At 42.9% G+C, this 269,805-nt stretch overlaps 5 protein-coding genes, 2 long non-coding RNA genes, 2 other non-coding genes and 1 pseudogene across 35 annotated transcripts; 5 read left to right on the top strand and 5 right to left on the bottom strand.

Annotated features, from left to right (window-relative positions):
• Window positions 1-51,259: 51,259 nt before the first annotated feature.
• On the bottom strand, window positions 51,260-86,971 carry NFKBIZ (NFKB inhibitor zeta). 3 transcript variants are annotated; one of them, XM_070071697.2, is made up of 12 exons: window positions 86,734-86,971; window positions 60,351-60,490; window positions 59,811-59,841; window positions 59,599-59,702; window positions 58,732-59,501; window positions 57,962-58,067; window positions 57,366-57,512; window positions 57,114-57,177; window positions 56,674-56,843; window positions 55,369-55,479; window positions 55,084-55,251; window positions 51,260-52,563 (listed from the first exon to the last, which is right to left on the bottom strand). In XM_070071697.2, exons 2-12 carry the CDS (start codon window positions 60,477-60,479, stop codon window positions 52,510-52,512), a joined length of 1,854 nt encoding a protein of 617 aa, XP_069927798.2. In that variant the 5' UTR covers window positions 60,480-60,490; window positions 86,734-86,971; the 3' UTR covers window positions 51,260-52,509.
• Window positions 86,972-93,275: 6,304 nt separating this feature from the next.
• NXPE3 (neurexophilin and PC-esterase domain family member 3) lies at window positions 93,276-142,036 on the bottom strand. Of its 11 annotated transcripts, none has more exons than XR_016233077.1 (9): window positions 141,756-141,907; window positions 140,375-140,477; window positions 137,974-138,146; window positions 130,096-130,383; window positions 115,670-116,424; window positions 107,033-107,106; window positions 106,425-106,590; window positions 97,518-97,724; window positions 93,276-94,802 (listed from the first exon to the last, which is right to left on the bottom strand). XR_016233077.1 is itself a non-coding variant. In XM_089331640.1 (9 exons), exons 7-9 carry the CDS (start codon window positions 106,588-106,590, stop codon window positions 94,252-94,254), a joined length of 924 nt encoding a protein of 307 aa, XP_089187766.1. In that variant the 5' UTR covers window positions 107,033-107,106; window positions 115,670-115,799; window positions 130,096-130,383; window positions 137,974-138,146; window positions 140,375-140,477; window positions 141,756-141,907; the 3' UTR covers window positions 93,276-94,251. The 11 variants fall into 11 exon arrangements, 9 of the variants coding, with proteins under 9 accessions (XP_089187766.1, XP_008265232.1, XP_089187763.1 ...); XM_089331640.1 differs by having other exon boundaries at window positions 115,670-115,799; XR_016233078.1 differs by lacking the exon at window positions 140,375-140,477 and having other exon boundaries at window positions 141,756-141,896.
• Window positions 127,734-127,841, top strand: LOC127483040 (U6 spliceosomal RNA). Its single transcript, XR_007909014.3, has one exon. It is a non-coding gene; the product is annotated as a U6 spliceosomal RNA (small nuclear RNA).
• On the top strand, window positions 141,317-173,473 carry LOC108178010 (uncharacterized). 4 transcript variants are annotated; one of them, XR_001794714.4, is made up of 4 exons: window positions 141,460-141,773; window positions 164,597-164,753; window positions 167,801-167,884; window positions 173,251-173,473. It is a non-coding gene; the product is annotated as an uncharacterized LOC108178010 (long non-coding RNA). The 4 variants fall into 4 exon arrangements; XR_011387828.2 differs by having other exon boundaries at window positions 171,849-173,473; XR_007908922.3 differs by lacking the exon at window positions 164,597-164,753 and having other exon boundaries at window positions 141,317-141,773.
• Window positions 162,867-164,046, bottom strand: LOC100350764 (ubiquitin carboxyl-terminal hydrolase isozyme L5 pseudogene; annotated as a pseudogene).
• Window positions 168,127-199,885, bottom strand: CEP97 (centrosomal protein 97). 6 transcript variants are annotated; one of them, XR_016233076.1, is made up of 13 exons: window positions 199,728-199,885; window positions 197,916-198,058; window positions 196,115-196,273; window positions 195,073-195,174; window positions 192,366-192,479; window positions 191,654-191,820; window positions 187,626-187,790; window positions 182,092-182,225; window positions 180,890-181,661; window positions 175,758-175,833; window positions 172,044-172,721; window positions 170,270-170,401; window positions 168,127-169,495 (listed from the first exon to the last, which is right to left on the bottom strand). XR_016233076.1 is itself a non-coding variant. In XM_051819110.3 (12 exons), the coding sequence occupies exons 1-12, from the start codon at window positions 199,768-199,770 to the stop codon at window positions 170,372-170,374; spliced, it is 2,583 nt and encodes an 860-aa protein (XP_051675070.3). In that variant the 5' UTR covers window positions 199,771-199,885; the 3' UTR covers window positions 168,851-170,371. The 6 variants fall into 6 exon arrangements, 5 of the variants coding, with proteins under 5 accessions (XP_051675070.3, XP_089187762.1, XP_089187761.1 ...); XM_051819110.3 differs by having other exon boundaries at window positions 168,851-170,401; XM_089331636.1 differs by lacking the exon at window positions 199,728-199,885 and adding an exon at window positions 199,441-199,562 and having other exon boundaries at window positions 168,851-170,401.
• Window positions 199,886-201,562: 1,677 nt separating this feature from the next.
• LOC138849266 (uncharacterized) lies at window positions 201,563-230,245 on the bottom strand. Of its 5 annotated transcripts, none has more exons than XR_016233080.1 (2): window positions 229,401-230,245; window positions 201,563-201,870 (listed from the first exon to the last, which is right to left on the bottom strand). It is a non-coding gene; the product is annotated as an uncharacterized LOC138849266 (long non-coding RNA). The 5 variants fall into 5 exon arrangements; XR_016233082.1 differs by having other exon boundaries at window positions 229,423-229,559; XR_016233083.1 differs by lacking the exon at window positions 201,563-201,870 and adding an exon at window positions 225,919-226,300 and having other exon boundaries at window positions 229,423-229,548.
• RPL24 (ribosomal protein L24) lies at window positions 220,667-230,085 on the top strand. 3 transcript variants are annotated; one of them, XM_089331644.1, is made up of 6 exons: window positions 220,667-220,709; window positions 220,833-220,908; window positions 221,463-221,573; window positions 223,981-224,117; window positions 224,544-224,607; window positions 229,412-230,085. In XM_089331644.1, the coding sequence occupies exons 1-6, from the start codon at window positions 220,705-220,707 to the stop codon at window positions 229,451-229,453; spliced, it is 435 nt and encodes a 144-aa protein (XP_089187770.1). In that variant the 5' UTR covers window positions 220,667-220,704; the 3' UTR covers window positions 229,454-230,085. The 3 variants fall into 3 exon arrangements, with proteins under 3 accessions (XP_089187770.1, XP_002716775.1, XP_089187771.1); XM_002716729.6 differs by lacking the exon at window positions 229,412-230,085 and adding an exon at window positions 226,446-226,570; XM_089331645.1 differs by lacking the exons at window positions 223,981-224,117; window positions 224,544-224,607; window positions 229,412-230,085 and adding an exon at window positions 226,446-226,570.
• On the top strand, window positions 229,775-268,273 carry ZBTB11 (zinc finger and BTB domain containing 11). The gene is made up of 11 exons (XM_002716730.6): window positions 229,775-230,084; window positions 238,580-238,815; window positions 240,144-240,375; window positions 254,953-255,797; window positions 256,011-256,187; window positions 260,271-260,516; window positions 261,990-262,134; window positions 263,286-263,403; window positions 265,121-265,279; window positions 265,413-265,588; window positions 266,134-268,273. Exons 1-11 carry the CDS (start codon window positions 229,775-229,777, stop codon window positions 266,649-266,651), a joined length of 3,162 nt encoding a protein of 1,053 aa, XP_002716776.2. The 3' UTR covers window positions 266,652-268,273.
• On the top strand, window positions 245,174-245,304 carry LOC127483081 (small nucleolar RNA SNORA30/SNORA37 family). Its single transcript, XR_007909047.3, has one exon. It is a non-coding gene; the product is annotated as a small nucleolar RNA SNORA30/SNORA37 family (small nucleolar RNA).
• Window positions 268,274-269,805: the final 1,532 nt, after the last annotated feature.

Below are 269,805 nucleotides of genomic sequence, written 5' to 3'. Positions count from 1 at the left end.
AGGGTGGGTATGGTGGGAAGAATAACTATATTCCTGAAGCTGTACTTATGAAATTTGTATTCCTTAAATAAAACGTTTCTTTGGGAAAACAAAAAAAAATTATAGCCTAATCCTAGCTCTTTCTTGACAGTTATTTCTGGGGATCCTTCTCTCCTATATCCCAACTCCATTAAATAGCAAACAAGGCCCTACAAGATCCAGCCCTTGCCACTCTCTCCACTCTCATTTCCCACCATTCCAGATCTCAAATTCTTTTAAGTAAGTTGACACAATATTTTGTTTTGTATCACTATGCCTTTTGTGCCTATCTTTCCTTCTTTCCAATGTTGAACTTACTACCTGACTTGTCCAATGCTATCTGAAGGTGTCCAGGATTTTTCCTGAGTTACAGCAAGAAGGAGCCAATTCCAATAGGGAATTATGTAAACAAAGCCCTGAGGAACAGCAAATTCTTGTTCATTTTGACGTTGCCATTCCCACTCAACTGACCAGAATCCTTCAGATCTCACTTTCTGTGGGGAAGGCACAAAGCAGCATCTCTTTCCATACCTTCACGGTTAGCTCTCTTTTGCCTAGAGGGAAGATTATGGGGGAAGACTTAGGGGATGCTTTTCCTTAATGCTCCTGAGGAGGAAAGTAAACACCGCCTTCTTCTCAGAAGATTCTAAACATCAGAGTTCCCCACACTAGTGCAGACACTTGCAGAACCTGGATCTGTGTGTCCTGTGCCACCGTGACCCCTTTCTCTCACTTTCTCCTCACTTCTCTACCTCTCAGCTCCACCATTTCCACCATCTTTCATGTTTCTTGGTCATTGGACTTGGATTAAAGATTTAGCAGAAAATAAGCAAGTTCATTCCTATTTTTACTTCTTCAAGTCTTTGCTTTAAAGGCACATATAGTCTGTGGCACATTGGAGAAAATATGTCTTTCTCTGGCAAACATTTATGATATGTTTTCTTCAGGATAATATTTAAAGTGTCTTATATTACAAATCCCACCTCTAATTATTTCATAATTTCTTATCTTTGCAGTGTATATATTTTATACTTGAGCATATAGCATCACATTTGATCCTTTTGAGCCAAAAGCCCAGTCACAAATTCTGCCTATCCTGTTCCCCAAATATCTCTCAAACCTAACCATTCCTCCCCTTTTCCTTATGTCAAGCCTTCATCAATTCTCTACTGAATTTTTGTGTCAGCAAAATTTTTCAGTAAGAAAATAAAGACATCATGTATCATGTTTGGCTTCCTTCTCTACCACCTCCCTGCAAAGTCCGTACTCTACTGCTCCAGACCATTCTAAATCACAACCCAGAGGTGAGCATTTGGAGTGGTTACACCACTTGGGACTCCTGCATCCCCATTCAGAGTGGCTGGGTTGAGTCCTAGCTCTGCCCCCAATTTCAGTTTCCTGCACACCTTGGGAGGCTTCAGTAGTGGCTCAAGTAGATGAGTCCTTGGCAACTACATGGTGGATTGACTTAAGGGCTCCTGGCTTTAGCCTGACCCAGTCCCAACTGGTACAGTCATTGAGGGAGTGAACTAATGGATGCAAGATCTGTGTGTGTGTGTGTGTGTGTGTGTCTTTCTGCCTTTAAATACATTTTTTTAAATTTAATTAAATTACAACCTAAGCCTGTTACCTCTGTGATTAAATGCTTTGGTGATTTCCTTTCCTCTTACACAAAGTCCAGACTCCTTTCCGTATATACCAAGCTCTCTAAAAATCTATCCCTTGCAACAGGAGTCACTGTGCACTTACTCCTCATGTAGGATCTCTGTCCTTAATATGCTGTACATTGTGATTTAATGCTATAACTAGTACTCAAACAGTATTTTTCACTTTGTGTTTTCTGTGTGGGTGCAAACTGTTGAAATCTTTACATAATATATACTAAACTGATCTTCTGTATATAAAGAGAATTGAAAATGAATCTTGATGTGAATGGAAGGGGAGAGGAAGTGGGAAAGGGGAGGGTTGCGGGTGGGAGGGAAGTTATGGGGGCGGGGGGAAAGCCATGGTAATCCATAAGCTGTACTTTGGAAATTTATATTCATTAAATAAAAGTTAAAAAAAATCTATCCCTTGCCTACCTCTAATCTTGTTTCTTACCATCTAGACTTCAAATTTTACAGTTGTTTAAAGACATAATACTTTCTTATACATTTATGTGTGTGTGTATATATATATATATAGTACAGGTAACATATATTTATAATTTACATGTATTTTATATTTATAGATAATATATATAAGGGCAGGTAATGTCCTTTTGATCTTTGTCCACCTGGTGACATCTGTTCATCCTTCGAGAGACAGATCTACTGTCTCCTGTCCTACAAAATTATCATCCATTACCTGAGATACAATTGATTACTCTCTTCTGTGTCTTCTGTGGTAACAACTTAACCAGTATTTACTTTTTTTTTTTTTTTTGACAGGCAGAGTTAGACAGTGAGAGAGAGACAGAGAGAAAGGTCTTCCTTCCGTTGGTTCACCCCCCAAATGGCCGCTACGGCCTGTGCGTTGTGCCGATCCAAAGCCAGGAGCCAGATGCTTCCTCCTGGTCTTCCATGTGGGTACAGGGCCCAAGCACATGGGCCATCCTCCACAGCCCTCCCGGGCCACAGCAGAGAGCCAGACTGGAAGAGGAGCAACCAGGACAGAATCCAGCGCCCCAACTGGGACTAGAACCCAGGGTGTCGGCACCGCAGGCAGAGGACCAGCCAAGTGAGCTGCGGCACTGGCCAACCAGTATTTACTTCTACAATAGCAGTTATTGCACTGTTTTGCAAAACTTTATTATGTCATTAACTCTCTTAGTAAGCTAAGAAATCCATAAGAACAAGAAATTCAGGGCCAGCACTGTGGCATGGCAGATTAATGCCCTCGCCTGAAGCATCAGCCTCCCATATGGGCGCTGGTTCAAAACCCAGCTGCTCTACTTCCTATCCAGCTCTCTGTTATGGCCTGGGAAAGCAGTGGAGGACGGCCCAAGTCCTTGGCTCCCTGCACCTGCATGGGAGACCCAGAAGAAGCTCCTGGCTTTGGATCAGTGCAACTCCAGCTATTGTAGCCAGTTGGGGAGTGAACCAGTGGATGGAGGACCTCCCTCTCCGTCTCTCTGCCTATCTCCTCTTTCTGTGTAACTCCACCTGTCAAATAAATAAACCTTTAAAAAAAAAGAACAAGAAATTCATCATATTTATCTGAATACACAAACTGCTTACACAGTACATTGTAATCTATAAATCATTATTAAATAAGTGAATGAAGGAATGATTGGGGAAGAAGAAACATGAATAACAAACATATTTCTATTATTATTCCCCTGTAACATGAGAATTGGGCTCAGTGAGATTAAGCCTCTTGCCCAAGTTCACCTGCCTAATAAGTGCCAGGAGTTCAAGCTCATGTTTTTTTAATTTCTGGGATCTTTCCTTCAATCCATCTTTCTCCAGCCAGATGAGCACAGTAATAGTATATCTCAAACCTACTTGAACTCTAGAGTATTCACTTCTCATATCCAAAACAGAAGAGATGAGATAATATATAAGATTTAATAATCAAAACCTTATGGCTTATAATCTATATACAAGATGGATCAGTTATGCATTGCTATACAACAAACTACTCAGAAATTTAATGACAAAGCAAAATCAGTTGTTGTGCTCATGTATCTGTAATTTGGCAGCATTAGTGAGAACAGCTCATTTCTACATCAGATGTGGCAGCTCAACTGGAGACTGAAAGATCCACTTTAAAGATCTATTTATTTGTTTGAAAGTCGGAGTTATACAGAGAAAGAGGAAAGAGAGGCAGAAGAGAGAGATAAAGAGAGAGAGAGAGACAGAGGTCTTTCAATCTGCTGGTTCACTCCCCAATTGGCCACAATGGCCAGATCTGTGCTGATCTGAAGCCAGAAGCCAGAAGCTTCTTTCGGGTCTCCCATGTGGGTGCAGAGGCCAAAGGACTTGGGCCATCTTCTACTGCTTTCCCAGGCCATAGCAGAGAACTGGACCAGAAGTGGAGCAGCCGGGACATGAACAGGGGCACATATGGGCTGCTGGCACTGCAGGCAGCAGCTTTATCTGCTCCGCCACATCACCAGCCCCAAAAGATCCATTTTAAAAAGATTGACCCAGGGCCAACACTGTGGTACAGTATTGTTTCGCCACATGTTCAAATCCCAGCTGCTCTGCCTCTAATCCAGCTTCCTGCTAATGTACCTGGGAAACCATCAGATGCTGGCCCAAGTTCTTGGGTCCCTGCCATACACATGGAAGATCTAGGTAGATGGCCGTTGAAGGCATTTGAGGAGTGACTCAGTGAGTGGGGAAATCTCTTCTCCTCCTCCTCCTCCTCCCCCTCTACCTCCTCTTCCTCCTCACCCTAGGAAAGCAGTAAATGATGGTTCAAGTAGTGGATCCCTACCATTCACACGGGAGATCCACGTTGACTTTCTGGTTCCTGGCCTCCTCCATCTGGCCCAGTGATGGCTATTGTGTGTATTTAGGGAATGAACCAGCACAATGGAAGATCTATCTCTGTCTCTCTGCCTTTTGAATAAAATGAAAATTTAAAATGTTTAGTTGAATAGATAATGAATAAAGCCAGAGATTGTTATCTTTAAAATATCCTTGAAAGCTATATCTGTTACTCAAAATCTTTGAAATTATCTTCAGCAACAAGTATTGGACATCTACCATGTGCAAATCACTGCTGTATTATAGTCCTACAAATCTGGAAGCACTTGAACCAAAACCTCACAACCTTATAGCTATACTGCAAATGGAAGACAACACAGAATACAGTGGAAGCTCAGAGAGATTAACTTAGAATTGGGAATACATAGGAACTGTCATTGTATGGATTCTCAGAGATGACTGAAAAAAATGAGGAGGGTCGCATTAAGGTGTTTCTGGAATGAAGGGATAAGAAACCTAATCAATGGAAACAGAAAAGTATTCTATTTGGAATGACCTGGGAAAAGGCACAGAATTTCTAAGTATTCAAATTAAATAAGTTCCCTATTAGTAACTGGGGTTAATTACAGTATTATGAGAACTAAGTCTATGAAGTGAGTTTGACCTCAGTCAAGGAAAACCTTGAAGTTTTAACTGTGCAAAGATGAGTTTTTAGAATCAGAAAATTTCTTCCCTGGAGTTCAGTTTTTAAGAATTGATTCTGCAGGTCATCAAAGGAGGAGGTACCTTTCTCTTATGGGAGGAGAGAACTTCCACATTGACTACGACCTTGTCTAAATATGATCAGAGTCGGTGAACTCAAAAGGCTTCCATAGCCTTGGCAACTCATGACAAGAGCCTAGGGTGATTACTGATGCCATAAACAAGAGTGTCAATTTGTTAAGTCAACAACAGGAGTCACTGTGCACTTACTCCTCATGTAGGATCTCTGTCCTTAATGTGCTGTACATTGTGATTTAATGCTATAACTAGTACTCAAACAGTATTTTTCACTTTGTGTTTCTATGTGGGTACAAATTGTTGAAATCTTTACTTAATATATACTAAACTGATCTTCTGTATATAAAGAGAATTGAAGATGAATCTTGATGTGAATGGAAGGGGAGAGGGAGTAGGAAAGGGGAGGGTTGCGGATGGGAGGGAAGTTATGGGGTGGGGGGAAGCCATCGTAATCCATAAGCTGTACTTTGGAAATTTATATTCATTACATGAAAGTTAAAAAAATAAGAAGAAAAAAAAAAGAATTGATTCTGAAAAATAAAAGTCAACTTGGTAGTCTTTATAAATTAGATTAGTGCAATGACAAATGGGAACTCCTCCAGCAGGATTGCTAATGTTCTCAGCTCATGTTTTACCACAATTTGTGTTTGACTCAGATTGGTCATCTTCTCATCTGGCTACAAATCATGTTCCCCTGTTTCCAAAAATTAATTCTACTCTAAGGAGCAAAACTTAACCTATGAAGGTATTAAAAAATAAGAGACTGCCGGCGCCGCGGCTCAGTAGGCTAATCCTCCGCCTTGCAGCGCCGGCACACCAGGTTCTAGTCCCGGTCGGGGAGCCGGATTCTGTCCCGGTTGCCCCTCTTCCAGGCCAGCTCTCTGCTGTGGCCAGGGAGTGCAGTGGAGGATGGCCCAAGTACTTGGGCCCTGCACCCCATGGGAGACCAGGATAGGTACCTGGCTCCTGCCATCGGATCAGCTCAGTGCGCTGGCCATAGCACACCGGCCGCGGCGGCCATTGGAGGGTGAACCAACGGCAAAGGAAGACCTTTCTCTCTGTCTCTCTGTCTCTCACTGTCCACTCTGCCTGTCAAAAAAAAAAAAAAGAGAGAGAGAGAGACTCCCAAAAAGTGAAATCTCAAAATCTTGAAAAATCACAAACACGTTGAACTATGTCTGCATTTTGAAGGGGGAAGGCTTCATTTAGATGTAAAACTTCAGATGTATTTGTCAAAGAAAAGTTGCATTCCTTTAGAGTCAACAGTGGATGTGTTAAAGTATTGTGAATCTATGTGCAGAACTATCAGTATATGCTGAACAGTGATAGGAGAAAGAATAGAAAGACAACTCATTAAGTGCTCAAACTTTCAAAAGCTCTCCTCTAGCAACCATAGCCTTTCCACTTCAGATAAGAGTGTCTATTATTCATTCATCAACTGAAACCAAAGTAATGATTTAACTTTCAAAATAATCATGAAGTACTGTGTGGTCTGCCTTTTCCCTAGATGCCTCACTTCCCAATTCAATTCTAGTTTTCATTTATTTATTTTATTTGAAAGGTAGTGAGATACAGAGACACAGAGACAGAGATCTCCCAGATGCTGTTTCATTCCCCAAATGTCCATAACAGTTAGGGTTGGACCAGGATGAAATCAGGAGCCTATAAATCTACCCTGGTGTGTGGCAGAGACCCAACTACTTAAGCCATCACTGAGGCCTCCCCCAGTGCACATTAGCAGCAAGCTGGAATTGGAAGTAGAACCAGGCACTCTTAAATGAAATGTGGTTATCCCAACTAGTGTCCTAACCACTGTGCCAAACACATGCCCCCCAATTCTATTAGTATAAAGGAAGAATTTCGGGGCTAGCATTGCATAACAGGTTAAGTCACTGCCTGCAATTTGGCATCCCATTTGGGTGCCAGTTTGAGTCCTGGCTGCTCCACTTCTGCTCCAGCTCCTTGCTAAAGCACCTGAGAACGCAGCAGAACATGGCCCAAGTCCTTAGGCCCTGCACCCATGTGGAAGTCCTGAATGAAGCTCCTGGCTCCTGGCTTTGGCCTAGCCCAACCCCAGCCTTTGTGGCCTTTTGGGGAGTGAACCAATAGATGGAAAATCTCTCTCTCTTTCTAAATGTTCTCTCTCTGTAACTCTGCCTTTCAAACAAATAAATAAATCTTTAAAAAATCTTACAACAAACACTATGGAATTCTGTCACAAAAAGAAAAAAATATGTACTAATTTTTCATGGATGTTATGAGATTTAAACAATGGATGAAGCTAAAGTCAAGTTTTGTAAGATGCATGGGACCAGTGCTGTGGCTAATACACTATAAAACTTTGCCTGCAGCGCTAGCATCCCATATGGGTGCCAGTTCGTGTTCCAACTGCTTCTCTTCTGATCCAGCTCTCTGCTGTGGCCCGGGAAGGCAGTGGAGGATGGCCCAAGTGCTTGGGCCCCTGCACCCAAACGGGAGATCCAGAGGAAGCCCCTGGCTCCTGGCTTTGGATCAGTGCAGCTCCGGTTATTGTGGCCATTTGGGGAGTGAACCAGTAGATGGAAGACCTATCTCCCTCTCCCTATCCCTCTCCCTCTCCCTAGCTCTACCTCTCAAATAAATAAATAGAATCTTTAAAAATTAAATCAAATGATTTGGTGTTTGTTCTTTAGAATTATAAATAAAGTCAGCTGTATAAAACTATGCTCATACTTTAAATAGCATTTTATTATGTAAGATTCATCTCATGACCACAACGGGAAACTGGCAGAACAGCCTTTGCTTTTTCAATCATATTTTACATGAGTCGCTGAGCAAGGTTTCAGAATAGACTTCAGGGACTCTCACTAGGAAGAATGTAGAGTCATGTGGATTATAGACTCATAGTTATTCAAATCATTTTTAGTTTGGTTACTCAAAAGTCATTTTTTCTGTGTTAAATAATATATTTCCTTCTCTCTCTCTCTTTTTTTTTTTTTTTTTTTGTACTCAGCAGTTCCTTAACTACCAACACCAACTTCCCATTTCTGACTACTCCAACTTAGACATAAACACAATATGTGAGTCTCCTTTACATCCTGTCCTCAATAAAACAATGCCTAGAATCAGACCTTTTAATGCACATGACAAGAGCCACTGATCAATATGAGATTTTTCTCTGCAAAGGAGACATGCTGTACTATAGGTAAAGCAGATGCTGAATGAAATATCAGAATACACATAGATTTAACAACTTTTCTTGACTGATTTTTTTTTTTTGAAAGGCAGAGCAACGGGGTAGGAGGGAGGGGAGAGAGAGAGAGAGAGAGAGTGTGTGTGTATGTCAGAGATCTTCCACCAGCTGGCTCACTCTGCAAATGGCTGCAACAATCAGGTCTGGGCCAGAAATCAGAACTCCATCCTGGTCTCCCACTTGAGTGGCAGAAGCCTAAGCACTTAGACCATCTTCCACTGTCTTCCCAGGTGCATGAGCAGGAAGCTGGATCAGAAGCACACCAGCCAGGACTAAAATTGGCACTCTGATATGGGATGCCAGCATCACAAGCAGTGGCTTAACTCACTGTGCCACAATGCCAGCCCCAAATTTAACAACTTTAACATTTTCCATATTCACTTCGTAGTTAAGTGTGTTTAAGTATACATGCATACTATTTTTTGTACATTGAAACTTATTAAACTAATAAATTCTCTTCTTTTCTTTAAAAAAATTATTTATTTTTTGGAAAGGCAGAGTTACAAAAAGGCAGAGGCAGACAGAGAGAGAGGTCCTCCATCTGCTTGTTCAATCCCCAAATGGTTGCAATGTCCAGAGCTGGGCAAACCGAAATCAGGAGCCAGGATCTTTGTCTGGGTCTTCCACGTGGGTACAAGGGCCCAAGGACTTGGGCCATCTTTTACTGCTTTCCCAGGCCATAGCAGAGAGCTGGATCAGAAGTGGAGCAGCCAGTACTTGTACCAGCACCCATATGCGATGCCGGCACTGCAGGTGGCAGCTTTACCTGCTATGCCACAGTGCCAGCCCCTCTCCTTTTATTGTTTGCTAATATACCCTATGTCTTAACTTTTCTGGTAATCTTGAATGTGCATATTTGGTTATAGAAAAAATATTTTGCTTTATGAGGAGATAAAAAGTAAAATTAGCCATACCATCATCTGATATTACTTGTTTTGCCAATTCCTCCAACATCAATTTTTTCATTCTCAGAATAACCTACCACACAGGGGTATTAGACGGTATTAGAAGTAAACCAGGGGGCAGATGCTGTGGCATAGTGAGCTAAGCTGCCACCTCAGTGCCAGCATCCCATATGATCAACGGTTCAAGTCCTGGCTACTCCACTTCCAATCTGGCTCACTGCTGTGGCCTTGGAAAGCAGTAGAAGATGGCGCAAGTCCTTGGGCCCCTGCACCAACGTGGGAGACTGGCTGAACTGCCTGGCTCTTGGCTTTGGATTGGCTCAGCTCCAGCTATTCCAGCCATTTGGGGAGTGAACCAGAGGATGGAAGACTTCTCTCTGCCTCTACCTCTCTGTAACTCTACCTTTCAAATAAATAAATAAATCTTTAAACAATAATAATAAATTTTTAAAATATTTTAAAAATAAGTAAATCAGGGACCAGCGTTGTGGTATAGTGAGTAAATCCGCTGCCTACAGTGCCAGCATCCCATATGGGCACCAGTTCGAGTCCCAGCTGTTCCACTTCCGATCCAGCTCTCCGCTATGGCCTGGGAAAGCAGTAGAAGATAGCCCAAGTGCTTGGGTCCCTGCACCTGCATGGGAGACCCGGAAGAACTGCCTGGCTCCTGGCTTCTGATCGGCCCAACTCTGGCTGTTCCAGCCATTTGGGGAGTGAACCAATGGATGGAAGACCTCCCTCTCTCTCCCTCTCTTCCTCTGAATCTCTGTAACTCTGCCTTTCAAATAAATAAATAAATCCTTGTAATAAAAAAAAATGAAGTAAACCAAATCATGCCTGTGAAATCAATTTGTAAAATAAAGAAGGCTTATATGAGTGTTATTGTTAGCATTATGGTAAGAAGTTACCAACTCTGGATACCTTTCCAGTAAAATGTGCACCAGGTGGGAGGCTATGGGCTGGGGAGATCAAAGGAGGGCAAGCTGAGAAAGCATTGGGGACAAAAGGGGAGAAGTGAAAGTTAGGCTTAGGGATAAAAGTGTTTGGGAAACAATAATATTGACCTACACAGAGTCCCATGTGGTGGTAACAAACAAGGAAAATCTATTTATAAAGAATTAGTTTTAGCAAAATACAATAATTTGTGTCTGCATGTTTTAGAGAATTTGTCTTCCTGAGAGTGTTTGCCAGAGATGCAAACATTGTCGTTGGAGCTTGTTAGCAAAATGTCAAGTGAGATTCTTGTGTGCCCACTTATTATTTTGCCAGAGTGGAGAGAAACAGGATGTTCTCTCTGAAGTGAGTTGCCCCAGGTTGTTGTCTTTTAAGCCTCACCTTCACCTACACCTCCAAATTAACTTCATTTTTATTTCTCAGTGTCCTCTGTTTAGTCCCATCTGCCTCATTTTGAAAGAGTACAATCAGCAATAGAGTCATTTTAATGTCATCATAAAAATGTTATTTACCAGAGGCAAAGTATGTAATTTATCATCTGTGTTGTATACCAGATATTTTACATATGGATTTTCATTCAATCCAAGTATGCTGTAGTTGGTAACACTTTACAGGTGAGAACACAAAAGCCTGACACATTGACATGTTCAAAGTCAACAAGGAAAGTTTCACTCCACCATGTCTGATTCCAACACCAATCCCATTTTGCAGACAATAGAGGCTGTTAAGGTTTATGTTCTACTCAAGTGATTCCCTGACCCAAAACTTAAGTAAAACTTTCTTGGTTTGGTGATAGCAGGTGTAGGAGTATTGCTGTCTAGAGAGATGGAGAGTAGATTCTGTGTGGTCCCTGTCCACCTCTGCAGATTGCATTCACTTGTCAAGAAAGAGAAGTGAAAGACAAGGACAAAGGTGACTCGTAGGAATTGAACCCAATACTTCTGAGATTCCTTTCCTCTTAGATTCTACATATCCCTGATTTTTAGCACTCTTCTAGTTCTTCAAACCTAAACATAGTTATATCTCATTACTTTAAGAATAGTACCATTTCCACTAATTCCAACAGCAAAAATGAGGATACAGTATGTAAAAAAAAATTTTCTTGACAGTCCCACAAAATCTTTTCTGTAAAAAGAAACCATAGGGTCCAGCACTGTGGCTCAGCGGGTTAACGCCCTGGCCTGAAATGCCAGCATTCCATATGGGCGCCAGTTCGAGACCTGGCTGCTCCACTTTCCATCCAGCTCTCTGCTATGGCCTGGGAAAGCAGTAAAAGATGGCCCAAGTCCTTGGGTCCCTGCACCCGCATGGAATACCTGGAAGAAGTTCCTGGCTCCTGGCTTTGGATCGGCACAGCTCCAGCGGTTGCAGCCATCTGGAGAATGAACCATCGGATGGAAGACTTCACTCTCTCTCTGATTCTCCTCTCTCTGTGTAACTCTGACTTTGAAATAAATAAAATAAATCTTAAAAAAAAAAAAAAGAAACCATAGTAATATCCTCTACTTAGATATCCATGCTGGGACACATGAGGCATTTCTGGGGTCTGCCAGGAGGTTTGGGCACTGCTGCAAACACACCAAGATCAAACTAACATCTGGGAAATGGTGGCTTAAAATTTCCCTTAAAATTTCATGATTCTTGTGATGTTATTATTCAGTGAAACTTGAACAAAATCTTTATCTAGTATCATTTCATTACCCTCTACTAGACACCCCTAATTTCAGAGCTTAACAAGCACAAAGATGCTACAAACACTGATACCAAACCTACTTTTTAAAAACCATCACCAGGGCCGGCACTTGGTTAATCCTCCGCCTGTGGCACCGGCATCCCTTATGGGTGCCAGTTCTAGTCCTGGTTGCTCCTCTTCCAGTTCAGCTCTTTGCAGTGGAGGATGGCCCAAGTGCTTGGACCCTTGCACCTGCATGGGAGACCAGAAGGAAGCACCTGGCTCCTGGCTTTGGATCAGTGCAGCGCCAGCAGTAGCGGTCATTTGAGGAGTGAACCAATAGAGGGAGGACCTTTCTCTCTCTCTCTCTCTCTCTCTCTCTCTCTCACTGTCTATAACTCTATCTGTCCAAAAAAAAAAAAATCACCAACCTTGGAGAACTAAACCAACATTTTGGAATTCTATTCAGAGCTGAAAGCAGGCTAACAGATCACATGTCCATATATCTGTTCACCTTTCTAAGCAGTCTTACATCCTTTATGCCTGCTCTGCCTCCACCTGACTTGTACCACCATCAACTCAACTATGCCCAAACTCAAGGCTGGCACTATCTTTATAACAATTCTGTAAGTCATAACAGTAGGGTTCTGTGATGCAAACTTAGTTCACTCCACAGCCTAAAGAGAAACCTCAGGGGTGAGCTGGGAAATTCTACCCTTAACTTCTGCTAGATAAGCATTCCTCTGAACAAAACTGCAACTCCTTCTTAGGTGCCACCTTTGCACATTACTTATGGGTGCTTTCCACAAAGTCAGCAGGACTTCCAGATACTAAAAATACATAGGTGTATACTAAAAACACATAGGTATATAGAAAGTCCCAATGTGTGGAACCTACTTATACAAAGGTGCATATTAGACTGTGGACAAACTCTGAATGTCAAGGGCTCCTTTCAAAATGATCATATCAACCTGTTCATCTCCAACAATCCATGAAAAGACACTTTTCCATCTTTGTGCAACAGAATCGCCTAGGGAGTTTGTTAAAAATATACCTTCCCAGGGTTGACTCCAATCCTACTAGATTAGAATCGCCAGTGACAGAAATCAGGAGTGTGCATTTTAATAAGCTTCCTAGTTGATCATAGAGAACATACATGTTTGATAAATTTTGCTGTATGTAGCCTAAATTGAAGATGGCATGATTCAAAATAATTTTATAATTCATTGTGCTATGGCATTAAAAATTTCCCTTACAATTTGGATGTTTCCTAAAATATGTCTAAGATTTGGCAGTTCGCAAGCCTGTAATAATGGGTATTCAAGAAGAAAAAGGCAAATTCCCCTGGCAAAATCAGACTTTAACCCTGGCAACATGAGATGGAGGTATAGATTGCATCCTTCCTTCTTCCACCTTCTCTCACTGCTGGCCCAGGAATGACTGGCCATAAATGTGTAGCTTTTTTAATACAAATCATACTCTTTCTCAGTGGTTATTGTAGTTGGGTTTTCTTTTTACAATGCCATGACATGATTGGGTTAGAATAAGTTTTAGGAGATGTAATGCCTTCATTTTCACAAGGAAGGACTAAATCTCCTTTCCACAGCAAGTACCTTGGGACTTCAATTTCAGGGGTGAAAGTCCCTAAAGTTAATGTCAGTGAATACAACACAGCAAACAGGTGAACGACAGTGTGACTGGTAACCACTCCAGGCCAGAGCACACAGTGGTAGCTTTGACTTTACCCTGAGCCTCCATGGAGAGGAAGTTCATAGCCAGTTAGCCACTAATGGGAAATTCATGTTCACTTTCGACATCCCGTTTTTCCCTTTTTCATTTCCACAGCTGCAAATTGAGTTTCTATACGCAAGCAGACAGCTATGGGTAAGCCCAGTTGAAATAATGCCAACTGATGAGATCACATATAAATGCATAGTGTCTGCGAGAAGACTGGAGAAAACTTTAGAACAGTATCATCAGCTTCTCATGAAAATGGAAAATACTTAAAATTTTTTCAAAAACAAAAAACACATTTAAAACCAATTTTTTTTTTTTTTTTTTTTTTTTTTGACAGGCAGAGTGGACAGTGAGAGAGAGAGACAGAGAGAGAAAGGTCTTCCTTTGCCGTTGGTTCACCCTCCAATGGCCGCCGCTGCAGCCGGCGCACCGTGCTGATCCGATGGCAGGAGCCAGGATCCAGGTGCTTTTCCTGGTCTCCCATGGGGTGCAGGGCCCAAGCACCTGGGCCATCCTCCACTGCACTCCCTGGCCATAGCAGAGAGCTGGCCTGGAAGAGGGGCTACCGGGACAGAATCCAGTGCCCCGACCGGGACTAGAACCCGGTGTGCCGGCGCCGCAAAGTGGAGGATTAGCCTAGTGAGCCGCGGCGCCGGCTTAAAACCAATTTTTAAAAAATATTGTCTAGCTAATATATTCAGCAAGTGTTTATTAAACATTTATGATATGGCAGGGGACACAAAAATTAATAAGAGGGAGACTTACATCAAAGAGTTTTGTTTCTGAGGCCGGCATTATGGCGTAGTAGGTACATCCACTGCCTGCGATGCCAACATATGGGCACCAGTTCACATTCCAGTTGTTCCACTTCTGATTCAGGTCCCTGCTAATGAGCCTGGGAAAACAGCAAAAGATGGCCCAAGTCCTTGGGGGCCTACACCCACTTGGGAGATGTGAAAGAAGCTCCTGGCTTTGGTCTGACCCAGCCTTAACCATTTGGGGAGTAAACCAGAGGATTGAAGATTCTCTCTCTCTCTCTTTCTCTCCCCCCCCCTTTCAAAAACTAAAATGAAATTTTTTAAAAATTCTTTTTTATCCCAAATAGAAGCTTCGGGGCTTTTTTGTTGCTAAAAATCCACTCCTGTTAACATAACTTAATCTTTAAATCATGTTTTAAAAACTTTAATTTCCAGGTGTGATGGAGCAACTAGTATTGGAGTAACCCTCCTACTATAAACAAAATTCTAGGTAATATATGAGGTAAATGAGTTTAAGCATTCTGCAACAGGAAACGCAACACTGTGACTGCTGAGAAAGGAGAAATGCATAAGGTAAGCCCCATAATTGCCCTAGATCTCTTCCTGGGTACAACTTTCCAACTATAGAACAACAAGCTGGGATCCAAGAAGTCCTGCGGAGCTAGAAATGCAGAGATCAAAATTCAGAAGAACTCGCCGGCCGCAGCGCGCCGGCCGCGGCGGCCATTGGAGGGTGAACCAACGGCAAAGGAAGACCTTTCTCTCTGTCTCTCTCTCTCTCACTGTCCACTCTGCCTGTCAAAAATAAAAAATAAAAATAAAAAAATTCAGAAGAACTGAAACAACTAGAATCTCAAAGGAAAGTTTTCCTAGGAAGAAAGGAAGTTGTGTTGGGTGTGGAAGAAGGGAGAGCAGAAAAAAAGCCCTGAAGTTACCTGGAAGGTTTTCTATGAACCCTACGCTAAGGACTGAAAGGCACATGTCTAGCACAAGACTACCTGAAGCTTGTAGTAACTACAGAGAAAGGGAGTTGACAGACAAGAGCAAAACTGGGTTTCCATACCAGAGTACTAGTGGAAATTGAGGTTCCGACAACACCAAAGTAAAAATATCTTGTTATCAATTTATTAACATGCCAGGCATCTAACTGAGGTACCAGAAAAGCTTATAATCATGCTCTACAGTAAGGTCCACTCCAGGCTCAGCCTAACAAGGTCTAAAACTAAGTTTCAAAAGATCTACTGAGGGATCCAAAAGTTAAACAAAAAAATTGAAAATTAAAAAATAAAAAAAAAGATCTACTGAGGAGTCAGCATTGTGGTGCAGCCAGTTAAGCCACTGCTTGCAGTGTTGGCATCCCACAAGAGAGTGCTGCGGCAAGAACAGGCTACTCCACTTCAGATCCAACTCCCTGCTAATGGCCCTGGGAAGACAGTAAATGATGGCCCAAGTACTTTAGCCTCTGCCCCCCAAGGTGGGAGGCCCAGATGGAGTTCTTGGCTCCTGGTTTCAGCCTGGCCCAGACCTAGCTGTTGTAGCCATTTGGGAAGATTCCCAGAGGATAGAAGATCTCTCTGTCTCTCCTTGTATCTCTGTCATTCATCATTCTACCTTTCAAATAAGTAAATATTTTTCAAAAACCTACTTAGAAGACAGAACTTGGAGCTTGAGATATGCTAAAATGGAGGGACTTGGGAACATATTGAGCTTTCCAGAGGAGTGCAAAGTAATCAGCCAGTGTCTGAACTGCTAAGAGAAGAAAAATAAGTCTTTCTCAAGGGAAGGTAACAAAAGTCCAGGACCTAGATGCTATTCAATGTACCACCAACAATGTTCAGTGAAAAATAATGCAAAAAAGAAAAGACAAATGTGACCTAATCAAGAGAAAATATCAGACCTACCATTACTAATATTGGATTTTTTTTTTTTTTTTTTTTTTTTTTTTTTTTTTTGGACAGGCAGAGTGGACAGTGAGAGAGAGAGAGAGAGAAAGGTCTTCCTTTTCCTTTTCACTCCCCAATGGCCGCTGCAGCCAGTGCGCTTGCTGCGGCCAGCACACCGCACTGATCCAAAACCAGAAGCTAGGTGCTTCTCCTGGTCTCCCATGCGGGTGCAGGGCCCAAGCACTTGGGCCATCCTCCACTGCACTCCCGGGCCACAGCAGAGAGTTGGACTGGAAGAGGAGCAACCGGGACAGAATTCAGCGCCCCGACTGGGACTAGAATCCGGGATGCCGGCGCCGCAGGCAGAGGGTTAGCCTATTGAGCCGCGGCACTGGCCTAATATTGGGTTTAAAAGGCGAGGACTTTAAAGCAATTACTATAAATGTGGATCTAAGACTTAAATATGTGTTAAAGAAGTAAAGAAGTTGCGTGCTTGCTGAGTGAAAAGATAGGAAATCTTTTTTTTAAAAAAAAAAAGATTTATTTATTTATTTGAAAGTCAGAGTTACACCAAGAGAAAATGAGGGGGAGAGAGAGAGAGAAAAAGAGAGAGAGAGAGAGAGAAATAGGTCTTCCATCCAATGGTTCACTCCCCAATTGGCCACAATGGCCGGAGCTGCGCCACTCCAAAGCCAGGAGCCAGGAGCTTCCTCCGGGTCTCCCATGCGGGTGCAGGGGCCCAAGGACTTGGGTCATCTTCTACTGCTTCCCCAGGCCATAGCAGAGAGCTGGATTGGAAGTGGAGCAGCCGGGCATTGAACCGGTGCCCATATGGGATGCTGGCACTGCAGACTGGGGCTTTAACCCACTGAGCCACAGTGCCGGACCCAATAGGAAATTTTAAGAAATAAACATAAGCTATAAAAAAATAGGTATGATGGTCCTGAGAAGTTCAAAGACCAAAAAAAAAATCACAATAAGTTAGAGATAGTAGCAGAAAGGCAGTGAACTTGAACAGAGAGAGACATGTCTATAGAAATCTTCCAAACTAATGAATAGAGAGACCATAGATTGAAGAAAAATAATAAGATCCTCAGAGACCTGTAGAACAATAGAAAACTGTTTAAATAAATGTAATTAAAAACCCAGAAAGAGAAGAAAATGAGAATGGGGTAACATAATCTTTAAAATTTTTATTTGTGGGGCCAGCACAGTGGCGCAGTAGGTTAATCCTCCACCTGCAGTGTCGGCATCCTATATGGGCACCGGTTGTAGGCCCGGCTGCTCCTCTTCCAATCCAGCTCTCTGCTATGGCCTGGGAAAGTGATGGAGGATGGTTCAGGTCCTTGTACCCCTGCACCTGTGTGGGGGACCTGGAAGAAGCTCCTGGCTCCTGGCTTTGGATTGGCACAGCTCTGGCCTTTGTGGCCATTTGGGGAGTGAATCAGCGGATGGAAGACCTCTTTCTCTCTCTCTCTCTCTCTCTCTCTCTCTCTGCCTCTGCTTCTACATAACTCTCTCAACTAAATAAATAAATCTTTTAAAAAGTTATGAATTATAATTGGGGCTGGCGTTGTGGCTCACTTGGTTAATCCTCCGCCTGCGGCGCCAGCATCCCATATGGGCGCTGGGTTCTAGTCCCGGTTGCTCCTCTTCCAGTCTAGCTCTCTGCTGTGGCCTGGGAGGGCAGTGGAGAATGCCCCAACTCCTTGGGCCCCTGCACCCAAGTGGGAGACCAGGAAGAAGCACCTGGCTCCTTGCTTTGGATCAGCGCAGCGCCAGCCATGGCGGTCATTTGGGGAGTGAACCAATGGAAGGAAGACCTTCCTCTCTGTCTCTGTCTCTCACTGTCTATAACTCTACCTGTCAAATTAAAAAATTATGAATTATAATTCAGTGCAAGAGATGCTCAACATCAACAGTCATTGGAAGAATTAACTAAAGCTATAATACTACACATCCATTAGAAGGACTAATATTAGAAAGACTGTCAGTATCAAGTTTTGGGGAAAGTGGAGATTAGTTGGCTCTCTTATGCCTTGCTATTGGGAGTGAAAAATGGTACAACCACTCTGGAAAACAACTAGACAATTTATTTTAAAGTTAAGTATACAGTTACATAAATCAGTTATTCTACTCATAGGTGCTTACCAAAATGAAATGAGAACTTATGTTCAAAGCAACTTTAGTCATAAAAGTCAAAAACTGGAAATAACTCAAATGCCCACCAAAGGGTGGATGGCTAACAAATTGTGTTCTTAATGTGATGGATACTACACAACAATGAAGATACACATTACTGGGGCCAGTGCTGTTGTGTAGCAGGTAAAGCTTTTGCCTGTAGCATCAGCATCCTGTATGGGCACCGGTTCTAGTCCCAGCTGCTCCCCTTCCAATCCAGCTCTCTGTTATGGCCTGGGAAAGCAATAGAAGATGGCCCAAGTCCTCGGGCCCCCGCACCCATGTGGGAGACCTGGAGGAAGCTCCTGGCTCTTGGCTTCAGATCAGCACAGCTCTGGCCATTGCAGCCAATTGGGGAGTGAACCAGCAGATGGAAGACCTCTCTCTGCCTCTCCTTCTCTGTATAAATCTGACTTTCAAATAAATAAATAAATCTTTAAATATATATATATACATATATATATACACATTACTGCTAAATGCACCACTGTGAATAAATCTCAAATACACTATGCTGAGTAAAAGAAGCTCAATAGAAAAGAATATTAGTGTATGATTCCATTTATATGAGGTACTAAAAGAGGCAAAACTAATCTGTATTGATAGAAATCAGATCAATGATGACCAGAGCAATGTGTGGGAGGAACTGACTCTGAAAAAAAACACAGACACTTTCTGGGATGATAAATATGTTCTGTACCTTGATTGGGGTGGTGGTTTCATGAGTGTATACATCTGTTGAACTGCATACTTAAAATGAATGCTTTTTATTGTGTGCAAATTATAACCCACAAAGTTGATTTTTAAAAGACACTTACCTAACTCTTAAAATTAAAAGCTTACCTTCAACATCATTCTGTAATGAGTCATTTGGCAATAAGTTTTATAGGGAACAAGTCCTTTTATGAATCACACACTAGCACCTTGAATGTGTAACCATTCATTTGTGTTGCATGTGCATAGGTAGAGAAAGAGATGCCCGTTAAACCAAAAAAGCCCCTGTCCAACATCTCTGATTCTAGACTACAGAAGGAACTAACACTTGGATTCTCACATTTCTAAATGCTCTCAGTAATTATTTGTTGACCAGTTCCCAGAATGTCCATATTTACTGCATAAACAAGTCAAACCATCTGATATCTTGACTGCTGCAGAGCTCAGGGGCCCGTTCTCAATCTGCCTATGTCTCATGGTAGAGGTAAACAAGTAGTCTGATGGCATAGCAAGAGGGTACTATTACTAGTCACACGTGCTGATCACCTTCCCTTGCTCAGACTTTTTGAGGAACAGTGGTAACTGGGAAGCTAGGCTTTCCTTTCCTTCAAATTTTCCTATCTGCAGTGGAAAACTAATGGCCAAAAATGAGATATCATAAACTAGGCAATGCTAGCTTGTGTAATTGCCATGCATGCCAAAATGAGAAGCCTCATCTATTATAAAACCTCTCTTGCTGATTTAAAGCCTGAAAAGGAAAAGCAGGAAATGTATAAAATTATCTATAAACTCAAACCCTGTGTTACCTATTGTATTTGATTTCCACTACTATGTAACAAACTACCCCAATCTTAGTAGCTTAAACCAACAACTTCAAAAAATTCATGAATGGGGTGCTGGCTCTCTGGTATAGTAGGCTATGCCTCCGCCTGCAGTGCTGGCATCCCATATGGGCGCCAATTCAAATCCTGGCTCCTCTTCTTCCAAACCAATTTTCTGCTTATGGCCTGGGAAAGTAGTGGAGGATGACCCATGTGCCTGGGCCCTTGCATTTGCATGGTAGACCCAGAGAAAGCTCCTGGTTCCTGGCTTCGGATCTGCCCAGCTCTAACCATTGTATCCATTTGGGGAGTGAACCAGCAGATAGAATACCCTTCTCTCTGTCTTTCCTTCTCTCTATCTGTAGCTCTGCCTCTCAAATAAATAACTAAAATCTTTTTTAAAAAAAAAGTTCATGGAAAATGCATATTATTTAAAAAGTACACATAAATCTCAAATTTTTGTATGAGACTTTTTTTTTTTTTTTTGGACAGGCAGAGTGGACAGTGAGAGAGAGAGACAGAGAGAAAGGTCTTCCTTTTTCCGTTGGTTCACCCCCGAAGTGACCGCTACGGCTGACACGTTGTGGCTGGCGCGCTGTACCGATCTGAAGCCAGAGCCAGGTGCTTCTCCTGGTCTCCCATGTGGGTGCAGGGCCCAAGAACCTGGGCCATCCTCCACTGTACTCCCAGGCCACAGCAGAGAGCTGGACTGGAAGAGGAGCAACCGGGACAGAATCTGGTGCCCCAACCGGGACTAGAACCCGGTGTGCCAGCGCCGCAAGCGGAGGATTAGCCTAGTGAGCTGTGGCGCTGGCTTGAGACTGTTTTTAATTCCCAGGAGCTCAAGGCAGAGAGAGATCTGGATGAACTGGGAAAAGGTTCATAGAGGAAATTGCAGCTAGGCGGGCTTTCTAGGATGCATTGAATTTGGAGAGGCAAGGGATTGACAAAAGACAGAAATGCACCAAACATCTGTGGAAGCACTTAGGCAATGGATGGACCATTGGGGAAGGATGAAAGACACAATTAGAAAAACAGGATAAAATGAAAGTGAAGATGGCTGGGGCTAGGCGCTATGGTATAGTAGGTAGAGCCAGCACCTGTGGCACCAGCATCCCATATGGGTTCCTGTTTGAGTTCTGGCTGCTCTACTTCTGATAGAGCTTCCTGCTTGTGCCTAGGAAAGCAGCAAAAGATGGCCCAAGTTCTTGGGCCCTGAATCAATAGAGGAGACCTGGAGGAAGCTCTTGGCTCTTGGCTAGGAACCAGCCCATCTCTGTCCATTGTAGCTATCTGGAGAGTGAACCAGCAGATAAAGGATCTCTCTCTCTCTCTCTCTCTCTCTCTCTCTCTCTGTAGTTCTGTCTTTCAAAAAAATAAATAAATCTTAAGAAAAAAGTGAAGATGGCTTTCTAAACTAAGAGAGGATTCTGCCTTCTGTTCGGTAGGAGACACTGAGTCTTTGAAAAAGCTTTGCAGCTTTCTTTGAGAGTTGACTAAATGATAGGAAATTTTGAATTGGTGAGAAAAGAAAGAAAATTAAATACTACAAGAGACATAAATTACATCTCTCCTAGAGGTAGAGACTGACATCTATAATGCATTGGATGGATTTTTACTTATTTTAGGAAAAAATGTAAGAGGAAAAGAAAAAAGAAGAATGACAAAATGTTTGTAAATGATGAAGCTTCCTGATAGGTAAGTGAAGTTTCTATATTAGATAGATAGATAGGTCGGTAGGTAGATAGGTAGATAGATAGATAGATCTTTAGGTAGGTAGGTAGGTAGGTAGGTAGGTAGATCAGTCTTTAGGTAGGTAGGTAGGTAGGTAGGTAGATAGACGGACAGACACACATAAATAGGTTTAAGAGACAGAGAGAGGGAAAGGGAGAAGGGGCAGAGTTAGAAACAGAAACAGAGACAAAGAGAGAGAGAGTTTGCACCTGCTGGTTCACTCCCTATATACCCAAAAAGGCAAAGGCTGGGTAAGGCCAAAACCAGGAGCTACAACATAATCCAAGTAGTCCATATTGGTGGCAGAGGCACAACTGCTTCCCTGGGCCATCACCTGCTACCTCTCAGGATGCACACAGAAGAAAGCTGGAATCAGAAGCAGAACCACAATTTATACCGAAGAACTTTGACATGGGACACAGTGTCTTAACTACTACGCCAAATATCTTACCCTGAGATTCAGTGTATTATGCTCCCTACTTGTGTATGTGCTTGAATATTCTACAAAAAGTCAATAGCACAATAGTGCCATTTCAGGAATAAAATCATGAAAATCTTGACCTAAGTGATGGCAGGAAAAGAAGATGAATTGAATATTCATTTTGACCTTGATAACAGATTTGATATAACTTTAGCTGAGGGAAAAAATAAAACTGACTCATTTATTTACTCTGAGAAATATAATAATGTCATAAAAGAGAAACCTATCAACTGTCTATGAATTCATAGCCTTTAAATGATGTAACTAATTGATCTACATAATTGGAATTTGTTTAAGTAAGTTTTTGTCTTTTGATGACTTTCTCTCTGTTCACCATATAAAAAAAAACTGGATAGTTCTTTATCAGATTTAAAGGTTCTATTTTGGAAAATATGAATTAAAAATATAGCCTCATTTTGCCTATTAAAAAAGTAATCTTGTTGGGTCATTGAGGAGTCTCTAGTCACTTTTCCATTAAGTAAGTCAATACTGTATGAATATATGGTATTTAAAGTTTTCTGCAAGTTGATTTCCAAAATTCATCCTTTAAAAAAAAATCCAACAACCTTTGAGCAGAGGTGCCATCCAAATGTTTACTTCTTTTCCCAAGTGATGTGTTTTAAATTTTCTTTAGATACGCATAAGAATTTATACCAGGCAAAATTTCTCCCTGAAGATGGACTTGAGCCATTATCTGCTGCCTTCCAGGGTGCATGTTAGCAGGAAGCTGGGTGAGAAGTGGAGTAGCGTGGACTCAGGAGTAGGCACTCTAAAAGGGATGCAAGCATCCTAGGTGGTGACTTAACCACAAACTCCCACGCTGGGGAATAGCCTTTTTAAAGACAAAATAACATCTAATGAAAAAAAAAAATTTGGAACCAATTGGGAAAAGCAGGCTTTCAGCAGGCAGGTTCCCACTGAAACAAATCCCCAATCTACCCTTTGAAAATGAAAAGAGAAGTGCAATTCATTCTCTTTCAGAGAAGCCAGCACCTGAGGTTCCCATGAAACCCAATCAGGAGGCACCCCCACACTCTGATGCAAGCCCTAGAAACTGAAGTCCTACTTGAAAACAGTGTGGCTGAAAACACAGAGAACAGGCCATGTGAATTAAGATATGACAAACTGATAAACAGTCACTTGAAACCTAAGCCCTACCTAAATCAAGGCAAGGAATCTAGTATTATTTCACAATCTAAAATTTACCCTAGTCATGCCTAAAGACACTATGCTGTTCCAACAGGAAGCTCACATGGATCCAACAACCAAGTTCCCAGAGTTGCTAAAATCTTTATTTTCAGAGCAATAGCCAAAAGCCTATCACTTAAAAAGATAGGATCTAAGCCTAAATGGTATGCTTCAATAGAGTTCCACAAAGCTGAATCAATAGTTGTTGTCTGATATCATAGATTTCCTTGAGTCCATTCCTTTCAAACATTTGCAGTTTCCAGTGAGGGCTTACCCTGCAGTTACCATTGCAAAGGCAGTGGTTCTAAATAATGAATCAGCATTTAATCTGTGATCCTGTTGTTGCCCACATGGGCAATTCTAGGTAGTGTGATACAAGGTGAGGAGAAGCACAATTATCATATGCATACAGGCAGCAGAATGACTACTGATAATTAAAGAAGCTTTGAGGTAAGTTTAAAATATCTAAAGCTGGGGCTAGTGCTGTGACCAACAGGTTAACGCCCTGGCCGGAAACACCAGCATCCCATATGGGCACTGGTTCAAGACCCAGCTGCTCTACTTCCTATCCAGCTCTCTGTTATGGCCTGGGAAAGCAGTGGAGGACGGCCCAAGTCCTTGGCTCCCTGCACCTGCATGGGAGACCCAGAAGAAGCTCCTGGCTTTGGATCAGTGCAACTCCAGCTATTGTAGCCAGTTGGGGAGTGAACCAGTGGATGGAGGACCTCCCTCTCCGTCTCTCTGCCTATCTCCTCTTTCTGTGTAACTCCACCTGTCAAATAAATAAACCTTTAAAAAAAAAGAACAAGAAATTCATCATATTTATCTGAATACACAAACTGCTTACACAGTACATTGTAATCTATAAATCATTATTAAATAAGTGAATGAAGGAATGATTGGGGAAGAAGAAACATGAATAACAAACATATTTCTATTATTATTCCCCTGTAACATGAGAATTGGGCTCAGTGAGATTAAGCCTCTTGCCCAAGTTCACCTGCCTAATAAGTGCCAGGAGTTCAAGCTCATGTTTTTTTAATTTCTGGGATCTTTCCTTCAATCCATCTTTCTCCAGCCAGATGAGCACAGTAATAGTATATCTCAAACCTACTTGAACTCTAGAGTATTCACTTCTCATATCCAAAACAGAAGAGATGAGATAATATATAAGATTTAATAATCAAAACCTTATGGCTTATAATCTATATACAAGATGGATCAGTTATGCATTGCTATACAACAAACTACTCAGAAATTTAATGACAAAGCAAAATCAGTTGTTGTGCTCATGTATCTGTAATTTGGCAGCATTAGTGAGAACAGCTCATTTCTACATCAGATGTGGCAGCTCAACTGGAGACTGAAAGATCCACTTTAAAGATCTATTTATTTGTTTGAAAGTCGGAGTTATACAGAGAAAGAGGAAAGAGAGGCAGAAGAGAGAGATAAAGAGAGAGAGAGAGACAGAGGTCTTTCAATCTGCTGGTTCACTCCCCAATTGGCCACAATGGCCAGATCTGTGCTGATCTGAAGCCAGAAGCCAGAAGCTTCTTTCGGGTCTCCCATGTGGGTGCAGAGGCCAAAGGACTTGGGCCATCTTCTACTGCTTTCCCAGGCCATAGCAGAGAACTGGACCAGAAGTGGAGCAGCCGGGACATGAACAGGGGCACATATGGGCTGCTGGCACTGCAGGCAGCAGCTTTATCTGCTCCGCCACATCACCAGCCCCAAAAGATCCATTTTAAAAAGATTGACCCAGGGCCAACACTGTGGTACAGTATTGTTTCGCCACATGTTCAAATCCCAGCTGCTCTGCCTCTAATCCAGCTTCCTGCTAATGTACCTGGGAAACCATCAGATGCTGGCCCAAGTTCTTGGGTCCCTGCCATACACATGGAAGATCTAGGTAGATGGCCGTTGAAGGCATTTGAGGAGTGACTCAGTGAGTGGGGAAATCTCTTCTCCTCCTCCTCCTCCTCCCCCTCTACCTCCTCTTCCTCCTCACCCTAGGAAAGCAGTAAATGATGGTTCAAGTAGTGGATCCCTACCATTCACACGGGAGATCCACGTTGACTTTCTGGTTCCTGGCCTCCTCCATCTGGCCCAGTGATGGCTATTGTGTGTATTTAGGGAATGAACCAGCACAATGGAAGATCTATCTCTGTCTCTCTGCCTTTTGAATAAAATGAAAATTTAAAATGTTTAGTTGAATAGATAATGAATAAAGCCAGAGATTGTTATCTTTAAAATATCCTTGAAAGCTATATCTGTTACTCAAAATCTTTGAAATTATCTTCAGCAACAAGTATTGGACATCTACCATGTGCAAATCACTGCTGTATTATAGTCCTACAAATCTGGAAGCACTTGAACCAAAACCTCACAACCTTATAGCTATACTGCAAATGGAAGACAACACAGAATACAGTGGAAGCTCAGAGAGATTAACTTAGAATTGGGAATACATAGGAACTGTCATTGTATGGATTCTCAGAGATGACTGAAAAAAATGAGGAGGGTCGCATTAAGGTGTTTCTGGAATGAAGGGATAAGAAACCTAATCAATGGAAACAGAAAAGTATTCTATTTGGAATGACCTGGGAAAAGGCACAGAATTTCTAAGTATTCAAATTAAATAAGTTCCCTATTAGTAACTGGGGTTAATTACAGTATTATGAGAACTAAGTCTATGAAGTGAGTTTGACCTCAGTCAAGGAAAACCTTGAAGTTTTAACTGTGCAAAGATGAGTTTTTAGAATCAGAAAATTTCTTCCCTGGAGTTCAGTTTTTAAGAATTGATTCTGCAGGTCATCAAAGGAGGAGGTACCTTTCTCTTATGGGAGGAGAGAACTTCCACATTGACTACGACCTTGTCTAAATATGATCAGAGTCGGTGAACTCAAAAGGCTTCCATAGCCTTGGCAACTCATGACAAGAGCCTAGGGTGATTACTGATGCCATAAACAAGAGTGTCAATTTGTTAAGTCAACAACAGGAGTCACTGTGCACTTACTCCTCATGTAGGATCTCTGTCCTTAATGTGCTGTACATTGTGATTTAATGCTATAACTAGTACTCAAACAGTATTTTTCACTTTGTGTTTCTATGTGGGTACAAATTGTTGAAATCTTTACTTAATATATACTAAACTGATCTTCTGTATATAAAGAGAATTGAAGATGAATCTTGATGTGAATGGAAGGGGAGAGGGAGTAGGAAAGGGGAGGGTTGCGGATGGGAGGGAAGTTATGGGGTGGGGGGAAGCCATCGTAATCCATAAGCTGTACTTTGGAAATTTATATTCATTACATGAAAGTTAAAAAAATAAGAAGAAAAAAAAAAGAATTGATTCTGAAAAATAAAAGTCAACTTGGTAGTCTTTATAAATTAGATTAGTGCAATGACAAATGGGAACTCCTCCAGCAGGATTGCTAATGTTCTCAGCTCATGTTTTACCACAATTTGTGTTTGACTCAGATTGGTCATCTTCTCATCTGGCTACAAATCATGTTCCCCTGTTTCCAAAAATTAATTCTACTCTAAGGAGCAAAACTTAACCTATGAAGGTATTAAAAAATAAGAGACTGCCGGCGCCGCGGCTCAGTAGGCTAATCCTCCGCCTTGCAGCGCCGGCACACCAGGTTCTAGTCCCGGTCGGGGAGCCGGATTCTGTCCCGGTTGCCCCTCTTCCAGGCCAGCTCTCTGCTGTGGCCAGGGAGTGCAGTGGAGGATGGCCCAAGTACTTGGGCCCTGCACCCCATGGGAGACCAGGATAGGTACCTGGCTCCTGCCATCGGATCAGCTCAGTGCGCTGGCCATAGCACACCGGCCGCGGCGGCCATTGGAGGGTGAACCAACGGCAAAGGAAGACCTTTCTCTCTGTCTCTCTGTCTCTCACTGTCCACTCTGCCTGTCAAAAAAAAAAAAAAGAGAGAGAGAGAGACTCCCAAAAAGTGAAATCTCAAAATCTTGAAAAATCACAAACACGTTGAACTATGTCTGCATTTTGAAGGGGGAAGGCTTCATTTAGATGTAAAACTTCAGATGTATTTGTCAAAGAAAAGTTGCATTCCTTTAGAGTCAACAGTGGATGTGTTAAAGTATTGTGAATCTATGTGCAGAACTATCAGTATATGCTGAACAGTGATAGGAGAAAGAATAGAAAGACAACTCATTAAGTGCTCAAACTTTCAAAAGCTCTCCTCTAGCAACCATAGCCTTTCCACTTCAGATAAGAGTGTCTATTATTCATTCATCAACTGAAACCAAAGTAATGATTTAACTTTCAAAATAATCATGAAGTACTGTGTGGTCTGCCTTTTCCCTAGATGCCTCACTTCCCAATTCAATTCTAGTTTTCATTTATTTATTTTATTTGAAAGGTAGTGAGATACAGAGACACAGAGACAGAGATCTCCCAGATGCTGTTTCATTCCCCAAATGTCCATAACAGTTAGGGTTGGACCAGGATGAAATCAGGAGCCTATAAATCTACCCTGGTGTGTGGCAGAGACCCAACTACTTAAGCCATCACTGAGGCCTCCCCCAGTGCACATTAGCAGCAAGCTGGAATTGGAAGTAGAACCAGGCACTCTTAAATGAAATGTGGTTATCCCAACTAGTGTCCTAACCACTGTGCCAAACACATGCCCCCCAATTCTATTAGTATAAAGGAAGAATTTCGGGGCTAGCATTGCATAACAGGTTAAGTCACTGCCTGCAATTTGGCATCCCATTTGGGTGCCAGTTTGAGTCCTGGCTGCTCCACTTCTGCTCCAGCTCCTTGCTAAAGCACCTGAGAACGCAGCAGAACATGGCCCAAGTCCTTAGGCCCTGCACCCATGTGGAAGTCCTGAATGAAGCTCCTGGCTCCTGGCTTTGGCCTAGCCCAACCCCAGCCTTTGTGGCCTTTTGGGGAGTGAACCAATAGATGGAAAATCTCTCTCTCTTTCTAAATGTTCTCTCTCTGTAACTCTGCCTTTCAAACAAATAAATAAATCTTTAAAAAATCTTACAACAAACACTATGGAATTCTGTCACAAAAAGAAAAAAATATGTACTAATTTTTCATGGATGTTATGAGATTTAAACAATGGATGAAGCTAAAGTCAAGTTTTGTAAGATGCATGGGACCAGTGCTGTGGCTAATACACTATAAAACTTTGCCTGCAGCGCTAGCATCCCATATGGGTGCCAGTTCGTGTTCCAACTGCTTCTCTTCTGATCCAGCTCTCTGCTGTGGCCCGGGAAGGCAGTGGAGGATGGCCCAAGTGCTTGGGCCCCTGCACCCAAACGGGAGATCCAGAGGAAGCCCCTGGCTCCTGGCTTTGGATCAGTGCAGCTCCGGTTATTGTGGCCATTTGGGGAGTGAACCAGTAGATGGAAGACCTATCTCCCTCTCCCTATCCCTCTCCCTCTCCCTAGCTCTACCTCTCAAATAAATAAATAGAATCTTTAAAAATTAAATCAAATGATTTGGTGTTTGTTCTTTAGAATTATAAATAAAGTCAGCTGTATAAAACTATGCTCATACTTTAAATAGCATTTTATTATGTAAGATTCATCTCATGACCACAACGGGAAACTGGCAGAACAGCCTTTGCTTTTTCAATCATATTTTACATGAGTCGCTGAGCAAGGTTTCAGAATAGACTTCAGGGACTCTCACTAGGAAGAATGTAGAGTCATGTGGATTATAGACTCATAGTTATTCAAATCATTTTTAGTTTGGTTACTCAAAAGTCATTTTTTCTGTGTTAAATAATATATTTCCTTCTCTCTCTCTCTTTTTTTTTTTTTTTTTTTGTACTCAGCAGTTCCTTAACTACCAACACCAACTTCCCATTTCTGACTACTCCAACTTAGACATAAACACAATATGTGAGTCTCCTTTACATCCTGTCCTCAATAAAACAATGCCTAGAATCAGACCTTTTAATGCACATGACAAGAGCCACTGATCAATATGAGATTTTTCTCTGCAAAGGAGACATGCTGTACTATAGGTAAAGCAGATGCTGAATGAAATATCAGAATACACATAGATTTAACAACTTTTCTTGACTGATTTTTTTTTTTTGAAAGGCAGAGCAACGGGGTAGGAGGGAGGGGAGAGAGAGAGAGAGAGAGAGTGTGTGTGTATGTCAGAGATCTTCCACCAGCTGGCTCACTCTGCAAATGGCTGCAACAATCAGGTCTGGGCCAGAAATCAGAACTCCATCCTGGTCTCCCACTTGAGTGGCAGAAGCCTAAGCACTTAGACCATCTTCCACTGTCTTCCCAGGTGCATGAGCAGGAAGCTGGATCAGAAGCACACCAGCCAGGACTAAAATTGGCACTCTGATATGGGATGCCAGCATCACAAGCAGTGGCTTAACTCACTGTGCCACAATGCCAGCCCCAAATTTAACAACTTTAACATTTTCCATATTCACTTCGTAGTTAAGTGTGTTTAAGTATACATGCATACTATTTTTTGTACATTGAAACTTATTAAACTAATAAATTCTCTTCTTTTCTTTAAAAAAATTATTTATTTTTTGGAAAGGCAGAGTTACAAAAAGGCAGAGGCAGACAGAGAGAGAGGTCCTCCATCTGCTTGTTCAATCCCCAAATGGTTGCAATGTCCAGAGCTGGGCAAACCGAAATCAGGAGCCAGGATCTTTGTCTGGGTCTTCCACGTGGGTACAAGGGCCCAAGGACTTGGGCCATCTTTTACTGCTTTCCCAGGCCATAGCAGAGAGCTGGATCAGAAGTGGAGCAGCCAGTACTTGTACCAGCACCCATATGCGATGCCGGCACTGCAGGTGGCAGCTTTACCTGCTATGCCACAGTGCCAGCCCCTCTCCTTTTATTGTTTGCTAATATACCCTATGTCTTAACTTTTCTGGTAATCTTGAATGTGCATATTTGGTTATAGAAAAAATATTTTGCTTTATGAGGAGATAAAAAGTAAAATTAGCCATACCATCATCTGATATTACTTGTTTTGCCAATTCCTCCAACATCAATTTTTTCATTCTCAGAATAACCTACCACACAGGGGTATTAGACGGTATTAGAAGTAAACCAGGGGGCAGATGCTGTGGCATAGTGAGCTAAGCTGCCACCTCAGTGCCAGCATCCCATATGATCAACGGTTCAAGTCCTGGCTACTCCACTTCCAATCTGGCTCACTGCTGTGGCCTTGGAAAGCAGTAGAAGATGGCGCAAGTCCTTGGGCCCCTGCACCAACGTGGGAGACTGGCTGAACTGCCTGGCTCTTGGCTTTGGATTGGCTCAGCTCCAGCTATTCCAGCCATTTGGGGAGTGAACCAGAGGATGGAAGACTTCTCTCTGCCTCTACCTCTCTGTAACTCTACCTTTCAAATAAATAAATAAATCTTTAAACAATAATAATAAATTTTTAAAATATTTTAAAAATAAGTAAATCAGGGACCAGCGTTGTGGTATAGTGAGTAAATCCGCTGCCTACAGTGCCAGCATCCCATATGGGCACCAGTTCGAGTCCCAGCTGTTCCACTTCCGATCCAGCTCTCCGCTATGGCCTGGGAAAGCAGTAGAAGATAGCCCAAGTGCTTGGGTCCCTGCACCTGCATGGGAGACCCGGAAGAACTGCCTGGCTCCTGGCTTCTGATCGGCCCAACTCTGGCTGTTCCAGCCATTTGGGGAGTGAACCAATGGATGGAAGACCTCCCTCTCTCTCCCTCTCTTCCTCTGAATCTCTGTAACTCTGCCTTTCAAATAAATAAATAAATCCTTGTAATAAAAAAAAATGAAGTAAACCAAATCATGCCTGTGAAATCAATTTGTAAAATAAAGAAGGCTTATATGAGTGTTATTGTTAGCATTATGGTAAGAAGTTACCAACTCTGGATACCTTTCCAGTAAAATGTGCACCAGGTGGGAGGCTATGGGCTGGGGAGATCAAAGGAGGGCAAGCTGAGAAAGCATTGGGGACAAAAGGGGAGAAGTGAAAGTTAGGCTTAGGGATAAAAGTGTTTGGGAAACAATAATATTGACCTACACAGAGTCCCATGTGGTGGTAACAAACAAGGAAAATCTATTTATAAAGAATTAGTTTTAGCAAAATACAATAATTTGTGTCTGCATGTTTTAGAGAATTTGTCTTCCTGAGAGTGTTTGCCAGAGATGCAAACATTGTCGTTGGAGCTTGTTAGCAAAATGTCAAGTGAGATTCTTGTGTGCCCACTTATTATTTTGCCAGAGTGGAGAGAAACAGGATGTTCTCTCTGAAGTGAGTTGCCCCAGGTTGTTGTCTTTTAAGCCTCACCTTCACCTACACCTCCAAATTAACTTCATTTTTATTTCTCAGTGTCCTCTGTTTAGTCCCATCTGCCTCATTTTGAAAGAGTACAATCAGCAATAGAGTCATTTTAATGTCATCATAAAAATGTTATTTACCAGAGGCAAAGTATGTAATTTATCATCTGTGTTGTATACCAGATATTTTACATATGGATTTTCATTCAATCCAAGTATGCTGTAGTTGGTAACACTTTACAGGTGAGAACACAAAAGCCTGACACATTGACATGTTCAAAGTCAACAAGGAAAGTTTCACTCCACCATGTCTGATTCCAACACCAATCCCATTTTGCAGACAATAGAGGCTGTTAAGGTTTATGTTCTACTCAAGTGATTCCCTGACCCAAAACTTAAGTAAAACTTTCTTGGTTTGGTGATAGCAGGTGTAGGAGTATTGCTGTCTAGAGAGATGGAGAGTAGATTCTGTGTGGTCCCTGTCCACCTCTGCAGATTGCATTCACTTGTCAAGAAAGAGAAGTGAAAGACAAGGACAAAGGTGACTCGTAGGAATTGAACCCAATACTTCTGAGATTCCTTTCCTCTTAGATTCTACATATCCCTGATTTTTAGCACTCTTCTAGTTCTTCAAACCTAAACATAGTTATATCTCATTACTTTAAGAATAGTACCATTTCCACTAATTCCAACAGCAAAAATGAGGATACAGTATGTAAAAAAAAATTTTCTTGACAGTCCCACAAAATCTTTTCTGTAAAAAGAAACCATAGGGTCCAGCACTGTGGCTCAGCGGGTTAACGCCCTGGCCTGAAATGCCAGCATTCCATATGGGCGCCAGTTCGAGACCTGGCTGCTCCACTTTCCATCCAGCTCTCTGCTATGGCCTGGGAAAGCAGTAAAAGATGGCCCAAGTCCTTGGGTCCCTGCACCCGCATGGAATACCTGGAAGAAGTTCCTGGCTCCTGGCTTTGGATCGGCACAGCTCCAGCGGTTGCAGCCATCTGGAGAATGAACCATCGGATGGAAGACTTCACTCTCTCTCTGATTCTCCTCTCTCTGTGTAACTCTGACTTTGAAATAAATAAAATAAATCTTAAAAAAAAAAAAAAGAAACCATAGTAATATCCTCTACTTAGATATCCATGCTGGGACACATGAGGCATTTCTGGGGTCTGCCAGGAGGTTTGGGCACTGCTGCAAACACACCAAGATCAAACTAACATCTGGGAAATGGTGGCTTAAAATTTCCCTTAAAATTTCATGATTCTTGTGATGTTATTATTCAGTGAAACTTGAACAAAATCTTTATCTAGTATCATTTCATTACCCTCTACTAGACACCCCTAATTTCAGAGCTTAACAAGCACAAAGATGCTACAAACACTGATACCAAACCTACTTTTTAAAAACCATCACCAGGGCCGGCACTTGGTTAATCCTCCGCCTGTGGCACCGGCATCCCTTATGGGTGCCAGTTCTAGTCCTGGTTGCTCCTCTTCCAGTTCAGCTCTTTGCAGTGGAGGATGGCCCAAGTGCTTGGACCCTTGCACCTGCATGGGAGACCAGAAGGAAGCACCTGGCTCCTGGCTTTGGATCAGTGCAGCGCCAGCAGTAGCGGTCATTTGAGGAGTGAACCAATAGAGGGAGGACCTTTCTCTCTCTCTCTCTCTCTCTCTCTCTCTCTCACTGTCTATAACTCTATCTGTCCAAAAAAAAAAAAATCACCAACCTTGGAGAACTAAACCAACATTTTGGAATTCTATTCAGAGCTGAAAGCAGGCTAACAGATCACATGTCCATATATCTGTTCACCTTTCTAAGCAGTCTTACATCCTTTATGCCTGCTCTGCCTCCACCTGACTTGTACCACCATCAACTCAACTATGCCCAAACTCAAGGCTGGCACTATCTTTATAACAATTCTGTAAGTCATAACAGTAGGGTTCTGTGATGCAAACTTAGTTCACTCCACAGCCTAAAGAGAAACCTCAGGGGTGAGCTGGGAAATTCTACCCTTAACTTCTGCTAGATAAGCATTCCTCTGAACAAAACTGCAACTCCTTCTTAGGTGCCACCTTTGCACATTACTTATGGGTGCTTTCCACAAAGTCAGCAGGACTTCCAGATACTAAAAATACATAGGTGTATACTAAAAACACATAGGTATATAGAAAGTCCCAATGTGTGGAACCTACTTATACAAAGGTGCATATTAGACTGTGGACAAACTCTGAATGTCAAGGGCTCCTTTCAAAATGATCATATCAACCTGTTCATCTCCAACAATCCATGAAAAGACACTTTTCCATCTTTGTGCAACAGAATCGCCTAGGGAGTTTGTTAAAAATATACCTTCCCAGGGTTGACTCCAATCCTACTAGATTAGAATCGCCAGTGACAGAAATCAGGAGTGTGCATTTTAATAAGCTTCCTAGTTGATCATAGAGAACATACATGTTTGATAAATTTTGCTGTATGTAGCCTAAATTGAAGATGGCATGATTCAAAATAATTTTATAATTCATTGTGCTATGGCATTAAAAATTTCCCTTACAATTTGGATGTTTCCTAAAATATGTCTAAGATTTGGCAGTTCGCAAGCCTGTAATAATGGGTATTCAAGAAGAAAAAGGCAAATTCCCCTGGCAAAATCAGACTTTAACCCTGGCAACATGAGATGGAGGTATAGATTGCATCCTTCCTTCTTCCACCTTCTCTCACTGCTGGCCCAGGAATGACTGGCCATAAATGTGTAGCTTTTTTAATACAAATCATACTCTTTCTCAGTGGTTATTGTAGTTGGGTTTTCTTTTTACAATGCCATGACATGATTGGGTTAGAATAAGTTTTAGGAGATGTAATGCCTTCATTTTCACAAGGAAGGACTAAATCTCCTTTCCACAGCAAGTACCTTGGGACTTCAATTTCAGGGGTGAAAGTCCCTAAAGTTAATGTCAGTGAATACAACACAGCAAACAGGTGAACGACAGTGTGACTGGTAACCACTCCAGGCCAGAGCACACAGTGGTAGCTTTGACTTTACCCTGAGCCTCCATGGAGAGGAAGTTCATAGCCAGTTAGCCACTAATGGGAAATTCATGTTCACTTTCGACATCCCGTTTTTCCCTTTTTCATTTCCACAGCTGCAAATTGAGTTTCTATACGCAAGCAGACAGCTATGGGTAAGCCCAGTTGAAATAATGCCAACTGATGAGATCACATATAAATGCATAGTGTCTGCGAGAAGACTGGAGAAAACTTTAGAACAGTATCATCAGCTTCTCATGAAAATGGAAAATACTTAAAATTTTTTCAAAAACAAAAAACACATTTAAAACCAATTTTTTTTTTTTTTTTTTTTTTTTTTGACAGGCAGAGTGGACAGTGAGAGAGAGAGACAGAGAGAGAAAGGTCTTCCTTTGCCGTTGGTTCACCCTCCAATGGCCGCCGCTGCAGCCGGCGCACCGTGCTGATCCGATGGCAGGAGCCAGGATCCAGGTGCTTTTCCTGGTCTCCCATGGGGTGCAGGGCCCAAGCACCTGGGCCATCCTCCACTGCACTCCCTGGCCATAGCAGAGAGCTGGCCTGGAAGAGGGGCTACCGGGACAGAATCCAGTGCCCCGACCGGGACTAGAACCCGGTGTGCCGGCGCCGCAAAGTGGAGGATTAGCCTAGTGAGCCGCGGCGCCGGCTTAAAACCAATTTTTAAAAAATATTGTCTAGCTAATATATTCAGCAAGTGTTTATTAAACATTTATGATATGGCAGGGGACACAAAAATTAATAAGAGGGAGACTTACATCAAAGAGTTTTGTTTCTGAGGCCGGCATTATGGCGTAGTAGGTACATCCACTGCCTGCGATGCCAACATATGGGCACCAGTTCACATTCCAGTTGTTCCACTTCTGATTCAGGTCCCTGCTAATGAGCCTGGGAAAACAGCAAAAGATGGCCCAAGTCCTTGGGGGCCTACACCCACTTGGGAGATGTGAAAGAAGCTCCTGGCTTTGGTCTGACCCAGCCTTAACCATTTGGGGAGTAAACCAGAGGATTGAAGATTCTCTCTCTCTCTCTTTCTCTCCCCCCCCCTTTCAAAAACTAAAATGAAATTTTTTAAAAATTCTTTTTTATCCCAAATAGAAGCTTCGGGGCTTTTTTGTTGCTAAAAATCCACTCCTGTTAACATAACTTAATCTTTAAATCATGTTTTAAAAACTTTAATTTCCAGGTGTGATGGAGCAACTAGTATTGGAGTAACCCTCCTACTATAAACAAAATTCTAGGTAATATATGAGGTAAATGAGTTTAAGCATTCTGCAACAGGAAACGCAACACTGTGACTGCTGAGAAAGGAGAAATGCATAAGGTAAGCCCCATAATTGCCCTAGATCTCTTCCTGGGTACAACTTTCCAACTATAGAACAACAAGCTGGGATCCAAGAAGTCCTGCGGAGCTAGAAATGCAGAGATCAAAATTCAGAAGAACTCGCCGGCCGCAGCGCGCCGGCCGCGGCGGCCATTGGAGGGTGAACCAACGGCAAAGGAAGACCTTTCTCTCTGTCTCTCTCTCTCTCACTGTCCACTCTGCCTGTCAAAAATAAAAAATAAAAATAAAAAAATTCAGAAGAACTGAAACAACTAGAATCTCAAAGGAAAGTTTTCCTAGGAAGAAAGGAAGTTGTGTTGGGTGTGGAAGAAGGGAGAGCAGAAAAAAAGCCCTGAAGTTACCTGGAAGGTTTTCTATGAACCCTACGCTAAGGACTGAAAGGCACATGTCTAGCACAAGACTACCTGAAGCTTGTAGTAACTACAGAGAAAGGGAGTTGACAGACAAGAGCAAAACTGGGTTTCCATACCAGAGTACTAGTGGAAATTGAGGTTCCGACAACACCAAAGTAAAAATATCTTGTTATCAATTTATTAACATGCCAGGCATCTAACTGAGGTACCAGAAAAGCTTATAATCATGCTCTACAGTAAGGTCCACTCCAGGCTCAGCCTAACAAGGTCTAAAACTAAGTTTCAAAAGATCTACTGAGGGATCCAAAAGTTAAACAAAAAAATTGAAAATTAAAAAATAAAAAAAAAGATCTACTGAGGAGTCAGCATTGTGGTGCAGCCAGTTAAGCCACTGCTTGCAGTGTTGGCATCCCACAAGAGAGTGCTGCGGCAAGAACAGGCTACTCCACTTCAGATCCAACTCCCTGCTAATGGCCCTGGGAAGACAGTAAATGATGGCCCAAGTACTTTAGCCTCTGCCCCCCAAGGTGGGAGGCCCAGATGGAGTTCTTGGCTCCTGGTTTCAGCCTGGCCCAGACCTAGCTGTTGTAGCCATTTGGGAAGATTCCCAGAGGATAGAAGATCTCTCTGTCTCTCCTTGTATCTCTGTCATTCATCATTCTACCTTTCAAATAAGTAAATATTTTTCAAAAACCTACTTAGAAGACAGAACTTGGAGCTTGAGATATGCTAAAATGGAGGGACTTGGGAACATATTGAGCTTTCCAGAGGAGTGCAAAGTAATCAGCCAGTGTCTGAACTGCTAAGAGAAGAAAAATAAGTCTTTCTCAAGGGAAGGTAACAAAAGTCCAGGACCTAGATGCTATTCAATGTACCACCAACAATGTTCAGTGAAAAATAATGCAAAAAAGAAAAGACAAATGTGACCTAATCAAGAGAAAATATCAGACCTACCATTACTAATATTGGATTTTTTTTTTTTTTTTTTTTTTTTTTTTTTTTTTTGGACAGGCAGAGTGGACAGTGAGAGAGAGAGAGAGAGAAAGGTCTTCCTTTTCCTTTTCACTCCCCAATGGCCGCTGCAGCCAGTGCGCTTGCTGCGGCCAGCACACCGCACTGATCCAAAACCAGAAGCTAGGTGCTTCTCCTGGTCTCCCATGCGGGTGCAGGGCCCAAGCACTTGGGCCATCCTCCACTGCACTCCCGGGCCACAGCAGAGAGTTGGACTGGAAGAGGAGCAACCGGGACAGAATTCAGCGCCCCGACTGGGACTAGAATCCGGGATGCCGGCGCCGCAGGCAGAGGGTTAGCCTATTGAGCCGCGGCACTGGCCTAATATTGGGTTTAAAAGGCGAGGACTTTAAAGCAATTACTATAAATGTGGATCTAAGACTTAAATATGTGTTAAAGAAGTAAAGAAGTTGCGTGCTTGCTGAGTGAAAAGATAGGAAATCTTTTTTTTAAAAAAAAAAAGATTTATTTATTTATTTGAAAGTCAGAGTTACACCAAGAGAAAATGAGGGGGAGAGAGAGAGAGAAAAAGAGAGAGAGAGAGAGAGAAATAGGTCTTCCATCCAATGGTTCACTCCCCAATTGGCCACAATGGCCGGAGCTGCGCCACTCCAAAGCCAGGAGCCAGGAGCTTCCTCCGGGTCTCCCATGCGGGTGCAGGGGCCCAAGGACTTGGGTCATCTTCTACTGCTTCCCCAGGCCATAGCAGAGAGCTGGATTGGAAGTGGAGCAGCCGGGCATTGAACCGGTGCCCATATGGGATGCTGGCACTGCAGACTGGGGCTTTAACCCACTGAGCCACAGTGCCGGACCCAATAGGAAATTTTAAGAAATAAACATAAGCTATAAAAAAATAGGTATGATGGTCCTGAGAAGTTCAAAGACCAAAAAAAAAATCACAATAAGTTAGAGATAGTAGCAGAAAGGCAGTGAACTTGAACAGAGAGAGACATGTCTATAGAAATCTTCCAAACTAATGAATAGAGAGACCATAGATTGAAGAAAAATAATAAGATCCTCAGAGACCTGTAGAACAATAGAAAACTGTTTAAATAAATGTAATTAAAAACCCAGAAAGAGAAGAAAATGAGAATGGGGTAACATAATCTTTAAAATTTTTATTTGTGGGGCCAGCACAGTGGCGCAGTAGGTTAATCCTCCACCTGCAGTGTCGGCATCCTATATGGGCACCGGTTGTAGGCCCGGCTGCTCCTCTTCCAATCCAGCTCTCTGCTATGGCCTGGGAAAGTGATGGAGGATGGTTCAGGTCCTTGTACCCCTGCACCTGTGTGGGGGACCTGGAAGAAGCTCCTGGCTCCTGGCTTTGGATTGGCACAGCTCTGGCCTTTGTGGCCATTTGGGGAGTGAATCAGCGGATGGAAGACCTCTTTCTCTCTCTCTCTCTCTCTCTCTCTCTCTCTGCCTCTGCTTCTACATAACTCTCTCAACTAAATAAATAAATCTTTTAAAAAGTTATGAATTATAATTGGGGCTGGCGTTGTGGCTCACTTGGTTAATCCTCCGCCTGCGGCGCCAGCATCCCATATGGGCGCTGGGTTCTAGTCCCGGTTGCTCCTCTTCCAGTCTAGCTCTCTGCTGTGGCCTGGGAGGGCAGTGGAGAATGCCCCAACTCCTTGGGCCCCTGCACCCAAGTGGGAGACCAGGAAGAAGCACCTGGCTCCTTGCTTTGGATCAGCGCAGCGCCAGCCATGGCGGTCATTTGGGGAGTGAACCAATGGAAGGAAGACCTTCCTCTCTGTCTCTGTCTCTCACTGTCTATAACTCTACCTGTCAAATTAAAAAATTATGAATTATAATTCAGTGCAAGAGATGCTCAACATCAACAGTCATTGGAAGAATTAACTAAAGCTATAATACTACACATCCATTAGAAGGACTAATATTAGAAAGACTGTCAGTATCAAGTTTTGGGGAAAGTGGAGATTAGTTGGCTCTCTTATGCCTTGCTATTGGGAGTGAAAAATGGTACAACCACTCTGGAAAACAACTAGACAATTTATTTTAAAGTTAAGTATACAGTTACATAAATCAGTTATTCTACTCATAGGTGCTTACCAAAATGAAATGAGAACTTATGTTCAAAGCAACTTTAGTCATAAAAGTCAAAAACTGGAAATAACTCAAATGCCCACCAAAGGGTGGATGGCTAACAAATTGTGTTCTTAATGTGATGGATACTACACAACAATGAAGATACACATTACTGGGGCCAGTGCTGTTGTGTAGCAGGTAAAGCTTTTGCCTGTAGCATCAGCATCCTGTATGGGCACCGGTTCTAGTCCCAGCTGCTCCCCTTCCAATCCAGCTCTCTGTTATGGCCTGGGAAAGCAATAGAAGATGGCCCAAGTCCTCGGGCCCCCGCACCCATGTGGGAGACCTGGAGGAAGCTCCTGGCTCTTGGCTTCAGATCAGCACAGCTCTGGCCATTGCAGCCAATTGGGGAGTGAACCAGCAGATGGAAGACCTCTCTCTGCCTCTCCTTCTCTGTATAAATCTGACTTTCAAATAAATAAATAAATCTTTAAATATATATATATACATATATATATACACATTACTGCTAAATGCACCACTGTGAATAAATCTCAAATACACTATGCTGAGTAAAAGAAGCTCAATAGAAAAGAATATTAGTGTATGATTCCATTTATATGAGGTACTAAAAGAGGCAAAACTAATCTGTATTGATAGAAATCAGATCAATGATGACCAGAGCAATGTGTGGGAGGAACTGACTCTGAAAAAAAACACAGACACTTTCTGGGATGATAAATATGTTCTGTACCTTGATTGGGGTGGTGGTTTCATGAGTGTATACATCTGTTGAACTGCATACTTAAAATGAATGCTTTTTATTGTGTGCAAATTATAACCCACAAAGTTGATTTTTAAAAGACACTTACCTAACTCTTAAAATTAAAAGCTTACCTTCAACATCATTCTGTAATGAGTCATTTGGCAATAAGTTTTATAGGGAACAAGTCCTTTTATGAATCACACACTAGCACCTTGAATGTGTAACCATTCATTTGTGTTGCATGTGCATAGGTAGAGAAAGAGATGCCCGTTAAACCAAAAAAGCCCCTGTCCAACATCTCTGATTCTAGACTACAGAAGGAACTAACACTTGGATTCTCACATTTCTAAATGCTCTCAGTAATTATTTGTTGACCAGTTCCCAGAATGTCCATATTTACTGCATAAACAAGTCAAACCATCTGATATCTTGACTGCTGCAGAGCTCAGGGGCCCGTTCTCAATCTGCCTATGTCTCATGGTAGAGGTAAACAAGTAGTCTGATGGCATAGCAAGAGGGTACTATTACTAGTCACACGTGCTGATCACCTTCCCTTGCTCAGACTTTTTGAGGAACAGTGGTAACTGGGAAGCTAGGCTTTCCTTTCCTTCAAATTTTCCTATCTGCAGTGGAAAACTAATGGCCAAAAATGAGATATCATAAACTAGGCAATGCTAGCTTGTGTAATTGCCATGCATGCCAAAATGAGAAGCCTCATCTATTATAAAACCTCTCTTGCTGATTTAAAGCCTGAAAAGGAAAAGCAGGAAATGTATAAAATTATCTATAAACTCAAACCCTGTGTTACCTATTGTATTTGATTTCCACTACTATGTAACAAACTACCCCAATCTTAGTAGCTTAAACCAACAACTTCAAAAAATTCATGAATGGGGTGCTGGCTCTCTGGTATAGTAGGCTATGCCTCCGCCTGCAGTGCTGGCATCCCATATGGGCGCCAATTCAAATCCTGGCTCCTCTTCTTCCAAACCAATTTTCTGCTTATGGCCTGGGAAAGTAGTGGAGGATGACCCATGTGCCTGGGCCCTTGCATTTGCATGGTAGACCCAGAGAAAGCTCCTGGTTCCTGGCTTCGGATCTGCCCAGCTCTAACCATTGTATCCATTTGGGGAGTGAACCAGCAGATAGAATACCCTTCTCTCTGTCTTTCCTTCTCTCTATCTGTAGCTCTGCCTCTCAAATAAATAACTAAAATCTTTTTTAAAAAAAAAGTTCATGGAAAATGCATATTATTTAAAAAGTACACATAAATCTCAAATTTTTGTATGAGACTTTTTTTTTTTTTTTTGGACAGGCAGAGTGGACAGTGAGAGAGAGAGACAGAGAGAAAGGTCTTCCTTTTTCCGTTGGTTCACCCCCGAAGTGACCGCTACGGCTGACACGTTGTGGCTGGCGCGCTGTACCGATCTGAAGCCAGAGCCAGGTGCTTCTCCTGGTCTCCCATGTGGGTGCAGGGCCCAAGAACCTGGGCCATCCTCCACTGTACTCCCAGGCCACAGCAGAGAGCTGGACTGGAAGAGGAGCAACCGGGACAGAATCTGGTGCCCCAACCGGGACTAGAACCCGGTGTGCCAGCGCCGCAAGCGGAGGATTAGCCTAGTGAGCTGTGGCGCTGGCTTGAGACTGTTTTTAATTCCCAGGAGCTCAAGGCAGAGAGAGATCTGGATGAACTGGGAAAAGGTTCATAGAGGAAATTGCAGCTAGGCGGGCTTTCTAGGATGCATTGAATTTGGAGAGGCAAGGGATTGACAAAAGACAGAAATGCACCAAACATCTGTGGAAGCACTTAGGCAATGGATGGACCATTGGGGAAGGATGAAAGACACAATTAGAAAAACAGGATAAAATGAAAGTGAAGATGGCTGGGGCTAGGCGCTATGGTATAGTAGGTAGAGCCAGCACCTGTGGCACCAGCATCCCATATGGGTTCCTGTTTGAGTTCTGGCTGCTCTACTTCTGATAGAGCTTCCTGCTTGTGCCTAGGAAAGCAGCAAAAGATGGCCCAAGTTCTTGGGCCCTGAATCAATAGAGGAGACCTGGAGGAAGCTCTTGGCTCTTGGCTAGGAACCAGCCCATCTCTGTCCATTGTAGCTATCTGGAGAGTGAACCAGCAGATAAAGGATCTCTCTCTCTCTCTCTCTCTCTCTCTCTCTCTCTGTAGTTCTGTCTTTCAAAAAAATAAATAAATCTTAAGAAAAAAGTGAAGATGGCTTTCTAAACTAAGAGAGGATTCTGCCTTCTGTTCGGTAGGAGACACTGAGTCTTTGAAAAAGCTTTGCAGCTTTCTTTGAGAGTTGACTAAATGATAGGAAATTTTGAATTGGTGAGAAAAGAAAGAAAATTAAATACTACAAGAGACATAAATTACATCTCTCCTAGAGGTAGAGACTGACATCTATAATGCATTGGATGGATTTTTACTTATTTTAGGAAAAAATGTAAGAGGAAAAGAAAAAAGAAGAATGACAAAATGTTTGTAAATGATGAAGCTTCCTGATAGGTAAGTGAAGTTTCTATATTAGATAGATAGATAGGTCGGTAGGTAGATAGGTAGATAGATAGATAGATCTTTAGGTAGGTAGGTAGGTAGGTAGGTAGGTAGATCAGTCTTTAGGTAGGTAGGTAGGTAGGTAGGTAGATAGACGGACAGACACACATAAATAGGTTTAAGAGACAGAGAGAGGGAAAGGGAGAAGGGGCAGAGTTAGAAACAGAAACAGAGACAAAGAGAGAGAGAGTTTGCACCTGCTGGTTCACTCCCTATATACCCAAAAAGGCAAAGGCTGGGTAAGGCCAAAACCAGGAGCTACAACATAATCCAAGTAGTCCATATTGGTGGCAGAGGCACAACTGCTTCCCTGGGCCATCACCTGCTACCTCTCAGGATGCACACAGAAGAAAGCTGGAATCAGAAGCAGAACCACAATTTATACCGAAGAACTTTGACATGGGACACAGTGTCTTAACTACTACGCCAAATATCTTACCCTGAGATTCAGTGTATTATGCTCCCTACTTGTGTATGTGCTTGAATATTCTACAAAAAGTCAATAGCACAATAGTGCCATTTCAGGAATAAAATCATGAAAATCTTGACCTAAGTGATGGCAGGAAAAGAAGATGAATTGAATATTCATTTTGACCTTGATAACAGATTTGATATAACTTTAGCTGAGGGAAAAAATAAAACTGACTCATTTATTTACTCTGAGAAATATAATAATGTCATAAAAGAGAAACCTATCAACTGTCTATGAATTCATAGCCTTTAAATGATGTAACTAATTGATCTACATAATTGGAATTTGTTTAAGTAAGTTTTTGTCTTTTGATGACTTTCTCTCTGTTCACCATATAAAAAAAAACTGGATAGTTCTTTATCAGATTTAAAGGTTCTATTTTGGAAAATATGAATTAAAAATATAGCCTCATTTTGCCTATTAAAAAAGTAATCTTGTTGGGTCATTGAGGAGTCTCTAGTCACTTTTCCATTAAGTAAGTCAATACTGTATGAATATATGGTATTTAAAGTTTTCTGCAAGTTGATTTCCAAAATTCATCCTTTAAAAAAAAATCCAACAACCTTTGAGCAGAGGTGCCATCCAAATGTTTACTTCTTTTCCCAAGTGATGTGTTTTAAATTTTCTTTAGATACGCATAAGAATTTATACCAGGCAAAATTTCTCCCTGAAGATGGACTTGAGCCATTATCTGCTGCCTTCCAGGGTGCATGTTAGCAGGAAGCTGGGTGAGAAGTGGAGTAGCGTGGACTCAGGAGTAGGCACTCTAAAAGGGATGCAAGCATCCTAGGTGGTGACTTAACCACAAACTCCCACGCTGGGGAATAGCCTTTTTAAAGACAAAATAACATCTAATGAAAAAAAAAAATTTGGAACCAATTGGGAAAAGCAGGCTTTCAGCAGGCAGGTTCCCACTGAAACAAATCCCCAATCTACCCTTTGAAAATGAAAAGAGAAGTGCAATTCATTCTCTTTCAGAGAAGCCAGCACCTGAGGTTCCCATGAAACCCAATCAGGAGGCACCCCCACACTCTGATGCAAGCCCTAGAAACTGAAGTCCTACTTGAAAACAGTGTGGCTGAAAACACAGAGAACAGGCCATGTGAATTAAGATATGACAAACTGATAAACAGTCACTTGAAACCTAAGCCCTACCTAAATCAAGGCAAGGAATCTAGTATTATTTCACAATCTAAAATTTACCCTAGTCATGCCTAAAGACACTATGCTGTTCCAACAGGAAGCTCACATGGATCCAACAACCAAGTTCCCAGAGTTGCTAAAATCTTTATTTTCAGAGCAATAGCCAAAAGCCTATCACTTAAAAAGATAGGATCTAAGCCTAAATGGTATGCTTCAATAGAGTTCCACAAAGCTGAATCAATAGTTGTTGTCTGATATCATAGATTTCCTTGAGTCCATTCCTTTCAAACATTTGCAGTTTCCAGTGAGGGCTTACCCTGCAGTTACCATTGCAAAGGCAGTGGTTCTAAATAATGAATCAGCATTTAATCTGTGATCCTGTTGTTGCCCACATGGGCAATTCTAGGTAGTGTGATACAAGGTGAGGAGAAGCACAATTATCATATGCATACAGGCAGCAGAATGACTACTGATAATTAAAGAAGCTTTGAGGTAAGTTTAAAATATCTAAAGCTGGGGCTAGTGCTGTGACCAACAGGTTAACGCCCTGGCCGGAAACACCAGCATCCCATATGGGCACTGGTTCAAGACCCAGCTGCTCTACTTCCTATCCAGCTCTCTGTTATGGCCTGGGAAAGCAGTGGAGGACGGCCCAAGTCCTTGGCTCCCTGCACCTGCATGGGAGACCCAGAAGAAGCTCCTGGCTTTGGATCAGTGCAACTCCAGCTATTGCGGCCAGTTGGGGAGTGAACCAGTGAATGGAGGACCTCTCTCTCTTTCTGCCTATCTCCTCTTTCTGTGTAACTCCGCCTGTCAAATAAATAAACCTTTAAAAAAAAGAACAAGAAATTCATCATATTTATCTGAATACACAAACTGCTCACACCGTACATTGTAATCTATAAATCATTATTAAATAAGTGAATGAAGGAATGATTGGGGAAGAAGAAACATGAATAACAAACATATTTCTATTATTATTCCCCTGTAACATGAGAATTGGACTCAGTGAGATTAAGCCTCTTGCCCAAGTTCACCTGCCTAATAAGTGCCAGAAGTTCAAGCTCATGTTTTTTTTTATTTCTGGGATCTTTCCTTCAATCCATCTTTCTCCAGCCAGATGAGCACAGTAATAGTATATCTCAAACCTACTTGAACTCTAGAGTATTCACTTCTCATATCCAAAACAGAAGAGATGAGATAATATATAAGATTTAATAATCAAAACCTTATGGCTTATAATCTATATACAAGATGGATCAGTTATGCATTGCTTTACAACAAACTACTCAGAAATTTAATGACAAAGCAAAATCAGCTCTTGGCCATGACCTGGTAAAGCAGTAGAGGATGGCCCAAGTCCTTGGGCCCCTGCACTGCATGGGAAACCCAGAGGAAACTCCAGGCTCCTGACTTTGGATCCGCCCAGCTCTGCCTATTGCAGCCATTTGGGGAGTGAACCAGAGGATGGAAGATCTCTCTCTCTCTGTCTCTGTCTCTGCCTCTTTGTAACTCTGCCTTTCAAATAAATAAATCTTAAAAAAAAAAAAAAAAAACAGAGCCAAAAATATCCTAGATTATTTGAGTAGGTCTTGAATTCAATGGCAAGTGTCCTTGTAAGAGATACACAGAGGGGAGACCCAGAGAGCAAAGGAGAAATTCCTGAGCAGAGATTGGTTTCACTGCCACAAGTAAAGGAATGTCTAGAGACTCCATGGCTAGAATAGGCAAGGATGGAATCCCTCTAGGTCCTTTGGAAAGAAGCTGCTTCTACCCACAGCTTGATTAATGAATGAACCTCTCTCATTTAAGCCACAAAATTGGCCATTGTTATACAGTCCTAGGGAACTAACATCCCTGGGAAACTTAAAAACCAGAATGACTCTATCCAAATGTTTTCTGAAAATGGAGAAACAGACTGACTCATGATTTCATCTTCAAAGCTGGTTTCCTTTTTGTTTGTTTTATATTTTATTTATTTGAAAGGCAGAGTGACAGAGAGTGAGGGAGAGATGGAGAAAGATTTTCCATCTGCTAGTTCACACTCCAAATGGTCGTAATGACTGGAACTAGTACAGGCCAAAGCCAGGAGCCATGTGCGCCATCTGGGTCTCCCTTGCAGGTGGCAGGGGCCCAAGTACTTGAAACATTTTCCACTGCCTTCCCAGGCACCTAAGCAGGGAGTTGGATCGGAAGTAGAGCAGCTGGGACTCAAACTGGCACACCAATATGAGCTGCTGGCATCCCAAATAGCTGTGCCACAATGCTGGCCCCAAAGCTGGTTTCAGAACCATGGGACCCAGGGTATCTGGCCCATTGCGAGTACTCATTAGTTTCTGTTTCATCCTCATGGACATTCCAGCAGCCCGTGTTACACCATATGGTTACTGTCCAACCATAGCTACTCTCCAAAGTCTGCATTTTGTGATTTAGACTAAGACTACGCACTAGAGTCATACATCAACCAGAAGCCCTGAAAACTCTGGAAATTCTGATTCAGTAAGTCTGGGGTGGAGACTATACATCTGTGCATTTAACAAGCATTCCAAAAGACACTGGTGTTCCCCTAAGACTGAAACCCTGAACATAGCGCATTCATCAACTGGACTACCTAGCTAGTCTCATCCCTAAACCCTCTGGGGCAGATGGGCAAGGGGAAGAATGTGATGGAGTGAGGAGAGCACAGGCTGGAGAGAAGGAAAAAAATACACAAAAGAAAGCAGGACACCCTTTCAGAAGAATCTACAATGTTTTTCTTCCTGGAAATGTGCCCTCCATGTAGTGTTTCTGGGTCTACTCAGACTCCAAAGGCAGAACAGAGGGAACTGAGATTTGGTGTTCACTTGAAGCATAAAAATACTTGTGGATTAAGTCATAAATTCCAGTGAACAATAAAACATTTATGCATTGGGGTTGGTGTTGTGGCAGAGTGGGTAAAGCCACCACCTGTGCACTGGTTTGTGTCCCAGTTGCTCCACTTCTGATTCAGCTTCCTGCTAATGGCCTAGGAAAAAGCAGTAGAAGATGGTTCAAGTGTTTGGGCCCCTGCAACCCATGTGGGAGACCTGGATAAAGCTCCTGGCTCCTGGCTTCAGCCTAGCTCAGGCCTGGCCATTAGTCACATAGGGAGTGAATCAGCATGTGAAAGATATCTCTCTCTCTCCCTCTCTCTCTCTCTCTTTGTCCCTCTCTAACTCTTCAAATAAATTAATTAAATCTTTTTAGAAATAATGCATTGAAGTATAAAATATGTGAAGAAAAATAAAGCTATAAATTCAATTAAAGACTATTGATGTCTACCGTGTCATATACTGTGCTGGCTACCAGACCTCTAATGATGAATAAGACAATCCCTCCCCTTCTCTCAATGACTAAGCCAGGGCACAAGCAGGAAAAACAAAAACCTGGCAGTATAGTTACAACTAATCTCAAACCTTGCATCCAGACCTTGTTTCAGAGAACCCATCAAGAACTTGCCCAGTGGCTGAAGCTGATTTCTCCCTTTGATCACATTCAATACAGAACAATTAATGTTACAAGAAAATGGAAGTCAGTGGTGGTAGGTTTAAGAAGCTGACAGTTATTAATAGCTGGGGGAGTTGGAGGAAATTCTCCACTCCTGATTAAGTGAAAATATAGAAGGATATTAGATATTTCTGATTTGACTAACAAATAGTGCTGACAGACTTAGTCTCTGACTGTTGGGAGATTCCTCCGTGGATAGTTAGTCCTTGGCAAAGAGGGATCACCAGATTTTTAAAAAACTAAAAATGAATCCACTTAAGCTCACTTTCATTAGCTTATCATCAATTTCACTGTTAAATGATGTAACTCAGTTCAGTTCAGATTATTATAGTCATTCATTAGTGTTTAATAATATAACGCTGGCTCAAAAACACCACTTGCCCCAAAATTGGTGATCCCAATCAGAATTGGCAAGCATTCAAACACTCATTTAAACAAATTTTATGGGATTTTACCATGTTCCAGGCATGTCTGGGCACTGAAGCTTAAGCAATGAACACATGGTCTTGGCTTCTGTAAAGCTTGTTCTGTAAAGTATGTTCCGTTTAAGAGCCACTTCCCATACCTCCACAGCAGACATTGTTAATCAATCACAGCAACCTCACCTGCCAAGCTCCTACAAAACCTGAGGATCTTTCTCGACCTGATACTCATGAGTATCAGTCAATGGTAAGTCTTACCAGTCAATGGTAAGACACCTGATGAAACTTGCCAACCATCCTAGTCTAACCAAACTACATTGAAATCACCTACTGTTCTTGCCAATCTCCTTGCCTTGATTCCTGTTCTCTTTACTTCTTTCACATACCTCTCCACCCTTTCTATGAACATCCAAATCAACTCTTTTAAAGATATGAGTATTTCAAAAAGTTTGTGGAAAAATGTGATCAAAATATGGGTTTATTTCAGTGCCAGATAATTTTTCACAATTTGTCAAGAATGTACTTTATGAAAAATCTCTGCGTGCATCTCAAGTTTTTTTGCACCTAAATAAACTCATACTTTGAATTCCATTTTTCCACAAACTTTTGAAACACTCTCATACAACTCAAATGTTCTACTGTGAATCTTTTCCAGTCAGCTATAAATTCGTTTTCTGAATCTATAGCATTGGCTTGTCACTCAACATTCTACCCAATAAAGAACACACTGTCTTGCACATAAACATCGTAAGATTAAGATGTGTGCTCGAGGGGCTAGTGCTGTGGTACAGCAGGTGGGGCTCACACCTGCAAAGCCAGCATCCAACATGGGTGCCGGTTTCAGTCTCAGCTGCTCCACTCCCAATCCAGCTCCTGGCTAATGGCCTATGAATGCAGTGGAAGACGGCCCAAGTGCTCAGGCCTTTGCACCCACGTGGGAGATCCAGAAGTTCCTGGCTCCTGTCATCATATCGACCCAGCCCTGGCAGTTGCAGCCACCTGGGGAGTGAACCAGCAGATTGAAGAGTCTCTCTCTCTCTCTCCCCCTCCCCTAATTCTGCCTTTCAAATAAATCTAAAAAAAAAAAAAAAAAAAAAAAAAATTGTCCTAGGGATTGGTGCTGTGGCATAGCAGGTAAATCTGCCAGGCACCAATTCGAGACCCGGTTGCTCCAGCTAATGCAGCTGGGAAAGAAAGTAGTGGAGGATGGCCTGAGTGCTTGGGCCCCTGAAACCATGTGGGGAGACCTGGAAGAAACTCCTGGCTCCTGGCTTTGGCCTGGTCCCAGCCCTGGCTGTTGCCAGCAGATGGAAGCTGTCTGTTAACTCTGCCTTTCAAATAAATAAATCTTTTTTAAAAATGCCCTAGGGGCCAGAATTGTGGTGTAGTGGGCAAAGCTGCCATCTACAGTGCCAGCATCCCATATGGGAGCCAGTTTGAAACCTAGCTGCTCCACTTCCGATCTAGCTCTCTGCTATGGCCTGGGAAAGCAGAAGATGGCCTCGGGCCCCTGCACCTGCATGAGAGACCTGGAAGAAGTTCCTAGCTCCTGACTTCAGATTGGTGCAGCTCTACCCATTGCAGACATTTGGGTTTGAACCAGTGGATGGAAGATTGCTCTCTCTCTCTTCCTTTGCCTCTCTGTAACTCTGACTTTCAAGTTAATAATCTTTTTAAAAAATAAAATAAAAATGCCCTAAATGTCTTTGGCTCACATAATCATACATCTTTGCACATGCAAACATGCTTGCTAGACATTGGTTCAATTATGAGAGAACCTAAAACTCACTTGGGAAAAGCTCAATGTGTAGCTTTGTTGTGGTAGTGCATCATTTTACTGTTCTGGTTATCAGGTTGCATTTGCAAAGCATATTACCCTTATTTCACTTAAGAGAAAAGTTGTATTTGATGTACAGAAATGGAGATCAAGTAAATTGTTAGCCTGTCATATTCTGATGAACATGAAGCCCCAATACTGTACACAGCATTGATGTATATATGCATAAGTGTATTTTTCCAGGGAAATGAGTAATAGCTTTCAACAGATTCTCAAGAGTCCGTGAGTTAAAAACTAGAACATGTGAGAGTAATTGTCACAACTGATGCTGAGAGAAATGTTTTTTCTTTTCCAAAGATTTACTTTGAAAGCCAGGGAGAGACAGACAGAATCTTCTATCCCCAAATAGCATGGCTAACTCCTTCTGGGTCTCCCACGTGGGTAGCCAAGAGCCCAAATATTTAGGCTATCTTCTACTGCTTTCCCAGGAATATTAGCAGGGGACTGGTAGAGCAGCCAGGACTCATATGGGATGCCAGTAAAACAGGTGGTGGCTTAGCCCTCTGCACCGCAATGCAAAGGTCCCTATGTTGATGTATTTATGCTCACACACATCAAAATGGTTAGGTCGGGAAATGGAAGAACCTCGTTTACTCTGCTCACCGATTAAACCTCTCAGTATGATGCTATTAATCTCCCAGCTGTTTTTCTTCTGTTCACTGCTCCCTTTTACCTTTTTTTTTTTTTAACCATATGAACTTCCGCATAATGGGCAGTTTCTATTAATCTTTCATGATAGTTCCAGAAACATAATAAACCTCTATTGATGAACCTAAGTAATTTTTGATGGTAAGTCTTGTGTATCTTTCAGGAAACACGTTCTCAAAAAAACAATTCCAAGTTTAAATATATTAACCAATGAATGTATTTATATAAGTTATTTGGAGTACATTCTCTGTCTATGGCAATTAAAAACAAAAGACCATGACAAGAAAACACACGTGGTCAAGACAAACAGTATTAGTGAATTAATGTTTATTTAAAATCATGGAAGACTTTTTCCAGTGCGAGTGGACTGGTTTGCATCATACCATATTTACAGATACCAAATGACTCTAACTTTTGTCCACAAGACATACTGGGTCAAACAATGTGATCAATTCAAAGGTGTATCTTTTTAAAAGAATATAAGTGCTTAGCTACAAAGATAATTTAGTCAATTGCTTGTGAGACCATTTAAGAAAAAGAAGTTTTCAATGAGCTAAATTTATTATAAAAATTTAGTGTTCAATCGAAGCCAAATATGTTCCTTGGGGCATTTTTTCCTGAATGTTAATATAAAACATCACAGTGCGTCATTATTGTTTGACAACAGTAAACAGGAAGACATGTTTTAACATTGACTTTCATTCTATTACATAAAAAAAGCAAAAATTTTAACAGGACATATAAGTTATAAATTCTACAGGGTGAGCCATAAAATGTGTCATTTTAATGCATGAGAAAAAGCATATTTACAATTCAAACAGCTCTTTCAGCCACTAAGGGAACAATCTCCATCTACTTTACTTACAAAGACTTTAGTTGGGTGATTACACAGTAATAGCTCCTTTGAATATGTAAGCTTTTTAAAAAATACTTATCAATTCACTTGCTATTTCCTATTGATTAAAACATTTCAAAAATGGTCATGTTAATGGCCAAATATGTACAATATTTTTAAAGACAAAAGTAACAATTATTTACAGTTTACAAAGATCAAATTCTAACTATGGACATCTTTCATCTAGTCCACTGACTAGAGACTTTCCAACACAAATAATTAACAGCTACTGTACCAAGCCAAATGAGCCTCAATACTATACCCAGGCTTTATTTTTTCCTTCCAAATGCTTTCACTTTTTTCTTAAAGAAATGTTTATAATTTACCTGCTTTCAAACTGGCAACAGCTACAAAAGCACCGCCACAAAAACAAAGTTTCTTCCTACCCAAAAGCTACTGTTAATTGAAGGCAATTTTACCACTCAGATCAAATTCAGATGTCTAAATCCCAGATACCTGGGTATGAAATATGTAAATCTGCCAAGAGAAATTAGATATTTTTCTTCTTTTCTTTTAATATAACCCACTATATAATAGTGAACTAAATATGTTTGTTTCATAGAAACAACTTACATTTGCCAATACAGGGCAAATGGTCTATGTACAGATACATTAGGACTGCCTAACTGACAGTGAGTGTTGCTGACCAGGCTCCAAGTGAATGGAGCTAATACGGTGGAGCTCTCTGCTGAATGGATTTTCCCTTCAGGATACGTCGGATCTGAAAGAAATAAGTAAGACTGTAATGTTTATTTTTTAATGATCAAAGTGGTACATTTCCTTCAGAGGTTCTTTTGTATATATGCTATACTATTCCTATTAACTTATAAGCATACGAAGAAATGTACACAATATTTTTCAGTATTTTCAGGTGACTTTAAAAAAATGCTATAACTCCTTTCACACTTTATTTCAGATCTCTTATAATGATCTTTTGAGTACAAAATAGTAAAAAAACTCCATTAAAAATTATCTGAGGTTGAAAAGCTCCAACAACTTAAAGATGACCTACATTCCTTTCTGAAGCTTTACTTCTGCTATTTGTGAAAGCACTTATTACAAGGCAATAATTACAGTGACATATCCTGTTCATCTTGAAGTTAGCCTTAACTAACAAGAACACAAAACCTATCTTATACTTGGGTACTTCAAAACAGTTTGTAGAAAATGAAATTAAAGGATAAGCATATTTTGGTGCAAAAAAAATTTTGAAATCCATGTAAATCTAGTTTTGCCAAAATATGCATCTTCCACAAACTTTTTGAAGATCCCTTTAAACACACACAAATAAATCATTAATATTCTTTCAGTAAGAATAGCGGCCATTCAGAATCAGCCCTTAAGGCATTTGGATCTTGCTAAAAGCCCATGAGAGCAGTTTCAGACATGGAAAGCCAAGACACTGGGGAAAAAAAATGACCTACATGAAAGATCTCTGTGAGTGAGAACCCAGTGGAAAGAAGGGGCCATCAAAGAAGGAGGGACCTTTCTCTAAAGGGAGGAGAGAACTTCCACTTTGTTTATGGCCCTGTCTAAATCCTGACGGAGTTTGTGGACTCAAAAAGCTTCCATAGCCTTGGCAGCTTATGACAAGAGCCTCGGGTGATCACTGACGTCATAAGAGTGTCAATTGTTAAATCAACAACAGGATTCGCTGTGCATTTGCACCCCATGGAAGACCTCTGTCCTTAATGAGTTGTATTTTGAGAATTAACAGTAAAACTAGTTCTCAAACTGTACTTTATACTTTGTGTATCTGTGTGGGTGAAAACTGTTGAAATCTTTACTTAGCATAATGTTGATCTTCTGTATATAAAGATAATTAAAAATGAATCTTAATGAAGAATGGGTTGGGAGAAGGAGTAGGAGGTGGGACAGGAATGGAAGTGGGAAGGCGGGTATAGAGGGAAGAACTGCTATATTCCAAAAGCTGTACCTATGAAATTTTTATTTATTAAATAAAAGCTTTCTAAAACAAAATAGTGGCCATGTTACCCAAATGACTATGAATCAGAGGCAGGCTCCCATGTTGGTGTATAGCCTATGGTTAATTTCATATCTCTGACAGATTTTTGCATATGTTTCTTACCTCACAGATACTTAGAGCAACAGTTTAGAAGAGAGAAGATAGGGGTAGGAGATACAACTGATAACTACTAGAAGGAAACACAACGACCACAGTCTGACAATAAAAGCAAATACTGTGTGTTCCCCCAACACACACACAAAAACAGAAAGGAGAGCAATGTGAGAACATTCCATTCCTCAGGAATTCCTGTGAACATCATTTCCGGAGTGCACACCACTACCAATGAAGCTCAAATAAATATTAAGCTCACTAGTTAATGACAGTCCCTGGCCTTGAAACTGCTATGAATCACAATTACTGCAAAGTTTCTATAACTACTAAGAGGTGTAATTTACATAAAAAGTTTTTATGAACTATCAAGAGATTCATTCAAAGTTATATGAACCCTACAAATAGGGGTTACTCTAATATTATAGTCATTATGACAGACAGGAAGCAAAGAAAAAGCTAAATTGTATTCTATATATTTTGTGATTAATAAAGTATGTAATGACCCACCAGAGACAATCATTCTCAGTTCCCCCAGGAAAATATTTGCACTTTAAGTTCTTATTTTAAGTTCTTACTTTAACATTTTAAGTTCTTATTATCTAGAGAGGTTCATTCATGTGATACTATTCAATTCCCAATAATCATATATAATCATATTTTATTGAGTAAAGCAAAATTTGCCTTAAAATATTCCTAAATTCTAAATTATTCAAATTGCCTTCCCAGTCCCTTTCAGGATCACGTATTACTCTAGTAAGCTTTTTATTTCTATAATAAAAATAATAGCTCATGTTCACTAAGCATTTAATATGTGCCTGGAACTACTACAAATACTCAACATATATCAAGTCATTTACACCCACGAAATTTGAAAGCACGGCTTATAAAACTCAGATTCTCTTCCCTGGTGTACCTTCTATTTCACCAGTTTTCAAATCTAGAACCATTCTGATCTACTCTAAACCTAAACCTGAGTCACGGAAGAGAGACTTCAGACCATTTTGGTCCTTGGAAATCCTTCCAATTTCTTAATCTTTTGGATACAAAGTAACTCCAAAGTGCTACAATGACTACTGTGAGACTTGGACACCTAAGGAGCATCTCCTATGTTTCAGACCAGATTGTCTAAGGAGAATGTCCCCTCCCTCCTGTGACCCTCACCTGCTCTCCCACAGGGCCATCAGGAACCAAATGCACTGGCTGTTCATTCTCCAAGTTCCGTGTACTTGGGTCTGCTCCCTTCCTCATCAACAGGCGGACCGCATCCAACTGTGTCACCCGATACTGCAGGCTGGCAGCAACATGGAGGGCAGTGTTTCCATTGTAAGCCTGAAAACAAACAAAACCTACATTAGGTAGGGGGCTTTTGGGGAAAAGGGCTCAAAAGCTTGAAGGTGTAAAGGTCGTTCCAACTCTGGCATGGTCACAAAAGCTTTCTAAAAGTACCTTTGCATTCACAAAAGACAGGCAACTAGGCAGCTCCAAAAAGAGGCGAATGAGTTCCAGATTTGCTTCTTCAGCTGCAAAATGCAGGGCTGTACGGCCACTTTTACGGTCCTGGTCAAAGGCAAGAGGGAAGAAATTAAAATCCAGACACCAAGTCTTGGAAAACACTTTCACCTTGACCTTCAAATGTCTGACTCCACCAGGGAGACTCACTTTCAACACACCCTTCTCCACAAAGCCTCCCTTAATCCCAAGGTAAATGGACTCTGATTCTTCAATTTCCTATTAATTTGCCTAGCTGCCTCTTATCAGTCTATCCTTGTATACAGGGTAGCTATAAAACCGTGGAAACATAAAATGGTGGTTTTTTAATCATGTAATACATCTAATACATCAATAAACCATTTATTATGCATTCACCTGTGTTTCCAGGTTTGGTGGTCAACCTGCAGAGTTATATTTAACTGTTATTTCTTAACTCTTCTATCAGACAGTAAGTCCTCAGGGTCCCAAGCGATTTATGATCCAAAACACCTAACCTCCTTGCACAAAGGAGATACTCAGAAAATGAATCCTGAATTTAAAAGGACTAAAATATTTTCAAGTTCATAAAACAGAAAACTTAAGTCCAGATCCTACAACAATGAGGAAACTCTTACAAAAAGCATTCGTCCTCGGGCCGGTGCTGTGGCGTACCAGGTAAGGCCTCTGCATGTAATGCTGGCATCCCATAAGGGTGCCCATTTGAGTCACAGCTGCTCTACTTCTGCTCCAGCTCTCTGCTATGGCCTAGGAAAGCAGTAGAAGATGGCCCAAGTGCTTGGGTCCCTGCACCTGCATGGGAGACCCAAAGGAAGCTCCTGGCTCCTGGCTTCGGATCAGCCCAGCTCCAGCTGTTACAGTCTTTTAAGGAGTGAACCAGCAGTTGGAAGACTGACCTCACTTGCCTCTGCCTCTCAAGTAAATAAATAAATAAATCTTTAAAAAAAAAAAAAAGCACTCCTCCGTGTATGAAAATGAAAGTGAAAATATCAATTCCAAGCATTTTCCTTTCCTTTAAAACAAAGACATTAATTTCACAACTAATTGATATTTTGGATAATAATCCACAGATGATTCAAATAAATCAATAAAGCAGATGAAAGGATCTTTCAAAAATCTAAGCTTCCTAACTACCCAACCATACATTGCCACTCACTCTGTCAATATTTTAAAAAGAAGTTTGAATTTGTACTAGAGAGTAAGATCACTGGCTTTAATCACTTTTCTTCCTGATTCCATCTCACACCTCTTTTGAGAATTTACCTTTGCTTCCACTGCCGCACCCATTTGAATCAGGCACTTAATGGTGTCAACAAGACTCTTATTCTTCAGTAAAAGCTCCTGGGCTTCAGGTGAATGAGGCTGCTGATTTCTCTGCAGTTCATGCACCACAGCATTGTGGGCCATGACCGCACAATGAAGGGGAGTCAGGCCTTTAAAAAAATTTGTAATAAAGCAGTCAGGGATCTCATTAAGTCTGCACGTCCCTCTACTGTTACAAACCTTTCACTTTCACTATAAATGGATTCCACAAATACGAAGGTAACCTGAATACTCCCTCTGTTGAGTTTTGTGCTAATGTTATCTATAGAATATTTTCGCTTTAATTACCTCCCTCATTCATTTTATGATACACAGTACCCTAAAGCTATGGACTCCAGACTCCAAATGATTCTTTATTCAATAAAGTTTCAGCTGCTTACCATCATAATTAGTTGCCTCAAGATCCACAAACTGATTGCTCCTCACAGCTCCCTTCTGAATTGCCTGCAAAATTTTAAAACAGACATCTGTTGGCAAAAGACAAACTATATAAATACTGATCTCTTGGTATCCCAAGGAATAATAAAGTCAACTCAAAACACACTATTTCACCAAGAAACCTACATCGCACTTCTAATATCCAAGCCCCCTCTCGGCCCACAGTGATGAGAGTCTGCGTCATTGCCTCTTACCTGAAGCACCTGGGGGTGCCCCTTCTCAGCACAGACATGCAGAGGTGTCCTTCCCCAGCAGTCTGTGGTGTTCACCTGGGCCCCAAGGTTCACCAGGTCCTGAACAATGAGATGCTGATTGGCAGCCACTGCGACCTGAAAGGCACTCTGTGGATGTTCAGGAGAAAAAAAGCATATATATATATATATGTATACACACACATATACACATATACATATACATACACAAACATGTGTATATATATTTTTATGTATATGTATTTTAACATGTAACAGTACCCTAACAAGGCATATGAAATTAAACTGTGACTTAGGGAAAATCCCACATAGAGAAAATAAATTCTACTAATAAGCAATCAGATATTGTAAGACAAGGAAACTAAAATAAACAGGGTGAGGCTTTATTATACTCAATCTTCGATCAAATAACTACAAAGTCAATGTTAATAACTTCAAGGTTGATGGTAGCAAAAGTCAACATCTCAAAGTTAATATTAACTAAACGCTCTTGCTCTTCAGTTCTGAAATTATCTGGTCCATCAGTCACTTTACTATGACCAGATCTTTGCCATTCCAGACTCTGCCAAGATCCTCACCTGCCCATTGTGCTCTTTAATATCCAGCATGTGAAGGGCATTCATCTTTCTTGCGAGAACATAGGAAAGTGCCCTTCTCCCCTGGGCAACAGCAATATGCAGGAACCTGGGGAACAAGCAAGGGAAAGGAGGTGAATCACTTCTAATTTCCCTGAAGTTCCTCTTAAAAAAAAATTTCCTTTAACCCTCTTTTTGATATATTGATACACTGAACTGGAATACTACAGAGCATAATTTGTTCTTTCTGGTAGGTTGGTAACACAGCCAAGTTGCAAAGGGATAACTCAGGCTACCAGAAATAAGAAAAAAGCTGCCAAGCACCATGCTGATCCCTTTGGAACTATAATTTTTAATACTCATAAAAACCCTGTGAGAAGCACTATCATTTTACGTGTTAAGAAACTGGGGCGGAGAGTGGTTAAATAACTTGCCCAATGCCACAAAAGTCATTAGCACAGATTAGGATTCAATCTATAAATCAACTCACAATTTTTATGCTTAACTATGGTTTCTGAAGACACAGTTTATGCTGGTATTCCAAAACCAATTATTCAAAGACACACACACATATTTTTATTAATTTAGAACAATTAGTTTCAGCCAAAAAGAAAAGAGGTAAACTCTTAAAATATGAGTCACCATGGAGTAGCAGTTTCTGTCTATAATAGTCATCTTGGTTAGCCAACAATTAAGGTATCCAACTAGAAAAACTCTGCACCCACTAGATCCAACAAGTTTGACTTAAGTACCCGAGATAAAAGGATACTTACGTGTCACCATCTGCATCCTTTGAAAGAAACTGGTCTTGGGAGATATTTGCCAATTTGCTTTCTTCCTGCTCTACTTGCCACTGAAAAAATGACTTCCCTAACTGTGTGGTGCTCATTGGACTGCTGATGTCCTGGATTGAGCTTAAAGCGGTAGCGCCTGCATCATGCCCCGCCATGGCCTGACAAGCACTGTTTGGCATCAGACTGAAGTTCTGCAAGTGAGTATCATTTTGCTGCTGGACACTGGGGGAAGTCTGAATGGGAACAGTAATATTCTCAGATTCCCCATGACCACTTAGGAGGGTTGTAAAAGTGGTGTTTGGGCAGAACTGTGGTGCCTGACTATCAAAGAGGCTTGCTTCACAGCTGGGGGACTGGGAAGTCCTGGAATAAGGACTGTATTCCAGAGTCGGGTTATGGGTGTAATGTTGCGGGGGCGGCTGTTCTGTATTCTGGTTCTGCGGAGAATACTGATACATAGAAGCCTGGTCCATCACTTGGGAGGAGCCACTGACTTGGAATGGTTGGTATTTCTGAGGTGGGGAGAAGATCTGCCCTCCATGAAAGTCCCGACACGGCTCTTGTGGAGAGCTCTGAGTGACCACCACAGGGTTCATCCAGCTAACTTGGACTGTGTTCAAGGAAACTGGGCTGCATTCATTCTTAATGTTCATAATGTTCTGCAGCAGGTCGGCACAGCTGTCCTGTTTGGATTCATTGTGATGAACATCTTCCATGCTCTCTGCCGGCGTTGGTGTTTGAGGTGGTGTCTGCAAAAGAAAGAAAACACACCTTGTACTCTGCCTTCCTTCTAAAATTAGTTCAGGGATAACTTCAAAAGGGTATGCAGAAGCAAATAGTCCTTACCAAAAATTGGGTATGCAACAGAGCTGGCCTTTTGCAAGCTGGTCCATCAGAAAACAAATCAGGCCCTTTCCTTTTCCCAGTATATGATACTGTGTTCTTCAATTCTGTCCCAAGAAATGAATATGAAGTCAGTGACCGTTTTACCTTGCAAGTTTTCCCATCATCACACTGAATTATTTTACTCTAAGATTATGAACAGAAGTAACTCTTACCTGTGAACTGCTCTATATTCACACTTTGTGTCTATAAAAGAAAAAGAATTTCCAATTTAATATACACAAAATGGTTTCCTGCTTAATATATGTCAATAAAGAGACTTATCTCTACCGCCCTTTATAGCTTACCAGGAATCAGTTATTCTATCAATATTTACTTCATTCTCAGTTCTCATTCTCTCTTGCAACTTCCCCATTTTCACTTTCACCTTAGTTCAACTTATTAAGACTAAATTAATAAAGGCCACTTATCTTTTCCCTGTGTAGTCAAAACATCCCATGTCAACTGAATACTGATTATTTCCTTGGCCCTAACTTGCTTTCATTCATCAATTTCTCTCGGATACCTACCATGTGCCTGGCACTGGGTTAAGTGATAGGAACAGAGCAGACATCAAGACAAGTCCGGTCTCTGTCCTATGAACTCTATCATCTGAAAAACTGCAAGTGACTTACTGGACGCTGGTCAGTAGAAAGCAATAACCCTGGCAGACTAACCTCCCCTCCAACCCACTCAAAGCAAGAAATGCGTACCACCTTAAAATCATCCGCAGCTTGGCCAGAAGCCTTCTGCTTATGACTTCGGATGTGCAGCAGGAGTTCTTTCACGGAGTTCTTCACACGAACACCTTGAAAGGGTCCTCTCTGCTGCCTGCCAACCCCCATATGGGGCTCAACTGTTCGGGAAAAAAAAAAAAATGTTTTATGGCCCAATTAAATCTCTTCGTAGACACAAATCTTAACAACCCCCAAAGCATAGCCGTATAAATATAAAGTCCCCATGTAACAAACTGCAAAGTCTTTCCCAATTACTCTGGTCAGTGGCTTTGTGTGTCAGTCCCCAGCTCTACTCAAGAGTCTGAGGTTGCCTGAGACTTGCTCCTACATAGTATCCTAAGGAATTAAAGCCCTTTAATATGTAGTAGAGGGGAGGCCGGTGCCGTGACATAGTAAGTAAAACTGTCACCTGCAGTGCCGGCATCCCATATGGGCGCCGGTTTCAGTCTTGACTACTCCACTTCCAATCCAGCTCTCTGCTGCGGCCTGGGAAAGCCGTGGAAGATGGCCCAAGTGCTTGGGCCCCTGTGCCCACGTGGGAGACCCAGAAGAAGCTCCTGGCTTCCAATCAGCATAGCTCCGGCCGTTGCGGCCATCTAGGGAGTGAACCAGCAAGCAGATAGAAAACGTCTCCCTCTCTCTGCCTTTCTGTAACTCTGCCTTTCAAATAAAAAAAAAAAAAAAAAATCTTAAAAAAAATGCGGTGGAGGGCCAGAGCCAATGGGTAAGCCCAAATTAGTCTGCCTCTTTCCCATGAGATAGATCACAGATTTTATCACCCTGACTCTTAGAGATTTGTAATTATTCTTGACTTCGGAAAAAACTTGAGGGAACAGTTTTTCAAATCAAAGACTCAATATTCACATCAAAATTGAGAGTCCATTAATTCTACACACCTAAAAAGGTATAAAACAGCTTCCTTCAAAGATCTCAATGAACCAAAAACTAATTAACAACATTTTAGACTTATTCTTATTACTTCCCTCAATTCAACTGTGCCAAGAAAGCTTAAGTCACTGAGCTTAAACACATTTCCAATACACATGCAGGATTTCCCGTTATGGGAATTGCTCATTCAGGCCTTCTAAGCAAAAAGGAAATATGCTCATTTCACATTGAAACTTTAAAACACACTTTTAAATGTGGTATCTATGTAGGTAAGTGTTCCACTTCTGACCAGCAGTGCATCACAACCAACTGGGATATAAGATGAGCTCAAACATTTAAAATGTCAGGAAATGAATAATTCAGCCACTCTATCAAAAGCAGTAAAAAGATGGGACAAGAAACAAAGCACAATCTGAACATACGCATCATAAAGGAGACTAACATCTCAACAATGAGGAGAGTTACTAAACACAATTTAGGGATTTCAACAGATAACAAAACTGCCAAAACCTAACATGGCATTCCTCTGGAATGATAGCAATTAATAAATCAACGTCACAGGGAGAAAAAAAATGTACTTTCAGAAATCCCCAATGGCTGTGTGGTAAACCAAGGAACGAGCAACTACTTTTATCCAGATGAATGTCAAATGTGAAATAAAAGGTTCTAAACACACACTTTTTAATTGTTATACATTTTTTTTATTTTTTTATTTTTTTGACAGGCAGAGTGGACAGTGAAAGAGAGAGACAGAGAGAAAGGTCTTCCTTTTGCCATTGGTTCACCCTCCAATAGCCGCCGCAGCCGGCGCCCTGCGGCCGGCGCACCGCGCTGATCCGATGGCAGGAACCAGGTACTTATCCTGGTCTCCCATGGGGTGCAGGGCCCAAGCACTTGGGCCACCCTCCACTGCACTCCCGGGCCACAGCAGAGAGCTGGCCTGGAAGAGGGGCAACCGGGACAGAATCCGGCGCCCCGACCGGGACTAGAACCCGGTGTCCCGGGCCGAAAGGTGGAGGATTATTAGCCTAGTGAGCCGTGGCGCCGGCCAATTGTTATACATTTAACAGCTGCTCAGCTCGCTTTCCCAATGATTTAAAATGAAAATAAAAATTGTTTTTAATAAAAGATCCTAAACAGCAGTGCCCAGCACTGAGGAACACCGGAAAGAGATGTTGTTTAAATCACGCTCACCAGACTCAGCAACCTTCGAACTTAGGCGTTACATCTCACCCACAACGGCATCCTGTTTTTCCCCAAATTATGCAACTCGGTTCATTAAGAAAGGAAACGAACCGATTCACAAGCGAAGAAAGGAAACATCACGCCTCTCTCCGCTACACACGGCTTATCCATCCCCACGCACACCGAAAACACAAAAGCAGATGACCACGGAGACCCCAACAGGCGTCCCCAGCGCGCCAGCATCGCCAGCTAAATCCACAGGCGCGGTCGCCGTTGGCCAGCTTCGCCTTACATCCCGGCAACAGCAATTCCTTCTCTTGAATGACCATGTAAGAGTTTCCAGAAAAACTTAGAAATCGTGACTGTAAACACTTCCCAATCCCCTTCTCGTTTCCCCTTAGCTTTTCACTAAAATACCCACAAGAAAGCTGCACCTCTAACAGACCCCAAAACCCCGTCACAGCCTAGTCGTCACACTTCACGAGCTGCTGGCGGGCAGACAGGGAAATTAGATGTCGTGCTTGCCCCCCGCCCCCACCCTGACGCCAAGCGCTCAGCCCTGAGGGACCTTGCAAGCCCGCCAGCTTTGAGTCAGCTCGACGCCAAGCCCAGGACAGGCATCCAGTACCGCTCAATACACGACGCCTAACGTGCCTATGTCCTGCACAGGGCCACCTTACAGCTGGCAGAGGCCTGCCCATCTGGGCGCCCGGCCTGTCCACCCCCAGGCGCGTGGGTCTCGGGTGAAACAGGGATGCCAGGACGCTGAGTACCTTGCAGGCGCTCGGTGCGGGCGCCGCCTCTCGACCGGGACTCGACAGCCCCGCAGGAGGACGCAGAGGAGAAGTCGGAGGAGTCAGAGCCGGGCGACCCGGGCGCCGAGGGCCCGGACGATGTGCAGCCCGCGTCGCCGGCGCCAGGAGCGGCGGCCGGCGGCGAGGCGCCGTAGAAGTAGGCCAGGTTGAGCGGGCTTGTCATGAGGCCGCAGTCGCCGGCCGCGTCCAGCAGCCCCTCTCCGCCACGGCTGTCGTCCAGCAGCTTGTCCACGATCATGCTCCCGGGCTCGGCGCTCGGGGCTCCGGGACACTGCACCACCGGCTCGTCGCGCGCGTCTGCCTTCTATAGCAGCGCTTCGGGGGACCTGTCGGCAGGCGCACAGCGCGAGCACGGGCGCGGCGAGGGTATTTAACCGGCCCGGCTATTGGCAGCACCCGGGCCGCCTCCCAGCCCCTCCTCCGGATGCGGCCGGTTTCCAGTAAAATGTACAGGATGAGGCAATGAGCCCTCCGCCCTCGCCCCGCCTGCCCGGCTCCGCCCCGGCCGGCCGCCTGTTTTCCTGTCCCTCGCCTGGAAACCCCGAATGTGGCTTCCCGCCGCTCGCCTCCCATACCCTGACCCCCGTCCGGCCGCCTGTCCAGAGGCGCCCGGGACGGCCCTCCCCTGCCCTCGGCGCGCCCCTCGCCGGTGTGGGCGCCCCAGGAGAGGTCGTGTGCCCTCAGGGCGAGGCGGACAGGCCCCGACAGGAACAGGTCGGCCTGGTTCGGCGGGAGTGGGAAGTCGGGACGGACGCTCCGCCCGCCCTGACGCGGCGAGCTCCCAGCCGGCCTGGGGAAAGGCCTGTTTCTCTGGAAGGTTCTCAAGAGCCTCAAAATAGCTTGCCTCCTCAAAGCAGCGTTTTTTAAAACGTGGACCCAAGTTGATGGAGATGGCGAAGCCGTTTTCTGCTCTCGAGTTATCATCTGGGCTACAACTAATTATTTTAGGTGCAACCCTAAACAACAGAGCCATTTTAACAAAATGATACACTTATGAGGGTACTTAAAAAACTCTCGGAAAATGGCATTAAACGATACATTTACTTTGGTGTGGGGAAACATAAACACTGAAAGCCATGCATACCATACACATTGTCCATGAACTTTTTAAAGTACCTGAATACCTATGTGTGTGCGTTTATGTAACTTTTTAAGTTCTACTTAGATTGTGCCTGATAAACAGGAATCCTGGCCTCCACTATTCTCAAATACTTGTTCCTCGGTGGATTTATACAACTGTTTACTGAAGCCCAACTGGGAAAAAAAAAATCCAGGCCAGCAGTTTGCAAGAGAAAGAGATGAATGATTAAGTCTGTCCTTTCAAGTGCATTATAACTTGGGAGAATGATAAGGTAAGTACACACATACTATATTAAAAGAACAGATTATGATTAAGTATCACGAGGAATACAAAGTTCAGTGAGTGGCCTAAAAAGAGACAACACGTCTGTTGGAGAATAAAGGAGGTCAGGAGGAAAATCTTTGCTGGCCTTCAGTACAGGCCGGCCCCATTTAAGGAAGAGGGAACGGCAGGAGCCAAGAGTTTATAGTCCCATAGTACTGTCACAGGGAAGATGATGACACAAAGTGTGAAAGGTAACTTGGTGCGCTCGGTGGAGCACCTCCCATGGCCAGCTGAGACACTGGAGCTTTCTTTGACAAACACTAAGGAAACAAGAATTTTAGGCAGACAGAATTAACTGGAAGCAGCTTAGAGGAGGTGAGACTGAGGAGCCCAGAGGCTATTAGGAACTATTGCATTAGCTCTGGACAGAATTAACCTGACCTTAGGAAAGCAAATGGAAAGAAAATGGAGCTGGGTAGCATTGCTAAAGCCGAATCCACGGAGCAGACATAGAGCCATCAAAGAGTACCCAGTCTGGCAATGGTTGGGGCCATGAGGAGCTGTGTCAGCTGCAGATCACAGAAAAAATCAGCTAAAGCAGGACATTAGGGTTCCAGAAAGGTGGGAGGGCATGGGGAGCTTGTATAGTTACCCTGTATTAACAGATGATATTAAGACCCTGCTGGGGCCGGCGCCGTGGCTCAATAGGCTAATCCTCCACCTTGCGGTGCCGGCACACCGGGTTCTAGTCCCGGTCGGGGCGCCGGATTCTGTCCCGGTTGCCCCTCTTCCAGGCCAGCTCTCTGCTATGGCCAGGGAGTGCAGTGGAGGATGGCCCAGGTGCTTGGGCCCTGCACCCCATGGGAGACCAGGAAAAGCACCTGGCTCCTGGCTCCTGCCATCGGATCAGCGCGGTGCGCCGGCTGCAGCGGCGGCCATTGGAGGGTGAACCAACGGCAAAAGGAAGACCTTTCTCTCTCTGTCTCTCTATCTCACTGTCCACTCTGCCTGTCAAAAAAAAAAAAAAAAAAAAAAAAAAAAAGACCCTGCTGGGAGTAGCTTCAGAGAACAAATGTCTTTGTTTCTCACAAAGATGTTGCTGTGAAACTTACTGCTGCCTCTCCCTCCCTCCAATTCTTGGTAATTTTCATAAAGTTAATTAATTAAAAGAAAAAACTCCTTGATGACTGTGAAAAAAATGCAAGGTCTCCAACTAGTTCATGGAAAATGTATGTCAGGAAAGAACTGCATGAATATCAAAATATTTTGCACAAAAATAAACTTATCTTCAAGTCCATTTTCCATGAACTTTTTGAAGTGTCCTTGTATAATAAAGGACTTAAATGCCCAAAGAAATTCCTAGAAAAATTTTTTTACAAAATTAATTCTCCTCCTAAAAGCATTTACAGTTTTGTTTAGTATATAAAAGTTCAAACCAAAAATCATGGCCTCTGGAGAACTTAATATATGTAAGTACGGTCAACAAAAGATTAACATTTCAAAATAACGTTTTCTATGAAATGCCAAAGTAGTAGTACTATTTGAGAAGATCCAGCACTGAATGCCCAGAAGCCCTCCCACACAGTATAGAAGCATGGTTCCTGGTTAGTATCACTACAAAAAGAGAATGTAAATATACTTTGCATTATTTCAGTGTTGAAATATAAGGTCCATTAGTCTGTTAGGTTGAACGGTATGACACTGACATTTCCCTAATCAAGTTTGGTTGAACACTCAACTCTGGGAGCTGGGAATGCAGTCACCATGTCATGAGGACATTCTGGAACAGTCAACCAAAGCCAACAGTCCAACCTCCTCATGAGTGACCTACTTTGAAAGCAGATCCTCCAACCCACATCACTCCTTCAGCTGACTACAGCACTGGCCAACATCTGGATTGTAATCTGATAAGGAACCTTGAGCCAGAACCCCCAAAGCCACTCCGAGATTGCCAGCACACAAAAACTGTATATGGAAAGTGGAGCTTTGAGAATCTGTCCAAAGTCGCACTACTCATTATAGGTAGAGAGAGATTAAAATCCTTGTTCATCTGATTGGGAATAATCTTTTGTTTAAAAGGGGGAGATTAGAAGACTTGTTTCCTCAAGGCTCAGATGTCCTGTCTACATTTAAAGATACTGAAACAGATGAAAATGACATATCAGAGAGTTCAGTGACTTATTAAAAGGAGAAATTTATTCCAAAGTCACTGGAAGAAACTGAAGTAAATAAAAATATGGCAATGCTGTTTTCCCTTGGCTTTAATTATGTTAATAATTTACCTTATTGTATCTTATGCAACGGAACATTTTTAATAGTTTTATGGTACCAGTTATAACACCATTTTGAAACCAAAGTTTTAAAAAAGAAACTGCATTTTAAAATGTAATGAACTTTTGAAAAGCTAAAAATTGTTGAAACAACTTTTCAAACTTGAAATGAAAACCCAGTAGCTTATAGGGTAAGATACCACTATCTTACAGAAGAGATCATAGGTGAATGAGTAATAAAGCCTGGTACAGTTTATTTTCTCAATGTGTTCTAGATGAAAAGTCACCAAGTGAAATCACTGTGGATGGGCATCTGGCCCAGCAGTTAAGACACTGGTTGTATCTCATAGTCTCCCCACATCACACAGCCCTGGTTTTGGATTCTAGCTTCCTGCCAGTGCAGACCCCGGGAGACAGCAGGTCTCTTGCCACTCATGTGGGAGACCTGGATTGAGTTCCGAGCTCCTGGCTCCAGCTACACCTGTCCTGTCCTTTGTGGAATTCAGGGGTAAGCCAGCAGGCATTTGGGGAGTGAACCTGCAGATTGCAGCTCTGTCTCTGTGCTTCTATTAAAAAAAAAAAAAAAAAAAAAAAAAAAAAACACACTGCACTGCCACCTTGTAATGATAAAGTAATTCAGTGAATTAAACATTTAACTGCAAACATATCTTGTCTGCAGAATTACATTTTTGCCTTAGAAATGGACAAAACTATAAACTGTATGGTTTGTGTTTCTATGGGGGTGCAAACGATTGGAATCTTTACTTAATGTACACTAAACTGATCTTCTGTAAAAAAAAAAAAAAGAAAAAAAAAGAAATTATCAATTCCCAACTTGACTCTCACTGGGATTAAACATGACAATAGGTCTGATCTGATTTCATCATCATTTAAAAAAAATCATCTATTATTTTTCACTTTATTTTTCTGTGTGGGAGCAAACTGTTGAAATCCTTACTTAAGGTATACTAAGCTGATCTTCTGTATATTAAGATAATCGAAAATGAATCTTGATGTGAATGGAAGGGGAGAGGGAGTGGGAAAGGGGAGGGTTGTGGGTGGGAAGGACGGTATGGCGGGGGAAGCCATTGTAACCCATGAGTCGTACTTTGGAAATTTATATTCATTAAATAAAAGATAAAAAAAAATGCATGAAAAAAACTAAAAAAAAAAAAACTGTATGGACTAGATACTTTTATATTTATCTGCTATCAGCACCAGCTAATCATCAGAGCTCTTTTATTTGAATGCTTGAGAGCAAACACAAAGGGTGCTGAAGCAAGCAAAGTGTACAATAACTTGCATTTCATCATTCACCTGAGAACAACTGTGTTTGACACTTACAACGAGGACACAAAAAGAATAGTGGTTAAAACTGCTGGTGCCTTAAAACAAATCAAGGCAGTAGCAGTAAAATGAACTAGGGTTTACTGTATTCTTCACCATACACTTGTAGAAAGGAATAAAGAGCCAGTTACACTTAAGAAAATCCAAGATGAATCAGTAATGATTATTAATTTAATTAAATCTGAATCCTTGAAATACATCTATGTACCTTTTAATAACATGCATAGCAAGTTTGTGCTGCATCCTGAAGTGTGAGGGTTGTGTCAAGGAAAAGCATTTGTCTATTAGGCTGAGCAATATGACTTTGCCATTTATTCTAATCAAATACTGCTTGATAGGACAACTATGGTTGAGAACAATTAATTGTATATTTCAGAATAGCTAATAGAAGGGAGGCTTTTGGCCCAGCAATTAAGACACTGGTTGAGATGCCCATATCTCATCGTGGAGTACTTGAGTTTGAGTCCCAGCTCCAGTTCCCAATTCCAGCTTCCTGTTAATTCCGAACCTGGGAGACAGCAGTGATGGCTTAAGTATTCGGGTTCCTGTTATCCATGTAGAAGCCCTGTATTGAGTGCCTGGCTCCTGGCTTCCACCTGGCCCACCCCAGCCACCGCAGACATTTCAGGACTGAACCAGTGGATGGGATCTTTCTCTCTCAAATTTAGTAGAGTAGATTTTGAATGTCCCTAACACAAAGTGATTAATGTTTGAAGTTATGAATATGCCCATTATGCTGATCTTATCATTACACATTCTGTACTGAAATGTCACACTGAACCCTATAAATATGTAAAACATGTCTCAAGTTTTTTTAAATAAAAAGAAATATCCTTTGAGTTATGAACTGAACTAGCCACTGTTTTTCATGGAACACCAACTTTACTTGACAAACTGTGGTTATTCAGACTTAAGTATTGGCCAGATTTTCATTTTTTAATGAACAAAATAAATTTTTCATGATAAGGGAAATCATACTATCCATTGCCAAATGAAAATCAGAATTTTGTGAAACTTCTTTAAAGGATATATGAAGTATGGAAACTGAAACCATACAAATGAACTTTTTATACAGACATAGATGTAGATATGTATGTATCATTTAGGTCCAATTAAAAATTTATTTATTTATTTGGGAGCAAAGAAGGGAGGGAGAGTGTGCACATTATATACCTGTACTGAAATGTTACATTGAACACTGTAAATATGTAAAAATTAAATAAATCAAATAAAATTTTTAATTAAAAGAAGTATCCTGAACTTGAGAGCTCCAAATACTTGAAGATTTTTTTTGATGATGTCAGTGGTAATGTTTTAGTAAGAAATCTGATTTTGTTGATACGAAGAAATATGACATTAGGAAAAATCAGCCCAACTTAATTAAGTAATATTTTCCAAAAGAACAATACAAGATCACAACATGGGTAAAAAAAATCTATTCGAAGTGCAAGACAGAGCAACATGTTTTAATGCATCAAAATATAAAAAGTTGCGGCAGGTGTTTGATGCAGCAATTAAGATACCAGTTGTGATGTCCCCATCCCATATCAGAGTGGCTGAGTTCCCACTCTGCTCCTGATTCCAACTTCCTGGTAATGCACACCCTGTGGGGCAGCAGGCAATGACTGCTACCTGTGTCCCTGCCACCTGTGTGATGAGACCATGATTCAGTTCCCTACTCCCAGCTTCAGCCTGGTCCAACCCTGGCTGTTGCAGGCATTTGAGGAATGAACTAGCAGAAAGGGAATCTCTATTCATCTCACTCCCACTCCTCCCACTCCTCCTCCTCCTCCTACTCCCCCTCCCACCCAGGCTTGCCCAGTTAAAATTCATCCTCAGAGACTACCATCAGCATGCCACATTTACAACAAGGTCTAAGGATTCCTCTCTTCAAGGCCAATATTCTTAGACTGGCAGATGTCCAAGACCTACCTCTCTCACAAGCAGAGCATTCTGATTATGTCAAAGCAAATTTGGGGGATCTGGAGACATCTCTCTGGCACTCGTTGCATGACAGTGTCTAAAAAGCTGCTATTTATTATTCTGTCCCACAGATATTTTCTGAGCACCTCTGAGGTGCCATGTAAGTTATCCACTAAGAAAAGGAATCCTACAGAAGGCCTGTCCTCTGACGGTTGGATGGAAGAGGAACCTTGGGCAAAGCCAGATCATATAGTCAAACACCCCAGTCCAACATGCTTTATAATCATAGCAATGCTAAAGTACTCTGCAGTACATTCTTAGCAATATATCTTGCCATTGCCAGCCCAGAAGAAATCCAAGTATTTAAACTTGAAAACAAAACAAATTTGTCTTCTTTACCATTCATTTCTAAAGAAAAGTTTTTTCCACTTGATCAAAAATTCATATACTATTAATGCATATATAACTCGCATAATACCATATGATACATACCACGGAGTAATGTTTGGGGTTGGTCTGAAGGGCTGCTTGGTGTACCACATGCTTTAACAAGTAATGATCAAAACCCACACAAAACATCCACAGGAACCAAGTGTGCTTTCCTAAAATTCCCCCTGAAAATTGTTCTTAGCTCACATGGTTCTATTTATAATGATGGTTTTTATCCCTAAATGACCCACAAAATTATGTAGGTGAGCTTTGTCCAAAAGGGCAGAGCACTTTCACATTATAAATGGTTACATTTCAAATGGTCATATAAATATGCATATACTATATCCTTCATTTTGTCTCTTGGTTCACTAAACCCAAAATATTTACTGTTTGGCCCATTATAGGAAAAGGTTGCCAATCCCACTTTAACCAAAAGTGCTTAGAGACACTATAGTGTCATGGCTTTAAAGCCCATAAGCCCAGGTCTAGCCTTTACCAGCCATGTGACCTTGGAGAAGTCCTTTAACCTCTGAGCCTCAGTTTACTCACCTATAAATGAGGTTACTAAGACCTTTAGCAAATTGTTAAAATCATGTGTAAAGTACTTGATGCAGACATAGAGTGTTAGTTCCCTTCTCATTCCCATAAATTATGACCATTGAGTAAATATTCCTCCTACTGTGTATCTGCAGCTAAAGGAAGCAAGATAGGATTATTTACAGACTATACTGAAACCTGTTAGTCATACCTTGTGTCTGCATAGCATTTTCACCTCCCAAAGCACTTCCATATTTGTACAGATTCATTTGGAAGAAGCCCAATGTATTTTTTAAAAAATCATAAGTATATCATTTCTTTCTTTTTAAGGTTTATTTATTTATTTGAAAGGCAGAGTTACAGAGAAAGAGAAGGGAAGATACAGAGAGAAAGAAATCATCCATCCAAATGCAAGAGTTGGGGACCATTTAGGTCTCTCACAAGGGTGGCAGAGGTCCAAGTACTTGGGCCATCTTCTACTCTTTTCCCAGGCTATTAGCAGGGAGCTGGATCAGAAATAGAGCAGCCGAGACATGAACCATATGGAATGGCGGCTTTACTCACTACACCACAACACTGACCCCTAAGTATATAATTTCTAAGTCATAAAATTATTATAACTAACAATTCCATGAGGTCATGAGGTCCAATAAACAGGTTCTCCTGTCAACACACTTCTATTTTTTCTATATCTTTAAACAAGCACATTCAAAATGTCATCTCTTAATCTCATTCTGGATTTTAGACGTGCCTTGTTACTCTGCAGAAAATTCTTTCTATAGAAGGTTTTAAAGATTTATTTATTGTTTATTTATTTGAAAGGCAGAACAACAGAGAGAGAGGGAGAGACAAAAGAGAGAGAGAATGGGGGAGATCATCTACCTGCTGGCTCACTCCCTAAATGGCCACAATAGTCAGGGGTGGGCCAGACTAAAGCAAGCCAGGAGCCAGGAACTCCACACCATTCTCCTACATGAGTGGCAGGATCTCAAGCACTTGGGCTATCTTCCAGGCACATTAACAAGAAGCTAGATCCAAAGTGGAGCAGCTGGGACTCAAACCAGCACTCTGACTCTACATAGGATGCAGACATCACAAGCAATGGCTTAAACCTCTGTGCCGTAACACTGGCCCCAAAATTCTAACAAAAAGGGTCTGGAAAACCAAAAAAGCAACCCTGCAGTAAAGAGTAGAGGACAGAAAGAAACAAAGTCATCATTAGTTTTATATTCAAAATCCTCAATATTTGATCAGTGATTCTCAACCTTTTTTTCCTGTAACACATCTGATCCACAGGACATGCTCCTGTCAGAAAGGTGCTCTGTGGCCACTACAAACTTCAAAATGGTCTATGGCCCTTGAAAGCACTTCCTCAGTGATTGAGATGGTCCTTTAAAGAGGAATTTCCCATTTGCTGGAGAATCACTGCTTCAAATTACTTTACCCAATAGTTCTGGTGCTGTTTAGTCCCCTCAGACTACAAAAAAAGGAAGTCAGATGTAATGAGTCTTTACTCCATATAAAATGTCAGTAGATTCAGATTTTTGTTTGATTATGATTCCCTAGAAAAAAGGAGTGTGGACTTGGTTTAAATGCCCACCCTAAGACTGCATTTTATGACAACACTACCACACAAAGCCATAATTAGCAGTCCTCCTGAAGAGCAATAGACTTCCTATGTTTGCACAGACTACCATCACTCAGTAAGGTACAATGAGACCGGAATGGTGAGCATCAGGAAAAGAGACCAGACAGACACCAAGAACTTCACAAATAATGATAACCAAAAGAAGGAAATGTAAACAGAGAATCTCAAAGAGTAACCAGATTGTCACAATGCCTGGATTTTCAAAGTCACATCTACTTCCTCATAAAAAAAAAACTGTAGCAGAGGAGGACCTACGGGATCTTGACTGGGGGAAAATATAAGGGAAAGCACAGACAGAAACAAAACAAAGTTTTATGTTAGATGTTTTGAGACTCAAATACCTGTGACTGTTCATTATCAAAAGACATTTGTTGAAAAAAATTTTATTTTAACATAAAAAGAAAATATCCAGCAATTTAATTATCAATCTAAATTCTATTGATCATAAAAATTCACCTATTCATAGATTTATTAAAAATTATTTATTGGGGCCAGCGCTGTGGCTTAGTTAGTAAAGTCGATGCCTGCAGTGCCGGCATCCCTTATGGGCACTGATTCCAGTCCCAGCTTCTACACTTCCAATCCAGCTCTCTGCTATGGCCTGGGAAGGCAGTGGAACATGGCCCGAGTCCTTGGGCCCCTCACCCGTGTGGGAGACCCAGAGGAGGCTCCTGGATCCTGGCTTCAGATGGGCCTAGCTCCAGCCGTTGCTTCCATCTGCGGAGTGAACCAGCAGATAGAAAACCTCTCTCTCTCTCTCTCTCTCTCTCTCTTCCCACCCCCGCCCCCGTAACTCTGACTTTCAAATAAATAAATAAAATAAATCATTTAAAAAAAGTATTTATTGGGCTGGTGCTGTGGCATAGCAGGTAAAGCCACCGCCTGTGGTGCCAACATCCTATATGGGCACCAGTTTGAGTCCTGGCTGCTCCACTTCCAGTCCAGCTCCCTACTAATTTGCCCGGGAAAGCAGTGGAAAATGGCCCAAGTACTTGGGCCTCTGCACCCATGTGAAAGGCCTGAAAGAAGTTCCTGGCTCCTGGCTTTGGATCGGCCCATATGGCCATTGCAGCCATTTGGCAAGTGAACTAGCAGATGGAAGTTCTCTCTCTCTCTCTCTCTCTCTCTATCTATCTAGATATCTATATATATATAGATGTATCTATATATATAGATAGGCATATATCTATAGATAGATAGATAGATAGATAGATAGATATCTGCCTTTCAAATAAAAAAAAAATCCAAGTATTTATTGGGCACGTATGATGTTCTGGACACTCTTCTAGGTACCAAGAATACAATAATGACCAGTAAGCCAGTCTGTCCCTTCATGGACTTACATTCTTCTGGGAAAGAAAGACAGTAATCAAATAGCTATACAATACAATGCCAATTGTTAATAAAGGGAAGCAATGCAAGGTTAAAGGAAAAAAAGCCGAAATGCTATTTTAGCTAAAGAGGACCTACAAAGTTCCCTATTGTCTTCCAAACCTGTGTAACAACAAACCAGTCTAAGACCTAAGAATTCCTGTCTGCTGTCCTTTTTGAACTCTGAGCAAGCTTTACTTCTACAGATCCAACCATGACTTACACAAAGACTAGATTTCTATATTTAGCTCTGGCCTTTTCTCTGAATTCTAATTCTAATCAAGAGGTCTAAAACCAAACTCACCAGATAGCCTCTCTGCCCTACCCAAAGGCTATCTCCATTTTTACAGAAATCTCTTGGGGACTTACAGATTTGACTCTTTCTGCTCATTCATTTCACTATGAAATGTCCTAGTAGTTCCTTTTCCAAATGGGACCCATCCATGCCTTAAAACTCATTCTCAGCCGGTGCCGCGGCTCAATAAGCTAATCCTCCACCTAGTGGCGCTGGCACACCGGGTTCTAGTCCCGGTCAGGGCACCGGATTCTGTCCCGGTTGCCCCTCTTCCAGGCCAGCTCTCTGCTCTGGCCCGGGAGTGCAGTAGAGGATGGCCCAAGTACTTGGACCCTGCACCCCATGGGAGACCAGGATAAGTACCTGGCTCCTTCCTGCCTTTGGATCAGCGCGGTGCGCCGGCCACAGCGCGCCGGCCGTGGCGGCCATTGGAGGGTGAACCAACGGCAAAAGGAAGACCTTTCTCTCTGTCTCTCTCTCTCACTATCCACTCTGCCTGGCAAAAAAAAAAAAAAAAAAAAAAAAACACTCATTCTCACACCATCACGTTAAAGAGCAGTTAGAAGTTTGTTTAGGAAAGCCATATTCATTTTTAGGTACCCAGCTGCTCAATCACAATGGGTCCCTTTGACCACTCACGTCAAAATAATTTCCTATGATTTGTTTTCACATCTTCAAAGATCCAGCTAAAGCAAATCTATGTGTTATAGACTGAATTGTGTCTCCCTCCCCCTAAAAATCATACACTGGAGCCCTAACCCCCAGTGCTTCAGACTGTAATTATTTGAAGACAAGGCATTTAAAAAAATAATTAGGGGACTGACACAGTGGTGTGGCCAGTGAGGCCTCTGCCCGCAGTTCCAGCATCCTATATGGGTGCTGGTTCCAGTCCAGGATGCTCCACTTCCTATCCAGCTCTCTGCTGTGGACTGGAAATGCAGTGGAAGATGGCCCAAGTCCTTGGGCCCCTGCACCCATGTGGGAGATCCGGAAGAAGTTTCAAACTCCTGGCTTCAGATTGGCACAGCTCTGGCTATAACAGCTATTTGGGGAGTGGATGGAAGACCTCTTTCTCTCTCTGCCTCTGCCTCTCTGTAACTCTGCCTTTCAAATAAATAAATAAAATTTTTAAAAAAAGAAGTAATTAGGAGTGGATTTTGTGGCACAGCAGTTAAGTTGCTGCTTGGGATGCCCAATTCCCACATTGGGTTGCTATTTTAAGTCCCAGCTGCTCCCCTTCCCAACCAGATTTCTGCTAATGAATCCTGGGAGGGAGCAGAAGAAGGCTCAAGTGCTTGGGCCGATGCCACCCATTTGAGAGACAAAGATGAAGTTCAGAGCTCCTAGCTTCAGCATGGCCCAGCCTCTGACTGTTGCATTGGAAAGTGAACCAGCAGACAGCAGATTCTCTCTCTCTCTACCTTTCAAGTAGATGAAAATAAGTAGATAAATATAAATATTTTAAAAAGAAGTCATTAGGGTCTGAGACTGTGGCGCAGTAGGTTAAATCATAGCCTGCAGCACCAGCATCCCACATGGGCGCTGGTTCGACTCCCAGCTGCTCCACTTCCAATCCAGCTCCCTGCTAATGTGTCAGGGAAAACAGAAAAAGATGACTCAAGTCCCTGAGTCCCTGCACCCATTTGGGAGATCAGGAGGAAGCTCCTGGCTACTGGTTCCTGGCTTCAACATGGTCTAGACCTGGTGGTTATGGCATTTATGGAGTGAACCAGCTGATGGAAAATCAATCTCTCTCTCTCTCTCTCTCTCTCTCTCTCCTTCTCTCTCTGTAACTCCACCTTTTATTTATTGATTTATTTATTTATTTGAAAGTCAGAGTTACACAGAGAGAGAAGGAGAGGCAGAGAGAAAGAGGTCTTCCATCTGATAGTTCACTCCCCAATTGGCCACAACGGCCAGAGCTGCTCCTATTCGAAGCCAGGAGCCAAGAGCTTCTTCTGGTCTCCCATGTGGGTGCAGGGGCCAAGGACTTGGGCAATCTTCTACTGCTTTCCCAGGCTGTATCAGAGAGCTGGATCAGAAATAGAGCAGCCAGGTCTTGAACCAGTGCCCATATGGGATGCCAGCACTTCAGGCCAGGGTGTTAACCTACTGCGCCACAGCACCAGCCCCGTAAATAAATCTTTTAAAAATATTTAGAAAAAAAAGGAAAGAAATAAATTTTAAAAAATAAATCATTAAAATGAGGCTATTATGGTAAGCCCTAATACAACCTGATCAGTGTCTTTATAAGAAGAAACATCAGGGATGCACATGCACAGAGAAAAGGCCATCTGAGGACACAGTGAGAAGGTGGCCATGTACAAGTCAAGGAGACCTTAGGAGAAGCCAAACCTACCAACACCTTGAACTTGGCTACCCAGTCTCCACAACAGTGAGAAAAGGAATGTTGCCTAAGACCCAGTCTATGGTATTGTGTTATGGCAGCTCCTTGCACCTAATAATCTAGCTTTAATTAACTTCTCTAAGACTGTTTACTAACTGGACCAGTCCGAAGCTAGGAGTCCAGAGCTTCTTCCCATATGAGTGCAGGGATCATCTTCCACTGCTTTCCCAGGACCATTAGCAGGAGCTGGAACAGAAGTGGAGCAGCTGGGTCTCGAACCTGCACCTATATGCGATGCCAGTGTCACAGGGAGAGGCTTAACCTGCACCACAACACTGGCTCCTATTCAGAGTGTTTGAACAGAGTGAAAACATAACCAGAAGCAGCAGTTGTGTGTAGGTGATCAGGACACTGTACAACTGAAGTGTTGCCCATGAGAATGGAAAAGAAGGAATTGTTTAAAGAAATATTTCAGATATATAACCCATAGGCCTGGCAAGGGACTGAAAAGAAAGTGAGGAGACCTGGAGGTAACTCCCAGGCTTTGAGATTGAGAGGAGGGGAAGTACCAAGAACAGAAACAAGGAAAGCAGGGAAGGCACTGAGATCGATCTGTAGGTTTACAGTCAGTTCTCTGGGCAGCTCTTACTCCTTATCTGCAATCTGATCCAGGAAGTCTCTGTGCCCTTTTCGCCCTGTAAAACTTCAAGAAAGGTACCAACTTTAAATCACATCACACTGGGAACCCTTCTTAAATGGCTGTTTGCATTTGAAGGAAGGATTCCAAAATGAACAGCCATGAAATGTGGAGAACTGATGAAGATAAGCAAGGTATAAGGTAGACACAGAGCACGCTCTCAATATCATTCTACCTCCTGCCTGTTACAAATGCTTTGGCTGCAATTCTGGCACCGTGCTCTAGTTTTTGTTTTTTTGTTGTTGTTGTTGTTTGTTCGTTTGTTTGTTTTTAAATTAGAGCCGCTTAAGAATCCCTTTCTTATCTTAATGATGGATGCTGCTCAACACCACTGGTAAACAAACCAAATTATTTTCTTAGTTTTTTTTTTTTTATAATAAAAGATAGGAAACATGACTGCACAAGGGTAGGGCAGGGAAGGTCCATGACACAGCAACCTCTGCCATCTTGCAGAGAGGCCAAGTTCACCCATCATAGTGTTGGAGATGCTGAGGGTAATTTGGGCATCCTTGCCCAGTGATCACTATGAGTTTACTCTAACGCTGGCCGTCCACCTCTTTTGCCTTTAGAAGAGACACAAAATAGAAAGCACTAGTCTTCATAATAGTTTTCCACAGCTATTATGATTAGAAAATAATTCAACCAACATTCATAGAATGCCCATGTCCTACCCTAAAAAGGTGAGAGAATAAGTATGGAGGAAAGAAGGGCAAAAACAGAACTCACACAGCTTCTATCCTCCAGGTGTTCTCGAGCCATCTTCATTCGCAGGGCCTTATCCCAAATCTAGGGATCGCTTCTGTAGTGTAGGCTTTGTAAATCCCTGGCAAGCCTCCTAAGGTGGAATTCCACAGCAAGTAGTCCAAATTTTCAAATGGATCCGAACAATATGGCATCTAAGTGCATTACCTCAATAATTCTCATAGGAAGTATTCCCCAACATGCACTTTTTTACAAGTGTGTGCCCTGTGGCTTGCAGACACACAAGGGTGAGTTGGTAGGAGTGGCTGTTTTAATAGTTGTTGGTGCTGAATCACTCAGCAGATTATTAACTCTGAAGTTCCTATCACTTTCTGTTAACCTCATGGTATACACACTTAATCACTGCACTCCACCAAACACTGCACAAAATGAGTTAAAAGAAATGTCATGGTGCAGCAAATGTGAAAAATGGTATGACAGTTAAAATTAAACATAGAATTACCATATGATCCAACAATTCCACTTCCGGGTATTTATCTAATAGTATTAAAACAGGGACTTCGAACAGATACTTGTAACTCCTGTGCTCACAGGATAACCACGAGAACCAAAAGTTAACTCAAGTGTCCTGAACAGATTCAACCTTTAAAAACAAGGAAATTCTGACATATGCTGTAACATGAATCTTGAAAATATGCTAAATGAAATAAGCTAGTTACAAAGGTCAAATATTGTATGATTCAACTTATATGAAGCACCTAAAGTCATTAAATACATAGAAACAAAAAGTAGAATGATGGCTCCCAAGGATTGGGGGAGGGAGGAATGGGGAGTCATTGTTTAATGGATATGGAGTTTTAGGTTGGGAAGGTGAAACACTTCTGCAGATGGAGGTGCTGATGGTTGTAGAGTACTATGAACGTACTTAATGCTACTCAACTACACACTTAGAAATAGTAAAGATGGTAAATTTTGCATGTATATTTCACAACTTTTTAAATATGTTTAAGACATTTAAGATATGACAGAAGAAAAGTTTCCTGAAATAAAGAAATATGAAAAAAAGAAATCATTCCTTCCCTGGAAGGTAATACTTTTTAAATCCTTGACAATGATATAGACACAAACTGAGACAAAGACAACAGACCAGAGGAAAAAGTCTTTTGACCTCACTTGGGTAAGTGCTGGTAGAGCATTTACAGAGATGTTTCTTGACTTTCTTTCACGATAGCATCCCTGAGGAACATTTTTAGACAGTTTTTTTCTAATCATCCCCTCATGAAAGTTTAATATCACAGACATACTCCTTATCTGTTTATGTACCATGGCCTTTTGAAGAGCCACAAACCATTGCAATTGTGGGGAGCAACCCGGACTAGACTGAGTTACTGGAATTAAGACTTATTCTATGCATCTGCTCTCCCACAATATGGCGCTGGGAGAGAAGAAAACAGCTTCTACACAGGTGCCTCCAGTTCAGCCAATAAACTGTAGGACTCGCTCCTGATTGGAGGAGAGCAGCGTACTCGGCGTGTGGGCAGCCGAGTTGGGATTGGCGGAGGAGGACTATAAAGGAGGAGAGAGACGGCATGCACCAGGAACATCTAAGGGGAACACCTGTGCAGCCCCCGAGAAAGCCGGCCGGCGGTGTGCCGCTCCCCCGCGGAAGTGGGGAATGTGGCAGGGGGAACCGCCCTTCCACGGAGGTGGAAGGGTCGGTAGCCAACCCGGGAAGAACCAGCAGCAAACCCGGGAAGGGCCGAGCAGACAAAAGAACAGCGCAGGGTCCTGTGTCGTTCCTCCACGAAGAGGGGGAGCAACATAATGGTGCCGTGACTCGGATAGGAAGCCTAGGCAGGGTTTAGTGTTGCTCCTCCACGAAGAGGGGGAGCGACATAATGGTGCCGTGACTCGGATATGAAGCCTAGGCAGGGTTTGGTGTCGTTCCTCCACGAAGAGGGGGAGCAACATAATGGTGCCGTGACTCGGATAGGAAACCTAGGACGGATAGGAAACCTAGGAGGGAAGAAACGGGAAGAAGTGGGAAAATACCGGAGAGAGAGACTAGCAAAGAGCCTAGGTGCCGGAAGAAGCTATTGAAAGCCTAGGCATAGACTCGGATATGGACTGTGGGAAAGAAGTTAGGATTTAAAGTGAAAGCAAGAAGAAACTTAGACTTAGATACGGACTGCAGGTTGAAAGTGAAAGTGAAACCTATAAGAAACTTAGACTTGGATACGGACTGTGGGGAGAAGCCAGGAGAAATGAGAGGAATATTGTTGGAAGAAAACTTAAGGAAACATACCAGGTAGAGAAAAATGTTAGGGAGGATGAAGCCGCGAGTGCAGGCTGAGGCGAAGACTTAAGCCACCTTGGAATTCTTCAAGTCACCCCGGGGAGCAAGAGGCGAAGATCTGGAACCAGAAGCAGAGACGTGGGCCGCCAGGTTGGAATTCGCCAGGTTAGTCCGGGGAACTTGGACTGAATGCCGGTGGTGGTGGAAACATTCGCGGAAGCCGCCGCGTGCAGAGAGAGCATGGGGCGTGAATAGATAGGGAACGCGGGGCTGGCGCGAGGCCGTGGTGCGGGCGTGAAGTGCGTGGAGACCGCGGAGCGTGCGCGCAGAGCCGGGAACCCGCCGGCGGGGCGAGGCGCCGGGAAGCCGCGCAGAGCCGTGAAGCTGACGCGGGGCGAGGTGCCGAGAAGCAGCCTCGGGGCGAGCGCCACCGGGAAGCCGCAGGGATAAGAGAAACAGAAGTTTAGAAGTAAAATGAGAGAAATAGGAATGTTGGCAGACAGAAGTAAAATGGGAGAAATAGGAATGCCCGGAGATAGAGAAGTAGAGAAATAGAAAGGCCTCCCCACAACACTGCAATGTGAGAGCTTGGATTCGGTCTGCCTGATTAAGTGAGGCGATGAGCACCTGCGGGCGGCTAGCAGCTTATGCGCCAGAGGTCACCAAAGACAGGCACGTTATTAACATCAGTAGTCTCCCCCACAATACTGCAATTAGAAGGCTTGGATTCGGTCTGCCTGATTAAGGCGGTAAGCACCAGCAGGCAGCTCGACCAGAGTATGAGCTGCAGGTCACCGAAGATAGGCACGAACCAACACTAATAAGTCTCCCCCACAATACGGCAATGAGAAGGCTTGGATTCGGTTTGCCTGATTGTTAGGGCTTGTAAGCCCCTGCAGGCAGAGCAGAGCATGCGCTGCAGGGCACCGAACACAGGCACGCATCAGCGCCTAAAAACCTCCTCACAACATGGCGAAGAGAGGACCCGGATTCGGTTTGCCTGATTGATAGGACTTGTAAGAACCTGTGGCAACTCTAGCAAGTAGAGCAGAGTGTGTGCCGCGGGACACCGAAGACAGGTGCGTATCAACGCCAAAAAATAAAAAGAAAGGGGGATCTGTGGGGAGCAACCCGGACTAGACTGAGTTACTGGAATTAAGACTTATTCTATGCATCTGCTCTCCCACAATATGGCGCTGGGAGAGAAGAAAACAGCTTCTACACAGGTGCCTCCAGTTCAGCCAATAAACTGTAGGACTCTCTCCTGATTGGAGGAGAGCAGCGTACTCGGCGTGTGGGCAGCCGAGTTGGGATTGGCGGAGGAGGACTATAAAGGAGGAGAGAGACGGCATGCACCAGGAACATCTAAGGGGAACATCTGAAGGAACACCTGTGCAGCCCCCGAGAGAGCCAGCCGGCGGTGTGCTGCTCCCCCGCGGAAGTGGGGAATGTGGCCAGGGGGAACTGCCCTTCCACGGAGGTGGAAGGGATAGTAGCCAACCCGGGAAGAACCAGCAGCAAACCCGGGGAGGGCCGAGCAGACGAAAGAACAGCGCAGGGTCCTGTGTCGTTCCTCCACGAAGACGGGGAGCGACATAATGGTGCCGTGACTCGGATATGAAGCCTAGGCAGGGTTCTATGTCGTTCCTCCACGAAGACGGGGAGCGACAGCAATGTTTAAGATTTTTCCCCAAAGATTCCATTTTTGTCCTCTTAGTGATAATAACAACCTGTTTGACAGTACATGAGCTAATGTATTTGCCATTTAACAGAATGGTTGCTCTCACAAAAAGAAAATTTGAAGCAATCAGAAACTGAAGATATACATACACTGTTCAATACTGGAATGCAACTAAAAACCCTATAACAATATTAAAAGAAATTCATTTTTAATATCTCCAAATATCTGGAAGTTGGCATTGTATAACATCTAGGTGATTAATTAAATTCTGATGTTTAATACACTTGTCATTAGGGAATGTAGAATTAATTTAATTTAATATGGCAATTTTTTTAAATTTTATTTATTTATTTATTGGAAAGACAGAGCTACAGAGAGGAAGAGGCAGAGAGATAAAAAGGTCTTCCATTTGCTGGTTCACTCCCCAAATGGCCACAACAGCCAGAGCTGCACCTGTCTGAAGCCAGGAGCAGAAGCCAGGAGCCTCTTCCGGGTCTCCCACACCAGTGCAAGGACCCAAGTACTTGGGCTATCCTCCACTGCTTTCCCAGGCCATAGCAGGGAGCTGGATCGAAAGTGCAGCAGCTGGGACTGAAACCAGCATCCATATGGGATGCGGGCACTGCAGGCGGCAGCCTGGCCTACTACACCACAGCGCCGACCTCAGGAATTTATTTTTACACAAAATAAAATCACATATGCCAGGGCTGGCACTGTGGCATAGTAGACTAAGCCTCTGCCTTAGTCTACTGCATCAGCATCCCATATGGGTGCTGGTTCAAGACCCAGCTGTTCTACTTCCTATCCAGCTCTCTGCTGTGGCCTGGGAAAGCAGTGGAGGATGGCCCAAGTCCTTGGGCCCCTGCACCAGTGTGGGAGACCTGGAGGAGGCTCCTGGCACCTGGCTTCAGATCGGCTCAGCTCTGGCCATTACAGCCATTGGGAGTGGACCAGAAGATGGAAGACTTTTCTCTGTCTCTCTCCTCTGTAACTTTATCTCTCAAATAAATAAATAAATAAATCTTTTTTTAAAAAATGACAATTGCCTATTTTATAGAAAAATCCCTTAATGTTTCTTATTGACTGAAACTTAAGATGCCTTGTAATTTTTCTATTCAAAAGATGCATCTTAAGCTAGTAACATCAGTATAACCTGGAAACTTGTTAAAAAGGCAGAATCACAGCTCCACCCAGATCTGCTGAAACAGATCTGTACTCAACACAATCTTTAGGTGATTCTTAAGTACAGAAACAGAGAAGCACTGTGGTAAAAGACAAATCTTAAATTTCTTTCTTAACTCATCAGAGAATTTTATTTTTAGCCAACCAAGTAGATTTATACTATCACTCATGTGATACCTTTGAGCTTATAGGAAATGCAAACTAGGAACCAATTCGGTAAGATTTTTTTTAAATCACCAGAGATGCAAATTTCTATCCTCTGGATGACCTCTGAAAGAAGTTACTTCAAGGGGTTCGTTGATTCATTCTGCAATAGCAGGGATGGCAGCGGACAGGTGAGTGGGTCTGTCAGGTGCCTGAGACTCCCTCTTCAGAAGTAGCAGCAGTGGGCCCCTCTGCAGAGGAATGTTCCTCCAGCATTTAGCTTTCCAGTATGTAAGGAAACATCCTGAGAGGAGCAAGGCAAACAGGTAGCAGGAAACCTCCCTGTCTTTTATAATCCTTGCTGTTACATCCAAAAGTGGCTAATAAGTAAGAGGATGTCTCTCTCCAAAACATTCACCCAGCCATCACCATAGATTCCACTCTTCAAATTCTAAAGCATTTTCCTGGGGTCGTCTTAAAATATGAAGAATTAGGAGCCAGCATTGTGACTTAGTGGATAAAGTGCAAGCCTGCAATGCTGGCATCCCATATGAGCACTTGTTCAAGTCCCAACTGCTCTACTTCCAATCCAGCTACCTGCTAATGCACCTCGGAGAGCAGCAGAGGAGGGCCCAAGTCCTTGGGCTCCTGCACCCACATGGGAGACTCGGAAGAAGCTCCTGGATCCTAATTTCAGTCTGGCCCAGCCCTGGCCATTGTGGGCATTTGGGGAGTGAACCAGTAGATGGAAGATCTACCCCTGTCTCTGTCTCTCCTTCTCTGTAACTCTGCTTTCAAATAAATAAAAGAAATCTTAAAAAAAAAAAAAAAGAAAGAAAAAGAAAAAAAAAAAAGAAGGGCTATGGTGGTTACCAACTAAAAGCTGGATCAATCAAGTCTGAGCATGGAGTAGGTGGTAGCCAAGCATAAGCTGGAGCAGAGGGAGGAGCCTAGGAAATTCAGAGTTCTGGAGAGAAGTTGACTCTCACCCCACTAAGACTGTGCTAGTATCACACGGTGGCAAATCCAGAGTCTGCTACTGAACTCCCCAGGGGACCCTCAGCCAACTTCTCTATCCTTAATCTCAACTATACAATAAGGCTAATTACACCTACCTCAAATGCTATGATGAGGACTAAATGAGATCTTCCTGGTCAACTCCGGAAACAAGTGTCTAGTAAATGTTAATTCAAAATCCACTAACTCCCCCAGGAACAGTAAAATATTTTCACTCACTGAGTTTGGAAGGAAAGTGTTTTATCTCACTGACAGCCGCAAGTTTAAGGAGCAGGAAGTGCTTTCATCAGAAACCACACAGGCGGGCTTAATGAAGCTCTTCACCAAAACTGTGAGGGGACCGGAGGCTCTTGGTGCCTCTCACAGATTACATAACCCTGAAACTGACAGTCAGCAGCCGGCTGAATTCCCCTCTTAGATGTGTTCACGTGTCCTCCTCCTTTGGAAAATGGTGGAAATTCAACAAATGTGTTTAAAAACAAACTGAGCAACCAAAAAATCTTAGTTCACCAGAAACTGTAACAACATGCTAATAAGTAAAGCTCCTAGTAGTTTTGAGGCAACTTTAAAAATTGGTTAAAAAAGGCCATACTGAGTTAAACCGCTGCCTCTGATGCCGGCATCCCCTGTGGGCACCAGTTCAAGTCTGGATCCGTTTGAACATGGTCACTCCACCTTCTATCTAGCTGCCTTGCTAATGTGCCTGAGAAGGCAGCAGAGGAGGGCCCAAGTGCTCATGGGCACTTGAGACCCAGATGAAGAGAGACCCAGAGGAAGCTCCTGGCTCCGGGATTTGGCCCAGCACAGCCCTGGCCCTTTATGGCCATCTGGGGAGTGAACCAGCGGATAGAAGATCCCTCCCTCTTTCTGTCTCTCCCTCTCTCTGTAACTCTGCCTTTAAATAAATGAATAACTCTTTTTTTAAAAAATTGGTTAAGAAACACAAGAATCTTAGAAAACATCCCACTCCCCACTTTGACTCTGTAAGGCCAGTTAACACCTGGATCCCACTTGATTAAGATATGTGCCCTTCTCACTCTGGGGAGTTGAGCATAAGGCCAAAAAAGGTGAAATTCAGCCTGGACTCTCCTGCTCTTCCTGTTAACCTGGGGGCAGGGAGATTAAGAGGCCACCAGTTAGGAGCCAAAGAGAAAACGATTTTCCAGGAGCAGTTCACTCGCCTCAGAACAATTGGAAAATCCTGCCCCTCAGTAATGTTCTCCAGGATTCATCCCAGACCGACAGCGCTGGTACCTCAAATGCGCAGCAAGATGGCGAGGTGTGTGGTGGATCAGACACTGTGTTCTGAAGCCAAGACAAAATAATAATAATAATAAAAAGATTCCAGGGCTATTTTCATTTTTGGGAGATCTGCGTGGTCGGTCCACTTTCCTATCAGAGAGTACTGAGAGTGGTGAGTAAGCCTGGGAGATTTCTCTCCTTTTACTGTCTAAACACCCTACTGTCCAGGAGAGGCAAAGTCACCTCTCCTAGCCAGATAACATTTCTCTAGACACCATTTTAATTGATGGGAATATACATGAGCAAATGCTTAACATTTACATACTAAATATCATCCTCCTAAGGACAACTGCCTCAGTCACAATAGCCAGGTGGAGAGAAACTAACGCACAGAAATGTGCTTTCCTTCCAACAAAACCCATTCAAACACTTGACACAGACTGTCATCCATCCAGGGGTCCACCCCCGTCATCTGACTGCAGGCTTTCTTCATTCATTCATAAAAAGGTCATTCATAGATTTTAGTTTTGTAGAAGCAACAGAATGAATTAATGAGGGAGGGCATGCCATAAAATACCTGACATATATTTTTCCATAAACATACAGTTTCATGCTTACTCTTGGTGGGGAAGTACACCTCTAAACCCACACATCAAACCCCGAGAGATCTCTGCTTTGTGGGAATCACAGTTCCACATCACTGACTAAAGATAAATTGTCACCTGTGCTACTCATCTCCACCAATATCCAAGTCTTCCCTGAGCCTTCAGGGTAGGCACCATTCATGCTACCACTAACCTACCAACACATCCCGGATGGTCTTTCCCCAGAAAAACTGCCCCTCAATATTTCACTCCAAAATATGACTATTCAGGCATCAGAAAGTGACTCCAAAGGAAAAAAAAAATCTGAACTGGGAAAAGGGGGAAGGAGGTGTATAGGAGTATTCAGCATTTAGATACTTTTTCATTCCTAAATATAAAATCATAAAAATATACCTTTGTGAGTGAAGAGTCAAGTCATACAAATGCGTAAAAGTGAATCAACTGTCTCCAGCAGTAGCCAGCGATAATGAGCCAAGTACGGGAGAGCCTGAGGATGATCAGTTTCCTTTTGAGGTTACATGCTACACAGCAGCTATGCAGCCTTTTGCTCTAAGCACTCGCCGACCGACCTCGTGGCAGGAGGAGGCCAGCCCCTGGCCCTGGCTCCCTTTATAGGGTTCTCCGCTGAGGCGCGGGGCGGGGGCGGGGAGCGAAGAACCTGCTTTGTGAAACACAGAACCCGCTCATCCTCGCTCGGAGGAGGTGCGTGGGCACTACGCAGGCCCGGGGGGCGGCGGGGACGAGATTCGTGGATTTTTTTTCTGCACATTGGAAATTCCCAGGCCGAAAAGGTACCGACCCGAGTCCCGGACATTCCCCATGACGGCCGGCTCCAAGACCTGGACTGGAACCGCGAGGAGGAATCAGAGACAGCATCTAGAAACTAAACTTTTTTCTTCAGGGCGCCTTTTTAAAAACGTCCCCGTGAACACTGCCGCATTACCCAGCTCTTCTTACTTCTTTTTCCTGTGATAGCCGCTGAACGTGGGGATGGATTGGGGCGCGGATCGGAGGAGCTGGTGTTTAGTTTTGACGACGCGGATTTGGAACCTAGCTATCATGTGTTTTCATTGACAAAACACTGGGTAAAGAATCTGCCACGCAAAGCGGTGGCCCTGTAACATGAACCTCAGTTTATTTTTCATGGGCGGTGGGATGGAGTGGGGGTGGATTTAAACAGCAAATGAGCCCTTGCACAACCCTGAAAAGATTTCTCCTGGACAGGCAGTTTCACTGTCACTTCTTTTCCTTTTGGGACATTTGCTACTGTAATCCTTGAACTGCTTCCTTTTTTATAAAATTCGTCTTTCCCAGGCAGTGTTACAACCCAGTTTTGTAATTACACAGGAAATGACGGATGTCTGGCTCTCCAGGAGCAATGGGCATCCAGAGCTACTCATCAGGTCCTTAAACCTCAGACGCCTGACTTCCTCTAACAGAACATTTTAAAAAGGACATTACATACATACAATACACACACGCAGTTCACGCATTTTTTATAAAGTTAAAATCTAAGTGCATGCCCAAGAGACAGGTTAGACTGAAGAGGTATATCTTGTGCTCTCCTAGCTTCTGAGTACAGTGAACTTCTGCCTTCACCAATGCTTGTATCTTCCCCACCTCCAATGCCACAGGATTCCCAGGAGTCCCTAGCACTCAGGGACTGTGGTCTCACTTTCAAAGAGAAAAATAGCAACATGAAATCTTATTTACTTAGTGCACACTGAGTAGAGTGAAGACTTTGTTGTAGACATAAATCCTGGGATATACTCCAGATCAGAATTTCTGGCATTAGTAATTAACTAATATTAAGAAGCTGGATCGGGGCCGGCAGCAGTGGCATAGTGGGTAAAGCCTTCACCTGCAGTGCCGGCATCCCATATAGGTGCCGATTCTAGTCCCAGCCGCTCCATTTCCAATCCAGCTCTCTGCTGTGGCCTGGGAGGGCAGAGGAGGATGGCCCAAGTCCTTGGGCCCCTGCACCCACATGAGAGACTCAGAGGAAGCTCCTGGCTCCTGGCTCTGGATCGGCGCAGCTCCAGCTGTAGCGGCCATCTGGGGAGTGAACCAGCAGATGGAAGACCTCTCTCTCTGTCTCTCTCTGCTTCTCCTTCTCTGTGTAATGCTTTCAAGTAAATAAATAAATCTTTAAAAAAAAAAAAAAAAAAAAAGCTGGATTGACCCAGAATCCACAAAGATAAAGCTGAGCAGCTTTAGCAGGCAAAGGGCTGAGGCAGCTTATTACTGTTGTTCCCTTGGGTGTTTAACAAAATGTGTTTCCATTTCCTTTAACAGGGTCCAAAAACAGACTCATTTCTGGCATTTAACACATGACTGTGTATAGGCTTACCATATTTATTCTTGCCAAGTACCCCAATTTATCAATATGAAAGTTACTCCCTGACGCCAGGAATTGTCAGTCAAGTAGTACTTAATAAAATTATGATGGGGCCAGCGCCGTGGCATAGCGGATAAAGCCTGGGCCCCTGCACCCACATGGGAGACCCAGAAGAAGCTCCTCATTCCTGGCTTCAGTCAGTGCAGCTCTGGCTGTTGCAGCCAATTGGGGAGTGAACCAGCGGATGGAAGACCTCTCTCTCTCTCTCTCTCTGCCTCTCCCTCTCTCTCTGTGTAACTGACTTCCAAATAAATAAATCTTAAAAAAAAATAAGTAAATAAAACTATGATTATTCAGAATGATAAAATGGATACTGGAACATCAAAGGACTATTTGGTATTTACGAAAGAGAGATGACATTTAATAGAATAACTTCTCTAAAACATAATTTGCATATAAAGGTCTTATTACAGATTCTCACTTTCACAAAGCACCAAGCAATCACTTGAGTTCTGGGATATGAGATTCACTTAAAGTAATAGTGTCACAACCCAAATGCCCATCAACAGTAGACTGGATAAAGAAATTATGGGACATGTACTCTATAGAATACTATACAGCAGTCAAAAACAACGAAATCCAGTCATTTGCAACAAGATACAGGAATCTGGAAAACATTATGCTGAGTGAATTAAGCCAGTCCCAAAGGGACAAATATCATATGTTCTCCCTGATCGGTGACAACTGAGCACCAAAGGGGAAACCTGTTGAAGTGAAATGGACACTATGAGAAACAGTGACTTGATCAGCTCTTGTCCTGACTGTTTATGTACAATGTAATACTTTATCCCTTTTAGTATTTTCTCTTTGTTTTGTTCTAGTACTATTGGTTGAACTCTGTGATTAACACACAATTATCCTTAGGTGTTTAAATTTTAACTGAAAAGTGATCCCTGTTAAATATAAGAGTGGGAATAAGTGAGGGAGGAGATGTACAATTTGGGACATGCTCAATCGGACTTGCCCCAAAAGGTGGAGTTAGAATCATGCCAGGGGATCCCAATACAATCCCATCAAGGTGGCATGTACCAATGCCATCTCACTAGTCCAAGTGATCAATTTCAGTTCACAATTGATCACACTGATAGGTCTAAGAGTCAAAGGGATCACACAAACAAGACTAGTGTCTGCTAATACTAGCTGATAGAATCAAAAAGGGAGAGAACAATCCAACATGGGAAGCGGGATACACAGCAGACTCATAGAATGGCAGATGTCCTAAGCAGCACTCTGGCCTCAGAATCAGCCCTTAAGGCATTCAGATCTGGCTGAAGAGCCCATGAGAGTATTTTAGGCATGGAAAGCCAAGACACTCTGGCAAAACAAACAAACAAACAAACAAACACCTAAATGGAAGATCTCTGCAAGTGAGATCCCAGTGGAAAGAAAGGGGCCATCAAAGAAGGAGGTACCTTTCTCTGAAGGGAGGAGAGAACTTCCACTTTGACTATGACCCTGTCGGAATAAGATCGAAGTCAACGAACTCAAAAGGCTTCCATAGCCTTGGCAACTCGTGACTAGAGCCTAGGGAGATTACTGACACCATAAACAAGAGTGTCAAATTGTTAAGTCAACAACAGGAGTCACTGTGTACTTACTTCTCATGTGGGATCTGTCCTTAGTGTGTTGTCCAAAGTGAAGTAATGCTATAACTAGTACTCAAACAGTATTTTACACTTTGTGTTTCTGTGTGGGTGCAAATTGATGAAATCTTTACTTAATATATACTAAATTGATCCTCTGTATATAAGGATAATTGAAAATGAATCTTGATGTAAATGGAATGGGAGAGGGAGAAGGAGATGGGAGGGGTGTGAGTGGGAGGGAAGTTATGGGGGGGAAAGCCATTGTAATCCATAAACTGTACTTTGGAAATTTATATTTACTAAATAAAAGTTAAAAATAAATAAATAAATAAATAAATAAATAAATAAAATTTTTAAATCTTACCAAAAAAAGAAAAACTTGCAAGAAAATATTCTCAAATGTTAATGTTCATTGCATTCAGGTTAACAGAATTATGGATTTTATCTACAGCTCTTTCTTCTAGGTTTTGTAGTTTTTAAAAATTATGATGTTGGAGCCAGCACTGTGGCGCAGGTTAATCCTCTGCCTGTGGCACCGGCATCCCATATGGGCGCTGGTTCTAGTCCTGGCTGTTCCACTTCTGACCCAGCTCTCTGCTAATGGCCAGCAGTGGAAGATGGCCCAAATGCTTGGGCCCTTGCACCCACATAGGAAGCCCAGAGGAGGCTCCTGGATTCTGATCGGCTCAGCTCCAGTCATTGTGGCCACTTGGGGAGTAAACCAACAGATGGAAAACCTTTCTGTCCCTCTCACTGTCTATAACTCTAACTCTCAAATAAATTTTTAAAAAAATTTTAAAAAAATATGATGCATTGAGATTTAATGCTATAACGAGTACTCAAACAATATATTTCACTTTGTGTTTCTATGGGGGTGCAAACTGTTGAAATCTTTACTTAATGCATACTAAACTGATCCTCTGTAAAAAAAAAAAAAAAAAAGAAATTATCAACTCCCAACTTGACTCTCACTGGGATTAAACATGACAATAGGTCTGCTCTGATTTCATCATCATTTAAAAAATCATCTATTATTTTTCACTTTGTGTTTCTGTGTGGGAGCAAACTGCTGAAATCCTTGCTTGGTGTATGCTGAGCTGATCTTCTGTGTGTTAAGATGATCAAGAATGAGTCTTGATGTGGATGGAAGGGGAGAAGGAGTGGGAGAGGGGAGGGTTGTGGGTGGGAGGGACAGTATGGGGGGGAAGCCATTGTAATCCATAAATCGTACTTTGGAAATTTATATTCATTAAATAAAAGTTAAAAAAAAAATATGATGCAGGGCCAGCACTGGGGTGCAGTGGGTTAAAGCCCCAGCCTGTAGTTGTCAGCATCCCATATGGGTGCCTGTTCAAGTCCTGGCTGCTCTGATCCAGCTCCCTGCTAATGCACCTGGGAAAGCAGCAGAGCATGGCTCAAGTCCTTGGGCCCCTGGACTCTCATGGGAGACCCAGAAGAAGCTCCTGGCTCCAGCTTCAGATCGGCTCAGCTCTGGCCATTACAGCCATTTGAGGAGTGAACCAGTAGATGGAAGACTTCTCTGTCTCTTCCTTCCTTCCTTCCTTTCTTTCTTTCTCTCTCTCTCTCTCTGTAACTCTGCCTCTCAAGTAAACAAAATAAATCTTAAAAAAAAAACAAAGTCTGATTGCATAACTCCTTGAGGCATGGCCTATAATTCTTCATTTTTATTAAATATTAAGACATCCTTAAACACATTAAAACTTAAAAATCGTTAAAACTCAGCTATCTCAAATATTTAACCACTTAGTCCTCTTCAGACTCAGAAAACAAAAATTTTTCTTTCCCAGGAAATATTTTTTTAGATTTATTTATTTGAAATATAAATATTTATTTATTAGAGAAGCAGAGGCAGAAAGAGAGAGAGAGAGTCTTCCATCTGCTGGTTCACTCCCCAGATGGCCAAAATAGCCAGGGCTGCAGCAATCTGAAGACAGGAACCTGGAGCTCATTCTGGGTCTCCCACGTGGGTGCAGGGACCCAAGAACTTGGGCCATCTTCTACTGATTTCCCAGGCCATAGCAGAAAACTGGATCAGAAGTGGAGCAGCCAGGACTCAAACTGGCGCCCATATGGGATGCTGGCACTGCAGGCAGTAGCTTTACCCGCTACGCTACAGCGTCGGTCCCTTAACTCTTTCTTGTAATGGCCATATTCTTCATCCTTTAAGCATCTGTCTTCATCTCTAATACCCCCCACCCCCAGTTTCTTCACATGTCTGCTTAAGGACAATACTGGACTGTAATGTATTACGGCTCAAAAAGAAAAGAGGATTCACTAAATGATCCCAAATTAACTTAAACTCATTTAAAATTGATCAAGTTAAGTAAAATAAAATTCAACATTCAGTTATTTTTAGATAGCCAATAGGAATACAACTTTTAACTTCTAGGCATGACAGCGTATGTATACCCTTAAGTTCAAATTAAGAAATACCTGGCATGCATACATTTTCTAATCACAGGCCATAAGGGTACTGATCACACTTAAATAGTTGCACTTACAGTATAGCTGTCTTAGCTTGATCCTTCCCTAATCTGTTTACTTAATGCTTTCCCAAGAACTGTTTAGCTCTTGGGATTTTTATTTAGATTTCGTGAAAATAGTGTAGAATATAGAGATTCATTGTAGTAAATATGAATACTAAATTCGAAGTTAAGAAGTATGCTTATAAATGACGAGACAGACACATCTGATTGATGAATTGTTTACTAACCCATCAGGCTTGAATATGCTCCAACTGGAAAAAAATTTATATTGGTTCTTCTGGTTGTATACTGGTTGTAAAAGAAAAATGGTGTGATATAAAAAGAAAATGTCTTCCTTGTTTACCTGGTGGTTGTCCATAGAACATCGGTATTAACAGATCACTTTTTGGAATATTTTGTATTGAAACAATAAAGTTTTAACATGGAAAAAAAGAATACTTATCATGGATTTAATAGCTAATTTTATTAATTTCTAATTAGGTTTTAATTTCTGGTTTTGGTATATAATTCAAAATAACAACCAATAAAAGAAATACTTGAAACTGGCAGAAAACTCTTCCACAACTTTATAACAGTCAAAAGCCTTCTTTACATAGAAGTCAATTCTTAAAACCTCAGGCTTCAGAACAGAAAAATAAATTTCCATTTATAGATTTCCCTTTTCCAGTTCCAAAAGTGGTTATTCTAGAATAAATATTCATTACATAAAATGTAGCTGAATCAAGTAAGAATCACTCAATGCAAATATCAATTCAAAGCACAAATTTTATGTATACTGCTTTCATAATTCCCTTTTACTTCTTTTCTAGATAAAAGCAGAAAATTGTTGACATTCTCATTATAAAATTCTGACCGAGCACATTGGCCTTTTCAAGTAATTCAGAACAGGTAGAATATCAAGACAAACTCCTGAAACACAGCCAGTGTATTCACAAGTGCCTGACTACATGTATTCTCTAGTTCACCCCTGAAGATGGACCACTTGTTTTTCAGGCACATGTGCTCAATTTCTTTTACTGGATAAACTACAAAGCACTCCACTACCAACCAAAGGAATCTCTTTCATTTAAGTCAGAACATTTTCCACATTTTTTAGCATAGCAATCTCTCTTCCAGGAGAAGCTACTTTAAATAATACTCATTAGCATCTTTGGTTATAAGAGCAGTACAGTGTGTGTAGATGCTGTTAATAAGGTTTCTATCATGGCTATGTCAAGATTGGAAAAAATCCTAGGTAGACATAAATGTAACCTGCATTTTCTAAGCTCCTGACCAATCACTATACAGAGTTCAGCTCTGTTTGAAATTTTGTACATAATAATGGCTGACATCTCTCAAAAGGGCCCCCAAATACTTTCAGTAATGCAGGTCAACTGGTAAGGTCACTGAATCTGATTCCTCTAGTCCCCTCCAAGGCAGTCTAGGTCTCCAAGGGACAGACAAATGACAAGAACATGTCCAGCTGGTTCTTCACAATCACTTCATCTGGATGAAGCTTGTGGGGCAGATAATGGGCTAGGGTCATCTCCCAGGCATCCACAAGATATACTCCAACCCCTGAGAACATCCTGCGGAGGATGGTGTCCAGCTGGAAGTTGTACCAGTCGCTGTTGAAAAGGCTCACCTCAGGCCCCAGCTCTTGGGCATTGGCTGTCCTGATGACCACCACAGTTTTAGGGCTTCGATCCAGGAGCTGGACCACTGCTCGCCGGATGTTCCTGAGCCGCCGGATGTACACTTCCAAGGGGAAGGTACTGAAGTGAGACCATATGGCTATTGCAACCACTGTATTCTTCCCTCCCACGATGCCATTCAACTCATTCGCCACGTAATGGAGCTCATTGCTAAACACAGTTGTGAAGCGGATGGGGGGGCCGTGGCAGCGGTATTTGAGCAGGATGTTGTGCTTCTGGTCCACTGCGAGGAAGGGACCCACATTCTTGGGACTACCCAAGTTAAACTCCACTAAATCTGGAACAAGGAAAACAAATTCATGAAAACATTCATACTAGGTAGACATATTTTGATTATTCTTTACAGATTGGCTTCAGAAGTACCACAAAAAGACGGACTACAAATGTAAAGGGAATACTCACTTCACTGCTCTCTGCCCTCTTTCAACCAGTGGACTTTTATTCTAACACATTTATTACTTAAATCACTCCATAAACATGACGTTAAAAGCAACACCATCACGGCTAGCGCTATGGCATAGCAGGTAAAGCCACCACTTGCAGTGCTGGCATCTGATACAGGCACCAATTCAGGACCCAGCTGCTCCATTTCAGATCTGGCTCTCTGCTATGGCCTGGGAATGCAGTGGAAAATGGCCCACTGCCCCTGTGTGGGGCACCCTGCTCCACTTCCAATCCAGTTCCCTGCTAATGAGCCTGGGAAAGCAGTGGAGGATGGCCCAAGTCCTTGGGCCCCCTGCCACCCATGTGGGAAAGCTAGATGGAGCTGCGGCCATTTGGGGAGTGAATTAGCAGATGGAAGATGACTCTTTCAAATAAATAAATCAATCTTTAAAAATAAAAAACTGTTTATTTTAACTGTCAGTTTTCATGCTGATGAAAAATCATGTCCAACAGAACTTCTACCCCTATCATAAGAATACTTCACAGGAGCAGCACTAGTTAGAATTTCCATCTCTCCCTCTCCCTTTATAAAAGTTATGTTTCAAGGTCTAATTCTTCTGAGATGTTCTGAGAAGTCCCAGGAATCCATGAGACTCTTTGTTACTCCTAAAAAATTCTATGCAATCCATCACTTAACATATGCTCCCCAATGAGGAAAAAAAATAATCTTTCTCATATCTCTACATATTTTCAAAGGCCCTTATGGGATCACAGAACAGACTAAGTAAGTGTTGGCAATTCAACTCAAACACTTCCCAAGCACCTATTCAGTGCCGATTACTATGAGTGCCACAGACCAGCAAGGCTCAGAGGGATGCCACAGTCCTTCCCTTACAGGGTTTATAGTCAGTCTTTAAGAAGCAACATCATATTACAGCTGTCTTACATTTCTCTTACAATAGGTTTCACTTTTCACCCTGTAATCCCAGGCTTCTCCTCTAGATTGTCCTAATTTATTACTACTTAGCATACAGCCCCACCTAAATGGAATAAAACTCAGGCTACTATTTTGATTAAGATCAAACACCCACACAGGCAGGTTTTCTTTTTTTTTTTAATTAGGTGAGATTCTGTGGGTAGAATATGGTGGAAAACAGTGTGATCATTACTATCAAAGGAAATACCAAGCTACGTCATTAGAACGTAAGCAGCAAATAATTTGGAACCAGTGTGTCTAGAAGCACAGCTCATGAACCATTTCCCTTTTCCTGATTAATTCACACTTCAACAACTAGAATTTATCTATAACTATTTCAAGAGAAAAAAAGGCAAGATAAACATGAATTAATTTTTCTACGCTCTAGGGTAATATCTACCACTTCCTTTCCTTTTAAAAATTGTATCTGAAACTAGGTTGATACAATAAATAAAAGAGCTGATAAAAGATACCAACAACTCACAGCAAACCATAGGAACTTATAAAAAGCCCTGCCCACCCACACACAACCATCAAAAACAAATCCCACCACACAGTTTAATAGTTCTCTAAATCATAAGCATGGTCTTTATTTCTGCTAACCAGGATCCATCCCTCTTCAACCCATGTACACACCATGCAGAAAGAAGAGACTGTCCACTGTAAGGGCTGGGCCTCCAACCACGGAGTTTTACTCTGCAGCTGAAGAGCAGCCCCTCAGCCAAGCAGAGAAATACGTTAAGAAGCTAAAGAGGCTGGCGCCGCAGCTCAACAGGCTAATCCTCCACCTAGTGGCGCCGGCACACCGGGTTCTAGTCCCGGTCGGGGTGCCGGATTCTGTCCCGGTTGCCCCTCTTCCAGGCCAGCTCTATGCTGTGGCCTGGGTGTGCAGTGGAGGATGGCCCAAGTCCTTGGGCCCTGCACCCCATGGGAGACCAGGAGAAGCACCTGGCTCCTGCCTTCGGATCAGCGCGGTGCACCGGCCGCGGCGGCCATTGGAGGGTGAACCAATGACAAAAGGAAGACCTTTCTGTCTGTCTGTCTCTCTCTCTCACTGTCCACTCTGCCTGTCCAAAAAAAAAAAAAAAGGAAGCTAAAGATACTGGGACTTACCCAGGTCCCACAGTAGGAGTCTGCTGCACCCCACAGTCATACCAATAGCAGGCCCTTTGGGACACAGGGATAGCTTTGCTACAACATTAAAATAGGCTAAATCTCTTTCCAGTTAATCTACTATAGAGTTGGACCAAACACAGTTAGGAATAAAAAAACAAATGTCCACCTCTATTTACAACTCAGACTATTAGAAATGAAAGGCTCCTGTGAAGTGACGTGGTCCAGCCATCTCTTCTCACATAGACTGAAACCATTAGAATAAATGACTTGTCTAAGGTCACATAGCTAATCAGTGGCACGAACCCCAAGGAGAACCCAGTGCTTCCACTAACACAACACAGCCCCATTATTGACCAGAAAATGTCGTACGTCTCCCCAGCGTTGAACTACCTCTTAAGTCCTACACAAAGTAATTACTTCCTCACCTAAAGCCTGTCCTCAGACACCTGAATAGGCTTATATCAAAGCTGATTTCATACATAGGCAATAGTTGTGAAACAAAAAGCAGTTACCAACCTGGAACAAAGGTAGTGAGGTATTCAAACCATTGCCTGATTGTCGAGTCACCAAATAAATACACCATTTTTCTCTGTAAGCATTCTGTTATGTTGTCTGGGTCATTAAACTGGCGCATTTTAAACTTCCTGGGCCTCCACTGGTCTTTGTAGTAATAACCAGAAGGAAAAGTTCCTGAGCCTTGAAAAAGTTCTAGGTTGCTAGTTTCTGTAAAGAAGAAGCAAAAGAATAATATATTCTGAAATTCTCCTCAAACAACAGATGAAGTGTTCCAAGAAACACAATTATGCCCATATGTTAGCCTGTTAGCACTAGCATATGGGCAATGTTTCCTACTGTCATATCTCTAATCAATCCCAGACTTTCTCCCACATACACAAGAAAATTCTTTGCACAAAAATGACAAGATCTGAAATAAGTAAAAAGGTGTTGGTGGACACAGGGTGAGGAGGGTACCTAGAACATTTCCTCTGATTACGTATGTTATTATCAAAGCCACATTTTGTCCAGCATTATCTCAGAACAGTTTCTCATCCAAATGCTGTGAGGCAAATAGCAACTTAAATTCCTATTTTACATATGCAGAATAATAATACTCTACTGTGTCTCAGTACACAAGTTTTAATCCATGGGTCCCACAACCAGATTTTAACTTGAAAACCACCACTTAATACAGAGAACAACTAATGATATTCAGTCTAGAGGATTACACAATACAAAAGATTCAGGAGGTCTTTATGCATAATGACCAATACTAAAAATACACCAGCAGTGTGTACTCAGGGTTATGGCTGTGCTACACATAGCAACGCAGGCACCAGGACACCTGGCAGAGGGAGAGTGAACATCCTCCTGCCCCAACACCTCCCTTGGAAAATTTCCCTGTGGAAATAGCACACTTTACATGCCTCAAAATACACTGATGTCTAACATTTACTCTGCACTAGCATTCTGAGCAATTAAACATATTGCTTCATCTAATGCTCACAATAACTCTTGAAAAAGGCCATCTATAGGAGTACCAGCCTTCTAGAGCAGTTCAGCAATATGACCAAGGTTCCAGAGCTAAGCTAGTAAGTGACAAAGCCAGGATCTAATCCAGGCAGGTGAACTCCAAAGTCCAGGTGCCTAACCACTGTACCAGATTGCCTCTCAAAAACAGATGTCTATAAGGGACGGGTGCTTGGCCTAGCAGTTAGTACACCCACGTCCCCTCTATCAGAATGCCTGAATTCAATATCCAACTCAGCTCCTGACTCCAGCTGCCCACGATGCAGATCTGGGAGGCAGAGGTGCTGGCCCAAGTGACTGAGTTCCTTGCTCTCAGCTTCCACTGTAGCTAGGGACAGTTGCAAGGATTTGGGGAGAACCAGTGGATGGAGCTCTCTATGTCTGTTACAGTCTCTAAAAGACTAACAAACATAAACAAAAACTAAAACAAACTTTTACATATTAAAAAAGGAGGAGCAGGCATTTGGCATGGGAGTTGAGCTGCCACTCACATCCCATATCAATAGTGCCTCGTTCAAGTCCCGGCTCCTCCACGTTCAATCCAGTTTTCTTGCTGTATGTGCACCTTGAGAGATAGCAGGTGAAGGCTCAAATGGTTGGGGCCCTGCCACCCATTTAGGAGAACTGGATTGAATTCCAGGCTCCTGACTTCAGCCTGGCCCAGCACGGGGCATTTGGTGAGTGAACTGTCTCTGTTTCTCTTTCTGCCTTTTAAATAAAATGAAAATAAACCAAAATTTTTTAAATTTTATTTAAGGAATACAAACATCATGGATTTCATATATACAAATTTAGGAACATAGTGATTCTTCCCACCCTTCTTCCTCCTCCCTCTCCTATTCCTATTCTTATTTTTTACAAAGATCTATTTTCAGTTAACTTTATACTCATAAGATTAACCCCACACTAAGTAAAGAGTTCGACAAATAGTATGAAGAAAAAACAAAACAAAACAAAACAAAACAGTGTTCCTCAACAGTTGAGACAAAGGCTATTCAAAATCATCACATTCCAAAGAGTCAATTTTGCATCTATCAATCACCTTTTAGGTACTCTGTTACCACAGATCAAATAGAATATATGGTATTAACTGGCATATTTCACTAAGATAATGGTTTAACACAAATTTTTTAAATGTTAAGAAAAATGTTGGGGCCAGTGCTGTGGCCTAGTGAGCTAGGCCTCCACCTCTGGTGCTGTCATCCCATATGGGCACTAGCTCAAGTCTCAGTTGCTCCTCTTCTGATCCAGCTCTCTGCTATGGCATGGAAAAGCAGTGGAAGATGGCCCAAGTGCCTGGGCCCCTGCACCTTCATAGGAGATCCAGAAAAAGTTTCAGGCTCCTGGCTTCAGATGGGCCATTGCAGCCATTTGGGGAGTGAACCAGCAGATGGAAGACCTTTCTCTCTGTCTCTTCCTCTCTCTATCTGTAACTCTATCTCTCAAATAAATAAATAAAATCTTAAAAAAAAAAAAAGAAAAATGTCTATAGATGTCAGCCACTTTTATTTTTTGGCTTTTTGTCTTGAAGGCATATACTTATTCATCTGTAACAATTATTCAAATCTACAATTTTCAAGAAGTCACCATTTTGTATTGCTTCCTTACATACAGTGAGGTTCAACCTTAATCACAATCCAGTCATTTCATAGTTACTTGTTAAACTACAATTTAAAATACATATGCTTACACGACCCAGAGATTTAAATTTAAGTGAGACTCCTTTTTGTGACTATTTTCAGGTTATATGATTTCTTAATGTGTTACTCAAAGTAATTCTGGGTTGTTCCCTTCAAAGAAAATGCCCTATTTGATAAACAATACATATCCAATCTTTTTCTTAGTCATCTGCTAATTCTTTGTAGGTTCAGGGCCCATGTGGAAAGTAAATGGTGTTTTTCAAAGCTTTATTTGCTAAATGTAACTAGCATAGTAAAATGGGAGTTGGAGGAGGAGAACATAGATTAAATTTATTTGGCTTATTCAAAAAACAATTTCTCAACATGCTATCAGATGTGGTTTTACTGTGTTACTTACATCTTGCCCAAAGCGCTCTCATGTCAGTATGTCAAAGTTAAAGTGCTAGACAGCTCTGAGGAGACACCTGAGCACTACAGAAAACATTAACTAGAATGAGAATTAAAATTGATTTCGAAGTTACAATTTTTACCACTGTTAATTCAGTAGACTTGGCTATTCCGTGTCAAGTACATGTTATAAAGGAAAGTATATATCACGCAGGAAACAATTACCGTTTCCATTCAAATGCTAATTAGGTTTACTACCAGAGTTAAGCCAAGCAAAGCAAATCAATTACTGAACTTGACATTAATTCTTTAAACATGCCCAGCACTGCAAAACAGAACAGTATTTTTTAAAGTGAAATGCATGTGCCTACGCTGCCCCCTGATGGTCAACTAGGACAAAAACATTTCCTGATTTTTAATACAAGTACAATTTTAAGCACTCTAAGGTTGGTCTCAAAGTCAGTGCTTCTAAGAACTCAGAATACATACTCACAAAAGTTAGCTGAGATATAAACGCCTCCTAAATCGATAGCATACCCTTACTGTACTGTTCATGTGGAATAAAATTAAAACAAAAATAAAGAGTTACACAATTTTATGGTTATCATGAATATTGGTGAAGTTTACATGGATGTGGCTGTAAAGGCAGATACGCAGATGGTTGGATATGAAGATGGTTGTGGAAAATCAGAAGGGACAATTTTGATTATTTGCAAGTAATGACTTTGTTTTTCTAAAATGTCTTAGCTTCTCTTTTAAAAGCCCATTTTTCCTCCAAATGAAAAATGTTATCCATATCATACATTAACCATATAGATGGCTACTGGGCTAAAAATGGGACAAAATGAGAAAGAAAGAAGCAGAGATAAATTTTCCTAAACTACCTAGAAAGAACTGAACAAAAGAGATACAATGTGAATTAAGGGTGGGAGGAGTGTGAATGTATATATGCAGCACACATCTCTTTTATGGAATTATCAGCAGAATTAAGAGGAAAAGATAGGAGTTCACATTTTATAAACGGAGAGAAAGACAAGGCAGAGAAGAAATGAGATCAAACTCCCCGCAGCAGAGAATGCCACAGGCACAGAAAGCTTGGATTCCATCTCAGCAGGATAAGCTCCCCCAGAATGGGAGCTCAAGTTGTTTAGGTTGGTCTGTAAGGCCTCGCAGCTGTTTACCTGTGATAGTCTGGGGGGGACCATGGAACAGGTGCTAATAAAAATTTAGCAATAATTCTAACACTGGAAAGCCTGTCAAGAATTAGATACCTGCCCTTAATAAAGCAGACCACTAATTAAAAAAAAAAAAAAATTGGGGGACAAGCATTTGGCCTAGCTGTTAAGTCGACACTTGGACGCCCACGTCTCCTATCAGAGTGCCTGAGTTGAAGTTGGGTTCAGATCGCATCTCTATTCCCCATTCCAACTTCCCACTAACATATACCCTGAGAAGCAGCAAGTGGTGGCTCAAGTGGGAGACCTGGATTGACTTCCTAACTCCTAGCTCTAGCTTGGCCCAACCCCAGCCACTGCAGGCATAGGTTAAGCCTCCACTTGCAGTGCCAGCATCCCCTATGGGCACCAGTTGGAGTCCTGGCTGCTCCACTTCTGATCTAGCTCCCTGCTAATGGCCTGGGAAAGGAGTGGAAAATGGCCCAAGTGTTTGAGACCCTGTACCCACGTGGCAGACCCCAAAGAAGCTCCTGGCTCATGATCAGCTCAGCTCCAGCCATTGCAGCCATTTGGGGAGTGAACTAGCAAAAGGAAGACCTGTCTCTCTCTCCCTCTCTCTGTAATTCTGCCTCTCAAATAAATAAATCAATCTTTTAAAAAAAATCACCATGTTTGCTTTTGACTTGAACTATACCTATGCATGGGGGTAGCAATCCACTGGGGTCTAAATACGTACCTTAGAATAATTTCATCTCATAGGAAAAATAATTAGCTAATGCATAAACAATAAATTGCCACAGGGGTTCATAAGTGAAATAATAAAAATGAAGAGATTATCAAACCTTCTTAGAGATGGGGCAGAGGAAACACAAGATGAGGGGGGTGGGGTGGGGCATGCTACAAAATCTTATGGTGCCAGAGTCAGAAGGGAGGGAGGGAGGGAGGAAGGGAGGGAAGGAAGGAAGGAAGGAAGGAAGAAAGGAAGGAAAGAAGGAAGGAGGGAGGGAGGGAGGGAAGGAAGGAAGGAGGAAAGGAAGGAAATCAAGAGGGCACAGAAGCCAAACTGAAAAAATTCTCAACTGCCAAAACTGGAACAATAAGGATTGCACTGACTTAAAATATAACCTGAATAATGAAATAATAATAAATCCACACTTATATAAATAAGTAAATGCAAAAGAAAAAAAAAAAACTTCTTTATAAAAGAATTCCAGATAATAACCAACATCGAAAGAATGAGATATATATGAAGTCCTCAGAATGCCACAGAAGACATCGCTACAGGCAAGATTTGATGAATGCTAAAATTAGTGTGTGAAAGCTTAAGCAGAAATAGAATATTTGCATAGAAGGAAAAAAATGAGCCCTTGATTTAGGACCTTTTAGTGCCCCCTGCTGGTCACTGACGTGAACTTCGGTGAAGTTGGGCCAACCTGAGATTCTTTCATAATAGTATAAAAAGGCAATTCTTCTCTCTTTCCAATTATGTACCTGCTACCAGATGGTTTTCTCATTCAAAACCAGGCTATTCTGCTCTTTCTCATTTATGGTTACTTTATTCCTAAAAATCCATCAAAAGCCTCACTAGTTACTGCTTCACTGTCTTCTCTCTCACCAGAATAGTACCTCACAAACCCACTACTACTTCTCGGCTGATCTCCAAGACCTGTCAGGCACAAGTAAACCCAAAAAGCTTCTCCCACTAATCATCCCATGGGACACACAAAGACATCATAAGGTGATCACTGGGGTTTTGGGAAAGAGAGTGGATTCAGTAGTGGGATGGAGCCTCCTGAATGTCTGACTGGGAGAGTGTATAGGCATGGGGGTGATGCCTTGTTGGATAAAACATAAGTACCTCCATTAATGGCATTTCACATACATATCCTCTAAAATTCGTAATTCAGCTGAGTCAAGCAACTGAATCACAATTCTTGATTAGGAAAAGAGTGGGAATTTTTGTGACAAAACAATGGGGACCAGAGATATGACAGGCAGTGCATCTGGGCCACAAGCAAATTTTATTTAGCCCATGTTATATTTTAAAAGTTTGAACTGGATAGCAATGTTTTTGCTTTGTTTTGTTTTGACAGGCAGAGTTAGAGAGAGAGAGAGAGAGAGAGAGAAAGGTCTTCCTTCCGTTGGTTCACCCCCCAAATGGCCGCTATGGCCAGTGCACTGTGCTGATCCAAAGCCAGGAGCCAGGTACTTCCTCCTGGTATCCCATGTGGGTGCAGGGCCCAAGCACTTGGGCCATCCTCCACTGCCTTCCCAGGCCAGAGCAGAGAGCTGGACTGGAAGAGGAGCAACCGGGACAGAACTGGTGCCCCAACCGGGACTAGAACCCAGGGTGCTGGTGCTGCAGGCAGAGGATTAGCCTAGTGAGCCACGGCGCTGGCCCAATGTTTTTAAATCTAGAAATATCACATTTAAAAACTGAACTGGGGGAGGGGGGCTGGTGCTGTGGTGCAGTGGGTTAACGCCCTGGTCTGAAGCGCTGGCATCCCATATGGGTGCCAGTTCGAGACCCGGCTGCTCTACTTCCAATCCAGCTCTCTGCTATGGCCTGAGAATGTAGTGGAAGATGGCCCAAGTCCTTGGGACCCTGCACCCACGTGGGAGACCCGGAAGAAGCTCCTGGCTCCTGGCTTCGGATCAGTGCAGCTCAGGCCTTTGTGGCCAATTGGGGAGTGAAGCAGCACATGAAAGACCTCTCTCTCTCTCTCTCCCCCTCTCTCTGCCTCTCCTCTCTCTGTGTATATCTGACTTTCAAATAAATAAATAAATCCTTAAAAAACAGTTGAACTTAGGGAGCCAGCATGGTGGCATAGTGAGCCGCCACCTGCAATGCCAGCATCACACATGGGCGCTGGTTCAAGACCTGGCTGCTCTACTTTTGATCCAGCTCACTGCTAATGTGCCTGGGAAAGCACCAGAGAATGGCGCAAGTCTTTGGGCCCTCCACTCACGTGAGAGACCCAGAAGTTCCTGGCTTCAGATCATTGCAGCCATTTAGGAAGTGAACTAGCTAGCAGACGAAAGATATCTCTCTCCTTCTTTTGTCTCTCCTTCTCTCTCTAAGTCTGTCTTTCAAGTAAATAAAAACATTGGGGCAGGCACCATGGCATATATAAAGTAAAGCTGCCACCTGCAGTGCCAGCATTCCATACAGGCACCAGTTTGAGTCCCGGCTGTGCCACTTTCCTATCCAGCTCTCTGCTATGGCCTGGGAAAGCAGTGGAAGATGGCCCAAGTCCTTGGGTCCCTGCACCCGTGTGGGAGACCCAAAAGAAGCCTCTGATTCCCGGCTCCTGGCTCCTGGCTTCAGATCAGCGCAGCTCCAGCCGCTGTTTCATTGGGGAATGAAACAGTGGATGGAAGACCTATCTCTTTATCTCTTTCTGCCTCTGCCTCTCTGTAACTCTGCCTTTCAAATAAGTAAATAAATCTTTAAAGAAAAAAGTAAATAAAACCATTTTAAATTAACTTAAAAATTTTTTTAAAGATTTATTTATTTATTTGAAAGTCAGAGTTACAAAGAGAGAGGAGAGGCAGAGAGAGAGAGAGAAAGAGAGGTCTTCCATCTGCTGGTTCACTCCCCAATTGGCCACAAAGGCCAGAGCTGCACAGAACAGAAGCCAGGAGCCAGGAGCTTCTTCCAGGTCTCCCACATGTGTGCAGAGGCCCAAAGACTTAAGCCATCTTCCACCACTTTCCGAGGCCATAGCAGAGAGCTAGATCAGAAGTGAGGCAGCTGGGACTCGAACCAGCACCCATATGGGATGCTGGAATTGCAGGCGGTGGCTTTACCTTCTATGCCACAGCACTAGCCCCAAATTAATTTAAAATTAATTTTAAAAATTAAGGTGTGGTTTGTCATGAAAAAAAAAAGTAATAAAAACCTACAGATTTGGCCTCATTGGTTTGTTCCTGCATGGTAAGAAAGTAGCAGAAACTGAAGACAGGCATTCGTCCCCTTTAGATGGGCCTTGCTGTTCAATTCTATCCCCATCACTCTCACACAACATGCACATCGCTAATACCCAACCTGCTTGATCCCTGTGAGTTTCATAGCTAGCTCCTACAGCAAAACAGTATGTATCATTGCTGTGTGGGATACTATTGCATACAACACTTGGGACAGCTCAAAGGACCTTGCCAGCTGGGGCCGGTGCCATGGCTCACTTGGTTAATCCTCCACCTGCGGCGCCAGCATCCCATATGGGCGCCGGGTTCTAGTCCCGGTTTCTCCCCTTCCAGTCCAGCTCTCTGCTGTGGCCCAGGAGGACGTGGAGGATGGCCCAAGTACTTGGTCCTTGCACACACATGGGAGACCAGGAGGAAGGCACCTGGCTGCTGGCTTTGGATCGGCGCAGCGCGCCGGCCATGGCGGCCATTTGGGTGGTGAACCAATGGAAGGAAGACCTTTCTCTCTCTCTCTCTCTCCCTCTCTCTCTCTCTCACACTGTCTAACTCTGTCAAAATAAAAAAAAATTAAAAATAAAAAAAAAAGGACGTTGCCAGCTAACAGCATAAGCCTCCTTAATAACATGCATTCCATCTTTCTAAAATTCAGGATCACTAATTATAGCTAACACATATACACTCTGATTTTCATTCTTTTACTAGTAATATGCCACACCAATGGATCAGAATCACGTGGAAAGATTAAGACATAGATATCTGGGTCCCACCAGTTTCTGATTCAGTTGTCTGATGTGTGTCCTGAGAATCTGCGATTCCAGCAAGTCCACTGGGAATGCTGATGCTACTGGAACAGAGGCCACACTTGGAACAACCACTGTTCACCAACCTGTGCTGCTTATTTTCCACGATAATTTTATAAACTTTCTTGAACATCTGGAACAACAATGTCGAAAATAATTTTTTTGTGGTAATGGATACATTCTATATAAAATGTTGCCCAATATGATAGCCACTATCTATCAGCAAGCATCACTGAATAACTGAATTTTTAATGTATTTTACTGTTTTTATTTGAATAGACACATGTGACTAGTAGCTACCATATTAGCACAACTCTAAAGAATTTTGAAGAACCACAGAGAGAGGGTGGCAGAAGACAACTTTTACATGAGCAAAAGTAGCAAAATATGTAATTATGCACATAAGGTATAACCAATTTTAAATATAAAACAGTTGTTTTAATAATTTAAACTGTGCCCAGAAGTTACCATGGCATATTAAAAGGGGAAAAAACATTTCTGTAACATCAATGAAATAAAACAGCCTCAAACCATTCAGCAAGAAAAACAAATTATTGAACTCATTCTTCTCTTACCTTTTATTCTCCTGGGAATCACAGTCACCCAGTCAGGTCCACTAGAGTTGATTGGCATTTTGATATTGACACCACTTTTAAGAGGTATAAAAAAGCATTAAATTAGAGTCAGAAACATTTATTGTCAGTTATGTATCTCTACTTACAGGTGAAAATTGGTTATTATATCATAGAACCTTATTACTACAAAATATACTTACAAGTATTAACCAACATACTGAGTAAACTAGGTCTGTTATAGTAATTAGAATACTGGATCTATAAATTTAAAAGGAATGACATGATATTTAACAATTTTTCACTGCACTATGTATTGCTTAGCCAAGTCTAACAGTGCAAATCCCTAAGTGACCAACTCTGATTAGAATTATTTGCTCTCACGCCAAAAAGAATGTCTATTTTGTTATTACCTATTTTCAGGCTGTAAGTCTATATGGCATTGAATCACATGTCAGATTCCTAAGGCCTTGCCCAGATCTGAGATGTGTCTCCCTGGGGACACTTGCCCCTGGGGAAGTATTCACATCCTTTGTTCATCATCACAGTGTCTCTTTAGTGTCTGCTCCCCTTACTAAACACACAACCCTGAAGACATGAATTTATCTTTTCATCTTCAGCACCTAGCACAGGCCCTAATCTAAAGTTCATGCTCAGTAAATATCTTTAGAGGGCTGCATAAGAACCTGGGGTAGGGGCCGGTGCTCTGGCGCAGTGGGTTAATGCCCTGGCCTGAAGTGCCAGCATCCCATATGGGTGCCGGTTCAAGACCCAGCTGCTCCACTGCTGATCCAGCTCTCTGCTATGGCCTGGAAAAGCAGTAGAAGATGGCCCAAAGCCTTGGGCTCCTGCACCCACATGGGAGACCTGCAAGAAGCTCCTAGCTTCGGATTGGCACATCTCAGGCCATTGTGGCCAATTGGGGAGTGAACCATTGGATGGAAGATCTCTCTCTCTCTCTCTCTCTGCCTCTCCTCTCTCTATGTAATACTGCCTTTCAAATAGATAAATCTTAAAAAAAAAAAAAAAAAAAAAGTGGCGTAGCAGGATAAGCCTCCACCTGCGGCATCAACATCCCATTTGGGCATGGGTTCGAGTCCCGGCTGCTCCACTTGCAGTCCAGCTCCCTGCTAATGCGCCTGGGAAAGCAATGGAGGATGGCCCAAGTGCTTGGGCCCCTGCCATCCACATGGGAGATCCAGAAGAAGCTCCTGGCTCCTGGCTCCTGGCTCCTTGCTCCAGATAGGTCCAGCTGCAGCTGCTATGGCCATTTTGGGGAGTAAACCAGTGGATGGAAGATCAATCTCTCTCTCTCTCCCTCACTCTAACTCTGCCTTTCAGGTAAATAAATAAATATTAAAAAGAAGAAGAAGAAGAAGAAATAATACTTCAGCTTCTACTATGTCCTTGCAAGCACTATCCTCAATGCCAAGGCTGTAACAGTACACAAAACAAACACCATCTCCCCATCATGGAAATGGCATTCTAATTGTGCAGAGAGAAAACAAATGAAGGTATTATATACGGGGCTGGTTACATGAGAAAATAACAGAATTCCATACTTAGATAAGTTACATTTAACAGAGAAGATGACTTTTAAGAGAGCACATATAGACTGCTTTCATGACATCTGAGTTTTCTGGTAAGAAAAAGAAGAAATATAATTTACTTCTCAATAATTATGTAATTATTACTATATAGTAATTTTCCTGCAAAAAATATTTTCCTGTAAAAAAATTTGTAGAAAAATTCCCCATATAATTTTCATGCAAAAATATTTAACATCAACATAGACATAGAAACGATATAGCAATTCCAAAGAAAAACAAAACAGGCTAAAGAACTCTTCTGAATTAAAGAAATAACTAAATACAATAGTGATTATAGATTTCATTTTTTAAAATTAAAAAGGCAGCTATAAAGAAAACTGGAACAACTGAAGAAACTGGAATATCTACTACATATTACAGAATAATGTTGTATCGGTGATAAATGTCCCAAGTGTGGTAACTGTGCTGTAATATACTTGAGATAGCCATGTTCTGAGGAGACCCATACTGATGGGTTGCAGTGCCATGTGTCTGCAACTCACACCTCAGACAGTACAGGGTGAAAAAAGATTATACACATACATACAAATACAAACACATAGAGAGAAAAATAAACATGTAAAAACATTAACAATGATGAATCTAGATTAAAAATTTATGTGTTCAGCATCATTATTCTTACAATGTTTCTAGACATTGTTTTTGAAGAATTTCAGGGAAAAATTAAGTTAAAAAAAAAAAAACACATTGCTGTGGCATAGCGATTAAAGCCACTGTCCGCAGGGCCGGCATCCCATATGAGCATGGGTTCAAGTCCCAGCTGCTTGACTTCTTTTCTAAGATTTACCTGTTTATTATTTGAAATAGTTAAACAGAGAGAGAGAGGCCTTCCATCCACTGATTCACTCCCCAATCGGCCACAATGGCTGGAGCTTCGCCGGTTCCTCCGGGTCTTCCCCTGAGGGTGCAGGGGCCCAAGGACTTGGGCCATCTTCTACTGCTTTCCCAGGCCATAGCAGAGAGCTGGATTGGAAGCAGAGATGCCAGGACTTGAACTGGCACCCATAAGGGATGCTGGCACTGCAGGCGGCGGCTCTACCCTCTAAGCCACAGTGCTGTACCCTGCTGCACTTCTGATCCAGCTCCCTGCTAATGTGCCTGGAAAAGCACTGAAAGACAGCCCAACTGCTTAGATCCCTATATCCCTGTGGGAGACTCAGATGAATCTTGTGGCTCTCAGCCCAGTCCTGGCCATTGCAACCATTTGGGGAGTGAATCAGCAGATAGGAAAGTTCTCTCTCAGTATGTCCCCCCACATCTCTCTGTAACTCTGCCTTTCAAATAAAAAAAAAATAAATTTAAAAAATACATTAAAAAAGGCCGGCGCCACGGCTCACTAGGCTAATCCTCCACCTAGCGGCACCGGCACACTGGGTTCTAGTCCCGGTCAGGGTGCCGGATTCTGTCCCGGTTGCCCCTTTTCCAGGCCAGCTCTCTGCTGTGGCCCGGAAGTGCAGTGGAGGATGGCCCAAGTGCTTGGGCCCTGCACCCCATGGGAGACCAGGAGAAGCACCTGGCTCCTGCCTTCAGATCAGCGCCATGCGCCAGCCGCAGGGTGCCGGCCGCAGTGGCCATTGGAGGGTGAACCAATGGTAAAGGAAGACCTTTCTCTTTGTCTCTCTCTCTCACTGTCCACTCTGCCTGTCAAAAAAAAAAATACATTAAAAAAGAAAAAATAGAGATTGGCACTGTGGCGCAGTGGGTTCAAGCCCTGGCCTGCAGCACTTGTATCCCATATGGATGCCAGTTCGAGTCCTGGCTGCTCCACTTCCAGCTCCCTGCTAATGTGCCTGGGAAAGCAGCAGAGGATGGCCCAAGTGCTTGGGCCCCTGCACCCACATGGAGACCTGGAAGAAGTTCCTGGCTCCTGCTTCAGCCTGGCCCAGCTCCAGTCATTGTGGCCATCTGGAGAGTGAACCAGCAGATGAAAGACCCTTTTCTCTATTTCTACCTCTCTCTGTAACTATATCATTCAAATAAATAAAATAAATCTTTAAAAAGAAATAAATAAATCATGCAAAAGTAAAACTTTTTAGGTGGTAAGCTTTCTTCCAAAATGCCTTTCTCCCTATATTAATAAGCTCTCTTGAATGATCCAACATCGGAAGCAGGCCACACAGCAGACTCATAGAATGACAAATGCCCTAAATAGCACTCTGACCTCAGAATCAGCCTTTAATGCATTCAGATCTGGCTGAAAAGCCCATGAGACCATTTCAGGCATGGAAAGCCAAGACATTGTGGCAAAAAATGATCTACATGAAGGATCTCTGTGAGTGACATCCCAGTGGAAAGAAAGGGCCATCAAAGAAGGATGTACTTTTCTCTGAAGGGAGGAGAAAATTTCCACTTTGCTTATGGCCTGGTCTAAATCCTGACGGAGTTTGTGGACTCAAAAGACTTCCATAGCCTTGGCAGCTCATGACAAGAGCCTCGGGTGACCACTGACATCATAAGTAAGAGTATAAATTTCTTTTGTTGTTTTTTTTAAAATATTTATTTATTTACTTGAAAGTCAGAGTTACACAGAGAGGGAAGGAGAGGCAGAGAGAGAGAGGTCTTCCATTCTGCTGGTTAACTCCCCAAATGACGGCGACAGCCAGAGCTGTGCTGATCCAAAGCCAGGAGCCAGGAGTTTCTTCTAGGTCTCCCACACGGATTTAGGGGCCCAAGGACTTGGGCCATCTTCTGCTGCTTTCCCAAGCCACAGCAGAGAGCTGGGTCAGAAGTGGAGAAGCCGGGACACAAACCAGCACCCATATGGGATGCTGGCACTGCAGGTGATGGCTTTACCCGCTACGCCACAGCGCCAGCCCCAGAGTGTAAATTGTTAAATTAACAACAGGAGTCACTGTACATTTGCACCCCATGTAGGACCTCTGTCCTTAGTGAGCTATACTATGAGAATTAACAGTAAAACTAGTCTTCAAACAGTACTTTATACTTTGTGTGTCTGTGTGGGTGCAAACTGTTGAAATATTTACTTAGTATAATGCTAATCTTCTGTATATCAAGACAAGTAAAAATGAATCTGAATGAAGAATGGGATGGGAGAGGGAGTAGGAAGTGGGACAGGAGTGCAGGTGGGAGGGCAGGTATGGGGGCAAGAACTGCTACATTCCAAAAGTTGTACCTATGAAATTTATATTTATTAAATAAAATATTTAATATTTATTAAATAAGTTCTCTTAAGCAAAATACTCCTGCCCTTCCCAAGACCAATACTTCTTTCCCTGAAGGGTAAAGAACAAAAGTTGTATTACCTTAATTGTCCAACTGTCATTCAGGGAACCAATAAAGACTAAGCTTCTTAATCCTTTCTAAATTAAGTAAAGTTATGAGCCCTCAAGAGAGAGGTAAAAATGGACGTCAGCACAACATATTCAGGCCACTCACTCAAAAATCAATTTCCATCTTTCTTTTTCTTTTCAGGTACTAGTACAACATTTCAGAACTTTGGCAGAGAGAAGAATGGGACAATGAAAATCAATTATCAGGAGTCTACCAAATATTCGGTTTCCAAAAAGATTTATACCTCCTCAAACATTGTTTTCCCAGCAAACTTACAGGGAAAAGAGATTTGTAATGAGTCCATGACAGTGTGCTATTAACAAGCCACATCCAAGACATGCAAGTAAGGGCCACGACAAAGATATTATTTTATTATTGAGAATTCACAAGTGTTTTACTGTTTGTTTTTAATGGTACGATTGCTATATTTTAAAGTTTTCATTTACTTATTTAACCTTTCTCCTACTATTTTCTATAAGGAATTTGAATAAGTTGCAAACTATGCTTTTTCCGACTTTGCTAAGCAACTCAGTAGACTGACAATACAAAATCTAAAAAGCAGTAACTGGCTACTGTAGTCTTCACATATGGGCAAAAACAATGAACATAAATTAAATAATCTACTCAAGGTCATCGACAAATAGCATGTCTGAGATCTGAGTCCAGGATTAAACTAAATTTTTTTAAAGATTTATTTATTTGGCCGGCGCCGTGGCTCACTAGGCTAATCCTCCGCCTAGCGGCGCCGGCACACCGGGTTCTAGTCCCGGTCAGGGCGCCAGATTCTGTCCCGGTTGCCCCTCTTCCAGGCCAGCTCTCTGCTGTGGCCAGGGAGTGCAGTGGAGGATGGCCCAAGTGCTTGGGCCCTGCACCCCATGGGAGACCAGGAAAAGCACCTGGTTCCTGGCTCCTGCCATCGGATCAGCGTGGTGCGCCGGCCGCAGCGCGCCGGCCGCGGCGGCCATTGGAGGGTGAACCAACGGCAAAGGAAGACCTTTCTCTCTGTCTCTCTCTCTCACTGTCCACTCTGCCTGTCAAATAAATAAATAAATAAATAAAAATAAAAAAAAAAAGATGTATTTATTTATTTGAAAGGCAGAGTTACAGAGAGGAAGAGGCAGAAAGAGAGAGAGATCTTCCATTGGCTGGTTCACTTCCCAGATGGCTGCAACAGCAGGAGCTGGGCCAATCTGACACCAGGAGCCTGGAGCTTTCTCCAAGTCTTCCCTATGGGTGCAGGGGCCCAAGCACCTGGGCCATCTTCCACTCTTCCACTGTTTTCCCAGGCCACAGCAGAGAGCTGGATCAGAAGTGGAGCAGCCGGGACATAATATGTGATGCCAGCACTGCAAGCGGAAGCTTTACCTGCTACACCACTGTGCCTGCTCTAAAACTAAATTTTAAAACCAAACTAAACAGGATTAAAACTAAGAGTTTTGTTTGGGTTTGGATTTTAGGGGTTATTTTGTTTAGTATAATACAGTATAGTGAAGTAAATATACTGGACATTGCTTCTTATACTAGCCCTTCAAAAAAGCATGATATTTTATTGTAGGGGCTCCATATACTTGACTAGGTAGCAACTTGCCCCCACCAATTACTAGGATATCTATATGTTCTCAACAAAAGTATCTCTCAGCTAAGGAATGTTTACAAAGTATATAATAGATTAAAAAGTAAAAAAAAAAAAAATTTAGATTTAGTGATTAAAGTATCCATGTCCAACATCTGAGTGTCCTGAGTTCAATTCCTAGCTCCATTTCCTGACTCCGGCTTCCTGTGAATGCAGACCCCGGGAGGCAGCAGAGATGGCTCAAGTGTGTGTTTCTGTGACCCACATGGGGGACCTTGACTGTTTCAGCCCTCAGCTTCTGTCATATCCCCAGCCCAGCTGTTCAGACATATGGGATATGAATCAGGGGATGGGAAGTCTCTGGCCATCTGTTCCCACCTCTCTCTATCTCTGCCTCACAAATAATACATTTTTCAAAAAAGTAAAAAAAAAGTTTTTAAGTAAAAAATACTTATGTATTTTCTCAAATGTAATTTTTTGAAGATTTATTTAGGGGCTGGCGCTGTGGCATAGTAGGCTGAGCCTCTGCCTGTGGTGCTGGCATCCCATATGGGTACCGATTTGTGTCCCAGCTGCTCCTCTTCCAGTCCATCTCCCTGTTAATGGCCTGGGAAAGCAGTAGAAGATGGCCCAAGTGCTTGGACCCCTGTACCCACATGGGAGATCTAGAAGAAGCTTCTGGCTCCTGGCTTTGGATCAGCCCAGCTCTGGCTGTTGCAGTCATTTGGCGAGTGCACCAGCGGATGAAAGAACTCTCCCCAACCCCCAGGATTTATTTATTTATTTGTAAGGTGGAGTTACAGAGAGGGAGAGACAGAGAGATCTTCTATCTGCTGGTTCACTCCCCAAGTGGCTGCAGCAACTAGGGCTGGGCCAGATTGAAGCCAGGAGCCAGAAGCTTCATCCAGGTCTCCCACATGGGTGCCGGGGCCCAAGCTCTTGGGTCATTTTCTGCTGCTTTCCCAGGCACACTAGCAGGGAGCTAGATCGGAAGTGGAGCAACTGGGTCTCAAACCGGTACCCATATGGGATGCCAGCGCTTAACCCTCTGAGTTAAAACAGACAGCAGCTTAACCCTCTGAGCCAAAGCACTGGCCCCAATAATTGTACTTTTTTCCAATGTAGCTTTTATAACTTTTTACCCTATATGAATGTTATTTTACTTCAAAGCTATATAGAATATTGAAGAAAAAACAAATTTTAATTCACACTGACACAGTACATTCCATTTTGCATACTATTCCATACATTGATCATTATGATGAAAATGTTTTATGCTTACATCTGAAATGGAAACTTGAGCACAATGCCACAAAAATTTCAACTTTTAAATAAAAAAAAATAGGACTGGGCATTGTGTAACAGTTTAAGCCACCACTAGAGATACCCAGTTTCCACATTGGAGTGCCTGGGATCAAGCCTGCCTCTACCTCCAATCCAACTTCCTGCTAAAGCACACCTGGGAGGTAGCAGATGATGGCTCAGGAACTTGGGTCCCTGCCAACCGTGTGAGAGACCTGGATTGAGTCCTGTCCCCTAGCTTTGACCCAGTTCAGCCCTGGATGTTGTAGGCATTTGGAGAATGAACCAGCAGATGGACGATCTCTCTCTCTTTCCCTCCCTCCCTCTCTCTGTTACTCTAGTTTCCAAATAAACAAACAAAACTTTAAATATACCCTGCTGTGGAATTCCTGCTTTTCCATGTATTTTATTAAGTAAACTCAGCAATGCTACATATTTATACATTTTTCCTATTAATAAATCTTTTTAATATTATTTAAAACTAGTATTATGGCACTTAAAATTTTTTTAGTTTATTAAACATGAAGCTAAAATACAAGCCTGACTACTAGAATCTTAGTATCCTTGTTCTTGGATGATTTCTGGAAAATTTTTTCTGTGCATAAGTGATCTTGCTTATATATCTAAAAATATGTGCTGAAGTTCTGAAGTGAAACATAGATATGGGGACCAAAGAAATCAATATTCAATGGTCAAGGTTCTTAATTTGAACCTGAACAAGCACTAAGCTTCACTTTCAACACGCTAATAAAAAACACAAATGTGTTAATTTTCTTACACATCCTCACAACAAAAATCTCCTAAATGGGATGAGGCAAGCAGAAAGGGGCTCTCTGAATCACCTCCAGAACAGGTGACACCTACCTCTGGAAGAAAGCACTCTCTGCAGCAGTGAGAAGGCCCTTCAGGTATCCACCTTTGAAATGGTTAATTCTGCTGCTGCAAGGAAGCTTCTTTGGTTTGAAGCAGAACCAGGGCTCTCCAGTGTAGAGATCTGTAAAGTTACACAGGGGTAGACTCCCAGGAAGACACACATTGCACTCAGTTGTTTCAGAAATTCTTCCTGAACGGAACAGACTCTTGAAATAAACTCTGTCTGGTTTCTCTTCCTGTAGGTGCTGAAGCACTCTGATTCCCTCACTAGGGTGGACCAGAGATATGGACACTTTAACTTTGCCTGGCCAAAGCAGAGTAAAAAAAACCTTGTAAAACCCATTCTGGTAGTCTACCACTCTGCCCACAGCCCCTGCCTGCAGCCTGGGGGAGTGGATTCTGGCCTGTAGGTAGTCTCCACCATACTTCTTGGGCTTTCGTTGAAAATCCTGAACATGAACCAGTACTTCCAGCTGGCTTCCCACCCTGAAGATGGCTGCAGAGTTCAAGATGACAAAGTAGCTAGAAGAAGGGTCGGTGCTTTTCACAAAAGGGACTGGGCCCACATCAGGCACCTGCCACTGCAAGGCTGCCAGCAATGAGTCCTCCTCCATGCGCTCCCGGCTGGAGAGGGTTTGGTGCTCATAGCCACAGTATGGAGTCCGGCTAACACCCGTCGTCTGGGAGGAAACAAACTGACCACTGCTGTCGATGAATGTGGCTGAAACAGTCTCGTGGTCCAAGTACTGAAGAGAAAGACACAACAGAAACCACCACTCCAATAAATGTCTGAACATTCAGCTAAATAAATCTTTGCATAAAATCAGTTGGAATGACATTATTTCAAAACTATAGTGAACAAGTTTTATAGGACTAGCTTATTGTAACACAATGAATTCAAGATGAGAAATAAATATGTAGAGGGATCCTCACAATTTTCTGAGTTTTACTTATAGGAACTCTACCAAGTTCTCATAGTGAATGTTAGAGAAAAGCTTCCTTGGGACCCCAGTAGGGGAAATTTACCAGAGCACTATTTTTCTCAACAAAACCTTCCCTTAAGAGAAACTCTTTTACTAGGCCTAACCAACCTATTAAGGTTTTATCCAACGGGGCCGCTGTGGCGCAGCAGGTTAAAGCCCTGGCCTGAAGTGCTGGCAACCCATATGGGTGCCAGTTCTAGTCCAGGCTGCTCCTCTTCCAATGCAGCTCTCTGCTATGGCCTGCGAAGGCGGTGGAAGATGGTTCAAGTCCTTAGGCCCCTGCACCCACGTGGGAGACCCAGAAGAAGCCCCTGGCTCTTGGCTATGAATCGGTGCAGCTCTGGCCATTGTGGCCATCTGGGGAGTGAACCAGCAGATGAAAGACCTCTCTCTCTCTCTCTCTGTCTCTACCTCTCTCTGTAACTCTGTCTTTCAAATAAATAAAATAAATCTTTTTTAAAAAAAAAAGTTTTATCCAAATTTAATCAGCCTAGAACAGAAAATACTGAACTCCAGTCCCCCTTTAGCCAGCTCTCCAACCTAAGGAGAATGGGAAAAACCAAGAAGCAGTGATGAAGTTCACAGCCAAGAAGCACAGGCTTACTTACAAAAAAGACTGAGACCTAGAATGATAGTATCCTCTTGCACAATCTACTATCAAAGCATACCTTTGGTTGAGTACATTACATGCAGCATTCAACAAAAAATTACAAGCATGCTAAAAAGCCAACTGAACAAGCATCAGAACCAGACTCAGATATGGCAGAGATCTTAAAATTACCAGACTGGGAATTTAAAACAACTAAGCTCAATATGCTAAGGTTCTAATGGAAAAAAGTACAGCACATGCAAAAACAGAATGGGTGATGGTTAAGGACAGAAATGGAAACTGTAAAAAAAGATAAAAAAGAACTACTGGGGATTAAAAGCACTGATAGAAATGAAGAATGCCTTTGACAGGCTTTAGTCAGCTGGATATAGCTGAGGAAAGAGTGTCTGAGTTTATGGATATGTCTTTAGAAACTTCCAAGGGGCCAGCCTGGTGGCATTGCAAGTTAAGGCACAGCCTAAAGGGCTTGCATTTCATATGGGTACTGGTTCAAGTCCCAGCTAATCCACTTCCATGCAGCTCCCTGCTAATATGCCTGGAAAGCAGTGGGGAGGGCCTAAGTGCTTGGGACCCTGGATCCATGTGGGAGACTAGAAGAAACTCCTGGCTTCTGGCTTTGGCCTGCCTTCAGCCTGGCCTAGCCCTGGCTATTGAAGCCATTTGGGGAGTGAACTAGAGGATGGAAGATCTCTCTCTCTCACTCTGTCTCTTTCTGTCTCCCTCTCTAACTCTGCCTTTCAAATAAATAAAAATAAATCTTGAAAAAAGAAACTCCCAAAACTGAAAAGCAAAAAGAACAAGACTGAAAGAAAGAATATCCCAAGCTGTGGGACAATTACAAAAGCTGTACTATGAGAAAGTTATCCTGTGTTCTGAGTTAATGGCTCCTGAGTCAATTTATATAAAATATTGTGTATGCTTCTATATTTTGAAGAAAAATTACATAAGATAGAATTAAACAGCAAGAAAGTCTTTAATCAAGGCTATTGCAATAGAGGAGGGTCAAGTCTTTTGCAACAGGAGAGAGAGATTGACTTAACTTCTTAACAGAAATAGTAAGAGAGCTTTTAAACACTGGAGTAAATTCATGGGGAAGTACTGGGGGACACTAGTGGTCAATGTTGGTCAATGTGATGAGGCCGTCTGTGGTTGCTGGTTGGCACTTACTGAAGTTAGGCCCCTACCTTCCCACAGAGCTGAGAAAAGGGCTCTACCTTTCTTGATGTTTAAATTTCAAACAGTTGGCTCTCAAGTCCTTGAGAAAAACATCCGTGGGTTTTAAAACTATCAAGACCTTGGGGCAGGTGCTTTGGCACAGCGGGTTAAAGCCATGGTCTGAAGTGCCAGCATCCCATATAGGCACCGGTTCTAGTCCCGGCTGCTCCTCTTCCGATCCAGCTCTCTGCTGTGGCCAGCAAAAGCAGTAGAAGATGGCCCAAGTTCTTGGGCCCCTGCACCTGTGTGGGAGACCCAGAAGAAGCTCCTGGCTCCTGGCTGCGGATTGGCACAGCTCCGGCCTCTGCGACCACCTGGGAGTGAACCAGTGGATGGAAGACGACTCTCTCTGTCTCTACCTCTCTCTGTGACTCTTTCAAATAAATAAAATAAATCTTTAAAAAAAAAATGTCAAGACCTCATCTCAAAGGGGCAGAGAAAGAATCTACAATGATAAGGTTTCTAAAGTAAATGCTCTAAGAAGCAGATTGGGAGCCTAAAGCAGGGAAAAGCCTACTAAAATTTAGTCAAGCTAAGGAGAACACTACCTTAGTCCAGACCTGGTTTGGCAGGGTCAGTTTTAATGCAACACTGAAGGAGGTAGCCAGTTTTCCCTGGTACCATGGCAACACTGGTCCTAAACTTGATGCCTACTCCCATTTGCAATAACTTGATGCATCCTTATCTGTTTAGACATGCCCACCATTTGAGTGACTCCCCGTGAAAGACAACAAAACTGGATTCGTGCATTGTAGAAGACCCCCAATAAAATGCTGCTGTAATGTGGGGGTAGCTGCATCTCTATCAAATCAGCCATCCAGGCAAGACCCTCAGCAACATTTTGAGACAGACAAAAACTTTTTTCTTCCTTTCCATCTCTCTCTCTCTCTCTCTTTTTTTTTTTCCAGACATTCTGTGCCTTTAGTCTCTTTCAACTCCTTTTCCTTCCTCCCAGGACACTTGTTCCTGAATCCCATACTGAAAATATGAAAAATTACTATCACCTTAAAGAAAGCCACAATGTTTATATACTAACAAAACCTCAACAATAGAATTTCTGGTTCAGATGAGCAGTGAGTTGGAATTTTAATGAATCTTAGCAAATAAATGGCTGCCACATTGAAACACAGGGCAGGAAAGTCTGAGCAGGCACCCAACCTGTCAATTACAAACTGAACAAACTGGAGAGTGACCCAGTGTCTCACCAGGGGAAGAGGGCACTGAAGTAGGGGCCTGGAGGTGGGGGCAGATGGGGATTCTGGAGGTTCTTAAGGGAGGGTATCAACAGCATATGTCTAAACAAAGGAGGGAGATGAGAGCCAGCACTTCTTCCCTCTAACCTTTGCTTCAGTGAGTTCTGGAACTGGAAAAAAGGGAGGGGGGGCCAAAAGTCCCCACTGTTCAGCTTCATCCATCAAAATCACTGTAGGCTTTGTCTGACCTCAAAGCTCTTGTTCTATGGGAAACAAAGGAGTTTTCCATAGCCCAAATACCACCTCCATTGCTTCTCCACCCCTACTCCCTCCAACAGTGTGCTTTCATTTATGCACCCATGGCACACTTAATGAGGAAAAGCAAGAAGAGGGTTCCAGCATATAAGAAGTACCAGACACATATTAGCTATTATTTTATTTCCAAAATGATGATGCTACATGATCATGAGGGATTTATAGCAAGGCTGGAACAGAAAAGTACCCCAGTTACAGCTGATTGGTCAGCACTATAAAAGAGAGGAACTTGTAAATTTCCACAAAAGAAGATCTACTCATCCTGTTTTTATAAAGACAAGATACTACAATGGATAATGTTTTGCTAGAGATTTCCACAAGGATGTTAATTTTGCTATCTCATATCAATCCACTGAATCTATTGTTATTTGGGATTACTTCAACACAGCACCATTGATACATGTAGGACCTGAATGGGGAGGATTTCCACCTCCAGTGACAATCTCTTACGATATTTCTTGTAAGAAATTCATCTGTAGAGGTGGGTACTGTTTTGCAGCAGGCTAAGTCACCCTAGGGATGCCTGCATTCTGTGTATCTGAGTGCCTGGGACCAAGTACCACCTTCACTTATGATCCCATTTCCCTCCCCCCTCCAGAAACATTTTATTTAAGGTATATAAACTTCATGCATTTCATAAATACAACTTTAGGGACATAGTCTTCCTACCATACCTGTCCTCCCACCTGCACTCCCACCCTTCTTCCTTCTCCCTCTCCTATTCACATTCTTATGTTTTACTAAAATCTATTTTCAATTAACTTTGTACACATAAGATTAGCTTTACACTAAGTAAAGAGTTCAACAAATACAATGGGAAAAAATTCTGTTCCTCAACAGTTCAAGACAAGAGCTTTTCAAAGTCAATTTCACTTCTACAGATTACCTTTTAGGTGCTCTATTAGTTACCACAGATCAGGGAGAACATATGGTATTTGTCCTTTTGGAACTGGCTTATTTCAGTAAGTATGATGTTTTCCAGTTTCATCCATTTTGTTGCAAATGACAGGATTTCATTTTTAACCGCTGTGTAATATTCCATAGTGTACATATCCTGAAATTTTTTTGTCCAGTCTTCAGTTGACAGACATTTAGGTTGATTCTATAACTTAACTACTGTGAACTGAGCTGCACCCACTTCCTTTTAATGTGCCTGGAAAGCAGCAGATCATGGCCCATGTCCTTGGGCCCCTGCACCAACATGGGACACCTAGAAGAAACTCCTGGCTCCTGGCTTTGGTGTGGCTTAGCCCTGGCCATTGCAGCCATTTGAGGAGTGAACCAGCAGATGGAAGATCTCTCTCCCTCTCTGTAACTCAGCCTTTCAAGTAAATAAATAAATCCTTAAAAAAAAAAAAAAAAGTACTCAAAGAAGTAACAGCCAAGCTCTTACCAGGTATCCTCACCTCATGAGAGTAACATCTTTAAACCCTGTAAGGCAACCCTTGATGCACCACGATGCCCAGGGTCTGTAAGTGACAAAATGGCACAGTGTGTGCTGGTGGTCAGAATATCATGATACTGGCCGGCGCCACAGCTCAATAGGCTAATCCTCCACCTAGTGGCGCTGGCACACCGGGTTCTAGTCCCGGTCAGGGCGCTGGATTCTGTCCCGGTTGCCCCTCTTCCAGGCCAGCTCTCTGCTGTGCCGGCCGCGGCAGCCATTGGAGGGTGAACCAACGGCAAAGGAAGACCTTTCTCTCTGTCTCTCTCTCTCTCACTATCCACTCTGCCTGTAAAAAAAAAAAAAAAAAAAAAAAAAAAAAAAGCCGGCGCCGCGGCTCACTAGGCTAATCCTCCACCTTGCGGCGCCAGCACACCGGGTTCTATTCCCGGTCGGGGCACCGGATTCTGTCCCGGTTGCCCCTCTTCCAGGCCAGCTCTCTGCTGTGGCCAGGGAGTGCAGTGGAGGATGGTCCAGGTGCTTGGGCCCTGCACCCCATGGGAGACCAGGAAAAGCACCTGGCTCCTGGCTCCTGCCATCGGATCAGCACGGTGCGCCGGCCGCAGCGCGCTGGCGGCAGCGGCCATTGGAGGGTGAACCAACGGCAAAGGAAGACCTTTCTCTCTGTCTCTCTCTCTCACTGTCCACTCTGCCTGTCAAAAAAAAAAAAAAAAAAAAAAAAAGAATATCATGATACTAAAGGCTATCCAGAGGCATCTGGGAAACAACCTATCTCTGGACGAATGACTGCCTCACGTCGGGGGGTGTGTGAGCTGTTGGTGCTTATCAATGAGAACTTCACTGAGATCAGGGAGAGGCTACTGGCCAACAAAGTACTAGCTGCTACTTGTGCTGGGGCATGTGGTATTACCGATCTTGGTCGTAAGAAGAGGTCTGTTGTCATAATTTCAAGCTGCTACAACAAATAACATACACTAGTTGGCTTAAATAACAGTCATTTTTCTCACAGTTCTGGAAGCTGGTGGTCTCAGCAGGGTGCCAGCATGGTCAGGTTCTGGCAAAGCCCTTCCTCTTGTGCAGACAGCTACCACGTGCCCACATGACCCTTCCTTATTTACTTTCTCTTCCTATTCTTAAAAGGCCATCAACCCATCATAAGGGTCACACCATCATGGCCTAATCAAAACCCAATTATTGGGGCCAGTGCTGTGGCGCAGTGGGTTAAAGCCCCAGCCTGCAGCGCCGGCGTCCCATATGTGCACCAGTTCGAGTCCCACCTGCTCCACTTCCTTTCCAGCTCTCTGCTATGGCCTGGGAAAGCAGTGGAAGATGGCCCAAGTCCTTGGGCCCCTGCACCCACATGCGAGACCCAGAAGAAGCTCCTGGCTCCTGGCTTCAGATAAGCTCAGTTCTGGCTGTTGTGGTCATTTGGGGAGTGAACCAGAGGAAGGAAGAGCTCTCTCTCTCTCTGGTTCTACCTCTCTCTGTAACTCTTCCAAATAAATAAAATAATTCTTTAAAAAAAATAACGTAATTATCTGGGTGCAGGTGTTGTGATGTAGCGGGTTAAACCACTGCCCAAAAATGCTGGCATCAGATACGGGTACCAGATTGAGTCCTGGCTACTCCACTTCTGCTCTAGCTCCTTGTTAATGTACTTGGGAAAGCAGCAGCACATGGCCCAAGTTCTCGGACCCCTGCCATCCATACAGGAGACCTGAATGGAGTTCCAGGCTCCTGGCTTTGGCCTGCCCTAGTCCTGGCTATTTGTGGCCATTTGGGGAGTGAACCAAAGAACGAAGATCAATTTCTCTCTCTCCCTCTCTCTATGTGTGTATGTGTGTGTCTCTCTCTCTTCATCTCTCTCTCTGTAACTCAGCCTTTCAAATAAGTAAATACATCTCCCAAAAGGCACTTCCCTTAAATGCCATCAAATTGAGTGTAAGGGTTTCAACATATGAATTTAGGTGGGACACAAACATCCTCCTTCTTCCAGGCTTTAGGCATCATCACCATTTTGTCACTGAAATCCTAATAATGTACAGCTGATGGAGACTGCAGACCAAGTGGGAGCTGCTGAACATCGTGCAGGTGTGTGAAAACAGCAGCCTCTGCAGTCTCAGAGTGCTTGACAAAACAGAAGAAACTGCAGTCTCATTTCCCGGAGGATATGTGCAATATTGCCAGAGTATGTCTACAGACTGGTTACCCAAACATTACGTCTGTACAACATTAGATCATGACTGGGTACAAGTGGCTTCTGGCTTCACCTAAGGATACTGACTATACCTTCCCATTTTCTGACAAAGTCAAGGCCTTTCTGGCCTATCCACTTGTACTTATGGCTACTGCTCCCATGATCATAGTCCCACAGCTGCCCCACCTGCTACCATAGGCTTGTTTAAAGGAGGAGTTGGGAGAGTTGGATGAGGATATGGGATGTGCCCTCTTTAACCACCAAAACAGAAACCAATGCAGCCTGCTTTATTTGTAAAGCAACAGAATAAAAATCTACACTCTCTTAAAAAACAAAAAAATTGGGTCAGCGTTGTGGTGCTATGGGTTAAGCCATAGTGTGCAATGCTAACATCCCATACTGCAGCACCAGATCGAGTCTCAGCTGCTCTGTTTCCATTCCAGCTTCCTGCTAATGTGCCTGAGAAGGCAGTAAAAGATGGTCTAAGTGCTTGGGCCCCTGCCACCCACATGGGAGACCCATATGCAGCATCTGGCTTCTAGCTTCAGCCTGGCCCAGCCAGGACTGTTGCAGCCATTTGGAGAGTGAACCAGCAGATGAAGATCTGTTTCTCTGTCTCTCCCTTTCTGTTTTTCTGCTTTTCTAACAAAATAAATCTTTGCAGAAAATAAACAAAAACAGCCAAATATTTACCAAATTTCATGAAAACTATAAATACATAAATGTAAGGATTTCAATAAATCCCAAGTAAAAGAAACATTACAACTACACCAAGGCAGATCAAAGTTAAACGTAAAGCTAGAGTGAAAGGCCGGCGCCGCAGCTCACTTGGCTAATCCTCCGCCTGCGGTGCCAGCACCCCAAGTTCTAGTCCCAGTTGGGGCACCGGATTCTGTCCCGGTTGCTCCTCTTCCAGTCCAGCTCTCTGCTGTGGCCCAGGAGGGCAGTGGAGGACGGCCCAAGTCCTTGGGCCCTGCACCCCATGGGAGACAGGAAGAAGCACCTGGCTCCTGGTCCCAGCCGTAGTGGCCGTTTAGGGTGTGAACCAATGGAAAGGAAGACCTTTCTCTCCGTCTCTCTCTCTCTCACTGTCTAACTCTGCCTGTCAAAAAAAAAAAAAAAAAGCTAGAGTAAAAAAGAAAAAAACAACTAGAGGAAAATACATATGAATAGGCAAAAAATAAGCATAATCACATCTCACCAAATGAAATCTCATTTTATGTTTTTCATCAGAAACAAGCAAGAAAACAGTAGAGTAACTGTCGGGGGGGGGGGGAAGTATTCAGGAGCCAGCACTACGGCACTGTAAGTAAAGCCTCTGCCTGCGACCCTGGCATCCCATATAGGTGCTGGTTCTAGTCCCGGTTGCTCCACGTCCCATCTAACTCCCTGCTAATATGCCTGGGAAAGCAGCAGAAGATGGCCCAACTCCTTGGGCCCCACCACCCACGTGGAAAACCTGGATGAAGCTCCTGGCTCCTGGCTCCTGGCTCCTGGCTCCTGGCTCCTGGCTCCTGGCTCTGGATTGGTTCAGCCCTGGCTGTTGTGGCCTTTTGTAATAAACCAGCAGATGGAAGATCTCTCTCTCTCTCTCTCTCTCTCTCTCTCTCTCTCTTTCTCTGTGCCTCTATCTCTCCTTCTCTGTAACTCCTTCAAATTGAAAAAAAAGAGTGAAGTATACATATTGCATGATTCTAACTACATATGACAGTCTAGAAGAGGCAAAACTTTAGACAATAAAGAGATCGGAGGTTTGTTCAGGGGAAGGGATGAACAAATGAAGTACAAGGTGGATATAGGACATACATTTGTCAAAACCCATAGACATGTACAACACAAAGAGCACAACCTAAAGTGAACTATGGATGTGAGTTAATAAAGTGTAAATATTGGTCCATCCACTGAACCACAATAATCCAAGATGTTAACAAGAGGGGAAACTACAAGGAAGGCAGGCAGTATGAGAGTTCTATTCTTTCTGTGAAATTTTTTGATTCATCTAAGACTACCATAAAAAATAAAGTATACTAAATATTAAAAAAAAAAGCAAAGGCTAAATATAGACTTCTTAACACCCTGGCCTGAAGTGCTAGCATCCCACATGGGCGCCGATTCAAGACCCGGCCGCTCACTTCTGATTCAGCTCTCTGCTATGGCCTGGAAAAGCAGTAGAAGATGGCCCAAGTCCTTGGGCCCCTGCACCCACATGGGAGACCCAGAAGAAGCTCCTGGCTCCTGGCTTTGGATCTGCACAGCTCCGGCTGTTATGGCCAAATGGGGAGTGAACCATCAGATGGAAGACCCCCACCCCCTCTGTGTGTGTGTGTGTGTGTATGTGTATGTAACTCTGACTTTCAAATAAATAAATCTTTTTTAAAAAAAAAGAAATGAGAGAATATACCACCCTATATTCTACAAATATTAGAAGGATAACAAGGGATTCTGGAGTCCTGTTTTAAAAATGCAAATATACTTAACACTACTGAGCTGTACAAGTAAAAATGATTAGGTAAAGTTTATCTGTTTTGAACCATAGTGTTTTCAAAGGATAATGAGTTCTTTTTGTTTTTTTTAAAGATTTACTTTTTTTATTTGAAAGAGTTATAGAGAGGCCGGTGCCGTGGCTCAACAGGCTAATCCTCCACCTGCGGCACCGGCACACCGGGCTCTAGTCCCGGTCGAGGCGCCGGATTCTGTCCCGGTTGCCCCTCTTCCAGGCCAGCTCTCTGCTGTAGCCTGGGAGTGCAGTGGAGGATGGCCCAAGTGCTTGGGCCCTGCACCCCATGGGAGACCAGGATAGATACCTGGTTCCTGGCTTTGGATCAGCGCAGTGCGCCGGCCGCAGTGCGCCGGCCGTGGCAGCCATTGGAGGGTGAACCAATGGCGAAGACCTTTCTCTCTGTCTCTCTCTCTCTCACTGTCCACTCTGCCTGTCAAAAAAAAAAAAAAAAGAGTTATAGAGAAAGGTAGAGACAGAGAGAGAGGTCTTCCATCCGCAGGTTCACTTCCCAGATGGCCACAATGGCCGGAGCTGTGCCGATCCCAAGCCAGGAGCCAGGAGCCTCTTCTGGGTCTCCCACATGGGTGCAGGGACCCAAGGGCTTGGGCCATCTTCTACTACTTTCCCAGGCCATAGCAGAGAGCTGGATTGGAAGAGGAGCAGCCGGGACTAGAACCGACGCCCATATGGGATGCCGGCACCTCAGGCGGAGGATTAACCTACTGCGCCATACCACCGGCCCCAAAGGATAATAAGTTCTATTAAAGACTTAAATGTAAGCATTAAAACTATGGGACCAGCGTTGTGGCATAGTGGGTAAAGCTGCCTCCTGCAATGCCAGCATCCCATATGGATGCTGGTTCAGGTTCCAGCTGTTCCACTTCCAATCCAGCTCCCTGACAATGTGCCTGGGAAAGCAGAGGAAGATAGCCTAAGTGCTTAGGCCCTTGCAATGAAGATGCAAGTGGCTTCTGGCTTCACTCTGGCCCAGCCACATCTATTCACTGGGGAGTGAACCAGCAGATGGAAGATCTCTCTCTGACTCTTCCTCTCTCTCCGTAACTAAGCCTTTCAAATAAATACTTTAAAAAAAAATCTAAAACCTTAAAACCCAGGAGAATACAGAGGACACTGCTGGATTTATTAATGATTTCTTGAATATGACAACAAATGCATGGGCAACAAAAATAAAAATAAACTGTAGTACATCAAAAGTAAAAATAGAGGCCAATAACGTGGTACAGCAGGTTAAGCCGTTGCTTGCAACACCAGCATCACATATCAGAGTACCGATTCAAGTACCAGCTGCTCCACTTCCAATTCAGGTCCTTGCTAATGTGCCTGGGAGAGCAGTGCAGGATGGCCCAAGTACTTGGGCCTCTGCTACTCACATGGGAGACCCAGATGGAGTTCCTGCCTCCTGGTTTCAGCCTGGCCCAACACTGGCTGGTGTGGCCATTTGAGGAATGAACCAGCAGATTGAAGATATCTCTTTCTCTCTCCCTGTCTCTCTCCCCTCTGCCACTCTCCCTTTTAAATAAATAAATGAATCTTAAAAAAATAAAGAAAATTTTGATGCATGCTACAACATGGATGAACTCTGAGGACATTATGTTAACAGAAATAATCTAGTCACTGTGCTCACTTCGGCAACACATATACTAAAACTGGAATGATACAGAGAAGATTAGCATGGCCCCTGCGCAAGGATGACACGCAAATTCGTGAAGAAATAATCCAGTCATAAGAAGATAAATACTACATGATTCCACTTACATGCAGTACCTAGAGTTATCTCAGTTACCACTGAGACAGAAGGTAGAAGAGTTGATGTCAGGGCCCGGGGGTAAGAAAGAATGAGTAATTATTTTTTAACAGGCACAGAGTTTCACTTTTGGAAGATGGAAAGTTCTTGAGACAGATGGGGTGTTGCTCACACAACCATGTGACTCTATTTAATGCTACTGAATTGTATGAAGGCACTTCAAAAAGTTCATGGGAAATGCACATCTCTTTTAAAATGGCTAAAATGGTAAATTCCCATATCACATGAATTTTACCACAAAGAGAGGGAGGGAAAGAAAGGAAATTATGTACTATCTAGACACGACATTAACTGCTTCCACATAGAATGCACCCGGAATATGTAATTGGCCTTATCTCTAGCAAAACATGCAAGAGCAATTTAAACAAGGGAAAGAAAGATGAAATACCTAATGTTTATGCTTTATGACCATTTCTAGGGGCCAGCGTTGTGGCGTAGTGGGTTAAGCCACTGCCTGCAGCACTGGCATCCCATGTAGACAACAGTTCAAGTCCCACCTACTCCACTTCCAATCCAGCTCCCTGATAATACACCTGGGAAAACAGCAGAGGATGGCCCAAGTCCTCGGGTCCCTGTACCCACAAGGGAGACCAGATGAAGCTCCTGGCTCCTGGCTTCATCCTGGCCCAGCCCCAGCCATTGCAGCCACTTGGGGAATGAACCAGCAGATGGAAGATTCTCTCTTTCTCTCTTTACTTCTCTCTCTGTAATTCTGCTTTTCAAATAAGTAAAATAAAATTCTTTAAAAAAAAGACAATTTCTAATAGGAAATGTTTAACAGAATCACTTCAAAATTTTAATAACTCCCAGGAAAAAAATCTGTAGTGCCCTATGTGCCCATTTCACAGTGAGATTCAGTGTTCTGCTAAAAACCACAAAGTGAGTTCTAGCAGGAAAAATGAAAAAGCCTATGATTTTGCTTTAGAGCAGCTTGTGCTAATAAAATCCAACACAGAAATGTCATAATTTAGACTTGTAACCTGAGAAGTGCCAGTGAAATAAAAAGGACAGTATTCTTTTTGTATAGAAACCACTCCACAAAAGAATGGGTCATCATAGAAGGAGATGCCTTTCTCTGAAGGGAGGAGAGAACTTCCACTTTGACCATGGCCTTGTCTAAATATGATCAGAGTCAGTGAACTCAGGGGGCCTCCATAGCCTTGGCAGCTCATGACAAGAGCCTAGGGTGATTACTGAGGCCATAAACAAGAGTGTCAATTTGTTAAGTCAACAACAGGAGTCACTGTGCACTTACTCCTCATGTAGGATCTTTGTCCTTAGTGTGCTGTACATTGAGATTTAATGCTATAACGAGTACTCAAACAATATATTTCACTTTATGTTTCTGTGTGGGAGCAAACTGTTGAAATCTTTACTTAATGTATGCTAAACTTATCTTCTGTATATAAAGAGAATAGAAAATGAATCTTGATGTGAATGGAAATCGATCTTCTGTATATAAAGAGAATTGAAAATGAATCTTGATGTGAACGGAGGTGGAGAGGGAGCGGGAGAGGGGAGGGTTGTGGGTGGGAGGGAAGTTATGAGGGGGGGAGCCATTGTAATCCATAAGCTGTACTTTGGAAATTTATATTCATTAAATAAAAGTTTAAAAAAAAAAAAACCCACTCCACAAATTTTGGTGATACACGAGTTCATGCAGGGGAGGCAAGGGAGGGGGAAACACCACCTCGTCCCTTCCTAGTGCCAGGTACTTGTCCTTAATGACCACTCAGTCTTCAAAAAGACTCATCAACTCCCTCCCCTCAAAAAAGTCTTCAGTCTTTTGTCAAGTGTCCTGGGAGACACATTTCTTCCATCACTTCAAAGGCCCCCTGGAGTAGGCAGCCTTCCCTTTCTTTACAGCACTTTTCACAATCTCAAGTTAGCATCATTACTTTGCCATTATGATCATTTCTCATCACTGTTTCCCATGCACACTGAGAACAGGAGCTCCGTAAGGGAAGAAATCACGTCCATCTTCTTCACCACCACACCCTTGTGATCAGCACCAACTCTACAGCATTGGAGGGACTCGAATCTTACAGCACAAAGGACAACACGCACTGTTGGCAAGCTAAGCATCCTAATAACCAACTTCTCCTCAGGCTCGTTAGCCCCAGATCCTCAGATCTGACCCTCCTTGGTCATGAAGAAGTAAACCACCTACTCACCTCGACCTGAGTCACATTGATGACGAGCACCACCACCATCAACACCGCAAGCAGACAGCAGAAAAGCCGGAGTCTGGAGAAACTGGTCCACATGGTCTGGCTGTGGCATGATCACCCATGGCCGACACCATGCTATCTTCACTCCTCAAAATCCCATGTCTTCGCTTTTCTGAGCTGCACATAAACTTTCAGTTTAATGTGCCTGTATCAGAATGAAGCCTTAAGAGTTCTTCGTTTAGAGGAAAGACCACAGTTGATTGAAGAAATGCACTTTTCTTCAAATAACTCCTTCAAAGAGGACAGATGAGAGAACATTACCAACTGCAAGAGCCTAGGCCATGGTAAGAAAAAAAAAAAAAAAAAACACCATATTTTCTCTTCCTTGACCTTATGTAAGGCCCAAACTCACAAACAGAAAGCAAAGATCCAGAGCACAGTAATAGTCATTCCACTTCCGATCTGGCTCTCTGCCATGGCCTGGGAAAGCAGTGGAGTATGGCCCGAGTCCTTGGGCCCCTGCATCCATGTGGGAGACCCAAAAGAAGTTCCTGGCTCCTGGCTTCGGATCAGCACAGCTCTGGCCATTGCAGCCAACTGGGGAGTGGACCATCAGATGGGAGACCTCTCTCTCTCTCTCTCTGCCTCTCCTCTCTCTGTCTAACTCTGACTTTCAAATAAATAGATCTTGAAAGAAAAAAGAGAGAGAGAGAGATTCGAGCTCTCCCACCACATCCTTATGCTGCTCCCTGAGCTGAGTCATAAGGAGCAGAAGGAGAGACCTGCCCTCACCATGCAGGAGACAAAGTCAGTCTTGAGAGGTGGATAACAGGGTTGCCAAGTCTTCATTCCAACTGCTAGAAGACAGGATTTCAGAGGCAGTCATGCCCAATTTTTCTCCCACATAACAAATTCAAATTGCTGTCTCCAGTTGCTAGCCTCGCACAAATGAACAGAAAGCATGCTGGTATTTTGTTCCCAGGGGAGCTTTCCTTGCAGGGCAGGTATCAGAGGTCAACGTGGCAGGGGTAGATCCATGGTACACAGTATCTTGCTGAAAAGCCTGAATAGGTGGGCTGCATCAACATGACCTTCAGCTTTGTATTGCAAGCCCCATTCTTTTGCTCCTGTGCTCCATCTGAGTGAACCATTCCCATCCCACATGAACCATGCCAACCCGGCTCAATTCAGCTTTCAAAAGGAAACAACTGACTGAACACCAAAAAGGAAACCTGTTGAAGTGAAATGGACACTATGGGAAACGGTGACTTGATCAGCATAGCCCTGACTGTTAATGAACAACTTAATACATTATCCCTCTTAGTAGTTTTTTTGTCTGTTCTACTTAATATGACTGGTTTAATTCTGTAATTAATACACAGTTATTCTTAAGTGTTGAAAATTAACTGAAATGTGATCCCTGTTAAACATAAGAGTGGGAATAAGAGAGGGAAGAGATGTATAATTTGGGACATGCTCAAGCTGACTTGCCCCAAATGGTAGAGTTAGAAACATACCAGGGGCCGGCGCCGCGGCTCACTAGGCTAATCCTCCGCCTAGCGGCGCCGGCACACCGGGTTCTAGTCCCGGTTGGGGCACCGGATTCTGTCCCGGTTGCCCCTCTTCCAGGCCAGCCCTCTGCTGTGGCCAGGGAGTGCAGTGGAGGATGGCCCAGGTGCTTGGGCCCTGCACCCCAAGGGAGACCAGGAAAAGCACCTGGCTCCTGGCTCCTGCCATCGGATCAGCGCGGTGCGCCGGCCGCAGCGCGCCAGCCGCGGCGGCCATTGGAGGGTGAATCAACGGCAAAAGGAAGACCTTTCTGTCTCTCTCTCTCTCTCACTGTCCACTCTGCCTGTCAAAAAAAAAAAAAAATAATAAAAAAAAAAAATAAAAAAAAAAAAAAAAAAAAAAAAAAAAAAAAGAAACATACCAGGGGATTCCAATTCAATCCCATCAAGGTGGCATGTACCAATGCCATTTCACTAGTCCAAGTGATCAATTTCAGTTCACAATTGATCATAATGAAAGGACTAAGAGTCAAAGGGAGCACATAAACAAGTCTAGTACCTGCTAACACTAACCGATAGAATAAATAAAGGGGAGAGTGATCCAACATGGGAAGTGAGATACTCAGCAGACTCATAGAATGGCAGATGTCCTAAATAGCACTCTGGCCTCAGAATCAGCCCTAAAGGCATTCGGATCTGGCTGAAAAGCCCATGAGAGTATTTCAGGCATGGAAAGCCAAGACACTCTGGCAAAAGATCTCTGTGAGTGAGATCCCAGTGGAAAGAACAGGTCTTCAAAGAGGGAGGTACCTTTCTCTGAAGGGAGGAGAGAACCTCCACTTTGACTATGACCTTGTCTAAACAAGATAAGAGTCGGAGAACTCAGAGGGCTTCCATAGCCTTGGAAACTCATGACTGCAGTATAGGGAGATTACTGATGCCATAGACAGGAGTGTCAATTGGTAAAGTCAACAACAGGAGTCACTGTGCACTTACTCCTCATGTAGGATCTCTGTCCTTAATGTGCTGTGCATTGAGATTTAATGCTATAACGAGTACTCAAACAATATATTTCACTTTGTGATTCTATGGGGGTGCAAACTGTTGAAATCTTTACTTAATGCATACTAAACTGATCCTCTGTAAAAAAAAAAAAAAAAAAAAAAAAAAAAAAAAAAAAAAAGAATTTATCAACTCCCAACTTGACTCTCACTGGGATTAAACATGACAATAGGTCTGATCTGATTTCATCATCATTTTAAAAAAATCATCTATTATTTTTCACTTTATGTTTCTGTGTGGGAGCAAACTGTTGAAATCCTTACTTAATGTATACTAAGCTGATCTGTATATTAAGATAATCGAAAATGAATCTTGATGTGAATGGAAGGGGAGAGGGAGTGGGAAAGGGGAGGGTTGTGGGTGGGAGGGACGGTATGGGGGGGAAGCCATTGTAATCCATAAATCGTACTTTGGAAATTTATATTCATTAAATAAAAGTTAAAAAAAAAAAGGAAACAAGCCTGAGTTATTCCAACATGATTTCTATCCTCAGAATTCCTATACCAATATTTATTTTCACTTCTCAGTTTATCTCTGCTTATAAGTATTTTTGTCTCTCCAATTAGACTATACCCATTATGACTACATTTAAAAAATGTATTAGAGAAAAAGCAACTTAATGATAATGCATCTTACTGTTTCTGATTCCATCTCAGCACTCAGTTGTTTTCATGATGTACATCTTACAATGATTTAACAATCCACTCAACAAATAATTACAGGGGCCAGCGCTGTGGCATGGCTGGTAGAGCTACCGCCTACAGCACCGGCATCCCATATGGGCACCAGTTCAAGTCCTGGCTGCTCCACTTCCTATCCAGCTCTCTTCCATGGCCCTGGAAAGCAGTAAAAGATGGCCCAAGTCCTTGGGTCCCTGCACCCACATGGGAGACCCTGAAGAAGTTCCTGACTCCTGGCTTCGGATCAGCACAGCTCCAGCTGTTGTCGCCCTCTGGGGAGTGAACCAGCAGATGGAAGACTCTCTCTCTCTCTCTCTCTCTCTCTCTCTGCTTCTCTATAACTCTGCCTTTCAAATAAATAAATAAATATTTAAAAATACATATAATTATTGGCTGGCGCCGTGGCTCAATAGGCTAATCCTCCGCCTGTGGTGCCGGCACACAGGTTCTAGTCCCGGTTGGGGCGCTGGATTCTGTCCCGGTCACTCCTCTTCCTGACCAGCTCTCTGCTGTGGCATAGGAAGGCAGTGGAGGATGGCCCAAGTGCTTGGGCCCTGCACCCTCATGGGAGACCAGGAGAAGCACCTGGCTCCTGGCTTCAGAGCGCGGTGCGGTGCGCCAGCCACAGCAGCCATTGCAGGGTAAACCAATGGAAAAGGAAGACCTTTCTTTCTCTCTCTCTCTCTCTCACTGTCCACTCTGCCTGTCCAAAAAATAAAAAAATAAAATACATATAATTACAGAGGTCTACCCTGTGACACACTGTACTCAGTGCCAGAAACTCCCCTTGGACAGTCTGCATTCACATTAGACAAGGACAGTTCTCCTTAAACAGGAATAACTCCACCTCTCCTGGCTGCCTCCACCGTGCCAGGCACTGTGAAATACCAGACTTACCCATCTCACGCCCTCCTGTTATGCTCTAGATCTGGTTTGTCCCCCAGCGGTCCATGTTAGATGCTTGGTCCCCAGTAGTAGGAGTACTAGGAGGCGCTGAAAACGTTACAAGGTAGGTTCCAGGAAGTCCTTAGGTTTTGCAGGGAACACTGCGGTCGGAAGGGTTTAAGGTAGCTCTCATGTGACCCTTTGTGTCCGTGTTCTCAGAATGTTTTAAAAGCCTGAGGCCAGGGGCCAGCTTGTGGCATGACAGGTTCAATCACGGCCTGTAGCACCAGCATCTCATATCAAAGCAACAGTTCCCAGTGTTTCACTTCTCATCCAGCTCCCTACTAATGTGCTTGGGAAAGCAGCAGAAGATGGCCGAACTTGCCACCCACAAGGGACACCCAAATGGAGCAGCCCCTGCCATTGCAGCCATTTGGGGAGTGAACCAGCAGATGGACGATCCCTTTCTCTCTCTTTTTCCCTCTCTGTCACTCTATCTTTCAAATAAATAAAATAAAGCTTAAAAAAAAAAAAATGCCTGAGCCTGGCATGTCTCTTTCTCCCTCTCTCCCTCCTACCTTTCCTGCTTCTTACTGTGGCTTTTTATTTTTGTCAAGACAAGGAAGAGGAGTGATTTTTTTTTTAAGATTTTATTTATTTGAAAGGTAGAGTTAGAGAACAAGGAATAGAAAGAGATCCTCCATCTGCTGCTTGCCAGGCTGCAACCAGAAGCCCAGAACTCCATCCAAGTCTCCTACGTGAGTGGCCAGGTCCAAAAATAGGCCATTCTCCATTGCTTTCCCATGTCAATCAGCAGGGAGCTGGATCAGAAGTGGAAAGCTTTCTGGTTTCTTGTATCAAAATGTAATTTCTTCCGGCCAGCACTGTGGCACAGAGTTAAACTGCAGCTTGCAGTGCAGGCATCCCATATGGAGGACAGTTTGGTCCCAGCTGCTTCACTTCCAATCCAGCTCCCTGCTAATGTGCCTGGGAAAGCAGTGAAAGATGGCCCAAGTCCCAGCCCCTGCCACCAGGTCAGAAACCTGGAAGAATCTCCTGGCTCCTGGCTTCGGCTTGGCCCACCCCTGATGATTGTAGCCATTTGGGGAGTGAACAAACAGATGAAAGATCTCTCTCTCCATTTCTCCCTCTCTCTCTGTAACTCTGCCTATAAAATAAATAAATCAATCATTACCAAAAAAAAAAAAGTCATCTTTTGCTTCCATATGTGCTCCTACCACTGCCATCCACCATGTGACAAAGACGAAGGTTCTCACCAGAAATAGAACAACACAAGCACCATACCCTTGAGCCTCCAAAACTGTGAGCTAAATAAACTGTGTTCTTTCTTATAATATTTTCCTGCCTCAGGTATTTCATTGTAGTAATGAAAAGCTGAGTAATACAACCTCTAACATTGCCCTCTCCAATACCCAGACATACACCCACATAGAAATGCTTATAAATTCTGAGAAGGAAATGGCTGTGAAATAGACGATAATAATTGTCACCAGGATCCCAATTGTTTTGCTACAGAGATCCTTCTCAGAGTCAGCTATTAGAAATCACAGGTTTCCCTAAGGTCAAAGACAGAAAAGACCATCATGATAGCTACAGTAATTTAGTTGCCTCATGACGAGGTGTGGCCTGTGGGCTGTGTGGATGTCAGAAATTTAGAGGACACCAGTGTAGTTCAGAGCCAGTCAGCTCAGCAGTGGTCAACAGTGTAGAAGGATGGCAAAGACCCCTTACAACTAGACTTCTACTGACACTAATTACAGCAGGCAACACCAGAAGATCCGACTTCCTGCAATATGTAAGCAGAGAGCAGACATTTGGAAGATCCATTTGTACAAGAAGATGTTGCCTGAGGCACACTACATAGACCTCTCTTTGGAAAGATATATACTGGGGCCAGCGCTGTGGCCTAGAAGGGTAGCTGCAGCACCTGCATCCCTATGGGTACTGGTTTGAGTCCCAGCTCCTCCACTTCCAATCCAGATCCCTGCTAATGTACCTGGGAAAGCAGCAAAAAATGGCCCAAGTTCTTGGACCCTATACCCACATGGTACACCCTGAAGAAGCGCCTCGTTCCTGACTTCAGCCTGGCCCAGCCTTGGCCATTTGAGGAATGAACCAGCAGATGGAAGTTCTCTCTCTCTTTCTGTGTATGTGTGTGTGTGTGTGTGTGTATTTCTGCCTTTCAAATAAATAAATGAATCTTAAAAAAAAAAAAAGAAAGAAAGAAAGAAAGAAATGTTCACAGCTGTCACCTTCAGGAGCAATTTTTATTTAATCTTTTATCTTGTTTATGCCCTAATTTTTTTAACCAGTAAATAAAAATCACAACTACAAAGAATAAAGTTGATTCCTTTTTTTTTTTTTTTTTTGATAGGCAGAGTGGACAGTGAGAGAGAGAGACAAAGAGAAAGGTCTTCCTTTTGGTTCACCCTCCAATGGCCGCCGCAGCTGGCGCGCTGCGGCCAGCGCACCACACTGATCCAATGGCAGGAGCCAGGTATTTATCCTGGTCTCCCATGGGGTGCAGGGCCCAAGCACTTGGGCCATCCTCCACTGCACTCCCTGGCCACAGCAGAGAGCTGGCCTGAAAGAGGGGCAACCGGGACAGAATCCGGCGCCCCAACCGGAACTAGAACCAGGTGTGCCGGCGCCGCAAGGCGGAGGATTAGCCTAATGAGCCGCAGCGCCGGCCCAAAGTTGATTTCTAAAAGTAAAAATTAAATATGGGCCAGCGCCGCGGCTCAACAGGCTAATCCTCTGCCTGCGGCGCTGGCACCCCAGGTTCTAGTCCCGGTCGGGGCGCCGGATTCTGTCCCAGTTGCCCCTCTTCCAGGCCAGCTCTCTGCTGTGGCCCGGGAGTACAGTGGAGGATAGTCCAAGTGCTTGGGTCCTGCACCCCATGGGAGACCAGGAGAACACCTGGCTCCTAGCTTTGGATCAGCGCAGTGCGCTGGCTACAGCGCGCCAGCCACAGCGGCCATTGGAGGGTGAACCAAAGGCAAAGGAGGACCTTTTTCTCTCTCTCTCTCACTGTCTAACTCTGCCTGTCAAAAAAAAAAAAAAAAAAAATTAAAAATGAGATGCATGTAGAAAAAAGATACTAAATCATATTTGAGAAAACAATTCCATTTAAAATGAAATATTTCTCACAGGAAAAAGAAATCTGTAAAAGATTTTCCTACAAATATAAAATCTAGATATTGGGGCTGGCACTGTGGCATAGGGGGTAAAGCTGCTACCTGCAGTGCCAGCATCCCAGATGGGCACCAGTTCGAGTCCTGGCTGCTCTACTTCCGATCCAACTCTCTGCTATGGCTTTGGAGAGTAGTGGAAGATAGCCCAAGGGCTTGGGCTCTTGCACCCTCATGGAAAACCTAGAAGAAGCTCCAGGTTCCTAGCTTCAGATCAGTGCAGCTCCAGCCACTACAGCCAATTGTGGAGTGAACTAGTGGACGGAAGACCTCTCCCTGTCTGCTTCAGCCTCTCTGTAACTCTTTCAAATAAATAAATAAATCTTAAAATAAATAAATAAACCTAGATATTATAACAAGAAAGGTATTTACAAAGGGAACATGAAAATATAATTTGATATCTCAAATTTCCCTTAGAGTTAAGTAAGAACAACAGTGCTGGATGAGAATGACTCTAGAAAAGTTTCTCAGAACAACAAGAAAGAACAATATTATATACATGTATAAATGTATATGCGTGTGCATATAATTTACCTTTTTGGAAATTTCCCAAGAAGAGATGCTTATTTGAACAAAGAAATTAGAGTTCACATCTAACTTTCCTTCCAGCATACACAATCCTGAATTCAAGTAGTTGTGACCAACAATCCTTATTCTTTTCTTGCCACATTCGAAGTATATGTTTTTCCATTTTTATAATATTCTTCCTGTGGTAAAAGAAATATGATATAAAGGTTAAAGATACTGAAAATGAAAAAAAGGAAAACATATTAGAAACTGACAGTACAGTTTTACAGACAGAGGCATACATAGATTTAAGTGTAATAGAGTGGGAGGAGTAGATATAAGAACATTTCCTTTTTTCGGCTGGCACCGTGGCTAGATTATTCTTCCACCTGCGGTGCCAGCATCCCATATAGGCGCCGGGTTCTAGTTCCAGTTGCTCCTCTTCCAGTCCAGATCTTTGTTATGGCCTGGGAATGCAGTGGAGGATGGCCCACTTGGGCCCCTGCACCCGCATGGGAGACCAGGAGGAGGCTCCTGGCTCCTAGCTTTGGATCGGCACAGCTCTGGCCACTGCGGCCATTTGGGGAGTGAACCAACGGAAGGAAGACCTTTCTCTCTATCTCTCTCTCTCACTGTCTGTAATTCTACCTGTCAAATAAATAAACAAAAACCTAGAAAAAAGAAAGAACATTTCCTTTTTGTACAATAAAAATCAGTAACTGGGGTAGGCATGTAGTCTAGCAGTTAAGATGCTTGCATTCCGTATCAGAATACCTGGGTTAGATTGCCAGCTCCAGCTCCTAAATTCAGCTTCCTGCTAACATAGACCCTAGAAGTTGGTAGTGATGGCTCAAGTAATTGGGCTCCCACCACCAATGTGGGAGACCTGGATTGAGTTCCTGACTCCCAGCTTTGGCCCAGCCCAGCACCAGCAATTGTGGGCATTTGGGGAGTGAAGCAGTGTTTGAGGGTGTATTCAATCATTATTTCTCTCTCACTCTCTCTCTCTCACACACACACACAAATAAATATACATATATAACTGGCTATTTACATATATTGAATTCCACCTGGCAAATCACTCTCAGATTTTAGTTTAAGGTCAATGCTTTATAAGTACTACAAAGCAACTAAAAAAATATACAAACCAAAGGCAAATGTTCCAAAAGTTATTTTTTTAAAGATTAGAATAATCATGTAGTTAAATAACCCATCTTCCCACTTCAGAAAACAAGAGATAGCTACAGAGATCTAAATAAAATGTATTATTCAAGGAATCATAACTTGAGCAGTCTTGTTTCCCAATCTTTATGAAGTATCAGAATACCACTTTACTTGTATTTTTTTTTTTTTTTTTTTTTTTTGACAGGCAGAGTGGACAGTGAGAGAGAGAGACAGAAAGGTCTTCCTTTTGCTGTTGGTTCACCCTCCAATGGCTGCCGCGGCCGACACACTGCGGCTGGCGCATCGCGCTGATCCGATGGCAGGAGCCAGATGCTTCTCCTGGTCTCCCAGGCGGGTGCAGGGCCCAAGGACCTGGGCCATCCTCCACTGCACTCCCGGGCCACAGCAGGGAGCTGGACTGGAAGAGGAGCAACCGGGACAGAATCCGGCGCCCCGACCGGGACTAGAACCCGGGATGCCGGAGCCGCAGGTGGAGGATTAGCCTAGTGAGCCGCGGCGCCGGCCACTTAATTTCTCATATGCAAAGGACAAGCAAAAAAGAAGATGCATGGATCTGACTTGCAGGTGACTTGTTGGGACTATTTCTGTCAAATTTTGATTGACTACTTCCCAGTCCAGGGCATGTACTAACCAATCTAACTCCTTAATGTCCTGTGGCAACAATCCTAGACTCTCCTTAGGTATCTGACTTCCTATTCCTATTGCACAAGAGAATCACAGAGTGATTGCTTACATAACTTGGAATTACAATTGTCAATAACACAAATTAAATGCTTGAGTTCAGGCACTAAACAAAGAATATTAAACAGCAACCCCAACCTCTGGGAAGTTAATGTTCTCAGGCAACTATTTACAAAGACAATATATCAGAGGACAGTCCACATCCTAAATTTACATTCTTGACCTGTTATCCACATAAATGCAAGTGTACTAGTCAGAGAAAGGACCTGGAATTTTAATTCAGAAAATGAGGTCCCCTATATCAAAGCAAAAAGGACAGATTTACAGAGAATATACATATCTCAATTTTTCCAAAAGGCAATTGTGTTCCATAGAGTGCCAAGTAAGGCTCGGAAACTTAACAGGACAGGATAGACAGAAGGAAGCACTGAAGACCCATGCAAGACTAAGACAGTAACGGGTAACCCCTGAACAAGGATGAAGCACAGTGACCCACAGTGCTCCTGGGATTCCACTCCCTTTTCACGTGCTCCTACCTCAGGAGCCCAAAGTGCTGACTCACCTGGACCTTCTCCTGACCTTCTTCCAAAGCAGGGTCCCATGGAGATGATACCGCAGATAGAGCAGTATTCAAATGAGTTAAATAAACCACAAAGTCCTAAGTGCTGTCCGGAAATTAAATAAATAAATAAGGCATACTGACAGGTCATGGTCGTTAACCCTGTACAAATATTAATAATCATCTGGAAACTTTTCAAAATACCAGTGCCTAGGCCCCACCCACCCAATTAAATTAGAATCTGTAGGAGTAGGCCTCAAAAAACAACTTCTGTAAAAGGTCCCTGAGCAGCCAAGTAGGATAAACATCAGTGGATAAGCGGTAACATTTCTGAAAAGACGTCTCAATAGTCCCCGAGATCAACCCAAATCGCAGAGCAACGGGGGCAGCCAACTCCACTTCACTTCCTTTCTCAGGAGCCCCACAGGGACTGTGAGGATGACAGAAACAGAAAGAAGATACTGAACACAAAGGGAAGCAGAACCCAAACACTGTGGAGGCATAGTATGCCACTGCAAGCAACCAGAGAGGGTCTGGGAGTCCCGCCAGCTTCCAATCCACCCTGATGTTCTGAACGATAACTGACCACAGTGGGGGGAGTGTGATTCTCTTCTTTAGGAAATGTGGCAACAGCCTCCTTTAGAATAATTTAAAAAAAAAAAGCAAAAAAAAAAATTAAAAACCATCTCTTTTTTCTCTCTCCACACACACACACACACACACACACACACAGTATAAATCTTGCCTAAGAATCCCTCCTGGCATCACCCTAATGGCCTCTAAGGCTGAGATGGGTGACAGAGCAGGGTCTCCACATCACATCTTGTAAAGTCACACTTTTCTTCCCCATACGACCTGCATCTGATGTCCCCAAACGGCAGGTCATTAAGGCCACAGCAGTCCAACTCGCGATAGTACCACCAGCCAAGAGGCAGCTGATGGCCTGGGCAGAGATGAGAAGGGATGGGGACTAACGGGGCGGCGTGGCCAAGCGGCCGGCTGCGGGTTAGCGAGGGTCCGGGGCCGCCGCGCTGCGGCGTTGCAGCGAGCGGCGAAAACTGCGCGTCGTGATGCTCGCGCCCCGCCCCACTCCCTCCCGGCCTGGATCCGCCTCGGCTCTCGCTCCTCAGGTCCAAGGCTGCGGCAGCCTGGGGCTCCAACTGTGCGTCCGCCTTGGGCCACAGCCTCCCCTCCCAGGCCCGGGGCTCCCAGCCGTGACCCTCGGGGCCGCGGGGAGGGAGTCCCAGAGGGGACTCGGGACCCGGCGCGCGCGGAGGGAGAGGCTTTGCAGCCGAGTGGAGCGCACGAGGAGGTGAGCGGTGGGGGTCCCTGCACTGACAGGGTCCGGCCCGGAGCCCGCACAATCCCGCATCGCCGCACTCACCTCAGAGTCCAGCCGCTGGTGAGTCAATCTCCCCCGGCAGGGTACACTGACGCCCCAACTCGTCGCCGATGCGCCAGGCCTCTCGCTCCAAGCTTCCTGACCCCGCCACGTCTACTTACCCCCGACCCTCAGCTCCGATTGGGCAAGCTCTCGGAGGGGCGGGGCGAGGATGTCGATTGACAGCTGAGGGGCCATGAGGCCCAGAGCGCTGCTAGCGCTCTCCCAGCTCCTGACTGCCGGGCTGCTAGGCGGCAGGTGATTCCGAGGCACTTCGCTTTTCCTCTGCACGCAACTGCTTGCGACCTTTAGATGTCAGGGTTTCGCTGCCAGCATCCGGCTCAAGGCTTTTTCTCTGGTCTGCCAAAGTGTTCACAACCCGAGATAGCCCTACTTGGGCAGTCTTTCTCGTGCAGTGATAAAGTTCATTGTTCCCTATATCCGAGAAACCCTATTTGCTAGGCACAAGCACAGAAGATGACCGGCCTTTGAATCTCTCCTTGCTCTGAAATTAATCTATTTCTTCCATTTGTCTCGAAACAGCCCATTCTTTTTACTCTTACTGTACATGCCGTGGATCTCCTGGCAAAAGTACCAGAATACTCCTTTCCCCCAATTTTGGGTCACGGTATTTTGGACGTACTTCTCAGTGGTAAAAGTTAGTCACAGTTATATGAAATTGAAGAATAAGACTCGTTTTCAGGAGACAGCCAGAACCTTGCTCAGGAAGCAGGAAAGGATTGCTGTCCCCCCTCCGCGTGCCCCAAACACAGTGGGGCTAGCCGAATTTATATAAGCAAAATCCTGGCCCCTAGACTATTATCCCAAGGTTGAGGAAGAAGAATTAATATAAATTATAACTGACATGAATTATTTTTATATTTGTTGACCACAATGGACTCTGTGTGCTCATTCTGATAGTTTCACCACAGACCTAAATGCATGGGTAACCAGACCCAGGAACGGAATAAAGTTCTGCCATTGGTTAGTCACTTCGGGGTAGTCACTTCATTCTCCTTCTGCCTTGAGGACATTCAATCTTCCAGGGCCTTTCGTGGTCATAAAAGGTGGCTCCCAGGCCTGTATGCCTAGCCAAAAAGAGCCCCACATACAAGATTCCTGCTTAGGTTAAACCATATCTCCCATAGGTGGATGCCCAAGCACCCAGGCACCCACCCTTCATAGTTTGCCTATCAAGTGGTGAATATTTAGACAGAAGATGATGGTCTCTAGGTCATAGCTTTTTTCCTCATTAACCTCATTTACTCCCAAGCACTCATAATCCTGAGGCTTTTGAGTGGTCTTACATATATTTTACAGCCAAAGCCACAAACAAGAGCAGTACAGGCCTCAAAGACCCCTTTATCATTACCAGATTCTTTTAAAAAAAAAAAAAAGATGTATTTATTAATTTGGAAGTCAGAGTTACAGAAAGAGAGATGGATTATCGCTTCTCAGCCTTTTAGCTAAGATCAAGTGTGGAGAGAGAGTGGGATCGTCCATTTGCTAGTTCACTCCCCAAATGGTCAAAACAGCAGGGCTGGGCCAGAACAAAGCCAGGAGCCAGGAGCTTCATCCAAGTCTTCCACCTGAGTGCAGGGGCCCAAATACTTGGGCCATCTTCTGCTTTCCCAGGAGCATTACCAGGGAGCTAGAGTGGCAGTGCAGCACCCAGGACTCTGACGCTCACATGGGATGCTGGTGTCTCAGGCAGTAGCTACACCACAACACTGGCCCCATCATTATCAGATTATTAGATTTCTCACTGCTAAGTCACCACACACCCAACTCAGAACATTCAACACAGGATATGTTTATGCAAAGAATATGTGCTTTGGATCCTAGCCTGCCTGAGTCTGGACCACGGCTTTGTTTGTTAACATCATGGGCAAATTACAATACATCTCTGAACTTGGTTTTTTTTTTTTTTTTTTTTTTTGGTCTAATGAAAATTAAGGAAAACATCACCTGTACTTAGAAATAAATGAGAAAACAAATCAAAAATATCTAGTCCAGTGTCCCAGATCTCCTCCTCTTGAATTTCCTATCTCAGGTAATGGCATAGCTAAAGAATTTCTGAATGTTCCATTTATGATAATCTTACTCTAGGAGAAAAACTGGCAACATAAGTTTATATGTTATGATATGAAACCAAAGTAACTGGTCATTTCTGCCATGTCTACAAAAATGGTTTAGATGCTGTTGTTACTGAACTTTGTGATGGGGGGCCGGCGCCGAGGCTCACTTGGTTAATCCTCCGCCTGCGGTGCCGGCATCTCATCTCTGCTGTGGCCCGGGAGGGCAGTGGAGGATGGCCCAAGTGCTTGGGCCCCTGCACCTGCACTGAAAACCAGGAAGAAGCTCCTGACTCCCGGCTTCAGATCGGCCCAGCGCCAGCCGTGGCGGCCATTTGGGGGTTGAACCAACAGATGGAAGACCTTTCTCTCTCTCTCTCTCTCTCTCACTGCCTGACTCTGTCAAATAAAAAACAAAACAAAAACAGAAACTAAACTTTGTGATGGAGCAAGGACATGAGCTTTAGAGACATTTTAGCTCCTTGCCTGAAAGCAGATCCAGTCCCCCGACAGAATTCCTAGCCCCTGCATTCTTTGTCAACCAACTCAGTCCAACCTCTGCATTCTTCCTCAACTAGCAGTCCACAGAGAGGACGGTGGGTCGAGATTAAAAGCCTGCAAAAAGCCTGTACAAACCAGCTCAGCTCTGCCGACTGTACTCCCCTCCAGATCCTCAGCTACCCCAAACGATGTAAGTCCCAATCTGCAGGAGGACCAGGCTTTCTTTTTTTCTTTTTCTTTCTTTCTTTTTTTTTTTTTTTTTTTTTTTTTTGACAGGCAGAGTGGACAGTGAGAGAGACAGACAGAAAGGTTTTCCTTTTCCATTGGTTCACCCCCCAATGGCCGCCACAGCTGGCACACCACGCTGATCCGAAGCCAGGAGCCAGGTGCCTCTCCTGGTCTCCCATGCAGGTGCAGGGCCCAGGGACTTGGGCCATCCTCCACTGCCCTCCCGGGCCACAGCAGAGAGCTGGACTGGAAGAGGAGCAACCAGGACAGAATCCAGCGCCCCAATGGGGACTAGAACCTGGTGTGCTGGCACTGCAGGCGGAGGATTAGCCTAGTGAGTCGTGGCACTGGCCAGGAAGACCAGGCTTTCTACCATGTGCTTGCCCTGTGTGCACGCTGGTAGTTAGCCACCTGTCTGGGTTTATTCCCTTGAATAAATTTATTTGGGCTGTGAGTTTGTATCTTGTCTCCTCTTTGTCCTCCTTACGTTTTGGTGGCCCATACGGGGAGGGGTGCGAGAGATCAGCCCCTCGCCCACTGTGGTTCCTTGGAAGCTCATATACTTGCAGGCAGTCATCAGGAAACCTGCTCTCAGAGCTTGCATCGCTCCATCCACCTGGTCAAGGATTTATATCGACCTGCCAGATACTCAGAGCTCTGATACCCTCTGGTATCAATGATACCTTCCCCTTCTCCAAACTTTCTTCTCCTTTCTGCAGCAAACTGGGGGTGAGGACCTCAAGGTAACTGTTGAGTGTCTGGTCCTTGAGGACCCCTTCATCTCCAGGGGAACCCTCTGACCATGCTGTTCCACACACAGTCGAATTCCTGTCCAGCTGCTACTTGCTCTTTCTTATTTCATTTTCCTCTCAGGAATGAGGCTGTGTATGTATGTGACTGGGAATGACCGGGTGGAAGACTGACAGTCTTCAGCCAGGGCCACTCTGATGGGACACAAAATTTCCCAGGGAAAGACCAGATGCAGACTCCCTGTTAGGGTACCCAAGAACTTACTTCCCGCTTTACTGTCATTTCTGACCAAGTGCCTCTCCTTGATGGAGGGAGGGTGAAACTCTCAGGTTAGCCTTGAAGTTTCCTCCTTGGAGTGATTTGAGCAAATTGGAGACACCTTTCCAGACACCCCAGATGAGCTGGTCTCTTACCCCCTGACTCCCCACTTAACACCTTCTCTTCTCCCTGTGAATTCAGTCAAAAATCTTTTGTTGGATCTCGCCTCTGCATGCAACACTGGACCTGAATCTCAACCCAACAGATTTGGTAAGAAATTGACCCTAGTCTCCCCAGGCACCAGGGCAGACCTCGTCTCATTGGCCAGTACCCTTTTCTTTGCAGGGATTTTAGGGTACACACTCAGTTCCACTAGGAATGTTCCCTTATGTCCTAGTTTAGAGGTGCCTATCTAAGCTAAGGGAAATCTCATAACTCAGTTGTGAGTGGCTCAGCTGTGGGAGGCTTCTCAAAAGATGCTTTATTGTAAGTCGAGTCCTCAGCTCTCGGTTTCATTGTATTTAAGTCCGTGGGTTAGCAAATTTCTCCCATGGGACGCATGACTGTCCCGGGTCTGTCTGTTGAACTTGTGTGTGCTGGACAGATGAGACCAAAACAATTAATTTATCTCTATACCAAAGCCTGGCTTCAATGTAAACTGGATGATGAATCTAAATGGCCAGAACGAGGCAGGCTTGGTCACCAAATTCTCTGCGACCTTGATTACTTTACACAGAGGAACAGCAAATGGTCAGAAATTCCCCAAGCCTTTTTCCTCCTCCAAGGTCAAGTTTCCTCATTCCAAGTTATCATGGAGGAGAGAGGCCTGAGGCCTTCCTTTGAACTCCCTCTCTTCCCCTCTCTCATTCTTCCTTCATCAGAGAAGCTACCACCTTGGGAGCATGGCCCTCCACTCACCCTGCCCCTGCTTGCATGTTCTTCTTCCCCCCACCCCACAGTGGCAGCCACAACTGACCTTCCTCTCCCTTCTCCCCTTCAATCTTCCAGTCCCATCCCCCTCCCCCTCCATCCTGTCACTCTCTTCACCCTCACACCCTGTTTGTCCTGTTCTTTCCATGAAAGAAAAGCTTTCCTTTAAAAGCTCCACCCCCAGCCCCTCCCTCTTCACATCCTCTCTGTGATCCAGATCCAGCTGACGACCGCCTGCCACAGGTACCCCAGCCACTCCACCCGATTCCTGGTCCAATCCACCCTTCTGTCTTACCTACTCCTCACACTGTCTCCCGAAATTTACAACCCAAACCAGTCTTCCCCTGAGGGAGGTGGCTGGCATGGAAGGCCCAGAGTCCATGTCTCCTTCTCTAACAGATCTTAATCAAATCAAGGAGCTTTTAGGCTCCTTCTCAGAGAATCCCTCCAAATATCATAAGGAATTTCTTCACCTGACTCAGTCCTACAGCTTAATCTGGCAAGATCTTTGTCTCATTCTATCCTCTACCTTAACTCCAGATGAATTTGAACGTATCTGGCAAGCTGCTGAACAGCACAGAGATGAGTTACACCACCAGGCCCAAGACAGACACCCAGAGGCTGCTTGGGCCATCCCCAAAGCCATCCCTAACCTGGAGTGGACCTACCAACCCAGGGACCTAGGGACACCTATGGGCCTGAGATCACATGATCGCCTGCCTGTTGGCTATGGATAAGAACAGCCAAAAGCAGATTAACTATGATAGGATCCATGAGATCACCCAGGCACCAGATGAAAACCCTGCTATCTTTATGGCCCACCTTACAGAGACAATACAAACTACCAACACAGGTCCCAATTTCCCAGGAGGGCAGTTGTTTCTAAATACTCACTTTATGCCCTAATTAGCTCCAGATGTCCAGTGCAAACTCTAAAAACTGGGTGACAGTACACAAACCCACAAAAGAGACCCCATAAATGCAGCTTTTTGCATCTTTAATAGGGATGAGGAAGTAAGCACTCAGAAGGAAAAACATGAAATTAAAGTATCAGATGCTTGCCTCTGCAGTCTACCAAGACCCAAATCAAAAGACAAGTTGGCCGGCGCCGCAGCTCACTAGGCTAATCCTCCGCCTAGCGGCGCCGGCACACCGGGTTCTAGTCCCGGTCGGGGCGCCGGGTTCTGTCCCGGTTGCCCCTCTTCCAGGCCAGCTCTCTGCTGTGGCCAGGGAGTGCAGTGGAGGATGGCCCAGGTGCTTGGGCCCTGCACCCCATGGGAGACCAGGAAAAGCACCAGGCTCCTGGCTCCTGCCATCGGATCAGCGCGGTGCACCGGCTGCAGTGCGCCGGCCGCTGCGGCCATTGGAGGGTGAACCAACGGCAAAGGAAGACCTTTCTCTCTGTCTCTCTCTCTCACTGTCCACTCTGCCTGTCAAAAAAAAAAAAAAAAAAAAAAAAAAAAAAAAAAAAAGACAAGTCCCAGGCCTCAGGGAACCTGTTACTGATGCCGCAGCACTGGGCACTGGGCCAAGGCCTGCTCCAACCCGGAGCCTGACCACAAGCCAGATCCCAGCCCTCCAGTAGTCTGCATTAATTGCAGCAATACTGGGCACTGGGCCAGGGTCATATCCCAAATGCAGACAATGGGGACGCTGGAAGACGGACTGCCCTCCCCCTGGGGGAGGGATGCCCCTCTATTTGAGACAGCTCTCTGCTCAACCCTCTCCAACACAGGACATCTCATCTATGTTAAATATAACAAAATGAGGAGGCCTGGGTCCCACAGCCCCATCACAAGTGAGAGCAAAGATCCAAGGGTAGTGGGGGCAGTGTGTAGTAAGTATTTCTTTCTTGGTGAACACTGGGGTTAGTTTATCTGTTTTAAGTGAATATTGTGGCCCACTCCTTCCTTCCTCTGTCTCTTGCTGGCATGAAAGGCTTCATTAAGACACCTAATAAGGCTCCTCCTCTATATTGCTCCTTCGGAGATATTACTCTTTTACACTCCTTTCTTGTTCTGTCCAATTGTTCCATCCCCCTGTTGGGCAGAGACCTTCTCCTCTCTCTAGGAGCATCTGTCTCCATTCCCACTAGGGATGCAACCCACACGTTTATCCTTCATAATAAGGACCTTCCTCCCCCTACCTCTCTATCCCAGAGAGAAAGTCAGCCTTGGTCAGCCCTATAGTATGGAATACATTTTACCCCATAATCACCACCCACTCACATTCACATCTCCCTAAGGGATCCCATAAAGTACTCCCATTCACATCTCCCTAAGGGATCGCATAAAAGCTATTGCTGTTCCCCAATATTCTCTCAGTCTAGAAAGCCATAGTGGCCTAAAACCTACAATATGCCACCTCCTTCAGGTTCACATACCCATCCCAATTCACTCGCCCCATACACATCTATACTTTCTATTTAAAAACAAACAAACAAACAAACAAAAACAAACAAAAAACAAAAACAAAAAACCAGTTTTCAGGGCAGCCACACTTCTTTGGGCAGACCCTCTAGGCGTATCTAGCCTCTATTAACCTTTCACCCAGTACCCTACTTCAACAGCTCTGCAGCTCCTCCAGAGGAACCTGTCTCCAGCATATCAGTAGTCTTTTAAATTTGTTAGCTGAGAAAGGTTATAGGGTATCTCAGAAAAAAAGCTCAGCTAATTTCCACTCCTGTCACATTCCTGGGACTTCCTGTCACACCAGACACTTGCACAATTCCTCCAGCCCAAAAACAGGCAACGCATTCCCTTCCCTTTCCATTTACTAAGAGAGACCTCTTCTCTTTCATGGGACTCATGGGATATTTTTGCATCAGGATTCCAGACTTCTCTCTTGTTGCTAAACCCCTCTATGAAAGGGACCTCTCCCCCTGGAAATCCCATTCTAGTACCCACCCTGAGCCTTCCTAACCCACATGTACTGTTCCTTTTTTATATTCATAGCTCTAAGGGACAAGCATTCAATCTTCTGACCTAAATGGCAAGGGACTCTACCACCATTATGGCCTATTTCTCCAAACAATTGGGCAGGATTTATCAGAGCTGACTTCAGTGCCTGAGGATCCTGACCACTGAGGCCCTCCTCATACCTGAGGCCCAGAAACTCGCTTTTCTTCATTTTATTTATTTGAAAGACAGAGTTACAGAGGGAGGTAGAGACAGAGAGAAAGGTCTTCTAACTGCTGGTTCACTCCCTAGATGACCGCAATGGCCAGAGCTGTGCCGATCCAAAGCCAGGAGCCAGGAGCTTCTTCAGGACTCCCACATGGGTGCAGGGGCCCATGGACTTGAGCTATCTTCTACTGCTGTCCCAGGCCATAGCAGAGAGCTGGATTGAAAGAGGAGCAGCCAGGACTAGAACCGGCGCCCATATGGGATGTCAGCATTTCAGGCCAGGGCTTTAACCTGCTGCGCCACAGCGCCAATCCCCCAAATTCTTCATTCTACTCTCCTCCAACCTACGGACACCTTCCATCATTGCTTTCCCTTAATCCAGCTACTCTTCTTCCCACTGCCTTATATGATTCCCATGAACCCCATTCTTGCCCTAATTATCTGACTTTCTCCCTAACTACATTACACCACCTCACAGACACTCTCATTCTCCAAGACCCTGGCTGGTTCATTGATGGTAGCGCCACCAAAAATCCCCCCTTTTCTGCTGGATATGTGATGATAATTGAGGGGTATCATGGTGATACTTTCTCTTCCTCTCCCCTAAAAAGGTCATTGAAGTTCGACCCCTACTTCAGGGCACAGCTGAACTATTGCTCTTAACATGAGCCCTGACTCTGGCAAAGGGAAAGACCATTTACATATACACAGATTCCCAATATGCCTATTACATCATCCATTCCAGTGCCCAGATATGGCAGGAAAAGGCTTCCTGACAGCCCGAGGGACCCCTATAATAAATGTCAAGCTGATTAAAGCTCTTCTTGATGCTTCCCAGCTGCCAACAAAAGCCACTATTTTCATAGCAAAGGCCACCAGAAAGACAAACAGTACTTACCAGAAGCTAGCAAACAGGCTGGTCTGACAGCTGAAGCAACAGCCCATAGTGAAATAATCCCATCCGTTCTCTTTAACTTAGCTCCTATTCAGACTTAGAAATCTCTGAATTCCAACAACAAAGGGCCTCATGGTGGTTTCTAGATAATAAACTAATACTGCCCTCTTTTCTCCAAGCTACCTTCTAAAAAACCTCTGCTACCTGTGTCATTCAAACCCAAACTCTTTTCTTCATTTCCTAAAATCACACATACACCTGACTCCCACCATACAAGAAACTCTGCATAATATATCTTGGACGTGTAGCATTTGTCGGATTGCTATGCCCAACTCAATATAAGACCACCCCCATCTCCTGCTACTCACAGGCCCACAGCTGCTCCTGCAGGAGGACTGGCAGATTGACTTCACCCACATGCTACCAGTTAAGTGGATAAATTACCTTCTGGTTATGGTGAACAATTTCTTTGGTTAGGTGGAGGCCCTCCCCACTACTAACAAGAGAGCCTTCACCATTTCCACTATACTATTAAGCGATATTGTCCCTAGATTTGGACTCCCCATTTCCATTCAATCAGATAATGGGCCAGAATTTTTTTTTCTTTTTTTGACAGGCAGAGTGGACAGTGAGAGAGAGAGACAGAGAGAAAGGTCTTCCTTTGCCGTTGGTTCACCCTCCAATGGCCGCTGTGGCCGGCATGCTGCGGCTGGCGCACCACGCTGATCCAAAGGCAGGAGCCAGGTACTTCTCCTGGTCTCCCATGGGGTGCAGGGCTGAAGTACTTGGGCCATCCTCCACTGCACTCCCGGGCCATAGCAGAGAGCTGGCCTGGAAGAGGAGCAACCGGGACAGAATCCGGCGCCCCGACCGGGACTAGAACCTGGTGTGCTGGCGCCACTAGGTGGAGGATTAGCCTATTGAGCCGCGGCGCCGCTCATAGCATTTTCACATTCCCTATCATCTCCCCTCTTCAGTAAAAGTAGAATGGATAAATGAAATTTTAAACAAGCTCTCACTAAACTCTCTGCCCAAGTCCACTTAGACTGGGTAAAACTGCTTACTTTAGCTCTGTTTTATGTCTTCCCCAGAAGCCATTAATGCTCAGCCCATTTGGAATCCTATACAGAAGTAATCTTCTTGCATCTGATAACTTTCCTCTCCTCCAAAATTCTGAAGCCATTCCTCCTCCTGTTACTTTCCCTTTCCTCAGTGAAATGCACTCTTTTTGCTGTTGTTTAATTTTTTTTTTTATTTGAGAGGCAGAGTTACAGAGAGAGAGGGAGAGACAGAGAGAGGGAGAGAGAGAGAGAGAGAGAGAGAGAGATCTTCCATCCACTGGTTCACTCCTGAAATGGCCTCAATGGCTGGAGCTGGGCTGAGCCCAAGCCAGGAGCCAGGAGCTTCCTCTGGGTCTCCCATGCAGGTAGAGGGGCCCAAGCACCTGAGCCATCCTTCACTGCTTTCCTAGGTCATCAGTAGGGAGCTGGATCAGAAGTGGAGCAGCTGGGGCTCGAACCAACACCCATATGGGGTGCCAGCACCACAGGCAGAGGCCAACCTACTATGTCACAGTGCCAGCCCCATGCACTCTTATTCATGGACCTATGCAGACACACATCTACCCAAACTATGCCCTCTACCTTCGGACTATACTTCTGCATTTCAACCCGGTAATTGGGTCTACCTTAGACAAAACAAGGCTGCTTTATAGCCAAAATGGAACAGGCCCTTTCAAGCAATATTGACTACCCCTACCACTAAGCTCAAAGGATACCCCACCTCGGGTACATTTTACTTCATTAAAATTAGTTACAGTTCCTTTATATAATTTTATTCCCACGGGACCCACTATTCTCAAGTTGACAAGGCTCCCCACAATACCTCATGTTCCTGACAATTCCTGAATTCCACAGATTCCTCCAAGTAATTCTTTTTTTTTTTTTTAATAATTGTTCTATTTGGGGCCGGCACTGTGGCATAGCGGGTAAAGCTATATGTTTGCCGGTTTGATCCCGGCTGCTCCACTTCTGATCCAGCTCTCTGCTATGGCCTGGGGAAGCAGTTGAAGATGGCCCAAGTCCTTGAGCCCTGCACCCACGTGGGAGACCTGGAGGAAGCTTCTGGCTCCTGCCTTCGGATGGGGTCAGCTCCAGCCATTGCAAATGAGGGGATGAACCAATGGATGGAAGATCTCTTGACCTCTCTCTCTCTCTGCCTTTCCTTTTCTCTGTGTGTAACTCTGACTTTCAAATAAATAAATAAATCTTTTTTTTTTTGACAGGCAGAGTGGACAGTGAGAGAGAGAGACAGAAAGGTCTTCCTTTTGCTGTTGGTTCACCCTCCAATGGCCGCCGCAGCTGGCGCGCTGTGGCCGGCGCACCATGCTGATCCGATGGCAGGAGCCAGGTACTTATCCTGGTCTCTCATGGGGTGCAGGGCCCAAGCACTCGGGACATCCTCCACTGCACTCCCTGGCCACAGCAGAGAGCTGGCCTGAAAAAGGGGCAACCGGGACAGAATCCAGTGCCCCGACCAGGACTAGAACCCGGTGTGCTGGCGCCGCAAGGCAGAGGATTAGCCTAGTGAGCCACAGCGCCGGCCAAATAAATAAATCTTAAAAAATAATTATTCTATAAGAGAGGGAAGAGATGTATAATTTGGGACATGCTCAAGCTGACTTGCCCCAAATGGTAGAGTTAGAAACATACCAGGGGATTCCAATTCAATCCCATCAAGGTGGCATGTACCAATGCCATTTCACTAGTCCAAGTGATCAATTTCAGTTCACAATTGATCATAATGAAAGGACTAAGAGTCAAAGGGAGCACATAAACAAGTCTAGTACCTGCTAATACTAACCGGTAAAATAAAGGGGAGAGTGATCCAACATGGGAAGTGAGATACTCAGCAGACTCATAGAATGGCAGATGTCCTAAATAGCACTCTGGCCTCAGAATCAGCCCTAAAGGCATTCAGATCTGGCTGAAAAGCCCATGAGAGTATTTCAGGCATGGAAAGCCAAGACACTCTGGCAAAAGATCTCTGTGAGTGAGATCCCAGTGGAAAGAACAGGTCTTCAAAGAGGGAGGTACCTTTCTCTGAAGGGAGGAGAGAACCTCCACTTTGACTATGACCTTGTCTAAACAAGATAAGAGTCGGAGAACTCAGAGGGCTTCCATAGCCTTGGAAACTCATGACTGCAGTATAGGGAGATTACTGATGCCATAGACAGGAGTGTCAATTGGTAAAGTCAACAACAGGAGTCACTGTGCACTTACTCCTCATGTAGGATCTCTGTCCTTAATGTGCTGTGCATTGAGATTTAATGCTATAACGAGTACTCAAACAATATATTTCACTTTGTGATTCTATGGGGGTGCAAACTGTTGAAATCTTTACTTAATGCATACTAAACTGATCCTCTGTAAAAAAAAAAAAAAAAAAAAAAAAAAAAAAAAAAAAGAATTTATCAACTCCCAACTTGACTCTCACTGGGATTAAACATGACAATAGGTCTGATCTGATTTCATCATCATTTTAAAAAAATCATCTATTATTTTTCACTTTATGTTTCTGTGTGGGAGCAAACTGTTGAAATCCTTACTTAATGTATACTAAGCTGATCTGTATATTAAGATAATCGAAAATGAATCTTGATGTGAATGGAAGGGGAGAGGGAGTGGGAAAGGGGAGGGTTGTGGGTGGGAGGGACGGTATGGGGGGGAAGCCATTGTAATCCATAAATAGTACTTTGGAAATTTATATTCATTAAATAAAAGTAAAAAAAAAAAAAGAATTAAAGGAGATGCAGTGTTTAACAGAAAGCCTGGTGCGTGGATCATCCTCAGTCAGTGCCGGATGACTTCAACTGTTCCTTTTCTTTCTGACTCTAAGCAATGTCAGGTGTTAACCTCCTTGATCATGAATTAAATTTGTGTTACAAGACCAAAAAAAAAAAATAATAATTATTCTATTTATTAGAGCTCTGTTTCATCAGGAGATTGTATTTTTTAAGATTGATTTATTTATTTGAGAATCAGAGTTACAGAAAGAGGGAGAGACAGAGAGAGAGAGATCTTCTATTTGCTGGTTCACACCTCAAATGGCTGCAACAGCTGGGGTTGAGACCAAAGCTGGAGTCAGGAGCTTCTTCCCAGTCTCCCACATGGGTGGCAGGGGCCCAAGTGCTTGCACCATCTTCTGGGGCTGTGGAGCAGCCAGGACACAAACCAGTGCTCATATGGGGTGCCAGTATTGCAGACAGTGGCTTTACCTGTTATGCCACAAGACTGCACCCTCCTCCAAGTAGTTCTATAGGAGAGATAGTAGTACTAGACTCCATCAGTCTACCTCCTGAACCTCATCTCAGGTGATGGCTCCAGGGCAATCTCTGTGACTTCACTTCCATGTAGATATCCTTTTTTACCTCTGTTTATATTTCTTACTGTAACGCACTGTCACTCTCTGATGATAGCTGCAGCCATAGTCTTAGACTTGGAAGTTTCTCTAGCACTCTTACCTCTTTTGAGTAGGATGCTTCTCTATTGCTACTTCTGACCTGATCCCCTTTTGTGCTTCCCAAACCCCTACATACCTCTCATTAACATTTATTTAGCCTCTTCTTTAAACATAACCCCAATGTCTCTTCATGTTGGATCTGAACACCCTCCTCCCCTGAGGTCTGGCAAAGCCTCCCTACCTCCTACCAGCTCTGGGAAAGGGCCAAGGGACTTATTTATATTACATGGACCAGAACCTTCCTCAGAGAACCCCAGGATATATCTCTTCTGGAGTTCCCAGGAAACAACACCAACAGAGCAAAGGAAAAAACAAACACTGACGGTTCCACGTCTTATACCTATCCATGGCATGTTTGCTATGGCCTCAGTGATTGGTCAAGCTCCTTTCCCTCTCCTTTTCCAGTGACATGGGTTCATTCCCCGATGTCACCTGTAACTTATCACTCTTCCAGACCTCCACCTCCTTTAAACATTACTATTCCTCACGCCCAATAGAAGTGGCCTCTATGGCAGTTATTTATCATGTTCCCGCGTCACTGGGAAGCATAAGGATTATCACTTACCATATGATCACACGTACAGGATCAGAAATAAGGGCGTTCTTTCTCTGCAGCAACCAGGCTTGCACCTGTCTTCCCACTAATTGGACAGGGATCTGTACTCTCGCTTTCCTATTTCTGCCTTTGTCCTATACTCTAAACCAGTCTTTATTTTCCTTCTCTCTAACACATTATGTCAAAAGGGATTTTGGACTCACCCTCCTTAATAATCTTGTTGGGTGTTCTGGCAAGAATTGAGTAGCTGTACAGGCAACTTTGGTAGACAGGGCCAATAAAATATAAGACTTACTCTCACTCTCAAAGAAGACATAAACGACCCGGTGTAACAACTGTCTCAGCTCTAGGATCAGGTGGATTCCTTGGCAGCAGTGATCCTTCAAATATGTTGAGGATTAGATCTCCTCACTGCCGAAAAAGGAGGACTTTGCCTCTTTTTGGGTGAACAGTGCTGGTTCTACAGAAATAAGTTGGTTATGTTAAGAGAAGATATTGGGCCCATAAAAAAAAAGCACACTAATGAAATCTATCCCCCAAATAGGCCCATGTCGTTTTGCCCATGTTTCCTACCATGGGCAATGTCTCTATCATCTCCTTTTATCCTCATAATCATAGTGCTTTCATTCCTACCATGTGTAGTTAACATGTTTCAAATGTTCTTGCAGGAACGAGTGACTGTTATAGTCAGAGTTATCAGGCAGGAACATCGCAAGACTGCTCTTCTTCTCCAAACAGTTCTGATTTAGAGTATAGATATCCCACCCTGCATCAATGCCCTGCATCACCAGGAAGTAGCCAGAAAGAAACTAGCAGCCCCTCTCCCCATCTATACTGAGTCAGAATTGATGAAGCAAGGACAAACAGCAACCCTATGCATTCCTTCCCAACCAGTTCAACCCCACCCCTTGCACTCTTTCCCTCAACACTCTCTGCATCCTTCCTCAACTAACCAGCCTGGCCAAGTTTGAAAAGCCCATGCAGGTGAAAAGCCTAGACAAACCAGCTCAGCCCCACCTAACGACCTCCCCCTCACAATCTTCAACTGCCTTCTGCTGCATAATCCTAGCCTGTAACAGAGTTCTTTCTCTCTGCCATTTGTTCACCCCGTATGCATGCTGGTAGTGAGAGACTCTTGAGTGTAGCCCTTGAATAAACTTGTTCTGGCTGTGAGTTCATATCCTGCTTCCTCTTTGTTCTGCTCTTCTTTGCTAACGTTTCATAATTGTCCTTCATTCTGTCAACCATCAGATTCTCCTCCTTAGGAAAAAAGACAAGAAGTAAACTCCTGAGCCTACTAAAGTCTGGGCTTTAGGGCTAGCACTGTGACATAGCAGGTAAGGCAGTGCCAGCATCCCATTAGGGCACTGGTTCAAGTCTCAACTGCTCCGCTTCCAATCCAGCTCCCTGATAATGCACCTGGGAAATCAGCAGAAGATGGCCCAAGTACTTTGGCTCCTGAGCCCACATGGGACATCCAGAAGAAGCTCCTGTCTGCCGGCTTTGGCCTGGCCCAGCCCTGGCTGTTGTGGCCATGTGTGTAATGAATCAGGAAATGGAAGATTTATCTCTTTCTCTTTCTCTCTCTCTCTCTGTAACTCTGCCTTTCAAATAAATAAATAACTCTTAAAACAAACAAACAAAAGAGCCTGACTTTGATCCTGCTAATCATTCCCCTTCATCCTATGCCATCTTGGCGTCCAGTTAACCAATCTTCCTCTTATTCCAAACCTTCTTCTCAGTCCCATCTTCTTCCCCCTCACCCTCCTTTTCACATCCCCTTTGACACATTTGTACTCTCGACAACTGCCTCAGCTGCTCACTCCCCTCAGCTGTCCCCATTTTCCCTGTCTGTGAGGCGGATGATGCTGATCTGTGCTGCCATCAATCTCAGCCCTCTACTGAGACAACCACCTGGCCTGTAGATGCATTCTCTCCATCAGACTGTGTAACCTTGCTTACTCCTGTCAATGATCGGTCTCTCTCCCTTTCTGAGGGGCTCCTATCTACTCCAAAGTCTGCCCCGCCCCATTAAACCTTGCTGTCTCACTGCTATTCTATTTCTCGCATCTAAGTTTTTCTTCTGTGAAGACAAAAGCTCTGTTCCAGTCATCTCCAGTGATATATTTAGCAGAGCTAGCCAAGAAAAAAACACAAGAACAGTGGTAAGTCCTAAGCAACTTCACTCCAAAGAATGTTCCACACGTAGTCTTCTATCTTCTCCCTGCCTTGTCTAGTGGTAGCCAAAGTCTCTTAGCCAATATTTCATGGAGACAAAGGCTTGCCCAGTCTCTTTTACCTAGTCACCTTGGCATCTTCCTGCCCTACTCTCTCTTTGCCACATTCATCCAGGAGGAATTCTTTTTAAAGATTTGTTTATTTGAAAGGCAGAGTTACAAGAGAGGCAGAGGCAGAGAAAGGTCTTCCATCCGCTGATTCACTCCCCAAATGGCCACAATGGCCTAAGCTGAGCTAATCTGAAGCCAGGAGCCAGGAGCTTCTTCTGGGTCTCCAGGCGGGTGCAAGAGCCCAAGCACTTGGGCCATCTTCCACTGCTTTCCCAGACCATAGCAGAGAGCTGGATCAGAAGAGGAGTAGCCGGGATTAGAACCAGAGCCCAAAAGGTAAGCTGGTGCCACAGGAGGAGGATTAACCTACTGTGCCACAGCACAGGCCCTGTGGATATTTTTTGTCTTGCCTAAAATTGCCAGCCACTTTTCCTACTTAGAAAATTAGCCCTCAGTACCCCCCCCCCACAAAAATTACCCTAATAGATAGATGAATGGTTCAAAGTGACTGATATGTTTGATCCTATGTGAAAGGATTAGTAGCTACTTTATGTGGTGATCTGCCATCAGGGAGAACCAACTAGGCCAGTCCACTCCCAAAATAGCTCCTGTTTTTGATGCAAAAAGCCAGGGCATTAGGGCATTAAATGAACAGCTGCCATGACAGAGGCTAGCTTCCAAGGAAGTCCCATCCACTCTGCTAAAAATCTGGCCACTAGAAGTGAATCTGCCCAGTGGGGTGAAGTACCCCCAGGTCAGAATCACAGACTGTCAGCCCTTGGCTGAAAATGCTCATTGCTCAGCCTGGCATCGCTATTGAGGGTATAGCCCAGAGTCCTCGTTAACATTAGAGTAGGACCTTACATTTCTGTACTCTGTTACTAGCTAGATAGATACCAGTCTTTTTGTGTTAGAGTGGATGAAGGAAAAATGAGAATTCTGTGTAGTTAAGTGATTAAAAGTCTTGCCTTTGTTCATAATCTTGTCAAGGTGGGTTCCAGCCCTCTCCCTGGGGGCAGGCTAAGAAAATCTCCCTTACCCTGTACCAAGTGGGCTATTAGGATCAGCAATTAAAATCTTGTCCGACAACTTTGCTAGATGAGTCCCAACCTTCTCCCAGAAGCAGTTTAGAGAAAGTTTTCCCACCCTATAAGAAGGGGGCTATTGAGTCCATTGTAAAGCCTGGGAGAAATTTCAGGAATTCCATACCACGGAAGCCCTCCACCCAGCAATGACTCAGACAGGGAAAGAAAAATGAAGGGCCCACACTGTGGCGAAAAATGACCTACATGAAAGATCTCTGTGAGTGAGATCCCAGTGAAAAGAACGGGCCATCAAAGAAGGAGGTACCTTTCTCTGAAGGGAGGAGAGAACTTCCACTTTAACTATGGCCTTGTCTAAATAATGTCAGAGTTTGTGGACTCAAGAGGCTTCCATAGCATTGGCAGCTCATGACAAGAGCCTCGGGTGGGGGCTGGTGCTGTGGCACAGCGGGTTAACACCCTGGCCTGAAGCGCTGGCATCCCATATGGGCGCCAGTTCTAGTCCTGGCTGCTCCATTTCTGATCCAGCTCTCTGCTATGGCCTGGGAAAGCAGTAAAAGATGGCCCAAGTCTTTGGGCCCCTGTACCCTCATGGGAGACCCGGAAGAAGCTCCTGGCTCCTGGCTTCGGATCGGTGCAGCTCCAGCTGTTGCGGCCATCTGGGGAGTGAACCAGTGGATGGAAGACTCCTCTCTCTGTGTAACTCTGACTTTCAAATAAATGAATAAATCTTTAAAAAAAAAATAAATAAGAGCCTCCGGTGATCACTGACCTCATAAATAAGAGTGTCAATTGTTAAATCAACAACAGGAATCACTGTGCACTTGCTCCCCATGTAGGACATCTATCCTTAATGTGTTGTACTGTAAGAATTAACTGTAAAACTAGTCTTCAAACAGTACTTTATACTTTCTATGTCTGAGTGGGTGCAAACTGTTGAAATCTTAGTATATAATTGATCTTCTGTATATAAAGATAATTAAAAATGAATCTTTTTTTTTTGCTGCTATATATATTTTAATTCAAAGTGAATTGACAGTAATACACCATAAATTCTTATTTTGACACTCACCAAAATAGTCACCTGGAAAACCCGCTTTGTGTGACAAAGTACAGAAGGCTTGGTCACATTTAAATCACTGAGAACTAGAGAGAAATACTATCGCAATGAAGAATGGGATGGGAGACAGAGTAGGAGGTGGGATGAGAGTGCGGGTGGGAGGGTGGGTATGGGGGCAAGAACTGCTACATTCCAAAAGTTACACCCATGAAATTTATATTTATTAAATAAAAGTTTTCTATAAAATACTTATTTACTTATTTTGAAAGTCAGAGTTAGAGAGAGGCAGATACAGAGAGAAAGAGGTCTTCCATCTGCTGCTTCATGCCCTAAGTAGCCACAGGGAAGCCAGGAACCAGGAGCTTCATCTGAGTCTCCCATGTAGGTGGAAGGGGCCCACCTATATGAACCATCTTCTGCTGCTTTTTCTGGGCCATTAGCAGAGAGCTGGATCAGAAGTGGTGCAGCTGGACATGAACCAATGCCCATATGGGATGGCATGGCAGGCGGCAGTTTCACCTGCTATGTCACAATACTGGCCCCTCTTTTTTGTTTTCTAAAGACTTATTAATAGGGCTAGCATTGTGATGTGGTGGTTCAAGCCATCATCTGTGACACTGGCATCTCATTCAGGTGCTGTTTTTTTTTTTTTTAATAATTTATTTACTTGACAGGCAGAGTTACAGACAATGAGAGAGAGAGAGGCGGAGAGAAAGGTCATCCTTCTGTTGGGTCACTCCTCAATGGCCGCAATGGCTGGAACTGCACCGATCCAAAGCCAGGAGCCAGGAGCTTCCTCCCGGTGGGTGCAGGGGCGTAAGCACCTGGACTATCCTCCACCGCTTTCCCAGGCCACAGCAGAGAGCTGGACTGGAAGAGGAGCAACCGGGACTAAAACTGGATCCACATGGGATGCCGGTGCCACAGGCGGAGGATTAACCTAGTGTGCCAAGGCGCCAGCCCCTCAGGTGCTGTTTCAAGACCCAGCTGCTCCACTTCAGATCCCACTCCCTGCTAATGCACCTAGGAAAGCAGTGGAAGATGGCCCAAGTACTTGGGCCTCTACCACCACTTGGGAGACCAGGATGGAATTTCAGGCTTCTGGTTTCAGTCTGCCCAGCCCTGGCTGATGCAGCATGCTGGCATTGCAGGCAGTGGCTTTACCCTCTGTGCCACAACACCAGTATCCTTTTTTAAAATTTCATAATTGATGATGGCTAATCCCACATGCATAGGTTAGAGATAAATAAGATCAAATTCCAGCCCAGTGTTCCTCAATCACATTCCACTATAATTAGAACATTAGTGGCTTTTTATTTTTATTTTTATTTTTTTTAATTTTTTTGACAGGCAGAGTGGACAGTGAGAGAGAGACAGAGAGAAAGGTCTTCCTTTGCCGTTGGTTCACCCTCCAATGGCCACCGCGGCCGGCGCGCTGCAGCCGGCGCACCGCACTGATCCGATGGCAGGAGCCAGGAGCCAGGTGCTTTTCCTGGTCTCCCATGGGGTGCAGGGCCCAAGCACCTGGGCCATCCTCCACTGCACTCCCTGGCCACAGCAGAGAGCTGGCCTGAAAGAGGGGCAACCGGGACAGAATCCGGCGCCCCGACCGGGACTAGAACCCGGTGTGCTGGTGCCACAAGGCAGAGGATTAGCATAGTGAGCCGCAGCGCCAGCCTGTTTTTTATTTATTTTAAAGTGTTACAAAGGGAGAGGAAAGACAAGAAAGACAGACAGAGAGGAAGAGGTCTTCCATCCACTGGTTCACTCTCCAAATGGCTACAACAGCCAGGGCTTGGCCAGGATGAATCCAGGAGCCAAGAGCTTCTTTCAGGTCTCCCATGTGGGTGCAGGTGCCCAAGCACTTGGGCCATCCTCTGCTGCTTTCCCAGGCACATTAGCAGGAAAAATGGAGCAGTTGGATCTTGAACTAGTGCCCCTATGGGATGTTGGTGCTGCAAGTGGTGGCTTAACCCACTAGGCCACAACGCTGGCCCTCATTGGTAGCTTTTAAAAATTAGGGATTCTGGGGCTGGCGTTATAGTGTAGAGGGTAAAGCCTCCACCTGCAGTGCTGGCATTCCATATGGGCACCAGTTCGAGACCCGGCTTTTCTACTTCCGATCCAGCTCTCTGCTATGGCCTGGGAAAGCAGTGGAAGATGGCCCAAGTCCTTGGGCCCCTGCACCCACATGGCACAATTGCGGACAATTGGGGAGTGAACCAGTGTATGGAAGATCTCTCTTTCTCTCTCTCTCTCTCTCTCTCTCTCTCTCTCTCTCTGCTTCTCCTTCTCTGTGTAACTCCGATTTTCAAATAAGTAAAAAAAAAAAATTTGTGAAAGCACTCTAAATATCACTTTTATTTAATATGGAGTACATGCATATGATGCACTTAGGGAAAAGATTGATTAATCCAAGTGTTAAAAACAAAACAGGGGCAGGTGCTATGGTGTATAGTTAAGCCTCCTTCTGTGGCGCCATATCCCATACGGGCACCAGTCTCAGCTGCTCCACTTCCGATCCAGCTCCCTGCTAATGTGCCTGGGAAAGCAGCAGCAGATGGCCCAAGTCCTTGGGCCCCTGCACCCAGGTGGGAGACCCTGAAGAAGCTCCTGGCTTCAGATCAGTCCAGCTATAGCCATTGTGGCCATTTGAGGAATGAACCAGAGGATGAAGACCTCTGTCTCTCCCTCTTTTTGTCTGTAACTTTGCCTCTCAAATAAATATATCTTTAAAAGAAACAACCAACCAGAAAACATACTGGTATTATTGCTAAACATGTACTGAGCCATTTAAGATGCTGCTCAAAGGTCTTTATATTTAATGGTTTCCATGAAAATTCATGTTTAAGTAGAAACATGGATATATCACAAAACATCCTCTTCATTTGGCTTCCTCAGTTTTTTTTGCATTGTTTTTCTTTTGGCTTTTTTACTAGTAGTATTAACTGTCAGTGTTATGCTAAGGGCTAACAATTCCAAAATAAAAGGGAGATGGTTGCTTTTCCTTCTGATATTTTCAATCACATATATTTTTAATTTCTATACTTCTCCCATAAGCATCTGGTGTTTGGCAACTTCTGTCTGAATAGTACTTAACATATTACTACCCCGATCTGTATCCATGGGTTCCTCTGCAAATTGTCTAACTCCGCTATCTTTTCATCATATATCATTTTTCTGTCAGATACAGTTGCCACTAAGTTAAATATAATTTTGCCTTCAATATACTTTGTATCCTTTTTTCTGTGACTGGTCTCCCTGCACTGATCCAGTCATCATGATTTCATGTGCCTACATTAATCAGTCGTTCTCTTAATCCACCTAATTCATACAGTTGTTCATTAACAGGAACACAACTGACAAAGTGTAAAGCAACTTCTTTTGCTGACATCTTTGCATTGAATTCAAACATTTGCAATCTGGAAAAACTGTTGTGTACCTATCAAATCACACCCAATTTGCTTAGTGTCAAATCTTTTATAGCTATACGAAAACTTTGTGAAAATTCTTTAGACTCTAATAATGTCTCTCCTATATGGACATCTTAATGGGTACAGTTCAGTTACACACTTAGTATGGCTTGAGTAGTATAAACATTATTAATCACCTGCTTCACAAAAAATACTGTGTCAAGTCTGAACCACAGAGCTTGCTGGTTCTTCTTTCGGATGTCACATGAATTGGTTTTAATTTTTCAAAATTCTCAGGGCATAAAATCCATATTTATTCTACGTGGACTCCTCAGCAACTGCACCCTTTAATAAGTTCAGTGAAGACCCCAGGCTCACTTTCCATGAAGCACTACTTCCCCACATTGCTTGTCCTGGCCCTGGACACACAGGGCCCCATTCTACCTCTTACTCTCCATGGCTTCCTGCACCAGCTGCTGCTGGCCACAGACCCTGGCATACCTACCCAGGCAGTTTCCTTCAAGTTACACATATACCTATGATCCAGCTGTCTCACTACTAGATATTTACCCAAAACAAGTGAAAGTACAAGGGGTCTTCACAAAGTTTGTGGGAAATACATATGAAAAAACTATGCACGGATTTCAAAATTTTCATACACCAAAATAAACTCATAGTAACTTGTTATAACATGGATTAACAGGATGTAATTGGAGGCACTGAGGAGAAAGATATCAGTTTGAAAAGAGTCCTTATCAGGGCAAGATTAATTTTGCTAAAATTCCAGCAAGAACAAATATCAGAGTTAAATCATTGATGTTTTATAGAAAAATTTGAGAAGATGACCCAAAAAATACTAGCAGTTTTAAAACTGACAACTGTTTTAAGGGTCAAGACAATGTTGAAGATCAAGTCCATAGCAGCAGAAAATCCAAATCAATTTGCAAGTAAAGAATTAATCTATTCATGTTCTAAATGAAGAGAACCAACAATTAACAGCAGAAACAGGAAGGGAGGAAATATCATTTGTTCTTAGAATCACATCTAAAATCACACTGAATCTGTTAAAAACTAATTAAAAATTAAGATAAAAAAGTGGGAAAAAAACAGCAGAAACAACAGCCAGCATAACAGATAATTCAATTGCTTCAGGTTACACAATAATGACTGAAAAGCTAAAGTAGAACTTTTTGTTCTAAAGGTGTCAAAGCTGTTGTGCCCAGAGCAGCTGCAACATGAATAGAGCTTTCAAAGAAATTTTTAACAAGTGGTTTCAAGACCCTGAAGCATTTCTTCAAAGAATTGGAACACAAGGTGAAACATGGCTTTACCAGTACAATATTGAAGATAAAGCACAGGTAAAGCAATGTTTACCTAAAAGTAGACCAGTCAAGAACAGAGTTGATGGCAATAATTCTGGGGATGTTCCAGGCATTTTGCCTGCAGACTTTCTAGAGGATCAAAGAGAAACAACATTTGCTTATGAGGAAAGCATTTTGAAAAATAGCCAGAGCAGGGCCGCCGCCTGCAGTGCTGGCATCCCATATGGGCGCTGGTTGGAGTCCCGGCTGCTCCACTTCCGATCCAGCTCTCTGCTATGGCTTGGAAAGCAGTAGAAGATGGCCCAAGTCCTTGGGCATCTGCACCCACATGGGAGACCTGGAAGAAGCTCTTGGCTCCTGGCTTCGTTGCGGCCAACTGGAGAGTGAACCAGCAGATGGAAGACCTCTCTCTCTCTCTCTGCCTCTCCTTCTGTGTAACTCTTTCACATAAATAAATCTTAAAAAGAAAAGAAAATACAGCCAGAGCTTTAGCAGAAAATGCCCAGTAAGGAAGAGATGTACAGTTTGGGACATGCTCAAGCTGACTTGCCCCAAATGGTAGAGTTAGAAACATACCAGGGGATTCCAATTTAATCCCATCAAGGTGGCATGTACCAATGCCATCTCACTAGTCCAAGTGATCAATTTCAGTTCACAATTGATCATAATGAAAGGACTAAGAGTCAAAGGGAGCACATAAACAAGTCTAGTACCTGCTAATACTAACCGGTAAAATAAAGGGGAGAGTGATCCAACATGGGAAGCGAGATACTCAGCAGACTCATAGAATGGCAGATGTCCTAAACAGCACTCTGGCCTCAGAATCAGCCCTAAAGGCATTTGGATCTGGCTGAAAAGCCCATGAGAGTATTTCAAGCATGGAAAGCCAAGACACTCTGGCAAAAAAAAAAAAAAAAAAAAAAAAAAAAAAAAAAAAAAAAAAAAAACACCTAAATGAAAGATCTCTGTGAGTGAGATCCCAGTGGAAAGAACAGGTCTTCAAAGAAGGAGGTACCTTTCTCTGAAGGGAGGAGAGAACCTCCACTTTGACTATGACCTTGTCTAAACAAGATAAGAGTCGGAGAACTCAAGGGGCTTCCATAGCCTTGGAAACTCATGACTGCAGCATAGGGAGATTACTGATGCCATAAACAGGAGTGTCAATTGGTAAAGTCAACAACAGGAGTCACTGTGCACTTACTCCTCATGTAGGATCTCTGTCCTTAATGTGCTGTGCATTGAGACTTAATGCTATAACGAGTACTCAAACAGTATATTTCACTTTGTGTTTCTATGGGGGTGCAAACTGTTGAAATCTTTACTTAATGTATACTAAACTGATCTTCTGTAAAAAAAAAGAAGAAGAAGAAGAAGAAGAAGAAGAAGAAGAAGAAGAAGAAGAAATTATCAATTCCCAACTTGACTCTCACTGGGATTAAACATGACAATAGGTCTGATCTGATTTCATCATCATTTAAAAAATCATCTATTATTTTTCACTTTATGTTTCTGTGTGGAAGCAAACTGTTGAAATCTCTACTTAATGTATGCTAAACTGATCTTCTGTATATAAAGAGAATCGAAAATGAATCCTCATGTGAATGGAAGGGGAGAGGGAGTGGGAAAGGGGAGGGTTGCGGGTGGGAGGGACGTTATGGGGGGGAAGCCATTGTAATCCATAAGCTGTACTTTGGAAATTTATATTCATTAAATAAAAGTTAAAAAAAAAAAAAAAGAAAATGCCCAGTAAGTTTCACCAGAGTCCTTCTCCACCATGCCAATGCTCTTGCTCATTTATTTCATCAAACAAGGACAATTTTGCAAGTGTTTTAATGGGAAATCATCTTATAGTCCTTATTTGGTTCCTTCTGACTTCTTTTGGTTTTCTAACTTTAAAAAAATTTTTAAATGGCACCTGTTTTGCCTCAGTCAGTAATGCAAGAGACAAAATGAACACAGTTAAATTCCTAGGACCCTCATTTAATCTTTAGAGATTAAGCAGCTTCACTTGTTTGTTTTTTTTTAAAGTGGATCTGTCTTTTTTTTTTTTTTTTTTAAGATTTTATTTATTTATTTAAGAGGTAGAGTTACAGTGAGAAGGAGAGACAGAGAGAAAGGTCTTCCATCTGTTGGTTTACTCCCCAGATGGCTGCAACGGCCCAAGCTGCGCCGATCCGAAGCCAGGACCCAGGTGCCTCTTCCAGATCTCCCATTCTTCCAGGTCTCCCATGCAGGTGCAGGGGCCCAAGGACTTGGGCCATCCTCCACTGTCTTCCCAGGCCATAGAAGAGAGCCAGATTGGAAGAGGAGCAGCCGAGACCAGAACCAGCGGCCATATGGGATGCCAGCACCACAGGCGGAGGATTAACCTACTGTGCCACAGCACAGGCCCCAGAGCTTCACTTTTTTTTTTTTTGGACAGGCAGAGTTAGACAGTGAGAGAGAGACAAAGAGAAAGGTCTTCCTTCCGTTGGTTCACCTCCTAAATGGCCACTACGGCCGGCACGCTGTATCGATCCGAAGCCAGAAGCCAGGTGCTTCCTCCTGGTCTCCCATGCGGGTGCAGGGCCCAAGGACTTGGGCCATCCTCCACTGCCTTCCCGGGCCACAGCAGAGAGCTGGACTGGAAGAGGAGCAACCAGGACAGAATCCGGTGCCCCAACCGGGACGAGAATCCGGGGTGCCGGTGCTGCAGGTGGAGGATTAGCCAAGTGAGCCACAGCGCCGGCCAACAGCTTCACTTCCAATAGCCAAAAAACTGGCAACAACCCAAATACCCATCAGATTTATAGACTACAGATTAAGGCAAATATATACAATGGAATACCACTTGGCAATAAAAAGGAATCAGATGAATTTCAAAATAATTATGTTGAGTAAAAGAAACCAGCCAAAACAGAGGGAGGTGTTATAAAGGGGATGGGTAATCTTTTGGGGGTAATGGATATATGTATGCGGATTATTATAGTGGTTTGATAGACACATATATGTGTCAAAAATATCAAATTGTCCATTTTAAAATGTACAGTTTACATAAATTAATTTCAATATATGAGATATTCCCTGTTCTTTATGATTCCCAGCACCAGTGTCTGTACCAGCACCTGACAGTGTCACCTATGTCTTTTGAGGGATAATATCTGTTCTTCTCCACCTAGAGAATTCTGGTAAGTATGCTAGAGATAATGAAATCTATATTTAAAAAACTAAATCAGCATTCCTTTTATGTCATATCCATTTTTATAAGGTTGGTACCGTTCTGTTATAAATTCAATTACTTAATGACAAATAGTCTGAACCATCCTTAGAACAGTTTTGCTTGCAATTTATTCTTATCTACCTGTTAACCGCAAGAACAATGAATAACAAGCATTACTAATAATCACTAAAATAAAAAGGTGGAGCACGCAAATGTATAAACCTTTTATTTAAAATTAGAGACTCAAATACAAATTAAATAAGTATAATATAAAATATTAAGCCTTCATAAAACACACCATAGCCACTTTAAATTATCTACATCCCTACAACAAAATTAAAGAAAAACTTGAAATGTAAATTATTTTTCAATTTTTATTGTCAGTATTAAAACTATTACAAAACACTCAAATAAATTTAATTCAAAAATGAACAAAGATACCATAGAGCAACTCCTGCTAGTCACTAAAATCAATAAAGGAATTAAGATTTAGTGTGATTTTCATTCACAGATAAGAAACACTTCATTTTTAAGATAATTACTTCTCTCCAAGGCTGTGTGGATTGTTCTGTTTACTTGACTTTTAATTTTTATATGGCACATTAGGCTTAATCAGTGAAAGCAATATCACCAAAAATGTTACAGTATTCTTTATAGACTATTTCTGCTTCACTTCATGAATGAAGGTATCAGATTAAAATTTTTAATATTGCAGTGTGATAAATTTAATAAAGAATGTGGCAAAATAAAAATATTTATTAAACATTAAGTCTCTTTTCCTAATTATGAATGGGGAATTTATCAGATCATTCCATTTTTTTCTTTTTCCTGTGTTTTAATTATCTGGGGGGAGGGAGGAAAGGTTAATTTTATATTATTGTTATAAAACCAACTCTAAGATTTTTGAAGGAAAAAAGTACAAATGGAGACAATATAACATCTTAAGCCTGCATTTTCCTGAAAATATTTATTGAAAGTAGAACTAGACTTATATTAATTGGATAAAAGGAAAATAAATTATGGTGTGTTATGTTTAAAATAATCCAAAACAAATAAAAGCACACATTCAAGAATGGCACCCACATTATTCAAGAATAAAACTATTTACATATATACAAATAACAGTGCAGCTAAACCATGCATATTGTGAGGTCTTTTATAATTAAACTTATAAAACTAAACTAAATTATATATTATCCGTTATCATGGTTAGAGCTTTCTGCACACCAGGAGAGTTAAACCTTTACCTGCTGTTTTATAAAATGGAAGATAAAATATAATCCAACTCAGAATCTCACTAGAAAGCTTTACATGTCTCAGCAGTCTGTCATACTGCCTGTCATCAAGTAAGTGAATTCTAAGATGCAGTGATTCTACTCTACAGTTCTGATTACTACTGTTTGTGTTTAAAGCCATTTTAATAAACTCTCATTTCTTGAAAAGATGCACGTAGGGTTCTGAAAAAATTGTTTTTGATAAGCACCTCTACCTGGAGTGGTAGAGCTGTAGCTCTCTTAGAGGAATATCTTCTTTCGAAGAGAATGAAAAATATGCAGGGACTTCCTCACTGGTTCACTAACTGTAAAGATTGGTAGAGAGGGCACAATAAAATTTTAGAATATAGTAACAAGTCTTCATAGCCTATTTACTACTACTACTGATAACCTTAGACAAATCAATTAACTTTTCTATATTTTGGCTGCATCGTTAAAACAACCAGATTAAATATTCTCTAAAGTTCCTTCCATTCTCACATGATTTTGTGCTTCTGCATGAATTTCTAATTGATAAATTGAATCTTCCATAAATCAAGAGAACAGAGGTGAATTAAAACAGCACAACTAAACTAAACTTCTCCCTGTTAGAAAACACAAAGACCGTGTTCAAAACTCAGCTTCCTAAATCTTACTAGACCATTCCCTCTTCATCCAGAGGAATGAGCAGCCCATAAAGTTAAAACCAAATATCCTAGTTACATAAATTACTTTGAAGTTACATTGTAAACGCATCAAAATATATTAATCTATGCCACAGTTTTCCTGCAAAGATTTACATTATTTTCATTCTATCTACATTCAAGATAATCTACACAGTTAAGAGGGGGGTTATTTAATATTCTTGCACTTTGAAACACTAGTAAAAGTTAAACAAAACATAGATGAGGAGCAGAATTTTAGTAATTCCTTCATATGCTGCCAAATTTTAATGAAAGTATGCTGAATATTAATGGGTTAGAAAAATAAGGTAAAGGTAAAAGGAAATCCTGATAACAAACATTGATGATCAAATGAATTTAGTTATGTTTTGTCATTTCTTTAAAGAGAGGAAGGTGAGGATGTTAGCAGAAACTTACTTAGGTAATACTGAACCAGACATTTCAGCAATTTTCATGAAAAATCAAGGATTATGAAGCAGTATTTTGATACTAGTGCAGTGCAAATTGGTTTTCCTTTGTCTAACTATGGGCAGCAAATGAGGCACTTAACTGTAAAATAGAAAAATAGGGTATATTCAAAATCATTAATAAAAGATATTAGCATTATTCAAAAAGTAAAAAATTCAGTTTTTATATAACATGCATTCAGTGTTACACATGCTTCACTAGGGAAAATACTTTTGAAGGTAAGACTGTTGTTTTGTTTATAAGAGAAAGAAAACATTTCCTTTTCAAGGAATTCTAGATTTCTGAGAAAGAAATCCAAGTCTTCTCAACCTGAGTGCTACATATTTATAAACCAAGAAAAATACATCTTACCGTACTGGAGAAAGGTTTATAACTACTAAAGTGTACCACATGATCCTCAACTTCATTCTTGAAGGATCAGAAGTTTTTATGTTTATGACTTCACAGAAAGGGATCTAATGACTTTAACATAATAATAAATCAGTATTTAGCACCTACATTTAGAGAACACTTAAGTATTGCTACAGGTTTAAATAGTTGTATGTCATAGGTTGGAGGAAATCAGGTTGTGTTATTCAATGATATTATAACATTCTCAAAGATCAAAATGCCAACTTGCAAAAATTACCTTTGATTTACAAACACCTTTTACCTATAACATCCAAACACAATTTATTTCTTCCTGAAGTTATACATTCTTTTTAACAAGCAAAGTGAGGTTTATTTTCTTTAAGCACAGTTAAATTGTCTTTCAAATGTGGCACTATTTCAGATTAGATAGAAAATAATTCTTTAAACAAAGTCATTCATATTCTACTACTTGCATTATTTTAAAAGTTTCCCACTGTGAGGCACAGGTCAAAAGTGAAGTGAACCTTTTGCTAAAATATATATAATATAAGCAGGAACACAGAAGATGAACTTGTGTTAATTTCTGACAATATATTGGCACACAATGCTTAACTGTAGGGAAAAAAGGATTTAATGAAAAGAAAAATGTTTACCATGAGATTATTCCAAGTTAATGCAACCTAGTAACTGCTTATCAAAGAGAAATGCGCATGGGTTGCCTAAGTAAGCTTGATCTTAATCCTGGATGGAACATTTTACTTTATATGTTAAAACTGATGTACAACATTAAGGTTTTCTACGAGACAATTTAATCATCCCCACTGAGGAAACCTATAATCATAGCTTCCTTTCTAAATTTGGTTATAATGCTTGCTTTCACTCAGAAGGGAAGAAAAAGGCAAGGAAACTGGCAAATTTCAACAGTTCACAATTTTCCTATTGGTTATTTATACTAACTTTAATAAATGCATTCTTGCAATGTAATTAATCCCCTTAGATACAGAAAAAAAAAATCCTCTTACTTGTACCTGTAAGGTAAAATTTTCTGTTCTCTTTAAAATAATTGAGTTTATTCTTGAAAGGAAATGAGTACATGAAATAGAAATATTATTGATATAACTGATAAGAAGTAAAGTGCATATAGATTTAAATATAAATATTGTTTGGTATATTACAGCCAAGTAAAAAGCTAACAAAATCAAAATGAAGACTCAGCTCATTATATAGAATCTGGAAAATACAGGACAAGAATACAAATTCTATATAAATAGTAACAAAACTGGGAGAAGTTCTCCCCTTCCAAAAAAAAAAAAGGGAATTTTTGTGACCCAAGAGACCAGACATGCTATACAGTAACACCAACATGCAATACCTGAAATGCAGAATCACATTCTGGTTGCTGCCCTTGAACTTCTGTATTTAATTTGCAATTCTCTGGTCTCTGATTGACTTCATCTTGCAAAGTAGGAGATAGTCGACGAGCCTCATCTACAGAAGCACTATCAGACAAGGCATCCAACTTTTCCAGAGAACAAGTGATGTGAAGCTTACTGTCTCTTGTGTCTTCATCAAAATTTGTCCTCTCATCGGCATCTTCCAGCTGCTGAACTGAAGTCAAATACTCTTCAAGCAGACTATTATCCTGCTCATTGTTTGAGCTCTCCTTACTCCATTCACCGTGCTCCTCACTAACATTCCCTGCATCTGCTTCCTTGCCATATTTGACTGTGTCAATGGGATTTTCCATTATGGAACTTTCACTGCCTTCTGTGGAACTTTTTTCAACATCCAAAGAATTCTGTAAACAGTGAACTTGTTCTGTTAGGGAGGAATGAAAACCAGAGTCTGGAAATTCTGGTAAAGATTTCTCTTGTGGAACTTCATCAGGAGCAATGCAATAATCAGAATTTTGATCAGAAGAGGGCTCCTGCCTTTGCGTGAATAATGGAGGTGTAGATGGCACCAGAGTACTTGATACTGGAGGAGCATCCATATGCCAAGAACTCAGATGCTGGTCCACTGTCTGTTGCCAAGCTTGTAGAGACCTTACCTATAAGTCAGAGGATATAGTTTTATTATAAAACAAAAACTGTACCTGTTTTTCAAATGTCCTTTGAGCTTTTTCCCAGGAGTCATGAAGTTGATAAACGACAGAACTGGAGTTAGAAACTTCTGGACTGGTCTTATGCTTTCCATAGCACTCCAGCCTAAACCAGGCTGATGGTACTCATCCTCAGCAACAGAAAGCCCTCACCAGAAGAGTTAAGAAGGTCAAAGAAATTATCTTACTTCTACTAGAAAAACAATCAGAAGCACAACACTACATGTCTAGCTAGCTAAGCGGTCAATTATGCATTCAGTACACACTGAGGTCTATTCAGTAAGATAAATAAGAACCTATTAATATAAATAGACCATATAAAAATAAGCCTCATTTTAGATATCCATGTAAAAATAACTTTTTAAGTATTATCTAACGGGGCGGGCACTGAGGCGCAGTGGGTTAAAGCCCTGGTCTGAAGCGCCGGGATCCCATATGGGAACCAGTTCTAATCCCAGTTGCTCCACTTTTGATCCAGCTCTCTGCCATGGCCTGGGATAGCAGTAGAAGGCAGCCCAAATCCCTGGGCCCCTGCACCCACGTGGGAGACCCGGAAGAAGCTCCTGGCTCTGGCTTTGGATCAGCACAGCTCTGGCCGTTGTGGCCATCTGGGGAGTAAGCCAATGGATGGAAGACCTCTCTCTCTATCTCTTCCTCTCTCTGCAACTCTTTCAAATAAATAAAATAAATCTTTAAAAAAATATTATCTAACAATATACTATATAACTTTGGAATATATTTAAAATATCTCCAGTTCTTATTAATATGATCTTTACATTTTTTAAGTATAATAAATATTTCAAAGGTTTACTGTAAAAAATATATAGAATTTTTAGTTTCCCTTTGACCATACTATAAGGTAATCACTGATAGCAGTGTGGTATGTACCCCTGCAGATTGCTTTCTATGTATTTTCAAATAAAAAGGGAGTATTTAGAACCAAGTGGAAGGGCCGGCACTGTGGCGCAGTGGGTTAATGCCCTGGTCTGAAGCGCCAGCATCCTATATGGGCGCCGGTTTGAGACCCGGCTGCTCCACTTCCTGTCCAGCTCTCTGCTATGGCCGGGGAAAGCAGTGGAAGATGGCTCAAGTCCTTGGGCCCCTGCACCCGCGTGGGAGATCCGGAAGAAGCTCCTGGCTCCTGGCTTCAGATTGGTGCAGCTCCGGCCTTTGCAGCCATTTGGGGAGTGAACCATCGGATGGAAGACCTCTCTCTCTCTCTCTCTGCCTCTCCTCTCTCTCTGTAACTCTTTCCTACTGACAATAATTGCAAAAGCTTAAAAATCAATTCTTTAACTTTATAGGTCAAATCCTATTATTAAGAAGTTTGTCAATAAATATGTTTCCAGGGGTGGGTGTCTGGCAAAGTGGCCAGAGATACTTGCATCTCATATTACAGTGCCTGGGTTAAAGTCCTAGTTCCGCTTCCAGTTCCAGCTTTTTGCTGGTGCACTCCCTGGAAGCAGCAGGTTGATGGCTCACAAACTTGGGTCCCTGCCATCCATAGGACATGCATGTTGTGCCATCATATATCACGTTAGTCGCTGTTCTTCCAAATACACTCAAAAGCAAAACAGATAGTTATATAACACTTCAAACTGGTTTTTTATTATTTATTTGAAAATCATAGTAACATCCTTCAACTAAGCCATTTTCCTTTGGCTTTTTACTACTTTATATCTTTCTTGTTAAAATTATTATTACATGTTTCTTCAGAAATCCAGGCTGAGTTCTGGACTCTTAACTTCAGCCTGGCCCAACTCCAGCTCTCTGCAGCATTTGGGGAGTGAACCATCAAGATCTCTCTGTGTGTCTCTCTGACTTTTAAAGAAATATATAAAAATATATTTCCAAGGGGCAGTTCTTTTGCCAGAGGTTAAAATGCCAGTTGGGATACCTGCACCCTCTTTTAAAGTGCCTAGGTTCACATCCCAGTTCTACTTCTGATTCCAGCTTCCCATTAATGCACATCTTGGGAGACTGCAAACAGTAACTCAAGAACTTGGGTCCCAGGTATCCTCATGGGAAACATGAACTGACTTCCAGGCTGCCATCTGGCCTAGCCCTAGCTGTTGTGGGCATCTGGGGAGAGAACCAATGGAAGGAAGATGTCTGTCTCTCTTTTTCAAATAAATAAGCAAAAATTTAAAAATATATATTTCCAATAAATTACCATCAAAAGTAATGCAATTCTAGTAAAAGCAAATTGCTGGGGCTGGTGCTGTGGGGTAGTAGGATAAGCCTCTGCCTCTGGTGTCAGTATCCCAACAGGTGCTGGTTCATGTCCCGGTTGCTCCTCTTCTGATCCAGCTCCCTGCTAATGTCCTGCGAAAGCAGTAGAAGATGGCCCAAGTGCTTGGGTCCCTGTACCCATGTGGAAGACCAGGAAGAAGCTCCTGGCTCCTAGCTTAGGATTGGCCCAGCTGTTGTGGACATTTAGGGAGTGACAGTGGATAGAAGACCTCTCTCTGTCTCTCTCTCTGTCTGTAACTCTGCCTTTCAAATAAATCTTAAAAAAAAAAAAAAAAAGAAAAAGAAAATTGCCTAAACCATTTATAAATATTGTACCAAACTCATTCTGCCAAGCATTCATGCACTTTTTAGGACATGCATATTGTGCCATCATATATCATGTTAATCATTGTTCTTCCAAATACTCCCAAAAGCAAAATAGTTACATAACACTTCAAACTGGCTTTTTATTATTTATTTGAAAATCATAGTAACATCCTTCAACTAAGCCATTTTCCTTTGGCTTTTTACTACTTTATATCTTTCTTGTTAAAATTATTATTACATGTTTCTTCAGAATAAATAAAATATAACAAAATTCACTGTCTTAGTTCAGAGTTAGTGGTAAAGGACACAAACCAAACACAATCTTGAGAAAAGGTGTTTAATATACATGGTTACTCCACAATTACCTCAACGAATCTTGAATTTTTCCTTATTTAAATATAGGCAAATTAGCAGGATAGGGTTTACCTGGTTCCAAAGGAATCTGACAGCCTCTTCTTGTACAATTTTTTTAATATGTTCTTCATCTCTTTCTTTTCTTAATCTGCAATAGTTCAAAATATATTATTGACACAAGGAAGGGTACTTTGACTCACACTTCCTATTAAAACTACTAAATGTAGGCACTGGAAAAAGATTCGTAATCTAATAATAGTCCTTTCTACTTTTAGACTATCTAAACTAAAATCTGAGTTTTAAATAATGACTCAAAGTAGAAGCCAAACAAGATTTAACTGAAATTCAGATACTACTCCTACAAAGCATTATCAGTGACAGAAATAAAATAAAATATTAAAATACTTTCAATTTCCTGGCCAAACACATGGAAGGGGAAGGAAGTACAGAAATAAGTGGTTATTCAAAGCCTTCAAAGCAGTTAAGGATTAAACTTGAGTTAAGCACTCAGGATCACAGCTTGAAACACCCTTCTATGAGAATGGCTGGACTAATCCCAGTGAACCTCACTTTCTCTTCTGTTACAGACCTTGAACACTCCCTGCTAGCTACAGAATTCCTCATCCATCTTCTTTCCACATTCATTCAAATCTTAGCTCCAGGCTCACTGTCATCATCTCCATTCCTAGGCCTGTGACAAACATAAGCCTCTTTTTTAAGATTTATTTACTTATTTCAAAGGCAGAGTTACAAACAGAAAGAGAGAGAGAGAGACAAGAGAAGGGAGGGAGACCTTCCATTCACTGGTTCACTCCCCAAATGGCCACAGTGGCCAGGGCTGGACCAGGCCAAAGCTAGGAACACAGACTCTTCTCTTCTTTCACCTGCAAATATTAATGTATATCACTAGTTGCAACAACAACGAAATCCTAATTTTTCTGGGTTGGTAGTCAGTAAAACATATGAATCATGGAATTAAGGGATAATTCCTACTACAGTCCCAGAATTTTAACCCCGTTTTGAACCTTGGCTATTTTCTTTCATGCTATGTCACCTACTAAGTTTTAGGTAGACTTCCTCATGTTTCCATTTTAATGCCTACTCTGTTTCCTACACTGGCTGTATATGTGTGTATAATTACACCTGCCTGTAAAGCTCAGTCACTCAACATTCATTGCACCCCTGCATCTATGTACCAGTTGCTGTGCCGAAAATGGTGACGCAAATTCTTTGCATTCAAGACACTTGCAGGGTGCCAGTACAGTGGCACAGCAGGTTAAGCCACTGCGTGCAATGCTGGCATCCATATGGGTACTGGTTTAACTCCCAGCTGCTCCACTTCCAATCCAGCTCCCTGTTAAGGCACCTGCCTGTGAAAGCAATAAATGATGGTCCAAGTACCTGGGTACCTGTACCACGTACCCACATGGGAAACTGGGATAGAGTTTCAGCCTGGATTCAGCCTGGGTTCAGCCTGGCTTAGCCTTGGCTGTTGTGGCTATTTGGAAGGTGAGCCAGCAGATGCAAAATAACTCTCTCTCTCCCTCCCTCTCTCACTCCTTCTCTCTCTAACTCTGCCTTTAAAACAAATAAATGAATCTTTTAAAAAAAATATGCTTTCAGTGTATTGTAAAAAACAAACAAGTAGAGGCCAGCGTTGTAGTGTAGCAGCAAAGCTGCCACCTGCAGTGCCGGAATCCCATATGGGTGCTGGTTTGAGTCCCGACTGCTCCACCTTCAATCCAGCTCCCTGCTAAAGTGCCTGGGAAAGCAGCTGAAGATAGCCAAAATCCTTGGGCCCCTGTAACCAGGCGAGAGACCAGGAAGAAGCTCCAGGCTCCTGGTTTCAGATCTGCCTAGCTCCAGCCAGCACAGCCATATGGGGAGTAAGCCAGTGGATGGAAGACCTCTCTCTCTGCCCTTGCCAACCTGTAACTCTGCCTTTCAAATAAATAAACCTTTGTAAAAATTTAGGAAAAAAAAGATGGGGCGTATACTTCCTAGCCAAAAAAAAAAAAAAAAAAAAACAACTAAACTAATATTAGCTACATGGTATAAAATATGTTATGACAGCAGTAGCATAGTTGTCTGAATCAACTATGAATCCACCACACCCAAACAAACAAAAACAACAAATCCACTTAAGAAATGGGCAAAGGACTGAATAGACAGTTCTCAAAAGAAGAAATACAAGTGGTTAACAAATATATGGAAAAAAGTTCAGTATCACCAGCCATCATGGCAATGCAAACCAAATCTACAGTATCACCCCACTCCTGTCACAATGGCTATTATCCAAAAGACAGAGAGCAACAAATGCTATCAAGGAAATAGAGAAAAGAGAATTCATATGCTGCTGGTGGGAATGAAAATTAGTGCAGCCACTACGGAAAAGATTATGGATATTTCTTTTCAAAAAAAATTTTTTGACAGGCAGAGTGGACAGTAAGAGAGAGAGAGAGACAGAGAGAAAGGTCTTCCTTTTTCCATTGGTTCACCCACCAATGGCTGCTGCAGCAAGCACACCGCGCTGATCTGAAGCCAGGAGCCAGGTGCTTCCTCCTGGTCTCCCATGCGGGTGCAGGGCCCAAGCACTTGGGCCATCCTCTACTGCCCTCCCTGGCCAAGCAGAGAGCAGGACTGGAAGAGGAGCAACCGGGACTAGAACTGGCGTCCATATGGGATGCCGGTGCTGCAGGTGGAGGATTAACCTAATGCACCACAGCACCGGCCTCAGATTATGGAGATTTCTTAAAAAACTAGGTATAGACCTGCCATATGACATAGCAATTCCACCACTGGGTATATACACAAAAGACACAAACCTATTGTATCAAAGAGATATCTGTTCCACCATGTTTATAGCAGCAATATTCACAATAGTGAAAATATGGAATCAACTAAGGTATCCATCATCAGATGAATGGATAAAGAAAATATTGGTGTGTGTATTTATACGCACACATACACATAAACACAGGAATATTATGAAGCTATAAAAAAGAAAGAAATTCTATCATTTGCAGTAAATGGTTGGAACTGTACGACATTATGCTGAGTGAAACAAGCTAGACGCATAAAGACAAATACCACATGTTCTCCATTGAATGTAGGAGCTAAAATTTAAAAAAATAATAATAATTAAAGATATTTCATGTGTATCAGCACTGCTACAAATACAATACTTTGTCAAACTTTGTATTAAATCTTTGTTAAATAAATTGAAAGGAATTATATACTATTATAGTTTTAATGATTTTGCGACTACTTTAAAATTTATATGACCAAAGTTGAACATCTTTTCCTTTGATTATTGTTTAATAGCTCTTGCCCATTTACCTTCTAGAATGCTCTTTTTGCTTTTTATTTGTTGAATTCTTTATTTAATAGAGCCATCAGCCTTTGACTATAATGTAAACTTAAAATTTATCTAAAAAAAAAAAAAAAAAAAGCTTGGGGCTGGCGCCATGGCAGAGTGGTTAAAGCTGTTGCCTGCAGCACCAGCATCCCATATGGATACCAGCTAAAATGTCAGCTGCTTCACTTCTGATCCAGCTCCCTGCTAAATGGCCTGCAAAAGCAATGAAAAATGGCCCAGTCCTTGGGTCCCTAAATCCTTGTGGGAGACCCAGAAGAAGCTCCCGGCTCCTGGCTCAGGCCTGGCCCAGTGCTGTCCACTGTGGCCATTTGGGGAGTGAATCAGTGGATTGAAGATCTCTGTCACTCTGTTTTTCAAATAAATCTTAAACAAACAAACAAACAAAAAACCAGAAAAAAACAAAAAGCACAACAACAAATTGCTTCTGGATCCCAACTTGGAAGGACTGATGAAAAAATCATAAATATCCAGAATTATTCACTCAATAGTTTTTATATTCATATATTTATGGTCCTGTTTTACTTTAAATATATTCAAATTAGAAATGTTACAGATTTTCTTATGCCTTGGCTTATGCTGAAAGAATGCTGGATTCCAAACAGCAAAGAAGAAAAACCTCGATTGGACTTCAAAAGATTGAAAAATGTACACTTATATGTTTCAGGTTAAAATATTTAGGATGTTGGGACCGGCACTGTGGTGTAGCAGGTAGAGCCACCACCTGAAGTGTTGACATCCCATATGGGCACGGTTCAAGACCCAGCTATTCCACTTCCGATCCAGCTCTCTGCTATGGCCTGGGAAAGCAGTGGAAGATGGCCCAAGTCCTTGGACCCCTGTACCTGCATGGGAGATCCGGAGGTCCCCCTCCTGGCTCCTGATTGGTGCAGCTCCGGCTATTGCGGCCATTTGGGAGTGAACCATTGGATGGAAGGCCTTTCCCTCTCTCTGCCTTTCCTTCTCGCTGTGTAATTCTGACTTTCAAATAAATAAATAAATCTTGAAGAAATATTTAGGATGTTAGGCCGGCGCCACAGCTCAATGGGCTAATACTCCGCCTGCGGCACCAGCACACCGGGTTCTAGTCCCAGTCGGGGCGCCGGATTCTGACCTGGTTGCTCCTCTTCCAGTCAGCTCTCTGCTGTGGCCTGGGAGGGCAGTGGAGGATGGCCCAAGTGCTTGGGCCCTGCACCCCATGGGAGACCAGGAGAAGCACCTGGCTCCTGGCTTCGGATCAGCGCGGTGCACCAGCCGCAGCGTGCCAGCTACAGTGCACCAGCTGCAGTGGCCAATGTGGGGTGAACCAACGGAAAAGGAAGACCTTTCTCTCTGTCTCTCTCTCTCTCTCTCACTGTCCACTCTGCCTGTCAAAAAAATATATATTTAGGATGTTAAAAAGAAGAACCTGGGGCTGGCACTGTGGCACAACAGGTTAAGCCATGGCCTCCAGCGCCAGCATCCCATATGGGCACTGGTTTGAATTCCAGTTGCTCCACTTCTATTCCAGTTGCTCTCTGCTAATGTATCCGGGAAAGCAGAAGAGAATGGTTCAAGTCCTTGGGCCCCTGTACCTATGTGGGAGACCAGGAAAAAGCTCCTGGCTGCTGACTTTGGCCAGGCCTAGCTATGGTTGTTGTGGGCATTTGAGGAGTGAACCAGTAGATAAAAGATCTCTCTCTCTGTCTCTCTGTCTCTTTGTCTCTCCTTCTCTCTCTATACCTCTGCCTTTCAAATAAATAAATCTTAAAAAGGAAAAAAAGAAAGAAAAAAAGAACTTGACACTCCAAACCAACAAAACAGAACTCCAACAGGATTTTTAACCCACCTCCTTATTTCATCAGTTAAGCAGACAATGTGCTCCTGCATTCTGCGCAGCCGGATTTCATAGCGCACATCTTTGGCTTGAGGGTTGTAGTTCCTGGCATAAAAGCCCCGCCAACAGGCCTGAAGCTTAGTGGCTGCCTCATTCAACTTCTGAAGTGCAATTTTATCTTCTCCCAAAGCAACAGATCTCTGGGTTAAAACCCTGCAGGGAACTTTTTCTGAAGCTGTTTGAGACATAGTTTCTTCACTGTCTGGCTGTATATGAGAGATGTGTCCAACTGACTCAGGAGAAGATGTAAGATTATGGTTATCATCCTTTAGGACAGCACTGACTAGTGTTGGCTCAGAACAAGGTAACAGCCTACTTTTCTCATTTACCTCTTTACTCATCTCATTTTTTATCGGTTGAACACAATTCTCATTTGCAGCCCATAAAGACTTTTCCTCTTCCTTATCCAAGTTCTGGTTTTCCAGTCGTATCATAGATTCATCTGTAACATCATCATCTTCTAGGCACAAGTTAATGCCCTGTAACTTCAGCTCAACTGTAGGAGAGACTGGAGATAGTCCTGAAGTAATTGGCATAAAAGTAGATTCTGAAGAGAGAAGGCTACAGTTTAATTTGTCCTCATCAGTCTGTATGTCTTCAAGGTGTAGGTCATTTCGAGAATATCTTGCAGTATGCACAGAAGGTGGGAAGTTATTCTTAACAGCATACAATTGGTCGTCATTATTGCTTATCCCAACCCAAGAATTGACTTGGATGAAGGGTTCTAGAAGAATCAAGATAGTATCTTTTAAACCACTAAATATTTAAAGAGTTTTTTAGTTATATACTTTTAATGAAATCTAATTCCTGAAATATAATAAAATACAAAAAGCCTTCATTTATTTCCTCCAATATGTCTAAAACATCAAACCAAACATTTTTAATAAAATTAATTCTTCATATAATCCTAAGAATAATCAAAACATCAGGTCTAAAGAAAAGGTAACAATCTTTGTTTAAAAGCTGGAAATATGATAGTAACTATATATATATATACATACACATTTGCATATCCATAAATAAAAGACCCAAATCATCACTTGAGTTAACAAACTAATAGAAAAACTAAAAAATGGCCCTTTTTTTTCTGTTTAATATAGTCAGCAAATCAAACAATTTGGCAAAAAGCAATCAGAGATCAATTAATTTCTTACCGCTTTCCTGGACTAATTGGCAATCCTGAACAGGACTTGAATGCTCAGGTACAAGGTTTGCCCTTGTTTCAACATGAGCAAGTGAAGACAACTCTTCATTTTGGCTTTGGTTCATCAACTGTCTCTGATGAAACCTAAAAATCAATAACATCTGTTGGGATCTAACATAACCCATAAATAGAAGGCTTTCTGCTTCCTAGTTAACAATGCCCCAAAGGTACAAGTTTGCTAACTAGGTATTTTTTTGTTATATTCATTTATTTTATTTTCATCTACTTGAAAGGCAAAAATACAAAGAAAGAGACATCTTCCATCTGCTGGTTTACTCCCCAAATGCTTGCAACAGTAAAGACTGGTCCAGTTGGAAGCCAGAACTCAATTCAGGTCTCCCACATGGATGGCAGGGGCCCAAGTACTTGAGCCATCATCCGCTGTCTCCAAGGGTGTGAACAGCAGGAAGTAGAATAAGAAGTTCAAGTACCAGCCCTCTAGTATGGGATGCTGGTGTCCTAAGCAGCAGCTTAACAAGTTGCACCACAATGTCCACCACCAAATTAGGTACCATTAATCACTACTAAATCAACAAATCTCATCAGAATGATAGGATACAAAAGGTGAAGAAACATTTTTAAATTGCAGAGACACCCTCATATGCACATAATCAACTTGCACAAATATTTAAAAGCAGGATAGGGGCTGGTGCTGTGGCACACCAGGTTAACGCCCTGGCCTGAAGTGCGGGCATCTCATATGGGTGCCAGTTCTAGTCCTGGCTGCTCTTCTACCAATCCAGCTCTCTGCTATGGCCTGGGAAAGCAGTAAGAAGATGGTCCAAGTCCTTGGGCCCCTGCATCCACGTGGGAGACCTGGAAGAAGCTCCTGGCTCCTGGCTTCGGATCAGCGCAGCTCCGGCCACTGCGGCCAGTTGGGGAGTGAACCATTGGATGGAAGACCTCTCTATCTCTCTGCCTCTCCTCTCTCTGTGTAACTTTGACTTTCTTTCTTTTTTTTTTTTTTTTAAACAGGCAGAGTGGACAGTGAGAGAGAGAGACAGAGAAAAAGGTCTTCCTTTTTCCGTTGGTTCACCCCCCCAATGGCCACTGTGGCCGGCACACCGCGCTGATCCGAAGCCAGAAGCCAGGCGCTTCTCCTGGTCTTCCATGCAGGTACAGGGCCCAAGCACTTGGGCCATCCTCCACTACCCTCCCGGGCCACGGCAGAGAGCTGGCCTGGAAGAGGGGCAACCGGGACAGAATCCAGCGCCCTGACCGGGACTAGAACCCAGGGTGCCGGTGCTGCAGGTGGAGGATTAGCCGAGTGAGCCGTGGCACTGGCCATAACTTTGACTTTCAAATAAAAATAATAAATAAATCTTAAAAAAAAATAAAAGCAGGATCTCTGGTTTCAGTGACTACTGAATACTTCCAGTTATATTTGCACTTTTTCTTTTGAGGTGGCAGTAGTTGTAGCAGCCTACATTTAGTGATTTTTATTTTTTTCAAGATTTATTTTATTTATTTGAAAGAGTTTCAGTGCGAGGTAGAGACAGAGAGAAGTCTTTCATCTGCTGGTTCATTCCCCAGATGACTGTAATGGCTGGAGCTGCGCCGATCTGAAGCCAGGAGCCAGGAGCTTCTTCTGGGTCTCCCACGTGGGTGCAGGGGCTCAAGCACTTGGACCATCTTCTACTGCTATCCCAGGCCATAGCAGAGAGCTGGATTGGAAGAGGAGCAGCCAGGACTACAACTGGTGCCCATATGGGATGCCTGTGCTTCAGACCAGGGCGTGAACCCACGGTGCCACAGTGCCAGTCCCAGCGATTTTTTTAATGTACAAGAAAAATGAATTTTTTCCTGCTTTTGTCTTTTTGTTGTTTTTTTCTTTACTACTTTTAAAGCTTCTCTCTCCCCACCCTAAAAAGTGCATTTTTGTCAGTTGATTTTTTTGTTTGTTTGTTTTTAAATCTCCCAGGCTGGCTGGCTGGCTTTCTTTCTTTCTTTTTTAGAGAGACAGCAGATGATGGCTCAAGTACTTGGGCCCCTGTCATCCATGTGGGAGACCTGAATTGAGTTCTGGCTTCCAATTGGACCAGTCCTTACTGTTGCAAGCATTTGGGGAGTAAACCAGCAGATAGAAGATGTCTCTTTCTTTCTTTGTATTTTTGCCTTTCAAGTAGATGAAAATGAAATAAATGAATATTACAAAAAATACCTAGTTAGCAAACTTGTACCTTTTGGGCATTGTTAACTAGGAAGCAAAGAGAAAGGTCTTCCTTTCGTTGGTTCACTCCCCAAACGGCCGCCACGGCTGGCGTGTTGCGCCGATCCAAAGCCAGGAGCCAGGTGTTTCCTCCTGGTCTCCCATGCAGGTGCAGGGCCCAAGCACTTGGGCCATCCTCCACTGCCCTTCTGTGCCACAGCAGAGAGCTGGACTGGAAGAGGAACAACTGGGACTAGAACCCGGTGCCCATATGGGAGGTCGGTGCCATAGGTGGAGGATTAACCAACCAATTGAGCTACGGCACCAGCCCCAATCTCCCAGGCTTTATAATGACTCTGATTCTCTATGGAATGTCTGCTCTGTGCTCTGAGCCCCCCAAGCCAAAGAACTTTGGGTCTGGGCCTGAGTGGGGCATGTGGGGGCCTGGGCATCTGGACTCTCATCTGCAGGTTTCTGGCAGTCCTGACTGTACCCTTGGAGTAAGTCTGTGTATTCAAGCTACTCTTCTGCCTTCTGAGGTTACAGCTCTTGACATGTCCTGTGCCACCCATCTCCCATCCCCACTTCCAGAAAGCCTGCTTCCTTAGCTTAAATAACTTTTTAAAATAAAATTACATGAGCTTGCAATGTGGGGTAGTAGATAAAGCCACCCCCTGTGATGCCAGATCCCATATGGGCATCAGTTCTTGTCCCAGTTGGTCCACTCCTGATCCAGCTCCCTGCTAATGAGCATGGGAAAAGCAGAAGAAGATGGCCCAAGTATTTGGGCTCTTGCCACCCACATGGGAGACGTGGATGAAGCTCTTGGCTCCTGGCTTTGGTGTGGCCCAGCTCTGGTCATTGTGGTCTTCTGGGGAGTGAACCAGCAGATGGAAGATCTCCCTCTCCCTCTCTCTAACTCTTTCAAATAAATAAATAAATGTTAAAAAATAAATATAACTGCAAATATAAATATCTTTCTCAAAAAAGGATTTTTGCTTTCTTTGTTGGTTTAAAAAATTTTTTTCACTGTTTTCTTTTTTTAATTTAGATTGCTTCTTTTTTTTAAGATTTATTTATTTATTTGAAAGAGTTACAGAGAGAGAAGGAAAGGCAGAGAGAGAGGTCCTCCATCCAATGGTTCACTCCCCAGTTGGCTGCAATGACCGGAACTATGCCAATCCAAAGCCAGGAGCTTCTTCTAGGTCTCCCATGTGGGTGCAGGGGCCCAAGGACTTGGACCATCTTCTACTGCTTTTCCAGGCCATAGCAGAGAGCTGGATCGGAAGTGGCAGCTGGGTCTCAAACCAGCATCCATATGGGATGCCGGCACTTTAGGCCAGGGCATTAACTTGCTGCACCACAGCGCTGGCCCCTCCTGTTTGTTTTCATTTCTATTTTACCTCCTACAATCCCAGCTACCTGGGACTGTCACTGACCTAGGGAAGAATGGGATGTGGATGGGCTAGTGATGTGGCACAACAGGTTAAAGCCCCTGCCTGTGGCACCGATGTCCCATATGTGTGCCAGTTTGAGTCCTGGCTGCTCTACTTCTGACCCAGCTCTCTGCTATGGCCTGGAAAAGCAGTAGATGGCCCAAGTGCTTGGGACCCTGCAGTTATGTGGGAGACCCTGAAGCTCCTGGCTCCTGGCTTTGGATCAGCTCAGCTCCAGCTGTTGCAGCCATACGGGGAGTGAACCAGTAGATGGAAAACCTTTCTCCCTCTGTCTCTACCTCTCTCTGCAACTCTTTTAAATAATAAATAGAAATAAATATTAGAAGGGGGGAGCTGGGGAGCCCAGACCCCTGTTTGGGTTCCACCATGTGGAGCAGGGCTGTTCCTGTATAGCCCCCAGGGTTCCCAATAGTGCAAACATGGTCCTCATTTCCAGAGGAGACCCTGGAAGGGGCTGGGGGACACCCCTTAGAAGGAAGGATGTCTTTATACAAACAGGACTTCCAAGGTCACATCACCGAAGAGGAGGAATGCTCCTGGTTGAGTTGCACCGAGCCTGCAAATTTTGACATGACCTACTTGAGCTTGGCTTGTTCTGGTCCAGCCTTTTACGTTTACTGGTGTATATATATATATATACACACACTTTTTTTTTGTCTTTTTTACTTTGTTTGATTTTTCCTTAATCTCAAAAGGAAAGGCAGGAGCAGCAGCCATCTTAGCAAGCACAAGTGTCTCTCTGCTGGGTTCCAGTCACACCTGCAGCAGCCCCAAGCCTGGCCCTCACTCCTGCCCTTGCACACACTCACCCATCCAGAAAGCCTCACAAGATTGAAATGACAATTTCACTTTGATTTCTGTTCTGTGGTTTTGTTTGTTTGTTTGTTTTTTGGTACCAGGCAGTTTAAAAAATACACACACATGAAAACACTAAAAACCCCCACAAACAATAACAAAAGTTCTTTGCTTTTTCTGGTCAATCCAGCAAGTCTCTCCTCAAAAGATTTTTTTGTTTGCTTCCTGAAATGTGAGAATTCAGTAGTATCTTTGGCAACTTTTATCACCTTAATTTAAAGAATAAAAATAAAATTAATCCACATCCTTCTATAGTATGTGATTTCAGGGTTGTGAAGGGGCTGGGCTGGACTGGACAGGGCAGTTGTTGGGGCTGGCAGAGGTTGTGGTCCCCAGGACCAGCTGGCAGTTAAGGGAGAGGGGCTGGTGGAAGCAGAGGGCAGAGTTAGGGGCAGGGGTTTAGTACAATTCCTGAGGTTTGTGTCAAGTTGTTGGTCTGTGGGCTGCAGCCCATGTTCCTCTGGGACACTTGGAGGGCTCTGTCTGTCCCCCAAGGCCAGTGGTCCCCACTGGCCAGGATGACATTCATAATTTTTGAATACTCATACTTCTTAATGTTAGTACTTAAAAACTCATATAAGGGGGCAGGCATTGGGTGTAGTGGTTAACACACTGTTTGTAACGCCTATATCTCGTACCAGAGCGCTTGAGTTTGAGTCTCAGCTCCAACGTATACCCTGGCAGACAGCAACTAATGTTTCAAGAAAGGGGAGACCTGGATTGGGTTCCTAGTTCCTAGTTTGAGCCTGGATGAGTCCTGGATGTTGCAGGTACATGGGAAGTGAACCAGTAGATGGGAAATGTCTGTCTCTATGCCTTTCAAATAGGTAAGTAAAAACTTAAAAAAAAAAAAAAAAAAGAAAAAGAAAAAAGACATCACTACCAAGTGTGTTTCTTGCCAAAGATCCTTGAAAGCCCAGAAATGTGAGCTGCAACACTTGCCTCCAGTGTACTCTCACCATAGGAAAGACTCAGACATTTCTACCTGTGAATTCATTAGCAGCCACAAGTAAATGCACTTACCTCTGCTTGCTCAGAATCTTCTCTAGTTTGGCATCCTCTGCAGTTTGCAGACCCAGTGTAGAAGTGAGAGGACAGACTGTAGCCAGATACTGGACAAGCTGAATATGCTGCCCTGGCCGATATGCTCTCCCTTTGCCTTGACTATAGAGCCATTCAGCTTTCAAACTGGAATTTTGAGAAATAAAGAAGAGCAGATGACTCTTTCTAATCAAAATATACTAATAAGCAACAATTATCATCCTTCTTAATTTGCCTTTATACAGGATGTTTCTCAGAATAATATTCTCTGAAGTTTTAAAAACATATCTTTCTGGCCAGTGCCGTGGCTCACTTGGCTAATCCTCCGCCTGTGGTGCCGGCACCCCGGGTTCTAGTCCCAGTCGGGGCACCGGTTCTGTCCCAGTTGCTCCTCTTCCAGTCCAGCTCTCTGCTGTGGCCCAGGAAGGCAGTGGAGGATGGCCCAAGTGCTTGGGCCCTGCACCCACATGGGAGACCAGGAGAGAGGCGCCTGGGTCCTGGCTTTGGATCAGCATGGTGCGCCGGCCGCAGCACCAGCTGCAGCGGCCACTGGAGGGTGAACCAATGGAAAAGGAAGACCTTTCTGTCTCTCTCTCTCTCTCTCTCACTATCCACTCTGCCTGTCAAAAAATAAATTAAAAAGAAAAACAAAAAAGCATTTCTTTCTGGGCCAGCGCCATGGTTCACTTGACTAATCCTCCGCCTGCGGCACCAGAATCCCACATGGGTGCCGGGTTCTAGTCCCGGTTGCTCCTCTTCCAGTCCAGCTCTCTGCTGTGGCCCGGGAAGGCAATGGAGGATGGCCCAAGTGCTTGGGTGCCTGCACCTGCAGGGGAGACCAGGAGGAAGCACCTGGTTCCTGGCTTCAGACTGGCACAGCACCGGCCGTAGCGGCCATTTGGGGGGTGAACCAACGGAAGAAAGACCTTTCTCTCATTCTCTCTCACTGTCTGTAACTCTACCTGTCAAATAAATAAATAAAAAATATAAAAAAAAAATCTCTTTCTGACTCACTTCCATTACTCTAATGTTTTAAGTATTTTTCTTCCACAGAGTTGCACTAATGATTCCAACTATTTTAAAAATATTTTCAGGAAGGAATAATATTTCCTCCATTAATTTTGTCAAACTAGAGTACCTAAAAACATTAATTATACTTGAAACCATTAGATCACAATGACAGTTTTAGAAAAAGGCTAACTGGTCATAGTTGGAGGACGTTAATGAACCATCAACTTATTTTTAAAAACTGATAAAAAAGAGGCTGGCACTGTGGTGCAGTGGGTTAAGCCGCCAACTAAAGCACCAGCATTCCATTTAGGTGCCAGTTCAAGACCCGGCTGCTCCACTTCTGATCCCGCTCCCTGCTAACATGCCTGAGAAACCAGGGGAGGACTGTCCAAGTTCTTGGGCCCATGCACCCATGTGGTAAATCCAGAAGCAGCTCTGGGCTCCTGGCTTCGGCCTGCCCAGCTTTGCCTGTTGGGGCCTTTTGGGGAGTGAACTAGCGGATGTTCACTAGCCTAGTTCATTAGCAAAGTGAACTAGTGAACACTCTCTCCCTATCCCTCTCTCTGTAAATGCGCCTTTCAAACAAATAAAAGAAACCTTAAACAGTATAAGAAACTGATAAAGAGTGGATGCCATGGCCCAGAAAGTTAAGCCACTGTTAAGATGTTGGAGTGCCTAGAATTGAATCCTGCCTCTACTTCCAATCCAGCTTTCTGCTAATGCACACCCTGGAAGCAGCAGATGATGGCTCAAGTACTTGAGGCCCTGCCATCCACATGGGAGACCCAGGTGGAGTTTCCAGCTCCTGCCTTCAGCTTGGTCCAGCCCCAGCTACTGTGGGCATTTGGGGAGTGAATGAATGGATGGAAGATCTCTCTCTCTGTTGTTCTGCATTTCAAATAAGTAAATAAACTTTTCTAAAAGTAACTGATAAAACATAAGCATAATCATAAGTATGATTAATTCTATCTAGCCTATACAAACTATACCAATGAGTAATCATACCGTTACTTCATATAAGCAGGCCAGCCAAAAAGAAAATGGATAATAGAATTTTATAATTTTATAATTCTTTATACTTTTATAATTCTTACTGATTTAATGGATTTAGGCACTGATCATTAGTAGCTAATAACACAAGAGATAACCAAATATTGAGTGCCTCACAAAAGAATCCACATACTAGTACTCCCTTCAAAAAAAAAAAAAAAAAATCGAACTTGGGGTTGCCATGGCATAGTGCTTTTAAGCTGTGACCTGCAATGCTGGCATCCCATATGAGAGCCAGCTATTTCACTTCCAATCCAGCTCCCTGCTAACGTGCATGGGAAAGCAGCAGAATCTGGCTCAAGTGATTGGATCCTTGCCACCCATGTGGGAGACTAGATGGAGTTCCAGGCTCCTGACTTCATTTTGGCCCAGTCCTAGCTGTTGCAGCTACTTGGGGAGTGAACTAGTAGTTGGAATATCTCTCTGTAACTAACTGTGCCTTTCAAAAAAAAATTAAAAAAAACTTAAAATACTCATTTTAATTTCAACAAATTCTTTGATTCCCAGTCTATCCTTATGTAATAATGATAATTTATTATGTACTTACTATATGATGAGCATTGTTATATATAGTATCCTTAACCCCAACACCCTTGAGAGCTAGATGATATTACCTACATTTTACAGATGAAAAAATTTAGACTCAGAGAGGCTAAAGAACTTTCCAAGGCCATGCAGCTAATACATGAAATATGTGAAGCCTCCTCTTGTCCTGACTCATCTCTTTCAACCAAACCCTATCTCTGCCCACTTCACTATGCTGCTTCTCAGATATGAAAATACTGCAAGTCCTACTCCCATAGGAAAATCCAATATGTTTATCTTCTTTTTCTTAAAGGAAGATCCAGTGAAACTCATCAAAATAGACACATATTCTAGCTTAAGAACTAGTCATGGTTTAAAACAAAATAACATCTGTTTTTGGAGTAACACTTACTGTAGGAAAAAGGAACTGCCACCCTTTTTTGTAAGAAAACTAACCTTAACAAATGTCCCTCACCCTATACCAGCAGCACCAGTATCTAGCTCCCAGTTTCTATTCTCACTGCCCCAACATAAGTACATAACACTGTGGGAAGAAGAAACAGGGAAATGCTGTCTGTAAAGTACTGCTCATCCTCCCATCAGAAAACCCAAGGAAGTACTGCTGATCTCCAGTAATGGAGGACAAATAAGAGTGAGGAGGAATAGAGAAAAATTGTCCATGAATGTGTGTGAGTAGCTACTGAAAGCAAAGAGTGAAAAGAGGCGTAGTTAAGAGAATAAAGTCATCCCAAACCCAACTTTCCCTAACTCCACTCCCTCTGGCCACACCCTTGGTTCCTTACCTCCCCTGAAGCTCTTATTCCGCCTATCATGAGCCAATGTCCTGAAGACCCCATCCCGTAGGGGTCCCAGCTTCAAGCCACAGAAAGCATCAGTGATCTAGAGATAAGGGAAATGCCCACTTGCACTGGTTCACAGGCTTGCAAAGGGGAAGACCAATCTACACATCTGTTACTGGTTCCAAAGTGGAATTCTGCCTGCATTTTTCCCAGTCATCATTATGCAAGGTAATTAGGTTCTAAGATATAATGAATACTTCCATTACAGATATGCTAGCTTTTGTGGAATTGAACTGAGATCCTATACAAGGCTTCTATGCAAAAACGTTTCAAGCTTGAAATAAAAGATTAATAAAAGCACTTTTAGCAATCAAACTGTTGTATGTTGGGCACTACGTTGGGTTCACTAGTGCCAATCTCTAGAGCAGATATTTCTTATCCTTTTTTAGAAAGGAAAAAAAAATCCTAAATAACCAGCACATGGTCTACTACATGAATGCACTATTGCTCTTAATTTCTAATGGCACATTATAAGAAATATTCAGTGTGTTAATCTGCAGGAGGCTAGAAACAGTCTTTTCAGGAGCTTTGTGATTAATATGATGTAAAAGAGATCACATTCACCTTTCCTTCTGAGAAATTATATATCCATCTAGGACTCTGAGGTTTAAGCACCAGCTGACGATGTATGGCCGATAATCAAACCCTGGAATGGAAGGTGTTGCCATCACACAAGGATTGTTCATGATCGACAACTGTTCTAATTCAGTTAAGGACGCCAAAAATGAGATCTGGAACAAAAGAAAGCTTTGTTGAACAAAATGGACTATTCAGTGTCAAGCACAGGGCTTCCGCTGATTACACATCTTTGGCAGCATTTGAGAATGTAACAATTTCCCTCTTGTACTGACAAGCAACAAGTAATACTCTTCTATTACCCACTGACTTTCCAAAATCTCAACAATATGGCTATCTGTCCCTGTGGCACAAAGTCCTTTAGAAAATAACACTATTTCCTAGCAGAGAGAACTCTATTTTGAAAACATAATAGCAGCCAGGGGAAGGTGCCTTATTAAACCCTGTATCACAGATGTCCTTCTATCACTATCACCTCCCAGTAGAATGGTATTTGTAGCATTACAAATGAAATTAAGTTTTAATGATCCACTGACATTAAGGAAAAGTGGAAAGAAAAATAACGTTCATCTAGAGCCAAGTGTTGCATCTTGATGCCAGTTTCTTTCAAGATACAGTCTAAGTGAACTTACAACCCTCTCCTGTGTCTCTTCTGGACTTTCTACCTCCCTGGATCCCACAGAATACCCTCAAATTTTACCTCGTTCAAATCCCGGACTTCATTTTCTGCCAAAGAAAGTATAGCCAGACTTCTGGGTAGATAAGTGGGTGCCATTCTAAGGGCAGTGATGATGTTCCCATGTAAAAGCAGGGTCTTGAAAGTAAAAACAGCATAAATTATAAATGGAAAGATTATATATAAATTGATCCATCTTGACAACATCAAAAAGCATATATGAGAACAGAGTGGTCTATTTAATTATACTTCTCATCATCTCATCATAATGTTAAAATGGTTCTAGGTGGTATTCTGGTCCAACTTTTCTTTCCATGTAAACATCCTAAGCTCAAAAAAGTTTAAAGACTTGTCTAAGAACACATGCTTGGTATAGTAACCATCATGCTGAGATTTAAGTTATTAGACATTAAGCAAATGTCAACACAATTATTCACATCTTTTTAAAACATCAAAATAGAGGGTGAGAAAAGTGAACTGAAGAAGTCAATAAAAAGGCCGGCATTGTAACGTAGCAGGTTAAGCCACTGCCTATAATGCCAGCATCCCATATGAGTGCTCCCTACTAATGGTTTGGGAAAAGCAATGGAAGATGACCAAGTGTTTGGACTCCTGCCACCCACATGGGAGAGCCAGATGAAGGCCCGGCTCCTGGCTTCAGCCTGGCCCAGCACCAGCTGTCCCAGCCATCTGGGGAGTCAACTAGCAGATGGAAGATCTCTCTCTCTCTCTCTGTAAATCTTTCAAAATAAATAAATTTTTTAAAAAGTCATTAAAACAACCATGTATAAAGTAAATTCTCCAAAAGAGAGATACCCACAACTCATAACTTGAAATTATATCATCTCAGTAAGTAAAATCCAGAGGAATGCAGAATGTGATACTTGCAGATGAAGCTGATTAACATTCAGTCAGCAATAATCCAGAATAAACCTGAACACCCAGAATTCTGATCAGATAATCATGCCTTCAATAGTCCTCTAGTTCATCTGAATTCTTTTAGCATCTATCAGGACAGCATCTGGCTACATAAAATGATTTAGAATAATTGTTGCTAAAAATGATTTCTGCTAAAGATCTGGGGAAAACAGAGCTGAGACAATACTTCTAGGCTTAATGAGGCCATCTAACGCTAATATCTATTGAAACAAAGGAAAAGTTCTATATATAATTTTTTTTTGTTTCAAGATTTATTTACTTATTTGAAAGGCACAGTTACAGAGAGCAGAGGCAGAGAGAGAGAGAGAGAGAGAGAGAGAGAGAGAGAATCTTCCATCTGCTGGTTCACTCCCCAGATGGCCACAACGGCCAGATCTGTGCCAATCCAAAGCCAGGAGCCAGGAGCTTCCTCTGGGTCTCCCATGTGGGTGCAGGGGCCCAAGGACTTGGGCCATCTCCCATTGTTTTCCCAGGCCATAGCAGAGAGCTGAATTGGAAGTGGAGTGCTGGGACTCAAACCAGCGCCCATATGCGATGCCGGGACTGTAGGCAGTAGCTTTACCTGCTATGCCAGAGCGCTGAGCCTATATATGTTTTTTGAAGCTGTTATTCCAACTGTTGCTTATTTGATTACATGATACATTCCCCTTCATAAAAAGTGCTATATCCTACATGCTTATTTTTTAAATTAAAATGACAATAACTTCAATAATTAATTCTTATTACTATACAAGTACAATGTTCAGTGTCCAAAACACAGATTCAAAGGGCAGGTGTTTGCCACAGTGGTTAAGGAGCCACTTGGATCACCAGCATCCCACATCCAAGTTAGTGAGCTCAAGTCCTGGCTCTGCTTCCAATTCCAGCTCCCTGATAATGCACACCATGGGAGGCAACAGGTGATGATGGGTCAAGTAGTAGGTTTGCTGCTACCTACTTAGAAGACCCAGATTATGTTCCTAGCTCCTAGCTTCAGCCTGGCCCAATTCTGGCTACTGTGGTCATCTGGTGAATTAACCAGTGGATGGAAAATCAATCTCTCTCTGCCTTTTAAATAAAATGAACATAAATAAAAATAATAATAAAAAAAGCAGATTCAAGCTCAGGAAGGATTAAGCTAAGGCTCATCAACATGTATACTATATAGCTAAAGCTACTAGCAGTGGTTGATTGAGCATGAAGGGAATTCAGTCATATTCAGTTGAGAATTAACCTGCTATGGTTTGACTGTGTCCCCTAAAAGGTCATGCATTAGAAACTTAATCCCCAAGTTCACATATTGATGGTATTTAATGGTTGGGCCTGTGGGAGGTTAATGGATTAGATGAGGTCATGAGGGTAGGGCCCCTATAATGGCATTTCTGACTTTATAAGAAGAGGAAGAAGACATGTGGTCTGTCTTTCCATATGAATGATATGATGCAGCAAAAAGATGCTGTGTGCTGGTGCTGAGGGCATGCTCTTGGTTTTCTCAGTCTCTAGAACCATGAGACAAATAAACTATTCTTTACAAACAACCCAATCCCAACTATTCTGTTATAGCAACAGAAAATTGACTGATATAACTATAAACACCAGTTTCAAAGTAAATACATCAGTTATTGAAAGTAATAACAAAAGTTATAACAAAAGTAATAACAAAAGTTCCATGATTAATTTCTAGTATTCTAATAAAATTCTTATAACAAAAAGTCTGTTTTTCATATGCTGCAGTCTGAGTTTAGGACATTCAGATCACTTTCTGTTGGTATTTTGGTATAAAATTTCAGAAATGACATAGAAATATGCTTACCTTCAGGGATACCAATTTAGATAGATCACCTATCTGGTGTATGTTATTATCTGATAAATCGAGATGCTGTAGAGATGTGCAGCTATTAATTTGTTCCATGGCCTATCACAAGAAAATTATGTTATTTAATGCACATAAAGTACAAAATGAAGTTCTTCCCTAGTTCCTTGTAGTTGAAAGAATCTCCTGTCTCCTCTCCTTATTACTGGAAACACAGCAGCAGAACTTAGCAATACAAAGTGGAGACAGTGCTAACGGAATTAATAAACTGTCAGATTGTAAGCTTCTACCTTTGTTATCTCTCTAAAAGAACAGGCTAGTAAGTGGCTCATAATATCCTAGATATTTGCAGGTTGAAGATAACATATGACAGCTGGTATGGAACAGTTTACATGTTAAGAGTGAAGGCAAACAGTATGGATTTAAATCGAAGCTCTGCAACTTCCTGGCTGTGAGGTCTTAGGCTAGTTTTCCAACTTCTGTGATTCAATTTCATCATCTCCATAGCGAGCAAATACTTCATAGGCAGTCATGAGATAGCATACATTAATACAGACCAAGTGTTTCGCATAATACTTACATAAATTGTTCAATAAAAGGCAGTTGTTAATACAATTTAATCTAGGGCCCTCACCCAGCATATAAAAAAATAAGACACAGAGATATGGACTAACTTACCCAAAATTAGACAGTTACTAAGTGGTGAAAGCAGGACTAGAATCCAGATCACCTAACCTTTAAAACAGTTTATTCTCCATTGTACCACTTAACATTTCCTTAAAGCTTAATTCAGCATGACAGAATCTCCCTCCTAAGCATTCTATTATTTGATCTACCTTTTTATGTTATTAGATTCTTAGTTCACAACAAAAGACCATTATATCAAGTGTTTCAAATGCAATGTTTTTTAGTTTATGTTAACAGAGATTATCCCTGGGGAGTGGGATGCATACTTTTGCTTTTTATTTTGTTTATTTCTATGCTGCTGGAATTTCTTTTCATATATGTATTTTAAAATCTAATTGATAAAAAAAAAGTTCACCTTGAGATTATTTCCTGCCAAATTCAGCCATTCCAAATGTACTAGTTCCTTGAGCCCTTCCACATAGCCAATGCTATTATGAGGCAAATTTAAAACACGGAGCTGAGTCAGTTTGGCCACACCCATCATCCGCACCAGCCGATTATTAGCCACTGACAACTAGGGAAAGGAAAGATATAATTATTCCAAGAACAAAATATATATGACTTTCACATCACAGTGGTTTAAAAGTTTGCTTAAGGCCAGCGCCGCGGCTCACTAGGCTAATCCTCCACCTGTGGCACCAGCACACCGGGTTCTAGTCCCGGTCAGGGCGCCGGATTCTGTCCCGGTTGCCCCTCTTCCAGGCCAGCTCTCTGCTGTGGCCCGGGAGTGCAGTGGAGGATGGCCCAAGTGCTTGGGTCCTGCACCCCATGAGAGACTAGGAGAAGCACCTGGCTCCTGCCATCGGATCAGCGCAGTGCGCCAGCCACAGCGCACCGACCACAGAGGCCATTGGAGGGTGAACCAACGGCAAAGGAAGACCTTTCTCCCTGTCTCTCTCTCTCACTGTCAACTCTGCCTGTCAAAAAAAAAAAAAAAAAAAAGTTTGCTTAGATGGCCAAACATTCCCAAACATACAAAGCCAATTTGTACTTTTCAGAGTACAAGGGTATTTCAAAAAATTCATGGAAATTAAATTAGAAGACAAGAGTATTTTGGTGAAAAAAAAAAAGTAAAATCCATGCATAGTTATGCATAGTTCTTTCATAATTTATATCACTTTTCATCAAGTTTTTGAAGATCCTTCATTTGCATGGAACATATTGGATAAAGCTCAGTGATCAGACCTCTTCCAATTACTAAAGACAGTTTTAAGACAACAATTTGAGAGAACGTAAACTCCACAAGAATGGAATTTGGAGCTAGCATGACACAGTGGTTTAAGCCACTCCTGCTATGCCCACATCCCATATGGGTGACAGTTCTTGTCCCAGATCCTCCACTTCCAAACCAACCAACTTCCTGCTAATACATTTGGGAAATCAGAAGATTGTGGACATTTAGGAAGTGAACCAGCAGATGGAAAATCTTTTTCTGTCTTTCCCTCTCTTTCTCTGTTACTCTTTCAAATAAATAAATAAATCTTTAAAAAAAAAAAAATTGGGGTCAGCGCTGTGGCATAGTAGGCTAATCCTCTGCCTGTGGTGCTAGCATTCCATATGGGCACCAGTTCAAGTCCCAGCTGCTCCATTTCCAAACCAGCTCTCTGCTTATGACCTGTGAAAGTAGTGAAAAATGGCCCAAAGGCTTGGGTCTCTTCACCCACATGGCAGACCCAGAAGAAGCTCGTGGCTCCTGGCTTTGAATTGGCCCAGCTCTGGCCCTTGCGGCCACTTGGAGGTGAATCAGAGAATGGAAGACCTTTCTCTCTGTCTCTCCCCTTCTCTGTCTGTAACTGTGCCTTTCAAACAAATAAAATCTTGGAAAAAAAAAAAAAAAAAAAAAAGCCTGGAATCCTTCTATTGTCTCAGTCAAAACCTAAAACAACGCAGACATAAAAGAGGGACCTAATAAACATTTCAAATGAATAAATGAATGAATTCTTTATTCCCATGATGTAAAAGGTTAGCTTAGTAATACAATATTTTGCTAACATAAATTTAACATTTTCTTTTTCTAGTCTATTCTAAATGTAGCACCCAAGCTGTCTTGTAAAATTTAAGGCAACATTTACTGCAGAGAACTGCAGAGTTACTCCTTGTCAGTTATTTTGAATAAGCTGGTCGTATGTAACTAATTTCCGAATGGTAATACCCACCTGTATTAATCGTTTGCATTTCTCCAGATTTTCCAATTTAATAATCTGATTTTTATCCAGAATCAAGGTGTGAATGTCAGCTTCACAGGGTAAATTTGGACCTAATTTCTGTAGTCCTTGCCCTGACCAATTGACAACTGATCCTTGAAAAGAGAAGAGAATTTGTTAGAAAACACATGTAAAACAAATACAACTTCCATAATTTGTACCTAGGTAATAACCGGCTCCGGTAATAACAGCATTTTTTAAATGGTGCTAAACTTCTGATGGGTAGATCCTAATGTGCCCAAACTACTTTGAAAATCAACATACAGTTCAGGTAATTTGTCTATAAAACAGAAAAAAACATATCTATTTCACAAGGTTGATGTGAGGGTTAAGAGAAATCATATGAATAGGACTTAGCCCCAGTCCTGGCACACAGCACTTAATAAAAGCACTTCAGTATATAACAAATATTTAGATCCTGCCTGTACCCTACCCAATTTCTGGAGTCTTCCAAGAGAAGCCACCATAAAGTGGTGTTCCAGAGAACAAGAAATCCTGACTTCCACTAATAGCACGGCTGAACTCACCGTGTGGTTCTGGACAGGTCATTTAGCCTCTCTGAACATCTGTGTAATTACCAGCAAAATCTGCCCATGGTGAGAGTGGGGAGGGAGTATGCCGAAAAAGAAGAAAAAAAAAATCCTGGATCTACTACTTCTCTAAAACAAATGTCCTTACAAATGAGATACTGTAAGAAAAGCACTCTCCCTAAAAGTGCTAGGTACAGGTTAACTATAATTGTCAGTTAAATTGTCTTGGTGAGCTAGAAGGTGGAGCTTAAGAGAAGCAGCTATCAGAAGGGGCGGGGCCAGAAAAACTGGCAATTTCAAATTTATACCCAGATTAGGGCTAATTTGGTAAATAATAATGCGAGATTGCTCTGGAAGATTTCAACGTTTTCCATTGTCTAATGGCTCTTAAGAGTGTGAGGAATCACAAACTTCTCTTAGAATCGGTTGAAAGCCGTACTGTCTCAGAAAATTGCATCACTTTTGCACACCATCGACCAAATCCTCCCCCTCTACTTTATAGCTCCCAGACAAGGAGCACCTGATCTAACGTGGAGACTAGCCTCGATCGCTGGCCTGGCTCCCTGGCTCCCGATTCGGACGGCTACAGCCCGGCCTCGGAGCTGTAACCAAAACAAAAGGAGCTCACGTCCAGCGCCCCAAACTGGTATCTCCCGGCCTCAAAAGCACCCACACCCACGCTCTACTGAGCAGCGACCAAACCCGATGCCAAGACCCCTTCTGAAGAACTGAGAACCGTGGGGTCCGGGTCGCCTCCAGAACTCATCAGGGCAACTGGCTACTTCAAAGGAAGAGTGCAGAAGTCAGTCTAGGGAGTGGTGGTGGAGGGAAGATTTCCTGAATGTTCTAGGGAGATGCATCAAACAAAAGAGAGAGACCGTACAAATTCTACTTGGGCACCTAGAACTCAAATTGTCCAAGAAAGGTCACCGCAGCTTGAAACCCACCGCCCAGCCAGCCCCCACAGCGCGGGAGCTAAGGTGCGGGACCACGCGAAGGCCCTTGGGTGCTGTAGTCCCCGGCACGACCCTCGCCGCGACAACGCCGAGTGGTACGGCACCCCGAGACTACAACTCCCAGAAGGGAGCGCGCCCCCGCGACGCCCACAGCTCCGCATCAAAAGAACTGGTCCAGAACTACACCTCGAAACCCAGGCTTTTCCTCTCTACGAGGCAACTATTTAATTCAACTCCATGGAATAAGCTGTGGGAATCAAGGGTGAGAATCGATTTACCTTCTCCGGAAGGCAAAGCCGCTTCCACGCGCGCCACCGCCATACTTGCCGCTTGCTAATAATACCAGGCAACCGTCCTCCAGCGGCTCTGTGGAGCCTGTAGTCTGAAGGAGGGAGCCGGAAACTACGACTCCCAGGATGCACGGCACCCAGACTGCCCAATTGGCTGCCTCCGTCTACTGACGGGAAACCGGAGCTAGAATCTTGGTGGTTGTGAGCTCAGGGACTCTAGGTGGTCAACTCGCTTATGTGACAGATTTAAAAACTCTGCATTGTTACATGATCTTTTCATCTTCTGTACTGGTGTTAGCGAAAGTTCACGCTTTTACCATAGGGATGATTATAAGGACATTACTTAACGCAAGCCAAATTTGATTGTTTATTGCTAGAAATCTGGGGGCTGTGCCTTGTTTAGACAATCATAAATAAATTGAAATGTTTCAACACCGCTATCTTGTTAAAATAATCAAAATGGATACATTTTATTTGAATTTTTATCTTAAGAAAGGATTTAAAGCATGTTGAAGTAGAAACTTTGATATGGTATTTTTAAGCAGTTATTTTTTAATATTTAGGAGAATTTTGGCCTGGGAGTACATTAATTTATTTATTTATTATTTGACAGGTAGAGCTATAGAGAGGGAAAGAGAGAGACAGAGAGAAAGGTCTTCCTTCCGTTGGTTCACCCCCCAAATGGCCGCTACAGCCGGCGCTGTGGTGATCTGAAGCCAGGAGCCAGGTGCTTCTTCCTGGTCTCCCATGCGGGTGCAGGGGCCCAAGCACCTGGGAGTACTTTTAATGAGTATGAACCAAGATTTTCCCAACAATTATTTAAAAGAAGTTTTGGGGCCGGTGCCGTGGCTCACTTGGTTAATCCTCCGCCTGCAGCGCTGGCATCCCATATGGGCGCCGGGTTCTAGTCCCAATTGCTCCTCTTCCAGTCCAGCTCTCTGCTGTGGCCCGGGAAAGCAGTAGAAGATAGCACAAGTGCTTGGCCCCTGAACCCACATGGAGACCAGGAAGAAGCTCCTGGTTCCTGGCTTTGGATCGGCATAGCTCCAGCCGTTGCGGCCATTTTGGGAGTGAAGCAAGGAAAGGAAGACCTTTCTCTCTTTCTCTCTCACTGTCTATAACTCTACCTGTCAAATTAAAAAAAAAAATAAATGAATAAAATTTTAAAAATATAGTGTCCAAACTCTGGAATTACATTATCTACTTGAAAAACAGCAGGCTTGCTCTTTGTATAATACTTACATGCTAAATAGCTTGGTTTTAACTATGAACTCAGTAAGATTTCAGAGAAGGGAGAAAGAAGTAGAAATTATATCTTCAAGAAAGAAAGACTTCATGAAGTGAAATGGAGTTAGGGATTAAAAGATAGATTCTAGACAGTTCAGCAGTAGAAGGTGAAAAGGCATTAGCACAAGCTGCAGGTGAAGGCCAATGATCATGAAGCTGCCCTCACAGGAGAAGTAAGAAATAATTCCATAGTAGTTCATGCAATATACAAAGGGAGCTTCCACCTCCTACTATCAACTCGCCCATATCCCCTTGCAGCCTTTATTCTGAACTCCCCTTTCTGAAACCACAGTATCCAAAGTCTCTGATAATTTGTTCAGCAAAATCCCATAACTCACTCTTCTAGATTTCCAGATGCTTGATTCTGTGAGCATTCCATTCTAGGTTCTGCTTTCTCTAACTGCACATGGCTTTACTCCTTTTCTGACTGCTGCTGTGTTAATCTGAAGACAAGTTTCCTACTTCTGAAGAGGGAATTAACAGCAGGATTTTGTTTTCTTTCTAACCAAGAGAACCTTTACCTAGAGAACACAGTCTTTTTTTTTTTTTAAGATTTATTTATTTATTTGAAAGGAAGAATTACAGAGAGGCAGAGTCAAAGGTGGAGAGAGAGAAGTCTTCCATCTGCTGGCTCACTCCCCATCTGGCCACAATGGCCAGAGCTGCGCTGATCTGAAGCCAGGAACCAGGATCTTCTTCCTGGTCTCCCACGCAAGTGCAGGGGTCCAAGCACGTGGCCATCTTCTACTGCTTTCTCAGGCCACAGCAGAGAGCTGGATCGGAAGTGGAGCAGCCGGGTCTTGAACTGGTGCCCATATGGGTGTTTCAGATACAATTTTTAAATCTAAAAGCAAATTGCAAAAAAAAAAAAAATCAAATTGCTATACTTTAAATTTCTTCATTTTGTATATTTATTAAACCCCATAACCTCTGTTCAAATTGGAAGAGTCTACTAATTAAAACTGTGAACCTCTCAGCAAGGTAGTATTTCTTTGGCAGGCTTAGGCCTTACAAGGCTTTCCTTTCCTTCAGTGCAGTTCACCTGATCCCTGTAACAGCTGATTGCCCTGACCCATCTTCACCATCTCTAGTTCATCTGCCCACTGTTAACTGGAATCCTCTAGTAAAACAATGCCTCTTTAGCGTGTTAATCCCCTCCCCCAAAACTTCCCACTTGAAATTGAACTTTCAAGGGCCACCATACTCTGGCCTTCCCATTATTCATTCCGTTAGTTTTCATTTGGTATTTTGAGTGAGGGATTGACATAATGAAACGTGTGTTTTGGAAAGGTTAAGTTGCTCATATAACAAAGATAAGCTGAAAGGAAGCACAGTGGCAGGAAGGACACTTTTGTAACAGTGGATGGTAACTTGCAATAGAGGAGTTTCAGGAGTGTATTATATACAAGTTTAGATTACATGAAGTTAGAAGACTAGGCGAACAGGAAACTAGAACTTTTGTGAACACCACAACTTTATTGTCCATTGTAAAGATGGTTTTGAAATTATATTTGAAAGAAGTAAATGTAACTTTCAAGTTTTAAAACTAAGATTTTTTTTAAAGATTTATTTATTTATCTGAAAGGAAGAGTTACAGAGAGGCAGAGACAGGAAGAGAGAAGTCTTCCATGCTCTGGTTCACTCCCCAAATGGCTACCACAGCTGGAGCTAGGCCGATCTGAAGCCGAGAGCCAGGAGACTCCTCCAGGTTTCCTACGTGGGGGCAGGGGCTCAAGTAATTGAGCCATCCTCCACTGGCTTTCCAGGTCACAGCAGAGAGCTGGTTTGGAAGAAGAGCAGCTGGGACTCGAACCGGCACCCATATGTGATGCTGGCATTGCAGGCGGCAGCTTAGCCTACTATGCCACAGCTAAGATGTGCCCCAGAACTAAGATGTTATTAATATAAAGAATTTTGACTCTGTAAATATTTAAAAAATGTGTACTTGTTTTAAAGAAGTATATTTATTTACTTATTTGAAAGGCAGAGTTACAGAGAGGCAGAGGCACAGAGAGAGAGAGAGAGGTCTTCCATCTGCTGGTTCACTCCCCATATGGCCACAACGACTGGAGCTGTGCCGATCTGAAGCCAGGAGCCAGGAACTTCTTCTGGGTCTCCCACACAGGTGCAGGGATCCACGAACTTGGGCCATCCTCTATGGATTTCCCAGCTCATAGCTTGGAGTGGGATCGGAAGTGGAGCAGCTGGGACTCGAACTGGCACCCAAATGGGATGCCGGCACTGCAGGTGGCGGCTTTACCCACTATACCACAGTGCTGGCCCCTGAGGTTTACTTTTTAATAATAAAGAAGTCTTTATGTAAAGCTTTAGGTGTGTAAAATTAAACTGTCCCTTCCTTGGTTAGTATTCCTAGATAGACTACTATGCTTCTGCTGCCTTATCTGTGAACTATGACATGGAAGGAGAGATGGTCACTATGAAATACCTACTTACAGATTATCTAGAAGCCCCAAAAGAGCATTAACTTTACTCATTATTAGTTATTATCATTATCATTATCATTATTAAACTTCTGTTATGGGGCCTGTGCTGTGGTGCAGCAGGTTAACGCCTCGACCTGTAGTGCTGGCATCCCATATGGGTGCTGGTTTGAGTTCCATCCAGCTCTCTGCTCCACTTCCGATTCAGCTCCCTGCTGATGTGCCTGGGAAGGCAGCAGAGGATGACCCAAGTCCTTGGGCCCTGCACCCATGTGGGAGACCTGGAAGAAGCTCCTGGCTTCAGCTCAGCTCAGCTCTGGCCATTGCTGCCATTTGGGGAGTAAACCAGTGAATGGAAGACCAACCTCTTTCTTTCTCTCACCTTCTCCCTATAACTTTGTTCTTTTTTTTTTTTTTTTGTTTTTGTTTTTGTTTTTGTTTTTGTTTTAGCTTTTTGACTGGCAGAGTAGACAGTGAGAGAGAGAGAGAGACAGAGAGAAAGGTCTTCCTTTTCCGTTGGTTCACCCCGCAATGGCCGCTTTGGCTGGCGCGCTGCGGCCAGAACACTGCACTGATCCGAAGGCGGGAGCCAGGTGCTTCCTCCTGGTCTCCCATGCGGGTGCAGGGCCCAAGCACTTGGGCCATCCTCCACTGCCTTCCCGGGACAGAGCAGAAAGCTGGACTGGAAGAGGGGCAACCGGGACAGAATCCTGCGCCCTGACTGGGACTAGAACCCAGTGTGCCGGCACCACAGGCAGAGGATTAGCCTAGTGAGCCATGGCGCTGGCCTCTCCCTATAACTTTGACTTTCAAAAAAAAAAACAAAAACCAGCAGATGCTTGAATCTGCGAATAGTATACAAAAATACTGCTACGTCCTAGGTTTTGTGATAACCACTTTACATATATTAACTCCAATTTTCATATTCCTACAAGTAGATACTGGGAGTTTATGTTATACTTGCCAGATAAAATACAGGACACATATAATAAAGATAAAGAATGATTTTAATATGAGTATGTCAATAATATTCATATATCCCACAATATATATCTTAGGCAATAATTACTTGCAATATTTGGAACAAACATAGTAAAAAGTTGTTTTTTTAATGAGAAATTCAAACAACTGGGTATCTTTCATCTTTATTTGCATTTTACTTATTTTGCGAATTTCTTGCAACCTACCAAGAGGTAACTTGTCCAAGAGCAGAGAGAATTTAGAATCCATGTATTCTAAACCATATATTAACACTTTCAATAACTGAATTTAAAAAGTTACTAACTACATATTTTATTTTTCTGGTTATAGCATTAACAAATTTGTATGTGTATTCAAAATTATGTCTTTAGAAAGAATCACTGAATAATCCACAAGAAACTATTTATTGTTGGGGCCAGCACTGTGGTATAGTGGGTAAAGCCACTGCCTGCAGTGCTGGCATCCCATATGAGTGCCAGTTCTAGTCCTGGCTGCTCCACTTCTGATCCAGCTCTCTGCTATGGCCTGGGAAAGCAGTAGAAGATGGCCCAAGTCCTTGGGCCCCTGCACCCGCGTGGGAGACCCAGAAGCTCCTGGCTTCCGATTGGCGCAGCTCCAGCTGTTGCGGCCAATTGGGGAGTGAGCCAGCGGATGGAAGACTCTCTCTTTGCCTCTCCTTCTCTCTCTGTGTAACTCTGACTTTCAAATAAATAAATAAATCTTAAAAAAAAAAAACCCATTCACTGTTGCTATCTGAGGTGAAGGAGAAAGACAAGTAGATTGATGGGGGCTGGAGTTGGGGAGAAACTTATTAGTGAACATTCAGATAATTTTTTAGTCATATGAATGTATTATCTATTAAACATATTACATTTTGAAGGAATATAGGGCAAGTAGTTAGTTGAATGATTAAAATTCTGGTTAAAAATCCACAGCCCATATCAGAGTACCTGAGTTCTGTATCAGTCTCTGGCTCCTGACTTTAGCTTGCCGTTAAAGTGCTAATGTGCTAATGTGGGATCCTGGGAGGCAGAGATGAGGGCCCAAATAGTTAGGTCCCTGCCACCCACATGGATGACCTGGATTGAGTTCCTGGCTCCTGACATCAGGCCCAGCCCAGCCCTGACTGTTGCGAGCATTTGTGGAGTGAGCTAGTAGATGGGAGCTCTCTCTGTTTCTGTTTTTCCCTGTCTCTGTCACTCAAATAAATAAATTTTAAAAGATTTATCTGGGGCTGGGGCTGGGGCTGTAGTGGATAGAGCTGCTGCCTGCAGTGCCGACATCCCATGTGGGCACTGGTTCAAGACCCAGCTGCTCCACTTCCGATCCAGCTTTCTGCTATGGCCTGGGATAGCAGTAGAGAATGGCCCAGGTACTTGGGCCCCTGCACCCGCGTGGGAAACCCAGAGGACACTCCTGGCTCCTGGCTTCAGATCGGTGCAGCTCCGGCCGATGTGGCCATCTGGGAAGTGAACCAGCTGATGGACGACCTCTCTTTCTCCACCCCCCCCCCCCCGTATAATTCTGACTTTCAAGTAAATACATAAATAAATCTTTAAAAAAGAGATTTATTTATTTTATTTAAAAGGCAAACTTGCAGAGAGGAAGAGACAGAATGTGTGTGTGTGTGTGTGTGTGTGTGTGAAAGAGATTCCATCTGCTGGTTCACTCCCCAAATGGCCACAATGGCCTAGGCTGGACCACGTCAAAGCCAGGAGCCAGGAGCTTCATCCTGGTCTCCCACATGGATGGCAGGGCCTCAAGTACTTGGGCCACTTTCCATTACTTTCCCAGTGCATTAGCAGGGAGCTGGATCAGAAGTGGAGCAGCCAGGACTTGAACTGGTGCCCATATAGGATGCTGGCATCGAAGGCAGCAGCTCAACCAGCTTTGCCACAATACCAAACCCAAATACAATTTTTATAGAAAAAAAATTAACTTAACACAACTTTTTTCATAATGGAAGCAGGCAAGAAATTATTCCTAGCATTTATGAATAATAAAAAGATCCAACAGAAACTACAGCATGGAATGCATGACAATGGAAGAAAACTATAAGATGAGGAACACTTGTGAAAATACTTATGTTTGAATCAGAATGGGAATGGGGATGTTGGTTTGCGAGCCGCAACTAACACACTCTTTAACAAAAGATATCCTCAATGTAAGGTTTGAGTTTTGTTACTTCAGTGGAAGTACATTAGGTATACTATGAATCCAATTTTTAAAAATAATTATACATGGCTGGCATTGTGATGAAGCAAGTTGAGCCTTCCCTGTGCCAGGCATCCCATATGGGCGCCAGTTCAAACCCTGGCTGCATCTCTCCGGATCCAGCTTTTAGTTATGGCCTGGGAAAGCAGTGGAGGATGGCCCAAGTTCTTGGGCCTCTGCGCCCACTTGGGAGCCCCAGATTCCTGACTATGGATCAGCTCAGCTCCAGCTGTTGCAATCATTTGCCAACGGAAGACCTTTCTCTCTCTCCCTCTCCCTGTCTGTAACTCTACTTCTCAAATAAATAAATAAATAAAGTCTTTAAAAATAAATAAATCTTTGGCCGGCGCCGCGGCTCACTAGGCTAATCCTCCGCCTTGCGGCGCCGGCACACCGGATTCTGTCCCGGTTGCCCCTCTTCCAGTCCAGCTCTCTGCTGTGGCCAGGGAGTGCAGTGGAGGATGGCCCAAGTGCTTGGGCCCTGCACCCCATGGGAGACCAGGATAAGTACCTGGCTCCTGCCATCGGATCAGCGCGGTGCACCGGCCGCAGTGTGCCGGCCGTGGCGGCCATTGGAGGGTGAACCAACGGCAAAGGAAGACCTGTCTCTCTCTCTCACTGTCCACTCTGCCTGTCAAAAAAAATAAAAAATAATAAATAAATAAATAAATCTTTAAAAAATTATACACGGGAAAAGTATGAAAAAATTTAACACACTGAACCATGGAGACCCTAGACACAGAAGCTACTTAGTACAATGAATGGGTGCCATATTCCCAAGCCAAATATGAATGAATCCCTGTGTTGTCATTTAACATTTGCAGAAACTCAGACTTGTAATTTAAACTCTGTTCTCTGCCCTATCGGGAAAAAAAAAACCAATAATAATTCTCAACCCATATCACAACTATGATAATTCAGTTACTATTGAAAACCCAAAATGGTACCCAGTATGTGATAATCAATAAAAATTAGTGATGTTTATTATTGACAAAGTGGCACTGTCCAATGGAAATTTGTGCACCTCATGAAATTCTAAGTTTTCCAAAAGCCATATGGTTTTTAAATGTTTATTTGATTGAAAGAGAGACAGAGACAGACTGAGTTCCTCCATTCAAATGCACACAACAGCTGGAACTGGGCTAGGCCAAAGCCAGGAGCCCAGAACTCAATCTAGGTCTCCCGTGTGGGTGGCAGGGACCCAAGTACTTGAGCCATCATGTGCTGCTTCCCAGCGACCACATTATCAGGAAGCTGGAGTTAGAAAAAGATCTGGGACTTAAACTCAGGCACTCTAATATGGAATATGAACATTCCATGAAGCATGTTCCAGGCACCAAATGCCTGTCCCTAATAGCCATATTTTAAAAAGTAAAAAGAAATAGATATTAATAATATATTTTAACACAATATCATAAATATTAGAATTTCAACATATGTTCAATATGAAAAATACTGAAATATTTTACATTCTTATTTTTTTTAAATCATTTGTTTGAAAGGCAGAGTTAGAGTGGCAGAGGCATAGAGAGAGAGAGAGAGAGAGAGAGAGAGATCTTCCATCTGCTGGTTCAGTCCTCAAATGGCCGCAATGGCTAGGGCTGAGCCAGGCTGAAGCCAGGATCCAGGAGCTTCTTCCAGGTCTCCCACGTGGGTGCAGAGGACCAAGGACTTGGGCCATCTTCTGCTACTTTCCCAGGCACATTAGCAGGGAGCTGAATCAGAAGTGGGGCAGCCGGGACTGGAGCTGGCACCCATATGGGATGCTTGTGCTGCAGCACCAGCATTCTTATTTTTAACTAATTCTTTGAAATCCAAAGTGGATTTTATACTTACAGCAGGTTTCATTGAGGACTAGCCATATATCAAGTGCTCAAGTAGCCACATGTAGTGGCTACCATATTATACAGTGCAGCTCTAATGAGTAGAATTATGAAAACTTTCACCATGTATATTTTACATACTACTTTCCTTTGAGTTTTTTTTTTTTTAAAGATTTACTTATTTGAAAGGCACAGTTACAGAGAGACAGAGATCTTTGGTCTACTGGTTCACTCCTCAAATGGTCAAGATGGCCAGGGACAGGCCAGGCTGAAGCCAAGAGCCTGGTATCTCATCCAGGTCTCTCATGCAGATGACAGTGGCCCAGGTACTTGGGTCATCTTCTGCTGCTTTCCCATGTGCGTTGGTAGGGAGCTGGATTGGAAGTGGAGCATCTGGGACTCAAACCAGCACCCATATGGCTTAACCTGCTATGCCAGAATGCTGGCCCCTCTTGAATGTTTTTAAAAAACCATACATTGGGGCCGGTGCTGTGGCACACTGGGTTAACGCCAAGGCCTGAAGCGCTGGCATCCCATATGGGCACCGGTTCTAGTCCCGGCTGCTCCTCTTCCCATCCAGCTCTCTGTTATGGCCTGGGAAAGCAGTAGAAGATGACCCAAGTGCTTGGACCCCTGCAGCCATGTGGGAGACCTGGAAGAAGCTCCTGATTCCTAGCTTTGGATCAGCACAGCTCCGGCTGTTGCAGCCATCTGGGGAGTGAACCAGTGGATGGAAGACCTCTCTCTCTGCCTCTTCTTCTCTCTCTGTATAACTCTGACTTTCAAATAAATAAATAAAAATCTTAAAAAAAAACCATACATTGCTCATACTGTTATTTGAGTAGAACTTGTCTTTCCAAAACTCATGGATATTTAAACTCTGACGTCTTAATGGTTAATGGATTAAGGGTGGAAATTTGATCTAATTATGGTGACAGAGAGGTTGGTCTGGTGGGAGGTATTTAGGTCATTGGGGCTCTGCCCTTACAGTTGTTCTCATGAGAGTTGATTGAATTCAAGTTCTGTCTACGTGTTCTTTCTCTGCTTTCTGGATCACAATATGATTGTTCCTCCATGTTTACTATGACCAGCCTCCATCAGACATTGGACTGTAGGAGTGCCTGGTTCTGAACCATAGCCTCCAAACTTTAAGCTCAAACAAACCTTTTCCTTGGCAAAATGCTCTCCTTTGGTATTTTAGTTAGAGCAATAAAAAGCAAACTAATATACAATCATAAAACACCGTAAAAATGAAAACACATTTGTTTTGAATTCAGAATTATGCTTTTTTTTTAATAGGTCTTGAGGGCTGTGGCGCAGCGGGTTAAAGCCCTGGCCTGAAGCACCAGCATCCCATAAGGGTGCTGGTTCTAGTCCCGGCTGCTCCTCTTCTGATCCAGCTCTCTGCTATGGGGAAGCAGTAGAAGATGATTCAAGTCCTTGGGCCCCTGCACCCATGTGGGAGACCAGAAGAAGCTCCTGGCTTCTGGCTTCGGATTGGCACAGTTCTGGCATTGCGGCCATTTGGGGAGTGAACCTACGGAAGGAAGACCTTTCTCTCTGTCTCTCCCTCTCACTGTCTGTGATTCTATCTCTCAAATACATATATTAAAAAAAACAGGTCTTGTGCACACATACCATAGTAAAAACTAAACACTAGAAAACATTATACACTGATGATGTACACTGGGTTCAAGTCCCAGCTTCAGTTCCTGGCTCTAGCTTCCTGCCAATGCAGATTCTCAGAGGCAGTAGGTGATGGCTAAGATGGTTGGGTCTCTGCCCCACATGTGGGAGACCTGAACTGCATTCACAACTCCTGGCTTCAGTCCCAGCTCAGCCGTAATCATTGTCAGATTTAGAGAGTGAACCAGAGGGTAGGAGCTTTCTGCCTTTAATTTTTTTTTTAATTTAAAAAAATAATTTCAGGGGCCAGCGCCATGTAATCTTCTGCGGCACCGGCATCCCATATGGGTGCCAGTTCTAGTCCCGGCTGCTCCTCTTCCAATCCAGCTCTCTGCTATGGCCTGGGAAAGCAATAGAAGATAGCCCAAGTCCTTGGGCCCCTGCACCTATGGGAGAGACCGGGAAGAAGTGCGTGGCTCTTGGCTTTGGATTGGTGCAGCTCTGGCCATTGCAGCCATTTGGGGAGTGAACCAATGGAAAAAAGCCCTTTCTCTGTCTCTCCCTCTCACTGTCTGTAACTCTACCTCTCAAATAAAATAAATAAAATCTTTAAAAAAAATTTCAACAATAAAATTCCAGGATAATATTTGACAGAGGGCAGACTAGTCTGCTTCATCAGAAGACCTAGCTAGGTTTATGGCCAGGGATTAGTGCTTGACAAATAGGATGCTCTATCAGGGAGAGAAAAAGAAAAAAAGGGGGGGGGGGCTGGCGCTGTGGCTTAGCAGGTAAAGCTGCTGCCTGCATTGGTGGCATCCCATATGGGTGCTGGTTCTAGTCCCAGCTGCTCCTTCTCTGACCCAGCTCTCTGCTATGGCCTGGGAAAGCAGTGGAAGATGGCCCAAGTGCTTGGGCTCCTGCACCCGCATGGGGGAGCTGGAGGAAGCTCCTGGCTCCTGGCTTCAGATGGGTCCAGCTCCAGCCATTGTGGCCATTGGGAGAGTGAACCAGCAGATGGAAGACTTTCTCCCTCCCTCCCTCCCTCCCTCCCTCTACCTTTCAAATAAATAAATAAATCTTAAAAAAAAAAAAAAAAGGAGGTTGTGAGGCTAGCGTTGCATAGATGGTAAAGCCACTGCCTGCAACACTAACCATCCTTACAAGTGCCGGTTTCTGTCTCAGCTGCTCCACTTCCAATCCAGCTCCCTGCTAATGGCCTGGACAAAGCAGCAGAAGATGGCCCAGGTGTTTGAGCCCCTGCCACCCTCATGGGAGACCTGGAAGAAGGTTCTGGCTGCTGGCTTTGGTCTGGGCTAGCTCTGGCCATTGTGGCCATCTGAGGGGTAAACCAGTGGATGGAAGATTCTCTCCCTCCCTACCCCCCATCCTGTAACTCTGACTTTCAAATAAACAATAAAAAAAAAAAAAAGAAGAAGAGGACCAGTGCTATGGCATAGCAGGTAGAGCCACTGCCTGCAAGTGCCGACATCATATATGGGTACCGGTTAGAGACCTGGCTGCTCCACTTCCAATCCAACTCTATGCTATGGCCTGGGAAAGCAGTGGAAGATGGCCATGTCCTTGGGCCCCTGCACCTGCATGGGAGACCTGGAAGAAGCTCCTGGTTCCTGGCTTTGGAATAGCTCAGCTTTGGCCGATTCAGCCATTTGGGGGGTGAACCAGCAGATGGAAGACATCTCTCTCTCTCTCTCTCTGTCTCTCTGTAATTCTGCCTTTCAAATAAATATTTAAATCTTAAAAAAAAAAAAAAGAAGAAGAAGAAAACAGTTTGTGGGACTAGTGAGTAACTGCATCCAATATCCATCTAAACGTGGAGCTCCTTGCCCATCATTCTCCCCAATGGACAGGACACTCTTTTTTTAAATTTTTTTTTAAATTTTTTGACAGGAAGAGTGGACAGTGAGAGAGAGAGACAGAGATAAAGGTCTTCCTTTTCCATTGGTTCACCCTCCAATGGCTGCTGCGGCCGGTGTGCTGTGGCCGGCGCCCCGTGCTGATCCAACGCCAGGAACCAGGTGCTTCTCCTGGTCTCCCATGGGGTGCAAGGCCCAAGGACTTGGGCCATCCTCCACTGTACTCCTGGGCCACAGCAGAGAGCTGGCCTGGAAGAGGAGCAACCGGGACAGAATCCTGCCCCCCGACCGGGACTAGAACCTGGAGTGCCGGTGCCACAGGTGGTGGATTAGCCTATTGAGCCGTGGCACCGGCCCAGAACACTCTTAAAGCATCAATCCTAAACCAAAAGCAATGTCAGGGTCAAACTAATGGATATAGAAGAATTAGCCATCCCAAAACAAGATTCTGAAGTATTAATTTCATTTTTCCCCATATAAGCTAACATATGAGAAACAGAAGAGGTGAAGAGCAGGTATTTAGCTTAGTGACCAAGATGCCTAAATCCCATTTGGGAGTACCTGAATTCAACATCTGGTTATGATTTTTTAAGATTTATTTATTTATTTGAAAGTTAGAGTCAGGGAGGCACACACACACACATCTTCCATCTACTGGTTCACTCCCCAGATGGCCACAATGGAAGCCAGGAGCCAAGTGCTTCTTCCGGGTCTCCCACGTGGGTACAGGAACCCAAGCACTTGGGCCATCTTCTACTGCTTTTCTAGGCCATGGCAAAGAGCTGGATCGAAAGAGGAACAGCCAGGACTTGAACTGGTGCCCATATGCTATGATTCTCGACTTTATCTTTCTGCTAATACAGATCCTGTGAAGTAGAGGTGATGACTCCGGTAGTTGGGTTCCTGCAGCAAACATAAGAGACTTGAATTCATTCTTGGTTCCTGGCATCAGACTCAGCCCTGACCTAGTTCTTGTAGGCAGCTGTGGAGTGAACCAGTGGATGGGAACTTTCTCGCTTTCTGCCTCTCATAAAATAATTTAAAAATAAATTTAAAAAGAGAGGTGGATGTATAAATGAATTTCAAGAACAAAGCCACTGTGAGATATTTATCAGATGCCTTTACTAATTCACTAAGAAAAAGTTGTGTTTTGTTTAAAATGGCAATGAAAGACTCCTTGTTTTTTTTTTTTTTTTTTCCTTTTCTTTCTTACTTTGTTGTTTAATTGAAAGAACGCTTATCTGCTGGTTCACTTCCCAAAAGCTTGCAGTGGCTGAGACTGGGTCAGGCTGAAGCCAGGAACTCCATCCAGGCCTCCTGACTACTTGAGCCAGTACCTACTGTATCCTAGGCTGTGCATTAGAAGGAAACTGAAATTGGGAACAGAGCCAGGACTCAAACCTATGCTCTCCAATATGGGATGCAAGTGTCCCAGCTGGTGTCTTAACCACTGGGACAAATGTCTGTCCCCTTGACATTTTTATTTCATCTCCTTTGAAGATTTTGTAAAAGGCAATAAAAGTTATAAAAGTGATTTATAATGACATTCTCAGTTTAAAATTGAGTTTTTTGAAGTTCCAATCTTAATTTGTACCTGGAAAATTTTGAGTGCTAAAAGTTTAGGTTTTGGGGGGTTCTGGCTCTTTAGCATGGTAGACTAAGTCTCCACCTGCAGCACTGGTATCCCATATGGGCGCTGGTTCCTGTTCTGGCTGCTCCTCTTCTGATGTAGCTCTCAGCTTGTGGCCTGAGAAAGCAGTGGAAGATGGTCTAAGCACTTGGATTCCTGCACCCTGTTGGGAGCCCCAGAGGAAGCTCCTGGCTCCTGACTTTGGATCAGCTCAGCTCCAGGTGTTGTGGCCATCTGGGGATTGAACCAAAGGATAGAAACCTTTCTGTCTCTCCCTGTCTCTGTAACTCTACCTCTCAAATGAATAAATAAAAAATTTTTAAAAAAAGTTTAGGTTTTTGAGAGTGGTAGTTTTGCTCTCCATCCTACCTTTGATTCTTTTTTTTTTTTTTTAAATGAAGAGGTATGATGGTTATATAAGTCATATGTGACTGAGCTCTGGCTCCCAGATACATGATCAACCATTATTCTAGATGTCTCTGTGAGGATGGTGAGATTAACATCTAAATTCAAGGACTCTGAGTAAAGCAGATTGCCTTCCATAATGTGGGCGAGCCTCATCCAATCAGCTGAAGGCTTGTATTTTCTTTTTTTAAAAACTTATTTATTTATTTGAAAGTCAGAGTTACACAGAGAGGAGAGGCAGAGAGAAAGAGGTCTTCCACCTGCTGGTTCACTCCCCAGATGGACTCAACGGCAGGAGCTGCAACAATCTGAAGCCAGGAGCATCCTGGTTTCCCACGCAGGCGCAGGGGCCCAAGGACTTGGGCCATCTTCTACTGCTATCCCAGGCCATAGCGGAGAGCTGGATGGGAAGAGGAGCAGCTGGGACTAGAACCAGTGCCCATATGGGATGCTGGCACTTCAGGCCAGGGCATTAACCCACTGCGCCACAGTGCCAGCCCTGGCTTGTATTTTCTAAGTGTAATGGGACAATAAGGCATGTGCTATTTTGGAGCCTCAACTCACAACTGGTTGCAATTCATGCTGCCTCTTCAACTGCCTCTGCAGGCTGATTCTGTCATCCTACAAGGATGACCTCGCCCCTCTCCCTCAGCTACCCACCTCACAACTACTGCCATCACCCCCTACCAACACCCAAAGTGGGCAAAACCATTGTGCTTTCAGCAGAGGACTTAATGCCCACGTCCCATCCAGGATTCAGCTACAAAAAAGTCTAAGCTGTCTTCACTGGCTTTGGCCAGAGCATTGTGGAAAGAGATGGCTAAGTTTACTTTTTCATCCCAGCTAGGGGAATGCCTGTTGGGACCCAACAGCTGGTGGGCCATGTGGCACAAACACATAAGTCAAGGAACTAGTGAGGTCTGCACTCACTGAGCAAACATCCCCACTTGAGGGAGCATGGTGTTAAATAGCAAATGAAAAATACTATGAAAGTCAATAGGTTTCAGAAGAAAGGAAATATCTTTATTCTTTTAGTACCTTTTTTAAAAATTATTTTTTATTTATTTGGAAGGCAGTGTTACAGAGAGGAGGAGAGACAGAGAGAGATCTTCCATCTGCTGGTTCTCAAATAGCCACAATGGCCAGGGACGGGCCAGGCCAAAGCCAGGAGCTCAGAGCTTTTTCTGGTTCTCCCATGTGGGTGTAGGGATCCAAGGACTTGGGCCATCTTCCACTGCTTTCCCAGATGCGTTAGCAGAAAGCTGGGTGGGAAGTGGAGCAGCCAGGTCTTGAACTGGCATCACAGGTGGAGGCTTAACCTGCTATGCCACAACATTGGATCCCTTTTTTACCTTGAATGTCACTGTTTTCCAGTTCCATAAAGAAAGGACTCCACACTTTCACACTATCCCCTGCAAATTATTTACGTGTATATATAGGCTTAATCTCTCTCTGTTTTCATGTTAGTGAAGAAACTATGAGATCCTATTTCTCATACATTAGGTTTCACCAATTGTATCCCTGTGGAGTCACTTACATAATCCTCTGCCCCTGTATTTCCTATGATTGGTAGATAGGAAAGCTTGATCACATTTAGAATTTTTGTTTTTAAAGTATACTTTATAGCTGTTGTGAAAACAAACCATAGTAACACCCTCCAATTTAACTGCTCTGTCATGAGGACACTGGTCACTTGTTAGTCTAGCTGCCACTGCTCCTTGGTCACAGGGCTTAAGTGCTATCATGTTTTCCTGATAAGGTCAGGAGGACCAGCAGGATGGGTGAAGGGCTAGCTTCTAAAGCATAAAGGAATGCTGTGAAACAAACTCCTACCTCATCTCCCTGTTAGATTTTTTTTTAAAAAGATATTAATTTTTTGAAAGGCAGAGTTACAGAGGCAGAGAGAGAGAGAGAGAGAGAGAGTCATTTTCCATCTGCTGGTTCACTTCCCAAATGGTTGCAACAGCCAGAGCTGGGCCAATCTGAAGCCAGGAGCCAGGTCTCCCATACAGGTGCAGGGCCCTTCCCTATTAGATTTTAAACTGTGGCCCCTCCCTATTAGATTTTAAACTGTATGAACTTTGTGAGACCAGCACTGTGGTACAGTGGGTAAAGCCGTAGCCTGCAGTACCCGTATCCCATATGAGAGCCAGTTCGAGACCTGGCTGCTCCACTTCTGATCCAACCTCTGCTATGGCCTGGGAAAGCAGAAGACGCCCAAGTGTTTGGGCCCCTGCACCCACATGGGTGCACTCTCTCTCTCTGCCTCTCCCTCTCTGTAACTCTCTGCCTTTCAAATAAATAAATAAACTTTTTTTAAAAAAAGACATAACACACTTTAAATTCCATTTAAAAAAATGTATGAACTTTGTTACCTTGCAGAGAAAAATCTTGCTCATTTGCCCCAGTCTGGAATCTTGTATATTGAGTTGCCCCAAAACACTTGTTCTTATATAGAGCTTCCTTCTTCCTTTCTAGTCTCAGGATTCATTCTCAGTTCAGGAAGCATTACAGGCCCCATTAATATCAAGCGGCAGTATATAATTTTTTTTTTTTTGAAAGGCAGAGTGGACAGTGAGAGAGAGAGAGAGACAGAGAGAAAGGTCTTCCTTTTTGCCGTTGGTTCACCCTCCAATGGCCGTTGCGGCCGGCGCGCTAGGGCCGGCGCACCGTGCTGATCCGATGGCAGGAGCCAGGTACTTATCCTGGTCTCCCATGGGGTGCAGGACCCAAGGACTTGGTCCATCCTCCACTGCACTCCCTGGCCACAGCAGAGAGCTGGCCTGGAAGAGGGGCAACCGGGACAGAATCCGGCACCCCGACCGGGACTAGAACCCCGTATGCTGGCGCCGCAAGGCGGAGGATTAGCCTAGTGAGCCGCGGCGCTGGCCGGCAGTATATAATTTTAAAAAATTATTTATTTGAAATAGATTGATCTTCTGTCCACTGGTTCACTTCCCAAATGACCACAACAGCCAGAACTGAGCCAGGCTGAAGCCAGGAGCCAGGCACTCCATCCAGGTCTTCCATGTGGGTGTCAGAAACTCAAATACTTTAGCCATCTGCTGCTGCTTTCTAGGCAGATTAGGAGGCAGCTGATTGGGAAGCTGAGTAGCTGGGACTCAAATCAGCACTCTGATATGGGATGCAGCTGCCCTAAGTGGTGGCTTAACCCACTAGTCACAACACCTACCCCGTGTATAACTTTTTTTTTTTTTAATATTTTATTTATTTGAAAGGCAGAGTTAGAGAAAAACAGGGACACAGAGAGGTCTTCCATCCACGGGTTCACTCTCCAAATGGCTGTAATGACCAGGGCTGGGCCAGGCAAAGCCAGGAGCCAAGAGCTTCTTCCTGGCCTCCCACATGGATGGCAGGGGCCCAAGAACCTGGGTCATCTTCTGGTGCTCTCCCAGATGCATTAGCAGGGAGCTAGATCAGAAGTGGAGCAGGCTGGCGCCGTGGCTCACTAGGCTAATCCTCCGCCTTGTGGCGCCAGCACACTGGGTTCTAGTCCCGGTCGGGGCGCCGGATTCTATCCCGGTTGCCCCTCTTCCAGGCCAGCTCTCTGCTGTGGCCCGGGAGTGCAGTGGAGGATGGCCCAAGTCCTTGGGCCCTGCACCCCATGGGAGACCAGCATAAGTACCTGGCTCCTGCCATCGGATCAGTGCGGTGCGCCGACCGCAGCGCCATTGGAGGCAAAAAGGAAGACCTTTCTCTCTCTCTCTCACTGTCTACTCTGCCTGACAAAAAAAAAAAAAAAGTGGAGCAACCAGGACTTGAACTGGCACTCTCATGAATTGCATGCATTGCAGGTGGCAGCTTTACCTGCTAGGTCGCAATGCCAGCCCCATGTATAATTTTTAAACCTAATTTCTACTCTAGTTAGTAGACATTCCTTTCAAAGCACTCCCTGAAGTCAATGCTTGAAAGTCTGATTGAAAGCCTGAAGGGAACTTCAGTGGTAGAGTTTAAAAAGGCAGTTTCCACACCTGAGCAGAGAATGCTTTTAAAAGAAACTAAGAATGACTCTTATCTCATTCCAAAGGCACTCAATGTTTCCACATTCTTTTCATTGTTTTACTTGACATTTATGTGTTTTTTTTTTTTTTTTTAAATTAAGGTAGGTTTATTTGAAAGTCAGAGTTACAGAAAGAGGGAGAGACAGATAGGTCTTCCATCTGCTGGTTCACTCCCCGCATTGCCACAATGGCCAGGAGCTTTTTCTGGGTCTCTCACATGGGTGCAGGGACCCAAGCACTTGGGTCATCCTCCACTGCTTTCTCAGGCACATTAGCAGGGAGCTGCATCATAAGAGGAGCAGCTTGGAATTCAACCAGTGCCCATATGGGATGCTGGTGTTGCAGGCAGCAGCTCAACCCACTATGCCACAGTGCTGGCCCCCATTTGTAGTTTTGAGCACTGCCATTTTTTTTTTTTAAGATTTATTTGAAAGGCAGAGTTAAAGAGAGAAGGAGAGAGTGATATCTTCCATCTGCTGGTTCACTTCCAAAATGGCTGCAACGGTCAGACCTGAGCCAGTAAGAAGCTGGTAGCCTGGAACTCCATCCTGGTCTCTCATGTGGGTGGCAGGAGCCCAAGGACTTTGGCCATCTTCTGCTGCTTTACCAGGTGCATTAGCAGAGAGCTGGATCCAAATTGGAGCAGCCAGTACTTGAGCTAGTGCCCATATGGGGTGCTGACAATACAGGTAGTGGCTTAACCTGCTGTGCCACAATGCTGGCCCTTCACATAGACTTCTATAAGATAACTGCCATGGGTGTGTAGTATCTTCTTTGAATTAATTTGTTCCTTTAAGGGGTTGTCTTTTTCTAATTTTTTTTTTCTAACTCACACTATGTTAACTGTTTCTAGGGGTGGTAGATAGAGATGAAGTATCTAAGTTACCCTTCAAGCAAGGGTTTGATGCCCAACAGTGGGAAGCATGGGTGGCATTATTCTCTAGCTATCAACAGGACCTAGCTCAGATGCTGGGAATCTCATTTGAGGTCATGAACTTTCCAAGGAAGAACCAATATCTGATGACTGAGCAAGGTGGAGCAATAAAGAAACTTGAACATTTAGTCTAACACAAGACATTCTTACAGTAATAATTGTTCCAGAACTCCTGGCAGAGTTGATTGAAGTTTTGTTGAGCCTGTATGTATTTAAATTCTTTCTGAGCCTAATATTTTCTCACTTCTTTTCATATGAGTTATCTGTAATGAATATCTTGCATCTCAAACTTAACTTTTTTTCAAATTTCAGTTACTTCCAGAAAAGCCAGCCTAGAACATTAGATAATGTTAGCCCACATATTCTATCACCATAGTTTATTTATTTGAAAGGCAGTTAGAGAGAGGGAGAGAGATCATCCATTTGCTGGTTCACTCCATAGATGGCTGAAATGGCTCAAGTGAAGCCAGAACCCAGGAATTCTATCCAAATATTTGGGCCATCTTCTGCTGCTTTTTCTGGTACATTAGCAGGGAGCTAGATAGAAAGTGGAGCAGCCAGTACTTGAACTGGTGCTTATATGGGATGCCTGTGTCACAGGTGGCAGCTTAACTTTTTGTGCCACAACGCTGGCCTAGAAACTTGTTTTGATTTTCACATTTAGATCTGCAATCTAGCAGTAGTTGATTTTTCTAGATGAAGATATAATTCAGGTTTTTTTTTTCTTTTCTTTTTGGTATGGAGAGCAATTGTCTTAGCATTATATATATGCATCTTGGTCATATCAAGTGTTCATATATATCTAAGATGTTTTTGGACTTGGCATTATTCCCACTATCCAGTTAGTCATTGTGCCAATACCAAAATATCTAAATTATCTTACTATAGTTTTATAATTATTCTTGACTTCTGGTAGAGCAAATCACAGCAGTTTTTCTTCCTTTACAAGTGTCTTGGTTGTTTTTGTCCCTTAATATTTTCGTACGTATTTTATAATTCTTGTAAATTTTCACACATATACACACTCAGCCTTTCCAAAAGTGATCCTTTCCTCCACCAACCAGCCTTTTAAAAAAATTTATTTGAAAGGCAGGGCTACAGAAAGAGAAGAGAAAGAGAAAGGGGATGGAGAGGCAGTGTGTGCGTGTGCGTGTGCGTGTGTGTGTGCGCGCGCGCTGGCGGGGGATACTGCGGGAGAAAATCTCCCACCTGTAGGTTCATTCCCAAAAGGCCGCCAACAGTCACGTCCGGGTCTGGCGGGAGCCAGACACTCCATCCTGGTCTCCCACACAGATGGCAGGGACCCCAGTACTCGGGCCATCAGTCACCCAGGACTCCACCTGGCACTGCAATAAGGGATGGAAGAGGCTGCTTAACCCGCTGTACCTCAACACCCTTCTCTCGGTCACGTTTCCTGCAGGGAAACGGCGGGCTCTAGAATTCCTGACAGTAGGAGACGGAATGACCTGCAAGCCAACCGCCGCCCCGCCTGCGTGACTACCAGCTCCTCTCGCCTCCAGGCCCTCTCTGCTGCCTCTGGCGGAATTCCTCCGGAAGAAAGCAGTAACCGTAGACACCGACGCGGACTTCACGGACGTGACGTCATCACCCAGCGCCTGCGTCGATGACGGGAGTTCGGGGAGGAGAGTCCCTAAGACCCTATAAGGCCTCTTCCCATAGTCCTCTCCTTCCCTTCGCCATCTTTCTTCTTCCCGGGGAGCCGCCGCCATGAAGTAAGCAGGAGCGAGGCTCTCAATCCGCTCCCATCCTCGGGCACAGTGCCTCGTCTGTGTCCTGGGCATGGCTTCCCCTTGCCGTAGACATCCTCCCTAATGGGTTTTCGCTTTTCGTTACAGGGTCGAACTGTGCAGTTTCAGCGGGTATAAGATCTATCCCGGACACGGGAGGCGCTATGCCAGGACCGACGGGAAGGTAAAAGGCCGGGTTGGCTAAGGGCAGTTTCTGTGCTTCCAGGAGGAAAGGCCGTTGTAATTCTAGGCGGGATCGCTTCCCACGTCAGTATTGATTTCGGAAGGCTACGACTTGTGTGCAGTGAACGCTAGGGTCGGAAACCTCTTTAAGTGGAACCAGTATTGAGCTTTCATCTGGCTGTGAGCCGGGTGGGAGATGAAGATGGGTTTATGTGGCTCTGATGTTCTCGTGTAAGGCAAATAACTGCGATACCGAGGTATCTGGCTGTTTTATGGGCACTAGGTCCTCTTGGAATGCAGGGAGGGACTAGAGCAGGAAGCCCGTCAGATTTTGACGCTCCCTCTTTTCGCTGAGTTTAAGTTTGCCTGCTCTCGAGAAAACCTTTCGTAGTGCCACCTGATTCCTGCACAACTGTGTGAGACAAACTTTTTGTTCTCTGTGGGCCACAATTTTTATAAAATGATTAGATGGAGCTAGAATAATAGCTTCCTAAGGACTTCACGCTCGGCCTCTTCTACTCTGTATATTTGAGTAATTTGAATTTCTCACGCCAGGTTTTCCAATTTCTTAACGCAAAATGCGAGTCTGCGTTTCTTTCCAAGAGAAATCCTCGGCAGATAAACTGGACTGTCCTCTACAGAAGAAAACATAAAAAGGGGCAGTCGGTAAGTAGAATTCATTTTGATATTGTGCGGCTATCTCTTAAGTAGTTCTGGGAGCGTTTTTTTCTGTTCTGTGAAGGTGTATTTCAGTGAGAGGGTAGGTGAACTTGTTAAACAGGAAAGCATCAAACAGTGAAGGGAAGATGGATGATATAAATGGTGTCTTACTACATCTTGAGCTCAGGGTAGTATCAGGGTAAGTGCATTGGCAGAATAAAAATAGTACTCAGGAGGCTTGGACTGTTGTGGATTTGATTGTTTAGGGAGTCCTAACTGAATATTTTGGAAAATCAGCTATAAATAGGTTCAGAGGAAAGAGAAATTGATTTCATTTAAAAGTGGATTTGACAGACCCATTAGGGTGGCTTTGGTCAAAGAAGGGTATTTTCAATGATGAGTATGTAGAGAAACTGACACACTTATGTTTTGCTCAAGGTAAAAGGTGTGGCTGGCATGGAAAACCACGTAGCATTTAATCAAAAAGTTAAAGTAGGACCCAGTGTATGTGGCCTTTGTGGCACAGTGAGCTAAGCTGTTGCCAGAACCCTGGCATGATTTATTAGAATGCTGGTTTGAGTCTTGGCTGCTCTGCTTCTGATCCACTCCCTAATAAGGTGACTGGGAGAGCCGATGGAGCTCAGGGCTGCTGGCTTCTGCCTAGGCAGCCCTAACCGTTAAGGCCATATGGGAAGTGTGTGAATGGAAGATATTCTGTCAGTGTCTCCCTTCCCCTATCATTCTTTCAAATAAGTAAGCCTTTTTTTTTTTTTTTAAGGATCCAGCAATTCTATTAATTATGTATCTGAAAGAATTGAAAGCAGGGATTCAGACAAATGCATTGTACACTGAAGGGTGTGGTGTTATTTGTAATAGCTTCTGGTTGAAAAGAATCCAGATGGAGATGCTTGAGACCAGAAGTGTTGTATATCTAGAATTTTTGCAATATTTGTTTATATGTGAGATGCTTTGGGGATGGGGCCCAAGTCTAACCGTGAAATCCTTTTATATGTAACATACTTTACAGTCTGAAAGTCATTTTGTACAGTATTTTTTTAGTGAACTTCCTGACGGTGATCTGTCACATGAGGTCAAGTGTAGAATTTTCCCTTTATAGTCTGTTAATGGACAAAACGTTTTGGATTTTGTTGGAGTTTTGGGGTTAGAGATGCTCCAGCTCTTTTTACTACATTGGAATATCATTCAGCCTTGAAAGCTGGACAGCCAGCCAATTTGGATAAACCTTGAAGGCATGCTAAGTGAAATAGCCAGACAAAAGGACAAACTGCATGATTACACTTTATAAGGTACTCAGAATAGGCAGATTCAGAATGATAGAGAATAGAGGTTCTTAGGGAATGGGGAGGGAAGAATGGATAGAAAAGATAGTTAAATTGTTTAATGGGTGCAAGATAAATGAAAAAGCTTGAGAAAGATAATGATAATAGTTGCGTGAGTACACAGTACCACTAAAACATACTCTTAGAAATGGTTAAAATGGTCACGTTTATAGTCTACATATTTTGCCACAAAAAGAAATGTCTTAAAATGTATTTGAGGTAAAATACCAAACAGGTAAATGTTGCTATTCTAAGATAATTTAACGTGTTCACTTCATGAATACAATAGTTCTTGACATGTTTTAATTTCCTTTGGAGTACATAGCAATTTTATATGACTGTTGTGTTTAGATTTCCATTATAGAATCTGCAGGAAAGCTTCAGTTCTACTCTACTTTGTCCTGAATATCCCTTAACTTGGTGGCTTTCCTATCATAAATCCTTGCCTAGCTTGAATATGCCTGTCATGGTCCTTTGAAGTAAAGAAAAAGATAGGTGGGGCAGGCTTTGCCGTGTAGCAGGGGAAACCACCACTTGAGATGCTCACATCCCATGTCAGAGTGCCAATGTGAAAGCTGGCAACTCTGCTTCAGATACAGATTACTATTTAACACTCCTGGGGTGAAGGCAGCAGGCAGTGCCCACCCCATGGGGTACGTGGATGTTATTCCTGGTACTTAGCATCTGGAGAGTGGACCACCAAATGTAAAATATCTGTCTGTCTCTGTTTGTCACTCCACTTTTATTTTTAAAGAATGACAAGAGGGGAGAGACAGTAAATAAATCTTAAAAGAATAAAAAAGTTAGTTGAGCTTTGATATGTACTATACATCTAAAATGTAACAACCAAACTTTGGAATAAATTTTTTCTATTTAAAGTAAAAAAAATTAGTTAGGATTTGTTATAAACAATTTAAACACTAAGTGAAATCCCTATGTGTATTTCATTTCAAATCATGGGTTTTGTTGAATATGGATTTCCTTAATGGTATGTTGCAACTTAATTTCCTCTGCCTCCAAATTCATGAAGCAGGGTTCATAGGTATGCTTCCTATCTTGGTGTTCCTTTGTAGGAAGAAATTCAAAAGAAAAGAACTCGTCGTGCAGTCAAATTCCAGAGAGCCATCACTGGTGCATCTCTTGCTGATATAATGGCCAAGAGAAATCAGAAACCTGAAGTTAGAAAGGCTCAACGAGAACAAGCTATCAGGTGAATGCTTCACTGGGAGCAATTCAGCTATATTGGGATGCATTTTACATTATGATTGGGTTTGTAAGTACAGGAACCTAATATGATGGTTTTTTGTTTTGATGCGTGCATCCGTATTGGGGTTGTTGATAATAATACTTTAGTGTCATAATACAAAAGCATATAATTTCATAGTCTTAAGTTTATTTTGAAATCCTGTGTATGGTAAAGTTAGTATATAACCCATGTGTAGCTGATTTCATGGTTGATGAAATTTATTAACGAATGCTTGGTGTTTTTGGATTAAGCCTATAAATGGAAATAGGGAGACTGATAATTTCACTTATCCAGAGCTCTGGTTTCCCAGAGCTGTAGTGATATTATGGGTATACCTGTACCCTTAAGGTGTAAAGTACTTTATAACTAAAGTTATTTTTAACTCTGTAGGGCTGCCAAGGAAGCCAAAAAGGCTAAGCAGGCTTCTAAAAAGACAGCAATGGCTGCTGCTAAGGTAATTGAAAAATTTTCTTGGATTTTTAAAAGAATATAACAGGAAAGTTTATTTTAATCCAAATTGTAATAAGTTAAAAATTTAATACAAGCTATATTGGAAATGATGTTGGTATCTGATTTTTGAGTGTGAATGGTTCAGGTCTCCAGAGAAATTTCTCTACAGGAGGCAATGAGTCTCAGAGAGGAATTAGGAAAAACAGGCCGCTTTTACTCTTTTCCCTCTCCCCCACTATTTTCCACTCTCCTACCATTTCTTCCATTGGAAAGGCAGAGTGACAGGAAGAGACAGGAAATCTTCCTTTGATGGCTGCAACAGCCAGGGCTTGTCCAGGCTGAAGCTAAGAACCTGGGACTTTTCTCTTGCACAGATTGAAAGTGGAGTAGCAAGGACTCAGAAAATGCTTAATACGGGATGCTGGTGTTACAGGGAGCAGCTTAACCCACTGCACCACAATGCTGATCCTGGATTTCTCTTTTTAAACTTTTTTTATTTTAAAGATTTATTTATTTATTTGAAAGTTACGGAAATACAGATCTTCCTCTATCTGCTGGTTCACTCCCAAATGGCTGCAACGGCCAGGGGTGGGCCAGGCCAAAGCATGAGCTTTATCCAGGTTTCCCACATGGATGCAGGGACCCAAGCATTTGGGCCATCCTCTGCTGTTTTCCCAGGTGCATTAGCAGGGAGCTGGATAGGAAGTCAAGCAGCTGGCACTCGAACCGGTTCTCATAAGAGATGGCAGCATTGAAGGCAATGGCTTAACTGTACCACAAGACTGGCTCCTGCTTTTTAAACTATTTTGAAATAATTCTGAAGCTGGCACTGTGGCATTGTGGGTAAGGCTGCTGCCTGAGAAGCCGGCATCCCATGTGGGAGCACGTTCAAGTCCCAGCTGCTTCATTTCCAATCCAGCTTACTGCTAATGCACCTGGGGAAGCAGTAGAAGATGGCCCAAGTTCTTGAGCTCCTGCATCATGTGGGAGACCTGGAAGAAGCTCCTGCCTTTGGCCTGGCTCATCCCCAGCCATTGTGGCCATTTGGGGAGTAAACTGGCCAATGGAAGACGGCTCTCTGTTTCTTCCCCTCTCTCTCTGTAACTCTGCCTTTCAAATAAAGTAAATAAATCCTAAAAAACAAATTACAGGCTTTGAATAGTAACAGTTTGCTCTACTTCTCTCAGTGTTACCACTTTAAATAACCATAGCTAAATCTGAAATTTTAAAATCAACTAATTAAAATGTTCTTTTACTGTTTGGAATACAGTTTAGAACCCTAAGTTATGTTTAGTGATGTCTTCCACTTCCGATCTCTGACAGTATCTTCGTCTTTTATTATAAAGGTGAACATTAAACATTTGGGAAAATACATTAAAAAAATATTTCAGGGCTGGTGTCGCGGCTCAATAGGCTAATCCTCCGCCTTGCGGCGCTGGCACACTGGGTTCTAGTCCCGGTCAGGGCGCCGGATTCTGTCCCGGTTGCCCCTCTTCCAATCCAGCTCTCTGCTGTGGCCCGGGAGTGCAGTGGAGGATGGCCCAAGTACTTGGGCCCTGCACCCGCATGGGAGACCAGGAGAAGCACCTGGCTCCTGGCTTCGATCAGTGCGGTGTGCCGGCCGCGGCGGCCATTGGAGGGTGAACCAACGGTAAAGGAAGGAAGACCTTTCTCTCTGGTCTCTCTCACTGTCCACTCTGCCTGTCAAAAAAAAAAAAAATATTTCAGGAGTGCAGTTAAATTACTAAGAATAATTTAGGATGCATACAGGATCTGCACATTCAGGAAGGGTGATAAAGCAAATTTCATGGAATAATGTTACTTAATGTTATCTTTTTACAGGCTCCTACAAAGGCAGCACCTAAGCAAAAGATTGTAAAACCTGTGAAGGTTTCTGCTCCCCGAGTTGGTGGAAAACGCTAAGTTGGCGCATCAGATTTTTAAATAAAAATTGGAGTATGATTCTAGGTTGTGCTTTGTATTTTTTACTTTCATGACAGGCATGTTAGGCCTACCTGGTAATAGGTGAGTTAAGGATTTTAAAGGGATTCACCTTTTTTAAAAGTTCATTTCCGGAATAATGCCTCCTACTGTAGTTCTCTTAGTTGAAGTGGTGAAAAGAAGAGCTACATGGTTAAATGCTAATATTTGCTTAGCTGAAATATAGAGCACATTACAGACATCAAAAGATACATTTTCTGTTTGCAGAAAGCAAATATTTTTAGTGATTGTTCTTGTTAAATTATCTTTTCCCATAACAGACATGTTTATTTTGGATTGAGTTTGCCTTCTGTTCATCTCCTGCAGTTAGTTGGTAGCTGAGTTAAAGGTGCTTAGGCTGGTGTTGTGGCGGAGCAGGTAAAGCTGCTGCCTGCAATGCCAGCATCCCATATGGGCGCTGGTTTGAGTCTCAGCTGCTCTGCTTCCAATCTAGCTCTCTTCTGTGGTCTGGAAAGCAGTAGAAGATGGCCTAAGTCCTTGAGCTCCTGGCTACTGGGTTCAGATTGGCACACCTCTGGCCGTTGCAGCCATCTGGGTAGTCAACTAGTGGATGAAAGACCTCTTTGCCTCTCCTCTTTCAAATGAATCTTAAAAAAAAAAAGGTACTTAAAACTGTTAACTGCCTGCTCTTGATCCTATACAATAAGGGAAGAGCCTCTTTTTGAGTAGAGTATGCTGTCAAGAGTAGTTTGGACACAGCCATGTCATATTGTACATGGTGCCCATATGGGATGCCGGTGCTACAGGCAGAAGCTTAACCTGTGCCACAGCACTGGCCTCAAATAGTCTGAAGAACATGGTTTTAGGTGAAGGTGTAGTTCTATCCTGAGCTACATGAGATAAATTTTTAGACACAGAATACAAGTCGCCCTTAGAGCACTGCCTTGCTGTTCTACAGCAGAACTGCTAATTTGAATTACCTGACCTATGTATCCCAGAAGGAGCTAGAAGTAAAACCCACCTATTCTGAGTAAGTGTAGGTTTTGCTCAGGAAGACAATTTGACCACCAGGAAGCATTTTTTTTTTTTAAGATTTATTTATTAGAGGTAGAAACAGAGGTCTTCCCATCCGCTGGCTCACAACCCAGATGGCCACAATGGCAGGAGCTGCGCCAATCCAAAGCCAGGAGCCAGGAGCTTCTGGGTCTCCCTTGTGGGTGCAGGGGCCCAAGGACTTGGGCCATTCTCTACTGATTTCCCAGGCCATAGCTGAGAGCTGGATCAGAAGAGCAGCTGGGACTAGGACCTGCGCCCATATGGGATGCCTGGCGCTTCAGGCTAGGGTGTTAACCTGCTGCGCCACAGTGCCTGCGCCTACCAGGAATATTTTAAAAGTATGTTTACTTCTATCTGCTCAAAGGCAACTTCAATAACACAAGTTTCTTGGGCCTTCATGCATTCTTTGGCAGAAGCCAAATTTAGTTGGAGGGATGTGTGTGTGTTTTTTTGTTTTTTGTTTTTGACAGAAAGGTCTTCCTTCTATCGGTTCACCCCCGAAATGGCCACTAAGGCCAACACACTGCGCTGATCCGAAGCCAAATGCTTCCTCCTGGTCTCCCATGCGGGTGCAGGGCCCAAGCACTTGGGCCATCCTCCACTGCCTTCCTGGGCCACAGCAGAGAGCTGAACTGGAAGAGGGGCAACTGAGACTGAATCCGGTGCCCCAACCGGGATTAGAACCTGGGGTGCCAACACCGCAGGCAGAGGATTAGCCAAGTGAGCCGCGGCGCCGGCCTGGAGGGATGTTTTTACAACTAAAGATATTCTAAAGTAGTTTTGTCATTTCTCCAAGACGTATTTGAAAGGTGGAGTTAGGGATCACTGCTGGGTCACTCCCCAAATGGTTGCAATGGCAGGGGCTGGGCCAGGCTGGTCTCCCATAGTACTTGGGCCACGTTTTCCCAGGCACATTAGCAGGGAGTTAGATGGGAAGTGTAGCAGTAGGGACTCCAACCAGCATGGAGGGCTGAGGTTTAGGCCACTGAGCCACAAGGTGGGTCCCTTTATAATAAGGCACGAAGGGGATAAATATAGAACAGTGGGAATGGCTTGGGAAATAGGCCAGCGGTGGATCTGGATGTCTGCTTTCAATTTCCCTAGTCAGGAATACTCTCTGACCTTCTAATTTCTCCCTCTCCTGTCTGTGGTCCTAAATCTGAATTGAGTAACCCTAAGTACATACTAGGCCTGGTAAAGATTTTTCATCTTTGGGCCTTGGGAATCTGACCCTACATGAAACTAGATTAGGACTTTAACGCAAGGGGGGAAAAGCAGTTTGCATAGCTTTTTGTGCCTTAGCATACATTGGCTTAAAATTGAGAGTTCACTTCCTTAAGCTTATGTAAAAATATATGCAAATAAACCTTACTAGTGCCAGCTTCTCCCTACCCCTCCCAGCACGATTGCAATTAACTTGTAGAAAACCATATATATGCTGATCATTCCAGAAAAATCCTGACCATTCCTTGGTAGTTTGGAGTTAAGCAATTGGATTTAACAAATGTCAGTTAACAGAAATCGATTTTATAACGCTTCACTGGTTTTTGCATGTGAAAGGGGTTGTCTTTGGTCTAGTATCCACAGGCTAATATTTTGCTAGGAACCCCAAAACCTGACGCTTTTCTAAAGTTGGGGCTTGAAGTTAGATGAAAACCGGACTTAGTTACCTCTCTGGGTGCCTCGGGTGGGATCACAGCTGACCACCAGCCCCTACACGTGGCTCCTCTGAGTGTGGGAAAGAAGGAAAAAAAAAGGGAAATTGCCAGGACTTAACATGTCTGCTCAAAGCCCTCTAACCTCTATCGCAGGAAGGGCCTACCCGCTTCCAAAATGTCTGCCGGCAGCACTGACGTCACTTGATCCCCTCTATCAAACCAGAAAGCCCGTGCGCTCCAATCCAGCTCAAGCACCGCCCTTACTGGCGTCACTTCCGGTGGTGCAGCAGCCATTTTGTCAGTCGCCAGTGGATCCCGCGCGCTGGAGAAGTGCAGTTCCCCCTGGTTACCAACTAGTCCGTTCTCCTTTCGCGCTGCGGGTGCCGTGGAAGAGCGGTCACCAGAGGCACAGCCGTTCCTGTCTCCAGTGCCTCCGCTGCTGTTGCATCCAACTGGAGCTGGTGCGCTGTCTTCCTCCCCCACCACTGACAGGCGCCCTCGGAGCCGCCGTCCGCGATGTCAAGCGAAGAAAGCTATCGGGCCATCCTGCGCTACCTGACGAACGAGCGGGAGCCGTACGCGCCGGGCACCGAGGGCAATGTCAAGCGTAAAATCCGCAAGGCTGCCGCCTGCTACGTGGTGCGCGGCGGGACTCTGTATTATCAGCGGCGGCAGCGGCACCGCAAGACGTTCGCGGAGCTGGAGGTGGTTCTGCAGCCAGAGCGGCGCCGGGGCCTCATCGAGGCGGCGCACCTGGGCCCTGGCGGCACTCACCACACCCGGCATCAGACCTGGCACGACCTGTCCAAGACGTACTGGTGGCGAGGTAAGAATGGACCCGCGGCAAGGGGGCGGGCTGGGGGCCTGTTACCTGAGGAAAGGCCCGCTAGCGGGGCCTGGGGCGCACTTGCAGTTTTGAGGGTCTCAAACGCTCCTTGCCGGGCTAGCGCGCGCTCGGCGGCGGAGCTGCTGCCAGGCGGAGCCGAGAGGGTGGGGGACGGGAAAGGAGCCGCACTTCCCACAGGAAGGAGGCCGGGGAAGCGAGGGGCGGACCCTAGCCCGGGGTGGGGCTAAGGGGGCTTCCCCGGGGCCGGGCCAACGGCGAGGAAGGGCAGGTTGCGCGTTCTGCGCCAGATCCGCCCCCTTGGGCAACCCCTGCGGCAGTGTCCGTGTCCTTGGCGAAGAAGCTTCTGGCTCGTGAATCGGGAGCTTCCGTGTTGTGCCTTTTACGCCGCGTGCGGAAGGTTTTGGTGAAGGGCCAGTGCGTGCAGAGCTCAGGGTGTTGCAGGGTGTTGCAGTGCGTTCTGCTACAGTTTGGGCGAGTAGTTTTGAGGTTCTGTGCACGTGGCCCGGCGTAAATAATAATAATGTGCAGAAGTGATGAGGGGTGACGGTGTGAGCGGTTGTCTGGAACTGTTTTTAGAGCAGAAGAGAAATATGCAGAATAGTCAGTTAATTCTTAATTCCGAATTTTTTAATATTCTTTTTATGGAAAGCGCTTTGGGAATTGGGAGGCATCATGTATATGATACCTAGGAGAGAGAAGGTTTGTGTTATTTTTTAAAGATTTACTTATTTGAAAGGCAGAGTTGGTTCACTTCCCAAATGGCAGCAACGGCAGGAGCTGGGCCAACCCAAAGCAGGAGCCAGGAGCTTCTTCTGGGTCTCCCACATGGGTGCAGGGGCCCAAGGACTTGGGCCATCCTCCGCTGCTTTTTGAGGCCATTCAAAGAGCTAGGTCTGACGTGGAGCAGCCGGGATTTGAACCGGTGCCTGTTTGTGATGGCAGCGCTGGAGGTGCACCTTTACCCGCTATGCCCCAGCGGGGTCCCAGTGATTTTTTTTTTTTGATTGTCACAAAGTATGTCTATGAAGCTTCTTGAATCCTGGGATGTATGTTTAAAGTAGGACAGCAAGTGCTCTTGCCTTCTTAACCTCCTTCCTTGTCGACAAAGTTGATGAATATTGTATTTTCAGCCGATGTCTGGATTTATTTATTTATTGTTTTTTAAATTTGAAAGGCAGAGTTAGAGGAGAGAGTTTCCATCCACTGGTTCCCTCTCCAAATGGCTACAACAACTGGGGATGGCCCAGGAGCCTGGAACTTCTTCCAGGTCCCCCACGTGGCCAAGCACTTGGGCCATCTTTGCTGATTTCCCAGGCCCATTAACAGGGAGCTGGGTTGGAAATGAAGCAGCCAGGACTTGAACCCATGCCAATTAGGGATGCCGGTGCTGCAGGCCATGGATTAATGTGCACCACAGTGCCGGCCCCAATGTCTGGGTTTCTTTTCTTTATTTTTTTAATGATTTATTTATTTATTTGAGATGCAGTTAGACAGAGGGAGAGACAGAGATAGAGGTCTTCCATCCATTGGTTCACTCCCCAGGTGGCTGAAGCTGGTCCTGTCCAAAGCCAGGAACTTCTTCCTGGTCTCCCACGTGGGTACAGGGGCCCAAGCAGTTGGGCCATCTTCCACTGCTTTTCCAGGCCATTAACAGAGAGCTGGATAGGAAGAGGAGCAGCCTTGATGAGAACAGGCGCTATATGGGATTCTAGCGCCTCAGGCAGAGGCTTAACCATCTTTGCCACAATGCTGGCCCTGCCTGGATTTCTTTACTCCAAATATAGCTAGCTGGGGAGAGTAAACAGTGGGTAATCACTGCATTTTGTTAGGGTTGATTTGTTTTGACATTGTTTTGTTAAACAAATGTATCAGATTTAATAGTTCAGGAAACTGTGAAAACCAAAGGTAACATTGACCAAGCTTTTACATGCAGACATAGTTTTGAGCACTTAATTTGTTTCCACTCAATCTTCATGAAGCTTTGTGAGGTAGAAAATTTATATCTCCATATTACAGATATAACCAGGAGATTACACAGCTGATCTCTGGGATTTCAGCTCTTGTTAACTACTGTTATATGGTGTTTAGTGCTCAGAATTTTCTTTTCCTTAATTGATTATTTGTGGCTGATAGCTGGTGTGGCTGATAGCTAGTCTAGCTTTTTGTTTGTTTGTTTTATTGTTAGTATACAGTGACCAAAAAGACAGTGAATAAAAGATAGTGTTACCTTAATTTTTTCTTTTTTTGAAGAATAATTTATTTGACAGGGAGGTTTACAGAGAGAAGACAGAGACAGAGCTTCCATTTGTTGGTTTACTCTCCCAAATGGCCACAAAAGCTGGGGCTGGGCCATGCCAAAGCTAGGAGTCAGGAACCCCATGTGAGTCTCCCAACTGGTGGCAGGGCCCTGAGTACTTAGGCCATCTTCCCCTGCTTTCCCAGGCACGTTAGTGCTGGATTAGAAGTGGAGTGGCTGGCCTCAAAAAATGTATGAGATGCAGGCATTGTAGGCAGCGGCTTAAACTGCTGTGCCACATGCGGGTCCCAGTGTTAATCTTTAGTTTCACATACTTGAAAAGCAGAGCAACAGAGAGACAGTTGAGAGAGACCTTCCTTCTGCTGATTTACTACCCAAATGCCCAAAACAGCCAGGGCAGCCCAGGTTGAAACAAAAAGTGCTAACTCCATCCAGGTCTCTTACATGAGTGCCAGGTGACCAAGCACTTGAGCCATCACATGCTGCCTCTCAGGCACATTAGCAGGAAACTGAATTGAAAGCCACTGAGTAGCCGGTACCTAACCAGACACTATAGGTTGTGGGTGTTCCAAACCACAGCTTAATTCACTGTACCAACACCTATCTTCACCTTAATTTAAAAATGAAAGATAATGTTTGTGGTAATTCTGTGTGACTCTGCCTTTCAAATAAGTAAAATTTTCAAAATATTTTTAAAGATTTTAAGCAACTTATTTTTTTTTTAGTAATTAAGGTTTTTTAACTTTATTGATTCTACTTTTAAGAGATGTAAACAGGTATAGGTTATGATGTAGAACTTATAACTGATTAAAAAAATAGCATTTTAAGTTATTTATTTGAAAAAGTTATTTATTTGAAAGGCAGAGAGAGATCTCTCATGTAGTTCACTCCCAAAATGCCCATAGCTGTTGGGGTTGGGCTGAGCCCCACTGAAACCAGGTCCCAAGAAACCAAATACTTGAACCATCACCCACTGCTCCCTAGAGTGTGTATCAGCAGGAAGCTGGTGTCAAGAACAGAGCCAGAACTTGAACCCAGGCACTTCTATATGGGATACAGGCATCCTAAGCCATGTCTTAACCACTAAACACCTACCAAAATAAGCAGTTTTTAATATGTCATAAACTACCAATGGATTTTTTAGAAATATACTCCAAAGCAGTTGTAGATTTTTATCTGGGAACTAGTAAGACTTAGTCAATATAATTTAAATGCTGAGAAAAAAAAAAAAACAAACTGTTGATTCTATCCCTTTTTTATTTTCGATTTATCTCTGGTGTGTGTGCTGGAGACAGTGCTTCAAAACCAGTCCACTAACAGTTGTATCAGGCATGGTTTTCTAGGATTCATTATTTAAGCTGCTGTTTCTGGAATGCTTCCATCATACTATAAACCAGTGTGTAGGCAAGATTATAGCATAAATTTTCCTTTTTTTGGGCACAATGAAAAACTGTGGCTTAGTGCCTAATTTTTGGATATTAGCCACCAAACTTATTTCAAAATGTAAAATGTTAATAGGTATTTTACCCGTACCTTTGTTATCCTATATTGCGTGTGCTGGAGTTTCAAAATGAATCTCCCCTGCCTCTGTCAAAAGCTGATATTGGAACCTACTATTAAATGCATCCCAAGTAAAGATTAGTTTAAATTAGAAGGTTAAAAGGGTTTAACTAGCAGAATCATCTAATGTGTTAAATTAGCAGCCAGCAGCAGTTCCTACCCTGACAACTCATTTTTGTTTAGACTGTGGGGATCAGTTAATGTTGTTGTTACCTAATCCAGAAGATATAGTCACTTAGAAAATTTGACAAGCACTGGGGTTATGTGACATACAGCTATAAATCATCAACATTTTTTAAGAAAATAAAATAAACTGAAAGACTGATATGCATAGAGCTCCAAGTACAACTCTCTGAGCAAAGGATGATCACTGAACTGAACAAGGAGGGAGTTGTTGTTGTTGTGTTTTTTTTTTTTTTTTAAACAGGCAGAGTGGACAGTGAGAGAGAGAGACAGAGAGAAAGGTCTTCCTTTGCCGTTGGTTCACCCTCCAATGGCCGCTGCGTCTGGCACACTGCGCTGATCCAAAGGCAGGAGCCAGGTGCTTATCCTGGTCTCCCATGGGGTGCAGGGCCCAAGCACTTGGGCCATCCTCCACTGCCTTCCCGGGCCACAGCAGAGAGCTGAACTGGAAGAGGGGCAACCAGGACAGAATCCAGCGCCCTGACCGGGACTAGAACCCGGTGTGCTGGCGCCGCAAGGTGGAGGATTAGCCTAGTGAGCCGCGGCGCCGGCTGAGGAGGGAGTTTCTTGAACAGTTGCAAGGGTAAACTGTTCAGTTTGGCAGATCTCTGGAGCCATTATTTACATTTGGGATAATTTTGCCTCTTGGTGACAGCTGGCTAAGTCTAGAGGCAATTTCGATTGTCATAACTTAGAGGGGTGTTACTGGCATCTAGTTGAATATAATTTAGGGATGCTCCTAAACGTTCTGTCACATGTAGGATGTACCCTTCATGAAAAAGGGTGGTCTGGGGGCTGGTGCTGTGGCCTAGCGGATAAAGCCACTGCCTGCAGTGCCGGCATCTCATATGGGTGCCGGTTCGATTCCCGGCTGCTCCTCTTCCAATCCAGCTCTCTGCTGTGGCCTGGGAAAGCAGTAGAAGATGGCCCAAGTCGTTGGGCCCCAGCACCCGCATGGGAGACCCGGAAGAAGCTCCTGGCTTCTGAACGGCATAGTACTAGCCATTATGGCTAATGGGGGAGTGAACCAGCAGATGGAAGACCTAGCTCGCTCGCTCTCTCTCTCTCTCTCTGCCTCTCATTTTCTCTGTATAACTCTGACTTTCAAATAAATCTTTTTTTTTTTAAAAAAAAGGATTGTCTGGCCCAGCATGTGAATACAGAGGGTCCCCAACTTAGATTCTTGTGGATTTTCCCACTTTACGATAGTATGGAATCTATATGCATTCAGTAGAAACCAGACTTTGAATTTAGTATACTCTTTGATGATGCTGGATGCCAGCAGTAAACTGCAGCTCCCAGTCAGCCATGTGATCGCTGGTAAACAAGCAGCATTTTTTTTTTTTTAAACAGATATATTTATTTATTTGAAAGGCAGAGTTACAGAGAGAGTAGACACAGACTGGGGCTAGGTCAGGCTGAAGCCAGGAGCTTTTTCCTGGTTTCCCACATGGGTAGTAGGGGCCCAATGACTTGGGCCATCTTCTTTCACAGAAGGGGCATTAGAAGAGAGCTGGATCAGAAGTGGAGCAGCCAGGACTCGAACCCAGTACCCATGTGGGATACTGGCACTGCAGGCAGTGGCTGAATGTGCTATACCATAACACCAGCCTCTACAGGTGGAATTCTGCAGTGAATCTGTTGCTGAGCCGTGATGATCTGTAATAGATGAGTGTGTTAAATGTATTCTCAACTTGAGATATTTTCAATTTACAGTGGGTTTATGAGGATATAACTTACAGTAAGCTGAAGAGCATCTGTCCTGAGGCAGAAACTGCCCCTCAAGCTGGTATTGTTTTCTTTTTTAAGATTTATTTATTAACTTGAAAGACGGTCACAGGAAGAGGGAGAGATCTTCTATCTGCTAGTTTACTCCACAAATGGCTGCCAACAGTTGGGGCTGGGCCAAGACAAATCCAGGAGCCTAGAGCTGTGTCTAGGTCTGCCATGTGGTTGCAGGGGCCCAGACATTTGAACCAGCATTCACTGCTTTCTCAGGTGCATTAAGCAGGAAGTTGTAATGAAAGTAGAGCAGCCAGGACTCCAGCTGTCACTCAGATATGGAATGCTGGTGTCATAAGCAGCAGCTTAATTTACTGTGTCATGGAATGAGCCCCTCAGCCTGTTTTTTTTTTTTTTTTAGATGACTGCTCATTTAAATAATGTATTTTCTTTGTTCCCTTTATTTGCTCTGCAGACAACCTTTTTATTTTATTTTTTTTCAAATATTTGTTTTTTTATTTATTTGAAAGACAGAGTTACAGAGGCGGGGAGGGGAAGGTCGTCCATCTGCTGGTTCACTCCCCAGATGGCCGCAACAGCCGGAGCTGTGCTGATCTGAAGGCTCCTGCTGATCCAGGAGCTTCTTCCAGGTCTCCCACGTGGGTGCAGGGGCCCAAGGACTTGGGCCATCTTCTACTGCTTTGTCAGGCCATAGTAGAGAGCTAGATTGGAAGAGGAGCAACTGGGACTAGAACCCACGCCCATATGGGATGCCGGTGCTTCAGGCCAGGGCTTTAACCTGATGTGCTACAGCACCGGCCCCAGACAACTTTTTAATAGTAACTCGACTTTTATGTGGCCTTTTTGGTGGGAGTAGGTCCAAGAAACATTGACTAATGAAAATTACTTAAAAAACACATAGCGGCTTCTGTGTGTTAGCCACCATTCAAAGTACTTCATAAATATTATGTGTTACCCTTCCAACATTCCATGAGGTAAGCTCTACTTTATAATTGGTACATAGAGGCACTAAGAAGTTCAGTTGCTTGGCCATGGTCATAGAATTAGTGGGTTACTTTGCTGCATTAGTAATTCCAATCCCTTATAGCAATTCTTCACTCTTAAAATAATAAATTAACTATATTTATACATTATTGTCTTGTGTGATCAATTTGAGTTTATTTATTTGAAAGGCAGGATTGTGGCAGTTGGGAGGATAGCTTCCATTCACTGATTCATTTCCCAAATGGCTACAAAAGTCAGGGCTGAGCAAGGTTGAATCCAGGAGCCTGGAACTCCATCCAGGTGTCTCACATGGGTGGCAGGGACCTAGTAAATTGGGCCATTTTCTGCTGCTTTCTCAGGCACATTAGCAGGGAGCTGGATTGAGTGTAGCAGATAGGACTTGAACCAGCACTCTTATGGGATGCCAGTGTTATAGGTTGTGACTTAATTCGCTGTGCTATGATGCCAGCCCCTAAATATTGGCAGATTTTTATTGTTTCTATTGCATGAGTGCATTGCAGTTCATATGGAAGAAAGTGGGGCTATATAAGTCATTTTATGGTAGGAGAATTGAATAATAAGAATAAACAACAAAACAGTCTACCTCAGCATGGAAATTTATACTTAGTTTCTCTGAGAAGAATGTGTCTTCTGGCCGGCGCCATGGCTCACTAGGCTAATCCTCCACCTAGCGGCGCCGGCACACCAGGTTCTAGTCCCGGTCAGGGCGCCGGATTCTTTCCCGGTTGCCCCTCTTCCAGGCCATCTCTCTGCTGTGGCCTGGGAAGGCAGTGGAAGATGGCCCAAGTGCTTGGGCCCTGCACCCCATGGGAGACCAGGATAAGCACCTGGCTCCTGCCTTCGGATCAGCGCGGTGTGCCAGCTGCAGCGCGTTGGCCTCGGCGGCCATTGGAGGGTTAACCAATGGCAAAAGGAAGACCTTTCTCTCTGTCTCTCTCTCTCTGTGTCACTGTCCACTCTGCCTGTTAATAAAAAAAAAAAGAATGTGTCTTCTGTGGCAAAAAATGTTCTACATGAAGGATCTCTGAGACCCAGTAGAAAGTGGCCATCAAAGAAGGATGTACTTTTCTCTGAAGGGAGGAGAGAACTTCCACTTTGCTTATGGCCTTGTCTAAATCCTGATGGAGTTTGTGGATTCAAAAGGCTTCCATAGCCTAGGCAGCTCATATCAAGAGCCTTGAGTTGTCACCGACGTCATCCATAAGAGTGTTAATTGTTAAATTAACAACAGGAATCACTGTGCACTAACTACCCATGCAGGACCTCTGTTCTCAATGAGTTGTTATGAGAATTAACTGTAAAATTAGTTCTCAAACAATTTGTGTGTGTGTGTGTGTGTATGCAAATTGTTGAAATCTTTACTTAGTGCAGAGTTGGTCTTCTGTTTATAAAGTTAATTGAAAATGAATCTTAATGGAGAATGGGAATGGGAAAGGGAGGAAGATGGTTGGGAGTGTGGGTGGGAGGGCTGCTATGGTAGGAAGAATCACTATATTCTTGAAGTTGTACTTACGAAATTTGTATCCTTAAATAAAAGATTTCTTTGGGGGGAAAAAAAGAATGTGTCTTCCATTCTAAACAGTTTTACTATACATCTTTTGTGGGATATGAGTATCTGCACATACAGAGTCAAAAATAAAGTAGTGTGTATAGATTGAATGATATATTCAGTTTTCATATGGAAACATTGTTAGGTTTGACTTGTTAATTTTTATTTTTTTTTTAGGGATATTAAAACAAGTCAAAGATTACATTAAACAGTGTAGCAAATGCCAAGAGAAACTAGATCGTTCTCGTCCAATATCAGATGCTTCAGAAATGTTGGAAGAATTGGGACTGGACCTTGAATCTGGAGAAGAAAGTAATGAATCAGAGGATGACCTGAGCAACTTCACTTCACCTCCAGCTACAGCCTCCAAGCCTTCCAAAAAGAAGCCAGTATCCAAACATGAACTTGTCTTTGTAAGTAGTGCTTTGCATTCAGATTTAATGTTTATAATTAATTTACTAGTGTTTGCAGACCTGGCAAATTTTATTTTTCTCAAACCACTAAGACTGGTTGACTACCAGTACTGATGCTGAAGTTTTTTTTTTCTTAAAGGGATATATAGTGTCATTTATTGTTTTTTTAAAGATTAATTTATTTATTTGAAAGTCAGAGTTACACACAGAGAGAAGGAGAGGCAGAAAGAGAGAGGTCTTCCATCCTCTGGTTGACTCCTCAATTGGCAGCAACGGCCAGAGCTGAGCTGAGCTGAAGCCAGGAACAAGGAGCTTCTGGGTCTCCCATGCAAGTGCAGGAGCCCAAGGACTTGGGCCATCCTCCACTGCTTTCCCAGGCCACAGCAGAGAACTGGATGGGAAGTGGAAGAGCCGGGATCAAACTGGCGCCCATATGGGATGCCGGCATTGCAGGCCGCGGCCTTACTCGCCACGCCACGGTGCCAGCCCCGATGCTTAAGTTTTAAAAGCAGATCTATCTATATGTCTGAAGTATAGTCTATTGATTATAAAGCTAAATGGGTAATATGCCATGTTGCTGTTTAAGCTAAAGATAAGTTAATAACTTCCTCATCATTGATCATAGGTGTCTGGGTATTCTCTTTAGAATGAATTTAGTAAGCTGTTGGTTTTTTGTAAATCTTAAAAGGGGGGGCTTTTAAGATTTGCTTATTTTTATTTGAAAGACAGAGTTACGGAGTGAGAGGGAAGGACACAGAATGATCTTCCATCCACTGATGCACTTCCTAAATGGCCATAGGGGCCAAAGTGCTTAGGCCATCTTCCACTGCTTTCCCAGGTGCATGGTGCTGCATAGAAGTGGAGCAACTGGGACCCAAATTTTTGCCCATGTGGGATGCCAGCGTTGCAAACAGTGGCTTAACCAGCTGTGCCTCAATGCTGTCCTAGCCTCCTTTATTTTGTAATGATATTAGTACAGATAAACAGAGTACCTCTCTGGAAGCAATTCCTGGGTCTTGCAACAAGATAAATTTAATCTGGTTAGTCTTTGTTTTTTTCTTGTATCCATTTCATACATTGTCAGATTTCTGAGCAATAGGAAGGAAGAGGCAGCAAGAAGTGAGATACCAAGTTTTCATTAGGTCAACTAAAATGATTATAGCAGGAAATAGAGAGGATAACATATCTTTATTTAAATATATGGGTAATACAGTATTGCATCATTACTTAATATCTATTAAAAGTGTTTTGTTTCAGAAGTCTGTTTAAAAGTTAAAAAAAAGTACAGATATATAATCTAATTCTTGATCTCAAACTTAATTTGATAGGTTGACACCAAAGGAGTGGTAAAACGTTCTTCTCCAAAACACTGTCAGGCTGTCTTAAAGCAGCTGAATGAGCAGCGACTTTCCAACCAGTTCTGTGATGTTACTTTGTTAATTGAAGGAGAAGAGTACAAAGCTCATAAGTCTGTTTTGTCAGCTAATAGTGAATATTTTCGAGATCTTTTTATTGAAAAAGGAGCTGTTTCCAGTCATGAGGCTGTGGTGGATCTTTCTGGTAAGAATTTTCTAATATCCTTGTTTTTCGTTTGTAAATATATTGAAGACGGGGCTATGTGTGTATTCCAAATACAGGATATATGCTTAAAGTAGAAGTCCACAAACAGTAGTAGACTATGATTAATAGAAAAGGTCCTATTTAGGAAAGTTTTTAAGAGATTGATGGAAAAATTTGTCATTCCTTATCACTGCCTATCAGGTTATACTCAGCAGAAGAATTTATGGTATTTAAATTGTTAAAAAGAGTTTGAGAGAAGTCTGCAACTGCATCAGTGTAATTACACTAAATGAATATTAAAAATTAACTGTTAATATCTTATTTTGTGAAACACATAATTATAGAGAACTGTGATAAGTCTGCTTTTTGCTTTTTAAGATTAATCCTTAGACTCACTAATCAAACTGACAGTGTAAGAAAATAAAAATTCTAGGTGAGGTGATTTTTTTTTTTTTTGTGCTTGTATTATTATTATTGTAAATTGATACTGTCACTTTTTTTATTTTGCCTCATTGGAAGTTATATTTCCCTTCCCCAGGCTCTTGTAATCACTTTTGTCCAGTCCTTTCCCTTTTTATTTTCATTTCTACATATGAGAGAGAACCTATGGTATTTGCATTCTGTGTTTCATTCTCTAGTTTCATCTGTTTTGCTGCAAATGTCAGGATTTCGTTCTTTTTATGGCTGAGTATTAACTCTTGTCTGTATAAACCACTATTTATCCATTGAGGATTCCACTTGGCTGTTGTGAATAGTGCTGCAGTTCACATAGGAGCACAGGTATCTCTTTGATATGCTGATTCCATGTCCTTCAGAGATGTATTCTACTTCAGAAAAGTAGAATAGCTGTTTTTTTTCCCCCCTCCCAGAAACTATTTTTTTTTAAGTATACAAACTTCATGCATTTCATAATACAACTTTAGGAGCATAGTGATCCCTCCCACCCTACCCGCCCTCCCACCTTTACTCCCACCCTTCTAATAGCTGTTCTTTTTCAGGATTTCTTTATTCTGGATCTTTTTGTGTTTCCATATAAATTATAGGATTTTTTTATTACTGGTTTGTTAAAAATCATTATTTTAATGATTGCATTGAATTTGTAAATCACTTTGGCTCGTATGGACATTTCAATAATTTTAATTTCTTCTAATCCATGAACATGGAAGGTCTTCACTTTGTGTATGTGTGGTCTTCAGTTTGTTTTGATTTTCATTGTAGAGGGCTTTTGCATCCTTGGTTAAATTTATTCCTTGTGAGTGGGATCACAGTTATATATTTGTATTAGCTGTGTAAAAACACAACCTCTTTTTTTTTTTTTTTTTAAGATTTTATTTGAGAGGGAGAGATAGAGAGGTCTTCCATCGGCTGATTCGCTCCCCAGATGGCTTCAATGGCTGGAGCTGAGCCGATCTGAAGCCAGGAGCCAAGAGCTTCTTCTAGATCTCCCATGTCGGTGCACTTGGGAGCACTTGGGCCATCTAACACTGCTTTCCTAGGCCATAGTGGAGAGCTGGATAGGAAGAGGAACAGCTGGGGACATGAACTGATACCCATATGGGATGCCGGTGCCATAGGCAGAGATTTAGCCTGTTCTGCCACAGTGCCAGCCCCGTAACTGTTTTTTTTTTTTTTTTTTGATTGCTTTTGTATCCTACAATTTTAATGAATAGTTTATTTATTAGTTCTAATATTCTCTCAGAATATTTAGGTTTTCCTTCATGTTGAACCGGGTTATCTGCAAACAAGGATTATTTTACTTCCTCCTTTCCTGTTTGTATGCCTTTTTTTTTTTCTCTTAATTGCTGTAAATTGCTCTTAATTGGCTAAAACTTCCAGTAGTGTATTGAATAAGGGAAGTGAGAGTGAACATGCTTGCTTGTTTCCAGATCTTAGAGAAAATGCTTTCAACTTTTCCCCATTTAATTTTTTTTTTTTTTTTTTTTTTTTTTGACAGAATGGACAGTGAGACAGAGAGAAAGGTCTTCCTTTTGCCGTTGGTTCACCCTCCAATGGCCGCCGCGGCCGGCGCGCTGCGGCCGGCGCACCGCGCTGATCCGATGGCAGGAGCCAGGAGCCAGGTGCTTTTCCTGGTCTCCCATGGGGTGCAGGGCCCAAGCACCTGGGCCATCCTCCACTGCACTCCTGGGCCACAGCAGAGGGCTGGCCTGGAAGAGGGGCAACCGGGACAGAATCTGGCGCCCCGACCGGGACTAGAACCCGGTGTGCCGGCGCCGCTAGGCGGAGGATTAGCCTAGTGAGCCGCGGCGCCGGCCCTATTTAATATATTTTTGACTATTGAGTTTGCCTTTTTTTATGTTGAGGTATGTTTCTTCCATACCTGATTTGTTTAAGGGTTTTATCTAACATTAATGGATGATGAATTTTTTTGAATACTGTTTCTGCATCTGTTGAGGTGATAATACGACTTTTACCCTTTTTGTTCAGTTGGTTTGTTGTATTGTGTTTATTGATTTGCCTACGTTGAACCATCCCTGGGATAAATCTCTGTTGATCATGGTAAATGATGTTTATGGTGTGCTATTGGATACAGTTTGCTAATATTTGAGAGAGAATTTTTGCATCTATGTTCATTAGGTATACTGGTCTATAGTTTTCTTTTTTGTTGTTAGTCTTTTTTTTTTTTTTTTAATTAATTTATTTGAAAGTCAGAGTTAACACAGAGAGAGAAGGAGAGGCAGAGAGATCCAGCTCTCTGCTATGGCCTGGGAAAGCTGTAGAAGATGGCCCAAGTGCTTGGGTCCCTGTAACTGCTTGGGAGACTCAGAAGAAGCTCCTGGTTCATGGCTTTGGATTGGCATAGCTCCAGCTGTTGCGGTCATCTGGGGAGTGAATCAGCAGATGGAAGACCTCTCTCTGTCTCTGCCTCCTCTCTCTTGGTAACTCTGACTTTCAAATAAATAAATAATAGCTCCCACTGGGGAGCTAGTCAGCAGAGCACCTTCGTGCTGAGCTGTGACTGTAAACTCCCAGTAAGTCTTGTCTGGGTAGCCAATCAGCCTTTTGTCAATATCTATTTGCAAGTTAGCCAGAGAACCTCAAGTTGGGCTCTCTGTTGCTCTACGAAGTCTAGTTGGATTTGTGAGCTCACTGTCTTTTTAGTTGGAATATCTGTGAGGCCCCAGAAATGGGGTGTGTAGAAACTTCTGTCTCCTAGGGTGCTATAATTTCTGACAGTGACTCCTTTTTTCAATATGGTGCTACACTGTTGCTGTCTCTCTGCGGTGATTATGGGGGATACAATGTGAATTCCTTCTCTGTAGTATTCTACAGGTAGCTCTCTTTACTGGGCTCCTACACTATAAGACTGACTTCATTGCCAGCATAAGGTGTCTCCCCTGCAATAGGGATTCCACCCAGCCATGAAGGATCAAGGATCTCAGTTTCTGGTTGGTTTTGTTTCTCTCTGCTGCCCTCACAGGTCTCCTGTTATTCCCTCACTGAATTCTAGTGTTGCTTCTTGGGGCAATCACCTTAAAACGCGCAGCTATTTATTTGTTTCTTTAGTTCTGCCCTGTGGAGAGGAAGACAAATGGTGGGTATCTCTATTCAACCATCTTGAACTCTTCCCCTCCCCCCACCATGTGAGGCTTGTTTCCCACCCACTAGTAAGCAGTGAATTCTGTAGCAGAAACCAACAAGGATCTTTTTGTTGTTGTTGTTAAAGATTATTTTTTAAAGATTATTTATTTATTTATTTATTTTTGTTTATTTATTTATTTTTGGCAGGCAGAGTGGACAGTGAGAGAGAGACAGAGAGAAAGGTCTTCCTTGTTTTGCTGTTGGTTCACCCTCCAATGGCCGCTGCGGCCGGCGCGCTGCGGCCGGCGCACTGCGCTGATCCGATGGCAGGAGCCAGGAGCCAGGTGCTTTTCCTGGTCTCCCATGGGGTGCAGGGCCCAAGTACTTGGGCCATCCTCCACTGCACTCCCTGGCCACAGCAGAGAGCTGGCCTGGAAGAGGGGCAACCGGGACAGAATCTGGTGCCCCGACCGGGACTAGAACCCGGTGTGCTGGCGCCGCAAGGTGGAGGATTAGCCTATTGAGCTGCGGCGCCGGCGAGATTATTTATTTGAAAGGCAGAGTTATAGAAAGAGAGAGGGAGACACAGAGGTCTTCTATCCACTAGTTCACTCTCCATATGGCTGCAGGCTGAAGCTAGCAGTCAATAGCTTCTTTCGGGTCTCCCACGTGGGTGCAGGGGCCCAGGGACTTAGGCCATCTTCCGTGGTTTTCCCTGGTGCATCCAGCAGGGGGCTGGATTGAAGTGGAGCCTCCAGCCCATATGGGATGCCAGTGCCCCAGGAGGCAGCTTTATCTACTCAGCGTACCACAGTGCTAGCCCTTATTACCTGGTTCTTTACAGAAAAACTTTCCTGAACCCTATAGATAAAATTTTATTAATGTTAATTCAGGAAACCACTGTTTAAAATTACTTCTAATATAATTTTTAAGGAAAGAGCTATTATATACATGTTTCATTCAAAGGAATGTTGAAACAACAGCATAATAAACTGATTTTGGGAGGTTATCTTGATATAAATAGCTTCTCAGTGTTTCATAATTCATTAGCATTGCTCTCAGATTGACAAGTAAATTTTACAGAGATGAAAGATCTAGTTAAAATCAATCAAAGGTACATTCTCAGTGCTGCTCTTAAAGAACTCATAATTCTTTCTGCATACTGCTAGGTGTTGACTAATATTCTTGACATTCCTTTCAAAAAATAAATACTTGATTTTCTGTTATTTAATTTTCTGTTCTTAGTAATTGTTTTCCTCTAGCACTTTCACAGATCTTCCCCTAGGCAGTAGGGCCAGGATTTGGTAGCTGGTGCTGAAAGAAAACCGTTGATTGTATCTTTGCCAAGGTACTATATACTGGTGGCAATTGACATTCAACGGGACAGAAGTGGAAACATTGTTTTCCTTCTAATTTGCTTGAGTATTCTCTCTTTTAGCGTAATGCTTAGCCCATTAAATTCCTGCCTTTCTTATTTTCCTTTTTCAGCATTTCAGATTTTTCTATAAATAATGTGGATTTATTTATACTTTTTTAAAGTACACCATTTTTTAAAAAAGATTTATTTTATTTATTTGAAGGGCAGAGTTACAGGTTACAGAGAGAAAGGGAAAGAGAGAGGGTTCTACCATCCTCTGGTTCAGTCCACAAATATTTACAATGGCTGGGTCTAGGTCAGGTTGATGCTAGGAGCCAGTAGTTTCTTCCAGGTCCCCCCCTGGAAGTGCAGAAGCCCAAGGACTTGGGCCATCTTTTGCTACTTTCCCAGGCACATTGGCAGGGAGCTGGATTAGAAGTGGAGCTACCAGGACTTGAACCAGCACCTTTATGGGAAGCTGGCATAGTAGGTGGTGGCTTTACCTGCAACACTATAGTGCCAGCCCCTATACTTGTTTGCTTTTTTTTTTTTATCTTTTCGAAGTTTATTATTACTGTTATTGATGTTTTATATTGTTTTTATTTTTTATTGGCATGTAATAATTGCATGCAGTTATAGGGTGAAATATTATGTTTTGTTTCACATATTTATTGGGTAGTGATCAAATCAGGTAAATTAGCATATCTGTTGCCTAAAAGTTTTTTTCCAAATAAACCTTTTATTTAAGGAATACAAACTTCATGCACTTCATAAGTACAACTTTAGGAATATAGTGATTCTTCCTGCCATATCCACGCTCCCACCCCTCCTCCTCTTCTCTCTCCCATTCCCCACTAAGATCCATTTTTGATTAACTTTATACACAGAAGACTATATAGTAAGTAAATAGTTTACCAGTTTTCATGAAGAAAAAGTGTTCCTCAACAGTTGAGACAAAGGGCTGTTCAAAGGCATTGCATCTGAAGTTAATTTCACTTTTTTTTTTGAAACTTAATTAACTTTAAAGAAGCGCTCAAGAGTGATACATCTTTTTCAAGGTCTTAGACATAATTATAATACAACTCTTTGAGGACAGAGGTCCTGCATGGGATGTTAGCGCATAGTGACTCCTGTTGTTAATGTGACATTTAATACTCCTATGTATGACGTCAGTGACCACCTTAGGCTCTTCACATGAGCTACTTAGGCTGTGAAAGCCTTTTGAATCCACAGACTCCACCAGTATTTAGAAAAAGTGGAAGTTCTCTCCTCTCTTCTGAGAAAAGTACATCCTTCTTTGATGACCACTTCTTTCTGCTGGGGTCTCACCCACCGAGGTTCTTTAGTTAGGACATTTTTTGCCACAGTTCTTGGCTTTCCATGCCTGAAATGCTCTCATGGGCCAGACCAGAACGCCTTAAGGGCTGATTCTGAGATCAGAGTGCTACTCAAAGCGATTGTCATTTTATGAGTCTGCATTCTATGAGACTGCTTCCCATGTTGGAGCCTTCACTCCTTTTTAATTCTATCTATTATAATTACCAGACTCTTAATCCTATCCATATGACTGCTCTAACACTTAAGATGGTATTTTTACCACCGAGCTTAAGGGGATTTGGGGCCTCATGGCCAGTTTTTAAACTGTACCCTTAGAAGTAAGCATAGGGATGTATGCAGAACTATACAGCTTTACAGTTACAGTCTTCATATACTTCATAATTATGGCTTTAGGAACATGGTGATTCTTCCTACTGTGCCCTCTATCCCACCCATAGTCCCATCCTTCTTCCTCCTCTCTCTTATTCCCACTCTTATTTTTTACTGAGATCTATTTTCAGTTAACTTTATACACATATATTTAACTCTATGTTAAGTAAAGAGTTCAGCAAATAGTATGGAAAAAAAAAGACTTCCTCATCTGTCAAGACAAGGGCTGTTGAAGTCATTGTTTCTCAAAGTGTCAATTTTACTTCTACAAATTGCCTTTTTGGTGCTCTATTAGTTATCACAGGTCAGGGAGCACATATCATATTTGTCCCTTTGGGCCCTATACTTGGTTTTCACTCTCCTTGTGGTTCTCTTTACACAGATGTATTTTGTTTGAAAAGAATGTACATTTTTTTTTTAGTTGGGTGCAGTTTCAGCATATTGTGCATTATATTAAGCTATTGTTAATTTTTTTTATAACTTTATTTTCAGTTTGTTTTGAAAGGCAGACAGAGACAAAGACACAGACAGGGAAGTATCTTCCATTCAGTGGTTCATTCCTCAAACGCTTGAAATAGCCATGACTGGACTAGGCTGAAGCCAGGAGCCCAGATCTCAATACAGGTCTCCCATGGGTGTGGCAGGGACCTAAGTAGTTGAACCATCCTCTGCTATCTCCTAAGGTGTGCATTATCAGGAAGCTGAATTTGAAAACAGAGCAAGGACCCAAACCTTTACAGTTTGATATGAGAAATAGGTGTCACAAGCAGCATCTTAACCAATGTGCCAGACATCTGCCCCCATGTTAATTTAAAAAAAAATAGCTATTTATTTATTTTATTTTAACTTTTATTTAATGAATATACATTTCCAAAGTACAGCTTATGGATTACAATGGCTCCCCCCCCATACCTTCCCTCCCACTCGCAACTCTCTCCTTTCCCACTCCCTCTCCCCTTCCATTCACATCAAGATTCATTTTCAATTCTCTTTATATACAGAAGATCAGTTTAGCATATATTAAGTAAAGATTTCAACAGTTTGCATCCACATAGAAACACAAAGTGAAAAATACTGTTTGAGTACTAGTTATAACATTAAATCACACTGTACCGCACATTAAGGACAGAGATCCTACATGAGGAGTAAGTGCACAGTGACTCCTGTTGTTGACTTAACAAATTGACACTCTTGTTTATGGCATCAGTAATCATCCTAGGCTCTAGTCATGAGTTGCCAAGGCTCTGGAAGCCCCCTGAGTTCACTGACTCTGATCATATTTAGACAAGGTCAGTGTGGAAGTTCTCTCCTTCCTTCAGAGAAAGGTACCTCCTTTGATGACCTGTTCTATTGGGATCTCACTCGCAGAGATCTTTAGGTGTTTTTTTTTTTTTTTTCTTTGCCAGAGTGTCTTGGCTTTCCATGCCTGAAATACTCTCATGGGCTTTTCAGCCGGATCTGCATGCCTTAAGGGCTGATTCTGAGGCCAGAGTGCTGTTTAGGACATCTGCCATTCTATGAGTCTGCTGTGTATCTTGCTTCCCATGTTGGATTGTTCTCTCCCTTTTTTATTCTATCAATTAGTGTTTGCAAACACTAGTCTTGTTTATGTGATCCCTTTGGCTCTTAGTCCTATCATTATGATCAATTGTGAACAGAAATTGATCACTTGGAATAGTGAGATGGCATTGGTACATGCCACCTTGATGGGATTGAATTGGAATCCCCTGGTATGTTTCTAACTCTACCATTTGGGGCAAGTCAGCTTGAGCATGTCCCAAATTATACATCTCTTCCCTCTCTTATTCCTACTCTTATATTTAACAGGGATCACTTTTCAGTTAAGTTTCAACACTTAAGAATAACTGTGTATTAATTACAGAATTAAATCAGTCATATTAAGTAGAACAGACAAAAAAACTACTAAGAGGGATAATGTATTAAGTTGTTCATTAACAGTCAGGGCTATGCTGATCAAGTCACCGTTTCTCATAGTGTTCATTTCACTTTAACAGGTTTCCTTTTTGGTGCTCGGTTAGTTGTCACCTATCAGGGAGAACATATGGTATTTGTCCCTTTGGGACTGGCTTATTTCACTCAGCATAATGTTTCCAAATTCCTAACAGGGATCACTTTTCAGTTAAAATTTATTTAAACAGCTAAGAATAATTGTGTGTTAATTACAGAGTTCAACCAATAGTGCTAGAACAAAAAAAAATACTAAAAGGGATAAAAGTATTACATTGTACATCAACAGTGAGGACAAGAGCTGAACAAGTCACTGTTTCTCATAGTGTCCATTTCACTTCAACAGGTTTCCCCTTTGGTGCTCAGTTAGTTGTCACCAATCAGGGAGAACATATGATATTTGTCACTTTGGGACTGGCTTAGTTCACTCAGCATGATGTTTTCCAGATTCCTCCATCTTGTTGCAAATGACTGGGTTTTACTGTTTTTGACTGCTGTATAGTATTCTATAGAGTACATGTCCCATAATTTCTTTATCCAGTATACTGTTGATGGGCATTTGGGTTGATTCCAGGTCTTAGCTATTGTGAATTGAACTGCAATACACATTAATGTGCAGACAGCTTTTTTGTTTGCCAATTTCATTTCCTTTGGGTAAATTCCAAGAAGTGGTATGGCTGGGTTGAATGGTAGGGTTATATTCAGGTTTCTGGGAGAGGGAGGGAAGCCATTATAATCCATAAGCTGTACTTTGGAAATTTATATTCATTAAATAAAAGTAAAAAAAAAAAAATATTCAGGTTTCTGAGGAATCTCCAGACTGACTTCCATAGTGGCTTAACCAGTTTGCATTCCCACCAACAGTGGGTTAGTGTCCCTTTTCCCCCACATCCTCTCCAGCATCTATTGTTGGTAGATTTCTGAATGTGAGCCATTCTAACCGGGGTGAGGTGAAACCTCATTGTGGTTTTGATTTGCATTTCCCTGATTGCTAGTGATCTTGAACATTTTTTCGTGTATCTGTTGGCCATTTGGATTTCCTCTTTTGAAAAATGTCTATTGAGGTCCTTGGCCCATCTCTTAAGTGGGTTTTTTATTTTGATGTTGTGGAGTTTCTTGATTTCTTTGTAGATTCTGGTTATCAACCCTTTATCAGTTGCATAGTTTGCAAATATATTTTCCCATTCTGTCGGTTGTCTCTTCACTTTCCTGACTGTTTCTTTTGAAGTACAGAAACTTCTCAATTTGATGCAATCCCAAATGTTAATTTTGGCTTTGACTGCCTGTGCTTCTGGGGTATTTTCCGAGAAGTCTTTGACAGTACCTATATCTTGCAATGGCCAAGCCTGGGCCAGGTTGAAGCCAGGAGGCAAAGCTTTATCCAGGTCACCCATGTGGATGCAAGTTGCCAAGGACCTGGACTATCTATCTTCCATTTCTTTCCCAGGCACATTAGCAACGAGTTGGATTGGTGGCAGAGCAGCTAGCACATGAACCAGCACTCATATGGGATACCAGCAGTGCAGTCAAGCAGCTTAACCCAGTATGCCACAGCACCTGCCTCCAATAAAATAATCTTTACTGATTATTTTGTGTACTCTGTCTGTTGGTACTCCATTTTTCTGATTCTCATTAGAATTTCTTCAATCTTTGTTTTCTATATCTTGAGGCCATGCTGTTAGGTTCTTGTGTGTTTAGAGTTATTGATTCATGATAAAACATCCTTTATCATTATGTAGTAGCTATTTTTTCAAAGATTTGTTTATTTGAAAGAGTTACAGAGAGAGAGAGAGAGACACCTTTTGTCTGTTGGTTCTTTCCCCCTATGGCCACAATCGCTGGTACTGGGCCAGTCTCCCAAGTGGGTACAGGGCCCAAAGACTTGTTCCATCCTCTACTGCTTTTCCCAGGCCATTAGCAGGGAGCTGGATCAGACATGGAGCAGCTGGGTCTAGAACTGGCCACCCATATGGGATGCTGGCATTGCAGGTGGCAGCTTTACCTGCTATGCCACAACGTCAGCTCTGTGAATAATACTGTTGTGGTTTTCCTGGGGTATCTTTTCTTCCATATTTTTTCAGTTGCTTGGTATCTTTATGCTCTTGAAGTCTCCTTAAACATTGTCCTTCTGGATTTTGTTTATAATCTGTTAGGAATATATTTGACTTAATCCTGTGTGGAAATAGACTTCTTAATTATGTGGATTGTTGTCTTTCATCTGTTGAGAAACATTCTTTACTAGAAATTATCCTACCTAATTTCTTTCTTCTACCATTCTGAAACTGAAATTAGATACCCAATTTATCTTGTCTTTTAATCTTCCCTCGTATATTTTATTTCCTTCTGATTTACTCTGGAAAATTCTGAAAATTTATTCAGTCTGTTTCCTTTACCAGGTAATAACATTACTTCAAATTTTTCTGATTTGATTTGGGCTGTTTCTGCTAGCTTTTGTTTATGGTGCCTTGTTTATTTTTTAAACTGTGTACATTGGTTATTATGTTTAGAAGTTTGCAGGAAATATTGTTGAGTTGCGTTAAAGATGTCTTCCACAGATGAAACATTTGATTATTTGGATGCTGGGAATATTATTGATCTGAAACCACTTTAAATTCTCAACTTGATTTTTTTTTAGACATTATAGTGCTGTATATTCAGCAAATAAATCAACAAATGAAGCCTGGTTTATGGTCATGGCCATTCAGGGAAAATTTTGGTACTCTGAATCTTAGTACCATGGCACTGAGTATGTTTGAAAGTATTTCAAAAATACTTTTAACTACGTAAAGTGTCAGTGTTAGCGAACATACTACTAGGTCTAAAGTCCTTGTCATAATTTTATATCTGCAGTAATTGTTGTCTTTCGAGATGAGACTTTAAAGTTTTTTAATTGTGAAGAAAACAAAATATACCCTCTTAATGACGTTTTAATACAATTCAGTAGTTTTAACTATATTCACATTGTCATGTAGAAGATCTCTAGTTTTCTTTCTTTTTAAATTAATTTTTAACAAATTCAATGTGATTTGTAGTTCTTTTTTATTTTATTTATTTATTTTTGACAGAGTTAGACAGTGAGAGAGAGAGAGACAGAGAGAAAGGTCTTCCTCTTCTGTTGGTTCACCCCCTCCCCCCACCAAATGGCTGCTACGGCTGGTGCGCTGTGCTGATCTGAAGCCAGGAGCCAGGTGCCTCCACCTGGTCTCCCATGCGGGTGCAGGGCCAAAGCACTTGGCCATCCTCCACTGCCTTCCTGGGCTATAGCAGAGAGCTGGACTGAAAGAGGAGCAACCGGAACTAGAACCTGGGGTGCCGGCGCCGCAGGCAGAGGATTAGCCATGTCAGCTGCTACTCTGGCCATAGTTTTCTTTCTTTTTTAAAAATATATTTATTTGAAAGGCTGAGATACAGAGAGGAAAAGGGAAGAGAGGGAGGGAAGAAGGGAGAGAGAGTTATTCCATCCATTGATTCACTACCAAAATGGCCACAATGGCCAGGGCTGGGCCAGGCTGAAGCCAAGAGCCAGGAGCTGCTTCTGGGTCTCCCACATAGGTGCAGGGGCCCAAGCAGTTGGGGCATTTTCCACTGCCTTTCTAGGAACATTAGCAGGGAACTGGATTGGAAGTGGAGCCTCTGGGACTTGAACCAGTGCCCATATAGGATGTTGGCATTGCAAGCAGCTGCTTAACCCACTGTGCTACAGCATCAGCCCCTACAGATTCTTTTTCAGTAAGATTTATTTGGAAGGCAGAGTGACATAGAGAAAGGGAGAGACAGAAAAAGAGAGATCTTCCATCCATTGATTCACCCTCCAAATGCCCACAACATCCAGAGCTGGACCAGAATCCAGGAACTTCATCTGGGTATCCCAGTGGGTGAATGAAACCCAATACTTGGGCCATCTATCTGTTGCCTCCCAGGCACAATAGTAGGAAGCTGGATAAGAAGCATAGAATAACCAAGACTCAAATCAGCTACTGCAATATGGGATGTAGGCTTTCCATGGTGTGGCTTATCCAGTTGTGTCACAGTGCCCACCCAATTAAGAAATATTCTTTTATCAAGCCTAAATTGGTCTCGTAATTTGTACCAGGATTAATATAGTTTTAGCCTATTTAATTGTCAGCTTTCCTAGGAATGTGTGAAATAGCTATGATGGTTGATGGTAGTATTGGTAATGTACTTTCTTCAGTGTTCCACCTTACTCCTAACATATCCACAGTTAAAAGGTTTTCTTTATACTTGTCCATCCCTCATCTGCCAACTTAAATTTTACATACCTTAAGTCAAAAGTGAGACACAGCAAATTTGAGTTTTTAAACTTTGATTTGGTTTTCTCTATATTAAAAAACATTTCTAAGATAAATTATTAAATGAGAGAAACAGGTACAGAACAGTATGTATATAATGCACCTATGTAAGGAGGGAAAATAAGAATATTTGCTTGACTATAACAAAGAAACTGGGACTGGTGTTGTGGTGCAGTGGGTTAAGTTGTTGCTTGTGATGCCAGCATACCATATGAGTGCTGGTTCTAGTTCCAGCAGCTCTGTTTCTGACCTAGCTCCCTGGTGATGCGCCTGGGAAAGCAGTGGAAGACAGCCCAAGTGCTTGAGCCCTGCCACCCATATGGGAGACCCAGATGGGAGTACTTGGCTCTTGGCTTCAGCTTGGCCCTGTCCTGAGTGTTGTGGCCATTTTTGGAATGAGCTAGCCAGTGGAAAAACAGCTCTTTCCTTCTCTCTGTCATTCTGCTTTTCAAATACATAAAATATAGCTTAAAAAAAAAAAAAAACTAGAAAGCTATAAAAAACCTTCTGGTTTTTGAATCATGTAAATATTAAGAATTAAAAATTGCTCTTGAAAGTGAAGGACTGAACACTTGGAAGTGATATAAACTGGCCTTATTTTCCCAAACAAAATAAGAATGTAATCCCTCCTGTCTTTAAGTATTTCATTCCTTAGATCCAGGATAGGCAGGCTATAGCCCAAGAGAGAATCCTCTTCCCTTCCTTCTTGTCAACAAGATCACATTAGCACACAGCCACACCCTTTCATCTTCATAAGCTTTTGACCTGTACAGTACAGCACACACCCTATGGCCTGCACTATTTATCATTTGACTTTTTGAAGAAAAATTCACTGACTTCTGCCTTATACTGTTTTTTTTTTTTTATTCTTAGAACACTTTGTTCGATCAAAATTTCATTTTAGCTGCTGTTACAAAAATATATATCTGTACTTACTGAAGTGAGGTTAGGTAGGGCACAAGTTAGTTTAACCCTGACTGCTCACTTGCTGCCCTCCCACTCCCTTCCCCACTCCTTTTTCCTATTCTGCATGTTCAGCAGCTATTTCTTGAGTGGAATTTAAGGAACATTAAGGGTTCTAAAGAATATGGTTTGAAAATAACTGCCTTACAACAACTTTTTTTTTTTTTTAAAGATTTAATTATTTAAGAGGCAAGTTACAGACAGGGAGAGAAGAGATTTTCCATCTGCTGGTTCACTCCCCAAATGGGTACAACAGCTGAAGCTGAGCCTATCTGAAACCAGGAGCTAGGAGTGTCTTCCAGGTCTCCCATGTGGGTGCAGGGGCCCAAGGACTTGGACCATCCTTTGCTGCTTTCACAGGCTCATTAGCAGGGAGCTGGATCAGAAATGGAGCAGCCAGGTCTTGAACCGGCACCTATATGGTCTGTTGGTGCTGTAGGCAGAGGCTTATCCTACTAAGCCACAGTGCCAGCCCCGTAAAACAACTCTTGAGGTAGTAAGTTACACTATTTTCTTTATTAGTTATTGAGAAGCTCGGTTTGTAGAAGTGACTTAGTCAAGGTTTAATAAGTAACTAGAACAGAAAGCAGATCCAGAAGAGATTTAGGGCAGGATGAATGGTCATATTTGCCTTTTTATTAAATTTTATATGTCATAATCTATGTTAATAGTTCTTACAAGCTGATTTGTTGATGATTGGCTTTTTTGTCCCTACCTTTCTGTTTCATACAGGTTTTTGTAAGGCAAGTTTCCTTCCTTTACTGGAATTTGCCTATACTTCTGTGCTAAGTTTTGACTTCTGTAGCATGGCTGATGTCGCTATCTTAGCTCGTCATCTTTTCATGTCAGAAGTTTTAGAAATTTGTGAAAGTGTGCATAAACTAATGGAGGAAAAGCAGCTAACAGTATATAAGAAGGGCGAAGTACAAACAGTAGCATCTACCCAGGACTTACCAGAACAGAATGGAAGTACAGCGCCTCCTGCGGCTAGCAGTGAGGGAACTACAGCAACTGTTTCTACTGGACTTGAGGATTGTGAAATTGTGCTACTGATAAATGGAGAATTGCCTGAAGCTGGACAGAATGGAGAGCTGGGAAGACAGCCTGGTCCCCAGGTTTCTTCAGAGGCTGGAGCTGCTCCATCATCTGTGGGGTGTGTATCTGATTCCCATTCTGAAGTCGAATGTGTTGATTTGGTAACAAAAAATAACCCTACAGAGCTAGAAACTTCAAACATCAGAGAAGATAGCACAGTTTCTAATATGCCTTGTAAACTTTCAAGAGAGAATATTATCAGTAGCCCTCCAGAGAACAGTGACATGGGAAATGATACATTAACTGAAGATAACTGTACTGAAGATATTCCAAAACATGTACAGAATGTTCATCAGCCTTTAGAAGATCAGGAAAATCCAAGTGCACTGACAGCACAGACAGACATTGGCCCCGATGATGACACTTACAGGAGCAGGCTTCGGCAGCGTTCTGTGAATGAAGGAGGATATATTCGACTACACAAGGGCATGGAAAAAAAACTGCAGAAACGGAAGGCCATTCCCAAGTCAGCGGTTCAACAGGTATGATGTCAAGAGTTGACCTTTGTAGTTGTAGCTTTAGATTGAAAGCATTCTATTTATAAACTTATGCCTGTGGTGGAAATTATTTGGGAGGGGAGACAGATTCAGGACAGCGACTCGGTGTTATTAAATGCCAATATTAATAAGGTAATGTGGATTTGAAATATTTTGACTCAGTGTATCTACTTAGATTGTTATCTGTCTCTTAACTAGGTGGCCCAGAAATTGGTTCAAAGAGGAAAAAAGATGAAACAGCCAAAAAGGGATGCCAAAGAGAGCACTGAAGAGGTGTCTCATAAATGTGGGGAATGTGGAATGGTTTTTCAGAGACGATACGCCCTTATAACACACACATTAAAACATGAAAGAGCTAGAGATTACAAATGTCCCGTAAGTATCCAGACAGCTAACTGAGGATGACAGTGACCTCATTAAGAAGTAGAATCCAGCTTACCACCTGCTTGTTACTCTGCCACTTGTATTGTTTCTATGTCTGTTTCTCTTACATTGCTATAAGATTCATCTTCTGGTTTGCAAGTCATTTACTTGGCCTCCCTTAGTCAGTGGTGGTGACTTCCTTTTGATAAAAGGTAAAAGTGTAACTTCAAAAACATAAACTCATAAAAGGGCAAGGAGAAGAAATCTTGGCAGCTAAATTCTGAATACTAATAAATCAAGTGATTCAGCAAAATTGAAAGGATTCATTTTCTTAGAGAAATTAAGACTTAACCCAAATTGTATTGCAGAACCACCAAAAACGCCAGAATTGATGGTACTTTCAAGTTACCTTGAAAGTCAGAGCAATTAAATCCACCACTTTCTGTCTCCTAAGTTGAAGATCCTTCTACTCTCTGGAAAAGATAAAACCATAACTGCTCTGGGGAATGCTGTTGACAGTGAAAGTTGAGGTATTATACTTAAAATGGGGAGAAATGAAAAGCATACGTGGTGAATATCTAGACCTTTCCAGTTCTCTTTCCTTACTCAAGTCCCAGGATCTTATTAGCCAGACCCTTAACACTAAACAGAAAGATTTTTTGGAGATGAGGAATCTGATGACCAGTAGCAAAGGACCTAAATATGCTGCTGACTAAAACATGTGCATGAAAACCCAAACACAAACACACTTAGATGAAAATTCCAATTAGTTGTTTAATGTTCTTATTTTGAAGTATGAACAGACATCAGGGATCATCAAACTCTTATCAGAAGATTTCAAGAAAACAAGTACCTTTGACAAATCCAAGATTAAAGAGAAAAATTGAGCTCACGGAGTATGATTTACATTAATAATAAATGAAAAAGTTCCCTCTCTAAAACAAGTAATAGATGCTTTCAGCTCTCTGTGTCCTCTTATCCTTCAGTTCAGTATCTGCATATTTGGCCAGCTTCAGATAAAATTCATCTATACTGAACGTATACATAATTCTTGTTATTCTCTTAAACATACAGTATATAACAACTATTTATGTAGTGTTTACGTTGTGTTTGGTATTTTAAGTATTCTAGAGTTGCTTGTAAAATATACATGAAGAGGGGCCAGCACTGTGGCGCAGTGGGTTAACGCCGTGGCCTGAAGCGCCGGCATCCCGTATGGGCGCTGGTTCGAGACCCAGCTGCTCCACTTCTGATTCAGCTCTCTGCTGTGGCCTGGAAAAGCAGCAGAGGATGGCCCAAGTGCTTGGGCCCCTGCACCCGCATGGGAGACCCAGAAGAAGCTCCCGGCTCCTGGCTTCGGATTGGCGCAGCTCCAGCCATTGTGGCCATTTGGGGAGTGAACCATCAGATGGAAGACCTCTCTCTCTGCCTCTCCTCTTGCTGTGTAATTCTGACTTTCAAATAATTAAATAAATATTTAAAAAATATATATACATGAAGAGGTGCATAGTTAATATGCAGAAACCATGCTATTTTATATAAAGAACTTGTACCTTGGTGAATTTTGTTACCCACTGATGTCCTGGAACTGATCACCTGGATACTGAGGGGCCTGTGTATTCTGTTTTAAAAGGGGCCACCTTAATTGAATGGAAGTATTTTTTAGGAAATGGAAATTTTTTTATTTTATTTTTTATTTTTTTTTTTTCATTTTTGACAGGCAGAGTGGACAGTGAGAGAGAGAGACAGAGAGAAAGGTCTTCCTTTGCCGTTGGTTCACCCTCCAATGGCTGCCGCAGCCGGCGCGCCGCGGCCGGCGCACCGCGCTGATCCGATGGCAGGAGCCAGGAGCCAGGTGCTTTTCCTGGTCTCCCATGGGGTGCAGGGCCCAAGCACTTGGGCCATCCTCCACTGCACTCCCTGGCCACAGCAGAGAGCTGGCCTGGAAGAGGGGCAACCGGGACAGAATCCGGCGCCCCCACCAGGACTAGAACCCGGTGTGCCGGCGCCGCAAGGCGGAGGATTAGCCTAGTGAGCCGCGGCGCCGGCCAGGAAATGGAAATTTTTTAGCAACACAGATGGTACCTCACTAATGGTGGTTCAACTTACAGATGTTCCACTTAATGATGGGTTTTTCAGGATATTAAATAAATTTTTGACTTAGAATATTTTTGACTTGAATTTATTTAAACATAAAGCCATTATCACAGTCAAGGAACATCTGTACAGATAAAAATATCAGAGAAGTTGAGAAATGTAATTGACTAAAATCTTCCAGAAAACAGTGAAAAGACAGGTTAGAAAATGGGAGTAAAATAAAATTAGGGATTTGGTACAAAATGTCCAGTATTCCAGTAATATTTTCAGAGAATGTGGAGAGAAAGAAATTAATATAATAATCAAAAAAATTTCAAAACTATAGTATTGAAGTTTTCATGTTAGGGGCCTGCATTGTGGTACAGCAGGTTAAGCCCCTGCCTTATATGCAGGCATCCCATGTGAGTATCAGTTGGAGTCTGACTGCCCCACTTCTGAACCAGTCCCTGCTAATGTGCCTGGGAAGACAGTGGAAGATGACATAGTTACTTGGGTCCCTACCACCCATGTGGGAGACCCTGGTGGAGTTCCAGTCTTCTGGCTTCAGCCTGGCCCAGCCCTGGTGTTGTGGTCATGTGGGGACTGACCTAGCAGATAGAAGATTTCTCTTTCTGTTTGTCTCTCTGCCTCTGTTGCAAAATTTCAGAATCTGGGACAAAGAGACAAAGGTCTTCTATCTGCTGGTTCACTGTCTGGATGACTGCAATGGCCAGGGCTGGGCAGTCCAAACCCACGAGCTTCAACCAGGTCTCCCATATGGATGACAAGGGCCCAAATACTTGGGGCCATCTTCTTCGGCTTTTCCCGGGCCATTAGCAGGGAGCTGGATTGGAAGGAGAGGAGCCAGGACACAAATTGTCACCCATATAGGATACCAGTATCACAGGTGGTGGCATAACCAACACCTGCTCTGAGAAAATCTTGTAAATAGAGAGGAAAAGGATCAGAATGGCTTTTGGCTTTTTAGCAACAGTGAAGGGATATGTTTCTAAGTTGAAATATATAACCAGTCAAACTATCAGTTATTTATGATGGTGGAATGCCAGTGTTTGAGATATGCATGCATGGTCTCAAGAACTTTATCCTTTTTTTTTTTTTTTTTTTTTGTAAAAGATTTGTTTGAAAGGCAGAGTTAACAGAGAGATTGTGAGAAAGGGAGGAAACAAGGGAGAGAGAGAACTTCAGTCCACTGGTTCACTCCCCAGATGGCCACACTGGCCAGGACTGGGCCAGGCTGAAGCCAGGAGCCTGAAGTTTCTTCTGGTCTCTCATATGGGTGCCGGGGCCCAAGTAGTCAGACTATCCTCTACTGCTTTCCCAGGCACATTAGCAGGGAGCTGGATCAGAATTGGAGCAGCTGGTCTTGAACTGGCACCCATGTGGGATGCCTGCATCATAGGTTTAACCTGCTGTGCCACAATGACCGCCCCCAAAACTTTACCTGTTAAACCTCCTTTCTTAGAGGGAGTTGGCAGACATTTTCCACTAAAATGTGAGAAGGCATGAGGAAACAGGAAACGTGACATTCAGTTCAACAACGAGTAAGGAATTCATCACGACAGTGGTGGAGGGAGATCCCAGTATGAAGCTGCCTGCCAAACAAGGGAACAATCTGCTCTGGTTGCAACAGGACATAATGCTTTGACAGAGATTTACAATTAAATGTTTTAAATCTCCTCTCCATGGACAATTGAGAGAAGGGCTCAGTGATGAGTTAGTAATAAATATAAAGAGAAATAAGCAAAACAGAAAACAGCAAGAAAGGAAAAAAAACATAGTATGTACAATACTGCTTAAGTGTAATAACATTTACACCATAATGTAAACACTGAAATTGATCTAAGTAAAAAATAAATGCTAAGTAATTTACATTTGTGTAGGATATATGTGTTTATTGATTTGTTGTAATTGAGAAAAGCCAAGTTGAAGTATGAGTCAAGTTTTGCTTAATATTGTAGTGGAAGTAAATTCAGACATTTTGTGTACTTTTTCTTGTAGTTGTGTAAAAAACAGTTTCAGTACAGTGCCTCCTTACGAGCGCATCTTATTCGACATACCAGAAAAGATGCACCCACGTCATCGTCATCCAATTCCACATCTAATGAGGCATCAGGAACATCAGCTGAGAAAGGCAGAACCAAACGAGAATTTATATGCTCCATATGTGGAAGGACATTACCTAAATTATATTCACTTCGAATACATATGTTAAAGCACACAGGCGTAAAGCCACATGCATGCCAGGTAAGGCCCAATCCTGGTCGTTGTGGGCATTTTGGGTGTGAACCAGTGGATGGGAGTTCTCATCTCCTCAAACAAATTGTCTTTTTTACAGTCATAATGTTTACTTGGTGGTTTAAGGAAGGCTGGGGCTTAACCATGGTGTGTTGAAACTGATTGCTATATATTCTGGGGTTACCTTCACTCTTGTTGAAATGGCAGGGGAATTTATAACTTCAAGTTTCTTGCCTGTATCACAGGTGATTCCCTCTGGCATTCTTTAATTTGCTGTCTGAAGTTGTTGTTAGAGAAGAATCTGTTTAGGATGTTTGTTGAGAATAGAATTTAGGGGAATGGGATGAACCTTTTTGTATCTTTCACCCTACTTCTTTAGTGGGGGCTCATTGTCAAATATGTGTTAGGTATAATATCACTCACTGCTCAGCCCCTCCCCCCAGTTATTTTGAAGCCAAGTCTTAAGCATCATTTTATTCGTAAGTTAGATATCAAGTATTACAGTGTACACTACTCAAAATGTGCATTCTGGGGGCAAGCAGTTGTGCACACCAGTAAAGATGCTACTTGGGATGCCTGCTTTCCATATTAGAGTCCCTGTGTTTAAGGCTTGACTCTGCTTGTGATTACAGCTGCTTACAAATACTCTTGCTAGGAGGCAGCAGGTGATAACTTAAGTACTTGGGTCTCTGCTATCTCTAGGGAAGACCCAGATAAGAGTTCTGGACTCCTGGCTTTGGCCTGGCCCAACTCCAGCTGTTGCTAGCTTTTGGGGAGTGAACCAGTTAATGTCAGATCTATCTCTCTGTCTTGCCCTACCCCTTTTCTTCCCCTACCTTCCCCTATGCCCCACCTTTCAAATAACTAAAAATAAGGGTAGGGCTGGCGCTGTGGCGTAGTGGGTAAAGCCACCGCCTGCAGTGCCAGCATTCTGTATGGGTGCCAGTTCAAGTCCCGGCTGCTCCACTTCCGATCCAGCTCTCTGCTATGGCCTGGGAAAACAGTGGAAGATGGCCCAAGTCTTTGGCCCCTGCACCCACGTGGGAGACCCGGAGGAAGCTCCTGGCTTCTGGATTGGAATCAGCCCAACTCTGGCCATTACAGCCATCTGGAGAGTGAACCAGCGGATGGAAGACACCCCCCCCCCCCCCCCGCCTCTGCCTCTCTGTAATTCTGCCTTTCAAATAAATTAATAAATCTGAAATAAGGGGAACAAATGTATAGTTATGAAAGATGAAACGGTAAACATGTAGAAAGAAACTCCTCAATTTGACATGTGTGACATTTTTAAAGTACTGAATCAGAGGAGGGTTCACTTAGCTAACATCATTTGGCATTTGTGGCTTTGATTTTTATTTTGTCATTTATAATGTAAATTAAATAACATTTTTATTTAATATCCTAGTTTCTCTGTCCTCATTCTTCAGGCACAGCACCCATCTCTTTGTGTTTTACTGATGTAAACACCTCTGTCTTTCTTAGGTTTGTGGAAAGACTTTTATCTACAAGCATGGTCTAAAATTACACCAAAGTCTACATCAGTCACAAAAGCAGTTCCAGTGTGAACTTTGCGTTAAGTCATTCGTGACCAAACGTAGTCTTCAAGAACATAAGAGTATTCACACAGGTAATGAGAAATTTATATTGACATAATTACTTATTTGAAGTGATACACAAAAATTATAGGGTACCTGGTGGTATCTTGGTACATGTATACATTGTATAATGTTCAAATAGGATAAAGAGATCTGCCTCTTCATATACATCTTTTGATAAAAATCAAAATCCTTTCTTTTTCTTCTTTTCTAAAAAAATATGCAGTACATTACTGCATATAGACAACTTGCTGTGGTACATTTTTACATCATTATTTTACTATTGATTATGTTGTAATTATATCAAATTAGATATAGTGATGGTTATGATATTGATATACTGTGTGTACAATTTTTTAATTGATGAAACTAAACTTTTAGAGCTTTCTTACATATAGAAAAAATACTTCTAAGTTGTGCATAATTGAGATCCAGACATCTAAAGAAATGGTCATTGTTTTACTTATTTATTAGTATACAGGCAAAATGAGAGACAGATAGGTGTTTCATTGCTGGTTCACTCCCCAAATGGCCTTAATTGCTATGACTAGGTCAGGCAAAATCCAGGAGCCTGGAACTTCATCTTGGTCTCCCATATGGGTGGCAGGGGCCCGAGTATTTGGGCTGTCTTTTGCTGCTTTCTCAGGAGCATTAGCAGGAAGCTGGATTGGAAGTGGAACAGCTGGGATTTAAACCAGCACTCATAGGATGCTGGCACTGGAAGTGGTGACTTCATCTGCTACGCTACAACGCTAGCCCCAAGAAATGGTCATTGTTTTAAAAAGAGAAACGATGCGGCAGATGTGAATGTCACCATGGTAAATGGCTTATAATTTCATTAGAAATTTTAGTCCATGTATACTTGCTTTCAGATGCTTTAAAGCAGGAATGTAGGAACGGCTGATGAAAGGTAGATACTTGGTCTAGAGTTTATATGCAACTTTGTTACTATTGTAATCTATTGCTTATCAAGTTTGCCATATTGTCTGCATAGGTAGCCTTTGCTAGTCCTATGGTTGTGGAGAGGAAATATGGGTTTGATATAGTGGGTTCTTGGAAGATATCTGCCAAATGCTGTGCCTTCTGTGTCTCCTTATAGAATAACTTCCAAAATATGACACAGAGAATTTTGTTGGAAGAGGATTTGATTGTTGAATTGTGGCATGGTTTCTCTTTTTTATAGGTGAGTCCAAGTACCTTTGCTCAGTCTGTGGAAAGTCTTTTCATAGAGGCTCTGGACTCAGCAAGCACTTAAAGAAACATCAGCCAAAGCCTGAGGTTCGAGGCTATCATTGTACTCAGTAAGTATTTAAATATCTGAATCATTCAAATGCTTTCATTATGTTCTTAGTTTATTTGAAAGTTATTTTCAAAAGAAAATATTTGAAGATAATATTAACCTCTAGTTTCAGCTTACTCATGATTTTAGTCAGTTTTGTGTTTTGTTTCTTTTTTGTTTTTGGCTGAGGTGTATTATTTGCCCAAAACTTAATTCCTGGCCCCAAGTGGCTGTGGTTAATATGTTTGCCTCTAAATGTTTTCATCAAACTCACTACCTCCAACCCTAAGCTCTAGGAGATAGAGGAGAAATAAAGGTTAAGAGTAACTCTTCCAGAAAGCCACCAGATAGGCCAGATAGGGCAGAATGACCAAGAAGTCCTTACAGTGCTAGGAATCGATATTGGAAATGCAGGCTGTTGTCTTTAAGGCTAATGCTGAGCTCTCAGGCCAGGGAAACTTGAAAAAGCCATAAAACTCTCTACCAGAGATTCAGCAGTTTTTTTGTTGTTGTTGTTTGTTTGTTTGTTTGTTTGTTTTTGATAAAACATTTGCCTGGTCATTGTAAACTTCAACTTCTTAAAATTCCCAGTGAAAGTTGATTCTGATAGTTTGCCAGTCTGTAGACTGTTTTTGTGAGGGCTGTCTTCCATCCACTGTTTCACTCCCCAGTTGGCCACAATGGCCGGAGATGCGCTAATCCGAAGCCAGGAGCTTCTTATGGGTCTTCCATGTGGATGCAGGGCTCAAGCACTTGGGCTATCCTCTACTGCCTTCCCATGCTATAGCAGAGAGCTGGATCAGAAGAGGAGCAGCCGGGACTTGAACTAGCTCTCATATGCGATGTCGACACTGAAGCCGGTGGCCTTACCTGCTACGCCACAGTGCTGGGCCCTATTAGTACTTTTTTTTTTTTTTAAGTGAAAGAAAACCCTACCAAGACTTTTTTTTTTAATAAAGAGTTATTTATTTATTTATTTATTTATTTATTTGAAAGGCAAAATTACAGAGAAGCAGAGAGAGAGAGAGGTTCTCCATCAAACTAGTGCCCACATGGGATGCTGGCACTACAGGCAGTGGCTTTACCCTCTGTGCTACAGCGCCGACCCCACAAAGCTGTCTTGAATGAAAGATAAAGTCTAAATGTCTGAGTAGTTGAATGTAAATTGCATTTCAATTCTTTAGCACTTGGTTTCTCTCAGGCTTCATATGGACAGAGCAATGGCAATGGTTTCAGCCCCATATCCTCTCACCTCCCAAATTGTCAGGCTTTTCTTCTGGTGATTTCTATGAACCCTGAGGTTTAAATCAAGTTAAATCATTCAGATATCCCTGAGTCAATCAGTGTGACAGGTGATTGCCTTGTTCTGATTGGCTTTGGCCTGAGTCACTGTTCCATTCCTACTGTCAATGGTGAAGCTAACCCTCAACACATGGCCAGAGAATGAGAAAGCAGATGAATAGGATGTAAAGAGGAAGATCAGATGCAAGAGGAAGAGAGATGGGCAACAAATTCCCTCTATAAGATTCTGGGAACTCTCCATGAGTGTTTTCTAAAACATTTCTAGTGCTGCAGAGATAAACTAATTTACAGTCCTGCAACCCTGATGTAAGATTGGAATGACTGGGAGATTTTTTGTTTTATATTGAGATCTAGGAACCTTAAGAATATACTGAATCCTTAGAAATTTGTTTTAAAGAAATAAGATGATCCATTTGGGTAATTGAACTTTATTACAGATGTGAAAAAAGTTTCTTTGAAGCTAGAGATCTTCGCCAGCACATGAACAAACATCTTGGTGTGAAGCCATTCCAGTGCCAATTTTGTGACAAGTGCTATAGTTGGAAAAAAGATTGGTATTCCCATGTGAAGTCTCATTCTGTCACTGAGCCTTACAGGTGGGTGAATTTGAGAAAGATCTGAACTTAATTGAGATATACATTGAGACACATACACATATATGTACTTCAACTGCTCTTATGGCTGGTAGTGGTTTACAAAACAAAATTTAGGTCTTTTCTCCTGTTTTAGGTGTAATATATGTGGAAAAGAGTTTTATGAAAAAGCTTTGTTCAGAAGGCATGTAAAGAAAGCTACCCATGGGAAAAAAGGAAGAGCAAAGCAAAACCTGGAACGAGTATGTGAACAGTGTGGGAGAAAATTCACTCAGCTGAGAGAGTATAGGAGACACATGAACAACCATGAAGGTAACTACGCTTATTTTATGTATGTGTAATGTTCTATAAAAAGAAATCTAGTAGTGACTTTTTTCCTTCATCAGCCCTGTTGCCTATTATCCCACTTTCATCAGTAAGAACTTAATCCCAAATCTTGAAAGATATATTCAAGTGACAGAGCTGATTGTAAACCCAAGTACCTTAATTATTTATAAAGATGGATTCCTTTTTTAGTGAGCATAATTTTATATCAACATTGTTAGACTGAACTAAATTTGAAGGCTCTGTTTGCTTATCCTAGGATTATAGGATAGCTTTGATGAAAAAAATGAGATTATACTTGCAGACTCAAATTTATCTGTTCGTACAACATATGACATCTTTCGAGATTATGGTGCCGGACCTTTATTCTAAGGGCAAGCTTTGTCCTAAATGAGAGATTGCCATAGTGAAAATAGAATGGCTGATGTATGCTGTACTTTTAAAAAAAATTATTTTAAATACATTGGTACTTGTACCTCATCACACACACATACCCCACTTTTTGTTTTATTATTATTATTTTTTTTCCGTAGGAGTTAAACCATTTGAGTGCTTAACATGTGGAGTAGCTTGGGCTGATGCCCGATCTCTCAAACGCCACGTCAGAACACATACTGGTGAACGGCCCTATGTCTGTCCTGTATGTAGTGAAGCCTACATAGATGCTCGGACACTCCGTAAACATATGACTAAATTCCACAGAGACTATGTGCCTTGCAAAATTATGCTGGAAAAAGATACCCTTCAGTTTCATAACCAAGGAACTCAAGTGGAACATGCTGTTAGTATCTTAACAACAGACATGCAGGAACAGGAAAGTAGTGGTCCTCAAGAACTTGAGACTGTAGTGGTGACAGGAGAAACAATGGAAGCTCTCGAAGCAGTTGCAGCCACCGAAGAGTGTCCATCAGTATCTACACTTTCTGACCAAAGTATTATGCAAGTAGTTAATTATGTATTGGCACAACAGCAGGGACAGAAGCTCTCTGAAGTTGCAGAAGCTATTCAAACTGTGGAAGTAGAGGTAGCACATATTTCAGAAGCAGAATGAATATAGTTATGAAAATGAAAGGAAGAGACATCTCATATACTAAACTCACAGAACATTTGTTTACAATACCATGTGACTGTCTGCTTAGAGTTGATATGTCAAGGCTCTGGGCTTAGTGATGTAACAATCTGAACACTGTCCAGTGGGTTCTATAGGAAAAGTCCATTTTCTCTAAAGAAATTGAAAAAAAATCTACTTAATGGCAGTGGTTTATCATGGTATACCTTTTGTGGATTAATGTTTATAAATGTACTAAATTGGAAGCTGTACAGTTTCATTTGCATTTTGGCATTGTTTCATTATATATTTTGAGTTGAAAAGGTTGGACCTTTGGTTTTTCTTCTCAAAATATAGAGGTTCTGTGATTTCACTCACACTGTTTATGGATTAAAAAGAAAAAATATAAAGCATTTCAATAGGATTTATAGATATATTACGGTTTTTTTAAATGCTTTACATCTGTGATTCTTGGCTTACTATTTATTTTTAACCCCTTCTAAGTCAGGGATTCTTTATTTTGTTTTAAAGCACTTAATGAGTTACATGTTGTAATCAAGTTTGCACAATATATTTATCTATATGGGGAACCCATAAATGAATAGCTACTTTTTAAAATGCCATTAAAATGCATGAAATGCCTATTGAAGCCTTACTGTACTATCTTTTCAAGGCAAGTAAACTTACCATGAGAAAAGAATATTGTTATTAAACACTGTTCATGGAAAATTTCTCCTTGATACATAGGAAAATGTGTGAAAGAGGGGGAAGAAAAGGATCTCATTCTTTCATTGAAGAATGAACAAGTTAGTTTTTCTATGTTTTCAGCTTTTGTATCATGTTTAATTGTTTAATTTTGTTTGAAAACTGCAGTAGAGAGTATCTGCAGTGGCCCTGTGAATACTGTATTAATTGTCAAATAATTTCAGAATATTCAGTGCAGTGCTCATTACAATATACTACTTGAAGAAATTGATTATGATCCCACCAAATTGTTGAAAATAAATTATTCATAAATGTTATTGGAAACTGTATTATTTCATGTGTTTGATTTTTAAGTTCCCACCTCTTTAAGCGTTTTCTGATTTCCCAAATAACACTGGGGAGATGCCACATTTCTCTCTAGGAAACTACCATTCAAGCTATAATTGTGAAAATTAAGCTTTTAGTTATTAGAAGCTATAAGTATAAAATTAAGATGGATCATATGTAAATCATTCCTAAAGCACAAGCAAAGAATGTGCCTTCATGTATATATATTAAGATGCTTATTCCAGTTTACTTTAAAAATGGCTTTAAGGACAAAGATTAAATGTGATAGCCATGCATGCATTATACCTATATGTTATATTTGCATTTGCAAATTTCCAGTTGTTTTAGTAGCTGTGTGGCTGACTTTCAATTTTAAGAAGTGAATTGATATAGCCCATAACTTGTTAATGGCTGATCATTTATCATACCTTTCAGTTAGTGAAAAAGTATTTCCACCTGATAAAAATTTTGAATTGTGTCTTTTATATTCCGTTCTCACCATTGTTGTTAGATTTAGTTAATTGTGTAAGACCATTAATGTATGTCATAAATAATGTAAATAAAAAATGTTGAATCTTGTTTAAAAGTCTAAATTTTGGAATTGAGCCTCTCACTATTTTCAGTTCATAAGTCACTTATTTGTTATTTGATAAGTTAAAGGGAAAGGGAACTACATGTTAAAAATAGCTATTGGGGGCTGGCGCCATGGCTCACTAGGCTAATCCTCTGCCTGCAGCGCCGGCACTCTGGGTTATAGTCCTGGTTGGGGTGCCAGATTCTGTCCCGGTTACTCCTCTTCCAGTCCAGCTCTCTGCTGTGGCCTGGGAAGGCAGTGGAGGTTGGCCCAAGTGCTTGGGCCATGCACCTGCATGGGAGACCAGGAGGAAGCACCTGGCTCCTGGCTTCAGATCAGCGCAGCGTGCTGGCGGTAGCGGCCATTGGAGGGTGAACCAACGGCAAAGGAAGACCTTTCTCTCTGTCTCTCTCTCTCTAACTCTGCCTGTCAAAAAAAAAAAAAAAAAAAAAAAAAAAAAGCTATTGGGGTAACACTTTAAGTTTATTACTCTTGGGGCCTGCATTGTGGTGCACTGGGTTAAGTGCTGCCTGCAAAACTGACATCCTGTTTCAGTGCTGGTTTGAGTCCCCGCTGCTCCACTTCAGATCCAGCTCCTTACGGATGATCCTGGGAAAGCAGCAGAAGATGGCCCACGTACTTGGGCTCCTGCACCCACGTGGGAAACCCAAATGAAGCTCTAGATTGGCTTTGGCTTAGCCCAATCTCGGCCATTGCGGCCATTTGGGGAGTAAGCTATCAGATGGAAGATCTCATTCTCTTCTGCTTCTCCCTCTCTTTCTGTAGCTCTGCCTTTCAAATAAAATATATAAATAGTTTTTAAAGATTTATTTATTTTATTTGAAAGGTAGAGTTATGGAGAGGCATTCTTCTATCTGCTGGTTCACTCCCCAAATGACTGCAACAGCCCTAGTTGTGCTGATCTTCTCCACTGCGGGTGCAGGGGACTGGGGCCATCTTCTGCTTTTCCAGACCACAATAGAGAGCTGGACTGGAAGAGGAGCAAGCAAGACTTGAACCAGCGGCTATATGGAAGGTGGTGGCTTTACCCACTATGCCACAGCACTGGCCCCATAAATAATTTCTACAAAAAAAAATAAGCATTAATCTTAAATATAATCTTACTATGAAATTAAATATGGTGCAAATAACTATCAAAGGTGGATAATTTAAATTTGTACAGTTATGTCACTTTCATGTAGAAACAGTTAAGTTTCCAAAAATTTGGCAGTTTTAATGCTACCATGGAAAGGAGACTTCTGTATTCATAACAACTCATTTTTAGAAACTTGAACTGTTTTGTTATCAGATGACTTCCACAAACTGGGCGTCTTGTTCAAATCAGGGCTTTAACTCCTTTTGCCTGCTTGTTAGTATAACTGCTGCTAAGCAACTCAACTCCCTGCCATTAGGCACTGAAACGCATACATTATCAGTCAAAATGAATAGAGTTACCCTCTGACCTGTGTTTTAATTTGCTTATTGTATTAAAAGCCATGGTAGATTGCAGAATTTTACAGGGTTACTTAAACTGCTTGTTTAGAGCAAACT

This window comes from Oryctolagus cuniculus, chromosome 4, assembly GCF_051225735.1.
Source record: "Oryctolagus cuniculus isolate XC-2025 breed Fujian yellow rabbit chromosome 4, ASM5122573v1, whole genome shotgun sequence".
NCBI classification, from domain to species: domain Eukaryota; kingdom Metazoa; phylum Chordata; class Mammalia; order Lagomorpha; family Leporidae; genus Oryctolagus; species Oryctolagus cuniculus.
Note: the sequence above shows the minus strand (reverse complement) of the source record. Positions and strands in the feature narration are given on the sequence as shown.

Excerpts from the sequence above, each read along its gene's own strand:
- NFKBIZ (XM_070071697.2), bottom strand. The coding sequence starts at position 60,479 with ATGGGGGTTGGCAGGCAGCAGAGAGGACCCTTTCAAGGTGTTCGTGTG. Across the intron at positions 59,703-59,810 it reads GAATATAGAGCAGTTCACAG|AATTGAAGAACACAGTATCA; the intron begins GTAAGAGTTACT and ends TTCTTGGGACAG. Across the intron at positions 55,480-56,673 it reads GTGCGGCAGTGGAAGCAAAG|GACCGTAAAAGTGGCCGTAC; the intron begins GTAAATTCTCAA and ends GCCTTTGACCAG.
- NXPE3 (XM_008267010.5), bottom strand. The coding sequence starts at position 130,188 with ATGTGGACCAGTTTCTCCAGACTCCGGCTTTTCTGCTGTCTGCTTGCG. Across the intron at positions 116,425-130,095 it reads TCAATGTGACTCAGGTCGAG|TACTTGGACCACGAGACTGT; the intron begins GTGAGTAGGTGG and ends CTTTCTCTTCAG. Across the intron at positions 94,803-97,517 it reads CCTCACTACCTTTGTTCCAG|ATTTAGTGGAGTTTAACTTG; the intron begins GTTGGTAACTGC and ends TCCTTGTTCCAG.
- CEP97 (XM_051819110.3), bottom strand. The coding sequence starts at position 199,770 with ATGGCGGTGGCGCGCGTGGAAGCGGCTTTGCCTTCCGGAGAAG. Across the intron at positions 187,791-191,653 it reads ATAATTTCTCAGAAGGAAAG|TTTGAAAGCTGAATGGCTCT; the intron begins GTGAATGTGATC and ends TCAAAATTCCAG. Across the intron at positions 175,834-180,889 it reads TTAACTGATGAAATAAGGAG|ATTAAGAAAAGAAAGAGATG; the intron begins GTGGGTTAAAAA and ends GAACTATTGCAG.
- RPL24 (XM_002716729.6), top strand. Across the intron at positions 221,574-223,980 it reads AACATAAAAAGGGGCAGTCG|GAAGAAATTCAAAAGAAAAG; the intron begins GTAAGTAGAATT and ends GTTCCTTTGTAG. Across the intron at positions 224,118-224,543 it reads CAACGAGAACAAGCTATCAG|GGCTGCCAAGGAAGCCAAAA; the intron begins GTGAATGCTTCA and ends TTAACTCTGTAG.
- ZBTB11 (XM_002716730.6), top strand. The coding sequence starts at position 229,775 with ATGTCAAGCGAAGAAAGCTATCGGGCCATCCTGCGCTACCTGACGAAC. Across the intron at positions 230,085-238,579 it reads CAAGACGTACTGGTGGCGAG|GGATATTAAAACAAGTCAAA; the intron begins GTAAGAATGGAC and ends TTTTTTTTTTAG. Across the intron at positions 263,404-265,120 it reads CGAGGCTATCATTGTACTCA|ATGTGAAAAAAGTTTCTTTG; the intron begins GTAAGTATTTAA and ends ACTTTATTACAG.